At 41.3% G+C, this 281519-nt stretch overlaps 22 protein-coding genes and 3 long non-coding RNA genes across 35 annotated transcripts; 12 read left to right on the forward strand and 13 right to left on the reverse strand.

Moving 5' to 3' along the window:
* The first annotated feature begins 5974 nt into the window (after positions 1-5974).
* On the forward strand, positions 5975-6718 carry LOC116804824. Of its 2 annotated transcripts, XR_006357563.1 has the most exons (3): positions 6010-6054; positions 6164-6470; positions 6550-6718. It is a non-coding gene; the product is annotated as an uncharacterized LOC116804824 (long non-coding RNA). The 2 variants fall into 2 exon arrangements; XR_004364842.2 differs by having other exon boundaries at positions 5975-6470.
* Positions 6719-21558: 14840 nt separating this feature from the next.
* On the reverse strand, positions 21559-69893 carry LOC6583242 (prolactin-releasing peptide receptor). The gene is made up of 3 exons (XM_002008879.4): positions 69362-69893; positions 51580-53769; positions 21559-21642 (listed from the first exon to the last, which is right to left on the reverse strand). Exon 2 carries the CDS (start codon positions 53440-53442, stop codon positions 51586-51588), a length of 1857 nt encoding a protein of 618 aa, XP_002008915.1. The 5' UTR covers positions 53443-53769; positions 69362-69893; the 3' UTR covers positions 21559-21642; positions 51580-51585.
* Positions 69894-84250: 14357 nt separating this feature from the next.
* Positions 84251-92021, reverse strand: LOC6583243. The gene is made up of 5 exons (XM_002008880.4): positions 90417-92021; positions 89812-90193; positions 88090-88542; positions 85041-85218; positions 84251-84979 (listed from the first exon to the last, which is right to left on the reverse strand). Exons 1-5 carry the CDS (start codon positions 91465-91467, stop codon positions 84824-84826), a joined length of 2220 nt encoding a protein of 739 aa, XP_002008916.2. The 5' UTR covers positions 91468-92021; the 3' UTR covers positions 84251-84823.
* Positions 92022-93720: 1699 nt separating this feature from the next.
* Positions 93721-95405, forward strand: LOC6583244 (leucine-rich repeat-containing protein 56). The gene is made up of 2 exons (XM_002008881.4): positions 93721-94317; positions 94377-95405. The coding sequence occupies exons 1-2, from the start codon at positions 93988-93990 to the stop codon at positions 95283-95285; spliced, it is 1239 nt and encodes a 412-aa protein (XP_002008917.1). The 5' UTR covers positions 93721-93987; the 3' UTR covers positions 95286-95405.
* On the reverse strand, positions 95336-98927 carry LOC6583245 (ionotropic receptor 93a). Its single transcript, XM_002008882.4, has 5 exons — positions 98318-98927; positions 97904-98243; positions 97539-97732; positions 96674-96975; positions 95336-96619 (listed from the first exon to the last, which is right to left on the reverse strand). The coding sequence occupies exons 1-5, from the start codon at positions 98771-98773 to the stop codon at positions 96034-96036; spliced, it is 1878 nt and encodes a 625-aa protein (XP_002008918.4). The 5' UTR covers positions 98774-98927; the 3' UTR covers positions 95336-96033.
* Positions 98928-100195: 1268 nt separating this feature from the next.
* LOC6583246 lies at positions 100196-100809 on the reverse strand. The gene is made up of 2 exons (XM_002008883.4): positions 100727-100809; positions 100196-100661 (listed from the first exon to the last, which is right to left on the reverse strand). The coding sequence occupies exons 1-2, from the start codon at positions 100773-100775 to the stop codon at positions 100327-100329; spliced, it is 384 nt and encodes a 127-aa protein (XP_002008919.1). The 5' UTR covers positions 100776-100809; the 3' UTR covers positions 100196-100326.
* Positions 100810-102227: 1418 nt separating this feature from the next.
* On the forward strand, positions 102228-102832 carry LOC116804336. Its single transcript, XR_004364300.2, has 2 exons — positions 102228-102528; positions 102601-102832. It is a non-coding gene; the product is annotated as an uncharacterized LOC116804336 (long non-coding RNA).
* A 911-nt stretch (positions 102833-103743) lies between these two features.
* On the reverse strand, positions 103744-106332 carry LOC6583247 (phospholipase B1, membrane-associated). 2 transcript variants are annotated; one of them, XM_015162784.3, is made up of 4 exons: positions 106150-106332; positions 105072-105290; positions 104208-105005; positions 103744-104150 (listed from the first exon to the last, which is right to left on the reverse strand). In XM_015162784.3, exons 2-4 carry the CDS (start codon positions 105276-105278, stop codon positions 103875-103877), a joined length of 1281 nt encoding a protein of 426 aa, XP_015018270.1. In that variant the 5' UTR covers positions 105279-105290; positions 106150-106332; the 3' UTR covers positions 103744-103874. The 2 variants fall into 2 exon arrangements, with proteins under 2 accessions (XP_015018270.1, XP_002008920.2); XM_002008884.4 differs by lacking the exon at positions 106150-106332 and having other exon boundaries at positions 105072-106076.
* A 2420-nt stretch (positions 106333-108752) lies between these two features.
* On the forward strand, positions 108753-112043 carry LOC6583248 (ADP-dependent glucokinase). Its single transcript, XM_002008885.4, has 5 exons — positions 108753-109379; positions 109438-109602; positions 109662-110388; positions 110456-111727; positions 111972-112043. Exons 1-4 carry the CDS (start codon positions 109021-109023, stop codon positions 110705-110707), a joined length of 1503 nt encoding a protein of 500 aa, XP_002008921.1. The 5' UTR covers positions 108753-109020; the 3' UTR covers positions 110708-111727; positions 111972-112043.
* Positions 112044-112115: 72 nt separating this feature from the next.
* LOC6583249 (heat shock 70 kDa protein 4) lies at positions 112116-117766 on the forward strand. Of its 2 annotated transcripts, XM_015162785.3 has the most exons (6): positions 112116-112222; positions 113396-114347; positions 114407-114943; positions 115686-115781; positions 116414-116617; positions 116681-117766. In XM_015162785.3, the coding sequence occupies exons 1-6, from the start codon at positions 112116-112118 to the stop codon at positions 117299-117301; spliced, it is 2517 nt and encodes an 838-aa protein (XP_015018271.1). In that variant the 3' UTR covers positions 117302-117766. The 2 variants fall into 2 exon arrangements, with proteins under 2 accessions (XP_015018271.1, XP_002008922.1); XM_002008886.4 differs by lacking the exon at positions 115686-115781.
* Positions 117767-118111: 345 nt separating this feature from the next.
* LOC26527338 lies at positions 118112-118743 on the forward strand. The gene is made up of 2 exons (XM_015162787.3): positions 118112-118269; positions 118329-118743. The coding sequence occupies exons 1-2, from the start codon at positions 118207-118209 to the stop codon at positions 118665-118667; spliced, it is 402 nt and encodes a 133-aa protein (XP_015018273.1). The 5' UTR covers positions 118112-118206; the 3' UTR covers positions 118668-118743.
* A 65-nt stretch (positions 118744-118808) lies between these two features.
* Positions 118809-125109, reverse strand: LOC6583250 (neuralized-like protein 4). 2 transcript variants are annotated; one of them, XM_015162788.3, is made up of 9 exons: positions 124635-125109; positions 124200-124571; positions 123180-124138; positions 122940-123116; positions 121802-122886; positions 120916-121746; positions 120546-120858; positions 120369-120479; positions 118809-120313 (listed from the first exon to the last, which is right to left on the reverse strand). In XM_015162788.3, the coding sequence occupies exons 1-9, from the start codon at positions 124815-124817 to the stop codon at positions 118999-119001; spliced, it is 5346 nt and encodes a 1781-aa protein (XP_015018274.1). In that variant the 5' UTR covers positions 124818-125109; the 3' UTR covers positions 118809-118998. The 2 variants fall into 2 exon arrangements, with proteins under 2 accessions (XP_015018274.1, XP_002008923.1); XM_002008887.4 differs by having other exon boundaries at positions 123180-124141.
* A 186-nt stretch (positions 125110-125295) lies between these two features.
* LOC6583251 (RNA exonuclease 4) lies at positions 125296-126476 on the forward strand. Its single transcript, XM_002008888.4, has one exon. The coding sequence runs from the start codon at positions 125546-125548 to the stop codon at positions 126371-126373; it is 828 nt and encodes a 275-aa protein (XP_002008924.1). The 5' UTR covers positions 125296-125545; the 3' UTR covers positions 126374-126476.
* On the reverse strand, positions 126407-127106 carry LOC6583252. The gene has a single exon (XM_002008889.4). It carries the CDS (start codon positions 126954-126956, stop codon positions 126459-126461), a length of 498 nt encoding a protein of 165 aa, XP_002008925.1. The 5' UTR covers positions 126957-127106; the 3' UTR covers positions 126407-126458.
* A 112-nt stretch (positions 127107-127218) lies between these two features.
* Positions 127219-127985, forward strand: LOC122757466. Of its 2 annotated transcripts, none has more exons than XR_006357507.1 (2): positions 127219-127387; positions 127959-127985. It is a non-coding gene; the product is annotated as an uncharacterized LOC122757466 (long non-coding RNA). The 2 variants fall into 2 exon arrangements; XR_006357508.1 differs by having other exon boundaries at positions 127887-127977.
* Positions 127986-128129: 144 nt separating this feature from the next.
* Positions 128130-148780, forward strand: LOC6583253 (formin-like protein). Of its 6 annotated transcripts, none has more exons than XR_006357505.1 (10): positions 128350-128716; positions 139457-139540; positions 143087-143173; positions 143764-145434; positions 145503-145722; positions 145793-146085; positions 146143-146697; positions 146760-146879; positions 146997-147341; positions 147735-147823. XR_006357505.1 is itself a non-coding variant. In XM_015162790.3 (9 exons), the coding sequence occupies exons 1-9, from the start codon at positions 128438-128440 to the stop codon at positions 147972-147974; spliced, it is 3549 nt and encodes a 1182-aa protein (XP_015018276.1). In that variant the 5' UTR covers positions 128130-128437; the 3' UTR covers positions 147975-148780. The 6 variants fall into 6 exon arrangements, 4 of the variants coding, with proteins under 4 accessions (XP_015018276.1, XP_015018278.1, XP_002008926.1 ...); XR_006357506.1 differs by having other exon boundaries at positions 143791-145434; XM_015162790.3 differs by lacking the exon at positions 146997-147341 and having other exon boundaries at positions 128130-128716; positions 147735-148780.
* Positions 148781-150146: 1366 nt separating this feature from the next.
* Positions 150147-161928, forward strand: LOC6583254 (peroxisome biogenesis factor 1). The gene is made up of 9 exons (XM_015162793.3): positions 150147-150395; positions 150488-150614; positions 150726-150829; positions 151357-151471; positions 151535-153118; positions 153175-153371; positions 153442-154065; positions 161518-161621; positions 161681-161928. The coding sequence occupies exons 1-9, from the start codon at positions 150303-150305 to the stop codon at positions 161748-161750; spliced, it is 3018 nt and encodes a 1005-aa protein (XP_015018279.1). The 5' UTR covers positions 150147-150302; the 3' UTR covers positions 161751-161928.
* Positions 158121-161490, forward strand: LOC26528389 (fibroblast growth factor receptor homolog 2). The gene is made up of 2 exons (XM_015162795.3): positions 158121-160757; positions 160820-161490. The coding sequence occupies exons 1-2, from the start codon at positions 158121-158123 to the stop codon at positions 161399-161401; spliced, it is 3219 nt and encodes a 1072-aa protein (XP_015018281.2). The 3' UTR covers positions 161402-161490.
* A 111-nt stretch (positions 161929-162039) lies between the features above and the next one.
* On the forward strand, positions 162040-164298 carry LOC6583255 (fat-body protein 1). Its single transcript, XM_002008892.4, has 2 exons — positions 162040-162468; positions 162534-164298. Exons 1-2 carry the CDS (start codon positions 162205-162207, stop codon positions 164277-164279), a joined length of 2010 nt encoding a protein of 669 aa, XP_002008928.1. The 5' UTR covers positions 162040-162204; the 3' UTR covers positions 164280-164298.
* A 681-nt stretch (positions 164299-164979) lies between these two features.
* Positions 164980-165749, reverse strand: LOC6583256. Its single transcript, XM_002008893.4, has 2 exons — positions 165643-165749; positions 164980-165575 (listed from the first exon to the last, which is right to left on the reverse strand). Exons 1-2 carry the CDS (start codon positions 165710-165712, stop codon positions 165100-165102), a joined length of 546 nt encoding a protein of 181 aa, XP_002008929.1. The 5' UTR covers positions 165713-165749; the 3' UTR covers positions 164980-165099.
* Positions 165750-175907: 10158 nt separating this feature from the next.
* On the reverse strand, positions 175908-179587 carry LOC6583257 (fat-body protein 1). The gene is made up of 2 exons (XM_002008894.4): positions 179448-179587; positions 175908-179390 (listed from the first exon to the last, which is right to left on the reverse strand). The coding sequence occupies exons 1-2, from the start codon at positions 179539-179541 to the stop codon at positions 176077-176079; spliced, it is 3408 nt and encodes a 1135-aa protein (XP_002008930.1). The 5' UTR covers positions 179542-179587; the 3' UTR covers positions 175908-176076.
* A 5615-nt stretch (positions 179588-185202) lies between these two features.
* Positions 185203-190382, reverse strand: LOC6583258 (transcription factor Sox-1a). Its single transcript, XM_002008895.4, has 3 exons — positions 190018-190382; positions 188208-188808; positions 185203-186600 (listed from the first exon to the last, which is right to left on the reverse strand). Exons 2-3 carry the CDS (start codon positions 188678-188680, stop codon positions 185934-185936), a joined length of 1140 nt encoding a protein of 379 aa, XP_002008931.3. The 5' UTR covers positions 188681-188808; positions 190018-190382; the 3' UTR covers positions 185203-185933.
* A 4308-nt stretch (positions 190383-194690) lies between these two features.
* Positions 194691-215999, reverse strand: LOC6583259 (transcription factor Sox-1). The gene is made up of 7 exons (XM_002008896.4): positions 215011-215999; positions 209736-210610; positions 209503-209666; positions 201613-201679; positions 201424-201551; positions 198428-198522; positions 194691-195668 (listed from the first exon to the last, which is right to left on the reverse strand). Exons 2-7 carry the CDS (start codon positions 210494-210496, stop codon positions 195039-195041), a joined length of 1845 nt encoding a protein of 614 aa, XP_002008932.3. The 5' UTR covers positions 210497-210610; positions 215011-215999; the 3' UTR covers positions 194691-195038.
* Positions 216000-265035: 49036 nt separating this feature from the next.
* Positions 265036-267114, reverse strand: LOC6583260 (SOX domain-containing protein dichaete). Its single transcript, XM_002008897.4, has one exon. The coding sequence runs from the start codon at positions 266829-266831 to the stop codon at positions 265590-265592; it is 1242 nt and encodes a 413-aa protein (XP_002008933.1). The 5' UTR covers positions 266832-267114; the 3' UTR covers positions 265036-265589.
* Positions 267115-277562: 10448 nt separating this feature from the next.
* Positions 277563-281146, reverse strand: LOC6583261 (transient receptor potential cation channel subfamily V member 6). The gene is made up of 8 exons (XM_002008898.3): positions 280311-281146; positions 280021-280247; positions 279816-279969; positions 279111-279762; positions 278826-279052; positions 278610-278761; positions 278017-278548; positions 277563-277932 (listed from the first exon to the last, which is right to left on the reverse strand). The coding sequence occupies exons 1-8, from the start codon at positions 280707-280709 to the stop codon at positions 277759-277761; spliced, it is 2517 nt and encodes an 838-aa protein (XP_002008934.1). The 5' UTR covers positions 280710-281146; the 3' UTR covers positions 277563-277758.
* Between the last annotated feature and the right edge of the window lie 373 nt (positions 281147-281519).

Consider the following 281519-nt stretch of genomic DNA (forward strand, 5'->3'; position numbering starts at 1 on the left):
CAACGCAGTATAATGAGGGGCTCTCAAATGAGCATGAGCTACCTGTTGGGACACACACATACACACTCACACGCACACAAATGTAACTATATGAATTTCTGACTCTGATGAGTATTGAATGCGCTTTTGAAGTTTGCGTAGCTCGTTAAAAAGTTATTAATGCTGAAACGTGCTCATTGAAATAGTAACCATGTGGTTGCCAGCAAAATTATTTTTGGAGCCTGGTGTTTAGCGAGGAATTTAGCTCGCATTAATTAGTAGCTAATCAGAGATTGTGCTAAATTATTGTACGGGAAGCTAAAAAACAGCAAAACTTTCTGCTGAATATTGTCGCAGCAACTGTTTGGCTCGATAATTTGTGTGCTGACATTTATTGCACCCATAAATTTAATTGCCAAACTTCGCTGCATCTGCTCCATGCACAGGAAATCCATCTATAAATGTCCCTAGAGTAAGACATTAATGTCAAGCAAGACTGTCAACAAATTGCTTGCAACTGGCAGCTGGAAATTTTAAATTTTATGCCATTAGGACGGGCTTTGACCTTATTGACATCCATAAATTTATTTACATGTATATGTATATATTTACATGTATATGTATATACATTTTGTTTTTTCTGTGCGATTATTTCGTTATGGAACGTTTATTAACGAAACATGCCAATTAACGAATATAATCAGATACGCCTTCCATTTGGCCATTTAAAGGGAGTCAGACCAAGGTCCAACAAAGCAGTTTACTGAAGACTACAGTCCCGTTATGAAGTGGATTCTACTGCTCCCATTTTTGATGGCAATCGCGACGGCAATGAGTTTGCCTTCCGACAACGACAACAACCTTCTTCGGAGATCGACTTGCTGCGATCACGGTTGATTGCATTCAGAGGGTTTATTGAGGATGATTTCTTTTAAGGAGTCAAATACAGAATTTTCAGCCCGCGATAAATTACAAAATTTATCCAATATCTTTTATTACGCAGATATCCTAGAAGAGTTGAATGAATTCCATTGATAGTTTAACATATTCTGGAATATCCACTCATGTTAGTTATTTATTATGGATATTGACAAAACTATAGTTAACTTAAAGCAAGCTATTTGTGATTTTACAATTGTTGCCGGTTCAGAAGAACAAATATTCGACTATATATTTCAGAGGGGCTAACGCGAAATTTTCAGTTTCTTTAGCAGTAAATAGTGTTACTCCAGCCACATTTCAGTAAACATTGGTTTATTAATACATTAACAATATTTTATTAAAGTGATACGCATCGTCTCTGGTGGCACTGAATTCTCTATTTATTCATTCTCATGGAACAAATATTTACTTACATATGTAGAACAAAAATTAAAATTGGATAAACGTTGACATTTTCAAACTAAGATAGCTAATCAAATACGTTACAGAAAGTTACTTGACGTAATATGCCAATTAAAGATTATAGTTAGATACGCCTTCCATCTATTTATTTAAAGGGTGTAAGACCAAGGTCCAACAAAACAGTTTATTGAAAACTACAGCCCCGTTATGAAGTGGATTCTACTGCTCCCATTTTTGATGGCAATCGCTCAGTACACCACTAAAGCAGACGATGATGATCAATTTCGGAACTGCTGCCCACGGGAATTTCTTGCCAGTGCATACCCTCCAATGGCAGCTTTCCCACCAGAATGCTGCCCGTATTGCCTCTTGGAAGATTGCGAATCACCCTATCCACCCGATCCTACAGAGAATACTGATTATTGAGTATATTCGTCCTCCTCCATAAACGCTTATGATTTTTTAAAGGAGTAAACTAAAATTGTATTCAATTACATCCAATGTCTTTTATTACGTAGATATTCTCGAAGCGAATATACAACACATTATATAAGTGATTTGATTTATACATTTCATGGAATAAATATTTACTTATGTAATATAAAATTGGATAAGCCTTGACATTTTCAAATTAATACAGCTAATCAAATACGTTACAGAACGTGACTTTAACAAATGAAATATGTATCGTTACTTAACGCAATATGCCAATTAAAGATTATAGTTAGATACGCCTTCCATCTGGCTATTTAATAGGAGTCAGACCAAGGTCCAACAGCACAGTTTACTGGAGACTACAGTCCCGTTATGAAGTGGATTTTACTCCTCCCATTTTCGATGGCAATCGCTACGGCAATGAGTTTGCCTTCCGACAACGTGAACGAGCTTCTTCGGAGACCGCCATGCTGTGATCACGGTTGATTGCATTCAGAGGGTGTATAGACGATGATTTCTATTAAGGAGTCAAATATAAATTGTGCTTGCCGCGATTAGTTGAAAATTGATCAAAAGTGTTTTGTTTCGTAGATATTCTCGGAGAGTTAAATGGATGGATGGTTAAATGTATCGATAGTTTAACAGTTTTCTGCACAGACATTGCACAAAATCAAGATATCAATATCGCACTGCACCAAGTGCTAGTCGCCCACAGAAATGATCAGGTGCATCTCTACACGAACTCACTCATAAATAATACAAAATCTCTGATTAATAAGTGTGTTTTAATTAGAGTATATGTACTGAACACGATTTAAAAGAAAGAAGGGGAATATGTGATACAATCGAGTTCTGGTCTGGGCATTTATTTGTCTGTTCATTTGTATTGGTGTGGCTTTGCAGTTTTATTGGAACTATTGTTGAGTTTAATTGGGTTGCTTTCAGCTGAAGTTGACACACGTGCAACCCACTCCAGGGAGTGCAATGCACTCCAGGGACGTTAATAAAGCTGTGAGAGCAATTAATAAGATGGCCCGTACGGGGTACGGCCTTGTAGCTGGTGGCACAGCGCGGCTGATTTATTTACATCTAAGCCAGCCTCAAATTGAACTGAGCAAACAGCAGGAAACTTCAAAGTCTGGCAGCACACTGCACACTGTTGGGTAATTGTTCGACTGTTGAGTTGGGTCGATGAAAACTTTGGCATTGTCAATGCTTTCCCAGCGCCAAAAGGTTATTCGGGACGGCTCGGAAACAGGAAACAGGAAAAACGATAGAAAAGAAAAAAGTGCTCGCTCTTTGGTTGCATGGCTTAATTAGCACAAAAAGGCAGCCTTAGCAAAAAGAAAACTCAAGCAAATTGGTTTTAAATTTCAGCATGAAATAGGTTCACATCCAGCCGCTGAAGCCGCTCAAGCCTCTCAAGACTCTCTCGAGCCCTTCGACTTTGTCCAACTTTGCAAGGCAAAAGTAATTATGCGCATAAAAGTAGGCAACACTTTTTTATTCGTCGATGGCAAGACGGATTTCTGGGCCCAGTTTCCCACAGACTTGAGAAGGGTGAGTCCGTGTTTCGAATATGCAAACCCCAAAAGCATCTAACATCTGCTGGAAGAAATTTACAGTGAGTTCAGCATTTGCAGGGTATTTACTTAGCTACCACGTGGCAGCCGAAAATCTAAATTTCTGCTTTTAGCTGTCACTTATTGCATTGAAAAGTCAATTTTATAAAATTGAAATGTAAATTATGGAACCGCTCAATGATGCAACAGCGGGCAGGCGGCATGGAATCCACCGAAGCCAGTGGAATGGCTAATGTTCCGTTGACAGCTTAAAAGTCTACGGGAATGTCCATTCACATAAAAGCTATGCACTTATATTACTTTTAGCTGTGTGTGTGTGCTTCGACTGCATTGCTGTCAGGCGATGCACGGCTCGCTCATTCCCGATTCTCCGAGTCTTTACCTACAAATAGCTCGCTGAATATTCATAATTTGGCATATCTATTTTCGTGTTTTTCTCGAGAAACCTTGAACCCACCATTAGGAATATTTACTCGTCGCTCCCTGGCATGTGGCCTCCGAGGCGTATTACAAATACTCCAATAACAATCACACGATATTTTTCTGACAGTGCCCACTAGACTGCTGCCCTCACTGCCACTTGATAGCTTGCGGAGCACCATATCAAATTGAACCACCAGGTGAAATTCAAGATTGAGTGTGTTCGTCCTCCTTCTGAAATGCTTGTGAATTTTTTAGGGGGTAAAATATAAAATATAAATTTCATCTAAAAATGTATCCACTGTCTATCACTAAGTAGATATTCTCGAAGAGTTAAATGGATTCCATTGATATTTTAACAGTTTTCCACTCGTTTGAATAGCTCTTTGAGCTTTTACAATTATTGCAGGCGATGTAATGATAGCAACTGGTTGCTTCTCCCGTCACATTTCAGTAAACTTGGGTTTATTAATACACTGACACTATTTTATGTGAGTGATACGCCTGGACTCTGATGACATTGAATTTTCAATTCATGCATTTTCATGGGATAAATATTTACATAATCAATATAAAATTGTATAAACGATGACATTTCAATCTAAGACAGCTAATCAAATACGTTACAAATGATTTTTTAACGTAATATACCAATTAAGATTATACTTAGATACGCCTTCCATCTGGCTATTAAAGGGAGTCAGACCAAGGTCCAACAAAACAGTTTACTGATGACTACAGCCCCGTTATGAAGTGGATTCTACTGCTCCCATTTTTGATGGTAATCGCTGAGTGCACCAGTGATATGTACGAATTATATCGTGCCTGCTGCCCACGTCAAGTTCCTGCCGATGAATACCCTCAAATGCAAGGTTTCCCACCGAAATGCTGCCCACGCTGCCTTTTGCCAGACTGCCAGCCACCAATTGAATTAATTGAACCACCAGAGGAATATCAAAATTGAGTATATTCGTCGTTCTCCCTAAACGCTTATGGTTTTTAAAGGAGTAAAATAAAAACTGTATTCAATTATATCCAATGTGTTTCATTACGTAGATATTCTCGAAGCGAATATTTATTTATTTATTTATTTTTTATATGGGACACTTTACTTTTAATCAATTTACGGTATACAAAAGTGTTGTGTTTTACATATAAGAGTATTTTTAAATTTAAGAGTATAGGATACATTATTCTTTTCTACTTAATCATAATATTTTTTAAAATGGTAATTGATTTGTTAGAAACCACATAATAATTATCTTAACTTGACTTAAAACTACAACTTAAATTTAAAACTTATTTCTACTGGGTATGTAAAATAATATTAATATTGTGTCGGTAAATGGAATGCAGCCTATTTACTCTAGCTAATTCTACCTTTGCTTTAATATGTAACTCCATAGTAGATTAATACCACGGTAGGTTATGAATCATTATACCCTGAATGGTTTTGTTGAATGGAATTGAATGAAACCTAATGGTTTTGTTGAAATGTATGTAACAGGCAGAAGGAGGCGTGGCAGACCCCACAAAGTATATATATTCTTGATCAGGGCGACGAGCTGAGTCGATTTGGCCCTGTCCTTCTGTCTGTCTGTCCGTCTGTCCGTATGTTTGAACGCGTCGATTTCCGAAGATATAAGAGCTAGAGACTTCAATTTTTTTTTAAATGACCGTATATACAGCGCGGACGTCGAGTTTGCTTTTGCCGTGGGCATAGCCGGCCGGACTGGCAAATAAAATACCCCCATCGGGTTGGTGTTACTATTGAAATTATATCCTGTACATTGTATAGGCTTTTTTAAATTAAAATTGATTCTCGTTTTTGTCAATAGCTTTATGAAATAAATAAATAAATAAATATGCGAATAATTATTGAAATATCAGTTGCTCGAAGGGTTCAGGGGATCTCGTAGTCGAGCAGTCCCGACAAGAGCTTTCTTACTTGTTTTTAATATTTTATTTTGTAAAATTTGAATTTTTAATGTATGTAAGTAATTTGATTGCTTCTGCATACGCCTCGTCTCTGGTGACATTGATTTTTCAATTTATGCATTTTCATGGAATAAATATTTACTTATGTAATATAAAATTGGATCAACTTTAACATTTTCAAACTAAGACAGCTAATCAAATGCATTACAAATGATTTTTTAACGTAATATACCAGTTAAAGATTATAGTTAGACACGCCTGATGCCTACCGACTTATAGTTTATGGTGACTCCGACTCGTAACTCAGTTTCTTTAACTATTCGTTGAGTATCAACAGTATCAACTTTTTGTTGCAGTCAGCACATTTAATTTATTAAGTTATTTACACTGTTTAATGAAAGCACTGGGGTTGTGCTTGTGCCGCGTCTCTTGTGATATTGAGCATTGAATTGATGCATTTTCAGGGCTGAATGTTTTTTATTGTTGGACAAACCACAGGCAGACGAGGGCACTAAGCGATATAGCAGGGAAAGGAAAATGTCGAGCATTGGCGACTGGCGACTGGCGACTGGCAACAATGCCAACACATTTCACACAAATATAAATATTTGCCTTTGCCACATGGAGGCGACAGAGAAACCCAAACAAGCTGGCTGCCAGACAGACACCCTCATGAATTTTGCAAGCGAGTCGCACATGCTGCTTGGCTGCGAGGTTGCGAGAGGGTGGAGCTGGCACAATTGAACCCCGTTGCGGCTCTGGCTGCTTTTGGTATGTGTAGACACCAATCGTAAAGAAATATTCTGATTTATTGTCTCCTTTCATATTTCCGCACAATTTATGCTCGCAGCTAGAGCAGCGGGAAGTCGTACAATTAATATGTTTACCCGGCGTATGCGTTATCCCAATTTTAAAGCGTCTCTAGAGATTTGGATTTAAGTCCAGATCGATTCAACAATCGGCCTACAATTGTGCTTTGCCACATTGCATTAAATATAAAAATGTATATATATTAGTAATCGCTCGGTTATGTGAATATTCTCTTCTCTGTATTAGATATTGCATATCGGTACAGCAGAACGAATCAAGCATTTGTCAGTTCGACAGCTGTCAAGTCAGTAATCGCATTTGATTTACCTGATTTGCTAGCTGGAAGGAGAGATCATGTGAAGTTGTTAAAGTGCTGCTGGTGTCTTTCGGCTAAAAACAAATAGCCAAACCAGAGAGAAAACCAGAATAACCAACTTACAAACTAGCAGCAAGGCATGCACAAGCATGCCGAAACATTTGGGCATTCGGCATGTCATTTGGCCACAGGCGACAGGCGAAAGTCCGCAATCAGCCAGGCTGGAATTGGAGAGGGATTTGCTCAAGTCCCACTCTCCCCGCACCCCAATAGCCCTTGACAGGCGCTTCATTGTCGCTATCATTGTTGTCAAGCGGGCTTCAAAAAGGAACAAATCAAAAAAAAAAAAAAAAAAAAAAAAAACAGTTGGCGCAGAGCAGAAGGCAAAAACTTTTACGCACGTTTCTCGTACATATGCCAAATCTGTGGCTCGTTTTTGCCTACACTCTTCTCGAGGGCATTCAAATTATGTCACGAGATCTGATAGATGTCTCCTCGATGATATCACTTATACGATTATGTTCAAATCTGTGTAGGCCAAGCAATTTATAATATTAGTCTAAATTTAAATTCAGTTTCAACTTTAGTTTTTTATGCCACGCCAGCCAAATCTTTATTCAACTAGAAATCTGCATATATGTATTTTGTTGTGTTTCTAGTTTTAGATAGAGTATATGCTCATAGGTATATCGTAGTATTCTTTTTTTTGGGGGGGGGTTCAGTTCCTTTTTTTTGGCATTCGGTCGGTGCCCCAAAATGATGAAGGGTTTCATTTGATTTGGTTGCTTTGCCATTTTTCTGGTTTCACCGCCTGTTACGCTTGTTGTACTTGCTCTATGTGTGTGTGGGTGTGTGTGTCTGTGTGCTCTGCTGTCGTTGTTAATGTGGTTGCTGTTGCTGTCATAGAGCAATGTCTCCTTACAGATACACACAAAAATCAACTCTAGACATATGTTAGTATTGAGGAAATCGCCCAAATTTCCATATGGCAATGCCAATGAACTAAGAAATGAAAAAGTAAATAGAGAAATCACGCAGCTGGACATAGGCTTATAGACTGCACACACACCTGCTCCAGAGCAACTATGTATGTCACATTATTTATCCTGTTAAATTATAGAGTTATAAGGTTTTTTATTTAGTTTAACTAGCTGTAGTCGCGACTATTTGTATATCTGCAAATGTTGCATTCCCATATTTAAGTAAAATCTAGTTCTTCCTTCCTCATTAACTTCGTGAAGAAATCTGAAATATGAATAATAATTAATATATTTACATATATAATGTAGGAAATTGGATTTAAAAAGTATTTTCAACTTATCTTAACAGACTAAACTAAGGGGGGATAAAAATTGTAGAACATTTTTATTTATTTTCATTCGTCAATTCCTAATTTGAAGCCATTCTAACTTTTCGTGGTTTGGACTCAATATGCACTCAAACATATTTTGCATTTTCCTACATCCTTTCAACTGCTGTGAAGCAATCTGATTATATAATGTGTATATATTGGTAGGGTATATCATAGTCAGTACTGCCAGCAGAAGTCGTTTTCAGACTGTTGCATTTGCTGTTTCCAGCAATTTCACATTCAACCCTAACGATTTGACAAGCCAAAACTTAACGCATCTGTTGCCACTTGCAACCTGCTGCTGCGATGCCTTTGCATATTGCAGTAACAGTTGCGACCTGTAGATGGCGCTGCCTGCTGAGCTGCGTATGCAAATGCTCCAGGCGCTGGCTCATTGAAATCAATTTCGCATGAAGGCAAGGATTCAAATGGCGCCACATGAGATCCACATCCAGATGCACATTCAGGTTGCCAGCGGTTAAATGAACCGGAAGTGTTTTATGCTGAAAGAGATGCAATTATTTATATGTGTGTACACACCATCTGTGCACACACACACATACATACTCACATATATGTATATTGTGAACTATTTGTGTTTGTGTAAGCCTCGGCAAATGCCAACAAACGTGCAGAGCTTTTGGCATTTGCATGCAAACGCGCAAATATGAGAAGCCAAGTCCAATCCTCCATTTAGTGGATAGCTGCCACTTTAATACCCTGTACGCAATGCGCACTTTGCAACGGCTATTTGCATTCAGTTGTTAGCATAAACTATATATTGTGATTCATTTCATTCATTCAATTCATCAAGAGAAGATTCCACTCTTTGGCTCTGCTTTAGCTAGTAGATTTTAATTTTTTGTATCTTTTAGTTTTTAGTCCAGGGTATCATTGCAGGCATGCTTACCCCACCAGGGTACACTTAGTTGATAATTCTACAATTTTGCGTTCTATGTGCAACGTGCTCGTTCCGCTCGTCGCCTCTATACCCTGGCCAGACAGTGAGAGTGAGAGGCAGAGAGCGAGAGAGGGAGCGAGAGATGGTCTGCATTGCACTTAAGTGCTTCAGCGCTTTGTGCGGCATTGTGCTTGGTTGACAGAGCAGCTCGGCTAAACGGCAGCCGGACAGACGTGCCAGCCTCCAGCTAAAAGTCATTAGTCGCAGTCAACGTAAACACGGACAGGCTGGACAGCAGCTGGACAAGGGCTCACTGCTGTCTGATGATGATTTCCACAGTGGCATCGCTTTTCTTTCTTCGCCGAATTGGCGCTGCGGACTCGCTATTTAATTTGCTAATGTGCCCAAGTCGAGCACGTATGCAGCAGCATCAGCATCAGCATCTGCATCTGCATCTGCATCTCTAAAAAGAACAACGGCTATAAATATGTTAAATATATTAAAGACTTAAATGCATTTAAATTGCATTTTCTCGTTTGGATTTCATTTGCAATTTTGAGGAGAATGAGTCGAGATGTTGCTGGATTCTGAGTTTTAGGTCTATGTATAAGAATTACATTTCATGTATATGCGAAATAATATCTATGAAATTATATTTATTCATTAGCCAAATAACTGTTATTATTGTTGATGTTATTATTGAAATGATTTGTAATATAAATACTTATCATATATAATTTAGTTAAATTCCCTTACATATTCCATTCATATATAATTTAGTTAAATTCCATTGCATATTCCATTCAATCAGCAGTCTAAGGAAGGAGAAATGGCCTTTGTGTGAAGAGCGTTTGCTTTTTATTAAAGACTCTATATCAATAAAGACTGTTTTATATGATAATATATTAAGTTTAAAATCATTTAAATTAGCTAAAAAAAATTAAATAAAATAAATAAAAACAAGTAAGAACGTTGCAGTCGGGCGTTACCGACTGCGGAATACTCATTCACATCCCGTCAACAATTTAGTAGTTAAGTTTTGCTCTAATACTGTAGAATATACAGGTTTTTCCGATTTGCCACGCCCCAACTGGGCGTAGACACCTCATTTTTGGTCAGTTTTTAGAAAGAGATAACAGTACCCTAACTGCAAAGTTTGAATGATTACCCTCAAAAAATGTGAAAATTACAGGGTATTTTTCGATATGTCACGCCCCTAAAGAGGCGTAAAAATTATTTTTGGGGAATCGATAGAGGAGGCTACCAGTAACTCAACTATCCAAATTTGAAGCTTTTAGCTATTATACTTTAGGAGATATAAACTTTTGCGGTTTGCCACGCCCCCTGTGGGCGGACATATATCCGACAAAACTTTTTGGTCTTGGGTGATCAGTCCGAGTATATATACAAAATTTGAGGTCTCTGCCATCAATAGTGTCCAAAATATAGGAGAATTTAAAAAATCACTATATCTTCAGGTCCGATTTGCCACGCCCCCAATGGGCGTAGACTTATAATTTATCTTCAAACTTTATAGAATCATAACATTAGCTGACGTGCAAAATTTCAGCATTCTAGGTTTACAACTTTAGGAGATACAGTTTTATCCGATTTGCCACGCCCCCAATGGGCGTAGATATATCCGCCATAGCTTGTGATCTTGGGTGGTCAACGCGGACCTACATACCGAATTTCAGCTTTCTAGCTCTTCAACAAACATGATTTCTGGTATATCGGAAAATGCATTTTCCGATTTGCCACGCCCCTAGTGGGCGGATCGGGAAAATTTTAACACTTTATAAATCGGAGATATACACGAGTATGTGTTCCAAATTTCAAGTCTCTAGCTTCAATAGCGCCGAAATAGATTGCGTTCATACGGACAGACGGACAGACGGACAGACGGACAGACGGACGGACGGACAGACGGACAGACGGACAGACGGACGGACAGCAAGACGGACATTGCACAAAACCAATATACTGATTCACTTTCGTGAATGAGTATAATAACAATTCAATCGCTAATAACAAATTCTATACATTTTTAACGACCACTGTATACTTTAGATGTCACTAATACCAATCCAATATATAGACAGAGACATTAATCACTCACATACATGAAAATGTGTACTTACTTTATGATACTGTATCTTTCCTATATCTGCCTTTCTAAAAATATCCTGACAATTATCCTTGACAACTACGATTGGTTATGAAAGCAGGTCCTCTCGGATTTAAAAATATTCCAACCACATTCGATATCCTTCAGTTGCAATTTAGCAATGCTTTTATACAGTAAGTAAGCACGAAAGAGAAAGTTAATTTCGCTCTTAAAACTTCTTCGATTCTCAATAACAAATTTCATTATCCGATTTGAAAAGTCTAAGAATGTGTTGCATACTTTTAGGCAATTATGTATTTGCGATCTAATAGGAGCAATTCACGCAGGCAGTAAACAGTGCCAGGAACAAAATAAAAAAACTGGATTGGATGTTGAGACCCTCCAGCAAGCTGTCGCTATGGAGCAAACTTAAAATATATAATGCCATCGTGGTCCCAACGCTCACATACGCTATCCCCATTTGGGGTACTGCAGCGAGGACTCACATAAAGAAAGTGCAAACCCTGCAAAACAAGGCGCTTCGGCGACTCACAGGCGCTAGCTGGTACGTCCGCAACTCTGTGCTGCACAGCGACCTAAGCGTACCAACAATCGCTGAACTGATTGGACGTCACTCCTCGAGGTACGCGGACAGGCTCTTAGCACACCCAAATCCACTGGCTACTGACCTGGCAGTAAACAACAGTAGGCGAAGGCTTAAAAGATCTCATCCCTTAGACCACAGACCTTAAATGTTGTCAAAAATTGTAAATATGTAAATACTGGCTTCTAGCCCATAATCTAAGTTAAGGTTTAAGTCAAAAATGCGCTAAATAGTGTCAGACAATAAGCTGCAAATGAATTTAAAAAAAAAAAAAAAAAAAAAAAAAGAACCAATACAAAACGATAGCAATCCTTCTGATGTTGTTTCAAGTTTTAATTCAAAGCTAAAATTCATTTATATATAATCGGCATCATTATTCAAATGGTTTCTTTTGCGTTGGGTTATTGGGCCAATGTTGGCCTCGTGGTTTCACAACTTGGAACTGTGAACAAACGAGAACTGTTCGTAGAATGTCTAAGTTAAGCACTCTTTCTGTTATGGCCTGTAGCGCATTAGTTGTCAGGCCCCAGGCAATTTATAATAAAATAGAAAACTTTATCGATTATTTCAATAGCTGCAAGTTACTGGTAGTTTCAACTAGTTATCCGAATTAGTATTAATTATTGTTTAGTCACCACATGCCCACAGTTTGTCCGTAATTCACTTAGCTAAGTGCCCGGCAGTCAACGTAACTTTTCACTTTAAAGGACATGAATGCAGAATCTTAATTAGTTAAAGTCTTTAGCTAATACTTGTTATCAAAGTTGTAATTGCAACATGACAGCCAGCTCCATCCACAGCCATCGATGTGCATCTAATCGAACGAAATTCCATTGACTACAGTCAATTGAAAAGTTTTCCATTTTCACGTTCTTGTTTTCTACTTCTTTTTTCCTTTTTGCCTTTACTTAGGTTTAATCCATCGACTATATATCGCCTAACTTGCCACAACTTTGCTTCCTTTCTTATTCCTCCTCTCCTGTTTTTGAGTGACATTTTTCGCACCAAAACTTTTGTTCAACGCAACTTCAACAAGGTTTTCCTCCTCTTCTTCTTCTTGACACTGTTGCTGTTGTTGTTGCTGTAAGTCATTTTGGTTAAGTGGTTCTACGCGCTTTTCGTACTTGCGAAACAGTTCAACAAAGTTCAGCTGTTGACTCGCTGTTTACATGTGCAAAATTTCTTATTTGATGAAAATAATTTCACACCATCAAACTGAGAATTCAAAAAGAAAATGAGAAAAGGGTATATAGGTTTTTATAGAAATCAAACTATGTCAACTGAGCTAACCATGTTAACCTTCCCCATTCACAAAAGCTCTACAGCTTTCACAATTATTTGTGTGCTAAAGACTGATCGCAGCTTATTATAATGCATTCAGTCGACTCAGTTCCGAAATTCTGTTTTTATAATGAATATAATAATGACTTGGAGGTCTTGAACGGGTATTGTGCAGTCAGTTCCAGCCAACTGCCAGGCTCTTGCTTGGACATCTGACAATGAAATATACAAATATTCAGCAACATATTCCCCTAGGCACGGCTGCCTCTGGCTTGACATTAACTCTTAAGGTAAACCGAGGAGGTTGAAATTTTGCGTACACTAAAGGTAAACTAAATCAGAACTTTGGTAAATTTATTTTAACGATTGCCCCACGCCTGTATCCTTTATACACAATTTTTACTAATATTCAACTTAAAGTTAAAAGCACTCGAGTGTCAAATAGAGGCGAAGGCAGAATATTTAAATGAGATGAGCTGTAAGTGTAGGGTATTTGATATGGCATCCGCCTATACGTATACACCAACTAGAGCACACTTGCATTTCCTTTACTTAATTTAAATAATGAGCTTATTGAGCTTACAAATAAATTAAGGAAAATCCTAAAATTTCTTCTTACCTATTTGCATTACCTTTAAAGTCCTTTCGGTATTTGCTTCGACTGTAACTTTAGCTCGGCATTAAATCCTGTGGCCCACAGTGATATCCCGCTGAAAACGATGCCAGTGGGCGTGCCACAAGAATTGCAAGAAACCAGGGAAAAGCAAATGGAGACACATATTTTAAAGCTTCAGCTGGAAGCAGAGAGCCCAGCCACAGAGTCGCACACACATAATGGCCATTTGTTTGGACCAATGTGTGGTTATGGCTCGGAACGCTTTGGCACAATCAACTACTGAGTTGGCAATTTTTTGGAGCTGGCTAACAAACCTTTTGGTAACCCCAAACCTAACGGGCGGAACTAAGGTAACCAAACCAGAGACCCACCACACACACACACACTCCCTCTCTCTCTCTCTCTCTTTCTCACTGTGCGTCTGTTTCTGATGTCTGCATTTAGGTTGTCTAACGTATGATGCTGTTATGGTTTCCGGTCTAAAGAAAAATTGTAATGTACTCAGTTGGACGACTGGCAGCTGCGTCTCGTCACGGGCCCCACATGAGTTACGGTCGCACATTCGTAATGATTATGTTGCAGCAGCTACCGGCAAACAGCTAGTCGCCTACCTGAACATAGAGAGAAGGAGAGAGAGAAGGAGAGAGAGAGAGAGAGAGAGAGAGAGAGAGAGGAAGAGAGGTGAGGCACATTTTCTCTTTTGGGGCATTCAATTAGAAACCAAAGTTGGCGCACCCAAAGGACCTGGCCCGGTCCAAAAACTGTTTATTAATTTCGCCTTAAATTTTCATAGCTCTGCCGTTGCCATGGCGGCATCCACATAAGTCTGACTGCAGGCATTGCTGCGCGTTACTTGGCTACATGGCACAGAAGACAATCAGCCGTCTGATTGCGGCCAAGAGCGTACAAGGCCAACCGCATGACCTTGCGGTCAGTAACCAAAATATTCTTAGCACTTTGTCTGTGCCTGCGTGAGTTTGAAATTGCAAATCTGATTTGCATGGCTTCTGCGAAACGGACTCGTTGAAGCTCACTTTTGTCTCGCCCGGGATGGACTTCAAGTTGCCCAAACGAACGAGGGCAATTGAATTAAAGCGCATGCAGTGCGTCCACATGATTTATACGAAATCCACTTAGCAGCAACCACTCTGCGGCTTGTGCTACGATTTTAGGCCTGATTGCATAATTGTGCAAATTACTGACTGTGCAGCGGTTGCATTGTGGCAAGCCACTGTCATGTGTATTTGACTACATGTTAATCCGAATTATCACAAATTACAGCAACGTTTAAGGGGCGCGTGAAGTGCCTAACAAATAAATGGAATAAATGTACAATAAGAGAGAAAGAGACTCATTGTCGCCCAAGTCGAGATGCAGCAGAGGCTAATATTTTGTAAAGGATTCAATTTTTGAGTGCCCTTTGTAATTTTCGAGAAATTTATTTTGTGACTTTCACGCTGGCAGCGCAGACCCTGTCAATTTGGCAAATTGCATCAATTATTGATTGACCTCTACCTGCAGCCCTTTTTTTTTTTATTATTTTCTTTATATTTTTTGCTGCTGTTTGCGCTCATCTCAGACAAGTCTCCCCAGCGAGTGCCCGGAATTTGTCAAGCCTTTGTCCGTCAATTCAATATCCAATAACAAATACAATAAGGCTGACATTTCACTGCAATCAATTCGGTCAAATGGTCCACCACGCTCGTTGGCCACTCTCCATTCAAGTGAGGGCCGAGACGCCAACAGCCAACAGTCAACTGCCAGCTGCCAAATGCGAAATACAAAATGCGAAATGCGAAATGCCAGATGCCAGACGCCACTTGCTTATTCCAAGCGAATTTCAAGTATTTTTATATATTTATTGTTTGCTCTTCTGACATCTTAAATAAATCAAGCAAAATACTATATATTGGCATTTGACAACTTTTAGTCATCATTTGGAAACGTAGTAAAATGTAAATTGAGCTAAATATATATAAAAATATGATTGATTTTTATAATATTTTCGATTGCATAAATTCCACGAAATGATAAAGAAACTGGTTTGTAATTATTTATACCAGAAATACATATCCTTAGCAGGCTTGTATATAGAAATATCGACTGTGTAAATTTTCAAAAAAGTTAAAGGGACAATTTTTTAATTATTGTTAATTACTTTTCTCAGAACTCTAAAAAAAAAAAAAAAAAACAATACAAAGCCAACTTGAAACGATTCTGTTGTAATCAAGCGAGCCACAATATCTTTTCACATATGCCTTCAACGACAGCAACTCACACACACAGACACCCACACAGACACATTTTTACAGTCATTAGTCGAATGACATGCACATTGTCCAGGCAGTGCTTAAATCTGCATTTAAATGGCCATTAAAATAAAGTCAAATAAACCTTATCGACTGCTAAATACCCTTTAGCCATTGACAATTTGATTAGGCTTAAATTGGTCGAGCGTTTACTCCGCTCATTACGCTCATTATAAATTCATTTCACACATTAAAGTTGCATTTTTTACTCAGGGGCCACCACACACACACATCCACATAAGTCTCAAGAGTGTGTGTCTGCATGTGTGTTTGGGTGGTGCGCATGTGGTGGCCCTAACTTTGCGGCCATAAAAATTTGTCATTAGCATGCCATGAATACCAAAAAAAAAAAAAAAAGAAGAAGGAGAAGAAAAGTAAAATGCAACCAAAATGTAAAGAGAATGCCACATGCGAAACTTTTGTGGCTGGCAAAATTTACAAAAAATGAGAAAGAAAGAACAGCAAGGAAAAAGAACAATATACAAGTACATTTGTCAGAGAAGCTTCTCAAAGACTCTGCTCGAGTTGAAGTTGCCGCAGATCGGATACAATTTATATTTATTTACGGACAACCCAAACAATAACAAACATAAATCAAATAATTTGAAAGAGCTAGCCAATATTATTCCTACACACTCTCAGATAAATATCCTTTGCGATGTCAGCACATTAATTCCCGCATCTCTTAGGGACGCAGGGGCGCTTAAGTGTGCTTAGGTTGAAACTTCCTTAAAGAGTCAAGCTGTTGAGTTATGTGACTTGAATTAATTTCATAATTATTTAATACAAGTTGACAAAGTTTCGCCTTTCGCTTTCTTTCTAACTCTCCCATCTCTCATATCATTTGCGAAACTTTCTTACTTGCCGCCCTCAAACTTTGGCCATTTGGAGCATTACGCATACGCCCCGTGTCGAGCGTTGTCGAAAGTTTCTGCAATGCCAGCACTTTAATTGAAAGTAAAACAAAAAATAACTCGGCCCACCTCAACATGAGCCGAGTTACTTGTTGCTTCGCTCTTTGGGGACTGCTTCATTTGCCCCTGCAGATGCAGTCGGCCCAGTGTATTTGGCCGTAAATTATCAAGTGACAAATCGCTTCTCCTATGTGTTCTGCCACTTGTTTGTTTGCTCTGCAAACCCGCAAACACAACAACAACAACAACACACAAAAATACACAGTAGACAATGACTACATCGAGCACATTTAGCACGCAACAATTGACACATGTGGCATCCACAAATGACTTGAATGGAGTGCGGAAATGTTCAACAGAGTACGAAATTTGCAAGACAATTGCCTAATTGACACAGCCTGCTAATCGTTTGCCAACTGTGAATATGCTTTGAATACAGGGCAGACATTTCTTCTGTCATATATATATGCCGCAGTTCCTTAAACGATATTAGATTGGAATCAAATATTCTTTCAAAAGTTGTTATGAAATCAAGCATGTGGAAAGTTTTCCTGCTGTAATCATTTTATTGACTAAAAGCTATTTGAGTTTAAGCTAAGCCAGAGTTCGTGATATGAAGTACATGCCCCACCACTGGGAATATGAGAAACTTTATGCCGATTGCTTTCATTACAACAACTCCCAGTGGGCGGTCTGGTTGACTGAAGGCAAACAAACACTGTGTCATATAATGTATTTAGGGGCTTAATATGCAGTAAGTGCCCATCCAGTAAATAGGCACTTGACATTTTTGAAAAGTTCTATCCCTTCGAGGAATGGCCGGTATACAAATCGTGAAGAGATATCGAATCGCTGCTTTATAATTACTTTATATATAATATAAATATATACATACATATATTTATTATACCCTGAACCCATTGAAAATGGGAAATCAGGGTATAATGGTTTTGTGAAAAGTATGTAACAGGCAGAAGGAATCATCGCAGAGTGCATCGTATAAGTGCATGTGTATGTATGTGTGCATGAAAGAAAACCAGAATGATTAGAATATCAGCTTGGAGGGTTCAGGGTATCTCCTAGTCGAGCAGTTTCGACTGGAGCCTTCTTACTTGTTTTTTTATTCACTCTTTAAAAAAATGCTTTTCACATACTAACCACAGTCAGACAAGCCTTAAAATTTATTTAAATTCAATTCATTTTGTAGGTGTAAAAGAAAATATGCAATTTATTTTATCTGAATTTTATTTCTTTTGGAAATGCTTTTACTGTCACAAATTGAGCAACAAATACAATTGGAAATACAATTTAAATGAATAAATTGTTTCCAGAGTCTCTCTCTCTCTTGAGACTCTTAAGTGTCCCTTCAATATCTTTGTTTGATCTAAGCTAAATTTCATTTGATTGTCTTTGAAACAGATGTATAATGAAAATGTAAATTATAAAATTTTAATATGAATTATATATATAATTTTCATTAGAATGAAAATAAATGGTAATTGCATTCACTGAAAATTGTAAAAATTCCTATGTTAGGTATATAAGACAAAAAATGTAAGTGATTGAATTATATCGAAATCAAATCTAACTCTCTAACAGTGTTAGTAAATGCATACTTTCTCAATTTTATGGTGTTTAGTTTATTCCTGTGAGTTCGTGTTTGAATTTGTAAGCGTCAGCCTTGGTCTATTTCATCTGGAAAGGCTAAGGGAACAACTTAGCCACTAGTCACTAAAGCATAACTAGCCAAATAAATCTGCCTATTTAACAGTTTAAGTTATTTAATATGGCTTGGCCTTCACCTCACCTCACTCAGCTGTTTTTCATGGTGCATTTCTCAGTGTATAAAATGATATAAACCGCAAAATAAACAGTCTCTGACTATCAGTATTTACTTATATCTTCCTAGAAACGTGTTCATCATTCATTGGTATGCGCCATTAAATGCGAATTCGTTGCGCAGTTTGACAAGCAAATAAATTGCCTGAGTTTCGCTCATTTTTTTAAATGATTGGCTGAGTCAACAGTAGCGAAAAATCAGACAGCAGAAAAACCACATATTTATGCATTTTTTATTCAACATTCATTATTTATTAAATATTTCATTTAATTCAAATTTAAAACGCATTCTGTATTCGCCGTTGAAATTGAAATTAAAATTAAAACATGTATTTAATTGGTTTCCATTGATAGCTAAATCAATTGTAATACTCTTCAGTGACGGCTTCTTTTGGTTTTTGTTTTTTACTCTTCGCTTAACAATTCCAATTAGTACATTAATACAAACACATTTACTTGTATATACATTCATATATATAGTTGTATATATGTATATTCATATTTGTATATTTGCCAATTGAAATCTAATTTCATTCGTTATTCGACTTTATGCTTGTGGTTTAGTTCAATTTAAAACATTTTAATTTGCATATTGCTATGCACAATTAATTAATACGAGTTGCTGTTGGCAATAGAAATTGATTTTCGATTTTTAAATTTATATATATTTTATTTAATATTTAGCTTAGATTTTGTATACTTTATTTACCTTGTCAATGTTTAACATACAACAAACATTCATATAGTATTTGATGCTTATCGTGTCTTAGTTCGTTTTAGAAATCCGCCTAAATTACGATCAACTTACAAATTCATTTAAAATTATCAAATTTGCAATTACTTGAATATTTACTTATTTTGTCTGAGACTTTTACTTATGAGTCTTTTACATAGAGTTTTCTACACATATACACATACACACTAGACATATGTTTGTTCTATAGCTTAGTTTGTCTTCAACTTAGCCTAGTGTTAAGTATTTTAAAATGTTCCTTAACTGAGTTTTACAGTTAACACAAACCTTATGAAATAAGTTCTCATTGAAATAGTTTGAAATACTTGGCCTAAGTCTATTACAGTTAAAATATTTATATATTTGGCTTCATTTACTTTTCGATAAAAATTCACTTGAGATTTCCATTGAAACCCCCGCTTAGCTGACAAATAATTTCGTGAGTATTCATATATAAATTATTTATTCATAGTCATAGTCATAGTCGTAGTCGTAGTCACATTCAGATGACATGTCAACATGGCATTCGTCTTGCTTATGCTCTACTCCACTTAACAACTAACACACATTACGTATACGCCGTGCAGCTCTTCACATTTGGCAAACCAAAAGTACACAAAAATCGCTGACATTTTTTTTGAAAGCTTCATTTGCAGGACATGCAGCAGATGTGGCTTGAGTTGCAGAAAAACAATTTGAGAGTATAATTGTCTGTCATCGTCGGCAACATGGCCTGACATCAACTTTCAAAAAAACTGGGGCTCATCGTCAACAGGACTTTGAATACTTTTGGTTATTCGCCTCGACTCCAATACACTCCACCTCCACCTCCACGTCAATTGCAGCATTCGAGACTTGTTTTGCAGCTCGAAATGTGCAATTTACTAGTATGCTAAATTATATTATACTTTGCAAGCGTGTCGAACAGCTTTACTCCTAGAACTAAGTTAGCTTAGACATCTGGGTTAATTAGTTTCTCAGAGCGAGTGGGAGAGGGTAAGGGGAGGGCTTACGTAGCTATAATATAATATTGAAATACACATCGAAATAACGACTAGTTGTGGTTGACTATATCTAAGAGTTTTCACTTGCTTTGCATGGCGACTGCTTGTGAGTGCGACCGTCTCCTTGAGGAAAGATTTGGGAATTGAGATAGAATATTGAGTCGATCTGAGATAGCCGAGACTCTTTAATCTCTCTGCCAGCACTAAGTTAAATTTCAATTAATTGTCTTTGAGACATCCAGAAGAATGCTGTCTCGTTCCAATCCGCCTATTCTCCATCAGCCCGACAGTCGGTCGAACGACATTTGCCTCCTCGGGCTGCGGCTGTGGCCTGCGCAAATCCCATCAATGTCAGGCTTAGGCTTACTCTGTTTGGCCAGCCGTTGTTTGCCTTCTTCTTCTTGTTTTGTGGGGTATTCTAAGTTGAGTAACTTATTTTCTTTGGGTTTCAGCTATTTACCTTTTGTTGTGGTTTTTGTTTTTTTACGCAGAAAGCCAAACGTCTGCGTTGACAGATTTCCCCGCAATTGGCGAATTTTCATTCCACCAACAACAGAATGTGGAAAACAAGCAAAGCAAAATAAAAGAGGAAAATCGTGCGACAGTTATGCACAAATTTGAAATTGAAATGGAAGTGACGCATAGCGGCCAACCGTAAGGGATGCCAGCATTTTAATGGATTCTCTGAGCTCCCTGCAAGGCAGGGAACAACTGTAAAAGACGAGGTAACCGAGGAGCTATATATATATATATATATATATATACATATATCTATGTATATGTATGTGCAATGGAGTATGTTTAGAATTGGTTGTTAACGCCTTTGGGGCCTGCCTAGATGACACGCAGACTGCCGCACTCGGCGCACTTAGAGACTTGATATCAACGATTTGAGAAGCTGCTTGAGCCAATTGCTTGGGGGCTCTGCTCCTTGTTCCCCGTGCTCTGCTCTCTGTCCTCCGTTCTCTGTTCCAGCGCAGCAATTTTCGCATCGTTGTCACTTTATTTGGCATTTATCAGCACTTTTCGCGCCGCACAATAGGGCTACAGCCACACCCACTCGCCAAGGCGCCCATGCTCCGGCATTTTAGTTTATGCCACATTCCCAGGCAATTCGCTGTCCTCGCGTTTCTCTGCCTAGAAATGTGTTTCGAAAATCTGAAAAAAGGGAGGGAGAGAAGAAATAAAATACTTTAACATATTTATGCATATTGATTCGAGTTTACATAAGCAATAAATTGCTTTACATCAATTTTACAAATTCAGGGCACCTCATTCAGTCAGTCAGTTGAATATGTCAGTACATATAGATATGGCTGCCAATTTGGCTAACAAAGCTTCTTAGAGCCAAATGCATTTTGCTGGCAAGTCCCAACACCTCTCCGCATCCCGCCTTCAGCTACCCCATATATCTGGCCGCATAATTTTGCACTCGGCGTCGACATGATGACCATGTCATGGCGTGTTAATCACCATTGCCAAGGCCAGAAGGCAAATGAGCAGCAGACGAATAAAAATACTTCCAACGGCCACGCCCACACTGGGGTCGGACAGCACCCGCTGGCTGCAATTAGCATTAGCCACTTGTTGCAGCTTGCTCGAGGTCATGGCCATGGCCATGGGCGCTCCTCTTAGTCTGCTCTTTGTTTCTCTACCCTGACTCTTATTAAACTAATATTACTTATACGCAGCATTGACATTCCGCTGCGAAGCTTATTAAAATTATAATTACTGCCCATAATTTAACGGCTTTATTACCAGCTTGTACTTACAAAGCAGGCAAACCGATGTAGAGAAAACCAAATATACCATTTCAATAAAATGTGATGAGTTAGTTGGAAGGTAAGGCTATTATTATATGAAGTAGTTGGCAGTAAGTTGCAATTTAGATCTGCCTAAGTAATATTCTTTTTAAATTTTAATATTTCACTTTGTAAATATGTGAAAATATTGTTAAAATAAATTGCTGTTCACAAAACCAAAAGCTCGTTTATATATACCAGGTATTTTTATGATTAACATTAAATGTTATCATAACATAAGTTTGAGAAACTGTTAAGCACACTTAGCAGAGGAAACAAAAGAACGAGCCAATGAGAGCAGACAACATGCATTCATTTTTCTATTACTGCAAAGAGAGAAGTGTGAGAGCGAGAGAGAAGGCACAGCTGTTGTTCGATCTAACAGATCACTGTTATAAGACTGTAGACTAAATCGTGAGGCTGAAGATCACAGCGACAGTGCGGGAGAGTGAAGTTGTGGCTGCATACATATAAAAAAGAAAAGGCGATACAACTTTATCACTCGTTGTAAGCTTAATTTAATGAAATGAAATAGAGAATGTATATAAAATGCTGTTAAATCATTTGGTAAATACTTTATATTTATTCATGTGTCACAAAATTGATTAGCCCTAATTTATTATTATATGACAATAGCTCTATTAACCCTCTAAGGCTCATAAGTGTCTTGAGACACTTATTTTATTTTTAAATTTAAAAAAAAAAGGGAGCTTTTTTGTCTTTCAAATATTGCTTGATCGTTAATAAAACATTCAAATTTACTGAGAAAAAAGCTTTAAAAGCTCTCCAGTGCTTTAAACGGTACTTTTTATTTTCATAAACACAAAACATATGTTTTTTCGCGCGTGTAAATTGATCTGCTGCATGTGCTGTTGTGCAACAATTATTTTACAAAATCTGTGAAAGCAATCCATTTAAAATAATTTTTTATTGGAAGGTATGTTTATTTACAATTAAAACTAGTTTACAAAAATAAAAAAAAATAAAAAATGTGCGTTGTAGCTTAAAAACAGTGATAAGTGTCTTGAGACACTTTTGGGGCTGCAAGCAACTTTTTTTACCAGCAGCTATTTCACAACTGCTTGCAATTTTGTGTGTACACTTATTCATTATATGGATTGTTTTACTAGAAACTGACATATTAACCATATAAAGATGGCAAACCGGGTACGGGTACCGGGTAGCTTTAAGCACCACATCGTCTACTTTGATAATTTTTATACCTCTTTGCCTCTAATAGTATATTTGCGAGCAAAGGGTATTTATAGCCTTGGCACAGTACGTGCGAATCGAATCCCCAATTGCAAGCTACCTGACGATACAATCATTAACAAAAAGCCGAGAGGGTTTTCGACTGAGTTCGTAGGCACGTCATACGGGGTAGAAGTCAGTAATGTACTTTGGAAGGATAACAAGGCCGTTCGCTTATTGTCAACTTACGTAGGTGTTAAACCGTTTGCTACGGAAAGTTTAAGTGAAAGAACACTTAAGATTGACCGTTATGACAGGAAGAAAAAGCAACATATTGAAATTGACTGTCCGCAAATAATTCGGGAATATAACTCACATATGGGCGGCGTTGATCTTATGGATGGACTTATGGGCCGTTATCACATCAAAGCTAAAACCAAAGATGCTGCTACTCGAATTTTTTATCATTGTATTGATATGGCAGCAACAAATGCTTATATTCTTTATAGGCGAATTCAAAAACAAAACGCAATCAGTGACAAATTGATGGAACTTCCCGATTTTCGCGAGTTAATCGCTGAAGGATTGGTGGCTTTTAGAAATAAAGCCCACGCAGGTCGTCCAGTCAGTACCGTATCTCTACAAGACCAGATGCAGTCACCATCTTTGCGAACAGATCGGTCACCTTTTTCACAATCCCCACGGGCCCGACCATCACAGCTTGAGCCTAAACTTGGAAAAAAAACTTTACACCCAATAGCGGAATTACGTTTTGACCAAGTCAACCACTTCCCAAATTGGTTGGATCGGGACAATAAGAGACGGTGCAAGCTCTGTAAATCATCACAAACGCAATGCATTTGTGAAAAATGTAATTTACATCTATGCTGCACATCAACAAAAAATTGTTTTAAAACATATCATATGAATAATAAAAATTAACATTTCTATTAAATACGTTTTTTTTTTACTCTTAGATGCCCAAGAGTGTCTTGAGACACTTATTACCTTTTTTGCACCTGACGGCTAAACAAAAACTTCTATATTTTTTCTGAGTTCATTTTTGAGTTTAGAAGCCTAAATTTACTTTAAAAAAAATTGTTCCAATTATTTTCCTCCAATAGTTAAGAAAACAGCATTAGAGGGTTAAACAATGAAATATATAAAATAAGTACTGAACAAAAAATTAAATAAATAAATAAAAATAAATAACCTATCTAAAATTGCCTTCCTTTTCAAAACAAATGAAATTTAAATTTCTCTTTTCATTTTTGTGGCTTTTGTGATATATTATACTTTTATTAAAAATCCTGAATTTTAGCTGTCTTTTCGTTCATAATTAAACATTTTTGTCGTCTGCCAAATAACAACCAAATACAATTTCCTTGCTCCGTTACGAACAAGGCAAGATTCTTTAATGAAAATATTTTCTTGATTCTTTCTGTGTTTGTTTTGATTGCATTCCTGGATTTTTAATTTGATTTTCAGCTCCGTTCAGGTGCACACAGGTGAGTTGAGTTTCACAGTTTAATATGCCACATGCCAAAAACTCTGACAAAATATTTGGATCAAATTTGTTTTTGGGCTTTGAATTTCTATTAATTCGCGCTTCGATTGAGTTGCCTCCAGCTCTTGCCTAACCTTTGGCATTCATTTTTATGCCCGCCCAATGACAGAACAGTTTTATTGGCATTCAATTAAAACTCATCGAAATGCTGAAAATAATGAGCAAATTCCTGTGCTAATCAAAAATTAATCAAAAAAAAAAATATATGTATGTAAAAGAAAAACGGTATAATTTGTGCCGAAGTTTCCGGTTGAATTTTCTTTTTGTATTAAAGTCAATTTGACGAAGCTTTTATAATAAAGAACTTGTTGAGAGAGGCAACAGCTTGCATGCTGCTCTTCTACTAAGCAAGGAAGTAACGGGACTTCTGGGATGAGCAAATATCAATTTTCATGAGTTGCTGCTTGTGAACGCATACATGGAATTTTATATGAGAGAGAGCGCAGGGTCACAGGAAAAGAGCGACAGAAAAGTAAGAAAAGCACTGATGTTGAGACGTCTTCTTTTCGTTGATCGAACCTAAAAGCAAGCGGCCCGAGCAAATACGAAGTGGAATACGACGCACTTTACGAAACGTATGTGAAAAAAAGTTCATCTCATCTGTGTAGGGTAATTACTAATTGGTATTAGTTTAGCCAATGAGCCTCATCAAGTTCACACGCAGCTCAAACTTAGCTCAAGGCTCAATAAGCAATCAAATTACGAATGTATTGATTTTAGTTCTTCTTCTTCTGCCTTGCTGTGCGATTCTTACAACTAGACTTTCCATAACACACACACACATTAATACAGACACACAAATCTTGTTTTGTCGATTTGGTTTATTGTTTATTTATTGTTTACGATAATTATAATTCAAGCTTTGGCCATAAGGTTGCTGAAGTGAAATTTCAAATATTGTTTATCATTTGCCGGGGCGCCACAGTGCTGAAGTGTAAAATGTTTAGCATAAAAATAAATATTCATTAGGAGATCCCCAATGCGGAACCTTTAAGGGCGGCCCACAACCCACATTAAGGCAACCCGAACGGCTCCACCGTTGATAATTGAAATGAAATTTTAGCCAGCCAGCCAGGCAGCCACAACTAGCAAATAAGAAATGCGGAACTGAGCTCCAGAACAAAGGTAAACTTTGCCTTGAGCCTTCTATGGAATTCGGTCTTTTAGCCGCCTTTTGCACAGAGTGCAGAGTGCTGGAACGGGATCCGGGCAACTACCTTTAATGCCACTTTATTAAGTATTCATTATTGTCAACTGGGCTCGTGGGTGCGGGCATTGCGGGCACTGCGGAAATCGAGAGCGAACTGCGAGCATCGGGTGGGTTCTGCGGCAAAGTTGAGTCCGGCCGAACCGAACCCAACCCGTGAGCGAGAATTGACCCAGCTGGGCGTGCGAGCTCGTGCAGCCCTGAGGAAGGTGTGTTGCGGTCCTTGGAGATGAGAGGAACTACATCTGTGAGGTGGAACATTAATTGCCAGCGGCACATTGATGTTTATGTAATTAATTTTAATTGCAGTACTTTTCTCCAGCTCGGCTCGGGCGCCAAAAGTTTCGGTTTATTGTTTTGTTGTTGTTTTGTTTGCTCTTTTACAGTTTTATTGGCGGGCAACATTTGTTTTCGTGCTGGCATTTGACAAAGTGCTCGCCGCTAACAGCCCAGCAAAATCAATAATAGCAGCAATAAAATATTTAGCTACATCGCCGCACAACACACAACACACACACAACACACGGCGCACAGCGCAATAAATGAATCATTAACCATGCGAGTAAATAAAACGAAGCCAAGAAACATTTAACAACTAAAAAGCATGGCTTTGATACACCGTGAGCACTGTAGCTGCCTCCATTGTATTTGCTCGACAAATAACAAAGAGCGGCCCAACGGGCGTATACGCAATAACTAAATTATTGCGCATACGCTTCAGGACAATGGAAGCAAAGCAGTCATTGTGCGAGCTCGTAAGTAGAGCAGCTGAGAGGAGCCTTTAAGCATGACTTTCGTATATCCTGGAATTGAAAGAGCAAACATGAGCTCAGGTAGCATAACTATCCGATACCCTGTACATTTTAAATTTCATTATTTGCAACAAATGCTATACATAATGTTACATAAACTCGTTGTATCACTCTATGAAAGACCGGATCTATGAAGTTATTTCGAACAAAGGAGGCAGCACTCATTATTGAATTAATTTTTATATACTTACTTATTTATAAAACTTAAATTAATACTTAAAATGAAGTTCCTTTCTTTAAAAAAAAATTAATTTGTTTAAGTGCGTCTATTTCAGTGACCAAGAAAAAAGTGCCTTTTTTTAACATAAAATTTTTCATAAAATGAATAAAAAAATTAAAATTTTTATGTTTTGTATACTTGAAGAGTCATCGAATATCGAACATTTTTGTATATCTACTTTTTTAAAGTCGCTTTCCAAATAAAAGTTAAAAAGCATATATTAACGAAAGTACGAGTGCGTCTAACTCAAGACCAGCAGTGTATACTACTTAAATACAAATACTTACTACTAAATACTAAATTAGGCTAAACGGCCAACAAGTATAACAATTAGAAGAACAAATATAAAAATTAGAAGATGCATCCATCTGTGTGTCTGTTTCATAATTTAGTTGATCCGGTATCAGATATTTTCTTTGTTTAACTATATATTTCATTGGGTGCAAAATATACTAAATGCTAAATACTGAATTAGACTAGACAGCTAATAAGTTGAAGAGGATTAGTTGATCCTTTTTTAAACATATATCCTTTTCGAATTGGATTTTTTCAATTCTGCACCACCTACTCTATTTCTATTGCAATATATACTAAATAAATACTAGATTGGGCTAATGTGTTATGATAATGAGTTTATGATAATTAATAGATCAACCTTCTTTTCATGATTCATTTCTGTGTTCCTGAACCACCTACTCCATTGCCTCATTGTATATGTCTTTAATTACTATAAATAGTTAATAAATAAATGCAATTAATACTAGATAGTAAATAAATTAATGTAGACAGCTAATGAGTTTTTGGCAATTAGTAGATCTATCTATCTATTTGTCTCTTTCTATGGGCCCCTTTCATGAGTTTCTTCTTTGATCCTTAGCCAGGATTGCGGCAGTGCCAGGCCGTCAGTTAGCTGGCCAAAATTTACTGTCTATTAGGCGGCTCATCTTTAACTTTGCTTTATGGCGCCGAGCGGGCCGGGAATGGCCTTTAAGTTGCCTCAATTAGCGGCCGGCCATAGACAAGCTGTTTTCTGCGTGGGCGGCATTTGGCCAAAAGGACTCTCGGGCCAAAGCACGGCACATGCAGACAGGACATGCACAACCTGCGGACGTGCTGGCGAATGTTCATTTTAATGAATCGCATGCTAAATATAGTGAGCAGCAGGCGCCATGCCAAAATAAATGAGTTGCTAATTGGGCGAACGGACGGACGGACGACACACTCTCACACACATACATACACACACACACACACAAATAAGTAAATAAAAAGGAAAGGCACTTGAAATGAAAATATATATCCCAGAAGCTCGAGCTGATAGCCAGGTTGGGCTATCAGCAGGCAAGAATCTGTTAGCTGGACGTGTGACATCATCCGTTAGATGTTATTAACAAACTCTATAATTCTGTCATCGCTTTTTATTTTTAAATTATGCGCGCACAACGAAATAATTATAGAAAGTGCCGAGCAAAAAGCCATTTAAATATTACAAATGCAAAGTACAGCAGAGCATTTAACACTTACGCACACCCACACCCACACACACATTTAGAGAATATGCAATGAAATTTAATGAGTTAAAAAGATGTCGCTTTAATGCATAAAGGACGGCCGGAAGTAGACAATGGGCTAAGCCCCAGCCTCAGCTCGGCTCAGGAAAGTAAACTGATGTATTTTTAATTGTTGCATATATTACCATAGATTTAAATTACATCATGGCACCCATGAGGCAGCCAAATTATGTTTGTGTGTGTGTGTGTGTGGGTGGGTGTGGTTGTGTGTGTGTGTGCCCACGCAAAGGCCAAAGTTCAACCAGATCCTCGAATAACTTGGCAAGTTAATGAGTGCGCAAGCACGCCTGGCACATTATAGATATGTGTATGTATACATAGTACCGTTAACATTTTCATTAAGAATATATACATATATGTATATATGCATCCATACTTCATGCTTCTTTTGAAATATTCTATTCTCAATTCTGTCTAACTTACGAAACTAAATATTCTATTTGCTTTACTGCACTTTTGCAGCTATTTCAATTCTTATGCTCTGCGTGCCTGGCGAGTTCATTAAAGTGTAGTCTCACTGTATTTACATAAATGTATATTCCGGGCAGCGCAAATGCAAATATTTGTTGTGCTTGTGACAACAGAGCAGACAGGCAAAAAGGCTTCAACAGGCGCCAGCTCTCCCGCCGTGGATTGGGCTCGATGGCTCGATGGGAGACCTTTTTTTGCTGTTGTTGTTGTTTGTTGTTGTTGTTTTATTGTTGTTTTGCTTTGTTTTGTTGTCAGCTCGAAATTATTTCATATCAAGTTTCAAATGCTCGTCAGCTGCGAGTGAGATAGCATTATTTACTAATTAATATATAGCTCCTGCTGCTGAAGACTTTATCTGCTCGACCTAGATCAATGAATTTTATCTTTCCATCAGCACGAATCGAAATCAATCGATTTTTGAGATTCCACGTGCCACAGCTGAAAAGTTTTCTACGTGAACTCAGTTGATTGAGTTATTTGGCAAATGCACATATAACTGTATTTTCTGCTTTGCCACATAGATATTTGACGACTCCGCATACCTTATCATCGCCGTACTATGCGATTCTCATTAAGTCAACACAGCTGCAGAGATTTTCCTGCTTGTACTTGATGTGGCGCATAAACAAATAATGTTCTCAGTCTTTTGCCCAGGCAAGATATGCTTTTTGCAACGTTGTGGGAAGAGCAAAAACTGAAAAATGACTCCTCTATGCGATTTTCATGAACTCAACTATGTGGGTCTGCTTGCTTGTGCTCTTCAGTTGTGGTGTAATAAATCTTCTCCCTCTCTCTCTCTGTGTCACTCTCCATGTCGCTTTTTGTGCTTTCCCTAATCCTCTCTCTACCTCGTCTTATTTACATAACCGTCTGTGTGGCCTCTCGTTTGTAAGCCGCTTTGGGCTAAACATTCATTCACATGTTTAGGACTGGCTTAGGCCAAGAGTAATTCATATAAATATTATATTTAAAAGAACAAACTCGCAAAGGGAAAATGCTGTTTGCCAGCTCACATGATTTTCAAATGCAAGGGAAAATCTGAAAAATTTCAAGTACTAAATAACTGTCCAACAGCGGAACAGCGGGACAGTTGGGAAAAACTTCATTTATTTGCGCATTCCATTACTTATAAGGGCCGGCGCTTAATTTGGTTGCCCTGCCAAGAAAAATGATGAGCAATTTGCCCGGCGCTATCCAGGGAGCTCTGTGAACTTGAACCTTGTGAGAACTACTTCCCGCTTTCCGCTTTGCCTCTCTCCGCTGTCCGCAGTCTTGTTGTCCTTGCTCTGGTTGTCACCGCTGGAGTCGCTGAGACATTTGAGTTCATAAATTGCGAATGGCCCCAGTCGCTTATGTGTTTAAATTATGTAGCATTATTCAAAATATTAACTTCAATTCACACAGGAACATCCCAGGGACAGGCTGCCGGCTCCTGCTTGCTGCTCCTGTCTCGGGGCCTGTCTGCACTCGCTCGCATATTTTAAACAACATTAAATTCCTCGTTTCTAAACAAGTACATCTCTTTTGCTATATTTTGTGAAAATTATCACAAACTCACACTCCAACTGCTCCAGCTGCCCCAGCTGCTCCAGCTGCTCCATTTGCCCCGGCCGACCCTGTTTAGACCCTCGCTGCGGTCTGTTTGAGAGTTTATAAAATAAAATTAATTTGGCTGCGGCATGCGTACAGTGCGTATTAATGTATGTGGACAGGGCGCAAAACCGACATCAGCTCATTACTCAAAGAGAGTGCGAGCGGGAGAGGGATAGAAAACTGCGAGAATTTCAATTTTAATTCACTCACAGCGATTAAATAATGTATAAGTTACCCAGGCAGGGATTTCATGACAAGATTTGATTGATATGCCAACCACGTAGATGGGCGGGGCTAAGATAAGAAGCAAATCATAGCGACAACTCGAACAAGCAGCAGGAAGTGGAAAGGAAGAGCTGACAACCAGATAATATTCAATATATATTATAATGATATTTGTCTCATCAATTACTGCGACTGTGATTGCTGTGAAGTGATTCAAGTTATGCAAATGCTCAGCCAGCCTTTCTTTAAGTAATATACAAATCTTCAAGTCCAACTCCTTTTTCACATATCCATGCTAACCTGTACCACATTAAAGTCCGTTCAAGTAAATTCGTGTAAAATACATATTTCTGTAGTGAAATCTGCAAACTCAACACTTGTTTGAATTCAACTACGATTTTATATACCCATAATCTTATGCCACATAAAAAAAGAAAGCCAGCTTCATCAAACGCCTCGGAATTGATGTTGTCTGTGGCGCAGGTCCAAAAAAACAGCGAGAAAAAAGTTCGCTCGCTCGTAAAATGAATGATTATTTCGCACTCATGTGTGGAATCGCACATCCATTTCTAAGCACCAAGCCAAAACCAAAACCAAAACCAAAACCAAAACCAAACCGAAACCGAAATCCCGACCCAGTCTCCCTCGAGCCATAATGACATGCAGGTCCTCCACATGTTGACGAGCTGTCGCTCGTAAAACGAAATAAAATAAAATACAAAATAATGCGAGCCAATGGCATAGGAGTGAAGCATAGTTATCAGGGCCCAGGGCAGGGCTGGGCTGGGCAGGGTAGCCCCAGAGAGCTGGCTCTCATGATATCAATCGCAATCGAGCTGCCAACTCTGATTAAAATAATGATAATGTTCACTTCGGTTCTTGTCAACTTTTCTGATTACTTTTTCTTCATCTTGGCCCTTGCTTCTTGTTGTGCTAATGTGATTTACTCTCGGCCAAGAAAGACAGCTGCATTAATTACAGTCAAAAAACAAATAAAAAACGCATTAATGACATCCACCGACCTAAAGTTTTTGCAGGACAGGGAAAGGGCGTGGGCAGTAAGCAGTTAAGTAAATTTTGTCTACGAGAGAACGTAAAGAAAAGATAGATATTTCCCGAAATTTGCAGGGCATTAACTAGTCGCATAAACTTCATAACTCTGTCGCTTTTGTTTGCATGTTTTTTTTTTCTTGTGTAATACCTTGAGGCAGAGTTATGTGTGTACCTGGACCATAAATTATAGGGCGTGCAGCTGCCAGCTTTTCCCATATACATATATATATATATATATATGCTTCTTCTTTTCACTTTTTTTACAACATTTTTTGTGCGGACACGCCCCAGACAACTGGCCTGCCCTCAAAGGGAATGGGCCCAGCTGCCTTTCTGGCGCATTTATGGTTATATTTTTAAGAACTTTTGTAATGCTCTTTGCCAGAATTCTTTGCCTTCCAACCGAGTTTCTTTCGGTCTTTCGTTCTTTCGACTTCCACGAAAGTTTTCAACTGGCATTTAGCAAAGTAAAAGTTTTTACTACTTTTGCATAGATTTTCTTTGTTCGCTGCAAAAAGCTGATGTACCTACCCATTCACAAATGTTACAGGATATACTGGGCCGACGTTCATAAAGCTTGGTACAAAAGGGCTGCAGACATTTCTATTGTATTCGTTTATGATTTATAGGGTATCTCGGTGTCCTGCCACTTGGGCTGATATTGTTTCGCATCATGCTTGAAAATTATGACCACCATGTCGAGAGATGTCTTTGTTTACTTTCTCCCCACTCAGTCTCTTTCAGTTTTTCTCTTGCGCTTTCTTTGCTGCTCGCACATAAATTAAGAAATGACGTTGAAAAAAATAAACACTCAAATGATTGTCGTTGTTGTTGCTGTTGTTATTGTTGTTGTTGTCGCCTAGTCTGACAGCTCATGAAGAGGCCTGCCTTAGCTGGGCAGCTCTGACATGCTCCCAAGTCCCGAACCCCAGCAGTTCAAGCGCCGCCCGCTGACAGGTGTTTCGTGCTTCTACGCAATTACAACGCCTCGATGAGTTGCGCCAGACCCAAAACATACACTGAGCGAAAACATTCAACATTGCCAAAAACAAGAAATAAAAGAAAATACTTTTGCCATAAGAACTTTTTCGGTTTTCAGCTAAACTTAAATGAATGTTTTCTCAGACATTCATAGTGTCAATTAGACTTTTCTCTCAGTGCATATTCCCTTTGGCTACACCTGTTTACATATTGTCTCCATGGGCCAAGCATTTCCCTCTGATTTTGTATGAACTTTTTATGCTCGCCGCTGCATAATTATTACAGCATGACAAAGCCGAAATCCTTGAGAGAGGCGACGCCTCTGCCTCTGCCTCTGCCTGCGCCACACTCGCTGCCTACGGCCGACGGCCTTAAGTATTCATGCAGGCACGGATTGTGTTAACATTAAGTATACGTATTATGATTGTAGACGCAAGGGTTTTTTGTTCGCCAGGACGACGAGGCAGATATAAAATTACAAGCAGTCAAATTGGATTTGAAAGGGAAGCTGCACAGGTAGCCCGAGATTGACAAACGCTCTCAAATAAGACTCAAATTTCAATGGAACTTGGAAGAGAAAGCGAATATAATGAATGGGAATGTAAACGTGAATGTGAATAAAAGGAATTTAAAGCCCAATTTCGCAAAATAAAATACAATTTAGATAATTATTGCGGAATTTCACACTTTGGCAATTGTTTTGCAGAATGGACATGAAAAGACTGTAGCTCCGCCCGAATTATAGCCCACTTGTGGGCTATTGCTCAGGCAATTATTAAAAGGCGTTTTTCGTTTCATTTAACTTGTAATTGTTAACTTGGCTATTTCCAGGCAACAGGCAACAGGCAAAGGGCATCAGGCGGCGGGCAATGCATTCAACTGAGCTGAGCTGTGTTGGCCAAGAATTGCCTTTTCAACTTTAATAAGAGCCAAGCCGCAAGCAGTTCGCCAAGTTGCCGACTTCTGCTGCTCGAATCATTAAACACGAAATTTAATTAACTGTTGATAAAGTTGCTAATAAACGCGCATCCGCCTCGCACCCGGCAGCAGAGCCTGTGGCTCATATTAAGTGGCATTAAGCCGTGCTGACAGCACAACTCCAAGAATTCGTAGAACTGTCATCGGGCGTGGGGCGAGCAACGCCCCCGATCCGGCTGCCAATCTGGCGACCCGGCTCTTCTGTGGTCAGTGGTGCGTGCCGTGTGTGCCATGTGTGGTGCTCGGCGGGTCATAAATTATATATAAGCACTCACTATTTATGCTGAACTCTGTTGAACCGAACAATCTTTCACCAGGACTCGCCACGTGCTGACCAGTGTTTGCCATCCGCATCCGCTTTCAGCACACCTGAAGAGCGCACGTGTAGGCGCGCTGCCACGCCCTACAATTATACGTATTTCTCTTCTCTATACCCATATATATTTATATATATTTATTTGTGTGTTTGTATAACTCGATTCGACACTTCTTGCCCAATTTAATTGGGCATAAACGCCGTTCGCTTTTATAGACGTTTCCCATCAATAACACAGTCAGCTGCAACTGCCCATTAAACGTCGTCACGCGCTCTGCACACTTGGCCCAAAGCAAGAAAACAAATATTTTTTCTATAAATTTATTGGAATGTTGATTAACAACTTTTTCTTTGGAAGCTTTAATGTGCTTTGGCTATTATGTTAGCAGAGCTCAACAGTTTTCCTTAAATAATTCAAACAGTTTCTCCTTAACTTCAGTCGCAGTAGTCAACGAATGAAATCATAAGTATTTAATTCCATAAATTATATATGTATATAAGTATTTAATTCCATAAATTTTAAAATTAATTGGTATAAAAGCGCGCTTGAAGCTAAAAAATAAACAAATTAAATTTTGAAATTTAAAATATTTCTCTTTAAGCGTGAGAAAATCTTAAGGTTTAAGAATCTTTGACTGTTACTTTAAAAAGTTCAATATTTATTTCCTCCTATAAATCGCAAATGTTTCACAACAGGAATTTCTAATAAGAATCTATAATCTATGCTTTAAGAGTGCCAAAAGCTCGCTTGAAGTATTAAAGAGAGCTTTGACTGTTATTCTAAATAAATCCCAAATATTTTCATGTAAACCTCACTTTCAGGAATCTCTATAAGATATCGAAATACGAGAGATTCTTTTGTCTTTGTGGCATTTTGTTTGGCTAGCTGCGGCATTCAGACCAGTGTGAATTGGCAGCAAGGCGAAATGAAAATTTGGCATTGCTATGAGCTACGTGCCCGGCATACGGATCACCATTTTCCACTTCCTTGGGGCCATGGCAACAGTCGTCATCGGGCACATTTGATGAGTGAGTTAAATGCTTCAGCTGTTTGTTTACTACGAGGAGGATAACAGGAGGAGTACGGGAGGCGATCCCTGGCAGCTCTTCGGCCCGGCATAATCGCTATCCACAGTGCACAGCGAACACGGAAAGATGGCCTAAATGAGGGTATCTGTTTTGGCTAGGAGGCACATTCCCAAATTTATTGTATTTTGGCGTAATTTTTATGATTTATTTATCATCTACTCGTAGTAACTGGGCGAACTTTGGGCCCTGCCCCCCATTTTATCGAATGCAATTTATGGCCATCAATTTTATTTTGATGTATGCTCCGAGTTTTTGTTTTAAGCGCCCAAACACCAGGGGCATGGCCTTGCGGTTGAGAGAGAAAGAGAGAAAAAGTAAAGGAAAAAGCAGTTGGCACAAAACTTTAAGCTCATAAATTCCGTGTGCCATTCAGCAGGTGTTGGCACATGTGGGCAGACAGGTGATGCGGGCTTACCACGTCGTGATAGCGCCCACATTTGCGGAATGCTTTTCTCACCTAATCCTGACCACTTTCAGTCGTGAATGAATTTCCATCGGCCTAATAGTTTCTTACCTATGTTGTTTTTCTCCAGCTCCGTCTAATTGTTTGCTCAACACCTTGGCTAACTTCCTGGCTGACAGAGTGCTCCTAGCTCGAAGCGCTCATTGTTCCCGGCTGCCTCGCACGTTGGCCATACAACATAATAAAAGCTTGTTAACTTAATTGCTTAATTGGCCTGGCAGTGCCTAGGCCAAGGGGGTGAGCGGGAGCGGGGAGCAGAATCAGGTATGCTGGCGAAAGCAGCGCAGCTCTAATGAAAATGCTGTTTTCCCTTTTCACCTCACACATTAGGCTGATTAGACACGGGCAACGGGAATAAAAATAGAGCCATGTGGATATAAGTACATACCGCAGACACAGACACACACACGCATACACACATGCAGACGCACACATGTTTATGTGGAACGTGTTGAGTTTTACATTACTAAGCTAACTCGAAGCTCACACCCCTTGATAAGTTGTAAAGTTAAAACGGCAATTGCAATTTTATTTAATTATACTCTAACGAAACTTGTGCACTATAGCTAAAATGCAGGGTTTAGTTAGCTAATGAATTATTTTTCTGAAAGAATAATAAATATATCTCTTTGAATGTATATTCAAATACACATGGAATTTAATAGAAGCTACGCCCCTTTAAATTGCCTAATAAATATGTCAAATTACATAAACATGTTAATTTACATTGCCAACACAACTGAAGCTAAAAATCTTTCTATTTAATATGAGTGTAGAACTGTTATATATGTATATAACTATGTACATAATCACTTAATCGTGTGTATATGATGTGCTAGTATGCAAGTTAACATTAAGCAGCTTTAAAGCCAACGCATATTCAACTGTTATATACATTCTATATCTATGCAAACAAAAGAGACCACTGCTGTGCACTGTTGTCTTTTAACAGTGCTGCTAAATTATGCTGGCTGACTTCCTGTTAAGCTAATATGCATATATGTTAAGTAACATTTAAGACTGTGATAAACATGAATGGCTTTATGTTACGCTACTCTTTATGTTAAACTACATTTAAGACTGAGATAAATACAAATTCGTCTGCACTGTAACTAAGAGAAATGATAATATCTCATTACATAAACGATAATTTCATATATTTATATACCTAATATATTATAAAGAGTAGTTCATAGTGCCACTATCACTACGCACACACACTTGTCATTTAGTTAAGAACAGAGATTTGCCCTTTAATGCCAGGCTGTCGCACATACGTAACTACTCAGAGTCTCTGAGACAGCTGCTGTTGTTGCGCTATCGATTACAGTTTCTGCTAAGCCAGTCACCCCGCACAGGCAGGCGCACATGAGAGACAACCGATGGCCAACGTCAATTAGACATTTGCCATTTGCCATTTACCATTTACCATTCGCCATTTGGCATCGGGAACTTCATTAATCGCTTTTATTTCCCGCAACTGGCAGACTGTCGGGCTGTCAGTCAGCCTGGCTGATGCACCAGCTGTCGTCAGCATCAATCCGTTTTAGCTAATACACATATTGATGTGAATGCTGGAAAATATAAACGTGTTTCATTACATACACGCACACATACATGCAGAGATGTACGTCTGACACTAGCCAAATGAAACACATGTTCCATGCCGCGACGTAGCCGAATTTAAGAACTGAACTCGGATCGCTTAGGGCAATCATTTTATTTTATGGCCAAAGATTTACGCTGTGACTGTAAGTACATATTGAAATTATATTATGTACATATGTCTGAGTATGTATGTATGTGTGTGTGTGTGGGTGTTTGATAAGCAGCCAACGACCTTCTTATTGTTGCCATTAAATTCACACACACACACACACACACTCATAATGTGTGTGGCGGAGGCGTGGCGCATTATGCTTGATTTTTATATGCAACGATTTATTGTAGTATTGGTTTAATCAGGCTCTTTCGATTTTACAGCGCACTTTTAGTGTGACATTTTTAGTGTGATTGATTGACATGGGCAAAACGTTTCGCTTTTAGTAAATATTAAAGCTCCACAGCAGCAGCAGCCAAATTCAAATTGCTTTTGCATGGATATCTTGTATAATTTAAATAAACATCTGGATTCAATATGCGAGAGGTCAAACTGAACTTTAACATTCAAAATGCCAATTGGACATTTCAGAGTGCTATATATGTATATTGTGAATCGATGCCACAATGCAGCAACTTTTACACTAAATGCTGGAATTTAGCTTATCAGCAACAGCAGCAGCAGCAGTAACAGCAGCAGGAGCCATCGCATTGTGAGGCGCATAACTGATGGCATTCCGAGACTCAAACAAACGCGCAACAGCAGTAAAAGTATTTTTTTTTTTTTAAATGTAGAAATATGATCACAATTGTAAAGTTGGCATTCTAAAGAGTCAACTTGCTCGGGTCCCCTCCAAATGGGCGAGTTCGGTGGCATTTGCCATTCACAGCAAGCAGACAGCAAACAACAAAATACAATTTAGTTGTAAAAAAGTTTAGCACTAACTCGCTCTGGCAAACTTGTTTACAGAGACAGCGAACTGCAGGATGATTTAGGAGAGGGGGGAGAGGTGAAGGCATCTGCTTGGTAAGCCCCTGCCAGCTGCTTCAAGAACTCCCACAACGAGCTCAAACTTTTTCCGACTTCGTCTGCTGCCAGTCCGGGTCCGACAATTGCCGTGCGCAATTCCAGCTGCAGTAGTTGCAGTCCTCATGCATAATGCATCAAATGTGCTGCTGGCGCCCGAGACGGGACCATCAACTATATCACTTACCGTTCAGTCACCAGCACGCCGTGATTCCACTGTTTAGGAGCAACGTGTGTGTGAGTGTGTGTGTGTGTGTGTGTGTGTGAGCATTTGAATACAAGTATTCAAGGTATTCTTTTTTTTGTGTTTTATTTTATGCCAAGCCGTGCATTCAGCTTATTTACTCACACACTCACACCCGCACACCGACACACATCATGCTGCCAACGGGTAATTAGAATCTGGGTAAGATAGTGGTGTGTGCCACTACTAAATGCGACTGAATAATTCATAAATTAAAGGCCTCTCGGACAAGAGCTCTGAAATTGCGTTCATATGCTTAGTTCATTCCTGTCTGTCTGCCTGTCTGTCTGGCTTCAAAGCCAACCGCAAACATGGCCAAAATGTAAACAACAACAACAACAGCAGCAGCAGCAGCAACAACAACAACAACAAGACCCTTTCAATTGTATTTGAGTATGTATGCATTTAGATTTGAAGTGTGAGCGAGTCAGATAAAAGAGAGATTTGAAGGAACATGTTTGCATAGGCAACGACCCATGCTAAACTCTGCTTGATTTACTAGAAAACAGTTGCCGAATTTCTATATGTGAAAATATTTCAATTCTGTCAGCAAGTCTGAGGTCTTTAGAAACCCAATCAAGTGTTTAATCGATATGCCAAAGAATATCATTTAATGACAAGTCCTATAGATGTCTAGCTAGGCAGCTCCAAGGCGACAAGTCAAACAAATGAAATGAAGCCAACACAACATAGATAGCATATTTAATGTCAAACGTGAGCTATGCTTTACTATAATTTTGTTATAACTGTAACTCACCACCTTTAACCTCTGGCAACTCAAATTTTATAGACTTAATAGAATTTATATCAACATTGTCTGTTACTGCTGCTATCGCTGCTTCTGCTACTGTTGCTGCTTGCTATTGCTGTTTCTGCACTCCTTCTGCTACTGCTTCTGTTACTGTTGCTGCTGCTACTGTTGCCGCTGCTGCGGCTGCTGCTATTGCCGTTTCTGCTACTGCTTCTGTTATGGCTTCTGTTGCTGTTGCTACCGTTACTATTGTTACTTTTGTTGCTGCTGCTGCTGCTGCCGTTACTGATCGACCGTATTAGTAGTAATGCTGCTGTTATTGCTGATACTTCGGCTATTACTGCTGCTCTCACTTCTACTGCTAATACTGATGCTATAGCTGCTGCTGTTATTACAGCTAATAAGGTTTCAGCTACTGCTGCTGGTTCTGCTGTTGTTGCTGCTTCTGTTACTGCTGTCGCTGCTGCTGCTGCTGCTGCTTCTGCCGTTCTGCTCATGCCATAAAGAATCTTTTAATCAAATAGAATTTCAATGCCAGCGTTATTTATACATTTTATGATTGGCCATTTCAGTTCAGAGTCCCAGACACAGACAGTTAGCCCATAATGTGCTGGCCATAAAAATTATAAATAAATAAGGCCACTGGAAATTATTCTGCGTCAAGGCTTCATATTTGTGAGAGACTCGGCCTTATCATTGGCAACGGCTGTTCCGTTTACCAGACCATTTATCCGACTGTTCCAATTGCCTATTTGTGTGCATATATTATAATCGAGTTCTTTTTTAGACCACCTGGTCTACGTTTCGTATACTTTACATTCCTATGGCAACTTTGGACACGTAACTTTTAACTTAATATGTAGACCTTTGATACGCAATACTTGAGGAAAAGAATTTCAGTTTACTTTAAAAAAGGTAATCTAAGTAGATATTTTGTTATTTAATTATACCTTATTATCAAGAAGAAATAAAATATCTCTAGTCGAGTTTGCTTCACTAAAAAATACTTCCTTTAAGCACCCAGAATAAACAACAAACAACGCGTGCAGCAGTTCATTCAGGAACTGCTCTTGGGCTTAACTTTGGGCTCTACATATTCATATGTTGCCATAGCACAAGTTTCTAGTACTTAATACACCGACCTCCATAGTAAATTAAGAATGTCCAGGCCGTACGGCACTCAGCCACGCTTAAAGAACACACTCAAATCGATTTTTGTCGGTAATTTAGAGTGGAATGAACAATTGAACGAAACGGATATGGTTATATCACGACACGGATATACCCAGTTCGTTGCCCTGACTAAGAGTATATATAATATATAATACATATTATAAAGAGTGTGTCAGTTCCGCTTCTGAATGTTACGTACACTCCCACAAAACCAGTACATAACACTATTTGAGTGGATATTCCAAAATACTGTGAAACTACCAAGGCTTCTTTTGAGCTTATTTTGATCATATCCAAGTAATGAAACCAGTTGATACATTTTTACGTGATCGCGGCAAGCAACATTTCTATTTGACTCCTTACAAAAAATTATAACCTTTTAAGGAGGAGGCGAAATGCACTCAAATGATAAGCTACGGTGGAGTACAACTTGGAAGGCTGCAGTTTGGGCAGCATTTCGGTGGAAAGTCTGCCATTGGGGGATATGAACTAGCAGGAGCCTTCCGTGGACAGCAATTCGGTGGGCTAACGACGATCTCACTGATTGCCCCAGTAATTGCCATCGAAAATGGGAGCAGTAGAATCCACTTCATCACGGAGCTGTAATCTTCAGTAAACTGGTTTGCTGGCCCTTGGGCTGACTCGCTTTATATAGCCAAATGAATCGTGCTTATCTAATTGGAACCGGGTGGTGTAATTGGCAAATATGCCAATTGGCCTCAGGTGACATTCCGTAACGTATTTGATAAGTTCTCTTATTTTTAAAATGCAAAGGCTTATCATTATATAAGTCGAAAATTTGTAATCCATGTCTATGTTTGACGGTGTGTGTGCGCGTGTGTGCATGTGTTGTGTCTTTGTATGCAGAAGAACTAAGAGAGGGGCCAGAGAAGTGTTTTTAGATAGACACATGTATGTGTTTATAAAAGCAGAAACAAATTGTTCTTGTTAACAAAAACAATATACCCTGATTTCCCATTTTCAATAGATTCAGGGTATGAAAATAATATATAAATGTATATATATATATACAAATTAAGCTTTTTTGCTGTAGTTGTTAGATGTTAGTGTGCGGTGTTGCACAAAATGAGTAGACTTCAATAATCCCGTGGCGACGACCGACGTTCTTTATTATCAAAAATCAACTAAAGTACAGTGACATAAATTCTTATATCCAAAGCTAGCCCTAAACCCTGATTATGCTGACATTGCATATTTACGCGAGGCATCGCATTACTTCGGGCAACAACATTGTTGCGCGTTGGAGCCACTGCTGCTGTTGTGCAATATCCGCTGGGAACGGCTACATTCATGCTGACGGCGCGTGATCAATCTGAACATTTATGTTTTGCTGGTCGATTGTGTTAACTCCTCCCCCACTTAGATGAATGACGTCCCCGGCTTTCTTGAAACTGTTAATTAATGTTTGAAGATCACGTTGACGTTTGTTCCTCTGATGTCTTTGATAGAGTTTCATCGAAGCGTAGCAGGAGAGTAAAAGGATGGCCACGGTTAGCCCAGATACTATTGGCCTTCTTACTAGCCCTTCCTCTAGTTGAGCAATATCCCGCAGATTTTTTATGCTTATCTTCTGCAGGTATGGCAGGCTTGGTATCTCTTGGTGGTCTGTTATATTTAAGAGCGCAGATACCGCTGGTCCCGGGGATTTCCTCACGTAGTTTTTTTGGTTTTGGTATACGGTGTTGTTTACCTTTATCTTGTCGTCAAAGGTAAGGAGGAACGTCCCTTTTACCATCTGCTCGTTGACTGTAGCTGCTCCGTCGTTGATGATGATTACTCCATCGTCGACTATGGTTAGAGGTTCGAGGTGGCTGGGCCGAGTTGAACAATGTGCGGTGTCACCTGAGTGTAGCTGTTGAGCGCATGTTGTGTAGGGTGACTTCTTGCAGAACGTTATTGTGAGGGCTGTACTACAATTTCCTATTGATATTACATGATTTCCACAGTCAGCTAAATTGTAGTCTTCGGCGAAATTTATTATGATGCCGTTGTGTTGGACAGGGTATACGGTTAATTTTTTACATACTATGCTAGGCTTAGGATATCTTATAATGAAATGTAGAAAATTTTCGCTTAACAAAACTTTAATTTGAGATACTTCCATTAAGTCAGTAATAGTGATATTTATAGAGTGTTCATTAACAATGTTTTTTAAATCAGTGGAATCCAAAATGGAGGGGTTTACAATTCCAACCTTTGCAAGTGTTACTGATAGTATTAAGGTTTTTAACTCTGAGATAATTATTCTATTTCTTGTTAGCAGCGTTTCATATAAATGCTCTGTGTCTACTTGTTTTACTTTTGTGTTTTTTACTAGGAGGTTTACGGTGTCAGTTAGCTTATTAATTTGTTCCTGCATTTTTGTGTTTATGGTTATCTGCCTATTTTCTGACTCTACAAGTTCATTCTGTGTAAATTTTAGTTTCTCGAAATCATCATGGTCTGGCGTGCCAGCTACGACCTTTAGAACGGTGCCTAGCATATTGATACTCCTAGCATGTCTATGGTGGACATTTACTGTAGCTATTAATGTTTCTATATGTTGTATGTCTGCGTCTAATAACATTCTCATATGTGATCGGGGGAAATGGTTTGCTAATTCTTTCGTATTTTTTACTATTTCTGAGTATAGGGTAAGGTTGGTTGAGTGCTTCAAGTATTGGAAATCCGTCCAAATGGTTACGTATCCGTCCAAGATCGGTATGTAGTCCATGTTAGTATAGTCAGTCAATTTCGCTGTTATCGTTGTAGCAAAAAGAAGTATAGTCCAAATCCTAAAAAAGATAAAAAAGGGAATTTAATGTTTTGCCTATCTTAGATTGTCCTTGTGGACCACCCTCCCTTTTATTAAGACTGTTGTCCCCAAGTCTGCGTCAATTTTGCCTTCGTTGTATAGTGGTGTCAGTTTGTTCCCTAAGCGTCTGTTTGTTTTTTCCAAAACTGTGTCGCCTATTTGGAATTGTCTATTGTGTCTTGTTTCGTTTACTCTATTTGTTAGGAGTTGTTGTGCCTTTTGAATTTTATTTCCTATCTCTATTTCGAGTTCTGGGGAGGATGAGTGGATTATATCGATTGGTCGTTTGTCCGTTACTGAGTGAATTGTATTGTTATATTCGATAGTTGCTTGAAGTATCGTTTCAACAGTGTCAGTAATTTTCCTTTGAGCTGTTAGGCATCTTGCAATGTCACCGAGGGTGCTATGGAATCTCTCGACTTGTCCGTTTGATGTACTATGGAGTGGTGGGGCATTTACGATTTGAATGTTATATTGATTGTTTAGCAGAGATTTTATTGTTTCGGACTTTATGGAGGGCTCGTTATCGCAATAGATCGTCTTGGTATGCCGGTAAAAATTTACAAGTTGTAAAATTGCTGATTGTATGTCAATTATTGTCCTTGAAGCGATGGGTTGAACAATTGCAAATTTTGAAAATTTATCTATGCACGTAAGGAAGTATTTTTTATTGGTTGAGTATATGTCTATGTGTAGTATTTCGCCCACATAGGAAGGTATGGGTGTTTCTCCAAGTATTTGTTTTTGTGGGTGACGATTGTACTTAGCTGTTTTACAAATTTTACAATTTGAAACAACTTCGTTCGTTAATTTTGTCATTTTCGGAAAAAAATAGTCTTGTAAAATCTGCTTCACATTTTCTTGGGCTGCTCTGTGAGCCCGATTGTGTTCTGTTGCAATTATTTCTTTCTGTTCGTTTTTATCAAAAATGTCATTTACTATGTACTTTGTATATCGAAATGTTGTTGTTGGAAAAGTTTCTATTAGTTTATGTTGTATGAATGCTAATATTGGTAACTCGCAATGGATTGCATTTACGACATCTTTTTTGACTACATCGCAAACTCTTTTGATTAACGAGTCTCTGTTTGAGAAATGAATTGTATGTCGGATTTTCTTACCAAATAGGATAACTGTACGATCAGAGGCTATATTATTTTCTTCTATTATAATTTGGTTTTGGAAACAGTTGATTGGTTTGTCTGTTGTGTCTATGGTGTATGTGAGCGATATTTCGCTGTGAATTGTGGCTCTGTCTGACTGTACATCGTCCTCTAGGGCATGAATATTATGCCGTGACAGTGCGTCCGCAACGTAGTTCTCCTTCCCTGGCTTGTAATAGATGTTTGCGTTATATTCATCTATAAAAGCTTTCCAACGCCTGATTTTTGCGTTCGGGTTTCGGTCGGATACTGCAAACGTCAGAGGCTGATGGTCCGTAAAGATATTTAAATTTTTTACCCCATATAGATAATTTCGGAGGTTTTTAAAGCCCAAACTATTGCAAGTAGTTCCCTCTCATTTGTTGCAAAGATAAGCTCTCTATCCTTTAATGTTCTTGATATCATGGTGATTGGTTTTCCACCTTGTGACAGAACTGCCCCAAGACCAGAGGATGAAGCGTCCGTTGTTAAATCAAACGGCTTCTTGTAGTCAGGGTAGAGCAACATTACATTTTCGGATGCAAGAACCTCTTTTAGCTTCTCGAATGCCGCATGTTGACTCTCGTCAAATTTTACTGGAATTTTTTTGGATTGTCCGGCGCTCACTTTGCCATTTTGGCCTTTTAAGATGTCGCTTATAGGTTTTGCTATAGACGCGAAGTCCTTGATGAAACACCTATAGTAGCTTGCCAACCCAAGGAATGATCTGACGTTAAACAAAGTTGTTGGTACTTCATAGTTACGAATCGCTTCAACTTTACTTGGACATGTCTTTATACCATTACTTGAGACTACGAAACCTAGGTATTCTACACTTTCTTTGAAAAAGTGCGACTTTTCTGGTGAAACTCTCATGTTGGCCTCGTATAGTTTATCTAGGACCCAGGCGATATGCTTGACATGGCTTTCCATATTTTCAGAAAAAATGATTACGTCGTCTACGTAAACATAACAAGATTTTCCAATTTGCTCTCTGAGCACATCGTCAATGGCTCTCTGAAAAATACTAGGTGCATTTTTCAAGCCAAAAGGGAGCCTGCAGAACTCATACTTTCCGCTTCCTACAGAAAAGGCTGTTTTTTTCTCTATCTTTTTTCGGCAAGTAAAATCTGGTGGAATCCGGATTTTAAATCTAGTGTTGTAAAGTACTTTGCTGTGCCTAAGTTGGATAAAATGGAGGCTATATTGGGAATGGGGTATTTGTCATCTATTGTCTTTTTGTTTAGTTTTCTGAAGTCTATAACTAAACGTTTCTTTTTTCTTCCCTGCTCGTCGGTACCTTTTTTATCTACAACCCACACGGGGTTATTGTATGGTGACTGGGACGGACGTATTATACCGTTTTCTAACAGATCTTGAGTTTCTGTGTTTACGAATTCTGATACGCCCATTGGGTATGGATATAATTTTGAATAAATGGGATTCTCGTCCTCTGTTCTAATAGTTGCAATGACATTTGTATTATACGGAAGCGCTTCATTTGGTTCCGCAAATACTCCTGCTCGGGCTTTGAGCATTGTTTGAAATTCCGTTGTTATAGCCTGAGGGGCTTCTATTTCTTTGACACTTGTGAAATTTACGGCTGGGCATTTTAGAAAGTTAATGGTCTCAGAACCATAGTTTGTTGTTAGTTTCTTATTTTTGAAGTCTAATAAAACGTTGGTTTGGTTTAGTAGGTCAAGTCCGATTATACCATCGAATGTCGTGAGGTTTGGTAATAAGAAAAATGTTGTCTTGGTATTAAAAAGGTGCATTATGCATTTCTTGTCAACTACGTTGTGGCCATGGATTGATTTTAATCGAAAGGGTTTTTCTACCGGCGTAATATTTTTTAGTTCTTTTAATGGTCTCACGTAATTCTTTGAGGCTCCGGTATCTATTAGCAACTTTATGGTTTTCCCTGCTATCGTTCTCTCTATGAACGGGAGCAGGGATTTATTCCCTAAAAAATTGACCTGGTCGTATTCGTCCAATTCATTGTCAACGTCTTCTGTCTCGGTTTCTGCGATCGCTTGGTATTCGCTATTGTCCTGCTCGTATTCTGTATCTTCTGTTCCTAGGTGGTTAACTCTTTGCTGTTTCGGTCCTGTGAACCGTGCGCTACCGCTGTTTGGTCGTTTGTTTGCCTGTCCCTGGTTATTGTAGTTTTCGTATTGAGTGCGTCGTTGTTGATTTGGCCACTGAGTCTGTTTCGAGAAGGTCGCGTTTTGTTGGTGTTGCGTAGCCTGTCTGAAGCGAGAAGATGAGTCAACGTCCATTGGTTCTACCTGTTCTTGTCGTGGTGAGAATTCTGGTCTTTTGTAGTGTGGGCTTTTTCCTGGTTGGTTGTGTTTTGGGTCTTGAGCTAGAGTCTTGTCTCTGACTTGCTGTCTTTGTTCGATCTTCTGCGCTTTTTCTTCTATACTGCGGGCGAAATTTGTGGCGAACATATAACGTTCATGATTTGACTCAACTTCTTGAGCCAATGCCAATGCAGAGGGAAGATCAATTGGTCTAGCTGAGAATAGGACATCACTTAAGGCCTTCCTGGTTCCTGAGATGAATACTCGCAGGGCGTCTGCTCTATATTTCTCATTTAGCGAAGAGGCAACGGTGGTGTCGTAGGTCATGATTGTCTTATTTATAAGTAAAGTCAGTTTCTTTTCTACCTCGTCGTAGTACTGCAGTAGTGTCAAATTTCCTTGGCGGAGTGTTGACATCTCCTGTTCAATTAAGTATATCGGTCGTTTGTCGGAGTACGTGAAATCTAACCGATTTATAATGGCCTTAAAATTTAGAGGAGTGTCGAAAGAAGAGAGTACCATATCAGCAGCGTTCTTAATTTTGTTTCTTAATATTCCCAAAGCTTGATAATGCTTTGAGCTACCATCGTATTTCTCATATACCTTGTATGCGATATGCGCAGCCTTTCTCCAAGATACATAAGTTTCGCTTTTTCCTTCAAAGTCCGGGAGGGACTTCATGATGTCAAGGGTTTCGTTGCAAATAACACCTATTTTGATTTCTGCCTCCTTGAAAGTTTCTACCTCGGGTGCGCTAACCTGTACTGAATTTATACGTTGTTCAATTTCGTTTAATTTTCTATCAAAGCTATCTTTTTGAGCAGCTAAAGCGCTTGCGACTGCGCCTTCTACTATAGCTTTTAATTGATCTGAATTCAAAGCCATTTTTAAATTTTCTGTGTTGTAAATTTTTCGAAAATTTGTTATTAAATCTTGTATTTCACTATCACTCATAGGGCAAGTAAAGACAGGGAATTTTGCGTGCTGCGTTTTTTGTTATTAATAATTAATATTTAAAGGTTGAAATTGTATTTTTATTTGTTTTTACTCCTTAATTTCTTTTTTTGCAATGAACACTCTACTCACATGTTCTTATATTATGTTAGTAGACTGTATGTTGTGTGTTTCTTCGCTGATGAGCCGCTTCGTGGTGGGTGTCTTCGCTGCGTACTGCTTCGTCTAATGCTGCTTTCTTTTTTTCTTTTTCGTTTTGGTTATGCGTTTTAGTTGTCTTGCTTTTTTTTTTTTGCACTTGTGGGGTATTTATCTCACTGAATGCTTGTTTTAATCGAAGTTTTAATTTCGTTTTTTTTTTTTTTTTTGTTTTTTGGGTTCGTTTCGGTTGGGCGCCAATTAAGCTTTTTTGCTGTAGTTGTTAGATGTTAGTGTGCGGTGTTGCACAAAATGAGTAGACTTCAATAATCCCGTGGCGACGACCGACGTTCTTTATTATCAAAAATCAACTAAAGTACAGTGACATAAATTCTTATATCCAAAGCTAGCCCTAAACCCTGATTATGCTGACATTGCATATTTACGCGAGGCATCGCATTACTTCGGGCAACAACATTGTTGCGCGTTGGAGCCACTGCTGCTGTTGTGCAATATCCGCTGGGAACGGCTACATTCATGCTGACGGCGCGTGATCAATCTGAACATTTATGTTTTGCTGGTCGATTGTGTTAACTTACACATTGCCTGCAATACTTATGTTAAAGTGATTCTCTGGAATTCATAAAAAATAAATCAATTCAGAGTATATTTACTTTTGGGAGCTGCCTTAAATATTCTTCAATTGGCATTTGATTTTCTTGCTGACTTTTAGTTTTGTTAAATTTGATTTAATTGGCGTATGCCCTCTGGTGCTTGGCCCAGCAAATGTTGTTCGCTTTTATTGCCATGGCTGACGCATAGCTGCACACGATTTATTCAAGCAGTGCAAATTACTTTTGCACTCACTGTTGAATTACCACCTGAGCCCCTCAGCGAAAGTATGCCAACGTAGACTCTGCCTCGCAGCGCAACAAATGAAATTTGCCAGCACAAAAAGCATATGAAACTCATGCCAAATGTAGTCTCTCTCCACGGCTGCTCTGCAGTCTCCTTCCCGGCTCAGCTGCTGCTTCATCAGCCGAAGAGCCATTCTACATGAGCTCTGCCTTTGAGCTACTGCAAATTCCATAAAAGTCATGCAGGCTCCTAACTGAGTTTCGTTGGGCAGCGCTTTGTAAGGAAATAGATTGCATCATCGAAATATTTCCTCTCAATTTTACTTTCAATTCTCGCTCTATCTATCTCTATCCTGTTAAGCACCCAGAATAAACAACAAACAACGCGTGCAGCAGTTCATTCAGGAACTGCTCTTGGGCTTAACTTTGGGCTCTATGACAATTACATACATATTCATATGTTGCCATAGCACAAGTTTCTAGTACTCAGTACACCGACCTCCATAGTAAATTAAGAATGTCCAGGCCGTACGGCATTCAGCCACGCTTAAAGAACACCCTCAAATCGATTTTTGTCGGTAATTTAGAGTGGAATGAACAATTGAACGAAACGGATATGGTTATATCACGACACGGATATACCCAGTTCGTTGCCCTGACTAAGAGTATATATAATATATAATACATATTATAAAGAGTGTGTCAGTTCCGCTTCTGCATGTTACGTACACTCCCACAAAACCAGTACATAACACTATTTGAGTGGATATTCCAAAATACTGTGAAACTACCAAGGCTTCTTTTGAGCTTATTTTGATCATATCCAAGTAATGAAACCAGTTGATACATTTTTACGTGATCGCGGCAAGCAACATTTCTATTTGACTCCTTACAAAAAATTATAACCTTTTAAGGAGGAGGCGAAATGCACTCAAATGATAAGCTACGGTGGAGTACAACTTGGAAGGCTGCAGTTTGGGCAGCATTTCGGTGGAAAGTCTGCCATTGGGGGATATGAACTAGCAGGAGCCTTCCGTGGACAGCAATTCGGTGGGCTAACGACGATCTCACTGATTGCCCCAGTAATTGCCATCGAAAATGGGAGCAGTAGAATCCACTTCATCACGGAGCTGTAATCTTCAGTAAACTGGTTTGCTGGCCCTTGGGCTGACTCGCTTTATATAGCCAAATGAATCGTGCTTATCTAATTGGAACCGGGTGGTGTAATTGGCAAATATGCCAATTGGCCTCAGGTGACATTCCGTAACGTATTTGATAAGTTCTCTTATTTTTAAAATGCAAAGGCTTATCATTATATAAGTCGAAAATTTGTAATCCATGTCTATGTTTGACGGTGTGTGTGCGCGTGTGTGCATGTGTTGTGTCTTTTGTATGCAGAAGAACTAAGAGAGTAACCAGAGAAATGTTTTTAGATAGACACATGTATGTGTTTATAAAAGCAGAAACAAATTGTTCTTGTTAACAAAAACAATATACCCTGATTTCCCATTTTCAATAGATTCAGGGTATGAAAATAATATATAAATGTATATATATATATACACATTGCCTGCAATACTTATGTTAAAGTGATTCTCTGGAATTCATAAAAAATAAATCAATTCAGAGTATATTTACTTTTGGGAGCTGCCTTTAATATTCTTCAATTGGCATTTGATTTTCTTGCTGACTTTTAGTTTTGTTAAATTTGATTTAATTGGCGTATGCCCTCTGGTGCTTGGCCCAGCAAATGTTGTTCGCTTTTATTGCCATGGCTGACGCATAGCTGCACACGATTTATTCAAGCAGTGCAAATTACTTTTGCACTCACTGTTGAATTACCACCTGAGCCCCTCAGCGAAAGTATGCCAACGTAGACTCTGCCTCGCAGCGCAACAAATGAAATTTGCCAGCACAAAAAGCATATGAAACTCATGCCAAATGTAGTCTCTCTCCACGGCTGCTCTGCAGTCTCCTTCCCGGCTCAGCTGCTGCTTCATCAGCCGAAGAGCCATTCTACATGAGCTCTGCCTTTGAGCTACTGCAAATTCCATAAAAGTCATGCAGGCTCCTAACTGAGTTTCGTTGGGCAGCGCTTTGTAAGGAAATAGATTGCATCATCGAAATATTTCCTCTCAATTTTACTTTCAATTCTCGCTCTATCTATCTCTATCCTGTTGCTTTCTGTGGTAAGCTGGTTTCCTCTTATTTTCATCTTTGCCGTCAAATGATGAGTTGGCAAAATACTCTCGACATTCCTCTCACTAAATTATTTACGCTGCTGCTGCCTTCCACTTCGAATGAAATTTGTAAAAATTGACTTTGAGTGACATTTATCTGTGAAGTGCATTAGCAGAAAAACTTTTCAATATTTTGCATCTCACTCGAGAGCTGCATTCTGTCATTGATTAAATATGCCCTTATTAAATATACATACATCGGAAAATATCTAAAGAGGAAGATGGAGAGACAGCTGTGCAGTCTCTTTATTGTGGAGGAAGACCTCTATGATTCTATATGGAAATATATCACCTCATGGGACTGACTACTCACCCTGTCTCAGTTACATCGCCTGCTGGCATCGGCTCCATCAGAGCCAACCACGACAATGTCCAGCTCTGGCAGCTCGGCTGCGCTCTGGAAGAGGCACTCGCTCGTCTCCAGCATGCTGATGCCCGTCGTGTTGTCGGAGCTGACGAAGGGCGTCTCGCTGAAGCGCACCTCCACCGTCTGCTCGTCGCCGGAGTCGATGTAGTCGCCGTCCTCGTCTGTGCGCCGGCGGATGCGACGGGTGAGCTCCACCTGCTGCTGCTGCTGCTGTTGCTGTTGCTGCTGCTGGGACTGGGACTGGGATTGAGACTGGGACTGACAGCCGTGGAGCAGGGCAGCGTTGATGCCGCGTCCACTGAGTATGGGGGAGACGGCGCCGTTGCCGTTGCCGTAGGTGGGCTCGCGCGGTATGATGAGCAGCTTCTCCTTGGGCAAGCAGGTCTCCTGGGTGATGCCATTGTCGTCCGGATCGTCGGCATCCAGGCTGCCGCCGGGGCCGCCCTCGCCGTTGCCGTGGTGGAGGCGCGGGCCGCAGGTGTTGCGATCGCTGCGATTGTAGCCGCGGGTGATGTTGATGATGTTGTTGTTGGAGGGATTGAAGCAGGGCAGCACGTGCTTGAACTCCTTGCGGAAGTTCTCGTTCAGCCAGGCGTACAGGAAGGGATTGTAGCACGTGGAGCTCATGGCGATCGAGTGGGCCACGAAGAAGAAGAGCATGTAGAGGCGCCACTCATTCGACTTGTCGTCGAAGTCATCGAATATGTTCACCAGGTTGATGGGCAGCCAGCTGAGTCCAAAGACGGCCACCATTGCGATCAGCATGCGATTCGTGCGCTTCTTGCGATCGCGATCCGCCTCCTCGCGGCGCGACGACTTCGAGCCGGGCTTGGCCCTGGCCCGCTGATTCAGCTTGACTGAGATCCAGACATAGCAAATGGATATGATGAAGAACGGCAGGACGAACTGCAGCGTCGTGGTGATGGCTCCGAACACCTTGCGGTAGTGCTCCGACGGCCAGTTCTCCTCGCAGACGGTGACGCCGTCCGAGATCACCTGCATGTAGGCCTGGGCAGCCGAGGTGGCGTCGGGCGCGGGATAGCCGTAGCTGCGGCCCCAGCCGCTCGTCTCATTCACGCCGATCAGCTGGGTGGCGTTGTCCATCACCTCGTTGGTCATCTTCATGTACATGCCGTAGGGCACCGTGGCCAGCAGAGCGATCACCCAGATGCTGACTATGATGCCGATGCACGTGGAGAGCTTCATGCGCGGGTGGAACGGGTAAATGATCACGAAATACCGATCGATGGCAATCGAGGTGAGCGTCAGCGTCGATATATATATGCTGCAGCCCTGGGCAAATGAGACCAGATGACAGAGCGTCCGGCCGAACGCCCAGCGGCCCATGAACGTGTAGAGGGGCGTAAAGGGCACGGCCAGCACGCAGAGCAGAATGTCGGAGAGGGCCAGGTTGGTAATGAATATATTGGTGACCGTCTGCATGGCCCGATTCCGCAGCACCACATAGCAGACCAGCACGTTGCCAAACACGCCCAGCACAAACACCGTGGTGTAGAGCACATAGAAGAAGATCTGCACGAACTGATTGTGTATAATGCCTGATTTATCGCCATCCGTGGCATCCACACTCAGGCTGCCGACGGTGCTGCTGCTGGCGGCGGTGCTGCTGGGGAAGCTGATGGTGGCTGTGGGGCTGATGGTGGTGGTGGTGGTGCTGCTGCTGCCGCTGCCGTGCGTGGCCAGTGTGGTGGTGCTGCTGCCACTCCAGTTCATGCCCAGCACATGGGGCAGCTGCGTGCTGACTGAGACCAGCCAAGCGTTAACCGTCTCGTTGCTGACATTGGCCATGCTTAAGGACTTTGTTTGGATACCTAATGAGTCGCTTTCCAGTTGGAGATTCAGCTCAAGGGCGGGGGCCAATGGCTATAGCAGTGGCTGCGGCTGAGTGGATTGCTGTTGTTGCTTTTGTTATTGTTATTGTTGCTGTTGCTGTTGAATTCTGTCCGGTTTTACCGGAAGTGCGCCACTTAAGCAGCCATTTCCGTCGTCTAGGCCGGATCACGTTTCAAGTTTATCTTTATCTTTAGCTTCAGCTTCAGCTTTATCTTGAATGCCTTTTCACTTGTATTCAAAAAGTTTGCCTTAATATTTGGCTCATTGCTAATTGCTCCAATGCTAAAAAGATAAAAAGAAAGAATTTCAGAAAAATCATTAGCATTAGATTTGTAGTATAAATGTAAAAGTTCATCCGACCGGAATTGCTTCTTAGTTGGAATTTGAAACTTAGTTTGCTTACTACTTGCTCTCTCTTCCCATCCCCCTCCCACCCACTTCCATTTATAACTGTTGTCCCGAAGGATTAAGCTATACCCTTGGCAGCCATCTGCTCAGTTGCTGGCTCACTTGCACTCTCCCTCTCTCTCTATCTCTCTCTCTCTCTGCCTCTGTCTCTGTCTGTAGTAAAAACAATGTGGCAGCAGCAAAATGCGCCAAGGCGGAAACCAAACTGTGCCACCAGAACTCAACTTTTGTATTGTCTCAGGGCAGTTTATATAACTAGAGTTGGATAAGTCAGTGCGATAGAGACACCAGCCCTGACACCTTGGCAGCTCATTGAATTTGATATACAATGCGAAATGGCGTGGAATAGTGCAAGGAATTCCGCTTAAAGCGAAACACTATTTAAAACTGACTTGTGCTATGAAATTATTCATAATGTTAATAGTGAATGCCAGGGATTTCATTCCTTATTTTACATAACCAAGGATTAATTTGCTTTATGCTTCAACTCAGCTCACAAATTAATATAATGTTTGATAATATCCACGTAATGCAACCAGTTGATACATTTCTACAATATGTATATTCGACCTCTCACAATGCAAGTATTCAAATTGCAGTCTGGGTAGCATTCCTGTGGGAAGCCTGTCATTGATGGGTATGAACTAGCAGGAAAATGTCTTGTGCAACTTCCGCTGGCAAATCGAAAACCCCAGTGGTTGGCGACTGCCATACAAAATGTGAGAATGCACTTGATCACTGTAATCTCCTGTATATTAACTTGGCTCATGGTCTGTCAGGAAAAGCTAATGGAATTTGCGTATCTAATTAAAAACTGCCGATTCTAAATTAAATCCATTAAATCTGTAAAATATTTTATAAGATTTTTGCTTGTGCTATAGCGCTAAAGGGAAAAATAAAGGAGCTGAGGAGAATCGCAACAGAGTATTAATCTGTCGATTACATGAATTGTACAACAAATTTCATTTCAATTTATAAAGTAAAGTATATTGTTTTTTTCGAAAATAGAAATTCCGTTGAATATTCTTGACTGTTTTCTGTTCTTCATTAAAGTTGATATGATAACAAATCAATAAATTAATTTCCTCTTTAGAGTGAACAGAGTCTGTCGTAGTATTTGAGCAGCTATGCAGCTATATGAAGATGATTAGATCGAGTGCTCTATGCAGATGTGAAGCTAATTGCATTCGGTTAGCCCGATTTCCGTGGAAAACTCTTCAAAGCGCAGTTCCAGATGCCTGCACAGCCAACAGCACTTTAATACGCCTGCTGCCTCTGAAAGGAATGCACAGCGCAGAGCTTAGCCCATCGCAATATGCAGAGCAAGCAAGGAGCCTAATATCAATTAGAAACATCGCATGCAGCTACACTCAATCCAAGTTTAGATTTGTATACACACACTTTTGAAATATACATGCCAGATAACAAATATGCAGTAATATTATTTCTGAGTATGAATAGTTAGCTGTTGGTATTAAAAGAAATTTGACCTTACAGTACAACCCCTACATATGTTAAGTCTGTGTCAATGCTTGCAATAGCAAGCAAGAGCTTGTAAACAAATTCTGAGTCAAACGTCGCATTGATTTAGCATCTCTCCCACTCAGCTGTAATCTAAGTCCCCCAAGCAGAAACACTCTTAAGGCACATCCAATGGCCTTCTCTCTCTCTCTCTCTCTCTCTCTCTCTCTCTCTTTCTCTACAAATTCTTAATGGCTGGACAAGCCACTTTAATTTGCCTTTCCATTTATTGCTTTCCATAAATTGCGTGTTTCAATATTGAGAAAATACCTTTTACCAAATCAAAGCCCAAGACAGTGAGAGAATGTCAAAAATGGTTGAGCACCGCGGGCGCAAGCCGAAAAATATAATAACTTTGATAAATTAATAGGCGGAAGTGTGCTAAAACGCTGGCCCGGCATCCGGGGCAGGTTGGCAAGAAACGGCCGCAGGATAGGTTGCAGCACGAAACGAACTGCGACAGCCGGAAATTCCGTAAAAAATGGCAGTTAAGAATTTTATATTAACGCATTGGCCCGACAAGGGGCCCACAGCCCGTAAACCGTAGACCGTGGACCGTCGACCGTAGCCCACAACAAAGGCGGTAACTACTCAAGCTGTAAACATTATCGAAATCATTATTATTATCAGGCAGCAGCAGCTCATCATCAGCATCATTATCATCTTCATCATCATCATCATTGTCGTTGTCATCTTGCTTATCCCGCACATTATCTCTACCAACAAGGCAGCACAAAGCAGCTTGAGTGTGTCATCCTGCCGGCTGTCCGACTGCCCGACAATTCGACAGCCGGTGCTGGTAGCGTAAGCTGCGCCACTTGGTAATTTTAATTTTGATGCATTTGTCACCATTTTTTTCGGAACGATTTATCTTCCAGATGAAGCTGCGCTGTAATGAAACGAGGCATCGGTGTCACAGCCAACCGCTTACTTTAATGGGATTTACTTTATGTTTTTCCTCTTCTTTGTATTTTGTATAGGTGAAGCATTGCTTCGCATAGCTGCCAGCCGCACAGCAGCCCCTCTGCTTGTACTTACAGCAACAACATCTATTGCCTACTTATAGGCGCACGTGAAGCTTTTATGGATTTCCCTTCTTGGTCTATCGAAAGGGACAGGAGGCGACTCTGGTCTACGTGGCTGACCCTTTGGAGTAGAAGGAGGAATTTCTCGGAAGGAGACTTGGCTTTTCACTTTTACTTTCTCAACTTTCTCGCACTCCCCCTACACACTTTGTCAGACACTTTGTTTTATTGCTTTATTTGTCAGAGCCATGTATCTAGATGGTGGCTACAGGAATTCTGAGTTAAATTTTTATATTTTTTTATGAGAGAAATAAAACATTAAATAAGCGGCAATAAAAATTAATATATATAAATGATAGTGTAGACACACTTGAACTACTGCAGAGCTATGGCTTAATAGTCCTATAATAACTCTTAAAGTACAATAAAAATAACTTTAAAATTGTTCATTCAGGCACACATATCAATATATAGTCTTATAGCCTGCTTTTGATCAATTATTTTATTGTATAAAAATTAATCTATTCGTCCAATTGCCTTTCGCGTGTGAGTCCATGTGCTAGAGTAAGAAGATAATGCGGTCTGTTAAGTTAACAGCGGGACGACATTCTGCTGAATTTCAATGAGACTCAAGAAACTTTGACACTGTTATCTATCTTTAAACAAGTGAATCGTGCTAAACTGCAAATTACAAGCTCATCTCAAAACCTAAACAACTAAAAGTTCTACACGATTTACTTATTGTTAGATAATTAATGTTAAAAGTAAAAGGAACTGCTCTTTTCGTATCATTCTAAGTCTTTTAACAGTGAGTTAGTGTTAAAACGTTTTTTTTTTTTTTATTGCAGCTTTTACACAAAGCGCTAAGTGTTTTAAAGTTATGCTGAAGAATTATAATCATATTCGATTTATTTAAATATTGACATTATTTTTGCTTATGTATTTTTTCGTCTTCCTCTTTTATTAAAGATTGAGTATCTATTACATATTAATTGCAAAGACAATACATATTTAGGTATAAGCATTATCATTTTCATTATTCATGTTGGAGTTTGGTTCATGTCAATAGTACTAGACTTATAGTCCCTCATTATGTGCTTGTTATCCTGCATATCAATCCTGCGATATTTGTCCTGAGGAAATCAAGTTTCAAGATGAATTTTATTCGATATTAATAATATTGAGCAAAATTGAAGATGAGCTTACCATGATCTATAGTACAATATATTTCACATTTGTTTTGTCCAGCATTCCTTTCGATAGGAATCAGTGAAAAGGAATCACATATTCTAAGAATATTCTTTTCACGTCATGCAAAGCATGTGTAATAAATAAAGGCAAAGTTATTCAGCAACACGCAAAGGAAGAAAATACAACTAAATTTCTTAAATTGATTGCCCAAACTTGACTTAAGCGGCCAACGTGATTGTTTATTCGAATATGGTCAGCCAATATATATATTCCATCCACTTAACTTTCATTTGTTATAGAGCAACGATGGCGTGCTCAATGCTTCAACTCGGATGTATTTAAAGCAAAAGAGTATTCTGGCCACAGCCGCAGAGACCAACAAGAGCCTTAACTACTTTTTAAGCCATTTCTCACACACAGTGAACTATGCCATTAACTTGGCCATAAATTCCACTAATGATGGCAGTAGCCCAATATCCCAGTCCGAAGTTTTCAGCTGCTACGAATGATCTATGCCCAGTTGGCTCTTCATCATGATGCTGATGTTAATGATAATAATGATGCAGATGTTGCTGCGGCTGCTGCTGATGATGGGGTGTGCACGCCTTTTAACAGTTTCTTCTAATTAACTTTGCTATTTTTATGATAATCAATTATAAAGTTTCTGATAGAAACTTTTGGCTTGCTTCTGCGAGTTTTTGCATTGAAAAGTTTTGGCACGCATCAAAGAAATTACTGAATGCTTGATGGATGAATGGGCAGACGCACAGCTGGACAATCGAGTGACGGAATTGTAAACATGTGTTTAATGTCAGTGTCAAGGCATAGCGCATCGTTTTTCATCACATCACAATGTCTCGCTTCGCATCGACTCGCATCAAATCGAATCGAAATCGAAAATTTAATTAAAATTCACAACGGCAACCACTTAAAATTGTTGCCCCATTCCGCTCGAGTGACCCAACAGCGAAGAGCACTTTGCAAATTGTTGAAATTTCGTACATTATTCATATGTGAATATCTATTCATATTCACAAACACACACACACACAAACACTCTTATAAAGACAGACAGACTGATTCCATCATATATATAATTGTGGGAACTGCGACGGGAATATTTATTTGCTGATTTATGTGCTCAACAACTAATTAGAGAATTTATTTCCATTTAAGCGCACAATGCACTCGCACTCGCACTCATACTCACACTCACATTTGCACCCACAAGTTACTCATTATTTGCATTTCACTTTTATGATATATATATTCCTCATTAATTGTACTCAAAATTGCAGAGCATTCGAAAGAAAATAATCAAAATAAATATATGGAATTCCAACGGAGCAACGAACTGAAAACACCCTAGATAAATGCACATAAATATAAAAGTAAATATATATAAATATATATATAGTAATAATAATTTGTTGCACAGTTTATTGTTTAATAATTGTGTATTCGAAACAAATGGAAAGCAAAGTAAAGTCTCGCTGTCCATGGTAGATGAGTTATCTAAGTGACCCAGTTGTTTGGGTAACTGATGAGTGAGTGTTCGTTTGATTGATTGTGGATTCGGCTGATAGATGGATAAAGTACTATTTTTATTGCTTGTGATTATTTAAAAACTAAAAAACAAAAAATAAAACTTTTTGATTGCTGAACTTTTGGTTGCAAAAACATTCAACAATAAAACGAATAAAATAAACTGGTAATCAATTCACAAAAAGACAGAAATTTACAATTTATATTTGTCCTTTTTATGCCCTGAACCTATTGAAATGGGAAATCGGGGTATAATGGTTGTGTGAAATGTATATAACAAGCAGAAGAAGGCGTGGCCGACCCACGTGTGGTATATATATTTTAGATCAGGATAACGAGCAGCGAGGAGCGTCGGTTTAGCGCCGTTAGTTTTTCCGTATTTATGAATGTGTCGATCTGAGAAGCTATAAGAGTTAGAGAATTGCTATTTTTGTGTGGGTCTCTGTAGTCCCCTAAAAAGCGAAAACTATTTCCATTTTAATTCGATAGATTAAAATCCCAAAATCAATTTAGTTGTGTAACTAAAAGTTTAGACTCTTATTTCTTTGAGACTTGTGGTTTAGCTAGTATACATATTCGTTTTAATAAAAAAAATTAATTAATTAAATTTTAAAAAAATAATAATAATAATAATAATTTTTTTTCTAAATAGAGCAGACAAACAAATAAAAAATTAAAAAATAATTCTGTATTTAAAATCAAGTAGAATATTATTATATGATATAACATAAAAATATTTCTTTTATACATTTTCATTTCAGACTTTTGATACCAGTTTTGTTTTACTTAGTTGAACCAGTTATTCACCTGCTTTTTACATTTTTCGTGTTATTATTACATATATTTCTCAGAGAATTCATTATTCAGTTCACAACTAATCAAGCATGAGCTGCACTTGACTGGTTTTTATTTAAAACTATAATTATTTTTCAAGTACTCATACATTCCGAGAGAAGCTCAATTAATGTTTAAAGTCTTTCAAGCAAAGTAGAGGCACTTCTGAAGCCGGTTCGTGAGCCAGAAAATAAATAAATAATAATATTCATAAGAAATGCAACAACTATTATAAGCTTGCCGTGCTTCAAACTAAATGCACAAGCTCAAATGCCCTAATTACACGTATCAACTGTGATTTGCCTATGCGGAGGAGACTACGGTGAAATGTGTCCCGGGGCTCACGCATTTTGTGATAAATGTCGTGCCCACTCTTGGGCCCGAGGGCCATTGGGCTAAGCCCATTACAGGCTGTATGGGGCGCCCGATAAGCGATAGCACATAAAGATAACGCAGAAATCAAACTAAATGGCTAAAATTGGCAAACAACAGCAGACAGCAACAGGAAATCTAGGCAACGATAACAAAAACAACAAAACAACAAAAATCTAAAAAGAAGAGAGAGAGAGAGAGAATAAACAATAAAAATAAAAATCGCAGTTAAACATTATTAACACATTCGATGTGCGGGCATGCGGGGTAGCTGGCTCTTATAGCCATTAATAAGATTGTTTTTGCATGAATTTACGGCCGGGAGCATGATATTGGGTGACCCGAATGGAAACCAATACCCCTCGCCACATGCCTCTGGCAAACAACACACTCACACACAGAAAACAACAACAAGTCGAGCAAAAGTAAATAAGGCTGTGCGTAGGGCCTGGCTGGTCCATGTCGTTCGTTGTTCGTTGTTCGTCGTTCGGCTCCTGAGTTCCATTCGAAAATTGAAATGTTTGCCAACACCGGCGCACTTGCGAGTGTTCCAGTCCAAAGGCAAATTTTATACAAATTACAGGGCCACTTTTGGACAAGGCTCAACGAGCCGTGCACTGACTGAGAGGTGCAGGGAGAGTGGGGGGTTCTTAGCCAAGTAGTCTGAAAGGCCAAGTCTACGCAAATAATACACTCAGACCAAAGCACTTGTCCCACAATGGACTCTGTTCTTTTCAAGCTTTTGTTGCCCCTGTGCTCGCTTGGGGATTTCGGTCTGTGGGCGTGTAACCGTAAATCTCCCAAATACAATTTGAATATGGAAAGCAATTACGGATGGATGCTGCACTCAGCGAGTAGCCAGGCAATTATAAGCCATCAAATTTTGTTGACTTCTTATTCGCTGTGTTTTTTCGTTTTCTGGAGCAGTTACAAAGAAATTTATATAAGATTTGGGGGAACATATTTTTGTAGAATTTGCTTTTAATCTGAGTAAACAGCGTTTGGCCCTGACAAATCAACTTGAATAACAATTGTGAATTAATGTTGTCAACATGAAACATGAGATATTACATTTTAAAGTCCCTTGAATAGCCAAATTTAAGTAAAGTTGATTTATGTGTGGACGTGATGGTCTATAAGCCAAGAATTTGCTAAATTTTTACTGGTTGCAATTGAATTTGTGGCTGAAAGTGAATTGAATAAGTTGAGTAGATGAGAATTGATTAGATATAGATTTAACAAAATAAATATAATTTATTTTATAATAATATTATTAGTTTTATTTCATTTCATAAGCTCTCTAAACTAGGGGTCACTTTATTATTTTATTAGAGAGAGTTTAAAATGTTTTTTGAGGGCATCTTCTAGTCAGTCAGTGCTGCTTTCGTCCCGCTTGTTAAATCCAAAAAGCTGATGATTCAAATTGACTAGAATACCATTGTGAATGGCAGCGAAAACATGTCGGCATGCATTGCCAGAGCTGGCAGATGCTAGTCTGGGGTTAAATGCGCCGTGACATGCCACATAAGCTGCACACATCCGTCCGTCTATTCGTCCATCCCTCGAACTCGAACTGTCAAGCTGTCCAACTGCCTGCCTGCCTGCCTGCAGGCGATGCGATGCGTTGCACTGCGTTGTGCCGCACGACTAAGCCAAAAACTATTGAGAACTATTCACATATTCATATTCGCATATGTATATGTACATGTATGTGGCAATGCACTGAGCGAGAGTTGATGATGTGGCCTCGGCGCTGGCAGTAATAACCGTGGCTGAAAACGAAATGCCAAGGACACGATGTCAGTGCTGAACTCTGAGTGTCATTCGCCAAGCAGGGGGCGGGGCCCGAGGTGGGCAGCGAGTGGGCTGGGTCTCCGGGGCGAACGTGCATAAAAATGAGTAATTTACCAAATGGCAGGCGGCCTGCCTAACGAGGGGACTTGACAGGTCCGCATGTCTGCGTGCGTATACTTATCTATATCAATCTGTCTATAGGTTTGTCTGTCGCGCTGTCAGTCTGGCTTTGTGCCCTTTTTTCCACCGAGCCATCAAAGACAACAATTGAATTTTACGCCAGTTGAATGTTGAATGTTTCCACGACATTTGTCTGAAGGCGCCTGCCTGGGCTGAGTGAAGGCGACAGCTTAAGGTAGTCGTTCAGTAAATATAACTAATTTGGCCACACTCTAAAAAATGAGGATCAAAGTCTAACAAGCCAATTTATAATTTTACAAGCCATAAGGCTTACGAAATTCTATTTGAGCCAAACTTTTCTCTAGTGCCAACTCAAAGAAAATTCATTTAAAACTACCTTCGCACAAAATCGATCCCCATTCCCTCTCTCTCTCTCCCTCTCTCTCTCTCTCCCTCTCTCTCTCTCTCTCCCTCTCTGCAACAAAATTTAGAAGTTTGTATATTGAATTTGCGGCTCAAGCCACAAAAACTAGACAAGATACAAATTTGTTGTTTATTTAAAAGATTCGTGGCCAAAGTCATCGAAGTTCAAGAACCTTCAAGTTTTTCTAATCTAGGCAGCTCTAATGTTTAACCCGACCATTGATGTCTCTTATCTGTTTGGATTTGTGCCTTTTCATTGTTTATATTGCTCACTTGCCCGGGCGTTTAACCTTTTCAGCTGGCATTGGCAATATGAGCAGCAGCGCCAAAGGACCTGCCCAACTGCCTGCCCGACTGCCTGCCTGGGCTGGTCATTGAAGCGAGTTTCCCTTGTCTTTTGACGCTATTTGTTTGCACAACCTTTAGCCGTCGCACGCTTTTCCTTTCTGCTGTCCTGCTTACAGCACATGGGAGATGGCACATGGCACATGGCACATGGCACGAATAAAAACCAATATTAATACAACTGAAGGTTGCTCCACAGCAGACACCCAACCCACACCCTACACCCACCCAGACCCACCCAGCCAGGCAGGCAAATGAAAATCAATGAATTTGATTGCGCAAATTGTTGCCAACTTTTGTGGCTTAAAGTGTTATGTTTCTGCTGCACTCCCAGGGCTGCCGCTGCACTTAGGGCCAAAGCTGTGCGGTTCAAGGACCAGTGACCATTATTAATTGACCATTTGCTGCAGCTACCCAGCTGACTGCTCGCCTAGTTGCTATTGCAACTACTTTGTGGCTAAATAGAAGACAATGGCTTCCATAAATATTCCACACACACATGCCCACACTCAGCAAGGGTTTGTTGTACTCGTTTGAACCTTATCACTGCGGTTGCTGCCTTATCGAAGGCAGTGCACTGCGCACATGTCTTTAGTACCCACAAAAGGTTGTCGGGCAGCCCCACATAATGTTGGGCCATTTGCAATAGTTGGGCAGTCGAGCGTTGAATAGCATCATCAGCATCAGCCACATTCTGGGGCGTGGTCATTTAACAGTCTGTTTTGATAAGGCCAAAAGTCTCATGTGTGTGTGCGTGTGTTTGGCCAAGAGCCAACATGCAAATGTTTCATTTTTTATGCTGAGCTTGGCTCTCATGTCTGTCCTGTCAGGTCAGCCTGGCTGCATGCTCAGAAGCTCATTATAAATGCTTTAATTAAAACTAACTCGCACTGAGCTCAGTTGGCTCTTTTGCCTAATTACAAAAGCAAAATGCAAACTGCTTCAATGGACGCTCTCGACTCTGTTATATAAATGCAGCGTAAACCTTATCGCAGCTGCCTTCCGCTTTTAGACTATGCAAATTAATGAGCGTATTACTTCTTTTTGACTTAATGCAGACAAAATGTTGTAAATGGCGTTTTAATCAGTGCACGAGGCCAACAAGCAAAATTAATTAAATGCTCACTTCAAGCACCAACCACCCAGCACCGCCCAGCACCACCCAGCACCGCCCAGCACCGCCCAGCTCCACCAGCTTTCGCCTCGCCAGCGACAGCCGCAAACGAAACAGACCCACTCAGCAACACTTGCCCCCTTTAGATTCCCTACTCGCTTCTCTCTTCTCTCGCCATTCTTCCACCTCCCCCCTTTCCCTCTCTCTTCACTCGCTCAGGTCTCGCAAGCTGGATGCTGTCCTCGCTGCGCTCATCAATTTTTGCATTTTAATGATATTTGAGTCGCGATGCGACCGCGGACAAAAACGATATCGACATAGCCAACGCGCACGTTGATTATGATGGTGCCGTGCTCATGACCAAAATCCATCTATGTTAACTCAAGTGCTGAAGGCCGTACTGCAAATGCTCTTTATTCTAGCTACGCTTTAATGAGCAAAGTTTTTAATGATGATCTCTGGCGATGTTATTCAAGCGGAAAACTTTAAGCTAGAATTTTACAAGTCATCAAATGGCAGGTCCTTAAATGGAAAATTCAAGTCAACAGCTAAGTACTTCTCGAATAAGGCTATATTCTCCTAATTCAGTTTTCATATAAAGCTGATGTAGAAGGAAATATATTTTAAGAGAATTCCTTGATTATTTCAAAAACAAAAGTATGGAATCTCTACGGATGGGATAGCTGCCACAGCTCGGCCCAAGTTGATTGAAGCCATAATATCAAAACACTTGGCAATTTCTTGAGCTTACAAGTTTTCCTAAACTTTTCCGATTTTTCCCATTTGCATATTTATATTATATGACAGGCGAAAACATTTCATATCTCAGCTTTTTTCCCATTCTCATAAATAATAATATATAAATATCAAATTTAAATGCTTGACTGAAGAGTATTTCCTGTTCGATCGAAACACCGTCCCCAGAAACTCGCGTAGCGGCTGCTGTATCTATTTTGGCTGAACATCTACCGTGACCATGGAGGGCACTGTGAACCTTTCGTTAAATTGAAATGTAATTAATTTCTGGTGCACACGCTGGCCCCCTCCAGCCAGGGCTGCTTAATTCCCAGGGAGTGCGTAAAATATTAAACAAAGCAGCATCAAAATCATAACCAAAACAGTGCCCAGTTGTTGGCCAACTCGTAGACGGATAGTAAATTGAAAGCGAATCACCCGTCCCAGCGCTCATTTCGTATGAGAGCGAGCGAATGCGTGTGCCGCGATTCCCTCGAGAAATTTTTAGAAATCCTAGCCAGCCGAATGGGGGCCATGTTGTGGCCCGGCCGCAAGCGTTTGAGCAACCGACTAGATTACTCTGTGGCAGCTGCTGCGTCGCCTCGCAGCCCGGCCTTGAGCGAAAATAAAAGGCAATCGTTTTATTGCCAGCGCAGATTGGCCATAAAAATGTCACCTGTGACTCGCCACGGACCGCAAGAAATCAAATAGATTCAAGCTGCGACCGATTTGCCAGCCCCACTTCACTAACCGCCAAACGTATATATATACATATGTATATATAGACTGTACATGTACATTTATATATTCATATATATAGTCAGCCACGACTTGCTGAAGACAGACAATATACATAATTTATGCAAAACTAACACAGCAATAAAAGGGAGCAGAGAAAACATGGCAGTGGAATGTGGAAGGTTTACTTGGCGCTTGCCCTGCAAAGTATGCTAAATCAAATGTATCACGACATTTACAACCAAAGCGGGCAAGGGGCGACATTAGCTGGCTCAGAGTACAGGGTATGCGAGGCAAACGAAGGTTGGAAAGTTCTTTGCACAACTTATCACAGTCAATGCAGCGGGAGTAAACACTTTCGCCTCGCAGCTTGTTTGATTTAAATGCAAATATACATCAGGACATCAGTACATGGGGATAGGAGGACGGCAGGACGGCAGGACAGCAGGTAACTTCAGCAGAGCTGGGCGCGTGTCTTGGCCAGTTTGCACGACGGCTTGTCCCCGTTAAGGACAACATCAACGTCAAAGTCAACGCGATTTTCGTCCTTTCTCCGTTCGTGCGATTTCAGCGAAATTCGCTGCTATCAACGACCATTTGCCATTTTCTTGTTACGCATTGATATGCAAAGTGAAATGCGTTTTCAGCCCTCTCCCTATCTCCCGCTCCCACCCTCTATCACTGTCATTGCCCCTCTTTGGTTATTCAGCCCTCGTCAAGGCCACAAAATGGACCACTTTTCCCTTTGAATTGGCCCGACTTGATGTCAATTCAATTGCGGCTTGTGATAATAGTTTGAATGGCACGATTTTTGATTTAATTGGACTGATAGTCAAAGTCTATCTATCTTAGCATGCCATGGATTCTTAATGCGACATTTTGAGACTTTATTAAGCGAAAATATGTTTAAAGCGTTTAAATAAATTTTACATATATTTTAATTATTTTATTTCTTTATTATTGTTAATTTGCTTGTACGTATTGTATTTTATTTATATTTAATAATATTTTTCTATTAATTTATTTATATATATATATATATATATATATATATATATATATATATATATATATATATATATATATATATATATATATATATATATATTTTTTTTTTTTTTTATTTATTTTTTTTTTATTTAAAGAGCAAATAAAGTTTCACTGAATGTAATAATTTCAAGGCTCCATTTATATTGCAGTAAGTCCATTAAAAATGGGAGCTCTGAGAAAAATGATTTTTTTTATTGGGGTAACAGGCAGGTAAAGTATAATAAATATATATTGTAGATGAGATCGACAAGGTAAGCCTCTTTTTATCTGCCTGTTCTGGACTGTATAAATACAGCAATCTCTTCAGATACGAATACTACTGCATAGCTTAAGCTTTAAATATATACCTTGTACATAAATATAATTATTTCTAAATATTGTGAATATGTAACTCATGTAATTGTTTAATTATATATGTATTTGTTGATAAATGTATAAATATTTATAAATAAAAATCAGCAATAATTTGACTTTAGTTTATTGAACACAATCACAAATGCTGTAAATATTTCTGAAATAAACAAACTATTAATAATTCCCTTTTATTAAATTAAACTTAGTTCAATTATTAAGGATTAAAGCTCTTTATTTTTACTTGGCTATGTAGCTTTCATTCTTCCAATCTGTCTTCCCTTAACTAATAATTTATTTATAATAAATCTTTATGATAAATGAGTTACTCATGTGTGTACAATAAGAGATGCACATCCTATAGGGTATCTCCTAGTCTGATGTTTCTGAACAGAGCACTCATACTTGCTGCTTGCCAATGAAAGTCATCAACTGTAACCATGCCTTATACTATTCGCCCTCTTAATGCGACAGCCAAAGTAATTTGTAACTACAATTACAGTTATAGTAATTAGAGAAAACCGTGTACAGCTAATATGAGAAAACGAAATATCAAAATTAATTTGCGAAACAAATGAAAGCGCAAGAATAAACAAAAATCGGCAGACTTTATTTAGGGTTTATGCTGATTATATTTCCACATCTTTAAGCTAATATATCGAGCTGCAGTTTTTCCCTCTCTCTCCCTCTCTCGCTCATTCTCTCTCTCACACTTTCTGTTTTTTCAATTCCTCTCTCTCTCTTTCCTTTAGTCTCATCTCGAGCTTTTTTTAATACAATTTCACTGCAAATCTCTAATCAACACAAACACTAAGGGATCAAGTTTTCATTTTGAACACAGCTCAAATAATAAATTCATAGCATAAAAGAAAAGTTTTCACTTTTTGAATAGCGCCCACAATACCATGACAAAAAGAACATTCTCTAATCAAAGAGTGAAGGCAAAAAACTTTCATACATTTTTCATGCACGTATTAGATAAAGTTGAAATGGTTTGCTGGAGAAGAATTAACATGGCAACTCTTATATATATGTAGTATTTTTTAAGTATTGATTAAATTTAACTTTTATTATTTTTATTTTTTTTTTTTTTTAATTTAATTAAAAGTTTTGTAATTTAAGCGTATAGCTTTAAGAGATAGATTGTAGCAAAGAATATTTGAAGCTTATTATTTATATTTTTACTAAGCAATCAGCCATAAAGCAATTGATAGATTTATTTTGATTATATTAATTTTTCAAGAATATTTATAAACCTAAATATATTGATTCCATTCTAATGCATATATTATAAATGCAAATGATACACTGAATTTAATAATGAAAATAATTGCAGAGTCATTGCATTTAATTTATAACTGATATTACATGAGCAAGCCGACGTGTGGTGAGGGCTTAGCCTGAGTAGTTCTAAAATTAAACACTATTAAGCAGACTGGGACTGCGTCGATACACACACACACACCTAGCCAGATGCATACACACATACACACACACCTATCTACTCTAACAAAACATTGCGCATTTGAGCATTAAGCTGTTACCCGTATGAATTAAGAGACAGCCAAAGACAAAGCAATCAAGGCAAAGTGTGTGTGTGACTGTGTGTGTGTGTGTGTGGGTGTGTGCTGCACTATAATAAATGCTCAAATCTACAATTGATGACATTGCTGTCAGTTGGAGCAAATTCAAATCAATAGTTGGCTAAGCAATCAAACATATTGAAAGCATTTCAATTGTCGTTTCATTTGCAACAACTTTGACACTGCAATAACAATTGGCTCGACGCGTACATACCCCTTAATGCCGACTATTTGCATATTTAATTAAGTACGGTCGCTGTCTGGAATGCAGCTCATTGAGAATGAGAAACAGATGAAGGAAAAACAAACCGTATTAAAAAGAAATTCACTCATTCCTCACGCATTTCCTTTGTTTGCCCCGCCCAGGCCCAGATGCACTTGACTTTTTTATAACATGGGACTTTTACCTTATCTGAAATTCTTTTCTGTTTCTGTGTTTTTTTTTTTTTTTTTGGCTTGTTTGTTGTGTCGCTAAACAAGCAGCCGAAATGAAAGTTGTCTGCTGTCGGTGCCGCTTTGAGTACAAATAAAACTTTTCTTCGGTATTATTTTTCCTTTTCTGTTCGCTCTTTTTTTGCTTTATGGGTTAGCCGAAAAGTTGACTGGAAATTGAATTTGTGCGGATGTAATGAATACACTCTGTGCTGGGTTCATCCCAAATATGTCGAACTTATTAGCGAGTACACTCTTTTAGTTGAAGTTCCTTTCGAAATTCGCTTACCCACCTGCAGACAATTGAATTAATTCGAAGCTTGAGGTTAAGTTGTTGCCCGTGTTTAACTTGCACTTGAAGCTGAAGGCCTGGCCCAGGCAGCTCAACAAAAGTCAAAGCCAAAAAGTTGTATTTTCTTTGCTCAGCCGACGCGTCGCCTCGCGTCGCTTGGCGTCGCCTCCAAATGCCAACTAAAACGGAACCGCAAACACAGCCATGGACCGTAACGTAGCGGATTCGCACTCGAGCACGCACCGGCACTTGCTCTTGACTTGAATTTGTATTTGTGGCGCTTTTGGCTATTCGCGCTCAGCTGTCACACGGGCGAGAATCACGCGCGAGTCTTGGCACCTTGTGCACCTTGGCTAGGCGAATGCGGCGTATACGCAACGAACACGCGTCAAATGTTCTGTTTGTCTGAATGAGCCTAAGAGATTTGTAGCTGATTCTTGTTGTATGAATATGTTTATCTCACATGCGCCGCTTCGCGTCCAGCGCCAACGAGGAAACACAAGCAACTGACGACAGCCTCGAGCTCGAACCGACTCGTCGTTGGCAGCGCGTTCGCACTTTCTGTGCTGTCATACGCCGTGTGTGACGACGCCGACAACGACGACGGCGACGACGACGTCACGACGCCGCCGCAGCAGCAACGCTCACGCCGGCGTTCCCGTTAGCCAACAGGTTATCTGCTGATAAGCGCTCGACTCCACACGAGTCGTCAATCAAGCAATCGGCACACCCGATGCAATTCCCTGCCTCCAACCCGAAGCAGAGCTCTGCGCGCTGCAACGAAAACATCGCCGAGTGAGAATCGAGTTGAGCAGCGAGTGAGTGTGAGTGAGCTGAATGAATTGAGTGAATTGAGTGAGTTCTTTTTCCGTTTCAGCTCTTAGAAGTCTTGTGATTCTTTTTGCTGCATTGCTGGCAAATATTTCTACGTAAATATTGTGACAAATTGAAGGCTTTTGGGCAGCAGGTAAAAAAGTTACCCAATTTTTTGCAACGCGCTGAAAAAGCCGTTACATAAACGGTAAAATTTGTGAAACGCTTGAAATGGCAGCAAACATCATATTCATTACACAAATTAAGAGAGAAAGCATCAACACACTATATACAAAATACTCTTCAATATTTTGTATTATTTCATGGAAGTTTCCATTTACTTGCTGTACCTGAACCCTTGCTACGGGGAACTCTTAAAAAAATGTGTTATTTTTGCATTTTTAGATAACGAACCGAATTTGTTCAATGATTATGTAACTGTGATTTGATACAATGCTGTTTTCATTTCTGAGAACTGTAAAAAAATGGAATTTAGTCGTTTTTTTGGCGTATTTCTCTTTAACTGGAGGTAAATTCACAGTAAATTTGATAAACAGAAAAGGGAAGCAAGGAAGGTTTTGCTTGATTTAAAGCAACAAAAAATGTACTTAAATGGAATAAAAAATTACCAGCCTACCATTAGAATTTGATTCATAATTATGATTGAATATATTGAGTATTGATACTAAAATTATGATTTCATTTAAATTTGTTTTCTGAGAAAGGAAATTTGTAATTGTGATTGTTTTTAGCTGGAAGTAAATTTATGCTGAATTTAATGTAAAGTAAAAATATATATTTCGCTGTCCGGAAATAAATGTAATTAAAATAAATATATTGACAGCCTATCCTTAAAATTGTATTTTATTATAGTATATAAATGCTTAAAATATTGTTAATAATATTGATATATTATGGTCTTATATATTATTATGTTAACAAAGCGTAATTTCAAAACCACAATGTATTTATTGGAATAATGTAGATAAATAATTTACCAGCTTAAGCTCAAATTTCACTTTGTATACACTCAATATTATTCCCTAATCTCCAGTTACAATCGCTTTAACGCAACAAACACAAGATGTTATTCATGTTTCTAAGAAGCAGCTAAGCCAGGGAAATTTAAATAATTGAACTCTTCAATTGGCGAATCGAATCAAGCGCCTGACTTGAACAACAAAATCAACTCTCAGCTCATTACATTCAACTCAATAAATAGCTCAGCTCAGGTCCCAACTTATCAATCAGCTCAAATATAAGTAATTCCAGCTAGGCTTTCTCTCGAACGGCCAGAGCTGTTTATATTTAACATATTTATTTTCTTCTTTTAAAGATCTTCAACTGAATTAATTACAACAGCATCAAAATATATTTATTTTTAAACGTTGCATTCCTTTTCTTTGATAGTTCCATTGAAGAGCCCATCGAGTTTGTATCAATAACAATTAAAATTCCACTTGTTAAGTAGAATCTTGATGTCAAACAAAGCTTAATGCGGACAGTAAACAGTTGTTGGCCATTGTAATTTCTTAACAATACTTGAAAGCCATTCTGGCATTTATTTGCACAACATTCAGTGATGCGAGCTCAAGTGCTTTGGCTAATCTTATTTAACACACGATTGTGTCATATATATATATATATATATATTTGTATGTGTGTGTGTGTGTGTGTGTGTCTGTGTTGCTTTATCCAATCTGTGCTATTAGCCTGCTCAGTTATTCATCTGCTGCTTAACACATGCTGCCTACCGCGAGCTGCTTACTTAATTTCTGTTATCTTCTTAGCGCGTTCCACAGCAAAACACCAGACATGGGGGGTATATACATATATGTATATATATATGTATGTGTACATGTTATATTGTCAAGAGGCCCACGGCTACGATGAGGGTTGTCAAGTGATGCAGCTGCGATTTATTTATTAAGGCCTGTCGACTGGCTGTGTGCCCTTCCTCTTTTCTCTCTCTCTCTCTCTCTCTCTCTCTCTCTCTTTCTCACTCTGTCGCAGCAGCCAACTCCACTTGAGCTCGTTTTCAACTGCTGTGCGAATTCTCTTAGGCTCGATGCAGGAGGGTTCTTTTGGTGAACGCGCACGTTTCCTCACCTCGGTGGCATTATGCTTCATACTTCTCAAGCACATGACATGACACATTTTATGCGCGGGCAAAGTGATGTGAATAGTGGCTCCCGCCACTCCTTCAGAAGGCACACCATGTGACCATAAACAAAGGCCGTTTGCTACCTGGGCGGCTAACCAATTTCACCAACTTGCGCCAAACTCAATCTTAAAGAGCCAAGGAAATTCTGTGACGCTTCCCGTGACTTTTTATTTACCTTTTAGGCATAACTTTACTCTGTGTGTATGAGTGTGCGTGTGTGTGTGCGACATGTGAGCAACCAAGCAGACAACTCCTGTCGCTGTTGACATTGTAAAGTAAATCCGCGTTGCGCATACGCCGCGTATGCCCAGCAGGCTGGTGAGCTGGCTGACAAACTGGCAGCTGCTTTCGAACTTGGCCAAAAGTCATTCAAGGTTCTGTAACTCACGCTAAATCTGAAGGCTAATTTACATGTGTTGCTGTTCATTTGCGACTCTTTACACATTCTTGCCAGCCGTCAAAGTGGTTTTCCCGCTGCAAATAAATATTATTTAAGTAAATTTACTTCTCTCCATTGTCTGCATAATAATTGCAAATATTTCTTTTTAATTTTGATTAATTCACAAATAATTGTAGTCTAAATGCCAAGCAAACTGCCAACTTTTTTTTTTTATTTTTTTTTTTTTTTTTTTTTTTTTATTCATAAAAATATTTACAAATTGTTTACACCAAATTCTTGCCTAAATCTAAGAATAATGACGACTAATTTTAGTATCCCAAATCCGCTCGGCGCTCTACGGCACAAGCTACACACATTTTTCCCATTTAATAAGCTATATACTCTATGGAAGGTATTCGAATTTCGTCACGGCATTTGCTACGCATGAATGAAAACTTCGCTGAGAATATAGAGACATAGACTCTGTCTAGCTGTCTCTCTGTACGCTATTCATTCAGTTTCTTGTTCTTGTCATGTAACCTTGCATTAGCTCATTTACCTTTTGATATCTTACATATGTTTATAATTAATAGATATCAAAGATTTATCATTATACTCATTCACGATAGTAAAATGAGCATATTGGTTTTGTGAAATATCCGCCTGCCCATTTCGAGCTAGAAAAATATGCTCGTAAATATTATCGAATAATAGTGTCAAAATATTTAATAAATATGTATGCCAAAAAGGGGGCGTGGCAGATCAGGAAATTGATCTGACAGCCTTTGGACCGTGAAAGAGTGTTCCCTACTTGGTAATGCCCGACTGCAAAGTTTTTAGTTATTTCTTTTTATAGTGCTATTGTCAAAAAATCGAAGTGCATCAGAGCATATTACTTAATTTAAAGTTAGTAAATGTTTCATGTTACTTATGTATATTCAAATTTTTATTATTTCAAAAATTTTAACATCGATTTTCTTCTTTCTTTATACTTATTTAATTTATATATATTATATCAACATATTTTCTGTAGTCTATAGCTGTAAAAATAATCGATCCACCTTAAAACAGGGTATATAATCGTCGGCATGCCAACAGTGCCTCAAGTTCTCTTTGGCTTTTTCTGTTTTTGTCACTGACCTTTGGCGCATATTGTTCAGCTGATGTTGCTTGTGAATAAGTATATATAAATATAAATATTGTATACACACAATATTTTCGTTTGATTTATTTTTAGCATTTGATATGAAAAAGCCATTTAAATGTTGTACTTTTTCTCTGCTTGTTGACGGAGAACTGGGAAATCTCTCCAATGCGCAAATAAATAAGCTCTTGCAGGTCTTTTGATTTCTCGCCACTCAGGTACAATATTTTTGGTCTTGCTGCTGTCTCGCATATATGTAAATATTGCCTAATTGGAATTATAATATGCTGCCTGAGCTGCCGAGGGACCGTAGGAAATATTTATTATATGTTTGCCCAATTGACATATCTGTGAATTGAATTTCTTGTTATGTGTGTCTCACTTTTCGACTTCGATACTTCCTTGTTCAACTTCATTCATAATTTACGAGCGAAAATGTTTTATTTCATGTTTTATGGCAAATAAATTATGCCAGACAGCGCATCGGGAAACAGACAGGACACCTAAGCCAACGATAAGAAGTTGTCGAAAGATGGCAAAATAATTTTCAGGTCCCACAATGGACGACTTCCTCTGCAGCTGCCCAAAGCGTAGCAGAAATGCTGTGGAGCCAGAGTTGCTCCACTAGGAAATACCCTGTGCTGGAATGAAATTTGGACTTTAATACTTTTTTCCTTTAGTATAATTTGTTATATATTTTATATTTATATTTATATTTTCATGTCTCACAATGGGAATTTATGTCAAAAAAATATTAATAAAAAATAAATAAAATAAAATAATAAAATAAAAATAATATGAAACTTATATAAAATCATCAAACAATGCACAACATGTGTATACCCCTTGTTAAATGCATTTAAGAATACAGCATAACAAATCCTTGCAAGTATTAGCTATCTCATGAGTGTCGAAGTGTTGATGCCCTAACAAATATAATATATTAAAATATAACCAATAACTTTATATATTGCGTAAAGCCAATTTAGGAGAAATATTGCTCATTCAAGACTTTTTTAGCTGCCTTATCTCATATCTCCCTTTAATGCATCTACATATAAAAATTGGAAAATAGAAATGCGCCAATGATAATTCGCAATGTCACAATTTGTAAACATATCCTTTATTGAATATATCTGTATATATATGCAAGGATATCAGAGCAAAGCAAATGGAAAACGGATAGGTCTGAATTTATAGACGCTCATTGATTGCTGCTTGGGCCCAATCCCAACGAATTTATGTAAATTATTTGCTTTTCTTTTTTTTTTTTTTTTTTTTTTTTTTTTTTTGTGCTCAATGCGACTTTTATGGAGATAGAATGCAGCTGTGTCCGGGACAGACCAGGGCAGGACCAGGCAGGAGGCGTCGCTGCCGACAGAGCGTAACGAGCGAAAAGCAGTGCCAAAACAGAGGCAAATGTATATGTAAAATGGATTGGGGCCGACATCTTAAGAGAGCGCCTTGCGTGCAGTCAATGAGCCCAGAAGTTGTAGTAAGTGGCTCTTAAAGTGCTCGAAGTGCTGGCCAAGGACTTCCCAATTGAAATTCGTGAATGTAGCAAAAAAGAAGTGAAACACAACCACAACATGCGTGAGTGTCAATGTGTGTAAGTGTGTGTGATTTTTCTGCATATTATGCATGCATATATATATATATATATATACTATATACAAGTGGGCCAAGGCAACCAACAGGCATCCTACTTACCATATGTGGGTCATTTATATGCAAAGCATGGTCCACGCTTACGATATGTTCACTCTAATAAGCCGGGCACGTGTAGTCCTCGCTGCCAGGTAGTCTCTGCTGTATTAACGCAAAATTGGCTTCTCTCACAGCTTCTGTGCGTATCAACTATAACAATTGAACGAGTACTCGTGCGTTATTGCCATTCACCCTATACCCTGTAGCAAAACATTTATAGGAGAGAGAAGACGAAATTAAAAATGGATTTTGAGTGCCTGAATGGAATATGAATACAGTTTTCCTTATAATTACATAGTTTCTAGTGCCATTCATTTTCCTTTTACTCTTCAGCCTCTTCAAAAAAGGGTATCAAATATTCACAGCTCACATTTGCTCCAAACCCTTGTCAATACAATTACCCAGCTCTTATTGGGAAATTTGATTTTGCATGGCTTTATATGTAATATAATATTAAAGTAGCCTCGCCGGGCTCTAAGCTCCCATATTTTAAGAGCTGGGTGTAAAAAAAAATTGCAACAGCTCACGTAATTCTGTATAATCAAAGAATATTGCGAAAATTGACTGCGAATTATATTGTGAACTGTATGGCAACACGTGCCTGTGGGTCAATTCGACAGATTTTTCAGCTAATAACGAAGCATTTCACTTACATTGACAACCTCTGACAGTTGCTTTTTGTTTTTGCTTGGATTGACAGCTCATTATAGATAAAATTAAACAAAAGCAACGCTTGCAAATTATTGACATATTTTGTTCGAATAAAAACTCTGCCCGACAAGTTTTTCGTGTATTTTGATTGTCTTATGGCATATATAATTGTCCTACAGAAATCGAAAAACAATGATTCGTATCGAATCACCTTTATGATAAGGTGATTGTCCTGAGATACCGAACAGTGCACCCTGAAGAGTCTGGGGCTACTGAACTAACAAAACTTTAGACAAGACCAGAATTATTCACTTTGTTATGATTATTTTATTTCCTATTTATAATAACTGACTTTCTTACGAATCTTATGATTTACGAGTGATATCGGTAATTGAAACAATTTAAATTATTTGCACTTGTTTTTGCTCTTCCTAGTGGTCAATAATTTGTATTCCTCTTTGCTTTTATTTTGTTCACTCCAATGTTTACTAGAATGAAGGCACAAAATATATAACAACATAAATATAAATGTATTATAAATATGTTTACCAAATGCATCATATATGACCACTGTGCAGTCTATAATATGAATAACTTCAATTAATATGCAAATAATCCCACGAAAAAATACATAAACAAAAAAACAAAAGTCAAAAAAAAAAAAAAAAACAAATATATAAAAAATAAAAAATAAAAAAGCATAAAAATCAAAAATAAAGCAATCAAACTATAACAAACCACAAATATTCCACAAAGATTCATTTATGAAATCGGTTGCAGCATCATTTTAAGCACCCGATTGTGGCATAAATAATTTTCTCGAAGAAATCTGACGTTTTCTTGCGCAACATGCCCTTGGGAGCAGGACTTACAGTTAGCTAAGTGCCGCTTGCTATAAGCCCGAGCCAACAATAACCTTTGGCCTCTTAGCGAGCCATTTTTGCACTTTTGCTCCGCTCATTTTTATGGTTTAGCAGACAGCCAAAGCTTTTCTTTCATTATTTCCCTTCCTCTTTCATATTTCCACTTGCCGCTTGCCTCTTGCCTCTTGCCTCTTGCCTCATGCGTCTTTGTGCGTATGCAACAAAGAAAACATTTGCACTTTGCGTCCACTTTTAGGCGCCAAGTCCTTCCCCATATTTATGCCACTTGCTCGTAAATTTCTAGAGTCTTGTTACGCTAGCCAGCGAAAACAATAAAGCGTCTGCTTATCGCGCTCGGCCAATGGACCGCAGCATTCAACTCATAAATGATTTTATGTTGAGAACGCTATTGCAGCTGTGATATCCCAGGTATTTATGCCAACAACTGGGCTAATGACCCCCGCGGGCTACTTACTGTCCTTTCAATATTACGTATACGCAGCGTGTGTCTATGGCGCCAAAGATGCCCATTGAGCTGTGCTTGAGTGTGTGTGTGTGTGTGGTTAAACAAGTGTCATATTTGACCAAAAGCACAAACAATCACACACACACGCATACAAACACGCTAACACATCCACACACATACGCAGAGAATGGCCTGCATGGCATTTTAAGGGCACTGAAACTTGAAGCTAGCCATTTTGGCCAGCTCCCAGCACCGAGTGCAACTTTGAGTCGCCAGTGTGGCCAATGTAGTAGCTCGCAGCTACCGCTCATATTTCTCACTCTGTGGACCGGCCCCTCCCAGCCAGCCCCGCTTCCTGCTACAGCCTCAATATGGTATGGTGAGCCTGCCGTTACGCCATTATTTATACGCTTATTTGTTCATTTTGTGTGGACACTCGGGGCGCTACTCGTTGGCCGGACAAACTCCTTGCTTAATTAAAAGTTCCAGGCCGCAAGTTTTTCATATTTTTTTATATTTATTTAATGTTGCTGTTTGCACTATGCCAGCCCACACACACTTGAATACTCTTTAATAAAGTGGAAATTAATATTGCAACAAATATTTATTTAAGCCTGCATAGCAAATATTTTATTTGTGGCCTTTTAGCTGCATTTTGATGATGTGCAAATTAATTGACAGACTTTATGTTTTAATTAATTATTTCGTTGAAAAACTTGTTTAAAATAAATATAAAATATTAACGAAGATTACTTTGTATTAATTTAAATTGCAAAAATCAAAATGAACAAAAAATTTGAATTGTAATTAAATAACATTTAAAAGAACATAAGAGACCATTTATTAAGTGGACAAACTGTAATGATAAACCGATTGCATAATATAAATATTTAACATCATCATTTCCATCTCCTGCTCAAGCACCCTTTACATTTATGCCGCATCATTTTTATTATTTAATCAACTCTTTGCACTGACGCAACTGCGAAATGAAGAAGTCAACAGCTTATGGCAGCTAGCTGCGCAAGTACATCGATAAGCATCAGCCTGAAGTGGGGCGACCAAGCTGGGCTGAGCGTAGTAAATGAAAACCGAGCTGCATGAGACTTTGCCAGAAAGCAACAGGATAATTATCCTTGCCATATGCTCATATGTCCGGCCAGCCAAGCGTTGACAGTTGCTCACTCGAGTGCCAGCCTCACTGCCTCACTGCCTTACTGCCTGGCTATATAATTGCAATTTAGACACTGTACACACACACTAACATACCACCCATATTGTGTGTAGCTTACTTTTTTTGTGTGTCCTGTTATACGGCGTAATTTTTTCGCTGTCATGCGGCTAAATGTGCAAATTACGTGACGTTTTTATTTCGTTCGCCAGCCGCTGCTTCTTTTATTTCATTTTTCTCACCTAATTTTCACAGCGTTTCATCTCAAGTCCGGCCACACACACACACACACACATCCACACTCACACAGACACCCTCAAAAGAATATCAATTTGTGCCACGTGTGTGTTTAACCTAATTACAAGAATCTATATTGTTCCTGGCTACAGCTCTGGCCATAAAGCAGCCTAGTTAGGCTTCCTTGCTGAGAGCAATTAGAGAGGATGTTTGTTCCGCTAACGTTAGCATAAATAGGCAGATGCATCAGCATTTGGATATAAATACTCAATTTCTTTGAATTCCAATTATATTCTAATGAATAAATAATACGCAGCAAAACAAAATATTATGGCAAACATATTGCTGGAGTTCTCTGAATTTGTCATGGCAAATAAAACCTATTTAGGTATTATTTTTAGATACTCTCCACAGTCATGTGGCTGTGGTTGTTTATGTCAAGCTGTTGAGCTGGCTTGACAGATGAGTTCTGCTTTGGAAACTATTGAAAGCAAAACTTTTAGCTGAGGCGCAATTCTATTTAAAAATTATCTTGGTTTCCATAACCACAACCATAAACCATACATCATTCCAACAATATTATAAACTATTCACAGGAAAACTTGAACTAAATACTAGCTCTTAAAAACAAAAAAAAAAAAAAAAAAAAAAAAAAAACATCAGCTATAAACCTACATTAGTGTAAATTGTTGTTTTCTTGCTAAAAATATATTTATAAATATATTTAATTCCCACTTCAAATGATTCAATATGTAAGATATGTATATGTATATGCATTTTATGTAAATATAAAAAAAATCCGTTTTTAAGGCGCTTAAAAAAATTTTAAAAAAATTTGTATTCCGATTCGAGCGTAGCCAAACTTTCCGAATTAAATTTTAATTTATTTTTAACAAGCTCTACCTTGGGTCACTCAATTATTTTTTTGGTCCATGGCTGTTTGTCTTCTTATAAGAATTGAAAAGTTGACTGATTAGAATGTGCAGGAAAGGTAGAAAACGTAAAGTCAGCAATTCGGTGAGTGAATTTTAAGGTGTTGCAATGCTTATGAGGAGATCGATTTGCCATTAACTGATACAGAAGCTCTTAAGACTGTTTTGTTTAGTCATTAAGGTCAAAATATATAAAAGTTTTTAATTGGATTTATTATTTTGTTAAGCGCTACTTACAACTAAAAAATTGTTGATGAAAACCTCAAATTCTTAATCTTTGTTGATCAAGCCGAAGCCCCTAGTAAATAGTGGTCATAGCCAGCTAGTAGCTACTCCAAATTAATATATTATTCCCTTTGATACAGTTCAGCTTGGAACTAAAACTGATTTTTATTCGTACTTTTTTTTCTCAACCTCTCTTGATACAGTTCAGGTCAGTCAGGAGCAATTTAAAATACCAATTTTTTTATTTATTTTATTTTATTCCATTTTACTTTATTTATTTATTATTTATATTCGTTTTATTTTATGCTTTGTATTTTGCTAGGAACTCTTTTTTGTTATCTTCTCATTCGTATATATATTTTATCTTAAACAAAAAATAACTAAACCATAAATGAAACAAAATTATTTTAGACACGTCGTAACCCATTCCTATGCTTAGAAGTATTTATTTTATCTGAAAAAAAAACACAGCCATTAATCAAAGAAAACTATCTTAGACTAGAAACTCCGGTGATTCTTGACCAACTGCTATAACTTCTTGTTATTTTTGCAGAGTCGAACGCATTGCAATTACTTTTTTGTTAGCACAGAATTCTACATAAACATTATTCGACTTTTGATCATAAAAAGTGTAACATTTTATTATACTGTAAAACAAAGAGTGTAATATGATTTAGCGGGTCAAACCAATAAAGAAGACAATCTAATGCCAAAATTGGCAATTAAGGGGCATACTTCACCCGCAATACCTTCAATAATAAAACGCTGAAGTACGTGTGGGATCATAGCGACGGGCCCACTCCGCTGTGTCCCCCAGCTCTGTCCTTGGCATCGTAAACAGTTTTAATGAGGCGCCAAATGGATGCAAAGCAAAAGCAAAGCTGTAAAAATGGGATGCCCTGACTCTTGCTGCATAGTGTAGATTTCCAATTTAAATATTTAACTTTGTACTTAAGTTAATTTCTATTTAATTCGATTCGAGCTCCTCACCGCCTCAGCGGACAGCACATGGGGCGTATGCGCAATCTTTTGATATGCAAATTGTGCAGCAAACAGCAAAAATATTAATTAGCCCAAAAATTGCGTTTGCCGATCTAATATCTCGTGTAACATGTGCGCCAAGTGGCATTTATCCAATTTGCATAAACAACTCTCGAGCACTTTTCATTTTATACACATTTTTCGTGTGATGCGCCGGCAAAAGTTGCGGCCAGGCAAAACTTTTTGCTTGTTAGCTAAAACGAGCGTCTAAGTTATATGAAATGCATAAATCAGCATAAAAGGCAGAGACTGAGCGATGGACGCTGGCCAGAGCTCTAAGCGCTACATTATATATGTGCTTAAATATATCAAGGCACCTTTTTTATTATTTTTGTTTTTCCTTATTTATGCTGTTGTTCTTTTTTTTCGCACAATCAGCTGCGGGCCAAGTTTCTTTTAAGTCCATCTAGTTAATATGTTAATGATGTTGAATCGAGTCTATATACGCGTAAGTATGTCTGGCAACAAAGTGCTAAGAGTCATCGTTTAGCAGGAGGCAGGAGGCGGGGAGGCGGGAGGCTGCAGCAGCGGTTGGGTCGGCTGAGGGAAGGGGGAACTGGAGCCGGGACTCAGTTTGCGGCTGGCGAGGTAAACGCATTATCATCATTAAGCACTTGCTGCAATTAAGACGCTAATTGAATTTCTTAATGAGCATAATGAGTCAACAAAAGCAACTAAAGGCGACCAGGAGAACTAATGCTCTCGAGCATGCCAGCCATTGAGGAAGCTACACATATACATATAAATACATATATGTATACTTACATGTATAAAGTAATTTATGCGAGCATATAAAATAATATTATTGATTGATATTTATTGTATTCATAAATTATTTAATTTTCATTATCTATTTTTTTTTAATTTTTATCAATTATTATTTTATATTATCAACTAATTATTTGACTTTTATTTATTTGAGTTTATTATTTTGATTTACTAATTTTTGTTGTTTTAATATTTATTCAGTTATATAAATGTTTTTTATATTTTGTATAGCCTTAATAGACTAATGGCAATAAAGGATATATATCCCTTGAAGGATATATTCTTGATCTATTTTGACAACTGTCTGACAGTAGATATGAACGTAAAATTGTTCAAATACAAATTACGAAGCAATAAACATAACTCAAGGCAATTATCTCTTAATTTAATCAAATTACTGATATTTCTTATATGAAATTAGATTATATGCAAGTAACCTTGGTCTACCTCATTGCCATATTATCACACAAAATGAAAGACTGTCATTAAAACTGATGATAGAATCTAAATCGACTCCACTGTCCTTCGGGATCCAAAATACTAGGTCACACATTTCCTGCCTGTTAGATTGCCTTTAACAAAAGGAAAAGCCTTGGAAATTCCACTTTTATTGGATAATGAATAATAGGTACAGAAACTCAATTATAATCGACGTATGCATCTAGCAAAAGTAAAATAGGACTCATGGAGAGACGAAGGAAGAAAGGTCAAAGCTCGAATTAAAAATATTTGGAAAATCTGCGTTTATTTTATATTTGACGATTTCTAAGGTTAAACATTCATTTTTCAATTTTTGAACATATACATAATGTATACAGATTTATAGATATACAATATTTGATATATTGAAATTTTGACCACATATCACTTTGATTCTGAATGCAATGTCAAGCTGCAACCGAATAGTAAAATTAATATTTAGTATTAGAAAGAGTCAGATATAGGAGAATTGTAGAACTAAGAAAAAATTCAATAGAAAGTAGTCAAAAAAAATATCAAATTGAGATTACAGGGCTGGACTTATGAAGTATAGCCTATTCTAAGCATTGCAAGTTTCGGAATGGACCTTTTTCAGATGTCGTTGCAGTCTTTAGACTCGTTATAATGAGCTGTGGTGCCATAGGAAGAACAATATTCCCAAACACTCATCGGCTGGTATTTTCCATCTAAATACATATAAAGGGAATCCATCAACTTATTCGTGCAATACATGCCCAGGGGATTCTTTTACTAAGCCAATATATTATATGCTACCATACGACGTATTTAAATTAGCACAATTACATCAGATTCTAGTCAAATGCGAAAAGCTCTTTAAATACGAAATATATATTTTACGTGTCTAGTAGATAATTGGCTTTCAGCTCTATTGTTCGATTTGCAAACCCCTCTGAGCTGCCTCTTATTTTCCACAATTATATATTGCTTTCCTTAAATTCCCAACTGACTATTAAATTCAATAACAAAATTATCTTCTTTTTGTCTGCATTTTTGTCTGTTTTTTTTTATATTTTTTTTTTTTTTTTATTTGCATTTATATTTTATATACAATTTTACAATTTCATTAGCTCGTTTGTCCATATCCATTTTCTATATTCATATATATCATTGTTGTTTTCATATAATATTTTAAAAAAGTAAATATATACACATTTGTATATATTGAGAGCAATACAGTGATGCTTGAAAAATTGACAAACAAAATATTAACATAGGAATTTCGCTTGTTTGAACGCAAATTGAATATTTCATATAGAATGAGTAATTAATTCGAACATTTTTATACAATTCGTTTATATATATGTGTATATAACTTGAAATAGTCGCATATATGTATAAATATAATATACTTATACTATATACATTTGTTTTATGTATGTAATTAACGCTTTACAAATTTCATTGCACTTATCAAACGTTGGATTGACTACAGTGGATATCGCTAGTAACGGAATTTTTGTACGAGAATATAAAACTATATACACATCGAGTATGAATGTGAACTACAGAAATCTGCGATATCTAATCATGTACAGACTAATCTGACTTGGTGTTCGAGCTTACAAAAATATCGACAAGCAAAAAGGAAACAAATTTCAATTTTCAGTTTTTATTATTTGGATTAACTAAGCTATATAACATAGTGAACAGATCGAATGCTAAACAAATGGACAAACTATATATATGTACATCAGCTTACGTTTGATAAGTTTTATTGCTTTTGGTTGCATATAGCGGATACCAACTGTAGTACGTACTTAATGCTAAGAAGCCTTTTGTTAAACTGCCACAACGATGACAACGTTTATATATTTATTAAATTTGTTCACTATAGTCGATATGTTTACTTAAATTATGAATACATATTAATATATATATATATATTTTGTATATGGTGTATAAGAATGCATAATATTATTTATCTACCTCGTTATAAATACACACACATACATCATACATACATACATATATGCATATGTATGTATATAATGCTAGTGCTTGGTATAGTTCTTCCACGTCTAGTAGTAAGTATGGTGTCCATATTTCGGGCTTTCTACTAATTCAAATAGACTTAAGAAACTAAACTTCGGTTCTAGCGGCCAGTGAAGGGCATCCAATTGCAATTGCAATTGCAGATGGTTTATTCACAATTGTTTTATATTTATATTTTAAAGCTTAATTTCATTTTGGGTTTCTCGTGATGTCGTCAATTGTTCTAGGTATATAAGTTCTATGCATTATTGTTTCGAATAGCCGTGTTTAGCAAACTCATTTCGGTTAGACAATATAAAAAGCCAATTACTAAACAACAGCAACTACTTAGTTAAAGGTTCTCACTACATACATATATTCATATATATACTATTTATATACACAATAGTTTATATTTTCGCACTTAAGTTCAATTATTTGTCAACTGATATTTGGTTAGATCAACCAGATGCTCGTACAGCATATCCTCTTGGGGCGTCAGGCCTATCATTATCCAGCCCGATATGGCTGCAATACTTCGCGTCACCGACAGACTACTCCAAACACTCTGCACACTGTTGCTTAGCTGCGATAAGAGATTCAATTAGAATTAGATATCGAATTCAATTGGAAATTCCAAGACATACCAACTCCTGTTGTGTTAGCGTTATGTTGGCATTATTATTGATCAGATAGAGCTTCTCGTCGATGGAGTCGGAGCATATAGTCAGGATTATTGTTGCGAAGTACAGCATTGTGATGATCAGCCATCGGAATGATATTAGCTCGCTGGCATTCGAGAAGCTCCAGCGACATATGTCCATGCTGAAATATAGAAATTGGTTATTAGTTGCGTGCAGGTCTATGGTATATGGAGGATGTATTCATTGCAGTGTTAATGAGTGAATTTTGGAGAGCATATTGGCTTCGGGCAACGACTGTCTAGCTGTTCACTTTACAGCAACATTCTCAGAGTTCTGAATATACACTCTGTAGAGATCAGCAGGAGTTGGCTGGCTGGCTGGCTAGCTCTATAAGAGATTTATGTACTGAATAGATCTTTGCCTTCGTGTTCGTTCCCACGGAGCTTCGGCTTGATCATGCGATCGTAGCTCGAGCATAAATGAAAAAACCAACTATCGTGATAGTAGTGCAAAGGTTCAAGCCTCGACAGCTCTTTAAATTGAATATATGTCTATATACGAGTATACATATTTTGGTTATATACATAAATACTATCAGAGAGCCTAATTACTATTTCTGCTTGCTCGCTCTTAGCAACAACTTCGTCAGATTGCAATCAATTCTCGTTTAAATACTCAGGCTTTGCGTGCATCGACTGCTCTGAAGGGCTTATAAATTGACTATATTACATATATAAATGTATATGTACATATATAATAGCAAACAACACGACAGCAAAAATAGCTCGTGCTTAATACAAATTGTTAAAGCCAGTGCTAACAATATTAAATTTGCGAATCGATATAATTTATTATATATAAGTATAAATCGAATTCCAATTTTATGTTGTAGATACATATGTACATATTTATAAAATAAGCACTATTAGATATTTAATATAACAGAATATGCGACAATGTGTTCATAGTTACAGCAGAAAAGACTAAATCCTCCACAATTTTCAACCAGCTTTAAAGATTGGTCAGTTAACTAGCCGAGTCAAGTCAAGTCAAGTTAAGTCCCAACTGCCCTTGCTTAATTCTAGTTATACATAAATTTAGATTAATCAAATAAATAAATATATCTTCAAATCAATCTGTCTTAGTTTTATATTAATAAAATAAATTAAATCAATGTAACATCCCAAACCGTAGTAAATGCAAATTCAAATTCAAATGCTTTCAATTATTCGGGCATTCTATATAATGCAGACAATTTTACTTGACTATAATGAACAAAAGTTTGACATACTTCTGTTATTTTTACCTAATGTATTTCATTCGTTTGCAATCAAAATATATATTAGATTGGCTATATACCTATAGCAATAGAAATTATAGATGATCGACAAGCTTAATATATGCTGAACAATGCTAAAAAGCCCAATGATACTTAACATTATTATGTAGATGTATAAATAAATGTATTATTAAATAATACTCCTACTCACATAACAATTAAAAATAAAGAAAAAAAAAAACAGAATGTCATACTCTTGCATCAACCTCAACTAAGCGAATGACTAGATTAACTGAGCTGAGATTACAGCTACTTTGCCCCCACTCAAGTTGACCTTTTTCTAAAAACTTTAAGCGAGAAGCAGAGTATACTATATAAATATCTATCAAAGTAAGCAACTTCTGCTCCAGTATATCTATCAATGTAAGCAACTGCTGCTCCAGTAAGTTCGTCCACTTTGCTTATGTTTGCACTGGGTCAGCAGTATCATATCCCACTGGCATTTAGCGTAATATCCTACGTGCATGCATACAGCTGTGACTCGAAGACGGAAAAGGTCAAAAGCTGCACAGGATGCCGATGGAATGGAAAAGGCAAAGCCAGGCAATACACCAATGACATTTGCAAAAGACGCCAGCATCACATAAATCACGGGACACAGGATAACGAGGCGAAATGTCAGACTGACTTTTACACTTTCACTGCCAGAGAGCTGGGGCACAGCGAGAGTGTCGAATGGTAATGGGCAAAGACAGTGGAGCCAAAGCCAAAGCCAAAGCCAAAACCGAAAGCCGAAAACAGAAACCCAAACCGAAACAGACAAAAGCAGACAATTTCAGTGTTGCTCGGTCTACCAAAAAATTCACCCACAGACACACATACACACACACACCCACACACACAGAGACAATCAAGCATTCGCTGACTTTAAAGGTCAAGAGTGCAGCGAGCGAGCAGCGCGTGTTCCCTGTGTGTGGGTAGCGCAAAAAGAGCAAAGTTTAAGAGCATTAAAATGTATATATATACATATATATATATAGTGCTTTTTGCGTTTTCTGCAGATGATGAAATTGACTACGCAGCGAGCATAGTAAAAATGATTGCAGCAACAGACGGCAGACAACAGACAACAGGCAACGGACAACAGCTGACAGCAGCCACGAAGCCAAACAAAGCGAAGCTCTTGAACATTTGCAATTCAAAATTAAGTATAGCATACTTTTCAGCGCCCAAGTGGCAATATTGACGCAACATGAGGCGCCCACGCGTCACACTTCAGCTAAGAAGGAGGAGGCGTGGCGAGGCGAGGCGAGGTCTGGCCCAGAATTTAGTGCCTGCCTACTATTCATATGCTCTTGACAGGAGGTGGCAGCCATCTCTATTTGAGTAGGCTTGTGTGTGTGTGTGTGTGAGTGTGTGTGTGTGTGTGTGTGTGCGTGCGTGCATGTTTTTTCAATGAAATGTGCGGGTCGCTTGAAGGGTTTCCACCTTGGGGCCAGTCCCGTGCGCTTTGAGGTCAATGTGTTCTTGGGGCACCCAAACACACAACAACAACAACAACAGCAGCAGCACTTGGCTAACACGCACACCAAACCTCACCGCCCAGAAGCACTCGAAGTAAATGAATTTGACTTTCATTTTCTATATATAGAGCGCTGCTGACGAAGGCCAGCCCTGGACACTTGGCAAATGGACTAATTGTGATGATTGATAAGAATTGAAATCGAAATCTATATATATGATTATGTATGTATATCTCACATATTCACTCACCGATCGAATACAGAAACCAGGCAAATTATGGCCAGACAATAGAACGTATTCAGATAGATATCAGCAAATCCCGCATAGTCGCTAATCAATGCAATGGCTTCGCTATTCGCTGTCGACGTCGTCGCTCCCGCGGCTGAGCCCGCTCCAGAGTCCGTTCCCTTAACAGAATTGGTCAGTTCTATGCCCAACTTTGACATTTGGGCTGTTGGTGTTGTTGTTGTTGTTGTTGTTGCTGCTGCTGCTGCTGCTGTGGCAGCTGCTGTTGCAGCTGTGGTCTCGCCCGCAAGACCCATGCTATTGATGACCTTTGCCCAATCCGTGGGATGGCTACTCATCACAAAGAGCAGATGGGCCAAGGCTAGACCAGCTAGCAGCCCATGGCATATGTTCGAAATGAGCAGCCAAATTCGTTGAATAACACAGGCAAGTTGGATGTTGCTCGAGATGCCATTGCTGCAGAATAGTAAAGCAATTTATGAATAATTTAGTCTGTATATGTATTAAATATTGTTGTAAATAATTTTTAAAATATTTATATTGCATAAATAAAATATCCTATGCTCATTATCCTATCCTATCCAATATCCTATATTCATTATAATGGCATGTTCTTTATGTGTGTATAATCGTAATATAATCATAAAATATGTGAATTATAAATAAAATTTTATTTATTCACTCTATACTGACTAAATAAAATTAAATTTAAAAATAAAAACATACAGAAAATAAAGCAATCACAAAATTAAAAAAAATAAATAAATAAATAAATATATTAACAAATTTTTCTTTGTCATTTTCAGTTCAGTTATAAACTAGATTTGTAGAATTTTAAATTGAGGCTCAACTTATCAAAATCTTAACTAATTATTATGTGCAACAAAGTTTCTTTTATTGCAGAAAAAATTAACTGTGAGCCCATTAAAAACATTAAGATCTAATAATATATTGGAATTCTAGGACAACTTTAGTTAAGCTCACCCAAAGATAAGTTGAAAGAACGTATATAGGTAAAAAAAAAAAGCTGATCGGCAATATTGCTAACATGTACCTAAATAAATATTTGCTCATCACAACAGTCGATCTAAGAATATACTACGAATTATTTTTTAAGACCATGTCTTTTAAGTGGATTAGCCCATTATATCTGAAATCTCAAATTTGAATATCATGAATTCCACACTTTATGATGATATCAAAAATAGACATAAAATAATCCCTGGTCTCTTTTCAAATTGTATTCAATTAAACTGCCCAAAGACTTAGTAATAATTTTACATTTATCTGGGATTAAGCCTTTGTCCAATATGTAAGTTAACTAGTTCTTCTGGAAATCAATTTGAATGCCTTTCAATGCCAGCTAAAACATCTGACCACGAACTCGGCTCAAGGCTCCTTGCGCAATTTGTGCACAGAAAAGAGCTCGACGGCTAAGCTTTTCTTAGAACCAATTCTTGGGACTAAAATAAACACGCAAGGGACGAGAGACAAGATAAGCATGAATAGCAACGAAATTTTCATTGGAAATCCATTGGTTCAAATTAAATGTGTTTGTGCCTGTGTATGTCCGTGTGTGTGTGTATGTGCGTTTGTGTGTGTTTGTACTACATCAGTCTGAGGGCGGATATAAATAGCGTGTAACCGCCGGATTAGATACACGCAACAGACAAAAGAGCATAAGAATAGACGCCCACGCGGGTGTCGCCACCCGGATTAACCCACCGATTTAGGTTGGCATCCAGCAGACAGCGTGTGTCGCCGTAGCTGCCGCGTCCGCTGGCCGAGCCGCCGCCGCTCGAGCGAAAGAGACGTCCAGCGCCGCCCAGCTCCGCTGCGGAGATGCCATCGATGCCAATGCAGCTGCTGCTGGTGCCAGCTGCGCCGCGTGCGGCACCCACAAAGGAACGCTTGTAGTAGCTCTGCTCCACTGGTCGATAGCCCGATGACGTCTGCAGAAACATTTTGTCGATGTGCGCGGGCGTATCGTCCGTGGGCGAGACGACCGGAGTGAATGGATTGTAGATCTCCTCGCCCTCGGCGGGCGCAATGTCATCCGCCAGCTCCTTCAATATGGACGATAGCCCACCAGCTGAGTAAAGCTTGCCTGCAGATAACAGTGAAAGAGCGAGACAGAGAGAAAGAGAGAGAGTGGGTGAGAGGGATGAGCATTGAAACTGCGCAGAATCGTATTTGTTGTGGGTTGTATGAAGAGCTTTTTCTCAATGGAATACAATTTGGCAATCTGGGTGGGAGCAGGAGGAAGAGGAGGAGGAGCAGGAGCAGTAACAGGAACAGGAGCAGGAGCGGGTGCAGAGCCTGATACTTACTGATGAGCTGGCCCCGCTTGTCGCGCTGCGATTTCGTCTTCCGATGCACTCGTCGCTCCTCCAGGCTCTGATCGATCTCCAGTTCGCCCGACAGCGACGCATCATGCATATCGGAGCACTGCTTGAGGTAGCGCATCAGCGTCTCGTTGGCCTGGCGCACCTCCATCTCGCCAGCGGCTATGAGCTTCCGTTCCCGCCTCCTGCGGGACTCCGACTTGCTGCGCTTCCGCCGCGGACTCTTGTCGAAGCTGTTCCGCGAGCGCAGCGAACGCTGGGCGGGACTGGCCTGAGGATCTGACAGCGATTGCTGCTTGCGCGAGGCACCGCCGCCCACGCCGCCACCTCCCCCGCTGCTGCCCGCGCCCATGCTCAGCGCCGAGGGCGTGGGCGAGCTCTGCTTGAGCTCACGATCAATGTAGCCCAGAATGCCGCGATGGAAGGACGAGTCCACTTCCAGGGAGCGCAGTGCCGGCGACTGCGGCGAGTGGGTGCGCCGCGACCGATGTCCATGTGTGGCCGGCAGCTGACGCAGTGTCTCCCGGAGACTCATTGCATCACCGGAAGAGTTGCGACTCCCGTCGCTCTGCTTCGTTGGCTGTGTGGGCGACTCCAGGTGCGTGGTGGCCTCGCCTTCGGCTGCACCAGCGTCTGCCGCTACCGCTGCTGCGCCCATCGGCTCATCGGCGCCAAGGGAGGCGCTCTCCTCTAGTGTGTCCTGCGATGGCGGTGCATGGCCGTTCACCAGCACCACCGTCTGCTGCGAGGTTTGACTGGGCGATCCCACCATTTCGATGCTGTCCGCCGAGCTCTGTGCACTGATGCGACCCGCTATTGTTGTGGCTGTTGTAGTTGTTGTTGTCGTCGATGCTGTATCATTGAGCGCCGCCGCACAGCTCTCGAGTGTCTCCAGCACGGCCTCCGTTACCTCCAGCTCCAGATCGGGCGGCGTATTCGCCGCTGCGGCTGCCTCCCGCTCCAAGCGCCGCTGTCGTGCCTCTGTGCGTCGCTGTCGCTGGTGCTGACGATGCACCTTGGGCTGAGTCGCCTCCATTGCGTGTGTTAGCACAAATCTCGAACTGTCAATTCAATTATCTTAGATTTCCTCTATATCCCTAGTTGCTGCTGTTGTTGTTGTTGTTGTTGTTGCAACGGCTGCTGAGTTCCATGAGCTACGGCGTGCCCTCATAACAGGTGGATTCGTCCAGCAGGATGCGTATTGAACTTTCGAGCAGTCAAAGTTGCGAAGCTGCAGCTTTTCGCTTTGACCCAAATAATTATGCAGCAAAAACGTCGCATGCACTTGCTGCAGCTACACCCGCGCACCGCTCACAGACAGACACACACACACGCACACACGGGGACCCACACACAGCTGTGCTGTGCTTAGCCTTCAGGTATAGTAATTTCCTGTACACAATTAGTTAGCAACTGCTTCGATCAAGGCTTAAATATTTAAATATTGCTTGAGGCTTTCGCTGCGAATAAATTTTGTAAATTCACTTTAAACAATTCTATTTTGTGGCTTCTCAACGAAGGTCGCCCGGTGGAGACCTGAGAACCGTGTGTTTTGCTCGCGTTCGCGGCTGCTAAGCGACTGACTTGGCCTGGCCGAAACAGCAATGCAAAATGGCCCAAAACGAAATGCCCTGGCGCTGGCCTGACTCCCATTCGGTGGTGGCTTGTTGTTTGTGTCCTGCTTCCTGAAACGTAGTAACGAGCGCAGGCAAGGCGAAAGCTTTGCACAATGACGTCAGTAGCTGTGCGTGGCTCGCATTAACGCCCACACACACATACAGACTCCTCGTGTGTCTGTGTGTGCGTGTGTGCAGGCATTATTGACAAATTCTATTTATAGGCACCCGCCAGTGTTGGCAAAGGTGGGGGATTTTTGTTTTTAGCAGCACCTTGCTCCAAAACATTTGCGAGCTTGCTGACTGGCTACACTGAGAGAAACTCAATAGACGTTACTTTTATTAAATTTATTAAATTAAATATGACATTATATATAGCCTAAATATATTATATTAGTGTGTATATATTTTCCACTAATAATAATAGCAAAGCTACTCGACTACTTAAACCTCTCTCTGCCAATGCCCCAACCACAGGAATTGATTTACAGTAAGCAGCTGTCGTAGTTTTTGCGACATTTCGCTTACCCACACTCTCTCGATCGCTCTGTCTCTGTCTGGCTTGCTGCTTTGCTGTCATTCTCACACACTCTCTGGCACTGCCTTGCGCTCGGCTGAATCGATAAATGCGTGGAAGCGTCTCAGCTTGGCTCAAGCTACTGCGCAGCTTTCAGCCTGTACATCATGTTGATGACGTCAATCGAGAAAGCTCTCGAAATCAAAACAACAAAGAAACCAGACACGAGCGAGCGCTAGCACAAAAGCCGGCAAAAGCTCCCCTCTCTCTCTCTCTCTCTTCCATTCGTACGCAGCGCTGCCATTCCGAAGGCGTCAGGCAAATTTTATTATCGTAAAGCGTGCAGAGGCGTCGTCTGGCTGCATCAGACACGCAAAGCAAAAACAAAAGCGCGAAACGCGATTCGCCAGCGCAAAGGCCTCACAGCTAATGGTCCCTGAAATGCCAAAAGGCGCTTGGCACTTGAACTGTCGCACTGAGCTCGCTCACTCTCTGCCCTCGCCCCTGTGCCCACTCTTTCTCTGACTCTCTCGCTCGCTCCTTGGCTCTTACCGCATATTAGTCTTTGTCCCTTTGGCTCTCGCGCTCAATGCAAGCTATCGACATTGAGCACACGTCATGACCGTGACGTCACGGCTTGACGTCAGTTAACACATTAGCCAAAATGTTGAGAGGGCCAAGTGGGAGCTATGGAGTATTAAAGCATTGCTTGTCGCATAGCGTAACTTGTTCATTTAGCAGCCTTTCGAACGTTATTTGCCCATATTAAAAATACCTCAATATAATAATGGCTTTATTTATGAATAGAAGCTTTTATCAATAAATACCCATGCTTATAAATAAATGCAAACAGTTGGCTATTATTTAAAGACATCTTACGTATAACGTTATAAGGGAAAGCGTTATAGTACATCATACCTGCATTCAATCAATTCTATAGCTGAAAATTTGTGAAGAGTATCCCGTAATACTAAATCTTAGTAATACAAATTTTGCAATTTGCTCTTTTATGTAAAATTAGGTAAGGTTGATAGAAGCAGAAAAATAAATTATAAAATTATACAAAAATAAATAAATAAGTAAAATAAAATAAATGACCAAATAAAAAAAAATTAAATAAATTTTTTTAAATATTTAAAAAAAAATAATAAAAAGCTTTACTAAAAAAAATAAAAATAAACAAACTAATAAAATAGTTGCTCTTTGACAATTCCCTGCTGAATTCACAAATGTTTTTCTAAATATCCACAACAAAATACTTGAGTCAAAGCAAATACCCCTCCTTTCTGACAGGCTGGCAACCCTGGCCGTGATGCGTTGCCTCGGGCAACTGCGCACTTGTTATGTCAATAACAAAACCAGCTAAAGACGCAACCGGTTAAGGCTCAGGCGAAAACTGCGCATTAGACAAGAGACAACGCAAATGCCTGTGCTTGAAGCACCCGCCGAGTATTCGGAGTCCTCGCCGGAGCATTCGCTGCAGCCGGAGGTGCCACTGCTGCTGGCTCCGCTACTGCCAGGCCCCGCTGCACTCGCCCAGCTGCGTCCGCCCACGGCAGAAGCGCGACTGCAGCAACAGCAGCAGCAGCAGCTGCAAGTGGAGCGACAAAACCGTCGCCAATTGGAGCGTCGCAACTCCTTCGACCGGGATGAGCCCATTGTGGAGGAAACCGAACACTTTCCGGCGTTCGTGCATTTGCTGCCAGTGGTGCTGCCGCCACAGCTGCCGGAGCCAACGCTTGATGAGCTCCTGGTAAGTGTGTTGAATGGAATTGCTCGTTATCCTAGATTCCAATCCTTCCATCTTTCCAGCGTCGCGTCACACAACGCACAGATCTGGAGCAGGTGGAAACGGTCCGCCTGCGTGTCATTTCCTATTCGGTGAGCCTGTCCAGGCTCTCGCTCTTCCTGCCACGTCTGCAGCAACTGGATCTCAGCGGTAGCGTGCTGAGCTCTCTGCGCGACCTGGGCTACGGCCTGACGCAGCTCACCCATCTGAACATCAGCAATTGTGGCCTAAATAGCTTCGATGGCACCAGCGGCGTGCCCAATCTAAGAGTCCTGATCGCCGATGGCAACATGATACAGCGCGTGGGTCCCTTGACGGAGCTGAGCCAGCTGCAGATGCTGCAGGCGCGCAACAATCGCATCAGCGAACTGGGCCTGCTCTCGTTTCTGGGTCTGTGCCCGCAGCTCACGGAAGTGGAGCTCAGTGGCAATCCCGTGTGCCGTTTGCCGCTGTATCGCGACATGATGAGACGCAGCGTGGCCACGCTGCAGATCCTCGATGGGCAATCCATTAATGAGGATCCGCCAGAGACAGGCACTGAGCCAGACGAAATCCACAGTTCCATCTCCAGTGAGTCGGAGTCTGCCCCAAGGCCAGCAACTGCTCCACAGAACAACAACAACAACAACAACAACAACAATAATGCTGCAACTCGACGAGCTGCATCAGCTTTCGTCACACTGGACTCGACACGCTATCAACGCCAATCCTCCACGTCCAGCACACCTGTTGCCGGCTCAGTGCTGGGCCTGGTGCGCCAGCGACGTCGACGCAGTGGCCATGCCTGGGTCAGCTCCTCCAGCGGCTCATCGTCGGGCAGCTCCTCAGCCGGCTCGACTCGCGCGCCCTCCATCAGCTCCGGCTCCTCGCACAGCAGCCTGGATATGCACTCCGCCGCCTACACCTTCAATGCCCATGGCACCTTCGATTAGAGACAATGCGAGGTCACAATTGCTCACAAAACAACTAGAAATTTATTGTGATTGAGTTTTAGAAATTATATAAATATGCATTCATCAATTGTTGTTAATTAATAAAGCTATAGAAACTTTGACGCTCTTTTCGACTAGTCAGGGCCGATAAGGGGAAATTTATAAAGGGAAATTCTACAAAGGAATTATTCGTATATTCATGATTGATAATCTATTTTGAAATCGAACTGAATTCTTTATATAAGATATAGAAATTGGCAAAGAATTTTTCTCTGCCATCAGATTTGGTATCTTAACAACGAAATTTAATACATACCAAGTAAGGGGTATTTCATAGTTTCTCCCTACTCATCGCCCTCCCACTTTCTCTCTCTTAAGTCACAATTCGTGTCTATCATTTAATTCCTACATTTTCCATATAAGACCTACTTCTTTCGCATCTACTTTTATATTTAGTCTTCTCCACAAAAGACTTCAAAGTTTCTGTAACTCTTTTAATCTACGAGCTGCGCTTAATGGTAATTACCTCAACTTCTCTGTACTCTTTAAGCACACCTCGCACATATGTAGTATGTATCTTAAATCTATCTAGAGGACTGTTGAAACTGGATCAAAACATTGTCTACGTCTATGCACTCGAGCTAATTGTGATTGTGATGAAGTGCATCAAATTGTGTTCGTTTGCTAGAAAAAGTCGTCTCATCTTCTTCTTCATCTTCTCTCATCCTCATCTTCATCCTCTGCTTGACTACTCCGTGTAGGTGTACTGGAATAGAGCTGCCGATGGCGACCGGACTGGCACCAGTTGGCTCTGGCCATTCGCATTGCGAAAGACAATGTAGTCCCGGCCATTAATCATGCGTCGCACTCCGCCGTTCTGGTTGCCACCCAGAACCAGGCCGTGCCCCTTGCCACCCTGATGCCAATGGTGCTCCCCGCCATGATTGAAGATGCTCTGATACGGAGGCGGTGGTGTCACATTCTGGGCATGTGTGGACGAGCCCAGCAGCTGCTTATCGCCGCTGTGCAGCCGTCGCAGGCCGCGCAGCCACCTGGACGGCTTGACGGACTGCCCGTTGGGCGAGCGTCCGATGCCGTGCCGCGCCCACTTGTTGGCCTCGTGGCGGGCATTTATGTAGCGGAACAGCAGCTCTGTGGTAAAGACGACCAAAGAGGTGACAAAGCCGGCCAACATTATATAGTAGGTCATCATCAGATCTCCGTTCCTCAACTGCCGCTCCGTGCTGCCCAAATCCTGTGGGCAAATCTCAGCGCTGGGCAACTCCCGGGCCGACAGATGCTTGATGATGCCAGACTCTACCAGATTGAGAAGTCTAAAAAAAGTAATTAATTAGCATTTTATATCAACAATTAACTGCTTGACTTACTCGGGGTCGAAAAGCTCGCTGAGGTTCGAGCCAATGGGATAGGCAAAGGTTCGCTTCTTCTTCAAAAACGGCTCCTTGGCCATGGCGAACGGACAGTGCACTTTCTCATCGTTAAAGCTGACCGACTTACGGTACAAGTAATCCCTATACAGCATTATATTAATCGCAGGTCGATCTCGCACGAACACATATCCGTTCCGCTCCACGTAGTTCTGCAGGTTGTACGTATCATTCGAGGTCTCCGTGAACACGGCATAATTGTTCAGAATCATTCGATTCAGCATGTATAGGGATTCATTCGTCTACATGAAACAAGAATATGTACAATATTATCATTATCATTATCATTATCTGTATCTGTATCTGTATCTGTATCTGTATCTGTATCTGTATCTGTATCTGTTTCTGTATCTGTATCTGTATCTGTATCTGTATCTGTATCTGTATCTGTATCTGTATCTGTATCTGTATCTGTATCTGTATCTGTATCTGTATCTGTATCTGTATCTGTATCTGTATCTGTATCTGTATCTGTATCTGTATCTGTATCTGTATCTGTATCTGTATCTGTATCTGTATCTGTATCTGTATCTGTATCTGTATCTGTATCTGTATCTGTATCTGTATCTGTATCTGTATCTGTATCTGTATCTGTATCTGTATCTGTATCTGTATCTGTATCTGTATCTGTATCTGTATCTGTATCTGTATCTGTATCTGTATCTGTATCTGTATCTGTATCTGTATCTGTATCTGTATCTGTATCTGTATCTGTATCTGTATCTGTATCTGTATCTGTATCTGTATCTGTATCTGTATCTGTATCTGTATCTGTATCTGTATCTGTATCTGTTGAAGAACTTACCGTGCGAATGGCATACTCAACGGCACCTCCTCTCATGGAAACAAAATGTTTATTCTTCGTTAGAATATCGTTGACCGTGTTATAGGGCAGAGTGAATTTCGAGAGGGTCAAAAACGCCGTCAAATTGGCCGTGTAAAAAGAGGTTAAAATCGTAATAAAAATCCACCAGGTCGCAAAGAGAAGGCGTGTCGAGTCTGCGATTAAATATATATGTAGGATATGTATGTTATACATGTATATATAAATGATAATTGAATCGACAAACTCGGCGATTGCATGTCCAGTGAACCGAGCGCAGCTCACGGGCCAAATGCAGTTCAAATTGCAGATGGCTATCGCTGCATTAGGGTTAATTGCTGGCTCACCTGCGATGGGGGAGAGGGTGCTGCCCTGCTTCATGAGTGCGCCGTAGACGAACCAGGCGCAGTGGCCCAGGGAATAGGGCTGCTGCTTTGTATCGCCTGTGAGACGATTTCGGACTATGATGAGCATATAGATGATGGGTCCGACGGCCAGCAGCGAGACGAAAATGAGTATCCAGACATAAAATTCGAATGGCGCCAGTAAGCCAGAACCCCCAGCCGACTCTCGCGGTCTTCGCATCACCATGATCCACTCGCCCTCATCCAGAGTCGTTGTGGAGTAGAAGACAAAGCTGCGCTGCTCCGACAGGGAGGGTATGAAGGCAGCAGCTATATCCACCTCCTGTCCTCCAAGAGAGAGAGAGAGAGAGAGAGGGATATTTGGAATGTTAGATTATGGGTGTAAGAGAAACTCACGCTATTGTTGAGCATTTCAATGAGACTGCGATCCAAATCGACTTTCGAGCCAAGTATGTTGTCTTGGGGCACAACCACTTCGTAGGTGAAGTTGAATTTCTCTTGAAGGAACTCGATGATCTGGAAGGAGACGCCATGACCCACCCGAGTGCCATTCTCTAGCACTTCGGTGTAGCTCAGAGGGTAGTCCTCGAGCGTGGCTATGCGCAGATGCCGGCCATTGATCCAGGCCTTCATGTTGCGCAGTTTCTCCCGCTTGTTGCGCAACACCTCGAGCGTTTCCATGGGCGTCTCTTCATCCAAACCCACGTTCTCCGCGTGCACATCGAGGGGCACATCTGTCACCACACTGCCAAACTCGTCAAGTAGTATTAGTTCCTCAGGCAGCGTATGATTCATCGGCGGACAGGCCAGGCACAGCGCGGCAGCCACCATCAGCTCGATGCCTGTGGCCATCTGGACCTGGACCTAGACTCAGACTAGACTCAACTAATCTAAATAACTGTTTGCTGCTCTAGTATCTGAGAAACTTTTTTCGCTTTCGCATACTGGCCCCGAAGTACAGTTGCCAATCAATTTTCCTTTTTCGATTTCACAACCGACCGTTAGACACAGAGACCCGAGCGTTACTAAAACTTCAACTTCCATGCAGCTGGCACTCGGCGAATATGTGTAAATATGGCCCGCATGTGTGCCTGACCCACAACAAACACAATTAACAATAATGACAAGTGTAAATATGACAGGACACCAACAACCAAACCAGTTGCGACTGCCCGCCCCGATGCAGATTGTAAGTTTTGATTACGATTTCCATTCTCTGCCGGGCGAGCTGACTGGGCTAATGAAACGTCGCTGGCGACTATTGACTGCTTAAGAAAATACAAATATAGTTCAAGTCCAATCAGGACGGATGATTGCCTAATAGCTAATATAGGATTACCAGAACAGACTTTCTTATGACTTGCTTACGCTCAAGGACATTGCGAGTCCTGTGGGTCAAGTTTACAGTTATTCAAATGCCTCATAGCCGCAGCCATATGCGTAATATGCCACAATTACAGTTTAGTGGACAGACGGAATGAAATTAATCGTTAGAGGAAATTAACGAAGAAAGTTGTCAAACATATTTAAATGAAATCTAAATCAATGTTTAATGAGCAAAGTATGCGCTGAACCTAATTGATTGGCTAACCGGCTTAGTGAATCACTGGTGGAGTAATTAACTTATCACTCAACTGTCTGCCTTACAGATTCACCAACTCATCTACTGATTTAGTGATCGACAACTAATCAGCCGAACATTTGATTAACTCACCCGATTCTACCCTCACCAGAATAATTGAGCAATAATATAAAATTATCTCTCACTTTCTCTTTCTCTTTATCTTCCTCTCTCTCACTTTTAATGTATATCAGTATAGCTTTACCTCGTGCTCTCACGCACATTTGCTGACTCTCACTTCCTCTCTCTACCTCAAATAATCGTTAATATTCACTCGCTCTCTTTCACTCTCGAACCATAGTTCACTCTGCTTCTCTCTCGCACTCTCAGTTTCTCTGTCTCTCTCATAGTCTCTTGCACTAATTCCATCTAGCTGTATCTATGAATCTAGCTCTATTAATCTATATTCCCTTCATTTCCAGTCACCCACTCTGACTCTTACGAGTCTATGTCTATCTCTAGCATTCGTATACGACTATCTATCTCGTTTTTTCTCTTTCTCTCTCTCTCCCTCTCTCTCTCTCTCTCTCTCTCTCACTCTCTCTCTTTCTCTCTCTCTCTTTCTCTATTTGTCCTCTAGTGCTATATTAAATATTTCAAATATTTATTTTTAATTTTCTTTAATTTATATTAATTGTATTTCTCATTTATGATGAAATATCTTATGTGTTTAAATATATGTTAGGTTAATTTAAATATTACACTAATTTATTTTACTTGGCACTAGGTATTCATATTCGTATTTACATAAGCTATATACACAGTCACTGCTCCCAGCGCGGTCCTAACCAAATCGGCTGCTATTGTCCAATACCTCAGCACTGGATCCGATTGCCAAACTGTTCTGGTTGCACTTGCAGTCCTCGCCGTCCACGCGGCCCTTGCCGGAGGTCAGGATGCGCATGCCCTCGGCAAACTTTGGAAAGCCGGACATGGTCTCCTTCAGTGTGGTCATCATCACTGGCAGATACATGAAGAAGTCTTTGAAGTGGCCCACGACTGTGTGGTAGTCGATGGCTCGTCCACTGGCGGAGCTGCCACCCGTGCCCTGGTAGCTGCCATCGCCGTCAATCTCGTTGCCAGGCGAGCCATAGGGAACGGCGGTGCAATGTCGCATGGCTGAAGAGTATCACAAAATCATTAAAATCCCATGCTGAGATCGACTTATTCCAGTGGGAACTTACCCAACAATAAAATAATTGCGGCTGCTAGAAATTCTCTGTGGTCTGTCATGATGTCAACTTGGCTCGAAATGCTCAGCACTTGCCACGACTGTTCAGCATTTATAACATTTCAAGCGTTTGCTGGCTAAGCAGAATTCTTGATGCGGACTGAGTTTCAGCTGTTTTCTTGTGGTTTTCACTTTTCCGCTGAATGCAGCAGAAAAACTCGAAACTCTTGGCGAAAATTTGATTTTCAATGTTATTGTAAAGACCTCTCTCAAGTGGAAATGCAAAGCAGAAGGTTTTCTTTTTTTTTACGATAACAGATGTCAGAATTGGTAAGCAATATTTCTCAAATAAAGAAGAAGAGTTCATTAATATATAAATAAATATTTCTATAAGCTAATATAAACAGCCGCAATTCAAATTCAAGTGAATTTGTGTATTTTTAACGACATCCAATTTAAAGATTGAACTGATTTAACTTTTTACATGGTTATTGTTGTTTAATATAATGTATGAATAATAAATAATAAACAATTTGTAATTTATATTCATATTACATATTCCAGCTCCCTAATTCAGCTATAACATCATACAGAAATTCAAAATTTAAGCGCTAAGAAGAAACTCCAATGCTCATTTATTCCACTCAACCACAGAAATTTCTCGGAAAGATAGGAGTTCCTTCTCATTAGGAGATTTCTGTACTAATCAAAGCCCATAGACAGACACATCAACCTTCTTGCTAACAACTTCCTTAGCAACGCCCTAAAAAGATACCATCCACTAGACCTTCAACGTCGCTCATTTCAAACAATATATTGCATAGCTCCATCTATTGTAATTATTTTGCACTAATATGGTGTGTGGATTTTAAACAGTTTCGTAGGTACACACTGACAATAATGCCATAGTTACAGTTGAAATACATAGGTGGCGCTTAACAAGCAACAAGAATTAATTCAATAAAAAATAAAAGTAAAATACCTTAATTATTTGATATTTCTAATAAAAAATGCTTAGTTATACATAATAATATTTATGTATAACTAATTCAACTAATTAATTTATGTATACAAATAATAAATAATTAAAAATAATAAACTTAAAATATATTACGCTTTTTAAAATATTGCCTAAATAAATTAAATATTGCCTAAATATATTAATATAATACATTTTACACTATACAATTGCTATTACATTAGTTATTTTATTATAAAATAAAAAGTTCAATAGTTCAATTAATAATATATATATATTTTTTTTTAATAATCAAATTAATAATATAACTCAATGTATAAAATCCTTATAAATATTTAGGAATAAATGTGGCTTTAATTTAAATCAATAATACTTTTGTTTTATTATGCGAAAAAGTTATGAATATTTGTATATTTTGATTTAAATTTTTTGCAAAAAATTTGTACGTAAAATAATTGATTTAAAATTGATTATTTAATTAAAACAACATTCCAATCAAGGCAAGTTCAAGTGGTTCTATATTTAACAAGCTAATTGTACGAACGAGTCGAGTAAATGTGTCAAGTAATTGTGTCAGAGCTGCAATTATCGAAAGCCGTATTAAAAGTCTATTTAATAGAAATAGCAAAACTAGTCGTGACTTTGCAATGACTTGAGTAAGTCAAGAACTCTAGAGAATCGATGACAGTGCGCGAATGCGAAAAAAGAGTTTCAGTCCGATAGAATTTGTTGAGCTAATCAAGTCAAGTGACGACCAAGCAACAACATGCGCCAGCCAAGTTCAAAGTCAAGAGCAAAACGACACCAACCTCGGCTAGCGCAGAGGGGCTTTACAAGTGAAGAAAAAAAAAATACGAAAAAAAAACTTTAATTGCGTAATTGATGTTTTCATTTCATTCACCTCTCAGCACCTGCAAACGAAACCGTTGATCATCGCAAAAGCCCCCGAAAACACGTTTCGACTTGTTCAAATTGGTCACTATTATGAGCCGGGATAAATGGAATACAGTTTTAATGTCTCAAAAGCAATCTGATTAATTGTAGTTTTATTTACCCAACAAGTCCAGTGCGTATTGCCACACGACAGTTGTAACAGGCCCAAGTGGACGCCTCGCATAATCAATAAAGATGTTGAATTGATGACTGTGCTGAAATGCTAATTTCGTATGCGTATCGTTTGTGATATTTAATGGCTTGTGATAATCATTGTGATTGCCATTATGATTATAATTATTATGTTTATCTTCATCATTACCATTTGAACTCTAATTAATGGCATCGCTATCATTTTCGGGCAGTGCACAAAGCATTTAAAACTTGGCTCAGCAACAAAACGAAAATCATTTTCCTTATGATCATCTTGCTAATTTTAATATCATTATTATTATTAACCAACTCGCATAAACAAATTTTTATTCACATTGCTATCATTTTCTTGATGACTATTTTCATCATCATTAGCATTATCATTTTCATTATAATGGTTGAAAATCAATTTTTTATTTTTATTATCATTTTAATTATTATTCTTGGTATAATAATTTTTTTTTTTTTTTTTTTGTATAAATAATCTCGAACATCATTGTCAGTTTTATTACTACGATCATTATTTAATTCACTTTTCTTTTATACATTATTATGAGACCCGATAATCTCATCATTTTTACCTAAACTGTCATCAGTAATCATCTTCTTATACATCATTACTATATTCATTATTATTATTTTCTGAACAATTCAGAATGAAGAATTCGAGAGCTTTAGCTCAATTCTTCCAGTGTAGCTCTGCTAAAGCAAACATTTCATCTAATCAGGCTGTAAACTACAAGTATTTCGATGCAAGCCAGAGTTACCCTATCCTATCCTAATTGTTATGGGAAATATGTAAGTAGCGGCCGACTCCACTCGAGTGCCAGTCACACGCGCATTCCAGTCCCCAATCCAGACGCCGATATGGAAATGAGCTAGCGAATTTCTGCCTTCGGCCAGCTGATTCGCTCGGCCCTCATCAAATATGCGCACATCGTTTGACTTACTCATTAGACGCGTCGTGAAGTTTTCTAATTTCTAAGCGTTTATTTATAAAAGCGTAAACGAATACTACAAACAAAAATGGTCGAGACTAAGGCGACGTATCACAGTCGATGTCAGTTATCTACTATAAAGGCTGGCAATTGTCGGACTAGACGACGAAGTCGGCCCGACTGTTCACTCTGGTGATCAGGTACGGACGCTGCTCGGTGGGGCAGTTGAACTTCTCGAACAGGTGCTCGCTGAAGCCGCTCTTCTCGCCCGGCATCTCCAGCATATTGTTCCAGATCGCATTGGCCGCCGAGGCCTGGCCGCGCTGGCTCAAGTGGAAGCAATCCTCGGAGAAGAACCGCGTGTCCGTCGTGCCTGAGGGCGTGCGCGGAAAATCGTCGAACTGGGAGAAGGGCTGCACATTGATGGTGAATGTCTGCAAAGAGATGAGCGATGCTTAGAGTATTTCTCTGTAGCTCCTTCATGGACTTACGTCTGAATTGAACTCCGGCAAGTTGGCAATCTCGTAGTCTTTGGCTATCCAACGCTTCATGATGCCCTCTAAGTAATCCAAGCGCTTCTTGCTCTTGCCCATCAGGCACGGGCACTCAAAGGTCAACGTGGTCTGACAGACGGGCGGCAGCCCGGAAAGCTCAGTCAAAAACCGTAGATTTGGAGCGGGCACCACATTCAGCATGAGCCGCGGCACATTGTCCCGTAGATAGCGATACGTCTTCAGTATGTTCTGCTCGTGCAGTTTGATCGTCTGCTCCGGCTGTGGGTGGAAGCAAATGTCGGCGCAGAAGTCATTGTTGCCTATGAACATGGTGACCAGCTTCCAGTCCCGGGTCATGTTCACGTGGGGATCGTTCCTCATGCGCTTCACCAGCACCTTGGCCATGTAGGGCATGTCGCGGGACATGGCGCCCAACTCGGCCACATTGAAGCGCGAGGAGCGATCTGTGGAGAGGCCGTCCCTAAGAGAGTAGCCATAGAGCTTGGGATTGAACTCCTTGAGTATGTTGGGCAGGGTGAGATATTTCTTCCAATTGTATTGCCCGCCAATGGACCAGACCACGCCTCGATTCTCCACGGTCACGTGCCCCAGGTTGGTGGCGAAAATGCCATTGCCCGCGGTCAGAGAGTCGCCCATGCCGCCAATGATGTCGATGTCGCCGGGTCGCAGTCGATGCACGCTCGTCGGCCGCTCAGCACTGCGTCTGCCGGGCCCCCGTTCCGTGTCGCAGAACTGGAGAAGGGCGCGCGTGCGCGGATTCGACTTTTGGGTTTTCTGAAAGAGCAACACGAATGGAGGCTAGCGAATGGATAGTAAGAGGCGCAGCAGGACAAGACTTACGCCGGCATTGCGCACGCGCTGCACGTTCGCCGGCACGTCGCCGGATCGCCCGGTGAAGGCCAGGCTGAGCAAGCGCAGTGGCCGGTAGGCGTTCCTGAAGGCCAAATCCAATGACGTGCGCTGTGACGTCACACAGCCAATCAATCCCAGCAGCAGCAGAGCAAGTAGCAGAACGAATGACAGCTGCCGTGAAGGCGCCTTGTCCATTTCGTCTTGCAGCTGAAACAACATAAAATTAATGGGCGTGTGTGTGTGTGTCTGTGTGTATGAGGAGGGCTCGCAAAACTCTTGCTATCGTTGGTGACGTCCTCGACACTGAACCAGTTCTGCGTACACATTGCGTTACAGAGCCGCCGACGCTTTGCTAGTTTGTTCACCTTTCGTCGCTTGTTTTGATTTGCCTTTCGGTCGGAATAAAGATTTATGCTTAGTCAGATTTGTCTGGGCCGATTCTAGCATGCGGCAGTAAGGCATCCGAAAATATTATGCAAATGTGAGCTCAAAATCAGAAAAAGTATAATGGAAATAAACGTTCCGCATAACTGAGAAGACGCTTTAGCAGCTTCTTTAGAATAGATTCTCCAAATACTCTGCAGCTGGGATAATTATCCACAGAAGCGTAAAGTTCATTAGGTGCTGACCCTGAGGCGCCAGAATGTTTAATTTCAAGTTATTTTTAAACCACTAAACAGTTTTAACTATCATTTTATTTATGTTTTAATTTGCTTAGATTAAGCCTAATCAACAATTGTCACTCAACAAGCTCAATCTGTTCCGACGTTTGGCACGCTTACGGCAGCGCGAAAGAACGATAAAATAAATCTAAATTTTTTTTATAAGTTAGTAGGCGGAAGTCTTGAGCGATCGAACTGAATATGCGTGCTAAATCCAGTTGCGATCGAGATTCATGCAGACTTTGTTTTGTTTCCTTTTCGCATTATGCGCATATCTCAAACAAAAGACTTGGAACACAAACGCGACGAATTAGATACAAAACGGAAATGCAGCCGAACCACACTCAATTAGTTTAAATTAGTGAACATTTGAATAAAAGAAGCACATAACAGTATATTTCTACCTTTAAATCACTTAAATTTAATTGAGATTGAAAATTAACTTGAGTTTTATTCACTCTTTGTTTCTCTTCGCGTAAATCTTGCAACCAAGAGAATTGCACAATTACATAAAAACTGATTTAATTCGATATTGCGAATTTATGGCCCCAAGAAGGCAGCGCGTCCGACTCCGTTGACCGCATAGAATCGACTGTCCGGTAGAATTTCTGAATATGCTGATTTTATATGGATTGCCCGTGGAGCCGGACAGCGTTGTACGCATAGAACGAAATACGAAATAAAATACAACAAAAAATAATGAAAAACATATATAAAGATCGTAGCTGTATACGAAACACGTAAAAAGAACAAAATACAATACAAATTAAGTGCGAATTTTCAGAATCGAGCATGCCTGACATGCGAATACCCTGTGCATAGTTGAGCAATATGTATAATGTAATATATATGTAATATAAATATTCTCTAAATATATTTCAGCCAATTCAATATTTTTGCCTGGAGCAGTAGTAATTCTAAATTAAGTTTATACATTTTCATAACTGGGTCTAACTGAAATCATTTTAATAAATTATATTGAATAATTACTTATTTAATTTATATTATAGTCGAATAATTACACCTTAAAAAATATTATTAATCAAAATGTTAAAAACAAATTTTAAAATAACTGGTTATAAAAAAATGATTGATAATATAATTTACCATTTACTATTTTACTAAAACTTCATACGCAAAATCCTCGTTAAATTAATTCATTAATTAAATTGTAAAAACCAAAAAAAAATATAAGTATTTTTAAATTTATAATATTAACGTATATATAATTTAATATTTAAAAACTAACCATATTGAATCTTTGGAGCCTTTCATACCCGATCACAATTAAACTACGTGGTATATATCATTATAAAACTTCCTTCTGAAATTCCTCGTTAAAAAATTGTAAATTTTGTGAACAATATGTTTAATATTTTTAAATAAAAACAGAATAAATTTTATATTTATTAATGATATTGGTTTTTGAGCCTTGCACAGCCACTCGCAATCCAGCTACGTGGTATACATTATATCAAAATTGGCTATCTGATTTTCACACACTCACACTGGCGTACGAAATGTGGCTGACGCGCTGAGCCGGTTATAGTTTCGACTGAAAACAAAAAACGTAAATTCTGAAATTCACTTTCGTCGAGATGTTAAAAATAGTTCTCTGCCGGAGCCTAGACATTTAAAGCGGCTTTGTAGGCATGACGAGACTAAAAATCTGCAAGGGGCGTGCTAAGGGAAACGAGAGCAACAACTCATCCAGCGTTACGCTGGATTACTGAGGCATTCCCAATTGAAAGTTGGTCTCGAAATAGTTACTTGGTAATTAAAGCTGGCCACATGTGTCGTACGTGCTCCGCCGGCTACTCTATAGAGAGAGACATAAATTTCGCGAGCGAGACAGACAGATAGATGAGCATTAATTTAACAGTTTCTTCAATTGACATTTGTTGATTTTATCACTCAATGGAAATGCTATAAACATTGCTTAATCGCGTAAACCTTTGGACCATGTCGCAGTCAAGTGCTAACACATGGAACGACACTTTTCAAAAAGGTCTAGATGGGGTTAAGTTGTTGACTGCAATCATTTCGTTGCTTCCAGCTGATGCCCCAACCCCAAGAGATTGAACATAACCGGCCAGCACCTTCGACTTGACAAAGACTTTCACCGTCCACCTTCCACCTTCTACCTTCCACCTTCCACCGTCCACTATCCACCGTCCACTTCCTCAACAAACAATCCAGTGTTGCCATCGAATAACCTTGTGTCGCAAAATAATATATAATAATACATAAAATAACGGCACGAAGCAATTAAAGCAAAACAACAAAGAAGCAACAACTTGTTTTAAATGAACAACACCAGAAAACAAGAAGGAACCGCCTTAAATGACATGACGATGCGTGTGTGTGGCAACATCTTGAAGTTGATGCTGATGGTGTTGTTAATGACGAAGATAATAGTAATGTTGACGTCGTTAGGTACTATAAAAATCATTTAAGCCATTTATTGAAGCGCAGCTATCTATTGTCTTAGATATAGACTTTAAATAACGTCAGGCTGTTGTGACTCTGCAGCCGAGCCCATTCTTCCCTCGAATACTTAAATAAGATCTTTTAAACATAGAAATATAAGTTAATATTTAATATATTCATAACAGAACAGATAATAGATAGCCAGCTGCAGAGAAGTTTCCTGAATTTCAAGAAATCTAGATATATATCGATGGAAAACCCGACTGAACTTGATATAGCCAAGCTCCTAATTTGCTTACTAGCGTTTTAAAATGCTTAAAGATTTACATTTTATGTATTACTAAAATAAGTTAAAAACTGAAAATCCTTCATTTGTTTTATATAGTCACTAGCTATAGAACCTAATCATAATATGTGTTCTATGGTTATTGATATAATTTAGTCATTTTCCAGAAATCCGTTACAACAAAGCGAAGCTCAACTTTCAAACCAAAACCAAAAGCTTTTGGATTGCTTTCATTCGTGCCTCATGCGATAGCTACATGGAACACCACTACTTGTCGTATCGATACATCGATATCCTTAGTCTCGATTTTGCCTGTCGGCAAATGGGAGTTGTGACGTTATCTTTTATTAAAAAACCTAGCTCAAATTGAAAACAGTTCATAGCAAATTTGATTTGATAAGACTCGCTATAGAGCAGGAAACTTCCGCAGCAGCCACATAAGCAAATTCACGTAACGTCTTAAACAAACGCCGAAGCCGGAGCTGAGGCCGGCGTGCAAAGAGCAAACACAACAACAAATACAACTCAGACAGAAACACTTATTGACTGCCCACGGACAATGGGCGCTCTGCGATACATGGGCTGGATAACCGGTTGCTCGGTCTTCACGGCACTACTCTCAATCATCTGGCAGGCATTTCTCACCCTGCAGGCGCTGAACAGAACAACCGTACTTCTCACCGGTCTCCTGGCCATCGAGGGCGGCGTCAAGAAATCCACCGATGAGCCGGCACCCAAAGTAGCCGTAGGCTATGGCGCCTGCACGGATCTGCAAATAAATGCCACCGAGTTTCTGGAGACCTTCTACAAAATGCGTGTGCCTGAGCTAAGCACCGACTTCGCGGCGAAGAATGTGAAAAATGAAAATGAGTTTCTTCAATCATTCGCCTACTACTTCAAGAACGGGGCCGCAGCTGAGTAAGTGCATCCATTAGATATAATTTGAGACATAATACTAAATACATCAACCTTATAGGCGCGTCATATCCAACAGTACGCTGTTCAAACAACTGATAACCAATGCCAAAATAATGGACAAAGAGCGCATTCAGTGGTATATGGGAGGCAACGCCCCATTGATGGCAGTGCGCTTTGTCATAGAGGGAGCGGATGTGCTTCTAGGCGCGCATATGTCGAAGAAGTACGTGGCAAACATGAATTCATCTTCAGCATGAAGTACTCCACATTGTATATTTTCAGATTGCGACCTTTGCTGCCCAAGGAGATTCGTCTGGCAGGTGATGAGATACCCGATGATGATATACATCTTATTCTGGAGTATAAGGCCGGTGATAAATGGGGTCCATATGAGGCACCTCGTGCCAATCGTTATATATTGCATAACGATAAGAACAATCCGCATTTGAGAGCGGTGGAGCACCTGACGGACGCACTAAAGAAATATAATCCGCAGCTGCTGGTGGTCAGCGGTCTGCAAATGATGGACATGTTCAAGTTCAGTCCAGGTGTGCGTGAGGCACGCTTGCGCCAGGTGCAATCACAGCTGACAAGCCAGCCGCCAGGCACGTTGCAACATTTCGAGCTCGCCAGCTACGTGGAGTTGGAGCTGCTGCATCAGCTCCGGCAGTATGTGCTGCCGTATGTGGACTCCTTGGGCATGAACGAACAGGAGTTGTCCAACCTGCGACAGGTGCTGGAGAATGGACGCACCACACTGGCCACCGACTGGAATCCACGCATTGCCAACACCCTGGACCAAATGCGTCAGGTGTTCATCAATCTGCTGGAGGATTACAATGTGCGGCACAAGTCCGATCCACACAGGCGCATGTTGTCCAGAATGCACGTGCACACTCTGGCCTACCAGGCCATACTGACCGTAGCCAACTCGAAGTGGAAAAATACAAGGGCTGCAGCCGCTAAGGCTGCACTGACGGCTCATCGTTACGTCTGCAAATCCCAATTTGTAAGTGCTGAAGATTTTTATTTATCATTTTCTCTGACCAATGACCATGAAACTTGATCATTTACAGATCAATCCAGAGGCGGTGACTCTTGTTTTGGACGACAGCTTCGCCACATCAGCTCAAGAGCAAGCGCCTCGAATGCGCATCAGCGCTGCCAATCCTGTGCCTTGCTGGCAGGAGTTTATACAGTATGGTGTGGATCTGCAAAAAATCGAAGTGGAGATATGCGTGGCGCCAGTGCTGATATGCCGAGTGGCCAAAAAGACAGCGGGAGCTGGAGATAATATATCTGCCTCCGGACTAGTGGTCCAATTGTGAGGAACTCAAAAGAACTACAAAAAAACACATAAAGCAAAAAAAGGAAATATGAATTGTGAAGCAATAACGATGACAACGATCATGTTTGGACCGGCAAGACTGCTTAGTATTTACACGAAATGCAAAAGACTCAACATAGCAAACCCTCAAATTGAATCCTCGACAAAGCAACTAACCCAATCTCAAGAACATTCCCTGTTGAAAGCTGTTTATAGACAGCATGTTTAGCACCTTAGTGACCTTAGAAACGCGTTACCTTCAGTAAAATTACGGACGCCGGCAAATCCTTAAGAATTGCGGAACGGAACAACGATAGAGTTGGCTCACGGCCTTAGTACTACATATCTAGAAGATGAGATTATGTATAACAGAACAAAAACTTGAAATTCAGCTGTTGAAGCACTCGAGTCTTAGCTAAGATCTATATCAAATCTCTGGATACACTCACTCTTAATTATTTAATGTGTTCAAAATTATTCCTAAAGTGCATAGCAATGCAACCTAGTCTAAGTTTATTAGTTTGTCGTCGTATTATTATTTTTCGGTATTATATCGATGTAAACCATTCCTACTTACAATTTGTTTTGCGCACTTGGTTTTAGGCTAAAATGACAATGTATTCATAAATACGTGTATAATACAAATTTCTGTTGAAATCTAATCAATATCGTTTGAGATTTCCTTCAGTCTTTTTCAAGCATAGACAAAAACTACATAATATATAAACTTCGGTTAACAGGGTATAAAACATTTCGTATACAATTCCTATTTTCGCTAGGCGCGCATAAACGGGGAAGTCGAATTAGTGCGATAAAAGTGTTCACGACTATCGATGAATCGATTGATCGATACTACTAATTCGAGAAGTTTCGTGACCATTCTCTGTCGACGTCGACGTCGCCGCTACAGTTTTCATTACGCTGAAAAAACGTGTCGGTCGCGGTACAAAAAAGTTGTGAGCGTTTATACATTGTTAAAATAAGTATAAATCGTCTACATATAAAAGAAATCTGCAAATATGTGCGTAAATATATCATCACAGATAATGTCAATAGAAAAATCGCTTAGATTGTTTACAACATTCCGTGGGCGTCTATGTGAATATTTTTTCTCATACAACAGCCCAAAGGCAAATTCATAATTGATGGAATATGCACAAATCTAAATAATTTTGGACTCTTCTGTCAATTATTATAAAATTGACGACTGTGTTTCTATATATACATTGAAAATATTTGAGCTAATATTATTTTCTCTCTTACAGTTGCTGAGAATAAAACAGAGAAACAGTCGCCCTATTAATATAAAAAATAAAAAATCGGAAAAGGAATCTAGGTAAAAAAGTCTAAATACTTTAACTAGTTTAACTAAATCAATCAATCGAGTCGGCAGCCGAAAGTAAAGAAAAATGTCTGTGATTGGCATCGATTTCGGTAACGAGGGCTGCTATGTAGCGGCTGCCAGATCCGGCGGCATAGAGACTCTTGCCAATGACTACAGTCTGCGTGCAACACCGTAAGTACCAAAAGGAAAAAGTACAAAATAATAGAGAGGTGATAAAAGTAGCACATGATTATGATTATTGCTGCTATTGGGATATCAATTAACGAAAGCTCTCAATATCCGCTGTACATAATCGCTTGCTCTTTTTCCCATTGAGGTTATGTATAAATGTAAGTCATGCCCGATACCTTGTGTATGTGTACGCGCGTACATACGCATGTGTGTGTGTGTGTGTATGTGGGCAAATGTTTGGCTGGGTGCGCGCCTAGAAATTTCCATTGTTGTCACTGGTAACGCTTATAATACAGAATTATTTTCATAAAATATATACAGGTAAAATGTAATATGTGCATGCAGCGCTCCATATGTATGCAATTGTGCCTAAATTTGGCTCTGGCTGCTCCCCAAAAAAAGCATTGCGAATTAATGAGAGGCCACATCAAAATGTTGCACTGCGTCGTGTTGCTCCATTTGAGATGGGGCTTCGCCGCAGTATTTGACTCAGATTCTAGATTTATAAATGTTGAATGCGTGGGAGCATTTTTACTTTTGCCAATATCATTTTTATTTGGCCAATCTAGATACACAAGCATACATACACGTACACATATATGCACACAGGCGTACGAAAATCATCGCATGCGTCATGCGGTCGGTCCGGTCAATAGCAGCATCAAAGCAGAGAGAGCGCAAGGCGGCCGCAGCAGAAGCAGAAGCAGCAGCAGCTGTTGCCGTGAAGAAAATGGGCGAAAAAAGAGTGCGAGAGAACAGCGAGCCTATGCGTTCACACCAAAGTTGTCAAAAATAAAATCAAAGCCGGCAAAACGCGATCGCGCACATACATGTGCATACTATGACAACACGTTTCTACATATACGGCTATGTGTGCACGTGTGTGTGTGTGTGCTGATTTAATTAACTTTGTTGTGGCAACACGACCATATTTGACGCGTTGCTAGAACATTTGTATACCCTGTACATTTATATAGCTTCAATATTGAAACTCATAAGGTATACAAAGATAAATTTACATATTTATGCTTGAATGCACCAAATAAATTTTTACTCTTAGGCGTTGCTTGGTTGCAGGCAAAATATCTCAGTCACACTTATTAACAAGTTTCAAAAATAGTGTATAATAATTCGTTTTATTATTCCACTAATTTAACTTTTACGTTTCTTCAGCTCATTTGTGGCATTTGATGGCAAGAAGCGCATCATTGGCGTTGCCGCCAAGAACCAGCAGGTGACAAACATGAAAAACACAGTTGGCGGCTTTAAGCGTCTGCTTGGCCGCAAATTCAACGATCCGCATGTACAGCATGAACTCAAGAGCATTCCAGCGCGCGTGGAGCCGCGCAGTGATGGCAGCATTGGCATCAAAGTCAACTATTTGAACGAGGATCAGCATTTCTCACCGGAGCAACTGACGGCCATGCTGTTCACGAAACTGAAAGAAACTTCGGCGGCTGCCATGCAAACGCAGGTGAATGACTGTGTCATCACCTGTCCCATATTCTTCACCAATGCCGAGCGTCAGGCGCTGCTCGATGCCGCACAAATCGCGGGACTGAATGTGCTGCGCCTGATGAACGAGACAACGGCCACGGCTCTGGCCTATGGCTTCTACAAGAACGAACTGTTCGAGGACAAGCCGCGTAACGTTATCTTCGTTGACTTCGGCCACTCGGCGCTGCAGGTCAGCGCCTGTGTGTTCACCAAGGGCAAGCTGAAGATGTTGGCCAGCAGCTGGGATCAGATTGGTGGGCGCGATATCGACTTGGCACTAGCTGAACACTTTACCAAGGAGTTCCTCGAGCGCTATAAGATCAATGCCAAGAGCAATGCTCGCGCCAATGTGCGTTTGCTGGCCGAAATCGAAAAGTTGAAGAAGCAAATGTCCGCCAACAGCACCAAACTGCCTCTGAATATTGAATGCTTCTTGGACGACATCGACGTTAGCTCGTCCATGCAGCGCTCCCAAATGGAAGAGCTGTGCGCTCCAATTCTACAGCGTGTCGAGCAGACCTTCAAGAAACTTTTGGTCGAATCAAAGCTGTCTCTGGACGATATACACTCTGTGGAGATTGTGGGCGGCAGCACTCGCATACCGGCTGTCAAGCAGCTCATTGAGCAGGTGAGTCACACTTGGCTGTATATTTTGGGTATGTTTCTAAGATGTTCTGTATTTTGTAGGTGTTCAACAAACCGGCCAGTACCACACTTAATCAGGATGAGGCAGTCTCGCGCGGAGCTGCTCTGCAATGCGCCATCATGTCGCCGGCTGTGCGCGTGCGCGAATTCGGGGTAACTGACATACAGAATTATGCCGTGAAAGTGCTCTGGGAGGGTGATGGCACATCATCGAGTGGCGAAGTTGAAATCTTTCCGCAATTCCATCCGTCACCATTCAGTCGTCTGGTGACCATAGCTCGCAAGAGTCCGTTCGTTGCGTCCATTGTGTACGGCCAACCGGTGCCGTATCCGGATCAAACTATCGGCACCTGGAAAATCAAGGACGTCAAGCCAACAGAGCGTGGCGAGAGTCAGGATGTCAAGCTGAAAGTTCGCATTAATCTTAACGGAATTGTCTTGATTTCGTCGGCCGTGCTCGTTGACCGAAAGGAGCAGGAAGAGACTGCCGCCGCAAACGAAATGGCTACCGACGAGAAGGCTGCCGGAGGAGAGCAAGCTGGACCCAATGCTGGCGAGCAAGCGGAAGCCCAACCTGAGGTTAGTCAATCTAAACAGCCCTTTATCGATTATGTAGTATCGTCATCATCATCAGATTCATACAAATTATATCATCTGTTGTTGAGTAGGCGCTCTCTCCCTTTCGCAGTTTTCTAACCCCTTCGAGTGATCTTCCTTCTAACAACTTCACCAGTCATCAACTGAATCGATTCTTATCATTTGCTCACTTCTAAGTAACTCGAATCTTCTTTATTTGATGCTCTTGCTGGCTTCTTTCACTTAGATAGGAAATGAAACCTAAGGCCCTAAATATGGGAGGCAAATTAAATAAACAAAGCCTTTTCGACTATAAATCCCTTTCATTTAGTACTTTAAATGAATTTATGTAAAAATATCTATCTAGCTATCAATTTTAACCCAAAACATCAACGTTTTTAGGGGCGTATACTAATACATTTTATTATGGCATGTTTGTGTTTCACTTTATCTCACTTTAGCGAAATGTTTAGTTCCATTCAGTTTCTTTAGTAATTTTATATATATCGAAAAGCTCTTCAGTATTGCGAGTCTGTGATTATATTTTGGTTGCTTCATGTTTGCGTCTTGGTTTCATTCCCAATCTACTAGTGCCGTAGTTGATGTTCCTCTTGCTGTTTAATTATGTTGTATTGTACATTTCTTTTGTACGAGATATTTATATATACTACATATACATACAATTATTACAACTATCACCCAAAATATTGGATATTGTGCGCTCGCGTTTTGCTCTCTCATATAGGCATATTTTGAGAATGAGGATGATATTAATACATCAACAGCCTCATCACCTGGCGGACAAGGGTGGGCACAACGGGTCAAGGGCTGGTTTGGTTCGGTACGTTTTCAAATTTAAAGCAAATAAAAATCTTAATACAAATATAATTTCTAATATAAAACCAAAAATGAGAAAATATCACGAAATTGGAAATGTCGTATGAGAAAATATCAAGCACAACATTTTGCGCTTTCTTTTCCCACCCAACAACCGATAGTAAAACGAATGATGAAGACCGCTCATAAGCCGCCTACCCTGTGTGCTCCTACATAATATTGCAAAACAAAAAAATAAATATACAATCAAAATAATTATTGAATTGCTTAAACAATTTGCCCAATATATGCTTGAATACTTTTTATTTATTTATTCAAATATATACATTTAATTATTATGATTTAAACAAAGTAAGCAAAAAAGATAAACAAAACAAAAATACACGTTCTACAATGCGCCTCCAATCCAATGAATGCTACTCGAACTTCTATTTACATATTTAAGACACGAATCACAATCTTTTGCTCATATTGTAGGCTGTTACTTGAGCTGTTTTTCCTCTTCGCTTTGTTGTTGTTCCGCTTCGAAGTATTTCCTCTTTCTATTGGCTATGTGAAACGAATAATTTGATCGAGTCGATGGAGCAATTGTTCTAATCTATGGTTTCTGTCTTCTGTATTCTATTTCACGCACAGGGCAATGACAAAACAAAAAAGAAGACCAAAAAGGACATCGAGCTGCCAATGGAGCCCATCACTCATGGCTTCGAGCCAGCTGTCTTGAGCGGCTATGCACAGCAGGAGGCTAAGATGATTGGCAACGATCAGAAGGAGACGGAGCGCATTGACGCCAAAAACGCATTGGAGGAGTTCGTCTACGATATGCGCAACAAGCTACACGTAAGAGTCTAATGACCTTCAGTCAAGCCTAGGTCAATAACAATAATATTGTCACATTTGCAGGGTGGACCTCTTGAGCGCTATGTGGTTGAGTCCGATCGCGAGTCGATTGTAGCGCAGCTAAATGATCTCGAGAACTGGTTATATGAGGATGGCGAGGATTGCGACCGTGAGACTTACACCAGTCGCCTGACGGCGCTGTTGCAGAAAACCGATCCGATCAAGCAGCGCGCCCACGACTACGAGCAGTGCCCGGCTGCTTTCGAGGAGCTAAAGAACTGCATTGCTGTGGCCCGTCAGGCAGTGGCCGAGTTCCGCAAGGGTGTGCCCAAGTACGATCATTTGACGGAGACCGAGTTCATCAACATAGCCGAATCTGCGGACAAGGCGCAAAAGTGGCTGGAAACCAATCTGTCAAAATTCACGCAATCGCCACGCACAGTCGATAGTCCTGTTACCCTGCAGGCAGTGCGCCATGAGGTGAATTCCTTGACTAGCTGCGTCAACTCTGTCATTAACCGCGCGAAACCGAAGCCAGCTGCCAAGACAACGCCACCGCCAAAGGATGCTGCGGAACAGAATGGCGGCGAGCCAACTGCCGGCGGTGACAAAATGGATGTGGACAACAATGGGCAGAACGTAGGCAGCAACTCACCCAGCGATGCTGCCATGGACGTTGAATGAACAATGCGTCGTACGTCGTCGGCGGTTATTGATATATTTAATAAAAGAAACGAGTATAGAAACAAATCAAATATATATGGTATTGGCTAACGATAAAAACAACAACACAAAACTTAACTTTACGTCTATAAACCAACATGAAACAACAACAGTAAAAATTGTATATGCACTTTTGCTTTCCTGACGCATCAGAATCAGCAAACTGGCAAACTGTAAACAAACCCTAAATGTGTAAGCGTATAAATAAAACAAACGATTTGATCAAGTGCAGCAGACGAAGATATAGCAGTGGAATCGGAAGTTGAAGTGACGGACAGACAGAGCTGCTCTACGGATGGATGCAACAACTTAATACAAACATTTTCTAATCGACCATTTTTGCATATAGTTGAATAACAACAAAAACCGACAGTAAATGAATGGAATTCAAATAATCAAATAAAACCGTAATGATGATTCCAAAAAGCCCTTAATTGGTTTTTGTTCGAACTCGAAATATGTTAATATAATATATAATATATGTTATTCAATATGATACATATATGATATAATATATTTATATGTTATTTAATATAAAACATATACAATATAATATATTTAATATATGTCACTTGAACACTTACACCCTTTCTTTACTACATATAATTTACGACTACTAGCGTATTTTGTTGATTTGCATAATATATAACATCGTATTCTCCGAATTGAAATAGGTTGAAAGGTCACATAATTAATGATAGCATTTTATATATATACTACATATGCCTATAGAATCATTAAAATATACATATTTATTTATTACTGTAGCCTCACAATAATATTCAGTTCAGTTCTGTTCGTTAAACACATTGCAAGCGCATTAGTGGGACTTTTTATTTAAAAATATCGAAGAACCTACTCAAAATATGCAATTTGTAGTAATTTTCCTGATCGCATTTCTAGCAGGTGCATCAGCCAAAGATGATTCGGTGAGTGGCTTGAAATCGAGTTACTCGAGAGATATCTGATTGCAAACTTTCAAATGCAGTTAAGTGAGAGCTCAGCAGCTTTGGAAAAACAGTGCGGTTCCTTTTGCTATACCCTTTTAAGGACCTTATCGCAGAGTGGCGACAAGGCTAAAAAGGCAGCAGAGGAAAGTGCGATAACAATCCGCAACCAAGACAATCAGATCAAGGAACTCGAAATGAAGGTAGCCGAATTGAAAGCTAATCTGGAGCTTATGAAAGAGAAAGAGATCGAATACGAGGCGAAGATCAAGTCGAATGATGATTTAGTAGTAGACGTAGGTCTGAAACTTGATAGTCTCACAAACAAAGTGGCGCAGATAGCAGACATAAAATCAAATAGAACAGAGCCTAAAGTGTAAAGTGCATTTCAAAAGAATTTTTTAACTAAAATTGTAACAATTTAATAAATACGCAACTCTTATGCATTTAAGAAAATTTGTTGTTCGATTAAATGATTCGAATAGCACTTAAATATAGTAAAATAGACGCAAGAGTGGATATTAGGTGTAACATTGTGAGTATATTTGGAAATTCTATGCGCTTACATTACAAAACTTGCTTATAAACGGGGGAATGCTAATGCGAAGGCGAATGCGTGGATAGCTAGCGTGTGTGTAGATGAAATAAATAGGAAGTTTGGCTGCGAGCTGGTGACTAGTGTATAAATATCATTATCCATAGATGCTTTGCTTAGGGTTCGCTTGAAGGCTCCTCGGTGCGATCCAATTTAATAATTAAAGCGTTTATGATGCAGGCGCCCGCCTCCTTTGTAAACCAGCACAGGTCGTTGAGCAGGTGCACAGAGGACTCGTTTAGAGTGCTCGAACTGCTGCCGGCACCGCCAACAGCGCCGCCCACTCCCGATCCACCTTCATGCGTTGCCTCATTGTCGGCCGAATGCATGCTGCGTCGCTTGGCCTCGGTAGCCGTCTTGCCCGTGGTCACGCCGGAGATGGACTGACGTCGCACGTACACCTCAAACGAGGTGGAAATGCGATGGACGCCCTGGTCGGAGACATAATGATGCTGTGGCAGCACCGGCTCAATCACTGTAGCATTGGGCGAGTAGTAGAGTTCCAGACGCGTGCCTGGCTCATCTTTGTGCGTGGCTGCCACCGTATCCTCGTCCATTTCCAGCGGCAGCGGCTGCCCTCGATCCAAAATGGCGCGAATCTTATCCACGCGTGTCATATAGTAGAAGGGCAGCCAGTCGCCATTCAGATCCAAGTGTACTTGTGCCGCCAGAGAGCCGGCAGCGGACGACGTGGACGTACTAAGCGCATTGACGGTTTGTTGATTCAGCTTGAAGTACACCCAGCCCTCCAGCTTGTCTCCGTTGCCGTTGCTGTTGCCGTTGCACTTCGAGCAGAAGCAGATCGGATCGAGGCGAACGTCGAAAAAGGCTTGCGGCAGCACAAGGGAGGCACAGAAGCGTTTCACCTGCTTCAGATATTCGCAATCGTTTTGCTCCATGGCTGCCGCGGCACTACGCAACGAGTCCCTAGCATTGCCACTGGAATTGGTTTCCGACTCCAAGGAGTTGAGCGAGGAGAGATCCAAATTAAGTAAGGACATTTGGTCCGGTATCAAATGATGTTGCATGCGCGTGTATTCATTCTGTTGCAGCTGCTGCAGCAGCAGCAAGTGATTCATATAATCAATCTCATCATCCTCCAGCACATTATCCGGCTCGCTGGACAATTCACGTTCATTGGCCGCCTCCGCAACTGCCTCCACATTGTTCTCACTGTGCTCCGACTCGTGCGAGGCGTCCATGGCTGGTGCAGCCGCACTGGAGCACAGGATTTGCTCGTCGTACTCCTTGTTGGTGTCATAGACTGCGTTCGAGCCATGTAACTGGCCCGCTGCACTTGAGCCACTCGCAACACCGCCGCCACCACCCCCTGTTGAGGTGTTCAGCGAGTTCTGAAACCGTTGGGTGCTCTGACTACGCTGTATATTCAGATTTGTGTTGTGCTGCAGCTGCAAGGACTCGCGCAAGCAGCTAAAAAGGAAATTGGTTTACAATCTTGAAATACTTGAATATAGGATGCACTTACCAAGTGGAGGATGATCCACCCAGCTCATTGCGCTGCTGTTCAAGCGTGCGATTCTTTATGGAAATATTTAGCAACAGATTCTCTGAGACGCTCTCCATCACCGAACGGGTCCTGTTGGTAAGGATTTATAGATTTAAGACTTTAAATCAAGTTGTTTTAATCTGTGCTGCTTCTTACATGACATTGGCTGAGGCGGACGTAGAGGCACCTGTGGGCAATTCTCTGGCACTGTCGCTCAGCTGCTCCGTATCCTTCTCCTTTTCGTGCATTTCCAAGTGCGCCTTCTCGCACTGCTGCGGCATATTGTCCAGCTCCAGCGCCTCAGGTGCCTCCAAGATTGGCGTGCCGTTGGCGTTGCCAGTGCGCGAGGCATCGTTGCCCGTTAGCAAAGTGATCTTCTCGCACTTGCCATATATGTCAAAGATGGGATACACATGACCGGGCAGGCCACTGGCCAGATCCTCTAAGTTCGTGGAGCCCACCATAATGACTGCAAAGCAAATCGTTTATCAATCCTAATTATTTCTTTAGACATCTCCATACTTACTTAACAAGCCGGCGTGGGTGAGCGAGAGAGTAATCACCGTGCCCACCTGTATGCTGTCGAGCGCCTCACCATACTTGGAGACCATGACCTGGCCATTGATGTTGATGTAGTCGTGCGTGGCCAGCCAGCAGCTGCGCTTGCAGTTGAGCAACGATATGGGCACGGCCAGCGCCTGGGGGCAGGCTGCCATCACACCCAAGCATAGGGTGCCCTTCCACTTGTTGTTAATGGCGTCCACTTTGATGCTGATGCTCTCGCCCTTGCATAAGGGTTTGTTGAGATACACGATGGCCTGGTTAAACGACTTGCTTCTCGATGCACTGCGTCGATCGTCGGAGAGGCGCGTATGCTTGTTCGATATGTCGACAAACTCATAATTTTGCGCCTCTGAATCGATCGACTCCAGCATTGAGCTGTCCTGCTTGTTCAGTGGATCCATGCCAAAGTCCATGGAGTCCTGGAGGCGCAGGCTGCATGGACTTAACGGGGATGCGGGAACCTGCGTGGAGATCACCTGCACGGCCATCGTCGAGCCGCGCAACTCGGCCACAACATACACATTGTTGGGCACATTGTGAAACTGAATGTTGACGTTCTCGGCGTTCAGCAGAATGTTCACCGAGTTCTCGACGCGCTCCAGTGTGATGCGATCATCCACGCGCAGCCACTCCAGCGAGGCGAGTGATCGCTGCAAGCAGCTGGAGTTGAAGCGCACCTCATTGCCACTCACGTACCAGACATTTGCCGGGATTCGCTTGAGGCTCGTGGGCAGCTTCTTCCGCACGCTTTCATCCGCCAAGTTGAGATCTGTGATGCCAATGCTGAGGCAGCCTGCAACAAGATTTGATTTGAGTGTTAAGATTCATGAAACATTTTGCTAACCTACCGGCAAACATGGGATTTATCGACGTCAGCTTTATTTCGAAAGGCGAGCCCGCACTCAGTGGATGCTCGGAGAAGACCAGGCTGTGCGAGAGGGCTGCCGTGGATCCAGTGTATCGAGATGCCTCTGTCCAGTCCTTGGTCAGCGCCACGTTGCCCGAGACAAATGTCCAGCGGTGCTTGGTCTCCAGCGCCGGATGTTGTATGACGGACGTCGCCTGGCAGCTCTGCGAGTTTTCGCTGGTGGCATACGGAGCCCGGATGTCCAGCTGTGTCTGGGTCAGGCTAACCTGCGCGCACTGCCCATAGAGATCAATGATGGCCCAAATGTTGGGCGCGTGGCATTCCCCAGCCGGACCCTGGTCCATGCCGTCGACAAAGAAGTGGATGTAGTCGCCGTTGCGCATGACGCCCACCCGTGCGCCCGTGCCGAGCGTGTCCAAATCGATGAGTACATTGGTGCGAATGGTCTTGCGATTATGGAAGATCATGGGACCGCACAGTATGATGGTATCATTGGCCTCCAAATCGGTGGCATTTGGTGCCAGCTGGATATCCTCCGGCCGTGTGCCCGTCACACCGATCTCAATGTTGCCGGACCAATGGCGCACCATCGTCTCCAGCTCGACCTCGAATAGTTCCCGATTGCGCAACGGCCGATTGCTAAACACAATGGCATCATTGAACTCGGCCAAGGAATTGGGACGCGATGCAGTCAGGCCGCTATTTGAGATGCCAGCGTTGGCGCCATGAATGCTGTGGAACCGCAGCGGCACCTCGCTGTACAGCGTCGTATTGGAAATGGTGGAGTTGCCCGTGTCCGGGCTGCCGCACTCCGAGGTGTCAATGATGCTGGCCTGTGCCGCCTGGCCATACAGATCGATCACGCCGTACACTCGCTCCGGCACGTTCGTCGCTGCCGGTCCCTGATCGACGCCGTTCACCCAAAAGTGCAGAGTGCCGTCATCCTTGCGCACGACACCCACGCGATCGCCCACCTGCAGACGATCCAGGTTCTGGCCATACTGCTCGATCACCGTAACACCGTTCTGCATGACACCGTTGCCAGTCATCATCCAAGTGCCAGAGCTGCAAAAACCAGATGCTAAAGCTGGATTCAAACCAGTTAAAAACGCACCTACCGCACGTTAGTCATGGTGAAGGGAAAGTCCAGCTCGTCGGCTGAGTGCGTGGTCACGCCCATTTCCACAGAGCCCGCCCACTTGGTGACGACACGTTCGAGTCGCACTTGAAACAGTTCGTTGGGCCGCAGCGGACGACGAGTGAGCACGACGCCGTTATTAAAGTCATCGGCAGCGCTAAAACATGTATTAAATTTAATTAGAAACTATTATTAGATGGAGCTGGAGTAGTGCTCTTACTTGGGCCGGAGCGCTGTGCGTCCGCTCTGCGTGACCGTGGCATGGCTGCCGCAAATGTGATGGAACGTGAGGCGATCATCGTTGCGTGCAATGGCGCGCGTGCTGGAGATGGTTTCGCTCAGGCCGCCAGCCGCGCCGGCCACGTTCATCTCGCTCTCCGGACTCAGCAGACTGAGCGTAGGCGTCCCAGACTGGCCATGGCTGCAGGCCAGAGCCATGCCAGCGACAATGTTGTTTCTTCTGGTGACCAAATTCTGCTGCTCGCGCTCGTCACGATCCACGATGGTCACCTTGATGGTCATGCCGTACAGATCGATGACGCCCCACAGTGTGGCGGCTACCCGCGTCGCTGCTATGCCCTGATCCTGGCCGTTGATGTAGTAGTGGAGGTTGCCATTCGACTTCCTCATCATGCCCACTCGGTCGCCCTCGCGTAGCTCATCCAAATTGAATTCGCCGTACTGCCGGCGCGTGCCCTTGCCATTGGTCAGTATGCCGCAGCCGGACATCATGATGGTGCCGCTGCGCATGTTCGTCATTGTGGCCGGAAAGTGGAGAACTGTGGGATTGTGCGTGGTGACGCCCACCTCAATCGAGCCCGACCACTTGTCCACCAGCTTGTCTATGCGAATCTCAAAGAGCTCGTTGTCGCGCAGCGGCCGATGCGTCATGACGACGCCATTGTTGAACTCGTCCAGAGGACGACGGCGCTCGGCTGAACGAAAATTGGGCAGCAACTTGACCAGAGAGCCGCAACGTGTATGGAAACGCAAGCGATCGTTGACATCATAGAAGTCGCCAATGCCGCTGCTGGAGCTACAGCTGGCATTGCCATTGAGATTTAGCCGGGCCAATGCATCAATATTCCCGCTGTCGACGACGCTCACATCCACGCTCATGGGCACATCCAAATTCTGGATGACCTGCTGCAGCGGCTGCTGCAAGGGCGAGTCCAGCAGCTGCTGAAAGAATAGATCGCTTTAGGCATTTATTTAATATGAGACAAACCAACTGAAATACCTCGCTGCTGGTGTTGTGGATGGCGCTCACGTCTGTGGGGCAGATGGACACCTGCACACAGCGTCCGTAGAGATCAACTAGAGCCCAGAGCGGCTTGGGCATGTTCTTGGCGGCCACGCCCTGCGACTCGCCGTTGACGTAGAAGACGAGATCGTTGTTGGAGGTGCGCATGACCCCAACGCGATCATTTTCATTGAGTGTCTCCAGATCCGTGCCGTAGTACTCGAGCAGGCGGCGCCCATCCTTGCGCACATCGATGCCGGACATGACCCAGGTTCCATTGCGCATAGCCGTCGCGCAAGCAACCAATTCCAGATCCTCGGGCGATTCCGATGTGACGCCAATCTCAATGCTCCCGCCCCAAGAGTGATTCTGCAAAGCACACAAGCACATGATTAGGACATATACTGTTTAATAGTTAGTATCCCTACTCACCTTCTTTTCGATGACCACCTCGAAGAGCACATCGTCGACCAGCGGCTCGGCGCTGAACACGAGCGCATGGCTGAAATTTCGCATGGAGCGCTGCGCTGAACGATTGCCATTGCCGAGTGTTATGGAGCGGCCGCAGCGCGTGTGAAAGCTCTGCATCGAACTGCCTGTGGGGTCAGCGGACATGTTATGAATAGTGAAATCGAACTGAACTTTTCGCCTAACGTTGCACTCCAACTCCAACAATTTCCACCACAAGCCGCACAACGTGCGTGCAGCTATTGGACTACTGCATGGTTACAACATTTTCGAATTAGTGCGTTATTATCAATTAAAACTTGAGTCTCGCAAGCAGAGCCCACTAATTTACTTATTACGAACTAAATTCAGGTTCCTTTTGAGATTTTCCTTTGTTTTTTCCGTTTTCAGCACATTTCTGTATTGTTGATTCCTCCTCTGTTTTATTTCAACTTTTTTTTTTGCAATTGCAACAGCTGACATACAGCGATAACAGTTTAACATTTGCTTACAGTGTTAGTTCAAAGCGCCTACAACAAAATATTTTTGTAAACAAATCCGAGCAGCGGCTTTTGAAAATAATTTCATAAATAAATTTAATATTATATTACATAACAAATGTTTATTTTATAAACAATTCGGTATATATTGTGTAATTAATTTGAAACTAACGGAACAGCTGCTGAATCATTCGATAAGTTCGTAGAGGTAACGCTGACGTTCGATAAGCTGCTATCGGCCGAGCAACTGATTGACAAAAACACATTTTTGGGAACTACGGCTGTTGGCAGAAGGGCGATAAATTCCACATAATTTTGGAAATTACAAGGAAAGACGAAACCTTAAACGAACATCGCACTTAGAGCAAGTAATGTAAAAGTTCCGTCTTTGCCTCGATGTCTTCAGCACAACGTCAGAAGCAGTTCGACTTGAACCGCGGCACCAACGCAACAGCAAATGAAAACAAAATAACAATGAACACAAACTCGAATTCGAATTCGCCCGGACAACGTAAGCTGCAGGTCTCGATGGAGCGTCTGCAAGTACAACAGCCAAATATCAATCGACGCGCCGCGGGCTCCAATTGGCAGGCAGCAGCAGCCGTCGGCAGCGAGAATCAAAAGCAGCCAGCAGCAAATATGGACGGTGAGGACGCCAACGGCACCTTGTCCAAGTCGGCTCGTGCACGTCTCAAGCGTAAGGCACAGCGCAATCGGTACTTGGCCATGGATTGCGAGATGGTCGGTGTGGGATTCAATGGCCAGGACGACATGCTGGCACGTGTCTCCATTGTAAACAAGGTGGGTGAAGTGCTGCTGGACAAGCACGTAAAGCCCCGCGCGCCAGTTACAGATTACAGGACCGCCGTCTCGGGCATACGCCCGCACGACATCGAGAATGGCGAGGAGTTCGAGGCTGTGCAGGATGAGGTGGTCAAGCTGCTGCATGGAAAAATACTCGTCGGCCATGCCCTGCGCAACGATCTCGCCGTGCTGAACATCAAACATCCCGTGGCCCATATCCGCGACACCTCGCGCTACAAGCCGCTCTGCAAGCTCGTCTCCAACGGCCACACACCTAGCCTGAAGCGCCTGACCATGGCCGTACTCGGCCAGGAGATACAGACGGGCGAGCACAACTCTGTGGAGGATGCACGCGCCGCTATGGGCATCTACAATCGAATTGCCGCCGACTGGGAGAAGTATCTGGAGCGGCGCCAGTAGAAATGACGACAGTAGCAAAGTAAACGAATCAACTAGCATTAAGTCATTGTCATTGGATTTTAATATTACAATGTAAATAAATATATTAAGTTTTGAGCTCAAACTCTTCATCCGATCCTATACTGTCCGTCTGTGGGTCACTTAAGACACTACCGTGTATTGCATTGTGGCGCTCCATTAGCTCCCGCCACGGGTCCTCCAACATGGAACTGTGGAAGTATTGAGAAGCATTTCCCCTATCGTTAAATTTTTTTTTATTTTGGTGCTGCCCACGCCTGTCACCGCCGCCCCTGCCGCGATGACCAAAATTCCGCGGGGTTCCGTATTGCTGGTGAGGTGTTTTAATCTGGTAGAAGTGAGGCGTATTTGCACTTGAAGAGCCTTGTCTGTCCTCGTAGAAGCCAACATTTTGTTGTTGAGGCGTTCGATTTTGGTAGAAATGTGGCGTGCTTGGATTGGGTCTCTGTGGCGTTTGCTGGCCACCGTTATGCTGGGACATGTACTCCGTGTTCTGAGATGGGTATTGTCGCACATTCTGAGAGTAGGGCGCGTAGTAATTAAATCCTTTTCGGGGTGTTCCCATTATTAAACCAATAAAAAGAGTTTGTAAACAATTCACTAGATTTCGGACCAGGGCTGGTGCACATCGATTAACTTATCGAGCTGTCTATGCCTTGCTGATAATGGATAACAATTTTCAAATAAAAAATTTTGAAAATGGTGAAGTAGTTAGCTTTCAGTATTAGATCAAAAATTTATTTGTTGTTTGTTTGTTTAGCATGTCATAAATTTGTTTTAAAAATAATGTGAACATAGACACTACAGTGGAGAGCGTGCAGGCTAGTATATTTTGTACAGCACAACATTCGGTATTTCAATGCTGCCAAAACGTCGGTCACACTAACAGTCTCGTTCGAAAACTCGACAAGCGAAGTTGCGAGTCGTTCTGGTCGCGCCGTCGCATGTAAATTGCATTTAAACAATTGCAGTGGAATTTCGCGTACAAAACCCTAAGTAATTGAAATGCAACATTAAATTTTAAATTTCAAATTGAAAGCGCTTTTAATTCAAGTTGCGAATGAACGACCGGTTAGAGTACAAATTAAAAGCAAGGCCATAAAGTTAAACACGCCTACAGGAGCGTTCTATTGAAATCTGCGCTTTGTCTGTGCCCCTGTGTGTGTGAGTGTGGAGTGTGCATGTGTATGTGTGTGAGTGCACTATGGAGTGTGGAGTGTGTATGATTGTATGTGAGCTCGTGTTGAATGCTTATGTGTGAGTGTGTGTTGGCGTGTGTATATGTTTGTTCAGTTGCATATAAAGAAGAAGAAGCAACAGCAGCAGCCGCCGCATCAGCAGCAACAACAACAACAACAACAAGCACATTACTCACTTTGGTGTCATTATTTGTGCTTCCAACAAAATTCTTTTAGGGCGTGTATATGCTTGTGTGTTTGCCTACGTGTGTATGTGTGTGTGTAAAACATAAAAATATATATAATTAATATTGCAGTTAAAAGTGCTTGCCTTGCAAATAAAAGAGAAAGAAAGAAAAAAATTAACACAGCAACTTTTTCGCCTTTAGTTCAATACGAAAACAACAACAACAACAGAAGCAGCAACAACAACTAAAACAACAGAAACGTCGCAAAACAACAAAAACAAACAGATACACTAAAAAGAAACAACAACAAAACTAAAACCAGAGTATAAATTTGTTTCGGTTGATTTACAATATATAGACAATAATAAATTCACTGGCTGCAGGGCGAGCGCAGGCAAGGCAGCAACATCGCTTTGGATATCTTCAGCGGCATCAAAGAGCAACTCTCAAGTTGCCCCGAACGCACCCGTGCATTCTGTCGCACTGTATGGGGCGCGGTGTCCACGTCCCTTAGCACAGCGCTAACTGCGGCGAGCATCGAGGCCGGCGACGCCCGCGACGACGGTGGCGGTGGAGGCGGTGGGGCAGGCGGAGGTGGCGGTGGCGGCGGCTGGTGCAGCACAATAACAACAGCAACAACTGGCGCTGCATCGGCGAGCAGTGGCCGCTTTGCAACCATAATGGGCGCAGTCAAATCTCGGCCCATCACCAGTGCCGACGTGGACCGACAGGAGGATCAACGTCAGCAGCTGCCGCCCTTGCACCAGCATCAGCACCAGAACACGAACTCCATGCAGCGCAATGGCCATCACAGTGCGACGCTCCAGAAGCAGGATCTGCGCTACGACATTGGCTCCAGCTCCCAGTATCATCATGTGAGGCAGCCGAGCGTGCGCAGTCGCAGCCAGCAGCCCATGCCCACCACGGATGAGCTGGATCGTCGCTTTGCCAAAGTCTTGGTGAGTAGCTCCACAGGGGCAATCTATGAAATCCTTATCTCTTATATCCTAACACCCACAACCCTTGCTCTCGCTCTTTCATACTTTTTCAATACATGTGATTGGGAATGAGCTCATCGCGCTTAGTATATGCGCGCTTGTGTGTGTGTGAGTGAGTGAACGAATGTGTGTGTGTGTGTGCGTTGCGATAATCCCAGTCGAACTTGAAATCAAGTTAGAACTTGTCGTAACTAAATTAAGTCAAACTTCGCTCAGCTAAAAGCCCCAGTTTTATTTTATTTCAAATATGTTAATTCATTCAAAACAGAGCAGTTAATAATATTTTGTTGGATATTCGCATATAAAACAGTTGTTTTTAATTGGGAAACATTTATAATAGAATTCAGGTCTAGGAATTTAATGTAAAATCAATGAGGTTTATTCAGTCTTTTTCAATATATATAATTTATATGTATAAAACATTTATAAAAACATGTATAAAAACATTTATTTTTAATTGAAAATAATGACTCATGCTCAAAGATTTATTAAAATTGCTGTGACGAATAAAAATATTTAGCAAAAAGCGCAAGTTTAATTTTGTATAAATTATAATATATTATTTCATATGAGTAGATAAAGTAGACGTTTTTAATTAGGAGCAAAATATGATAATATTATTATATATATTTAAATTAGATTTACCGATGATTTAAAAACTGGTGTTTGATAAATTATACATTATTTCAATATATTCAAAGAAAATAATACTCTATTTATATTTTAAAAACTTTTGATTGAGTGATATATTTTGATTTTCTTGGATTATTATCACTTTATTTGTTAAAGCTTTTTATCTTGGAGCCTTGGACATTAAATCTAGATATTACGAAAAAAAAAATAATAAATAAATAAATAAATAGTAATAATTTATAATATTAGTTATATTTTTAAATTAAAAAATAATTATATGTGAAGAAAATACTCTTAGCAAAACCTTTAAAAATTGTAGAATGAATTTTATAGTTTCTATATCCCTATAGGGTTTAAAAGTTTAATGTTATTTTCTTTATCAATTTTCGAACGTGCATGACACAAAAAGGGAATTAAAATATAATCTGTATTTCCCAAACTGCGCCGTATACCTGCAGCAATAATTCACAGGCAATTTGCTTCCTGTTTTAAGATCGACAAAAGATCAATTCTCATGCATGCTTAGGAAATGCATGCGACTTTCTGTACGTTTGGCACGCACAGCAGTTCGGCTGTGTATTGTCTCGTGTGCGTTCTCTATGTATGCATGTGTGTATGTAAATTTATGTGTGTGTGTACACCTCTCTCGCTCACTCTGTCGCTGTGTGTCGGCGTTCTGTTCTGTTTGTCATGCATCTGAAGTGCGGCTGGCTCGCAGCAAGCCGCTCAACAAAGTCAACTTAATTAAACAATGGGCGCGCGCTTTTATATTGCCAAAAAGGAAAAAATATCAAATAAAATTTGTTGCTATAAAAAAGTACTTGAGTGCCACAAGAAACGAGTGTGACCCAATCCGAAGCCAAATCCGTAGCCCCAAGCCTCAGGCCCCAAGCCAAAGACAGAGACGCATGCAAATGGCAATTAAAAGCAAATTGATCGATTGTCGCCGCTCTCTTTCCCACTGCTGACTCATTCGGCTTAGCTTATCTGCCATTCGCACCCAAATTGAGAATAAGTATTGGAAAAAAAAGAAGCATACATAGCGGGAGAGAGAGCGAGAGGGAGAGAAGAGCAATACTAAAAACACGAAATCTTTATTTATATGCGCAGCTCGAGTTCTCACTTATCATCCATCGTTCCCAGTGGATGTAACATGAAACGCCGCTCGAACTCGTTCCCTTTTTCCCTTTTCTTTATGTTTTGTTTTTGTTCTTTCATATCTACCCCTCATATATATATGGGGGCATCATTGTTTTGTCAAGTTGCATGCAACATGTAAATATAGGTGATTTATGCGTGTAGGTAAATGATTAAAGCTCGTTAAGGCATCGCCTTACGGGTGGGAAAACTGATGTTTCCTAACTGATTCGCATGCATCTTAACATATTTAGAAAGTTGATAATTCTTCTAGGGGAATCTATTGGAAATTCAAATGAATAGCTGATTAAATATGGTATCGTATTATTTACAAGAGACAGAAATACGATTTTAAGCCAATATACATATAATTATAAATATTACTTATTAGCATCAACATTATTAATATTAATATCAAAAAGTTTATAAAGTTTAGTAGGCATAAATAATTATTTTGAAAATCAAAGACACCGAATTTGGTATATGAAATCTTTGAAATATGCAGACTTCAAATATTTCTTTGTATGTTTATTTTTGGAATACTCATTATTACTGATATATCTATAAAAAGAAATCCCACATGCATTGCAAATCACCATGATTTGGCAAAGAGTTAATGAAAGTAACAAGAAATATTTACAAAAATTCATAAGATAAAAATGAATGCCAATATTGAATAAATAATATATTGAATATTAATAAAAATATATAAAAAAATGCATATATACCTAATTTAAAAATAGAATCAAAGTCTAATAGTGTATATACATATATTTAAATAAATAATCTAATATATATAATAGTTAACTACAAAATGATACTAGGGAAAATTAAAAAATATTAAATATTAATATAATTTAATACGTATTCTACAATAATATTATACATATAGAATAATAATGTATAATATATGATATTAAAGCGTTCAAAATTAAATTAAATATAGTAGAATACCTCTAACTTTTACGTAAATAAATGAACTGTTGCTCGAATTTTCTTTCGCATATTTTCGCATTTGCTGCAATTAGCCACGTTTAAACGATTTCCATTGATCTTTTCCCTCAGCTGTTCAGTTGTTGTTGGCTTGCTTCAAGGGTATACAAACGTTCGATTTAAATTGCCATAGATAGCACTTGTTGTTCATTCTGGTTATTTTGTTTACCCCCTTTTTATACCCTGAACCCATTGAAAATGGGAAATCAGGGTATAATGGTTTTGTGAAAAAGTATGTAACGGGCAGAAGGAGGCGTGGCAGACCCCACAAAGTATATATATTCTTGATCAGCGTGACGAGCTGAGTCGATATAGCCCTGTCCGTCTGTCCGTCCGTCCGTCCGTCCGTCCGTCCGTCCGTATGAGTGCGTCGATCTCAGAAGTTATAAGAGCTAGAGAGCTGAAATTTGGCATGCATACTCGTGAGTACCATACGCAGTACGAGTTTGCTTTATTTTTTCGATAAATCGTCCGATAACTTTTTTATCGAGAATAATCGAAAAATTGATTTTGTTTTTGAAGCCTAATTTGAACACTTTTAGACCTGGAGTCTTCAAATTTGCGTTGTATATAAATTTAATCGATACAAAGATTTTGTGATTTACAGATTTTGGATACCACGCCCCCGTTTCCCCCAATTTGTAAAAAACGCATTTCAAATACTAGAGACTTGTGCTTTGGAATGTACACATATATTCACCATATGATTACACTCTAAAAGTTTCATTAAGATCGTATGTCTACAAAAGAAATTATTCAACAAATAAATTCTCATAATATTGCCCACACTGCAGCGCAGCCCAAGCGCAGTCGCTGCTTACTGCGCAGTTAGCAGAGCGCAGGCTTGTGCGTGCGTGTAGATGCATGTGTATGTATGTGTGCATAAAAGAAGTGCAGAATGATTAGAATATCAGCTTGGAGGGTTCAGGGTATCTCCTAGTCGAGCAGTCTCGACTGGAGCCTTCTTACTTGTTGGCACTGGAAGTGTTTAACTGTTTTGTTTATATTGAGTTGTTGTATTTGCTTTGTTTTCTTCTTTTTTTTTATTTTCATATAATTCTCCATAAATTTGTTTTGTCATTTCGGTAGCGTTCATCTGGCTTGGCCTCGTCTCGCCATTCGCAAAGGCTTAGGCTAATTTGTGTTTACTTTTGCTTCCCTCTTTGTCTCTCTTTCCGTATCTGTCTCTGTCTCTGCTTCTGCTTCTGCTTCTGTCTATTGCCCTTGCCACTGTCCGTGCCAAACAAGCGCCCACAATTGAAGGCAATTGTTTGCCCGATTCGTGGCTATAAATAGTTTGAGTTTTGCCAACATTGCCGCTAATAATTTGCGTTTTACGTCTAATCGGGTGCAGTAGTTGCTGCAGATGTTTCCGGTTAGCCGCGCGGGTTGACTGAACTCTCCGTATTTGCATGAGATGCATTCATCAAATTGACTTCGGTCTCTCAAGCTGAGCAAACAAATGTCTCGCAGCGACAGATGCGCGAATCTCCACAGAGCAGAGCAAACGCAACTTAATATGGCATCAACTTCATTTGATTTGTGCGCAAAAGACTATTTACAGTTGGCTAACTTCATTATTCCTCTACTGCATTGATGATAAGTTATATTTACTTTAAAGTTTTGCTATTTTGATAAGAATCTACGACTCAAAAGAGTCTTCAGTTTATTCTTTTATACACTAAACCAATCGAGTGGGAAATCGAGGCATAATGATTTTATTGTAATGTACGTAACAGGCAGAATATGATGTGGATAGTTTCCTTAAGATAGATATGTTCTTTATCAGGTGCTGAGTCGATGTTGTCCTCCTCGTTTGTCTGTCAGTTCGTATGATCGCGTAGATCTTTACAAGAGAATTTATATTGTTTGTAGCTGCCTATTAAGCACCAGTTTCTAATAATCGATAATTGTTACCGTTTAAATTTTTATCGAATTCAGTTATAAAATTGTCTGTGGTACATTTTTCGTTTTCGAGCGAGAAATTTCGTTTATTATTTAATGCATGTTTTATACAATTTTCATATTCTTTAGATTTCCAAATGCAAATTTTACATTTTATTTAGTTAATTTTAGTTTTAAGCTTGAGTTTTATTAGGTTGCCTCGTATTTTCTAGATTATTCAGATGTCATGTTGAAAATTTCGCTTTAAATACACAGATCTGACGAGGTTAAGGGTATCTCTTAGTCAATAATCTCCGATTATAGCTCTTTCGCTGTTTACTTACCTGACTCATTTTATTGGCTCTATGATATGTCTATGTCAATAAAAAGGTTTCTGAGAAATTTTCCAAGTAACATTACATTTCTATTACATTTCTATTAAAAAATAACAATAAATCTATTAATCATTTTATGGGTTTAATATACTTCAAGTCGATTGAGTTGTTTGATAATTCCAACTTATTGAAGGCTAAATACAATTTCTTATAGACCCTTTTTTCTTAGTTAATCACAAATAATTGTAAACTTATATTCCTAATTGGAAAATTAATTGCTAAATTTAATCTATAAATAAACATTGTACTATATAATTCGATACATGACATGTACAATTTGAATTACTAATGCCAATGAGATTTAATTATGCAGCTTTCTTTTATATGCAAGGTTATTAGGCAAGATATAGTTATAGATTCTCACATAACGTCCTTCTATATAAGATGTCCACGCTTTGGCTTTGTTGACTTAATGATAATTAATAGTTGGTTAATTTGTGTAATTGCATTTTAATATCCATAAAACTTAATAGGCTCAATGCATTGGCTCCGACTGTCTGTGGTGGTGGTGGTGGTTGTGGTGGTGTTGGTGGTGCTGTTGCCTCTTTGTCTGCTGCTGTGGGTGTTGTCAGACTAACCACATAAAATCCTCATTAATTTACAAGCTTTCACGCGAGACACAAATGACTTTCACTCATTTAATCACGCCCGCCATTATCGTCTGCATAATCATCATTGTGATCATCATGAAACGGCATCAGTAGCCGACGCAATTAACTTTGTTTAGAATAGATAATAGCCATTACGTTCAATCCGTTCAGTTCAGACCTCCCTAATGCCCTAATGGCATTTTCAGTGGCTGACAAAAAGCACAGATGTTTTTTTTTTTTTTTTTTGCTGAATTAATTCTCATTGTTTATAGGCATTCATTCAGCACTATGATGACTTTGTCAGAGTTTGCCCGTTTGCTGGCCTTTATCTAACGACTGCAGAAACCAAAGAGGAACACATGCTGTCTGTGTGTATGTGTGTGTGTATTTATCTATTTTGTATATATCTATATTTGTATACTATGTGCATTTACAGTTCGCATTGGCTTATCGTTTCGCTTCGACTTCCTTGGCGGTCCCCTTTGGGGGCATTCGCTTCTTGTAGTCTCTAGGCAAAAAGCAAGGCTAGCTGCATCTGTTATTGTGCTCGCAGAAAAAGCGTAAACGAGCATAGACTCGATGTGAACTGATGTAAGACCGATCCCAAACAGGCCAAGTAGAACACATAAATTACAATGCAGTTTGCTCTGCATCTGCAGCTAAGCGCGCATAATTATAATTAAGTGTGCGAACTTAAGATTGGAAACGATGCATTGCTCATTTATGGCTTAGGCGTATCGAGCAAGCATCGGGGTTTTTATTCAATCTAATTCTGAGGCACATAATAATTCTATATGGGGAAATATGCAAGTTCTTCTGACTTTGTATGCAGATCGTGATTCCTTAGTTATTTTTAGGTTTGCCAAAGTTGGCAAAGACTATATCATCAATTCCTTTCCGAGGATGGCAACTTCTCATATATTATATGTCTTTGACACAACTGCGTGTTCCTTGTCTTATTTCCTTTTTTGTTGATTATTGACGATTTACTCCGCTGGGTCTTCTCTGCCACCCACGCACTTTCATTGTCTTGCATTGTCAACTGTATCTCTCTTTCTCGACTTCCATTATTTTCTCCTGCAATCGACGTCTCTCTCTCTCTCTCTCTGAAATCCCACTGCCCATTTATTTTTTCTCTCACTCTTATTGTCATAAGTTTTATTCTTCCATTCTTTTTGTTACTGCTTTTACAATTGCCCTTCTTCCTCTTTCACTTATATATTTAATTGATGAAAATCGTACAGTATTATAGCTTGGCTATGCCTAACTATCTCTTGCTTGGTTGATTTATTCATTTCTCACATTCTATGTCTCTTTCAGTCTCTCTCAATTTCAGTCTGGTTCTCTCTCTCTCTACCAATTTCTCAATACTCTCTATCTCTCTCTCTCTCTCATTTTCTCAATCTCTTTCATGTTCTCTCTCTATCTTTCTCTCTCATTCAGACAATCTCGCTCATGTTATTTCTCTCACTCGGGTTATTTGTGTCTCTCTCTCTCTCTCTCTCTCTCTCTCTCTCTCTCACTCACTTGTGTTCAATCTCTCTCTATCCCTGCCCATATCTCTCACTCTTACACTCGTTTCCTTGTCCTTGACTCTCCATTCTGTGTTAATGAAATTCGCATAGAGAGGCTATAATTTCTGCATTTATTAATACTTCTGGCTTTGAAATAGTTTTCATTTATATAAAATTATAAATTAAGAAGCATTGCATTCACGTCTTAGTGTTTGTTAGTTATTTCGCTGAGCCATTTATTACCTGATGCTGATTAAGTGAATTTTCGCATGATCTCGTTTTTTTCACAGTCAATTATTATACGAATTTACACGAGACTTCCCAGTTTTTAGTTGTGTGTTAATTAAGTTTAAACAATTACTTCATTGTCATGCAATTTTTTCTTTCTGCTTTCTTTTGTTTATATTTTTTTTTATATACTGTAAATTATGAAACGTGCTGTATGTAATATTTGATTTGATAAACATTTCGCAGCCGTGCAATGAGTAAATGAAAATTGCAATTGAAAATGAATGCAATGTCTTATTGATTGATATTGTTATTATTATTATTATTGCAATTATTGTGTGCTTTGGGGAGTGTGTGCCTTTGTTATTTACTGCGAGGGTTGCTCGTTGCTTTGTTGCTCCGTTGCCCTTGCCAATGGCCCCAGTCACCTTTTTTTTTTTTTTGCTTCCGCCCCCCGCTTGCTCCTCTGCTCCACACATTCTGTTCCGCTCGGCCTCTTGGCGCTGAGTGATTTGCCTCGACGCGTTTTTTAAATAACCAACAATATAGCTATACGACTGTGTATACTTCGGAATAATAAATGACAAAGCCTCTCTCTTTCAATCTCTCCCTCTCTCTCGCTCTCGCTCCGACTCACATGGGTCGCTTAATATTTATGCCAGAGCAGGCAAAAATAAGTAGCGGCATTTTTTCCTATATAAATTAGTCGTCAACACAAAATAATCCAACTGCCCAGCCGTCGTACCGGATACGCATTTTAAAATTTTGTTCAATGAATGTTTGCGCTTGTGTGTGTGTGTGTGTTTGTTTGTTTGTGTGTGGGTGTGCATAATGGGCGACTCTGGTACCCCCTTTTGAGCAGGCCGATCTACGCTCTTGTCATATGACTAAGCATCAGATTCCGGCGCACTATGAAAGTATTTCCCTTTGATTAAAATGTAGACTCAATAATATTCTATTTTTTTTATTTATTTTTTTATAAATATAAATTTATTTTTTATCAACATTCATAGGGTATTTTGCTTTTCTGTCTATTAATTTGCTTTCTTTTCTACTATGTAGTAGACCGCGCAGCAGGGCATGATTCATTAAAAAATGGAATACGCAAATCGTGTTGGCGAACAGATTTAATACTGAGTAATCTCAAGAGCTCATAAATTCTTTGCTGAGAGATGTGTAGAGGCAAGGGATTGCTACTTAAAAAAAAAGAATAAGTTTATAAACAGCTTCTCAATTTCGTTTTTGATTCCATTGAAATTTTATTTCATTTCACTTGCCTGAATTTCACTGGAACTAAATTGAATTTTCCAATTTTTTATATATATATGCATATAGTATATATTAGTAGATATGTGTATACATTTATTTTTTATTCTGATCAACATCCTGACCAAAATGACGCCTTTTTCATCTTCACACTCACACACACCCAGACACACACACACACACCATCCACACCCTTTCCTGCGTCGCCTGTTGGCACTCCAATTAGAAGTTTGCCACGGCTGCACCCAATTGAAGTCACGTAAACGTATTTGCTGACTTCATTATGGCTGGGATATTCTCAGTAAAATGTAAAAAATACAATATATGGATATTTACCCGTACAATTTAAGTACAATGGCATCACACTCGGCTGCCAGTGGTTGGGCTGATTGATGTTTTTGGTTGAGTGAATCGGAGTCATAAAAAACTCATTGGAAGCCACAGATACTTCGTGGCATCGATGTAAATGCCTCAGCTCTATAGCAAATTCTATTTAAATGTCAGTGCTGCTCAACAGGTGCAGCCTGGTGCCTGGTGCCTGGTGGCAGGTGTAAATTTAATATCGTCTAGCCATGAAATGTTCCTAGGTTTACCTTTGATCAACAAAGCAACAGACGTTGCAGCTGTGAAATCTAGTAAATATCAACAACAGCGCTATTTCAGCTAATTTATATATTTATATGTATTACATATTTTTACATTTATGCAAGTGCCTGTCGAGAAGGTTCTATAAATTGTATCTAATATCCTCTCAGTTCTTATCACAAGATATATACATATCTAGCGCTCCTTTTCATTAATTAAGCTTCAGTTCCCTTATCTCAGTCTCAGCTCCTTATCGCTGAGGCCTCTCGGGGCGACCGCAGCCGTATTGCATATATCTTCTCAGCGTGGAATTTGCGGTTAGCTTAATCAGTAAACGTCATTTTTGTTTAAATAGCTGGTTTGCATGGAATCCGCTTTAGTTTTTATCAGTCAAGGATTTTAGGTGTCGTTGCTACTGAAAAGCAAGATCGTTTACTTTAGGGCAATATCACTTATAGGAGATCAAAGTAAACGAGAATTGAGATTTTTAAATATTGACTGGGTGATTTAAAAAATTCCTTTGTGTAGTACTTAACGCCGGAATGGCATTATAATATGCGATTTCTAGAAGGAAGTTGCGTCGTAAGATGTAAAGTTATTGGCATACCTGCCGGATGAATCATAGATTAAGAGGTTTTCAGTAAAACTGGCTTCTATTTTATGTATATACAAGTTTTGAAATAGTTTTAATCATTGTTAATAGAGCTTAATACAGCTATATGAAGTACTTTAAGTTTTGTATTTTGCTATAAAACTGTTTTCCCATTAAAAATGGGGTCTTGGCCGATCTTTACATTTTCCTGATAATATGAACTGATTTTTCTTGGTAGTTCCAAAGTAATATAAAATACAATTTATGTATTTCTTAGGTTCTTGTTTTGTTATTGACATATCTATATTGACTCACATTGGATGAACTGATTCAACTAGTCATCCTTATAGACTAATAGACTATCACGCCCTTTTCTGCCTGTTGAATTTATTTTCACAAAACCACTATACCCCATAATCCGGGTTTCAATGGGTGCAGGGTATAAATACTATTAATTTTGAAACAGCTGCTCGCTACGTTTTCAAGTATTTCCAGCTAGAACAATCTTTGGGTTTAGCTTTAACTAAACTCATGCTTAACTAAAATCATGAGATAAGTACAGCACACTAAACAACTTCAAGGGTAGATATAGAGTATACCAACCAAGTTTTCAACATTTTCTTCGATCAATCTTAGTTGAGTCTGTTTCCTTGACGGCTTCAGCTGGACTATCAGCGGAAATCAAATTGGGATTTGATAGTCGGGAAAGACCTTTGTCAGTCCATTAATGCAATTCGTTTGCATTGTTGTCTTTTGCAACTCGACTTTAAAGACGTATTTATATTTCTGCACACTTTTATGGCCATTAGCTAATGGCTTTTAATTTGTATGGCAATTATTCATGTTGGTTATTATATTTTTCGTTTTTGTCTTTTATCGCACAGGCTTCGATGGATCTGCCACCGGACAAAGCAAAGCTGTTGCGTAACTACGATGACGAGAAGAAGTGGGACATGATATGCGATCAAGTAAGTAGAGTTCATAATTTCAAGACTTAAGTGCTGTGCCATGACTAAACAGCCTAAACCGCCGGCCAGCCCACTTGGCCCCTGCCGCTGGCAGACCGCATGGCTGCGTGTTTATCATCATCATTCGGTCCGCAACTTCCTGTTTATGCCAAACGCAAATTTTTGCAGATTAAATGTGTAGTGCGACAGTAGTATTGTGGTAGTGGTAGAGCCAGCCCCCGCCACTCCTTGCACCGCTTTGTCTACCAAACAGCGGGGCGGAAGGCCAACGCCTAAAACAGTTTCTAGTCTTGAACTGTGACCTTTCGGAGCCCACTCGACAGTGTCGCGCAGCTTTAATTAACTATGCCAAATGTCATTCGCTTTAATTGTAGCTCACATGAGAGCTAGGTAAACACAGCAGCAAATTCAACTAACTTGTAAATTATATAATGTGAGATAGTTTGTGGTTTTATAGTGTCAACAAGATTCAAGATTGAAATATTTTCTTATTATATTAGATTATCCAGCTAGAGATATATTATTACAATGAGATGATTTTCTAAATCATAATAGTAATTGCTCATTACTATATAATATAGCTATATATAAGATAGCTTGAGGTTTTATAGTCTCGATATAGATATATTTTTTATTAGATCTCAATTCAGTCAGAGAAACAATTCAATCTTGTTGCTATGTCAATAGAGGAACTGTCGAAATATGTGAAATTATTCTTGATGATTCATTATTCAAGATGAATCATGAAAAATCTTCACTGTATAGGGTTTAATAAAGCCCTAAACAAGAGATAAGCTTTAGAAATATTTAAATGTAGATAGAGGGTTAGCTTTAGGTTAGGTTATTGGGTTCACATTTTTAGTTCACTTACAGCTCACACTTCCTTGAGGAGGCCAAATCGTGCGTTAACCTTGCCAACTGTCAACCTGTTCCGAAAAACCCATTAACTCATTTTGAGCATCATCATTTATAAAACCCTCTCTAGCTGACATCTGAACTACGTAGCACTTGATGTTCATATCTGAGTATAATTTATCTTGAAACTCGCGCAGCTCCGAACTCGGCTTAGCTCCGCCTGAGCCTCATATTAGGCATGTGTTTTGGGTTGATATGGATCTGCGCATACATGTGTATATACATTATGTATTTTATTTGTATATATCTTCTATATATATTATATGTATGTATATATCATTATTCAGTGCGTGCTCGACGTTCGCTTTTTTGTTGATGTCGCTTGTCGCGTTTGAAGCTTGTAAAAGTGCAAAATGAATCCAATTTCAAAACGATTTGGGCGCTCGCTGAATTCAAATGGCGTTGAACAACGCTCGTCGCGCTCTGGGGCATTAAATAAACCATATATAACATCTGAGTATTATATTAAGCCACACATAGAACGCCAAATGGGCGTCAGTGTGGGGGCTCCAATAAAAACACACACACACACACATGTCAACAAGGCTACATGTGTTATAGAGCCATGTCTACACACAAGTCCACATTGCGTGCTCTGTTTGGGGAGTTATGATGAAACTATTAACGTGTGCGACAGAGCGTGCCATGGTTCGGTTTTGGTTCTACATCGGCTCTGGCCGGAGCACTAAACTGGGTCACTGAATTTTCAAGAGCTGCGCCTACAAAATATTCGCCAATGGCGTTGGAGTAAGCACGATGCAATCAAACATTGTCGATGCTCAGGAGTGTAGAATAGGAAGTTACTCCTTGCTGATCTGTAAAGTATTTACTATCATAAATGGTCTCTCAATATTCGAAAATTTTCTTGATTTTTTGATAATTTTTGAAATATACAATTTTGTAGGCATTAGATAACATTAATGAAATTATGTTGTTTCTGCTTGCTGATCTTTAGATTTTTCTAGCATGTATTTCATATAAAAGAATTGCCTATGAACACTTAAAAGTTTGCTAAGCTCTTCATCTAGATAATATCAGATGATTATTGAGCTGGGATACATATCATATCATATTAATATTTTAGATCATATTATTTTAACTTTATTTTTAAAAGAGAGCAGTTAACTAAGGCGGAACGAACCCCTTATTGCCAATAACCTAGGCTTTCTAGATGAAAGAGCTCGGCTTTCTCAAATAGATATTTCATTCCAGGCTCAAATGTTTCCCTTTAAGCCATTGCCATATATTCCACCAAGTCGATTCTTGCCCGTTTCCTGCATAATACAGGGTATGCCTAAATCTGCAGAGCTCGTCGTCGCAGTCTTGCCTTTTTTCTGCTTCTTCTAAACCGCCTGCATGCCAACAGACCTGTTTTCCATAATTCAGCCAACTTCTTGAATGAAAACGCAGCCCAAACCCACAAACAATGGACGTTGGAGTCGCGAGGACTTCAGCTGCTGCTACGGCCAATCCCACAACCCATGGCAATCCGATCCATGGCAGCGCAGCACCACCAACACCACCACCACTACCACTAGTACCACCACGCTCTCAGCGGCTCGCAGTGACAAAATGCAAATTATTATGACTGCGATAAATTGCAGTTTTTAATCGCTGGAGCCGCTCGGACGCCCCATACCTGGTTAAATATACATATATAGAAGCAGCTATATATATACAGATATATATATAGGAGTATATCTGTATATATATTTGGTTTTTTTCTATTTATGCCGTCGCAGTCGCAGTCGCAGTTTGACTAGGAAAAGAATGAAACTGGTTTTCTTTTTTACTCCGTGAAGTTGCACAGGCAAAGCACCAAAACCCACACATAGTTTTAGTTGTAGTCATGCGTTGCTTTTGTTGTTGTTGTTGTTGTTGTTTTGGTGTTTTGTTGGCATAGTAAAAAGCCAAAAACAAGTATACCACGCTTCATGCTTAAAAAAATGTTTAAAGTTAGGCAAGCTATCGATGCTTATATGATCGCTGTGGTCTTGTGCGTTCCAAAGAGCTGAAGACAGCGAGCTATTGGCAGCCAGAGAGGGACAGATATAGAGAGAGGGCTCTACCGTAAACATGGCACTCAAATATGCAGTTGGCAGAGGCAACAATACCAACAACAACAACAACAACAACAACAACAACAACAACGGCAACGCAACACAACACCCAAAGCAAAACAAAAGTAAAAGCCGCTAAGTTAGTGTTAATGCTTGAGAGAGGAGGTATTTTCCATTTGGCCTCTGTCCAGCACTTTTTTGGTTAGTCAACAATTTCTATAAACTCGTGGATTGCGGCAGTTACCGTGTTTAATTGATTGTCTATAATTGGGAAAGTTTTCGGGTCTGAGCAGAGCAGTTGATCTCGATCATTAATCAAAAACTGTGCTATTTCCGCCTGATTTAAAAATAAATCAAGCTTTAAATACAATATAGAAATATACAAATAATTTATGAATCTTCTATGGACTTAAGGGAAGGTAAGGGATTTACTTAGGTCTCTTCAAAGTTTGTTTATTTGAGTACATTCTTAACCATTCTGAATTAAGTTCATAGTATTTTCCTTAAATTTGAATTTTACTAACCTCAAACACAGATTTTACTAACCTCAACTACTTTTTATCGTTTACAGGAAATGGTGCAGGCGAAGGACCCTCCCTCCCATTATTTGAGCAAGCTGCGAACCTACTTGGATCCAAAGGCGTCGCGCAGTCATCGGGTAAGTTGGCAATTGGAGCCAGTTGGCTGACTGGCTGAAGTGTTGAAAGTTGGTGGTGCGTATAGCTCTCGTAACGACTGTGTGTCTCTCTCACTCTCTATCTCTGTCTAATTTGTCCTTAAGAGCGTTAGCTCTTCCTGTGTAGCTGTAGTAACTATTCGAACATGTACTATTGTAGCTCACTGTAGTTCACTGTGTGGTGCCTTTGTCTGACTCCTGTTGTTGCAGAGAAGCGACTGAATTAACAACTTATTCGATCCAAGCCAAAATACCAGAACCTAAAAGACTATCTAAATTATAATAAAACATTTCTATTACTCCAATATTAATGTGTAAATTTCAATTTCTCTACTCACAACACACACACACACACAAACATACACACGCACAACCAACCCATCACGATGTTTCCCTTTTCTAATGCACATTACCTGACATTTCCCTGCACCGAACAATTGAATCATCCAATCATTAATCATTACGCCCTGCGCTCATTATCCTGTTTTCCATGTTCCAACACGAACTCTTCCCCTTTCCTATCTCTTTCTCTCTTTCTCTTTCTCTCTCTCTCTCTCTTTCTACACTTACAGCTTTACCTCTTCTACTTTCTTTGTCAGAAACGTAAGATGGTCGGGGAATCGACGTCGACACAGGTGCTGCGGGATCTAGAGATCTCGCTGCGCACCAACCATATCGAATGGGTCAAAGAGTTCCTGGACGACACCAACCAGGGCCTAGATGCTCTCGTTGATTATCTCAGCTTTCGGCTGCAGATGATGCGACACGAACAGCGTCTGCAGGGCGCTCTGTGTGCGTCCGAGGAACGTTTGAATTTGATCAATGGCCTAGATGCCAGCGAGGTGGTGTTGAACAACAGCTCGATGAGTCCTGGCGGTGGGGCGAACAATGCCAATCTGACAAACGGCTCTCTAATGCTAGACGGCTCCCGACAGCAGTCGGGCACCCACAGCAATCATTCGCATTCCTACAGCTTTGTGCGACCCACGATTGCCGAGGTGCTAGACAGCCCCAGCCTGAAGCGGCGATCGCGTCACATCGCCAAACTGAATATGGGCGCTGCCACGGACGATATACACGTGTCCATAATGTGCCTGCGAGCGATCATGAACAACAAGTACGGCTTTAATATGGTCATCCAGCATCGCGAGGCGATAAACTGCATTGCTCTGAGTCTAATACACAAGTCGCTGCGCACCAAGGCGCTGGTGCTGGAGCTGCTGGCGGCGATATGTCTGGTCAAGGGCGGGCACGAGATCATTTTGAGTTCCTTCGATAACTTCAAGGATGTGTGCCAAGAGCAGCGGCGCTTCCAGACGCTCATGGAGTACTTCATGAACTTCGAGGCCTTTAACATTGACTTTATGGTTGCCTGCATGCAGTTCATGAACATTGTGGTTCACTCTGTGGAGGACATGAACTACCGCGTCCACTTGCAGTACGAGTTTACGGCTCTGGGCTTGGATAAGTATTTGGAGCGCATACGGCTAACCGAGTCTGAAGAGCTGAAGGTGCAGATATCCGCCTACTTGGACAATGTCTTTGATGTGGCTGCATTGATGGAGGACTCGGAAACCAAGACGTCGGCACTGGAGCGTGTGCAGGAGCTTGAGGATCAGCTGGAGCGCGAGATAGATCGCAACTCAGAGTTCTTATACAAATTCGCCGAGCTAGAGACGGAGAACCAAACACTGAAAGCGGAGCGTGACCAGTTGGCGATGCTGCGCCAGCAGTCGGAGGAGCAGCTCAATGCACTCCAGCGCATGCTGCAGCAGAACGAGCAGGAGCTCAAGAAACGTGATACACTGCTACACAATAAGAATCTGGAGCTGCAAACACTTTCCCGTTCACTGCCTCGATCCGCTTCCAGCGGCGATGGCTCCTTGGTGAACGGCAGTCTGCTGACGTGCTCAGCGAATGGTGCAGTGTCACCACCACCTCCACCACCGCCGCCCATGCCAGCAGCAGCAGCGCCACCACCGCCGCCTCCTCCAGCGCCTCCTGCGCCGCCACCGCCGCCCATGATGCAGGGTCTGACTCCACTGGGCAGTCCGAACGGTAGCGTCACCTCAACAGTTCCCTCCCCGCCTCATGCGCCGCCCATGCTCAGCTCGTTCCAGCCTCCGCCACCACCAGTTGCTGGTTTCATGCCAGCTCCAGATGGTGCCATGACCATCAAACGCAAGGTGCCCACCAAATACAAGCTGCCAACGCTTAACTGGATAGCGCTGAAGCCGAATCAGGTGAGTTTTACAGATTTTCGATTAATTTCATCTTTATTAATTAAAATTTATTCAAATCTGTGCTTCAGGTTCGCGGCACCATATTCAATGAGCTGGACGACGAGAAGATCTTCAAGCAAATCGACTTTAACGAATTCGAAGAACGCTTCAAAATCGGCATCGGTGGCCCACTCCACAATGGCAGCAATGGCAGCGAGGTGGATGGCTCTCTCTCAACCTATCCCAGTAAACGTTTCAAGAAGCCCGATAATATCTCGCTGCTGGAACACACGAGGTTAAGAAACATAGGTAAACAGCTTGTAAATATGCAACGATTTTTTGTTTTTACATACACACATTTCTTTCGTTTATCTTTCAGCAATCTCTCGTCGTAAATTGGGCATGCCCATTGATGATGTTGTTGCGGCCATACATAGTTTAGATTTAAAGAAGTTGTCGCTGGAGAATGTGGAGCTGCTGCAAAAGATGGTGCCCACCGAAGCGGAGGTTAAGGCCTACAAGGAATTCATAATTGAACGCAAGGATCAGCAGCTGCTCACCGAGGAAGACAAGTTTATGTTGCAATTGTCGCGCGTTGAACGCATCTCCTCCAAGCTGGCCATTATGAATTACATGGGCAACTTTGTCGATAGTGTGCATCTCATCAGTCCGGTAAGATGTCGCACGACTCCATAATACACTTTTCTTATCCTCTTTTATCTCTCACAGCAAGTTCAGTCGATCGCCAGCGCCTCGAACTCCCTGAAGCAGTCTCGCAAGTTCAAAGCTGTGCTGGAAATAGTGTTGGCGTTTGGCAACTATCTTAATAGCAACAAGCGCGGACCGGCGTATGGCTTTAAGCTGCAATCTCTGGACACATTGATTGACACAAAGTCAACTGATAAGCGGTCTTCGTTGTTGCACTACATTGTGGCCACGATAAGGGCCAAATTTCCGGAGCTTTTGAACTTTGAGTGCGAGCTATATGGCACAGAAAAAGCAGCCTCAGTGGCATTGGAGAACGTTGTGGCCGATGTGCAGGAGCTGGATAAGGGCATGGAGCAGGTGCGCAAGGAAGTCGAGCTGCGTGTGAAGGGCACACAGACACACATACTGCGGGACTTCCTGAACAATTCCGAGGACAAGCTGAAGAAGATTAAGAGCGATCTGCGGGTGGCACAGGATGCGTTCAAAGAGTGTGTGGAATACTTTGGGGACTCGTCACGAAATGCGGACGCAGCTGCATTCTTTGCGTTGATCGTGCGCTTTACACGTGCCTTCAAAGTAAGCGAGAGTATTTGAATACATATATCTATATACTTAACATATATTCAAATTCATTTTAGCAACTCGATCAGGAGAACGAGCAGCGTCGCCGACTAGAGCAGGCAGCTGCTTTGGCAGCCACGAAGAAGGAGAGCGATCAGGTTATGCTGCGCAATAAGTTCAATCAGAAAAAGCAACAGGTGAGTGGACGGCTGAATGGAAGCTTATCAGCCACCAAGACGGCCACATCTTTCAAGTTGGTGACATTCATTTGATTGTTATGGAAATGTAACCTGTTATGCTTTTGATTTATGCAGCAAATACATTGCCTGCTTGACTTTGCCAAGCAGCATAGCACTGTGGACATGTCTCCCTAACTGCATACAATACTATTTATAGTATAACACCCAAGGCAACATCCTCAACCTTAGCACGTATGGGTTATTTGGCTAACATACTCTAGTAATACACCATTTGGGGCGGGCGGCTGTGGGGCGCGGGTTTGAATTGGGCCAACAACCTAGACCTAAACCCAAGCAACCAACCACCAATAGCATCTCCACACCACAACCACAACCACCACCACCACAACCATCCACTAGCTTCTAATCGAGTACTTTGGGGGCGCATTTGACGGACGTTGTTTGTGTTTATATCCTAGTGTAAGTCGCTTGGCTGGTGTGTATATTGTCCCCTAACATTTGGCTCACACTAATCCCTAGCGTCTAAATTCTGACTTGTTGCTCTCTGCTAATCCAATTGCCAAAAGAAATCTCATTAATTCGGATCAATACCAAATAAATTTGTGTGTATATTATGTGTAAAATTGTGGTAAACATACTCATTGTATAGTATATTAAGATATATAGTGATATATAGTGCGCTTAACAATTTAATCAAATGCTTTTCGCATATTACTAATATTCGCCAAATATGTGCTAAATGCTAACTTGGAAACTAATCCACGCTAAGTCTATTGGTCACTTCGGTGGGTGCTGGTTAATTTTTAATCTGACAATTTTTCTCTTTCGTTTTCAATGCATGTTGTGAATCAGTTGCCTACAACTTGCGCACTCTCCTTGCAGGATGCCGTCATCAATGAGCTGAAGAGCAAGACGCACTCGGTGCGCGAGAAGAAGCTGCTGCAACAGGACGAGGTCTACAATGGCGCTCTCGAGGACATACTGCTGGGGCTCAAGAACGAGCCATATCGCAGGGCAGACGCTGTGAGGCGCTCCCAACGCCGACGCATCGATAATCGCTTGTCGCGCACTCTAGAGGAAATGGACTGCTAGACCAGCTGGCTAGTTGGTTGGCTGTAGGACTGGGCAGAGGCAAAAATCAAAATTGAAAAGCGAATCGAAAAACGAATGTGTAAAAGTCTTAGATAAAGAAACTAAAATATGTGATCGGGCGATTCAATTTCTTTGGTCAGTTGCTCCCAGACACATATGCACACACATACAGAAATACACACATTCCCCGCTTTTAACATTGTGCTATCATTGAAATTTATATTTTTCGTTTATATTTTCGTAATATACCAAAATTTTACATTTTTCCAGTACTATTGATTCAGTACCTATTCTGTGAATCTCATTTCTGCTATTCTGCTATTGAGATATTCTGTCGCCAAAATTTATGAAATTGCATTTTATATTTGGTTGCATTAGGTATAAGTTATAAAATTACAAATTTTTACAGTGTATTTATCGAAAGTTCAATTGTTATATTTAAAGTGTGTAAATATATGTATGCATATATATATTCTATGATTATTAATATTTTGAATAAGTTTTAAACCAAATTGGAATTTTGATTTGCATCCGAGATGGCAATGAAGTTTTTTACACTTTACTATTATATATTTAGTTATATTTCTATCATTTTTACACATATTGCTTAAGTAATAAATTGTATGCATGCGTATAATACATTTTATTGTAAATTTCCTATTATATACGTGTATTGTTTTTTATATATTTTGTTGTATTTTATAATCTACATATATTTAACACATTTTGCACACTGCTTAAACAAAACGAGAAAAAAATCGAATACTGCAATAAACACAAATAAAAGCGCCAAATATTGCAAGCAACATGAACAATTTTTATATGCGAATTACATTTTTTAGAAAGTTTTTTAAAAATATACAAACTAACGGAAACAGAAAATAAAAACAAACACATTTTATAACATTTTATGTAGAATTTTTATATACAAAAATATATATAGCTATGTATATACTTAATATATGCAATTTATGAGCCAATTTATTCTCACGAGCCACGAAAGTTTTGATGAAGACTGATATGGAGCAGTTTATATTATACAAAAAAAAAAAAAAAAAAAAAAAAATTAAAATACACGCATCAACATATACACACATATAATAATTAAAAACAAAAACAAAAAAACAAAAGCTTTGTAACGATCTTTTTCGAATACAGACAGACGTCTCGTCTAGTGTCTTTCCTTTTATAAAAACCCAAAACTTAACGAATTTAGTTGAACTATAAGCACATTTGTACTACGAGTAAAACAAATATATATGTAGTGCCATTGGCATTAATGACATGGTCCTTATGCATATCTTTTCGTAACATGTTTTTTAATTTGCCAAAAAAAAAAAAAAAAAAAAGAAATGGAAATAAAGCGATCATGAGAGCGAAACGTTTAATAGACTAGCACCGCTGCATTGTTAGTTTTAAATATTGTGTTATTTAATTTGATAAGAAATCAGCATGGTATACGAAAAACCAGATAAATACAAACAGATGCCGCATTTTATATATATATATATATACACAGACATAACAATATATGAACACATTAAAACTATTTTAAATAAATTATTAACCAAATAAACTAGCCAAAAGAAAAAATTCGTTGTTTTCATTCAAGGGCGCTCATAATTTTTTGAATATTCCAAATAAAAGCTCGAGCTCTAACGATTGGATTTGTGATGCTGCCAACTGGTTTAATAATACTATGAGCGCGCAAGTTTAAAATGTTTACTCACAATATATAAAATTCAATTATTAACTATGGCTACAGTTATTATTTTAAAACAAACTTTTCGTTCAGGAAATTCTAATTAGATAAAACTGCAAAGCTACTCTTCACGGCCTCTTTCCATTGATCTGGCGCCATAATATAAAACGACCGACCACATCGAACGTCAAACTGAAACTGATTTTATCGATGTATGTAAGGAGTCCATGATGAGAGTGCACTAACATGCTCTTACAACTCTCTATTATTTTCTTCATACATACAATTGAGTAATGCAAATACTTGAACAATTTTAATGAGTGAAATATAATATTAGCCGAGCTGTCGACATATTTGAGCAACAGTTGGTCCTTTGGAGCTACCAACTTAATTTAAATAACCATCAGCCCGATAACCGCGCTCTCTTTCGCTGCTTTCTCAATGTAATTTTATATCGATACCAAACGGCACATCTCTAGTGTGCGACAATCCAGCCGCGAGAGTAAGAACAGCTGGTACCCAATATTTTGCACTTATTGGAATTTTAGTCTGAAAATGATTTAGGCACGAACGTACACTAATATTTTACGTTTTATTGTGCCACATTGTGCGCGCCAACGGAAAGAATGTTTAAACGGACTTTCAAAGTGGTTTATCGGCCGATTCGAAACAATTTCGTTATACTACCGGACCAATACTACGGTGTCGTTTCCACTTACGTGAGTGTCCAAAAGTCAACTTAATATGCCATTGGACCCTCAGATTAGATAAGTTGTAATATATATATTATGATTATACATATATTGCTTAGGATACTGGCTGCCTGAGCCTTCAGTACAACGGTCGTGTGCATTATGCCTCATGGGCGCCACAGGCGGGCGGCGGCGGCATCAAAGACACCGAAATTGGGATCAATGCCAGGGCGGCCAAGGAGCTCGGTAAGTTACTTAATAAGCGGATGCGCTAATGTGCTGCCAATTGCCAAAATATCGTTTTCTCTAAATGAATGTGCATATACTGTGTGCACTTTGCCATACGTTTTGTTGTAGGTCTTCATGAGAATGATTTGGTCAAGTGCGCCCTCATCGCTGACGTTCTAAATCTGCGCAGCGTTCACGTCACGCCCGTCTCGGCCAAAGATTGGGAGATCATTGTGAGTGCTTATCTATCTATGTATGCATGCGCGTGTGTGTGTGCGTGTGTGTGTACCTGCGGCCAGATAAAAATACTTTTATATCGGATTAGCTTTTGGCGCGGGCGTGCTTCTAAGTGTTTATTTATGTGCAGCCGCTACATTTCGCCGGCATTGCCATTGACCCCATCGGGAAATTCTCTTATCAGGGTTCGGTAATTTTCAAATAACGGTCAACAATTTGAATAAGTATAGACTCTAGATCAGCCGTAGTTTGCACTCGTATAGTTTCGGCTATACTTTGTTTTACTAAATTGGAAAACAAATTGGTGTAAGTGAAATTTACTTTTAAAAAATACATTTTTTAAATTTTAAAAGCTTTTCAAAAATTAACTAAATATGTTTAAGTTGAAGTACTGAAATTATCAATTACTTAATTTCTAATATTTTTGCCTGTTAATTATAAAAGTAACAAATTAATAATAAGATACTGAAATATTAAATTAATATATTTATATAGCTTTGATATTATTTTTTTTTTTCAAAAGGAGCTGAGTACGGAGAAAATTTCTGGCAGTGTACTGGAGCAAACGCGCATTGTAAACTCGTCACAAATTTTGTTGGTTTGGATCAACAAGTCGATGCAAGTGGCGCTAACAGTGGGTAAATACTAAATTGAATACTCAACACAGCACAGCTATTTCTAAATATATGATTTTCTTTTAGATCGCCTTAAGCCGCACATAAGTTATGGACGTCTGGATCACAATACGCAGCTGGTTGTGGCGCCAAATCTATACCAAGGCCTGACCAACGGTAATGACAATGAAAATGCTGAGGAAAATAAGAAGTTGTCGCGCAGCAAGACAAGTGCGCAAGTGCGGGATGAGGTGGCCACGACTCCACCAGCGCTCGTGCACTCCGCAACGATGAGCAATGTGAAGAACAATTTGCAACGCAACAAGCGGCAGGATCATATGGAGCGTTTGAAGAAGGACTTGCGACGCGAGAGTTCGCGGGTCTTTGAGTTTCGTGTCATTCGTGGATTATGGCACGAGCAGGCACAGGAATCGGATGTGTACATAACGCAATCGCATTTGCCCGAATTCATGGATCTGGAGCAGTTCTACAGCATGCGCACCGCTGGCGAGAAGGAATATTATGTGCGTGTGCGTCTGGTTAGCGATGAGGACGACGACGAACTGCCAGCTACCATTCATCCGTCCATCGAGCTAAATGCGAATCTGATGAAGCTGTTGAACGTTAAGGAACTGGAGCGTGTTGTCCTGCGGCCTAAGACAACCGTTGTGAACTTTGTGGAGAAGATCGAGTTGTTTGCGCACAAGAAGACGCATTACAAGATCATTGAGAATGCATTTAAGCGGTTTGTGATTGAAAGAACAAGAAAGGCGCCGGTGCTGTTCAATCAGGAGGAAGTAGTGCGGCTAGAGGACGACCTCCTGGTCACAGTGGGCATATTGCCTGAACACTTCCGCTATTGCGTGGTGGACGCCCAGTTCCTAAAGGAATCGAAGATCTATGCTGCCGACTTAGTCCGTCCCGTCCATGAAATTATCAAGGAGCAACCGCCGGCGATTTCGCCACTGAGTGTTAAGGACCTAATACGACTGCCAGAATACGACAAGATTCTAGACCAAGTGGTCAGCGAGCTGCGCATGAATCTGTGCCTGAGCTCCCAGAACTCGGTGTTGCGCCAGGGAAATGTGCTTCTGACCGGCGCCGCTGGCACTGGCAAAACGGTGCTAGTGGAGCGCATACTGGAGCAGCTGTCGGGAAAGCCGGACTACTGCTACTTCGACATCTTCTACTGCTCGCGCAGCAAGGGTCGCAAAACGGAGTCCATTCAAAAGGATTTGCGCAACATATTCACCAGCTGCCTTTTGCACGCACCGGCCATTGTAGTGCTGGAGAATCTGGATGTGCTCGCCCATGCGTCGGCAGAGCAGTCCAGCCAGGATGGCGAGTACTTCAATCGTATGGCAGACACGGTGCACCAGCTCATCATGCAGTACACCAGCAGCAATGCCATTGCTGTCATTGCCACAGTCAATGAGCTGCAGACGCTGAACAAGCGGCTCAGCGCGCCACGTGGTCGACATCTGTTCCAGACGGTTGCACGGCTGCCCAGCCTGGAGCGTGCCGATCGTGAGGTAATACTGCGCGAGCTATGCAGCCATATCGCCACCAAGGAGTTGGACTTGGTCAAGTTCTCTAATCTAACTGAAGGCTATCGGAAATGTGATCTTGTGCAGTTTGTGGAGCGCGCCATTTTCTACGCCTATCGCATTAGTAAGTTGACGAAGTCAGCTAGTAAACTATCTTAATCTCATTTACTTTGCTCACAGGCAAAGCTCAGCCGCTGCTTACAAACGAGCAACTCATTGAATCCTTGGAGCACACGAATTCCTACTGCCTGCAGGGCATACAGAGCAATCAAAAGACTGGCGCTGAAACGGATGCCAATGAAATGCGCGTGGAGGAGCTGCCTGGACTGGAGCCTGTGGTCAGTGTGCTCGAGGAGGTGCTCATGTGGCCATCAACTGTGAGTATACCAATATATATTTGTATTAATCTTAGTTAATCTTATTGACTAAAATCTGCTTCTCCAACAGTATCCAACGATCTTCAACTCCTCGCCTTTGCGTAATCAGGCTGGCGTGCTGCTTTATGGACCGCCGGGCACGGGCAAAACGTTCCTGGTATCTCAGCTGGCCAGCAGCTGGAGTCTGCGCATTATATCGGTAAAGGGTCCTGAGTTGCTGGCCAAATACATTGGCCAGAGTGAGGAGAACGTGCGCAATCTGTTCAACAGGGCGCGCAGCGCCAAGCCGTGCGTTCTCTTCTTCGACGAGTTTGACAGCTTGGCCCCGAAGCGTGGCCACGACTCGACGGGCGTAACGGATCGTGTGGTCAACCAGTTGCTCACCGAGCTGGATGGCGTCGAGGGGCTGCAGGGCGTTACAGTCATTGCCGCCACATCGCGACCTGAACTGCTCGATCCAGCGCTGCTGCGCTCTGGGCGCATTGATCGGCTAGTGGAGTGCCCGCTGCCGGATGCAGTGGCGCGCGTCAGCATCTTTGAGGCGTTGAGCGCGACGCTGAATCTGGATGAATGCGTTGATTTCGATTGGTTTGCGGGGCGAACGCAGAACTACACTGGCGCCGATATACAAAGCATTCTGACCTCGGCGAACATGGCGGCGGTTAAGGAGGCGCTGGCACAATTCGGACATGAGGTGAGTGAGAATCGCAATCGAGCGGAAATTGAAATGGAGAAGGTTCTTGGTAAAGCCATAGTCAAAGAAGTAGTTGGCGCTTCCGTTCCCAGCAAATAAACTGGAAACAGGGCGCACAAGTGCAGTGAGATTTACTATTTTTGGGGTTTTTCTTCTATCTATGATTACGTGCCGTGCATCTGGATCAGGATTAGGCAACCCTATGCGGGTGCTGGGCCAAAAAAAAAAGAAAAGAAATACATAGTAAAATTGCAGACGAGAGGTTTTTAGATATATAAGTCACGTAACGGATATTTCCTTATTGATATGCGATTATCGCGCATGCGCACGTACTGCAACAACAACAACAACAACAACCATAACAACAACAGCAACAATTCAAAAGACAATGGACACATTTTCTTATGCATAAATTAAACATAGCCCAAGGGCCGCGATAATAAAGAATGCAAGCCGAACCAAGACAAGTAGACGAAATCCTCAGCCACAAAACATGCTTAGAATAAAAGTAAAAAGAACAACAAAAGGAAAAGAAAAGAAAACTACAAACAACAACAACCACAACAACAACAACAATGCGCAATTGCAACATGCGGCAACTGCGCATGCGGGACGGACACCTTGCAGACAGGTAGAACCTAAGGAATCGCTGGCCAGCACAGCGAGTGCTCGACAGGATCGCTGCTTGTATAAATAATATTAAACACCCACACACATACACACACACACGCACACATATAATTGTAGCTAGGTTTTCACGATGTCGTCGGTAACGCCGCCCGGCTCGTGGTGGTTGCCGATGATGATCGTCGTCAGCATATCCAAAAGTTTTGTTGTTGCGGCATTCAATCGATCGTTACTTTCAGTTGTGTGCGCACATTCAAGCAAATCGGTTGGCTCGCGACTCTGTGGGATCTGTTTCGGTTAGTGCAGCGGAAGTTGTCAATAGCCGCAACTCCCTCGCCCAGCTAAAGCGCTGTTCTGTTGGGCAGTGTAGCTCTGGGGGAGGGGGCTGCAGAGGGCATTGGGCGGCGGGCCTTAATAAGTATTGGCAACGAAGCGGAAATGCGCACGGGTCCAGAAAAGGGCGACCGGGCAGGGATTTCGTTGTCTGCCAGATTGACAGCCGAATAAAAGCACTGCGACAATTTGTGTTGTTCTCCTTCGTTTTGTTGTTATTTTTTTGTTTTTTGGTTTTTTGTGACTTTTCTCGTTATTTATTCGAGCTAAAGACAAAGACGTGATTTTTGGGCAAAGCATCGGCGTGCAAAGAAAGAATTATGTACACATTCTGCCAGACATGGATGGCGATCGCTCAAGAACGAAAATAAAATCCAGTCAAGTGAAATGCAAAGTACATAAAAAGCCAAATAAAAGATAAGCAACAGACTTGTGAAGTGTTCATCAAACTGTCAGCAGTCCAGTTAAATAAAAAAGCATATTTGCCTAATATTAATTAGCAATAATACAAGTAGTCAATAAAAAATGCAATAAGGAATGTGCAATTTCATTCGATTACAGTGCGAAATTTTCAAGCTTAGATATATAGTTATATATAAATGTCGAATATTTCCATGACTTGTGCAGAATCGTGAGCTGAATTGGAAACATTCAGCTGCGCAGCTCTGCTCGTGTGTCTATAAAATGGTGACAAATTTATGCATAATAAATAATAGATAAATCACAAATCCAAATTCAAATGTTTCTGTGACGCCAACAAACTTCCTAATAGAGTTCCCAGCCCAACCAAATGTGTAAAAACAATTTAAACCGAGTTTTAGCATTCGCAACTCGGTGATAAATATTTTGCAAAAAGCGACTCAAATGCTGGTCCGAAATTCAAAATTCAAAGTCAATTCATACTTCATAATTCTAAACGTTTCAAGCCATCAATTTGCAATAATATTGACAAAGTCGCAAAAACAACAAGAATAAAACAACAGCAGCAACAACAATAGCTGCAATAAAAACAATGAATTATAACAATAATAATACATATTTCAAACATACGCGATTTGTCTGCTGGCAATAAATGAAAGAAGCAAGAAAAAAAGGAAACTGAATAAATTTAAGATCGCGACGTGTGTGCATATATCACACCAAAAATCAGTACCGCCAAAAAGCAGCAACAGCAACAACAACAATGACAACAACAACAATAACAACAACAACAATAACAACAACAACAATAACAACAACTAACAAACGGCACTACACAAACAACAAGCGCAACAATATTTGCAAAAACAACAATGGCAAAAAAAAAAAAAACAACACAGCAACACCAGTTGTTGGCTTGCCTTAAAAAAACAAATTATAAAATATAAACTTCGTTAGTGCACAGTGGTCTCAGGTGACAAAGTAGAAACTGAGTTATATGTTTAACAGCCATGGGAAGTAGCACTCATTATCAAATTATGAATTGTCCTGATGATAGACTGATTTTGAAACTTAGTGAAAAGTAACAGTTAAATGACGTAAGGGATCTTAGATTATTCTAATAATAAACTACATTATAATTGATAGAAAGTCGTAAAATTAAGTTCATTGAAAATGAGGCAAAAATAATATTTAAATGAAAATTATATCGGAATTCATTTTAATATAGAATGAGTTTTAAAAGAAAATTTTAACGCTTATTTTTAACAATTATCTGTGAAGATATTTGTGAAAAAAATATCATTAAATAATATAAACTTTTTACCCTAACAAGTATAAATTTAAGCTTAAACCTATAATTTTCTATGATCAATATTATTTAGCTTTAATTACTCTTATCTTCCAAGCAAACTTTATTAAGGCTACAGAAATTCCCAGTTATACGGAAAAACATCCGTATTGCTAATTTCCTTTATGATTCATGTCCGTTAAAAAATCGTGGATAATTTTGTTTGATATTTTCATGTTCTTTGCTAATATGCAATGGAGCTAAAAAAAAAATCTGGCACCCACTCAAATTATAATTTTATTTTTATGATCTGAAGTCAAACGTTTTACTGTGGCGTGAAATTTTTTCGCAATAGAAATGAAAGATTTCAAGAGCAAAAACTAGTTTTGTTTTTCTTTTTGCGATTCTCGTAGACCAAGTGAGCAATAATTATTATTTATTGATTCATCAGGTGCGGTGTACTCAATGAACTTTCTTAAAGCTCGCTTACAAAATAAATGGAGCATATTGGTTTCTATTATAGTTCATATATTATTTAAATTGTAAGTTAATTAAATATAAATTTATAGGTGGTATAGGTGTAGGAGGTTTTTAAAACAGATTACAAATATTTTAACTTCTCTCTTGGTATTCGAGTCAGCTTCACATTGCAAAGGTGTATTATGTAGTTGGTTCTACCCGACGCAAGCATTCCTTCATGTTTCAATATTATGCTGGAAAAGCATGTTGCCAATTTGGGACCACTGTGCCTGTGCCCGTGTCTAAAGCCAATGCTTGACTCTACCAATATATCGACGATTAATATTATGAATGCATCTAAAATTTCTAACTGTACGACGATTTGTCGTATCAATGGAAATGACGACATTTAACGCATTTGGCATGTGGCCGATGCTCACATATACTATATATATATATATATATATATAGCCAACTTATAGATACTTGACTTGGCTATATGACTGCGTGTGCGTTCGCGTGTGTGTGTGTGCTCGTTGACAACAGCTACAACAACAACAAGAATAGCAACAGTAGCAGCAGAGGCGGCAAAGGTGTTGCTCATTACAGAGGCAGTGCACATAATGGTTGCCTTTTTGTATTATACGCGTTGCCTTTTTTCTTTTTAGATTTATTTTTGTTTCGAATATTGAAAAAAAAAGAAGAAGACGCAAAAAATTGAACCTAACCGATAGCAATAAATTATAATAATAATAATAATAAAATAGAGAGGGTAAAATGTGAAAAAATGAAGCGTTGCGAAATATAAAAGTGTCTTTGCAAAAGCAGCGGCAATTTGGCAACAGCAACAGCAACAGCTAAGTAAACAGCAATCACATTAACAGCAGCGGCAACAACAACAACAACAACTCAAATGCTACACTTGAAAATGCAAAATCTGCTGATCATCATATTCATCATCATCAGCTACAGCAGCAGCAGCAACAGCAGCAGCAACAACAACAACAACGCCATCGACAACAACAGTTCGAGCTGCCACTTTGAGGCGCATCGTTGCCAAATCGATGTGAGTCAAGAGCCACGGCCTGGCTATCGTCATGTGCCCACAGATGTGGATATTCAGCTGGAGTGCCAACAGCCCCAAGCCAAATGGTTCTACAACGAGCAGCTCCAGCACAGCGGTAGCAGCTGGCTGCTGGAGCGCGCTCAGAGAGAGCAATCGGGTCACTATGCGTGCCAGTATGCTGGCAATCGGTGGGCCAATCTGACGCTGCTGATTGGCTACCAGAAGGCTAGCGATGACCTGGCCAGCTTTAGCCGGGTGTACAGCGAGCCAGTGGAGCACTATCTGCTGCCGTTGAACGAGAGTCAGCTGCCACGCTTCGCCCATCTACTGGAGCCGCTGGTGCGGCGCACGGCGGGCTCTATGGTTCACCTGAACTGCACCCCGGCAGCGGGAGTTGCTTGGACGAACATTAGCTGGTTTCACAATAACACCCAAGTGGGCAGCAGTGCCCGGAAGACGGTGCACAGCATGTGGCAGCTGCAGCCCCAGGATGCGGGTGACTATCGCTGCCGCCTGTGCAATGATCAGAGCTGCGCCGACAGCAGGACTCGCTTGGAAGTGCTGAGGCGTCAGCACATGGCTCCTGTGCTAAGTCCGGGCTATCCGCGTAACGTGACCGCTGTACTGGAGGAGCAGCCGATCATAGAGTGCAAGTTGGAGGATTCGCAGCTGGAGCCACAAATCACCTGGCTGCAACAGGTGCGAGCTGGTGACATAAATTCGCTGCTTCAGCGGCTGGAGCAGCAAGCCATCCTGGTGGACACTGATGAGGTGGTCAGACTGCCGGCCCGCAAGGATGAGCCGCAGCTGCTGCGTCTGGGCAGCGTGGAGCCCTACGATGCTGGCTGGTATATCTGTGTTGCCGAGAACCGCTTGGGGCGCACTGTGGGCGCTGCCTATTTACAGGTGGTGCCCAAGCCCATCAATGTGCCCACTTCAACTGCGCAGCCAACGACAACCACAACCACAACGCAGCAATCGGTCATTAACGCCACGGATGACGATGCGGCGGATGAGGCAGCCGACGATGTCGCGGACGATACCACAGTGGAGCAGTTCCCCAAGTTCAAGAAGCCCCTGAAACGTCTGCAGCATTTGCCCTCGGGCAAGACCCTTACCCTCTCTTGTCCCAGCACTGCGCATCCGCCGGCGAACATCAGCTGGACCTTCAATAAGGGCGACGGCTACAAGGAGCTGCAGCGCGACATTGGGGGCTACAAATTCAGGCGCTGGTCCCTCACCATGGAGGATGCCATATCGAAGGACTCGGCCCTGTACAAGTGCAAGGTGTGCAACATCCTCGGCTGCATTGAATTCGAGTACAGCGTTGTGGTCAACGATCGCATCCGAGCGCCGCCCATCATCACCAAAATGGACAACAAGACGGCGCTGGTCAACACGCAGGTGGTGCTGAAGTGCGATGTGCTGTCCGACAATGAGCCCTCTATCCGGTGGATACGTGTGATGCACCACAATCACTCGATGCCCCTGGCAGTGGACTCGATGCAGCCGGGCGTGGTGCACATTGATCTGAAAACGTCCGTGGATCGCCCCGATTTGCTGGTGTTCAACAATGTGAGCCACCTGGACGAGGGCTGGTACACCTGCATGGCCTCCAATTCGCTGGGCATGAGCAACGCCAGCATCTATCTGCGCGTGGTCGATCATCTGCCCTATTTGCACTTCAGTCAGCTACTCCACACGCATCCCGTGGCCTTCGTCGTGATCGTGGTGATGATAATTGTGCTGTTCCTGCTCGGCAGCGCGTTTATAGTGTATATGCTGCGTCGGCTGCGGCGGGAGAAGCTGCTGAAGCATCGCATCGAGACGGTGCATCAGTGGACCAAGAAGGTGATCATCTACAAGCCGGCCAGCGCCGAGGGCAGCTCCTGTGCGGGCGACCTGCAAATACCTGTTATTAAGATCGAGAAGCAACGGACAACGTTCTCCAATACCACGACGGGCGGCTCCTCGGATCCTACACAGGGCTTCAACGAGTACGAGTTCCCGCTGGACTCGAACTGGGAGATTCCCAGGCAGCAGCTGGTGCTGGGCTCCATTTTGGGCGAGGGCGCCTTTGGGCGTGTGGTCATGGCCGAGGCGGATGGCCTGCCGCGCAGTCCGCCATCCTCGAACAATGGCACGGGCACCATTGTCGCCGTCAAGATGGTGAAGGAGGAGCACACGGACGCGGACATGGCCAGCCTGGTGCGCGAAATGGAGGTGATGAAAATGATTGGCAAGCACATTAACATCATCAACCTGCTGGGATGCTGCAGTCAGAGCGGTCCATTGTGGGTCATTGTCGAGTATGCACCCCATGGCAATCTCAAGGATTTTCTCAAGCAAAATCGACCGGGTCAACTGCAGCGGCGCAGCGACAGCGATGGCTATCTGGATGACAAGTCGATGCAGCCACAACAGCAGCTGGGCGAGAAGGAGCTAACTATGTTCGCCTTCCAAATAGCTCGCGGCATGGAGTACCTAGCCTCGCGACGGGTAAGGCCACGTGGGTCAATCAGCCAGCAGATCAGGTGTCTAATGTCTCCATCACTTTTCAGTGCATTCATCGTGATTTGGCAGCGCGCAATGTGCTCGTCAGCGAAGGCTATGTGATGAAGATAGCCGACTTTGGATTGGCCAGGGATATCCAGGATACGGACTATTATCGGAAGAATACCAACGGACGACTGCCCATCAAATGGATGGCGCCGGAATCATTGCAGGAGAAGTTTTACGATTCCCAGAGCGACGTTTGGAGCTACGGCGTCCTGCTCTGGGAGATAATGACCTATGGCGAACAGCCGTACCCGAATATCATGTCCGCTGAGGAGCTGTACAGCTACTTGATCACTGGCCAGCGCATGGAGAAGCCGCCGAAGTGCTCCCTCAACATATACGTGGTGATGCGTCAGTGCTGGCACTTCGAGTCGTGTGCGAGGCCCACGTTTGCGGAGCTCGTGGAGAGTTTCGATGGCATACTGCAGCAGGCGAGCAGTAATCCCAACGATGCGTATTTGGATCTATCCATGCCAATGCTGGAGACGCCGCCGTCCTCGGGCGATGAGGACGACGGCTCTGAAACTGAAACATTCCGAGAGACTTTACCGCTTAGATATCAATATACATATAAGTTCAACTAGTGTTAGGGATGGCTTTACCGAGAACATCCATCGAGCATCATACAAAAATACTCAATAAAATACGGTCGAGTCTATGTAAGCAAATTGAATTAATCTTTTTCCATTCCCTCCGACAGAAGCTGCCAAAGAAAATTTTAGTGAAGCAAAAACATCTCATCGAATCCTACCAAACGACTCGCCCATCGCTCAGCGCCGCCGATGTGGCCAAATATAAGAAGACGTGAGCTGCAACAGAAATATATCAAATATTTTGTATTTACTAATTATTACTCCTTTCAGATATGCTCGCTTTACCAACAGGGAGAAGAGCTCCAGGGAATTTGTGGCCAAGCGGGCCACATTGGCATAGCTCTAAAGACTAAATTAGGCTCAACAGAGATAATTGTAAAACTGAAATTCGGTTATATGGAATGCTATTTTTGCGCGTGTTTATTTTTTATTTTTCGGGAATTGTATTTTTTAAAATTGTTGACACAATAAAAACGAATTTACATAATTTTACAGCGCTTAAGCTGATGTCAATTTAACTTTTAATTTGAAGGAGAAAATTGTTATTGAAAACAGATTTAATGTAAAACAATTTATATAGATTCATTTATATTTTAAAAATGAAAAATGAATTTTAACAAATATGCCTCATCAAATGCTGAAACTCTAGGGTATATTATTAGCTGCGATAATTGTGCATGCTTTTTGCATATAGTATTATATAAAGTTTTTTTGATAAGCTACGAGATCAGCCATGGGCATTGGCTTATTGAATTCCGAATAACATTTACCTCTCAACTGCCGCTTCATTAAGAATGTTGAAGGCGACATTTGCATTCTGTGCTCTTCTGAGCTTGTCCCTCAGTGCTGGAGCGATGGGAGTGAATGGCTGGAACTTACGTTCGCGCTGGTGGTTGGGCGAAACTCCTCCCAGCCTCGATGCTTTGAGGCCAACACAATGGGCACAACGTCAGCGCTTTCTGCTGGATCTGTTGCTGCAAGTGCACAAGCCGCTGCTGCAGCAGGAGCTCATCGACATGGGCCGTGAACTCAACGAGAATCCCAGCGATTACGAAACGGTGAGTGGATACAGTTTGAAATCGAAATCCATTGCTTACATATATATATATATATTCCTATACAGAGCAGTTGGCCTTTGTTGCTGGACTTCTTTGAGCGCGTTCATCAGGATCGCATACTGCGCCCATATAGCATCTACAGTCTTTTGCAAGAGGAGCTGCCGCAGCAGCTCTTGGACGTTTATCGCTTCCTAGTGCTGGCCAAAGACTGGAGAACCTTTCAGTGCAATGCCTGCTATGCGCGCAGCCAGTTCAACCCAGTGCTCTTTGTGCATGCTCTGCAGCTGGCGATTGCCGATCGTGCGGATACAAAAGATCTGATGCTGCCGGCCATGCATGAGGTGCTGCCACAGCTCTACTTCGACAAGGAGCTGATACGGGCAGCAAGGTCCGTTAATTGGCAGGAGTTGGCTCCAGTTCGGATTGTTCCGAAACGCACTTGGAAGGACACATTGGGTAGCATATTGTACCCGAAGATATTCAGACAGCCACCGGAGGAGGAACTAATGCCAGCCGACCCGATTGTCATAGAAGTGAAGTCCCTTGGGGTGCAGCTGAGCTTAGATGTGGCCTTGAACGGCTATTGGAGCAGGCTTATCAGCCGGCTGATAATCGGGTCGAAAGCCAAGGAAGATTATGGAACTGCTATAATAGACGGCGATCGCATGATGCAGTTCCGCAGTGATGAGGATGAATGGATATACCGGCAACAAGTTGAGGGTGCGGCGAGGCCAGAAATCGGACTCTTGCTGATGCAAAACATCCGACAGTTTGTAGTCCTGCTGCAGCTCGAAGAACTAGCGACAGGCAAAAGATCAGTTGAGCTGGTCACGCCCACATTGATGACAACGGGTGGGGTGCCCTACAAGGCGACTGCGCTGAATGCCGAAGACGTGCGGCAATTGATAAGCAAGTCTATCGAAGAGCTGCAAAGTCAGATTGATAAGGAGCTGGCAAAAAATAACAAAATTGAGCCTATGTGGGTCGTGGGTCAGGTGATTGCAGCGGAGTACTGGCTGCTCTGTAGACATTTGAGTCTGGCCATCAACGGCAATAATATGGAGCCCAGCCTGTTGGGCATGACTACGTCAAACCTCCGCGATCCCATATATCGCTCGTTGTTGATTCAACTGGCGCAATTAGTATCCAAGTACGAACAGAAGCCAAAATCTCAATCATACGACAAGCAGCGACGTCCGACGGTAAAGCTGCTGCAAGTGACTAAATTGGAAACCTATGAGCAGCTAATGGACACCGATTTGATTAACCTAATGGATCAACAGTTGCTTCAGTCGCAGCGTAACAATTTGCAATTGCTGCGTCGTCGTCTTGTGGCACGTCAGCTGCGCTTGAATCATAAACCATTCAGCATTGCCTATGAGCTGTCCGTTCCGGAGACGAGGGTTGTCCGAATCCGCAGTTATCTGATGGCGCCTGGCAGAGCTGAGCCCCGCCTATTGCTCGATAGCTTTGTGCGTGAGCTAGGAACTGGCGAGAATAGATTGGAACGTCATTTTCCAGCCGCTCCAAATGATCCCACACTTAGCGAGCTGTATGAAGCACAGGCACCATTTAATGCGCCCAAAACCTGTTCATTTCCTCATCACCTGCAGCTGCCTCGTGGCACAGCTGAAGGTCTACAGCTTCAATTACTTGTGGAAGTACTCCAATGGCACGGCACTGAGATCGAAGCAGAGTGTGTTGGGGCTGCCAGCTTTATGGGTGAGAATGCTACACTCCTCGCCAGCGATACCTTAGATGTGGTCATATATCACCAGGAATTAAAAATATCAAACGACAAATTAGAATAAAAGTAACAAAATATATTAACTGAATAATGACTTTTTTTATAACATTGCATATTTACAATTTTAATAATTGGTTATAAAAAAAAAATGTTAATTTAATTGCATATTTACAATTTTAATAATTAATAATAAAAATAAAAATATTAATTTAATTTGCATATATACATATTGAATATAAGTATTCATAAGCAATTTACATATATTCTTTATTTAATTAAATCATGTGTTATATTTCATATATAACACATCATTTGTTATATTTTATATATATTTTAGCTATTTTTTTTTAATATTTTAGTTATTTATAGCACATCTATATTTTTTAAATAGACTGTTAAAGAAACAACATAAACAGGAAGTCAACTATCGATGTTAAATGTCGATGTCGATATAAGGGATACAATACCTATCGTAAGCTGTGCTGCTGCTGTTAGAAGAGCTTAAGCGCCATCTAGTTGTGAAAGTATTTTTTTTTGTCTGCAACTCCTTTTTATTTGGCTACGGTGTTGATTAGATGAGACTGAACATGAATTTTAGCGCAGAAATAAATAAGCATAGGAATAAATGTTTATAGTCTTATTGTTAATAAGTAAAAACCCCCTATTTAACATTTTAGCAATCGAATGAATGACTAAACTTTGACCACTTCAGTTCTTAACGATGCTATCTGCGATGAGCATTTATAAAGGAAATCTAATCGAAATCAATCTAATCATTTTTCTTTTAATTACAAATTAATACAATCAAATCAACTAAAATTACTCTAATGATTTTACCTTACAGTTTTCTTATATATACGTATGTATGTATTTGTGCGCACTCCTTAGGCTTTACAGGTTGAGTTAGCCTTGGACTTGGCCACAAGGATCTCGTATTTGTCAAAATGACGCAGTGGCAAATCTTCGTTCTTGATAATGCAATACTTCTGAGATAGGAACAGAGTGCCCATTAGTAAACCGCCATCCGCCCTAGCGCGGCAAATGAAGACACGTTCGTTCCAATGGGTGGTGCCCACAGAAACGGCGCCTTTTTCGTAATTGCCATCAAAGCTGCGTATCCACTCGAAGTCAAAACTGGGACTAGAAGTCAATAGCTGATAGTCGACAAGCTTGTTGCTCAGTTTGTCTGTGTTGAAATAGGCGTAGCCCGTCTCGGCCACGACACGAGCGGGCAAGACGTTGGTGTCATAAGCGACTCGGCCTATGTAAGTTCTGTAGCCATAAGGATCAAATCCTCCAACTATAACGTCGCTTGTCAAGGGAATTGAAAGATTTCCCTTGATCCAATTATGTTCAGTATCTAGGGGAGCATTTAGTAAGCATTAATTTCAGTGGCCCCTTGGCTTGCCAAAAGTCTGATTACTTACCATATGTGTAGGGAGCAGCCAATACCACGGCGAATAGTCCGGCTACCAACAAACAGATGACTTTGAACATATTGCAACGCGTTGAATAAACTATTGAGTGATTGCAAAACGCGGTAGCTACTTTTATACCAGTGACTTATCTATTCCCACTATCGGCCATATGTGTACAGTTATAAGTAAATTGAGGGGATTGCAGTTTTATGAATTGGCTCTAGTAGTAACTAGGCTATAATAAAATCGAAATTATATACAATTGATTGCAAAAAAGAATAAAATGAAACAGCATTATGGGCGCCATCTATTGTTCGTTTACGGTGCTCCAGAGAGAGAAGGAGAGAGCTTATTTAAGCTATAAGCCAAAGGTTTAAATAATAGTACTAAGCAATTCGTTTATGTTAATGTTATTAATATTTAAACTTACGAGTTATGTGACATATACATGCACTTAAAATTTGGGGATGAGCTTTAAATGGTTTCTCTAATTAAGCTTACACACTATTCAATTGAGCACAATTATATGCAAAACACCTGATAATTAGCTAAACGCTTGCCCGATCATTTCCAATTAAGCATGAGCTTCTAATGATACAAGCGAACTAATTCAATTTTAAATAGTGAGCTCGCCTGCAAAAGGGTCGTGAGTGTAAAATGGTTTCATCAGTGTATTTCAGTAGTGTTCTAGTCTGTCATTGTATACACCTCTAATTTCTTTAGAATTTCGCACAGCTTGTTCTCTGCTCTCTTTCTCCTTCTCCTTCTTTCGACTGGAAATCAAATAAAATGACTGGCAAATAGGCAAACGGAGAAGTCCCCAAAGGAAAACTTGAAAACGAAACGGTTTATTATGCTTATGCGAATGTGATGACAACAAAAAGGCATAATAGTAAAATTAAATGTGTCTATTATGCCAGCAATACAATGCACACATAAAACCACACACACACAGAGGCTGATACACTCACACACATACAGAGGCCTCACAATCGTATGGCCCATAGAAACATTTGGCAGACAAGAAACGTTTAAGGAAGGATGTGTTGCTTAGAAGACTTCGATGGCAGAGGCAGGCAGCGGGGCATGTGGGGCTATGGGGTGGCTCTGGGACGATCCAGGCGCATAAAAACAAATGCACAATATGACAAAAACAACAAAACAACCGGCGTAGTATTGAGACATGGCAGCTCAGTTCTTGGCAGCAAAGAAAGCGAAATCAACTTGAAGGCCTCGTTCAGGGGGCTTGTACATGGGTCCGGAATGGGCATTTGGCCTGGGCGTGTTTCTTGGCAGATAAGCACAATAATATGCACGTATTTTACGGCAGCTGCCACCCCCCCAGCATTTTCTAAGAATGCGCAAATTTAAATGCGAATTGTTTTCAGTTTTGTTTGTCGCCGTCGCTTTGCCTAATTGACTTTGCGTGCCACGCCCACCTCTGCTCCTCCCCCCACTGCCACGATGCCAGGCACCGGTCCAAACTTTGACAAGAATAGACGACAATCAGCGTTCATTTTTTGCCTTTTTTGTATGCGTCTAATTTGTGTGCGGTTTATGAAAAGAATACCCGCTCTCTGTTCCATTTCCATTCCCGCTCCAGTTTCAGTACCAGTTCCAGCTCTAGCTCTAGTTCCTAATGAACAAACATTGCCCTCGCTGTGCGTCAGGCATCTAAATGCGAAAAGTTGTTACTCATTTTATGGCTTATTAATTTTTGATTGTAGTCAAGGTAATAAACAGCCAAGCTCCGTGAGCCCATAACATGCAAGTATATGAAGACATTTTAAAAAGAGTATTTAAAAAGAGTTTTTCTAGGTTTATGTATAGCAACTTGGTTATAGATCGTAAACTAAGGCGGAGACTTTTATACCTTGCCAACAATTGAATATTATTATTATTAATTTTTTTTTTATATTTTAAACTTGGATATTATTATTATTATTATTATTATTTTTACTTTTATTTTTTTTATTTATTTATTTATTTTTTTTTTTTTTTTGTATTTTAATCTTTATGAAATATTTCAGGATAGTAGTTTAAAAATCAAATTATATTTGCTATATTTAAACTGTTATAAGAGTGTTTCAATTTTAAAACCTCATTGTAACTAAAGCAGAATTGGCTAAAAATTTACTGACTTTGTGTACAATGAGATTTGCTTTAAAAAATGGACATTAATTATATTAATTGTTCGCTAGCAATTCTTATAATTTGGATAATACTCAAGATTCGGTTTCAAGAAAAACTTTTGGTAAAATATAATATGATATCTGATGTCAAAGGATGTAGTATACAGATATATAAATATATATGTACATATATGAGGTCTTCTTCAGGACATTTCTTGACTTTTTACTTATTCGCAAGTTACATATATTTGATGATTTATTTTTTGTGGCGGTATGTTTGATATGTTTATTTATATGAATATATATGGATATACAAATTCATATTTCTAAAAATAATTATATGTATAATGTAAGCACATAGCTAAGTCTAACTAATCTAAAGGAATATTTTGAACTCAAATAAGAATCTTAGAAATATGATAGTCTCTGAAGATATGTCTGTGATACTAATTACTCCATTGTGTTGCTGGCAATATAAAGAAGCAGAAATGTTAAACGGGCACCTCCGTGGCTCCTTCGAGTGGGCAATAAGGGAAAGCAAAGATCTAAAGTGGCCATTGGCATTGGACCCAAGACTAACAGCAATGGCAACACCAACACTAACACCAACACCATCATCATCATCATCATTGTCATCGTCATCATTATCATCTTCATTGCTATTCAGCATCTCTTGTGGCATTCCTGGGTATTGTATTTCATTTCCGTTTTCATTATTATTTGTGGGCAGCCCCGGTCGCCCCGTTTTGGCCAACTGTGGATGTCCTTTTGGTCCTTTGGTCGTTTGGTCCTTGGCTGTCGCTCAACTCGCTCGCTCGCTCGCCCGCTTACCCGCTTGCTGTGCGGTCTATTTGGTCTGTTGTCTCTGCTGCTGGCATTCGCTTCATTTTTTATCGCCTTCGTCTTCGCCGTTGTCGTCAAGAACAACGCCAACGACGCTGCCAACTTCCTGCTATCGTGCTAATTTCCGTTGCTTTATCTTGACACAATGGTGCGCATTAAAAGCGTGATGGGGAACCGCTGGCAAACTTCATAACTAAGGGCGGTGCCGCAGAGGGTTGGTGGTGGTGGCATTGGGCTCCACTGCAGCGCTGACCGCTGCGCTTTTATTTCCGCCCCACATTTTGTCGCCATATTAGACGCCATTTTTGTTTTCGCATTGTCAACACATTGTCATTGGGCGCCAAGACAGCCGGGCAGAGTGAGCGAGAGGGGTGTGCGGCGCACTCGCTCCATCGCGTTATCATCCGTCGCCGCTGGTCGCATTTGCATGCGGTTTTTCTCCTCACAAAATATTGATAAATGCCGCCATTAAACGCGATTAACCATTTGAATTATGTGGCAAAGCCAAATTTTATTGCCAACACAATTCTATGGCCAAACAAATGGCATCATTATTAAAATATATGTACCTCTATTGAGTGGGTGTGCGTGTGTCTCTATGTGTGTGTGTGTGTGTGTGAGTTTGATAATGCAAAGCGACCATAATTGGGGCGGGCATGAGCTCAAAGTGGGAGCTGTTCATATATTTAAAAATTGTGCTTACAATTTGTGCCGTTTGAATTTCAATGCAACCGCGAAAAATTATTGCCAATTGTTTGTGCGCTGGTCCACTCGGCATCTGCAATAACAACAGCAGCAACAGCAACAGCAACAAGAGCAACAACAACAACAGGAGCAGCAATAGCAGCTACAACAAAAGCTTTAGAGACTAATGCAATTTTAGTCTAAACAGTCGCCAACAATTTGAATGAATTGCATCAATTGCCGGCCCATTGTGCTGCCCGTAAAAAAAATCGGAATGAAAGAAGTGCCCGCCCTTGTGCTCGTCTATTGAGTGGGCGTGTCCGGTTGCACGTTGCCTTGCTGCATTATGGTTGCGTGTGTGCGTGTCCTATCTCTCTCTCCCTCTCCCTCTCTCTGTCTCTCGCTCGCTCTGTGGACTGCACTCGCGGGGGTAATAAAATAATTGCAGCGCACGTGTCAAAAATATTCAAAAGGATTAAGTAGCGGCCAAAGTCAGAGGAGAGTGACGAAAGGCGAATGGGTCTATCGGGGCACGCGGGGTACTTGGCAGCACTCGGGGTGGCTGTAAATCCAACAGTTTCCTTCGCCGTACGCATTGTCCAACTGATTGCATAAATTGTTATGGAATGCCATGGACGAGTGCCCATAGAAGGCTCTGAATGTGACGATGAACAACTCGGCCAGCATTCACATGGTTTTTTCTCCGTGTTTACTCTGGGCAAGAGGCGTGGGGGCAGCTGTTGCGGGTTGAGGAGGGATTGATGCCTGCGAACAAGAACGCCTTCACTTTTTATGCATCTATTATGGGCTGGTAAATTGTTTAGGGTATGATGAATATGCGAAGCAATTTGCTTAACAAGGAGCTGGAATATAGTCATAAATTAAGTTCCACTTGTTTAAAAACAGATAAGTATATATTTTTAAGGTCAGAAGTAGCTGTTTTTAAGAGCAAAAATGATATTCATATTTATATAATTATATACTGATTAGAATAAAAAAAAAAACAAAAATAATAATAATAATAATATTAAAATAATATTCTTAGCTTTTTCGCGTGACCTAAGAATCCAGTGTTAGTCTTCCATGGCATTAAAAATATACACGCAATCAATTTGTTTGTTGAAATGAACCCAATATTATACAATATTATATTAAAAAAGAAATTAAAGTGTGTTTGCATTGATAAGCTTAAAAAGCAGCAGGACATTAATCTTTAAATATTTGATCAATATAAATATATTACAAATAATGATTGGTTGTTAAATATTAAATATAGTATTTTTAATCACTTTTAATCAGGATAAACAAACATTGATAGAATACCGATCTACTGTATGTAGCGTGAAAGTGTTATGAAAAAATCCCTCTCAGCCATTATTTGTATATTAATAGAAGTCTAAACTTAGTTATATATTAAATATTTTGTTCAGATCATGCTCTACTTCACAAGCTTATATTTTATTTTTGTAATACTTGATACTATATATATTATATATTAATAAATGTAATTATTTTATATGAGCTTGATGAGTTGATCTGATTTAATATGAACATTCTTCATACAAATATCCTAAAAATTGTTAACTTTTTAATTATTATTGTCTATTGCTTTGGTAATTATAATAAAGGGTTTAATTTCCTTCTCGATCGCTTTGAATTGGCGAATTTTTATAAGTTCCATGTTGACTATCAAAAATGGAAAATCGATTAATATGTATGTAGCATATTTTCAAAGAGATGCAGCTGCTTTTTGAGAGAGTGACATATTCTATTATATTCCCTTTTATTTACAGTGTATACAGAGTACGACTTGCCGTACTTTTTGACATTTTCTTGATATGGTTCTTTTTTCCAAGCTCTGGTAGGAATTTATTTTGATTTGCAACAAATTTGCTGCGGCATTGTGTATTTTGTGTGTGTGTATGTGTGTGCGTGCGTTGGTGTATGCTTAACGTTTTATTGCTTTTCACACTCGTCACTCGCCAGTTGCCACTTGCCACTTGCCACTCGCCACTCCAGGCAGTTGAGGGCCCGCCGGGAGGGTTGTCTTTAGCGCCTGGAACTGGGCGCTTTGTTTACTTTGTTTGTGGCGTGAATAGCAAATAAGCCGCGACAAATGCGATTCGATCCCATAGTTCTCTGTGGCATTGTGCGGCCTGGATTTTCCTCTGCGATTTGATGGACCGAAATGTGGCGCGAACCGCAGCTGTAAATACATTTATTCTAATTACAGCGCATTCAGCAAACGCTGCAAAATAATTTAAACATTTGCCGCCTCATTAGTTGGCTGTGATATCGAAAATAAAATTGCAGCAAAATACTCGTTAAATGGCAAAATGCATTTGCCGTAATACTCTGTGGCCACAAAACCAATTTGCGTTACAAATTTATATCAGCCAAAGCTGCCTCATCCACCCAGCATATTGGAAAATTAAATGCAATTGCTTTGGCTTTGGCTCTGGCTTTGGCTCTCGTTTCTCGTGTCTCGTGTCTGTGGTTGCAGAATTGATTGATTTTGCTGTGACAGCAACAGTAATTGAAAATATTTGTTAACTATTAGTTTACAGATATATCCATTCCCATATCCACACCCATAGCGATGCCACCTGGTTACCTGCGTCAGGCATCCCTTCCTGGGCACACTTCCGTAATTCCCTTCAGCTTCTTACAGTGGGCCGCCTCGCGTTTAATCCCACTTCAAGCGAAGCCTCAAGAGGCTCCTCATTCTTTCTTATCTATTGATGCGCCAAAGCGTGTCAGCTGCTTGGCTGTGGGAAGCAGGCGGGAGGATGAGGCACGGAGCAGGGAAGTGGGCTGGGCAAGGGCTGTTTGTGGTTCCATCGCTACAATAACAGAAAAGCCTTTTTACAATGCGCTCCACAGATTTCAATGTATTTTCAACAACTCCAATTCTAAATACCCCGAAAACGAATATAATAGAGGGTGGGTATACTAAATATGTGTTTCAAGTAGCAACAACTTCATAAGTCTTAGCTATGCTACGCTGCAGGGTATTTTGTAGTCCAGCCATGCCATTTCGTTCGCTCCCATGTTTTCTGAAACATTTATTTATTTTTTTTTTTAATTCGTTGCAAATTGAATAGACGACAGTGACGATTGCCATATAGCATTATCACCTACACACCCAAAGTTTTGAATAGCTTGTAAGCAATTGGTTCGATTCCTAGTCAGTCCCTCATACCAGAGAGCCTTTCCGTCTCCCCCAGCTCGTGCTCCCCCTGCCCCATCTATACCATTAGCTTTTGTATTTCGGCTGCGTCGCGTATATCACATTTCCGTTTGTTAGCATTTTTCCGCATTGTATATTCGCATACTGACTCGCACGAGTGTATTCATGTACGAATATGAATAGCAAGAAGTTTTCTGCTCAACTTGATAGCCCCAAACACAAACCCAGCCCGAGCTCCAGCCCCAGCCACGCAACTGAAGCCCTTTCCAACCCAATTCAACTTGCATGCAAAAAAATTGCCATTGTAAATTTTGACTGGGGTTATGCGAGCGACAAGGGGTTTCCCTCTCTCTCTCTCCCACTCCCACTCTCCACTGGATGCTGTTGTGTTGATTTGAAGGCAGCTCACGCCCTCCTCAGCTGCCTGCGTTTGTAAATATTTTCCACACGTCTACACAAAAGGTAGAACTAAACTATGCTCATTGATTTCTTTCTTCAGGCAATGCATTAGCGCTAGTTGTACGATGATTTATAACGGTATGCCAATTTGGTCTGCCTAATTTCCTAGGTCTTCATTTGAGAGCCTATCAATAACTTGTGCTTAGGCAAGTGCACGCATTTTAATGTTATGTTATAAAGACTGTCCTCCTATTATTCCCATAGAAAGCAAATACAGCAGCGTTGCATGCGTGAATACGAGTCTGTGTGTGCCTATGTGCATGTGCATGTGATACTTTCTGTGTAAGCAAAAAAAAAGTAAGTACTCTTCGAAATGAATTTCTTGTGAGTATTTGGTCTCAGTATTTTATCCAAGTATTTCTTCTATTTCTTCTTTCCACCATGTATTTGTTCTAAGTATTTTCTCCAAGTACATATTTCCTTCAAGTATTTCCACCAAGTATTTCCTCTAAGTCCTCAATGCTTAGCTGAACGATCACACACTTCAATTCACTTCTCTTTACTGTACTGAACTACTGACCTCTAGCAGATCTGGACGACTGAAGAACTGCTGTAGCTGCTGCCCTTTATATAGGACGCCTACCACTCAAAGCACAAGACGCACTCAGGCGACAGGCAGAGATCGTTGCAGTTGAGCATAAAATAACCAATGGGAGCACTCTCTGATGCTTCAAGTATTCTAACTTTGTCTCACTCAACTATAAACACCAAATGAGTACTGCTGCACACATATAGACAACTCAAATGATCTTCTGTAGTTGTTCTTCATCTCGTGTTGTTGTGAAGCAGGCGAACAGAGAGACATACGGAGAAACAGACCATGAAACAGAGAGGCAGATATACAGACAGACAAACGATCATATACATACATATGCAAACAAATATGCTTAGTTTAAGTATTAACAATCTCAGTGGCTATAAGAGCTAGGTTGGTTTATTACTCGTTCAGATCTCGTTTGTTTCTAAAAATCAAGAACTATTCCGTATTTATATGAAACAGGCATTTCAAGAAAAAACTCTTAAAAAGAGCCTATTTATTGCTGACCTTCAAAGTTTATTTTTTCTGTGCAGAATGAATGCATATTGTTTTCTATCAAATGGAATCAGCGCCTTTGGCCAATTAATTTCCAGAGCCATTCATGGCAACATCTTGTGGCGACTTCTCCCGAAACTGTGCAACTAACTAAGCTGAACTGAACTGAACTGTGAAATTGTTTGCCAACTAAATGTAAAAATAGAGACACTCGACACAGATAAGAACGCCAACTTGTTTGCTTAATAAATAAACTTTATATTCATAACTGAAAAAGTTTTGCGGTGTCGGACGCTTAAGCGGAATGCGGCATGCGGCATGTGGCATGCGGCAGGCAGCAGCGCAGCGAAACAAATGTGGCCGCTAATTTGCGTGGCATAAAGTTTTCGTGCGGCGCCCTCGAATGTATGCTATGGAATTTGCGTGGCTGTGGCATGCAGTGCACTGCGGAGGCGCCACGAGCAGAGCGCGACGGCATTTCCGCTGGCTGAGTTAGCTGGCTGAGTGCAAGGCGCACAACATAAATTATGCGAGCATCTTCCGCATCAGCTGCTCCACGCTATCTGCGCCGTGGCCGCTAATCACAAAAGTTTTCGCCAATGCGTTTCTGCTACCTTCAATTGCCACTCGAGGAAACTTTGGCGCTGCCAACGGCAGAGCGAGTGAAAGAGAGAGAGAGAGAGATAGCGGGAGGCAAAAGGGTTAAGCAGAGTTGGCGAAAGTCTCGGATTCCAAACTTTCTGCAGCACTGATTAACGAGACATAATTATTTTTGCATTAAGCGGCGGCTAATAGGCCGTGTAATACCAAAGTTTGTTTTTGCCCTCAGATCAGCTCATCAGACCATCGAAAAAGCGGGGGAAAAAATGTAGAGACACTCGAAGATAATGAAAGTGCATTCAGGTGGCAAAAGTCGGAGACAGGTCGAGTGCTAACATTTTTCCATTATCCGATGTGCCACATTCTTTGCCAGCATAAAAACCAATTTAAATCTAAACAATACGAAAATTCGATGCTCTACAAAGTATTCATAGAGCTGACCTCTAGGGGCGTAGGCAGAAAATGTATGAAATTTTATGATGTTGTATGTGAATTGAAATACAACCAATTAAAAAGAATACGAATATGCAATACTCTATGCTCGCTTGTCTGGGAAACTAGCTCTAGACTTTTAATGTATTATAATTTACTATATTATATGTTACGTACAGTATATGAGCCTCTATTCGCCACATGCTCTCTTGAAGGGTATCAATATGGCTGGGCCGTGGCAGGAGGCAGCCTGGAAAAATGCAACATTTGAGTGCCTGCAGCGAAATGTCTGCTGTTCTATGGTTGGCCAACGCAGCCAGTGTCTGCCTTGATGAGAAAACTGTTCCGAAGCGGAGGGTTAAAAGCTGAAATCGTTTCGAGCCAGCTCAGCCAGTGACAGCGACAGCCATAGCCAGAGCCAGAGCCAGAGCCACAGCCCGATAGCTTGACAACGGAAAGTGTGATTATATTTTCATTTTCAATTTTTTACGGCCAATTAATTTGGCAATTGACGCTTCGCTGGGCGTCTGCGACCGCCCAGATATACGTATATACACAGAGCATATATAAGTGTGGAGAGGGTCTCGCCGCTCGTTGTTGCAAATTGAGTTGTGTGGCAAGAATAAGAAAAGTCTATTATAGTGGCTGCAAAAAGCTGCCTGCCAGCTATTTGGACGCAGCATTGTCTGCCCCGAACAGAATATGAAAGTGCTTTTGTGGGCGGCTTTTGTTGGGGGCGCCCTACCTAATCCCTCTTCCCCACTGCCAGCAATGTCATGCAATTTGCATTAAGATCTGCCATTGAAAATTAGAAAATTCACTCGGCTGCAAGTGTTATTGCTAATGGCAAATGGAAAATGGAAAATGGCAAATGGAATTTACCTTGGTAAAAGCGAAAAACTTATTCTTAATGCACTTATGCATCAGTTGCATAGCTTTATTTAGGGATTACACAAGAAAGAAATTACTACATATAACTATTACATTTCGGAGACATCGGAGAACGAGTTGATTGGGGTCGCTACATCGGTCAGTCGGTCGGGGAAGGTTTGGCACATGGTTTCCTCTGCTTAGTTATCGCTAACAATCAGAACATCCTCCAGCTGTACGTTGGGCAGCTCCAACAGCAGCTGCTCGTTCTCGATGCGGCGATCCAGGGGGAAGCCGAGAGGACGGTTGTCCATTATGGAGGCTACGCTCACGCCCATAACGCCATCCAGGCGCTTCATGCGAATCGGCAGATCGCGTTCCAGGCGCTCGACGGGTGAGACGATCGCTAGCAACTGCATGGGCAGACCCTCGGGGCGGCCACGAGGCAGCAGCAAGCGCTGAGGGAAGCTGCCGTTCTCGCCAACCAGATCGCTGACAATCAGCTGATCCTTCTGATCGCGCAGAGCAGTCATCACACGACGGTAGATCTCGCTGTAGGGCGTGGCATCGCGGGTTGTCCAGGCAATGTTCGTCGAGCGGTACTGAATGCGGTTGCGGCCACTCTGCAGTTGGGTATTGATGGCATCCAGAAGCACAAAGTCCGAGCGGCGCTGCTCCAGGGGCAGCTCACGGCCATTCACATCCTGGCGAGGTCCCAAAAACAGGCGAATGATTACATCCTGTGGGCCGTTCGCGCTTATGTCCATGTCAATGGTGAAGGGCTTGTTGTTCAGACGACGTTGGCGCACCATCATTTGCGACTGCAGAGGCTGACCGACCAGGTTGGTGACATCAATGTCGCTGTCCTCGATGCGAGTGCGCAGTTTGTCCACGCGCAGACCGTTGATGACGACATCCTGCAAGTTCAGGCTCTCACGGTTATAGACGCCCAACTGTTGCTCGCGTATTTCATCCACAATGCCGATGATTCTGCGTAGGGTGTGCAGCAGCACGCGGTCGCCCATGCCCAGGCCAGAGCGGTCCATGCGCACAGTGGTGTCCTGGAGCAGTTCACGCAATATGCGCAGGATTCCAATGTCACCAATGCGGCCGATGAGAACATCGCCGATCACACGCTCCAAGCGGAGCTGCTCGTCGATTTGCTGCACGCCAGATCTACGGATGTTGCCATTGCTAATCTCACGGATCACGAGTTCCACCACCTGCTGCAGGCGACCCTCAATGGCATTGATCTGCTCAAGCAGAACTCGATTGCGACGGGAGTCCAGGCGCATGTCGTTCAAGCGGATGGCATAGCGTTGAGCTTGATCAGCTATGTTCAGGCGGGAGCTGCCGGTCATCTGCAACTCATCATTGACGCGCAGAGCAATGCGTTCTTGGTTCAGGCGTGCCAGCAACTGACGCAGAGTTTGCAGTAGAACCTCGCTGCGTCGAGTCGCGGAGATGTCCAGAGTGTTGACCAAGCTGCGTCGGTAGCGGTGTCCCTGTTCCACGTTCAGTTTCTGTCCCAGCTCTTTTTGCTGGCGATTGCGACGCAGCATCTCGATGATCTCGTCATCGCTGAGCGCGCTTAGACGATTGTCGCTGCGGATCAGACGCATAATGTCCTCAACTTTCATTGTATCCTCGCCATCAACGCGACGACCCTCTGCAATTGTGTTCACACGACGCGGAGTCAGATTTTCCGTTTGTTGGTTAACGCGACGTCTGTTGATGTGCACCAATCGCTCGTCATCACGACGCACAGCTTGGAGGTTGTCAGCTCCAGAGCGGATGTTTTCGTCCTGGCGGTTAACACGCAGAAAGCGTTCCTGCTGCTTCTGCTCCTCGCGGTCGCGGTTGCGACGCACCATCTCACTGATGTCGTCAATGTTGACCTGGCCCAGACGGTTGTCCCCGCGTATCGACTGCATAATTTCATCGTTCTTCCAGGTGTCAATGTCGCCAACACGACGGCCCTCGCTCACGCGGTCGCCACGTACGATGCCCATGAAGCGTTCCTGTTCAGTTTGGTCCTTAAGCTGACGGTTGCGGTACAGTAAGTTAAGGATCTCCTCATCGCTCAATTTCTTCAGGCGGTTATCGCGGCGAATCAGCTGCAGAATGTCCTCATCCTGTATGGCGCCCACACGACGGCCTTCTCCAATCAAGTTATCGTTCGTTTGACCCAGGCGACGTTTATTGATGTACACCAGACGATCATCATTACGAGGGACGGATTCCAAGTTATCGGTAAGGTCTTGCAGGTTATCCTCAATCAAGTTTCTGCGCTTGCCAGTCAGCTCCTGGTCCACACGGCGGCCCTCACTCAATCGCTCGCCACGAACAAAGCCCCAACGTCGCGACTGCAGCTGCTCATCCTCAGGCTCGATGCGGTTCAAGTTCTGGCGACGACGACCGACATGCACCAAGCGATCGCTGCGAGCGTCCACGGTGGGCAAGTCGTTGATGTCATTGGTCGAGGTGCGCTCTTCCCAGTTACCACCCAGCATACGTCTGAGGCCCTGTCCTATGTTACGCAGCAGAGGAACTCGATTGCCGACCAGTTGATTTCTGAAAGGTGTCTCTTCGTCGTCATCATTGTCGCGCTGGTTGCCATAGATGTCTTCATCATCGTTCAGCTGCTGGACCATGCGGCGGCGGTTAATTCCCAGCATGCGATCCTCATCTTCCACTTCGATGTCCCTATCCAAAACGTTGTTGGTCAGTGGGCGGACGTTCGAGTTGTTCTCGAGCAAAGCCAGTTCTTGGATTAGACTCTGAATAAAGTTGCGCAGGCCGATGTCCTCAGTGAGCAGCGAAATGTCCTGATCGTCCTGAATATTCTGAACAGGCAACACCACACGGTTCTGGTTCTGCTGCCACGTCTGTTGCTTACGCAGTGCCAGTTGCAAGTGCAGATCACGCCATGGCATAACCATGCGCATCACAGGATTCATCTGACGGATGCGCTGGCCTAGACCGATCACATCCACGAAAGAGGGTCGAGGGCTGTTCTCAATCTGTGCCTGTACACGCTGGACGCGCTCCAATGTCTGCTGGTCAAGATACAATTCGGGCAAAATCTCCTGCACGGCAGGAACGATTAGCGATTGGGTGTCCTCGCGATCGCGGATAGCTAGTGTCAAGGCGTTGATGAGCAGGACGGGATTAACGTTGCGTCGCAGATAGACGACATTGCGCTCCAGGGTCTCAAAGTCGATGGCGCGCACCAGCAGGCGGTAGATGCCACGCAGCTGCTGAACATGCTCCACATTGCGAATGCTATAGACCTCGCGCTCATCCAGGAGACGACGCTGGCGGTCCAAGTCGATAACGCGCTGCATTTCCTTATCGATGCCACCGCGATAGCGCTCTGGGTTGATAATAAGGCCCTGGTCCAGCTCAATAAGATCATCCTGCTCCAAGGGCTGTTGAACTTGTTGCACAATGTCTAGAATAAACTTCTGGCGCAGCAAGTCCTCCCTGGACATGCGCACGACGCGCTGATCAACTGCGGAGTAATTGAGATCATTTGCAGTCACCGCTTTACTCCTGCTGGGCGACTTACCACTGCCAATGTCCCTCTGATAGTCACGCTGGACAATGCGACCAGCGGACACGGTGCCAAGCACACAGACTACTAGCAGAAGAAACTTATTCATCTTGTAAGTAGCAACTTCCTTGCAAACCAGAAGATGACTGCATTTTCAGCTGATCTCCACGGCGAATTTATACCCATTCTTATCGCCCAGTCTAGGCCTAATTGAATATTTTGAGCATTCGATCTGAACTGGCAACGAAATCGTTATCAGTTCAGTTCCAGGGCATACATTATGCAATTACTTATAGACGGGTCTTCCAGCTAGTTCGAAGTCGAAGTCAAAGGTCGCCAGATTGCACATTGACTGCACTGACGCTGCATTCTGCGGGTTGATTGGCTGCCGATGCAGATAACGGGTCAGCTGAAGACGCTGCTTAATTAGTCCATTGCCCCATTGTTTGCTGCCTTTGTTTCGTCAACAGCTAGAATTTCGCTACCATGCGAGTTATCTGCACATGTTTTCAATTACCGGACTTGGCAGCATTATTTACACAAACAAAACACATGATATGTATGCATACCTATTGTGTTGCTTAATCAGGTGTGATAATTCAGGTGTGTTATCTTCACATAATATTGCATATGCAACATTTTAATTCAAACAATTATGAAATTGGGCCAACTGCATAATTCACTTTCTAATTTGATTGCTCTAGTTCCATGCCCTCTGAGACATGCATATTTGTACATATGTGTATAGTTTTTGATATTTCAATGCATAATCGTTTATAGATATTAAACTGATAAATTTCTACCCGGCCACGCCTCTAAAATAAAAGTGTAGCTATGCAAATTTAGGGCTGAGAATCCGAAAAGGAGGTTTAATAGTAATTCACTCAGCGATAACATATTGGCAGGCCCTCTGAACGTAGATACATATGTATACATATGTACATGTATATGTAGAAATTATATATTTCTATGAAGACTATTTTAAATTTTAAGCCTATCGCAACAATAGTGCTTAAAATTGTACATTAATGGTATAAAACATAATAATATTATATAAGATATTATCTTTTCCGACAATTGTGGACTTTTATTTGCAACTTTTAAACAGATTATTTTATTTGTCACTCCTCCATGATTTTATTTGAAGATTTTGGTTATCTATGCGAGTATAAATGTATATATTTCCAAATTCTAGCACCTCGAACATTTGTTGTTGCACTATTTGCAGTTTTGAATGGCCAATTGGTTTGCGTTCATGCGTACAGACAGACAAATACATACATATGTACATACCACTACGAGTGTACATACATAGCAAGATACGCTTTGTTCAAAATCTATATACTCTTTTCACTTCGCAAGCGTGTATTAAGCAAGAATATTCACTAACAATAGCATATTAGCTAAGTTAAGTAACTTAAATACGCAGATATTGCATTTGCAGTTGTAGCTTTTTCAATTGCACGATCTTTTTTGATTCTAATAGGGATGTGCGATGATTTGATTAGTCATCAAGATATCGATATGTGAAATTTAACGATATTAGTTTATATCCGGCCAGCTTTTGATTACTTGAAGTGCTCGCAATTGTAAATTTAAAATCTTTATTTAAAAGTTTAAAGTACATAGAGAAATGTGTTCTTAATAATTTCCTTGGAATACAAAATATACAGTTAAGGTGAGTGCAACTCCCTCTCTGCATATACTTTTAGCATCATCTGAATAACAAACACCTAAAGCAGCCAAGTCTCTAAGAGAGTGTGCGTGTGCGTGTGTGCGCTCGCATATTTCATTACGTTACGTACATACAATACGTAATAGTGCAGCTCGCAGCATCCGAGCAGCTGTAACGCGGGCTGCACTGTGGGGTCGGGCCCATTGTTGTGATTGGGACAACCGAGTGATTGGCGATTGTGAAAGGATTCTGTCAGCTCTGAAGGGGCGATTGCAATTTTTCTATTCACATTTAAATTGGCAATTCGTTTGGCCGTGGCTTTTGTGTGTTGACAGTCACTTTTTAGTTTTTTTTTCTTTTTGTTGAGCTTTCCTTCTTTTTGGATGCGCTGCGTTGCGACAATTTGCAACGTGCCTGGCATGCAACGGAAGTGAGCGCGCTACGTGGGTGCCACATTGCTGGGACTAAACTGTGGGCATTGTTGCCGTTGCTGTTGCTGCCTTTTCTAATGTAATTGCAATTGTTTGCCGGGCTGCCAAATGGTCAGCAACTTTGATTTGGCCTTTGCTGCTGCACTTTTTCAACTTTTTGCTGCACGAAGCTGAAGGCTCAGCATTTTTATGCATGCCAGGCGCATTTGTGCGCCATTAATTGCTTCTTTATGCTCAGCTGCTGCTGCTGCTATTGCTGGTGTTGCTGCCGCTGCTGCTGCTGCTTCAGCTGCATGTTCAGCAATTATGCAGCGACAATTTTGCATTAATTGCTCCTTTGTGCTGCTGGCCAGCAGCCCAGCCCTGCGTGCCGACTGGCCGACTGTGTGGACAGCGTGCCTACAGTAAAAAAACCAACTAAAAAAGGAGCCTGGCATTGTTGGCGAATGCATTTGCAGCTCCAGCTCTCGCGCTCTGAATGCCGCTGCTCAGTGCTCGGTTTAATTGCTGACAGGCTCATTTGCCGGAGCACAGGGTCCGGGCATAACTTTTATATGCAGCCCTGTCCTGTCCTGTCCATGGCCCATTTCATTAATGCAGTACGCCAGCTCTTTATCGCGCCTTTTGTTGTTGAGAAAATAATTTGTGAAACAAAATGTCATTTATTCTGCAGGGTAATTTCGTATTGTTATTGTTTTCACTCTATTTGTGCGTGAATTTCGAATTTTAAGACTAAGACTATACCATATTCCAGTGTGAATATCAGTATGCGTAAGACATTGTCATCTATGATTCCACTTAACGCACTCGGAGGCAGCCCCATTGCCATGCGATAAGCTGTGCATATCCTTCGCACTGATGTGGGAATGTCAAGGCATCAGTATCTCTGGCTGTCGTCATCCTTGCCATCCAGCCTGCTGCCAAGCAAATGAGGTATAAGCCGGCTGGAGCGGGGCTGCGGTGGTTGCTTTCGCTTCGTTTCGCTTCTGCGTCTCGCCTTGACTTAAATGCGATTTAATGCCTTTTTTGTTTGTCTTCCATGCGTCGGATATCCGTTGACGCAGTGGGCGTGATAAACCACAGGGAGAGTAGCAGAGCAGAGTAGAAGAAGGCGAGGAAGGCGAAGCAGGAGCCGGAGCAGCCTTGTCTGACGGCTTCATTCTCTCGTCCCCATGCCGTGGTGCGTGCCGCGACTGGGTCGCTAATTTGCTTGGCATTTTTTATGTCTCATCTTCGCCTTGGCGTCTTAATCTTATATCCTTTTTTTGGCTGGCTTGGCACTTAAAAAATTTAGTCCTTTGTTGGGCCGATAAAACTGCTTACAAATGCTTAAAAAATTAAAATTTATTACACGCGATTATGTGCCACACTGGCAGCAGCTGCCAGTAGAAAAGGAAAAAGCTTAGAAGTCAAGACCCTACAAGTATCCACTCCCCCTCCCCCAGTCGCAAATACAAGAGATGCAAATGGAGTGCCATCTTTTTCGGTTCGCCATATTTCCGGCCAGTGGACATTGCCCAATTGATTCATGACCCCACAATATCCTCTGCGTAATGGGCAATGGGCAATGGGCAACGGCCGAGGCTACCTTAAAGCGCCAACTTCAGCAAAATAATAACAAGCGGCAAAAAATAAATATAAATATACTACTTCATAGTAATAATGAAGCGCCGGGACAGAAGAAAAGTGCCACGCCAACGCATGGCAAAAAGAAAATATTTCTTTTTATCGAAACGGATGTGAGTGTGCCAGGAATGAAATAGCAGAAGAGAAAAAAAAAAAAATAGAAAAAATGAGAAAGGGCGCAAGGCAAAGGACGACGGACGAAGGACGAGGGTAAGGGCGACGTCGTTCCAAATAAATAAAACAAAAATTTGTACTACACTGCGGGCTGTGTCTGTGGGCAGGGGGAGAGTTATCTCAGCTACTACTACTCCCACTGCGGCCTTTGTCACCTCTTCATGCACGCCCACAGAGTTCAGAATGATTCGCCTCTCCACTCTCCGCTCTCCTCTCTCCCCTCAACCATCTCTTTCTGGCAACCGCATAGAGCAAATCAAACAACTTTCATTTCACACGTTTTTCGTTTGTCCTTTGCGCGCTCCGCTCGCAGTTTTTGTTTGCCTTGAAACAAGTGACTTGAGAGAATGAAATTGAAAGAGCTCCTCAAGTGTGAGTAGTGGCTGTGCGTGAGTGTGAGCTTGTGTGTGTGTGTGTGTATTGGCATTGGCATTTGGCATGAGTGCACGTGTCCTGCGCGTGTCTGCTAGTTTTGATAGCCATTGACTCCTGCCGAGGAGGGCTGTAAGTAGTTGACCCGTTAAATTTTGATAATTGATTTGCCAGCTATTGTTGTCTCTGGCTGCTGGCTGAGGGAATCCGCAAACGTCTTATGCGAAAGGAATATGGAATATTTATTGTTTTCACTCTCTCGGTAGCGCATAATCCAGCAGTTCTAGGCAAGAGAACGTTGCATACATCTGGGCTAAGCCTAACCAACTGTTAACTAATTATTTACTTGGGCATGGCTATCGCTATATCACTTAATTACCAGATCTTTGGTGCTCGACTGCAGATTGACAAGCTCATTCAAGAAATGCCCTCGTCTGGCTTCCGGTCTGTTCTATTCTGTTCTGTTCTATTCTATTCTCTGGCTGGGGGCTTGCAGTACTGTGGAGCTTATTGTCCTGAGCGCCTTGTGGGCTGGCTGACAACTTCATTGGGCAAATATTTTTGTAGCATTTCGTAGTGCTTCGCACAAGTGATTTGCACTGTGACTGTGACTGTGCCTCGACTCGACTCGGGTGAGGTCAAATACAAATAGAGAGGGACTGTCTTTATTGCCGGGTCTCTGGGTCTCGGACCAGGACACTATAAAAACGACCTTGCGGCAACAAAAGGCAGCCAGACGTGAGCTCTCATTCGCTTGTGCTCTGTCTCTTTGTGTGTGTGTGTGTGACTGTGCAGACAATCAGCGCACGACTTTTGGCTGCCGAGTTGGAGTTGCCAGCCCAAGGGTGGGGGCTGCATTGGTGAGGGGGGCTTTGCTCTGTGGGCAGACGTCGCGCGTTCGCTTTCTTATCAGGACTTTTGCTGCGCTGCAGCGTGGCATTTGTGTGAGTTTTATGTGCGGCTTTTGAGCTGGTTATGATGCTGTCGCAATTGCCATTCGGCGCACCGCCCTGGCCACCCCCCGTCGCCAGCAACTGCGGGCTGCTTCTTTGTTTTGGCTGTCAGCTGAAAAGGTGTCAATTGTTTTTTAGATGGGCGAGCGACTGAGCGCCGCTTTCCGCAACGCAACGCAACGCGGCGCCGTGCCACGCCTCATCGCAGCTCTCACAGTCCGTTGCATAAACAAGTGGGCGTAGTGAATCCCATTAAGCATTAAGAGTTGAGACTATTGAGCGCTGAGCGCTGAGCAACCCCCTCGGTACAGTAGACAACCCCTCGAGCGGCCGGCAATTTAAACTAATAATCAACGCATCAGCAAACATTGTCGTTATTATTCACGCGCCTGTGGCGCCCCCTGGCGGTTGACTGCTGACAGATTGCCTGGCTGGTCGGGTGGTTTGCTCTTGGTATAGGGCTTGGTGTTGGCATTGCTGTTTCTATTGCTGTTGCCTGTGTGTGGGTCTTACAAGTGTATTCATCAATCAGTGGGGCGTGAGCTATTTAAAAATCATTTATTCGTTTACAGTTACAATTTGCCTTTCGTTTTGTATCACATTAAAATATAGATTTTATATATACGCACATATATTACACAAGATCGGGCCAACAATATATATTATATATTTATAGATAAAGCACTAAGAACTTAGAAGCAATTAAAACTATGTATCGAAATTATAGACTTGGGTTTGTGGTAACTGAACGCAAGATGTATTCAAACTTGTCCAAACTATTGTCATCCTGAGCTCTTCATTGATCATTGGTTGATTGCATATCCATCAGCTTACCCAAAGTCCGTTGCATCTACTCAAGAATACACTCATGCGCCAGTTTGATAGGAACAATTTGACTTTTATTTATTTCGGTTTCCGTTCAAGTTTCTGCTTTGGTTTTTGTTGGTGTATTTCGTTTTGGATAGCATATCCGATATTTTATATATTTGTGTGCTGTTTATATACATAGTTAAGTACCACATAACCAACGGGAGTAGACGTAGACATAGTCGGGGAGGGGGAAAACAGAAATACGCAACGTAAAACAGAAACACTCAAAGATTTAGCTAATACTAGGGTCCTACATAAGTAAGTGGGCAGCTCATAAGTGGCTGCTACCAGTTTGGGTGGGGTGGGGTGCAAGGGGGCGGTGCGGTACTTAGTCGCTGTGAATGCTCCAAATCTAGACCGCGTGCTCCGCAGCGGCAGCGCCGTAGCGCAGTGGAGTCGGTCAAATAATGTTGGGCGGCGTTGTGGCCAGCGCTGGGACGACGGCGACGGGCGAGGACTTGGATGACTTGACACAGCCGTAGGAGGAGATGCCTGTGCCGCTGCTGCTGGGCGGTGAGGGCGGAGTATCGGGACTGATCAGCGGCAAATAGCGCCAGGGATGATAGATGCTGCCGGCGTACATCGCCTGGAGTCGCGCCTGCAGGTCCAGCGCCAGTGTTGGGTCCAGCGGATAGTGCGCCAGCCCCGGGAAGCCGCCGGGTACGCGCGGCAGCGACAGCTCCAGCGGAGACCCAAAGCCATACTTGGCGGCCAGCGAGGTGGGCGAGTGCGAATGGGAGTGCGAGACGGCGGCAGCGGCAGCGGCAGCAGCCACTGCGCTCAGCTGCGCATGGTGATGGTGGGCGTGGGCGTGGGCATGGGCGGGATGCGGATGTGGATGATGCGGATGGTGATGATGATGCGGCAGGCCCTGAGCATGCGGCGAGTGCTGCGGCTGGACGGGCTCCTTGCCCAGCTGCCCAACGACCGTCAGTCCGGCGTTGTTGCCTGAGCCTCCGCCTGCGCCTCCGCCTCCACCGCCACCCGGCACCGGGGACTTGTTGAGCGTCTTGGGCTTGCGTCGAGGCCGATACTTGTAGTCGGGGTGCTCTTTCATGTGCAGCGCGCTGTAAATTGAGTAAATGTTGAAACATTGATCAAAGATCGGGCCACGGCGGATCGATATTAAAACGATTCAACGATCACGATGATATCACAAAGTCAATCTGTTGCCCAGTTCCCTCGGCCATAAAATCGAAGCCGCACAATGCAGACAAGACAATTGCTTGACTAACAGATACTCTATAGTTTTTGAGAGTGTGAGATAAAATAGCTTCAGTTAATCATGGAATGAATTGAGACAAAGTGTCATTCAATCTATTTTCAAGCTAATATAACCATTGCAATTCAGGCCAGAAAATTACACGACTAAGATACACTCTGTAATTTTAAAGAAATTTTAAGAGTATAATAGTTAATCAGGGATTAAATGAGCACGATAAGATTATGGATTTGAATGTAGGAAAAAGCTTAGAGCTTGCGCATAACAATTACGTAATTAAGATATAGTCTATATTTTCAGGAGTCTAATTTAGAAATAAGATAACGCAAATAGTGAATTTGAAAGCATTAAAAATCATTAGAATCTGGCACAATATTTATATTAATAAAATTTTAATACTTTCTCTAAGTATACGAATTAAAAGTATTGCATCAGAGATTAAAATTTAATTGAATTGAAATGATTTGAAAATATATTTATCTATAATACAGTCTATTACGCCTCAGCTCGTAACCAGCTTGAGCCGTACAGGGTATATTAAGTGAAGCCAAAACCCTTCCATAAAACCTTTCCTGCAAGACTCAATGCTTATCTGATTCCATTTAGCAAGGCAGTGTTTCTAAAGTTCTTGAGCTCTGTAAGAGTTCCCAGCTGCAACAATGCGCAATTGTTGACATTTGTTTGACTAACGATAAATGTTGATAAAAGGTGTGTATTATGGTGATGTTGTTGTTGTTGTTGCTGTTGTTGTCACTTTTGCTTTCTTTGCCCTGGCTTTGTTGCAGTTCCCATACCCTAATTGGTCAGCCCTGTTCTGTTATCTCTGCCCGAAAAATAAGTGAAAGAAGTAAATTTGAGACTTGAAATCGAAATCGAAATTGAAATTGAAATGATATGCGAGTGTGCCGTGCGTTATCGATGCGTCGCCTCGCACATTGGCAAATATTTGAACAGCATTTCTTGTTTTCGGGCTCGATGGTTGTCTTTTATTTATATACATATACATATATTATTTGTATATGATGTCAGTTGCCTTAACCAAAAATTTGGAATGGCCATTAGGTTAAGCCCCAGGCCCAGTGCGTTCTGCTCAGACGGCTCATTAATTATTGTCAGTTAACATTTACACAGCCAATACAATCAATAAAAGGACTTAGACAGCGCAAACATTGCTCACTTATCAGACTCTCTATATATATCGAATGCAAAATGCAAAGGCCCATTAAAAGTATCTATAGGGCTGTAGTTGTTTGCCCAAGATATGCCAATCGAATGCGGCCCGACCCAGAGCTCCAAATGCTACTCAATGCCACTTTGGAGCCCCACAATAGCTGCCCATTGTCTTAGCTAATCGCTCAAATTGTAACCAGACAACAAACCCACTTGCACACACACACACGCACACAGTACACTCTCTCACACACACATACATACACATTCAAACTCACTCACCGCAAACGCTTGGCCTCATCAATGAATGGACGCTTCTGTGATTCGGTGAGCAACTTCCATTCGGCACCCAAACGCTTCGATATCTCTGAATTGTGCATTTTGGGATTGTCCTGCGCCATTTTGCGTCGCTGGCCCCGGGACCACACCATGAACGCGTTCATTGGTCGCTTAATGTGGTCATGATGCGAACTGCCATTCGAGTTGGAGCTGTGTTGTTGTTGTTGTTGCTGTTGCAATTGCTGCTGCTGCTGCTGCTGCTGTAGTTTAGGCACCGCTGGAGGCGGTGGTGGCGGCGGCGTTGTGGCTGCTCCGATTGTCGTTGGCGGTGAGAGGCTGCTGCTGTGGTGACTGTGACTGCTGCTGCCGCTGCTCGTGTAGCCATTGCTGTTGTGGTTGTGGTTGTGACTGTGGTTGTGACTGTTGCTGTGACTGTGACTGTGATTGCGGTGCAGCAGCGCCGAGATGCTCGTCATGGCTGTGCACTGGGACTCTGGAGCTGGCTGCGTCAGGTGAGTGGCCCGATTGCCGGCTGTCGGGTTATCCAGGGACTCCACTGCGGTGCACTGACCGTTTCCTCTATGTCTCTATGCGCCGAGATGTGCTGCAATGCAAACGGTAATGGAGTTCAATAGATATGCTTTGTTCGTGCCATCACATGCCATCGCATCGCATCGCAAAGTGGCAGACGTGAGGTGTGTGTGTGCTCAGTTTTGTTTTGGGGATTTTCTGGTCAGGGGTTACTTCAATGGAGTCCGCAACAAATTGCGAGGGGTGTTAAAGCTGGGCGTGAGTCAGTGCTCAGGGAAAGACATAATATTAAAGTCGACCTATATGTTAGGGGAGAAGCTTTGTACTTTTTAAATATTTTTATAAATATTTCCCGATATTGAAGGCAGGAAACTCCTTTGGTATCCCCTTATACAGCTATGTGTATAGACCAGCTATGAATCGTACAATAATAAACAAATATTTGGAGCCCAGTAGTTTTTATAAGATACAACTAGGCAAATAGAGATAACATTAAATATTTAACATGAAATTAAATAACAATTTACATATATATTTCCAAGGAAGAACCTCCAAGAACCGATAAGAGCTAGCTGATTTCTAAGAGACTTACTACAATATTTACTTAATTAAGACTTCAAAGCATTTTTGATGTTTATTTATTATCTATTTTTCATCAAAATAGCTCCGATATTTTAGAATTTAGTGAAGTGCTGGACTTACTGAAGAAATTTACCTTAAAATATGTAAATCTGATATTTAATTATGCACCATATATTATTATTTATTATTATTTTAAATTATGTTTAATATTTTGGTAATTAGTGAAGAGTGGATAAGTATTTTAGATGCCAAATATATAAATGTATACTTAGTAATATTTATTAATTTATTTAATTATTTTTATTATTAGTAATAATATTTATTAATTTATTTAATTATTTTTATAATTAGTGATAATATTTATTTAATTATTTTTAATATTTTAGAAGCTACTGAAGATAAGATAAGATATAAGAGCAAACTATTAATATATATTATTTGTGTAAATTAAATCAGAGAACAAGATCGGTAGTTACGTGAGTGCAGATCTTAGTATTAATATTATATTGAACACACCAACACCTTGACCCTTTTCTGGTATTTACTTAAGAACTCAAATTGATAGATTCCACTAAATCGAATAATTGATATGTGTGGGTAAATAGAAACTCAATCGGTCAATCAAACAATGTTCAAATACACATGTCAAGTGAGTCATGTAAGGTTCTCTTATCTTTTGCTGATACTCATGAATGCTCACCTTTTGTACAGTTGCGGATTTGGTGCCGTAATCCCGGGAAGGGTTAAATCTTAAGCTCGTTCAACAACACTGCTTTTGGCAATCAATGTAAAGTTTGTCAACACTTCTGATCAGTGATCGGATGCACTCTTTTGAGATATGCAGCACTAAATGTTATAATTCATTTGCATGATTTGCTTTGCATGATTTGCTTTCAAGTTTTAATTGCGATCTAAACACTGTGGATAAGTTGGCACTTGATAAGCGCTTTTGTGCGCTCGAAGCTTCGCTTCCTTTTCAAACTGAACTAACCCCGAGCCGAGTGCGTTGCCGGAGCCGGTGCGTCCGTGTCGAGTGCGCGACAGTTTTGATTTGAACCACATATTCTATGGACTAAGGGCACAATCTATGGATGGCATTCGAAAACTTGCGACAGTTGGCGGAACAAAAACGGGAAAAGCGGCAAACAAAAACTGAAATCAACTCAACTACGAGCGTGTGTCTGTGTGTGAGTGCTGTGTATGAGTGCATGAGTGTGTGTGTGCGGGGGTAAATTTGTTATTGTAGTGGTTGCGCGTTGCCTGCTCGCTCTCTGCACCACAGGAGCGAGCAAGAGCCAATTAGCGTGCGACAAAGAGCGAATGACCAGCAGACTCACAACCAGACAGAACGAGAGAGAGAGAGAAGGTGAGAGAGATAGATAGAGCGAGAGAATGCACGACGGGTGTTTGTAGAGTTCATTGTTGCTCTTGTTGTTGTTGTTGCTATTTTTTGGTGCTCGTCGTCGCAGCTCGGAGGACGCGAAGACGGCGCTGGCATCGCCAACGCGGCGGCTAAGTGATAAAAAGTTGCTGCCTCTGCTGCTGCTGCTGTTCGCTGCTCGCTGCTCACGTTTCTTACCTTCTGCATTTTGCATTTGTGTTTGTGTTTGTATTTGCATTTGTTTTTGTGTTTGCTCTCGCTGTCAATAACTGTCTTATGAGGCCTGTTTCTTTCTTTCTTTTTCTTTTTTTGTGTTGACCAATTGTTTGTCCTGTTTGTCCCTCGCCCCAGGTCCGTTTACTCTCGATGCTTCCCTTAAGGTGAGATTCGTGTATTATCATACAATATATCATAACCGCACTCAGCTAATCCAGTTGCTTATCGAAATTTGGCCGTCTCCTTGTTTGCGCCCACAATCGATCGTAAGTGCGATCGGAGTGCAAACACGCGATTATCTTGTCGTATATTCTGTTTGTGTGTATGCAGTCGTAGCTGGACTCGGATACCCTTTGACTTCCATTGTTTAAAGAGGGGAGTCGCCGGCTCAGTGGCCCTTCCCGTTCGCTGCGTGCTCCACAGGAAATTCGTCATCGAATTGCCATTATTTTCCAAATAATTGAAGTCGTAAAATATAACAAATTTGTTATGCTTCGATTCGCGATTGGGGTCTTATAAAAGAGCGCCTTTTATGGAGTAGTTTTATTCTAGGAAATTAGTACTTAGAGCAGAGCTCAAAACATGTTTGTTTTGAGACTCTCCACTTGATGCACGTTTCGCGCCAAAAGTGACGGAAATTTCAAATCAGTTTTCCCTCTGCAGCCTGGCGCATGCGTCGCTCTCCAAGGCGCTCGACTCGCTGTGTAGAGTTTTTGGCTAGCAGAAAGGTGGCAGGGGCGGGGAGCAGACGCCCCCACAGCCCGTGCGACATTAAAAATGGCAGCGCTATCAACTGTTGCCCACCCTCCTCCGGCCACCCCCACACAGCTAAAACCCCACCCCACCCCAGTGGTGCCTTTGTGCGACGACGTTGCGCGCATGTCGACGCTCGCTTGGCGCTTCGGCCAATGGCATAGACAATGCTCCGGAGGAGTGGGAGCTGTGGATGGCGCTGCGGCTGCTTAGACGCGTTCTCAATGGTGACGGCTTTTTTATCGTTTTTGTTTTGCATGCGAGCTGAATGCATTTTATTGGCCAAGGCGCAGGGCCAAGACAATGGGCAGCAACTGGTGGCCGTAGTTTTGTTTGACTCCTGCTGCTCCTCTGCTTCTCCCACTCGGTCGACTATTACTGCTGCTGCTGCTGCTGCTGCTGCTCAGTTCTGGCAAGTGTTATCGTGTCCTGGCACACACTATGCCAGCTGCCATTTGTTCTCGCATAATGGACATTATGGCTGCTCTATTATGCCCGGCATCAGGACAATGAGCAGAGCGTTGTTCAATTCCGCCAACTAACATTGCGCCACTTGGGTACCCGTTCCGGCCAGAACTTTGCCTGCTGCATGATTGCCATAATTTTGGGTATTTTTGAAGAGCTTTCTGTGACATTTGGCTAGCCAGTCCCTCGGCTGCTTCGCCTGAGCCGAGCCTCCGCTCATTGTCCACGGACTGGGCATTGTTTGGCTGTGCTTCAGCTGCAATAATTTATGGGGAGTCGTCTCCATCGTGGCCATCGTTACCGCATCGCCCGCAATTTCCATGTGCGGCTGAAAGTTTTTTTTTGGCCCCAAAATGGAAATGTGGCTAATCGTGATTTGTGGTTTAAGTGAGAGCAGGGAAACCACTGCAAAAAGCGAAGGCTGAGTACTGCAGCGACCACTGTGTGCGTGGCAGTTGGCCAACAAAATAATATCTCAATGCGACAAGGTGAATCTGATGAAGATTGGATAGAATATTATTGAAAACTCTATTTGATTATATATACTACTAGATAATAACGGACATTGTTTTGGTCAAGTATCCTAATATTTCTTGATGGCTATTTCCCATTGATGGCCATTGAAAGCTACAAATATATTTAACCAAAATTCAAAATCTCTCTTCAATTAAATTAAAGAGCTGTTATACAACTTAGATTAATTCATCAGATCACTTAATCACTTAGCTCCCTATCATTAATGATTAATTTAAATATTTATATCTCAATGAAATCCAACCCATATCCAATTTAATTTGAAAAACATTATTTAACATTGGAGCTATTACATATTTGTATTTTATATGTAGATTTTCAAATACATATATAAGGCTTTAGCTCCAAGCGTATCTTAATTTCTGAATATAAATATATAAATTCAATAAATAATTAATTAATTCTAATCTCAGCTTCACTCACTGTTATGCGGTATTGTAGAAATAGCGCATTTGCCACGCCCCTAGTGGGCGGATCGGGAAAATTTTAACACTTTATAAATCGGAGATATACACGAGTCAAGTCTCTAGCTTCAATAGCGCCGAAATAAACTGCGTGCATACGGTCAGACGGATAGACGAACGGAGAGCAAGACGGACATTGCACAAAACCAATATACTAATTCACTTACGTGAATGAGTATAATAAGTGCAAATCATAATTAGTTTCAAGAATATCAACCGAAATTGATAATTCATTTCGACATTCATAATTAGTAACATTAATATTAAATATATATTTTTACGTTAGTTTTATTTAGCGCATTTTCCTTAACTATTTGTAAATGAGTGCAAATACATAAAGTTTCTAAAATATCAATCGAAATTGATAATATATTCAAAGTGCTTTGAATTATTTTGTATTCAATATAACTATCAACCCTAGATGGCGGTAAAAATTCATGGTGAAATAAAACGTGGTAGGAAACAGAATACGACGTCAAGGAATAGCGCCATCTAGCAAGCAGTAGCAAAACAATATTCAATAACACGCAGTTTGTTTCAAATCTCGCAGCACAATTACTGGGCATGCGCCCTCTAGCGGTAATCTATAAATATTGTAAAATGAGTAAGCGCCCTCTAGGTGTCGACACACTCGTGGTGCGGTGTTAGCGCCATCTCAAGTTAAAACAGAATTTGATTGCATATCAAATTAAACGTGGCTATAAATTGAAATTCATGAATTATTATTATATATATATTTTATGCAATGCATTGCATTGGAGCAAGGCTCACAATGCACCATGCAATGCTGGACCCCTTCGCGCTAGGGCAGTTTCGCTAATTGCGGCTGTGTTCAACTTGGCGTAAAATTAATTAAATTTACGGCGATTTTTGCACCTTGAGTCGCACTAATTAGTGGCTAACGGTAATTTGTTTGAGTTGTTGCCGCTGCTTGAGCAAACGAAATGCGCGGCGTGTGTTTGTCAACGTGCCACGGCAGCTGATTGGCCAGAAGGAGCTGCCACGAGAAGTTCCCTTAATTAGGAAGCGTTTAACGTTTCGCGCGCTCTTGACTTTTGTCAAGTCTACAACCCCCGCCAGCACTGCTCATACTATTTAGGGCTCCTTCAGCCACCCACACTGCGGCAAGTCGGATATAAATAATTAAAAATTAAATGGAGAACAATAAAAAAGTTTTGCTCGGTTTGCTTGCTTGCTTTTTTATGGGAAAACTTTGAATTAGCTAAAGTGCAATGACAAAGAAATTGGGTAAAGGTAGGAAATAGAAAATAAAATTTCTCATTATAAATTGATGTTATATAATCTATTTGAAACTAATAGAAATAATTAAGTGTGAAAAATGTTCTTGGCTGTCGTCTTAAGTTCATTCCTTCTTTTCTTTCTCTGGTAAAATCGAATGGCCTCTTCAGGAGCTTCACCAGAAAGACATATTTGGAATGATAAAACTTAAGCTTCGCTCAGGGTTAGTCCTTAGTCGAACAGCCGCGACTAGATCACTCAGTAGTAAATCATTTATTTGAAATGAGCTCATTTGTTTTGTTGTATTTTGTTTTTGTATTTTAATATTGTATATGTGTAGAATTTAAATACATTTAAATTTATGCTATGCACTTCGTTCAGCGTTTAAAACATAAAAAATTGCACCGCTCGTTGTCTGCCTTATGTGAGAATCCTCCAGCACCTGCTCCTGCTCCTTGCTGCTGTAGCTAGCTCCTGTTTCTCCTTCTCCTTCTTCTCTTGCTTCTGCTTTTGCTTGTGTTTGCTGTGCAGCTGCTCTTCGTTTTAACAAAGCTTATGATTAATTTACAACTCGAGACTTAACTGTAAAGTTGGCTACGTTTAACTTTAATCTCGCATTTCCTAAGTCATAGACAAGTTTAGCTCCTCGCTACCATTGGACGATGGTGGTCAGAAGATGACCGTCAGCGGTCGACGAAAATCTGAGGCGCCCCCAGCGCCGCCCCCACCACCAGCTGCCGCCCCGGCGCCCACTCCCACTCCAACGCCGGCGGCAGCGCTGGCCAACTGGCCGCCATACTGCTGAGCATATTGATGAGCATAGTCCAAGCCCACATCGCTGGGCGAGTGGAGATGCGGCTTCGATTCCTGGCCACCCGCGTCCAGCTGGGGCGTGGCATCGCGCTCGTCCAGCCCGCTGCTGCTGTTGTTGTTGTGCGAGCTGCCACCAGCACTGCCAGCACCGCCACCACTTGCGCCGCCTGCTCCACTGCTGGCCATGAGCAGTTGGTGCTGCTGCTGCTGCTGTTGGTGCTGCTGTTGCTGTTGTTGTTGGTGCTGCTGCTGCTGATGATGCGCCGCCGCGTGCTGCTGGGCGCCATAGATCTTGGAAATGTCAAAGGCATAGTTGGCACGATCCTGATACATTTTCGAGTCGAAGTAGGCCTTGGTCAGCACACTGGGGTCCAGGTAGGCGCTGTATGCACTCGCCTGGCTGCCCGCCGCGGCCGCTGCTGCATTACTCAGATATGAGCTGCGCTCCAATGCGGCAAATTTGTCCATCTGCCCGGACAGTGTGGCCTGAAAAGAAGCAGGAACAGTATATTAGTAGATTAAATATATCAGTTAAGCCAAAGATGACGGCTGATGCCAGGTCTGCAGTGAATACGAACGAGCTTACTGACGCGTATTTCTTCTCAACTCAACTTAATTCAAACTTTCAACTGCCAATTTAATTTCAGACTATAATCGTATAATGATGTGACAAATCAGCAAGAATATTGTTGTCGGGTATGTCCGACTGAATAGCACTAATTCTCTGCTACACTCTTTGCTTTGCATTTATATAGATTTTCCCTATTCATGGGGGATTCTTAGTCACTGCCTAATGTATAGGCTTTCTCTCTATAATGGTAAGAAATACAGCGACAGTGTGAGAGAGAGGGAGAGAGAGAGAGAGCAATCTAAATACACTTTAAAAAAGTCTATTTATTCTGATATCCCATTTTTAATGAGTATAAATATACACTAATCAAACTTTTGAGAATCGCATTGAAAGGCAAGATTATTAAACACGGTTAGGAGACAGAGATTCTGCGATAGAGATAGCCTGAAAGCTATAAGTTAAGTAAGTTAATAGTTATAGATGGAGAGAAACCCAAAAAGGAACAGGTAGCAAGAGGGAGAGAGAGAGAGAGAGAGAGAGGGAGAGGGAGAGGGAACTGTCCCCCTCAGTTGTGTTGAAGTCTTCTAGCTTGTAACTACGCCAATTGACTCTATTTACTTAATATGGGAAATTATTAATCTGTTTCTGAATAGACGTAATGTGCTCTGATTTATAAACGAAGACCTGTTTGTCGCTAATGGGGGTATGGCAGGGGTGTGAGTCGTAACCCTTGGTTAGTGCAAATTGCTTAACACTTTTGCGGCTTTATTTGACCAACTAATTGTGGACGCGAGATGAACAACCCCACACGGCAAGTAAATAGAAAAACACGTCTCAGTTTAATGTTATTTGATTTGCAATACGTTTCTCATTGCAACACCAGTCGTTGGTGTGCTACGGGGCTCGGTTCAAGTCGTCGACGACTTGATCTGGGAACGGGACTTAGCCTAGAACTGGGTACTGTTTACAGGGTACTGGGTATTGGGCTCTGGGCTCTGGGTTCTGGTGAACGGGTGCGCAATGTTAAGTGCGTCAGGGGTTGTTTTGCTTCATATCCGTTTTGTTTTGAGTGGTTGAATCGAGGGGTTGCTCCCCGTTCGCAGAGCACTTTGCTCTGGGCTATAATTATGTTGTTAACACATCATCATCACCATCATCATCACCAGCAACAACATCAGCGCCAACAGACCCGGATCCCTTTCCATGTGTGTGTGCGTGTGCGTGTGCGTGTTTGGGCCGAAAGCGTTTTGGATTACAATTTGATTTGATTTGATTTGCGCCCAATTGGGAATTAGTGAGGATTGGTAAATATTTTGATGCACGGCGATTTACGCGCAGTTGGTGTTTGTATTTCGGTCGCTCTCAATTGGGCATTATTTCGTCAGTTAATTGATTTAGCTGGATGTGTTCAAGTGGTTTGAGTCTTAAGCCCGGAGCCCGCTAGGGTTTCGGCTAGGGCAGGTGGCTAAACTGTCGCAAAGGCTGCTTGGCTGTTGTCATTGGGTAAATTGGGTACATTTCCGCAGTCAGCTGAGCAAACTCTGGGATGCTTGGAAACAAGGATCGATTTTAGTCTAGACGCGGCTGGCATAGCCCCAGCCCCTTTGTGGCTCTGGAATGTTTCTAAACTTGGGCTTGGTGGCCAGCCGCATAATAGTGAGATGTAAAGGTGAGTGAATGGCAGCTTGGCCGTCGTCTAATCCGCCCACTCGCATGCAATTTCCATGTACAGATTTCAGTTTGGGCAACGGGAACGCTTGCTGCCTTTAAAGTTGGTCTGTTATTACAATAGCACGGCCGGGCCGAGGCATATTATTAACCAAGTAATGCTATTGTTGGCCAGTAATGCTAGGCTTTCAACACCCGCAACGCATGTTAAGCAGCCGCAGACATCAATCACTGCCTCAAATAGGCAGCCAAGAGCCCCGCTCCAACAATGCCAAGCAACAGTCATGACTTTTAATGGGTTGTTAATAAACACACGGTCCATGGCTGTCCGGGCGAGGGCCTCAAGGAGGGCGAGAGCATCTCCCCAACGGCTCTGAGAAAAGGTCTGCGCAACGCCCTCAATGGCTGGAGCCTGCCCCAAACCTTTGCTTCGAGTGCGTATTGCTACTGCTCCAAGTTTTAATTGCCAATTTTGTTAATTTTTCCCTTTTCTCGTGCTGCTCAGCTGGACCCTACAAAGGGTGTACCCGCAACCGTACCCGTACCCGCACCCGTAGTCGTACCCCGTTGTTCAGGCTTTTGTAGCACCTGCCCGCTATTTGTTTGTTTTTGCGCTCGAGGCCTTGTTATCTCGGCGATCTCGGGTGCCTGGTAGCTAAATGTGCAATGACAACTTGTGGCAAATCCTTAGCATGACATGTCAGAACTCGACCAGGATCGAATCGTGATCAGGAAGCGTGTCGCGCTTAGTCACGGCCGCCTGTTTTCCGCCTTTTAAAGTGGGCGTCTGCCATGGGAGTTTGTAATTATGTTATTAAGGCGACCCGACCCGCGTACCGATCGATGTAATTGGACGCGCTACCGTTCAGCATTTATTTATTTTTTTGCTGCCTGATGGACGTGCCAGGCACTTGAGCGCTTAACCCCCGCCCGACCCAAGCCCAGACCCAGGACCGGGCTTTGGAGTGTGGATCTGGAATACGCTGCAGACTAGACTAGTACTCACCTGCGTTGTCGTTGGCGGCGACGTCTGCGTGAGATGGCTGCCCAGGTGATAGGCGGCCGCTGTGGGACCCGGAGCAAAGTAACCCGGCGAGATGCCTGCAAGTGAAACCAAACAAACTCAAGTGAGAGAAGGTAACAAGACAACAACAACAACAACAGCAACAACAGAAACATCGGCGAAGAAAAAGAATGAAATAAGTTTACAATAATTATTACAATGGTTGGTTTGGGTCTGTTGTGCGCTTAAAATAATTGCCACTCGAAATATTTTGCGCCCTTTGTTCGGCCTCGGCCAACTCTTTCATATATTTCGGAGCGAGTTAGCTCTTTCTCTGTCTGCGTTGCCTCCATATAATTGTGCGCTGAATCAGCTATTTTGGGTGAGCTATCTCTGCATCTGATAGATGCCAAGCGCTGCTAACCAATTGCCCTAAACGGTAGTCGTCCGGCTGCCCTCTTGGCCTTTTGTTAACGGGGTCTCGATAATTACTGGCGCCGCTTATTGAAAATAAAGTAAAACAATTAAATTATATATCTATGAAAAATACATCTCATTCATGGCGCTAGCCGAGAGAGTCTCCAAATTGCTGGATGCTGTGGCAATTAAAATTGCTTCGGCAACAAAGCCGAACGCATTTTTGTTCGCCTCAAGTAGCGACATTTCGACATCAATCGACTTGGCATCATCTCATCTTCATCTTCATCTCATCTTCATCTGCATCTTCATAGCCATTATATATCATATAACAGCGGATTAGGTACTACACAAGGCCTTAACTGGTAGCTGCTGTTTGTCTTCTTCTTCTATTATTATTATTATTATTATTAAATTAACATCACAATAAACACTGAAATCGTGTGTTAATATCGCAAAACAACTTTGTATTATGGCTCGACCTAGGCACTGTTCAGGGATTTCTTGTAAACCCCCAGAGAACTGATTTCTTTTAAAGCCATGTTTGCCAAAGTTGAGCCATGTTAATGTCTTGGCTTTCCAAAATTTGTTTACATTTTTCAATGTATGTAAATATCGGTAATAATAAATAATTTCACTAAAAGCATTATTTCTTGCAAAATAATAATTGATACCTATTTATGGCAGTCTTTATAATATTTTATCTAACTAAGAATCTTATGAATCGCAGTAGCAATAATAATTGCAAGTAAAATTTGAAATAATTATTTATATTATATTTATTTTATATTTGATTATATGTGTATTTTAGTTTACTACTACTATTTAGTACACCATTTATAGTGCCATAGAATTTTGTAGAATTCATCCAGTAAATGACATTTATACAATGCTATTCCACTTCTCCAGCTGTTGCATGCCTCAGTTGGCATATGTGCTTCATATCTATGTGCTACGTCCTTGTCTGACGTTCTTTGGCCACAATTGGCCATCTTTGTTCCGCAAAGCCATTTTAGATAGTGCCGTGTGCATTGAAGTGAGACTTGAGCAAAGGCAATGGAAAAGGCAAAGCCTAATTCGGTTTATTTATTACGCATTTCCTAGTATTTTTATTATCATTTCCGTTGCGCATAAATCATCTGGATGGCATTGTCCTTAGCCCAGGGCCGCTGATCCCTGAGCCAATGCCAATGCTAATGGCAACGGCAACGCCAACGCACAAATTTGCTGCCACATCAGCAAAGTGAAGCCAAGAAAGTTGCGTTAAATTTGAGGGCCCAAGCGGGCAAAAAAGACAAAAAACGTGACAAATGCTAATTTAAGTCCTCCAACCAAATCCAAAACAACTACAGACCGAACTGCCACCCCCGCCGACCCACTGGTTGTGGAAATCATGAATGTTAACTTATGCTTATGCTCTGCCTATGTCTGTTCCTTCAACCTTCCGACTGTCCTGTCTGTCGTGTCTGTCGCGTCTGTCGCGTCTATCGTGTGTGTCTGTTCTGTCACTTGAATTGAGTTGTTAAGCCAGGATGATGACTTCACAGTTTGTCAGAGCATGCGAATGGGTGGTTCCGGTGGTTCGTAGTTGCCGCCCCCTCGGCTGCCTCGCCCCGCGCCCGACGCCATATTGCGCAGGTGGGGGCGCCATTGTTTGCCGCACAAACAAAACCCCAGTCGAGCCAGTCGACCGCTCGAGTGTGAGGATAGTTTGTCATATTCTCATTCAGTCCTCAGGTTCATTTATAGTGCTTCGCCTGGGTGGGACTCGGCCACATATCGTGCCACATTTGCATTTGTCTTGCGCCAAAGCTCATAAAACGCACCCTTCTACTTTGCATAGCGGGTGCTTCAAGAGGTCCTCGGCATGAAACTTAATTGGTTTATTGATGGGACTGCTTGTGGCATTTCGATTGTTTTACTTCCTTGAAATGTTTGCATTGAGTCTTGTATTGTATTTTATTTTTATTTTTTTCATTCTGCAGATCTTTGAGATATATTTTCTCAAAGTAGTGAAATCAATTTGGTCTGTAGGACATGCATCTATTGTAGTATGTATAGCTTTGTCCCAATTTAAATGGTAAATAATTTTTGAAATTGTATGTAACAGTCTGAACGAGGCGTGGCAGAGCTTTTAAAATATATATATTCCTGATCAAAACTGTAAGCTGAGTCGATTTAGTGCTGTTCCTTTATTTTTTCGTCCTTCCGTATGTGTGAACGCGTCGATCTCAGTACACACAAGAGCTAAAGAGCTCAAATTTGTATGTAGGGCCGCATACAGCATGTGCAGACAAGAAGATCAATAACTATTTCCATTTTACTGTTATCGACTTAAAATATTCGATGTTCACTTATTTATTTGCAGTTCGATTCTCTTTGCAGAAAGAACTTCAAATATCTTTATATTTTATTCAGAGTCATGTTTCTGTTATACAAGTTTTATTGTTATTTTATTTATTATATCTTCTCCTAATTCGGGGTTCAGGGTATATTATGTTCGGACAGCTCTAGAGTTCTGTCAGAATTCTAACAGCCTACGTCAAATTATTTAAATTTCAATCTAAGTTATTCCTGCTTACCTGCACGTAACGCCTCCACTGGCACCGATGGGTATGGCATGGGATACGGGTAGCCGTCGCGTCTTAGGGCTTTGGGCTTGCGCCTGGGCCGATACTTGTAATCGGGGTGCTCCTTCATGTGCATAGCGCTGTGCAGAGGGAAAATGCCAAATGAAAAGGAGATTCAGTCGAGCAGCAAGCTCTACTTACCGCAAACGTTTGGCCTCATCGATGAACGGACGTTTCTCTTCCTCGGTGAGCAGCTTCCATTCGGCACCTGCAATTGAGTTATAATATAATGATATAATAATAATAATAGTAATGGGAATAATACGATGTGAAGAGTCGTTAATCCATTAGATACTTTGTGTGGGGCATTTGCAGCAGTTGTCAAAATATGGCAACACAATGAGCCGCATTCATGACAGCCTGCTCCAGAAGTGGACGCACATCAACATAATTTCCTAACAGCCAGGCACACACAAACACACACACACATACATGCACATACATGCACACATACATAGACATGGAGTATAAACTTGTCTTTTCTGTGGTAACAAGAAGGATATCAAATACGAAACAATGTTGTCGTCGTTTTCCTCCTCTGGCACTTCCTTTGCATCGCTCTATCTCTTTCTATTGTCGTTTGGCCATCTTCATCGTCTGTCCCTGTCTATGTGGCCACCATTGTTGCCAGTTTTGGCATTGTCGTTTGTTGTTGTTGTTGTTGTTGCTGTCCTTGTTGCTGTTGTTGTTGCTGTTGTCTCGTTGTTTGTCTCATTGCCTGTTTGTCAGCTCAGTCAGTCAGCTCCTCATGCCTCAGACCGGCAGTGGCTGGTTAGAGAATGCTGCCGAGTCCTTGCACGATAATGGCCCGAAAACCAGCAGGTGGTTTGGGCCCGTTTGGGGGCGTGCTTTTGTACCGCATTCTGTCTCGCTCTCGCGCCCCTAACATTCAGCCAACGTTCGCTTTTGAGGGCGGCAAGTGAGGTTGTATTTTGTATTTGCGTTTGTATTTGTGCTGTATGAATGTGCACACACATATAGTAGTACATGGCAGATGCACGTGCCACACACTCATAAATGGCAAGTGGCAAGTGGCATGGCAGACCCTCCACTTGCTTATGTGCTAGTCTGTCGCCTCTTAGGCAGCTTGTGCGTTCACATTATGAGCAGAAATTGCAAATGTTTTTAAGTTAATGTAAAATGTTATAATGACATGTGTCATAAGCGCGCTGATGATATCGCAAATGTGGCACAAACAGCACTTTACTTATTTGTCTCAAGTGAGTTCGTATATTTATGAATAAGTTTATATTTATGTATCTTATTTATATATGTGTATATTTATGTACTAAATACCAGTTGCTGTGTGAAAATCGGCCTTTAAATCAAATGTGTTTAACGGGCAGAAAGAGGCTTGGTAACTGTGGTAGATATATTCGTGATCAGGACAACAACAGAGGACTTGACCTCTACTCGTTCGCCTGTTTTTCCATTCGAACTGAAACTTAAAATGTTATACAGTGGACTCCCGATATTTCGTATGACAAGAGAGCAATATTTTCTATTTTCTATATTTTCTAGAGCTATATGAGTTTTCCATATGTCCAGATTTTTACTTAACAAGGCTAAAGAATAATAATAATAATTTAGTAAATCTAAGAATCACAATTGGAAACTTCTATTTATTAGATATTTGTAGAATACTCTTTTATAATATTTTTAATTCATTTTAATTTGTTTATTTAAATTGTTTTGCTCTCTCAACTCGTTGTTTTCAGTGTAAAGTGGTATACGAGTCTGTAAAACATAATTTAACTAAACAAAAACTTTTACAAAATTCTCAATTTCACCAATGGGATAGCAATTCTTACGAATTATTGAAATTCTGTCTTTATCGTGTCTCCACTATTTACAAATTCTTGAATTACGACAGAACTATTTCAAGTATATATATCCAATATTTCCTACATCACATTCCATTGCCTTAACGATTAGCTAATTGCTAAATACGCGTGTGAGCATTTGATATGTATTTATATTCAAGTGTAGATAAGCTTTACTTGTTGAGATTATGACAGTTGTAAGGCTCCAAAGTTTATTAATCCACTTAGAAATATATATCATGTATTCCATATGAACATATTGGGAAGTGCTGTCAATGCAGCTATAGTTCTAGTTATCTAGTTATTCCTTGCTTATCCTTAATGCTTATCCTTGCGCTATTCCATTCTAGGTAATCGTTCTCATTGTGCAGATTGTAAGGGAAATGCCCAACAAAAGAAATGGACTTGGGGGAAAAGTCCTTAATTAGTTGTAACGTATAATTTTAGTAGCTGCAAGGAACACACACACTAACACACTCACACTGTCACACAAATTGCATTGTTGAGGCGACACAATACTAATGAGAAGCTATCTGCTATCCATAGGACGGGGTTGACCGGGCTAAGAAGCAACGACTGTCAGGCCCACACACACACACGCGCGCGTACTCAAATAGACAGCCACACACACACACACACACACACACAAAAGCTGAGGTAGTTGAACAAAAACTATAACAATAAACGCAGCACAAAAGCACAATTGTGCCAAGAGACTAGACATGTGCCCACACCCACGCTCACGCCCCCGCCCCGCCCACATTCATGTGCAAGTCCGCACGCCTCCTCAATGCGAAGCTGGTGGCACTCATAAAGCAAGTAGCTGCCCCACAGCTGGCAGCTGCTGCTAAAATACTAATTTATAGATACATTGACAGGCCGTCCAAGTGGCAACTGGGCATCAAATGCGCAACTTGGCTCCTGTGCACGACACCTTGTGGAGCATTTGGCTGGGGCACAGCCTTCCAGACAATTCACATAATAATAAACAAGACGCAACAGAACGAGCAAGAGGCGAAGAACGAGAGTTACGAGTGAGACAATGTGAGAAAGAGGGAGAGAGGGAGACAATGGGAGTGGGGCAGTATCTACAAGTTGTGCAGTTGTATAAACTAAGAAGGGCGCACTGCCGAGTTGACATGCCACAAAAGGATGACAATTGGACAATGTCTATGTTTGCCCGCTGCCGTCTGGCGCCTCCCCTGTGCTGGGCTGGAGCTGGAGCTGGAGCCGCAACTGGAGCCGGTTGAGTGGCCGGCTTAATAATTGATATGAAAAACAAGTACAAGTTGCACATGACAGTTGCCAAGATGTGAGATGATGATGGCTGCCAGTTGAGCTGGCTCAAGCATAATTAACAAGTTTTTCCCCAGCCGAAAGACAGCCCAAAGAAACACTGGAAAATGCCGGCTGCTAACCACAGAGCAAATATTTAACGGACGTCGGCTCCAGTTGCAGTTTGTAGTTCACACAGCTCACAATTGGGGCTGCGAGTAACCCTAGCTCTGCCTCTCTAGAACAGAGTTCTGGTAGTGGGGGGCTAAGGCTACTTTTGGGACAGTTCTCGGGGCTAACTGAGGCCAGCATTCACACATCACACAATTGGGCCACTTATGGGATTATGGAGTCTGGACGTGAACTATTTGGGGTTTCTGTTTACTCTGAGCTCTGAGCGTGGCTCCCACTCGACCGTTTGCTCCCATCTGAACTCATCGTTTGACCAGAGATTATATTGTTTACACAGCAATTTGACGTTGTCAAGCACTGGAAAAGCGGAAAAACTGACCCATGCTTCATGAGAGGTTAAAGTGGAGAATGAAGCGAAGCTCACGGAGAATGTTATACAATTGTAGATGCTCAGCCAATGTTGGACATATTTAAATGGTGTAGTATTAGGGTAATATATGAGTGTAATATATTTATAGACAATTAAGCTGATGACATTATGTCATATTACAATAGCTTAACAGCTAAGCTGCTAACTTTTTTCTATGGCTAAAAAATATTTTAATTCTGCATAGAGATGACTGAATAATATATGATGTAAATAAATGTAATTTAATAAATGATGGAAGACTGTGTCTGAAAGTTATATACATACGTATATACATATATCGAATAAAATATAACTAGGTTTAGCTGGGTTGAGTGCAGGAGAAGCCTCCATTCGTCATTTCCATTATAATACGTTTATTATTGAGTTGGAATCACACAGATTTTTCATATAATATTATTATTTATTTATTTTGTATTTTTTTATTATTATATTTTATAAATCTAAATTCTTATATTTTTGATTTCCTTCAAAAACCGAAGCTGCCTTCTACAAAATATTCTACTGATTGGTACTCTCTCTCTTTTTCTTTCTTCACTAGTCCTATAGTAATGTTTCGATATAAAGGCTTAATGTGTATGTCCCCTATTCCATATATGCTATCATCCTAAACCAAGATATTCATATTAGCTCGCAGTTTGCGCAATTCGAACATGATTAGTATAAATAAGAGAATTGAACAGAAACAAATGGACGTTGTTCCTTTTGCAAGGAACTGTTTTCGCATTGCCCTTCCCAGCTAATTCGTCTTGTTTTTGCAGTTGGGCTCTCATTGTTGGCTAGAACGCCCCAAGGGTTTTCCTTTCATAATTATACAACTGTTTAATTTTGATGGTGCCCGTTTCGATTGAGCGTGTTGTAATTAAGTCGAAGTCTTTCAATCCGTCGACCGTCTCACACACCTGTCAATTGCCATGCCGACCTTCGGGCCCTGCTCCGCTCTGCTCTGGAAGGTGGATTCGTTGCCTTTTACCCCAATTGCAAACTAATCAATTGTTTGCGCTTTATTGTGCAACAAAAGGATTCGGTGGGCGGGGCAAAAGGCTTGAGAGTTCGACCTTTTGTGTTGGCAGCGCAATGCAAAGTCGCAATCGAATCCGAGTCGAAGTCTTTGCCATTGTTCGAGACCCGTCAGTCAGCGAGTCAGTCAGTTAGTCAGCCAGGCTAACATCCATCTCTCGGGGGGCTTTGTTTAACAATATTTAATATTCCCACTGGAGCTGGGTAGAGTTTTGATTAAAAAAAAAAAATAATAATAATAAAAAGGAAAAATGAAGGCGATTGCCGATTCGACAGGTTTTTCAATTATTTTCAAAACAATTTTCCATTCAGCACAGAGAGAAAAAAAAAGAGCGAATGCCATTTTGTTGCTGTCGCTTGCCACCGTTTGCGCTGCTGTTGTTGTTGCTGTTGTTGTTGTTGTTGCTGTTGCTCATTGTTTGTTTTGTTGTTAATTCAAATTTCCAGACAGTAATTAATGACAGTTACAATTTCAATTAAGCCCAAGCGCGCGCTCAGGAAAAAAAAATGCTTTCTATAACACATCTTTTTTTATTTTATTTTATTTTATTCGCATTTGCTGTTGTTGTTTTTGTTTTGCCTTTTGTTTTGCATAATAAAATAAATGGCAACGCCGACGGCGACGGCGACGGCGACGGCGACGCCGACGTCTGAAGAGCTCTCCAGAGTTGCCAGTCGCCAGCTGGCAGTTACCGTTAGTCGACGCTCGACGCTCTTCGCCAGTGCCTTTCGCATTGTGCCTATGTATGTGTGTGTGTGTGTGTGTGCGTTGAGAAAAAAGTAGCTTTCGCGCCGCCATTTTTTGTGGCGCCTTTGTTGCTGCCACAGTTTTTTGTTAGCCGCCTTTTCTCTGCGCAATTTTTCATAATGAGCCATTTTTTGCTGAATTCATTTTATTTCATTTAATTGAATGCCAGGGCAAACTTTTCAAGTGCAAAACTTTGTCATTTGTGTAAATGTGGCAAATGGTTTATTTATATTTTATTTTTGACGGAGTTGCCACATTGTTGCAGCCCTTGCAGTTCGACTTGGCCGCGGCTCTGCTTTAAACCGTGCGACTTGGCTCTGCCGCAACTCTCAATTCCATCAAGACTCGTCTCATCTTGTGTCGTTCCTTTTCTATTTCCTCGTTATCTTAAGCGAGTTACCTACATACATCTTGAGCCCCCCTCTGGCCCACTCCGCTCAAGGACTACAATGGCGAACGGCGTCTTTTTCGTGTGCCCTGCTCAAAAAATCGAGAGAACTCAACAAAGGCTGCAACTGACAGCAAATATTACACAGAACTGTCAATTGACATAATGGATTTGCCAAAATACAATAACAACAACAACAACAACAACGACGACAAAAAGGTGAAATGAAATGGGAACAAAAGCTCACGCCTTCCCACAAAATCTCAGCCCACCCAGAAAAAAAAAACTCAAGTTTGTTTTCGAGTGCATATTGTGTTTAAATTGTCGTTGTTGTTGTTGTTGTCGTACATCGATTTTCATATATTGGTTTCGGTCTGCTACTTGAGCTTTGCCCGTAAAGCGTTTGCAGCCAGTTGCCTGATTAAGAAATGCCTTTAAAGTCTATGAATGAAGAATAAACACACAGCATGAAGCAGCTGTAGCAACCCTTATTGCCTGGCTATAACAACAATTGGCAATAAGGTAGCTGCGTTCCGCAGCCCGAATTAGCGGATGAACTTTAAAGTAAAATATTAAATAAAATATATTTAATTCAAAATAAGAAATTATATATAAAAATCTGTTTTTACATTCTCAAAATAAAGACAAAAGTATAAGATTTGACAGGGTCATCGATAACTGTTCCCTTACCTACTATGATATTATATAAATAATATTTTAGTAAATTCTTAAATTGCCATCGAAATTATATTGCAATTAGCAAACATTTGACGAGGTATTCTCTAGTCGATAACTGTTGCATTACTTTGTGCCCCATCTGCTGCCCCCATTCAAGTGCAGCGAGTTCGCCTTTTGTTGTTGTTGTTGTTGTTGTCGCGCTCAACTGCACTGCAAGTGAGTCGCGTTTAATTTGCATTGTTTTTGCTTAAACAAAGGTAAAAAAGAAAAAGTCATTTTACAAGTGCTTCAGTGGCGGAAACTCTTTGGATGAGGTGAAATGGAAGTGGGAGTGAGTGGCCGCCCGTCGAGTTTGATTAAAAAATTGCACAAAATGGCTGCCCCAAAAGCTCGGCGGCAGCAACATTTGGCTCGTTATCGACGAGGGAGGCGGCGCTGTTATCGCTGTTATGACAGTATTTTCCGTGGGCCCGATTGGTGTACGGCAAGAAAGCAGCTATGCCAAGACTCTAGACTCATCCAATATGCATGAGCTGGCCGAAAAGGTAGCTGCGTCGCTTGCCCATTGTTATGCTAAGGATCTCTGCTGTCACTTGCCACGTGCCCTGCCCGAGCTGCGTGTGTGATTGAAATTGAATTTGATGCGAATTGAAAACCAAAACCTAGAGGCCCAGATAAGATTCGTTGTTTGTGCGTGGGATTAGCCGTTGCCGCCGTCGCCCCACTAGAAGTAAACTACTTAACTTTGCAACTAGCTAAGCGGCGAGACAATGCTGCAGGAGGCAGGGGGCAGTGGACGGGAGGCAGGAGGCAGAAGGCAAGCGGCGATGATTTGGCAGAGTCTCACTTGGTGGGTGCGTGTGTGTATGTGTGTAGGCAACCCTTCTTTGATTCATATACGAGCATAATCAACAGCTTCCTTGGCTCGATCTGCTCTTCCTGCCATTGTTTGACAGCCGCTTGTCAGTTTTGACAGTTGCGTTGAGTGCGCGCAACGGACGAGTTTTTGGTTTGTCATTGTCATAAACCGAAATTCAGAGTGGGTGGCAGTCAGGCAATGGCAATGGCAATGGCATTGGCAAGGGCAAGGGCAAGGGGCAGGGTATACCAGTTGGTATTACGTTGATTAGTTTAAGTTGCATAAGTAAGCTGGAGAAAGAGATTGGGAGCGAGGGGGCGGGGCGAGCGTGAGTGGGCGCGAGAGATTGGCAGGTCGTGTGCCGCCTCTTAATTTAGTTTTGTGTGAGATTCTTTCATTGTTTTCAGATTACAAACATACTACGAGTGCTTGCACAGAAAGCCACGGCTCTTGCCCATTGTGGTTCATTAAAAAAAAGGAAACAGAAGGAAAGAGAACGAGATTAAAGCGCATACAGTCTGAAAACAATTTGGATTCCAGCTGAGCTGTTTGCGTGCTCTCGAGCCATTCAATTTAGCTCTCGGCTCAGCTAATAACTGAAGTGGAGAGCTCTGCTGCTCCGGCAGCGTTTATAGAACTTATGGGAATACAATCATATACTAGGTAAATATTAGCACTCACCCAGCCTCTTGGATATCTCCGAATTGTGCATTTTGGGATTATCCTGGGCTATTTTGCGGCGCTGCAAGCGTGACCAGACCATAAAAGCGTTCATTGGACGTTTGATGTGCTCCTCGTTCTGGCGCTTCGTTGTGTTCTGTATCATCAGGCTGAAGAAGACATCGCTGTGAATGGATTAAGGAGAAGCCGTTAGCGATAACAATTAACGAGATTGAGTGCCAACGTCCACTCACCTGGCGCTGCTGCCGCTGTTCATGAGACTGCCCATGTTCTGGTGCAGGTTGCTGATGGGCGACGCCTGCGAATTGTGGTGCAGGTGGGCGGCGGCGGCGGCGGCCATTACGCTGTTCGATGTGCTGGACGTGGACGTGTAGTGGACCGGAGCACTCGAGCTGGAGCTGCCCAGACTGTGACCCGCGCTCGCGGACAGATGCGGGCCAATGCCGTTGCTGTGGGGCTGGTGCGACTGCGTCTGCGACTGGCTGTGTATGGAGCCCGCCCCGGAGCTGGCCGCCTGGCTGTGGTGCGAGGCTGTGGAATGTGGCTGCTGCTGCTGCTGCTGAGCCGCCGCTGCCTGATGATGCTGGTGCAGCTGCGAGTGCTGCGAGCTCAGGTGATGAGCGGCCGCTGCGGCTGCCGCCGAGTGATGCAGGTGCGGATGCAAGCTCAGAGCCGAGGATCCGTTGCCGTTGGGCGAGCCGCCGCCGCTGCTGTTGCTGTTGCACTGGTGGTGGTGGTGCTGCTGGCCCAGCTGACCCAGCGACAGTTGCTGGCTGTGATGGTGGGCGTGGCTGTGGGCGTGACTATGCTCACTCGAATGCTGTTGTTGCTGTTGCTGTTGCTGCTGCTGCTGCTGCTGCTGCTGCTGATGGTGCTGTATTAGTTGGCCCAGATGCGTGCCGCTGCTGGAGCTCACCGAGCTCAAATGACTCTGCAGTGGATGTGCGAGCGATAATCCAGAGAGCGACAAGTGCGTGGATAAGCGTTCCATCATTTTCTAGACGGAGCTGCAGTCGAATTGCTGCTGGCTCTTGGCCGGGACTCTGTGGTTGCTGCAGTGGTTCGTATGGACTCAGTGGCTAAGGTGCTTTGCAGAGTACAAGTCAGGCTGTTGATTGGGTTGAGATGTTGGTCATAAGTACTATTGCCACAAAGCGTATTAAATTCAAATTCGAAATTAAAGCAGCTCTCTCTTCTTCGTTCTTCTTCCTTTGTTAATCAATTAACTAATTGATTTGGGCTTTTAAAAGTGTGTCGCCTGTCGCCCGTACCCCAAATGGCTTGGCTCCAGGCCGTGTTCCCCCCGCTACTGCAGTGTAAAGTGAAAACAATGCCGGCGGTCGCCACCTCAACTCGAGAAACCTTTTCGCTCGAGCCCTTTGTGTGCGCCCAAATGTCAACCCTTAGGGAGGACGGGCTGCACACGCCGGCGACGGCGTCCAGAAACATACTGGATACGTCCTGTTCATTATGCATATGGGCACTTGAAAGCCATTTCTTTTCATTCGAGAGTATTCTGCCCGCTGGCCGGGCAGAGGCAGAGCCATAGGCACAGGCACAGGCACAGGTCGCCGGGTCATTGGACGTTGATAGGTTTCAAATCTGAGTCTTTAGCCATTCACATGTGCGTGCATTATAATCGGGATTTATGTGGTCCACTTGATGCCCATGCCAAACGAGAATGTGTGGGTCGTTCGCATTAATGTGTTAAATACACACCACCAATACACAGTCACTCACGCACACACACACACACACACGCATATGTTTTGTAGTGGCAAAAGGGTTCCCGGTTCATGGTCAAGAAGCTTCGTCCGGCTAAACGCTTTCAATTTGCTTAATGGTGCAGTGACGATGGCGACGCTTCGATTCTGGACTACAATTGAGCTGGGCGTGCGGAAGACATTCGAGTAAATGGAGCCACATAACACATAGCCCAGAACTGGGCGACCGTCCGTCCGCATCATGGCGATGCTCTTTAGCGTGCATAATGCTCGACAAATGTGTCATTCGCACTGCATATTTGCATAGATGAGGAAGGCATTCTGAGTGCTTAGAGGGGTATGCTTCCTAAACAGAGCTTTCACAAATTTAAAGTGTATACCCAGGCAAGTATCTCATATAATTTCAGGTTTCAATACGCTAAGAGATTCGTATTTCTCTTTTTATTTGTCAAAGTACTTATGGTTATACGTATAGGGTTCTGCTACCCTATAAGCAGAAATTAATTTAAATGCCTATAGCATTGGATAGTAGAATACACAGAATTGAATACTAAAGGAGAGTAAAGAATTAGAACTATATAACTACAGTGAAATTATTTATGTTACCTGCTTAGATTTGAGACAGAATAAGAGGCGACTGAGATCAGATTGCTCTTAAACAAATTATTATTCTAGCTTTTAATATTGTATGATTTATTTCTATAGTTAGTTCTAAGGATATCCTATAAATAAGATGTCTAATTGACTGACACTATACTACTATAGTTATTATATTGTTTTTTTTTTTCCATACTTCCAATAACAATAACAAGGCTATTCGTATATCTGAACCAGAAGGAGTATCTGCTGTCTGCACACCTATGAATAATTGTTGTAAAATAAATATAGGAATTATTATTATTTTTGTATTTCAGCTGACTCCTGTGCGTTCTCCCACGGCGTACCCATATCACCGTTATCCTGACCGTCTGCCCATTTCGGGCACATAATTCTCCTGTACCCTACGACAACTGCGACATGTGCACTGCTTCCGGGCATTATCCACTTGGTGTTAAAGTAAAAATTGCCCAGGCATGCGAATTAAGCATGAAATTTATTAAATGCAAAAAAAAAAGTGGAAAAAAGAAAAGGGTTTGGCAACCTGCTGGACGACGGAGGGTGAGGGATGCGCATATTTTTGTAATCCTTATGGAGTGCAAACAAATTTCTGTGTTGTCAACCTCGCGTGGAATGCTGTGAGGTTGCCAGGGAGCGCAGAGCTCTGCCAGCAACTGTTTCTGCGGCTGCTGCTGCTGCTGCCAAATATGGTGCATGCTTGGAGTAGCTGCTGGAGTGCACCACAGGCTACCGCCGGCACACCGGTTGCACCACCAGCTGTGCACAAATTGCACTCCAGATATTTTTATTTGCTGTGAATATCATCGGCCATGCTACCAAAGATAGCCGCAGCCAGCCCTTTAAGCCAAAGCCAAAGCCGAATCCAAAGCCCCAGCCCCAATGCTCCCACACATTAGTTGGCTAACGGAAAACCATTTGACTTATAAAAGTTGTCTAACAAATTATCAATCAATGTGGAGAGCGTGGGACGAGGTCGAGGCTCTTCTGAGCCAGTTGATAGACCCTCCAGCTGAATGAAGTGCTCTGTTTTTATCTCGTTTGCGCTAATCCAGTAACACCAGTAAAAGCGTTAATAGATATCGGCCAAGTTATTTATGGGCAATGCAACGGATGCCTTCGTCTACGCTTTTCTCTTTGTTATGCAAATCTCTGGCGGCGATTCCTCGGCGCAGTAGGAGTAAATTACCACGCCGATCACATAAGCAAATATTTATGCCACGCAATCGACAGCTGGAGCGGGGTATCTTGACTATCAAAGCAACTGAACTGATGTTGCAGGCGAAAGAGAATATCATTCTGAGTTTATTTTGAATAAGAATGTGAACTGAGTTTTACAGGGTATCTACGAGTTGAGCGAGTGTGCAAGTGTTGAAAATTTCCTACTTGTTTTCACAATGACCGGAATGGTTACCTGTGCTACCCGTTGTCGAGACTTGCAGACTGAATGACTGCAACTGGGCAGCCAGACAGACAGACAGCCGGGAAACCGGGAGACTGGGCAGCTGGGCAACTGGGCAGCCGGCCAGTCAGGCAGTCAGACAGTTTGGGGTCCCTGTCTTGCTTCTCGTTCATTTGTTCATCCGTTTGTTGCAGTGTCAAACAAGAATTATGATCGGCTTAGCCACATGCTGAGCCTGCGCAGAGGCCCAGAGGCAGTTCCAGCCTCAGCTCTCTGAAGTGGCAGTTAGGCTCAAGAGCCAAGAACCAAGAATCAAGAATCAAGAGTCAAGAGAATTGAGAATCGAAAATCGAGAATCAAGAATCTCAATTCAATACAGGTAGAACTTTAAGTGTCTCCACTTTGTGTTGAAATGTATCGTTCCGCTTCTACTTATGCTGAGAGTCGTCTCTGTTGTTCCAATCCCTTATTCATCCATTCCCTATTCCCCATTCCCCAGGTCCACTCCCGTTCCCATTCCCCATTGAAAAGTGTCTCTTGGGCACACGCTGTGATTGTGATCCGTAGCCCTAAGCCGCTGGGGCCCCCTAATGTTTGTAATTAAGAACTTTCACACTCGCAACAATCGCATCGTAAATGTATCTCTTGGTTTAGTGTCAAGTTCCTCTGCGTGGCGAGGGCCCAGCTCCAGAGAGCCTATGCGAATGCGAATATGGTTATTAATTAGAATGCCAAGCTGTTGAATCCGGTTTCTGCTATGAGATATGCGAATATCCATAGTTGGCCTTAAACATCTACAGATATATGTAGATATATAAATATATACACTTAATATCTGGACCTCTATTTGGCGTCGTGTGTACACACATTTAGATTCCTATTGTTTTCCGAGACGCAAAATGTGCGACTAACAAAAACTCTATTTGCACAATTGTATTTGGTCTTCCGATCAGAAATTCACAGTTGTGCTTGCCATCCCCATCCACGGGTAAGTAGTTCGACTTAGTCTAGACTCCGGACGTATCTCATTTAGAAGTCACGTCACTAAATTGTTTATTTGTTCATTAAAAACTAGTGTATTTAGCGAATGACGTTATTCCAAAAGGAATAGAATATAAGAGGGCTAATAGAGAAAATATACATTCTATTCAAAATATGCTTTGACTCTTATCAAATTATTGGATTACCATTTTATTTGTATTCATTTTGTAATTTCATATACAACGAAAGTCGAGTAAATATTTGTATAGCTTGCTCTGCAATCTTAAGCTTAATCCATTCTTTTTCAATTGGTTTCTGCTAATATCGTTTATTCCCACATTCCACACCTTCTTAACGAAGACAAACCATAAAAAGCCATAAAAGAAGTGATCCATGAAGGATGTGATTGTTGAGAGAGAAAAAACTGAAAGCAAGAGTTTCAGACACGAGCGAAACGAACCCATAAAGATTCCGACAATAATGATTCGGCATAAACTGAATGATTAACCAAAAATTCAAATACTTGCCCAAAAAAAGCAAAGAAAAAAATCAAGTTTTGAATAGCCAAAAAATTGTAGCATTGAATTTTGTTGTTTTTTCTTTTTCTGTACTTTCAAGTTTTGATGGCTTTATTTACAGATTGGGCTTTGAGAGGGACAAGCTAAACGATTAGCTAAAACAAATAATCGGTAGGAGAATCTATAAGTTTATATGGGTTTTCTCAACATATATATAAATTTAATTTATTTCCAATAAGTTTCCATATAAGTAATATTTGCGACTCACCTTGAGTGTCGCTGCATTGCCTTGGTATTTAGTGTGCAGAGATTGGAATCGAATATAGTATAACGGTGTATATTCTATATAGTACCTACAAACTTGTTGTTGGCTTAAATGCTATCGCATTCGGTTGGCTTAAAGTCCGTCCCGTTTGAGTTTTCGTCTAATTTATGCACGACTTTTACGAGCCAGGCCAAAACTGAGCTGAAGTCTGAGCCCTTGCATATGATTTGTATTTATGTTTGTTTTGCACATTACATGTTAAATATATCACTAGTTTATGTTTATTTAAGGTTGTTTATTTGTTTATGCGGGCATCTCCATTCATTTGTTTACTCATTCAGTTTGGGAATGGAGCTCTCGCTGTTATTGTTTAAGTATCGAAGTATTTAAGTAGCTTATGCTTAGAGGATTTCACGATTTTATGAGCTATATGAGCGAGTGTTGTTCCTGTGCTTATTGTTGTTGTATTTGTGTTTGTATTGTTGTTTGTTTTGTTGAGCACTTTGCATGAAGGGTTTTGTTGTCGTTTTGTATGCCCAATTGGAAACTGGGGCGTTGTCGCAACATTTAGTATTTTACAACACTGAAAACGTAATGATTTTGTTTGCAATTGATATAGATTTGTTTATTGGTCAGTTGAATGTGCTTGAGCCGTCGCTTGGGCGTTTCGTTAACTTGATGCAACACGAAACTTGCAACTGGCAACAATAAAATTTTGCTTCTGGTCACAAAACGTTTTTCCGGTCTGTTGTTGTTCTAGTTGTAGTTGTAGTTGTTGTTGTTTAACTATAGATTACAAGTAAGGCCGTCGCTGCTGGCTGATATTGAGATTGCTATTGCTATTGCTGCTGTTGCTGTTGCGACTTCTAAGCGCTGCCTTTGGGTTGGCGGCTATTCAACGGATACGTTCCGACGCGTAACTAAAAACTTGGCGCGCGCTCTCACACGAGCCGCAGACGAACGAGCCGCACGGACTTGTCATTTTTGGGGGGTTGTCTGCAGCGACAGCGACAGAGGCCAGAAAAACAGCCAAACACACACAAACACACACACACACACACACATACACACATGGACAGTGGGGAGCCAGAAGCTTTGCCATGCAAACTTTTAGTTGCTCACTCAGAGTTTTTGGCTCTCCCGCGTCGCACACACACACACACACTCGCAACACACCAATACGAACGTAAACTGGTTAACAGCAGCAGCGTTTTATTGGTTTATTTGTATGGCTTCGCTTTGATTAATAAGTTTTCTGATGACAATTTGTTACATGTGAAAACCCGCTCACGTTGTCGCATAACTGAAACATAAGTAAAATTTGTGGGCATGCAAATGAGTGGCCTACATGTACATGTATATGACTCTCTCTCTGTGTCTGGCTGCGCGTGTGTGTGTGTGTATGAGAGAGGCAGCGCAGCCAACGACACCAAAGTCACAAAACGGTCTGCCGCGGCCAGGTGCAGGTGACACTTGAGCCAAGAAAAAAACAGCAAAGAAATACGACGCTTAAAAAGTAAAAAGAGCACCGCTCAGCTGAGCTGGGCCTTGGAGAGAACGACAGAACGAGAGAGAGCGAGAGCGAGAGGCAGTGTGAAGCAAGTGCAAGCGAGCGAGCGAGTGCGCTAGCCCGAGAGCGAATGAACCAGAGAGAGCGCCAATTGAGCGCCACGCACAGCAGGTGTTGCCCTTTTGTGCGAGCGAGACGACAATAGTGCCGAGACTCGCCATCGTTGTCGTCGATTGCTGCCTGTGTCTGTGCTGGTGGGCGTTTCCAATTGTAACTGGCTCTGCCACTGCGAGCTGCCGTCGCCAACTGCTGCTGCCGCCGCCGTGGCTTCTGGTTGGGGGAAGCCTTCTGCATGGCTGGGAGTCGAATGGGAGTCGCGTCGCCTGCCAGCTTCTTTTTTCTTTTTTTTTTATAGTATATTTGTTTATTTAACGCATTTACTTAGCGCTTGCAACTATCGAAAGCAAAATCAACTAATCTTAATGGACACTTTTCGAGCTGATGCTGACATGTTTGGTCTGCTGCCCTTTTTCCTTATGCTTTTCATTTTCATTTTATTTTTTATGTTATTTTTTTCTCGGCTAATATACGCTTTAATATGCAACGCTCGAGTCCTTGGCTGGAATATCAGCTGCCTTTGGCGCATTCGCCGTATTTCATATTCATGCAGCGCTTTGTTCTATTAATTTCCTCGGTGTCCTGTTGCCCATGACAACTACAGTGACTGCAACGGCAACGGCAGCGACTGCGACTGCGACAGCGACAGCGACAGCTCCATTTGTCGCCATTGTTTTTAGAGCTCTATGATTGTGTACAAATATGTGTGTGGGTGTGTGTGTGTGTGTGTGTGTGTGTGGGTGCTGTGCATGTGTCTGCGTGTTTTTTTGTGCTGCGCAGGTGTTTGCTTTTGTTTTGCGGGGCGGTTTTTTAGCGCTGATTTTGATTTAGCTCAACTGCCTCGACTCGACTCGACGCGATTCGACTCGACTCGACTCGGCTCGCTGTTGGGCTTCATTTTAATTAACAACGAACTAATGACAACTGCACACAAACTCAGCGCAATGCTCTAATTCTTATTCTAATTTAATTTGACTCTAATGACTTGAGCTGCTCTTCCACTTCAGCCAAGACACTAAAGGGGTTAGAGCTGGGGCTGGGTTGGGGTTAATGCAAGGCGGGGCTGGCAGTTACCTCTACTTGTTACCTTCTTTGCCAATTGTCAGTCAACAATTGCAAGTTCCGAACAATGGCGCACATTTTTCCAGCTCTCTTTTCACCAACCAACTGACTGACTGACTGACTGATGATTGCAACTGTGCCACTCGCCAAGCGAGGGTAGTTCCACAAGTATTCGTTGTGTACGTAAATTAAAGATAACTGAAAAATCATAAAAGAAAATCATATTTTATTATAGAGAAGAATACCAATAAAGGAATGTACAAATAAGTTTACACCAATTAGTATATAAGTTTATAAACTGCCCTCCATATTTGGATCCGCCTTTTGGTGCTCTCTACGTACTTGGCTCTGGCCATTGTCTTTGGCAATGCTTCTGTAATATCTGCGTCTCCTTTACTGTTAGGCAGCCATTGTTATTACATAGTATACCCTGTATTTAGTTTACCTGATATAAAATGTATCAAGTCGAGTCAGTTAAAAATTAAGAATTAAATCAAACTAATAATTATAACATTAAATAGTTTTATTTGAATATTATATAATCAATATTAATATTAAATATTAATTATTAATTATTAATGCACAATATTCTGGTACCATTATAGGATCAAAAGTTTAGGTCACACTTAATATAAATACTTATAAAAAAAAAAATAAAAATTAGTATAGGGTATTAATCTAGTCGCTGATGCTTTAGCTTTTCTCAGTTGTTTTCGCAATGCATTTGTTTGTCTGTTGTGTTTGTCTATTCGCTCGTTGTTTCTTTCGTTTGTTTGTTTGTCCGCTTGCTTGTTTGTTTGTCGTATTTATCATGGCAGTTGCCTTTGCCTCTCTTCTGCATTCTCTGCACTTGCAAATAAATGTTAATGAGTAGTTGAACAATAAGGCGCTGACAATGCAATCTCAGAGTCCCCTCCACTGGCTCTGAAATGCAACTGAATATAATGAATATACAATATGAATGCGACTACGAATACGAGCTGTATGTATGTATGTATGTATAGCCTGTTAACGGCGCCCATTTAGGTTAGCTTCAGCGATTGGGGTCTTGGGGCTTTAAGCGCTTTAGCGTATGCAAATGCCACAAATCAACGGCAATTCAATGGAGTCTAATGCCTAAATCGCCGTTGTTGCTACTCCCGTTGATAGCGCGTGGAGCGCTGGTGGGGCCGGGCAGGTGATGCCACACATTGCTACCAACTTATTTCAATAGAACATTTTCTGAAAGGCCCGCACAACAAAGGGGCCAAAAAAAAAAGGCGACTGTTGCCATGTAAATTTTGCACTTTTTGTTGCTCATTAATGTTAATCAAAATGGGGGAAAATGGCCAAAGAGCTGCAGCCTATTGAGCACAGCAGAGCCCAGCACCGCTATGGCAACCTGACAAAAGATACCCTGTACAAAGATGACAGCTCAATTTGTGCTAAGCAGACGCCCTAAAGTATGCCGCAAGGTATGAGATTTGATCAATATATTCAGCCTTTAAAGATAGAGAAACTTGGAAAGGAATTGGCTGCGAATCGAACCGCTTTTAATATCTGCACAGGGTATACATATATCCTGTATATACAAGGATTTCCATTTCTACATTTATTCGGGTTACCGCTGCAGCCTCGGTCAGCAGCAGAAGGAGCGAAGCTTCTGCTTCGCTTGAGTCCTGCTCCGATAAGCATCGGCTTCTATTTCATAGGCCACAAAGCAAATAGTTTTCGCAAATTGTTCAAGCGATCGGATAGCTGATTTATCGTTAACGATCGATCCGGCATTTGGCAATTGTGTCGCATGGAGAGCATTAAAACTCGCACACAGACGAAACCAACAATTGAGATGCGCATCACTGCTTGAGTGGCTTTAATCCTTGCGAATTTCAAACGGCAAACACGGATTACAAACACACATGCGCCCGGGCACATATGCAGATAGCCCGTCTGGGATGGATGGAGGTAAACAATGCAGCTGAAACGCTGCCCTGAGATTTGCAGCAAATCGATAAGAGAAACTGCCAAAACCAAAAGCAGTTATGACAACGCATCGATTCGGCGATTGATATGCCAGATATAAGGCAGCATATGTGTTCTCATTGTGGTGCCTGCAGACCCTTCTCTATCGCTGGCAGACCGAATAGCACACAATGACAGCCAAGATCTTTTTTTACTCAACTTGTCTAATGTTTCACAAACTTATTCTGGGATAAAAACAAACATTTCTTATGCCTTCCTTTCCTTATATACTCGAGTATACGCAATCAATCTCACACTGCAGTAAATAATATTTAAATTTCGCATACTTTGAGATTTCCAAGATTATCCAATATACATGCTCACTCGTTCACCTGAACAGCGTTCCACAGACCAAAAATGTCCGACAACGCCCTCGCCACAAATTTACCAAAGACGAATGATCCAATATGTGAGCCAAGAGAAAACCCTTCAACTGTCATTCAAAAAGAAGCAGACAAAGGGGAAAACTAATATTCGAGGAAATTTGTGAAAAGCGCAAAACTGAAAACTGAAAAGCAAAAGAAAAATCGGATAATGCCAAGAGATTCATCTATTTAACTAGAACGCCAGAAGAACGCATGTAATTGACTTTTGTGTGCGCATTTTTTCATTCATTGATGACAGACAAAGGAGTGAAGAAGCAGCAGAGCTGAGTTGTTGCAGAAGCAGCCGGTGCGACAATTCATTGACTGCGCAGACACCCGGACGACTACGAGCGGGCTCCGAGCTGGCCGAAAACCCAGACAAACTGGCGCGACCCGCCGGCCCTAACGAATCATCTCTCAATGGTCAAAGTCCCTCAATGGCGCAACGTGCTGCTTCAGTCTCTACATGTCTCTCTCTCTCTCTGTCTCTATCTCTGCTCGCTAAGGATACGCCGAAAAAGTGTCAAAATTCCTATAATCCGCTTAAAGGTGTTTTAATGCCCAGCTCTGCAGGCCGAGCTGGTCAAACATCTTCTCCTCCTCCACATTTTGGTTTTGTGCTCTTGCCACCTTGCCAGCGCGTTTCACATGAATGAATTTTCAATTTGCTGCAGCGCATTGTCTTGGCAACGGGCTGCCGCCCGCGTCCTGCCATTCAATGTGGCACGTAGGTGTTTTTTGTCCGCGTCATTGTCTCTGCCTTTGGCCAGAACAATGCCACAGCGGGCTACGGACATCGGACGGACGACGGACACTGAGCATCACAAATGGCCGCATGACCAGCCAGCTAGCCAGCCAGGATAATGCGCGCTTCTTGCCAGAGTTGGCTACCAATAAACAATAAAAACAACAAATACACACACGCACACATACACACTCACACATAGACAGAAAAGTGCAGCCGACGCTTGCCACAGACAAGGTCAAGTGGCAGCCTGTACAGTCTAGTAGCTCTTCAAGTTTCACACAGTTTCCCATGGCCATGTCTCCGGCTTATGCTTTAGCTCTTGCTGTGCTCTTGCTCCGCTGCTCTGAATATCACAGTTTCTGGCCTTTCTTGCCGCGTAATCATCTGCATTTAAATCGATCGATGCGTTCATTGAATTCTCACTTCCATTAGGCAATGCGCTGTGAGTTCTACATATATCGATTCCCTTGTCTGGGACACTGACCAACTGTTTTATCTAGCAGCGACTTGAATATCTCGACATGATTAGGCAGTTTGGCATGACGCACCAACTGGTCAAGCATATGAAATGAGTATAAATCGATTTAATCGACGCTTAGAGATGGGTTTCATATATTATAATTTAGTACGGTTCTGTTGCTTACCTAACTGTAGATATATAACTTTTGACTAAAATTCGATAATTCTTGTATGTATATTTATATTATTTTCTGTACATTTTAAATTGATAATGTATGTATAATACATTAATTTGTTATTGAAAGTAAATTTGTCATAAAAAAAATATACATAGGTAAGAATTCATGTCAGTGTGTACAATATTGTTATAAAAATAGTGAATGTTGATAGAACATTCTAGGAGAACTCTCAGAGGGCTCTACACTATCTGTAAGAAAAACCTGGAGAAATCTGAATGATAATAATTGTTAGCCAAAAGCTGGCTTTTATATTAGTATGTGCCAATGACGCAGGTAATAAATTAACGAAGTGTCTTATTTATTTAATTTATTGTATATACATATGTAGTATATGTATTATAAATTCCCTTTAGCTTATCACATCTTTAGAAATGTCTTACTATTAGTACTCTCGTCCACAACCGGAATACGTAAATAATATTTTGCTGCGTTCTCTATTTATAGATTAAATTTTTAGCATTTATGTAACTGTCTAATGATCATTGGCACGGCATTTACATTAAAAATTAACAATGTTATTTTAAATAATTGAAAAATAAATAAGACGTTGTTGGAAGGGTAATATACCTATTTATATAAATAATAGCTTCCAACGATCTACAAACATATAAGAAATGCTTTATTAATTAACAATTACTGTATTAGTTGAATATCTTTCTTAAATACTATTATATAAATCGACCAAAATTTGCATAGAGAAGAGAGACAAATGACACAGCTTGATAAAGTTGATCAAACTGTAGATTATTATGCCAATTACCATGCAAATCGACTTTTTGCAGTGGCATATGCCATTCAATTAAAAGGTTTGCTCTTTTTCCAGCCGGAACCCCTTTGCAAATCTGTGCAAAAACCAAAAACCCAACAAAGGCCCATAGAAGCGACACAGACCAGAAAACACATATGTATTTCATTTGATTCAATCATTTCACAGTATTTGCGATGCCTATCATAAATTCGCATAAATTTGCTGAATGGGCAAAATCGATACGCAAATTTCAAAAAGTATTCAACATGAATTCGAATCCGAAGCATTGCGAAAAATTGAAAAGCAAAACGGCGCGACGCACGCTGACAAATGGAAAACATTTGTAACGACCATTAAATGATGTTGTCATTGTTGTCGCATGCGTTGTTGCTGCAGTTGTTGTTGTTGTTTCAGAATTAATGCAAATCGTATTTGGCGAAGGGTTAGACTCTGCACAGCATAGGGGTCAGCAGGGGATGAGGCGTTGGGGTTTGCCATTTTAATGAAGCCATTAAAAATTGCTGACATTTGTCAGTTTTCGATTTTTTTCCTTTTTATTTTTGCGGGGCGTTGCCAATAAAATCGTCAAATTGTAAAATTGTAAAATTGGCAATTTGATGCGATTTGGCTAACCCGAAACACGCCCACTTTGTGCCATTATACCTTGAAGGCAGCACTATGGGAAGATCTATGGATTGTTGTGTTCGTCCATGGGGTGTTAAAGGGTTACATTTCATTCATGCCCAGGCCAATGCTGTTTTTTTTTTCTCGAACAAACTTTGGCCATTAAATTGGCCACGCCCGAAATTTATAATTGCAAAATGTTGTACGCCCCATTCGGGCCTCAGTCTTTGACTTACAACCGTTACAATGTCAATGGGCAGCGAAACGAAACCGTTAAGGCGCTCACTTGTTACAGCACAAAAGACGAAAAAATGAAATCAAATGAAATGAAAACTGGAAATCATGAGACAAAGTTGTCACTGCAAAATGGCAGCAGCGAGGAGCCAGCGGCAAGCCTAAACGTATCAACTTTAATTTGAATTCAATCAAAAGGGTCTCTATTCTCATTCACAGTCACATTCACAATCACACTCACACTCACATTCACATTCACAATCGCATTCAGCATTCGGTTTATACGATTCACCGTTCACGGTCACTTTCGCTGGCAAACAATCGAGGCTCATCAGCGTCTGTTGCTCTTGATCTGCTGTGGGCTGCAGCGCTGTTGTTTTGGTCCGGCGCAGCTTCAAAGGGCGGCCGTTTCATATCCTTTGATTTGCATACGAGGCGGACAACTACAACTACAACATCAACAACAACAGCAACAGTCCGCTCTGACCCTCGGCTCCCCCCGGCAAAACAAACAGTTGAGCAATGGCAAAGTTGCTACACTTATGTCGCGCCTTGCCAGTTCATCATCATGATCATCATCGTTGCCGTCGCCGTCGTCGTCATCTTGATGAACATCATCTGCGGATCATCCACATCAATTTAACGGCGCGATCTTTGCGCGCTCGCAGCTGCTGTGAGTCAGTCCTTCGATTAAGGTTCAGCGTCAGCTTCAGTTTCAGGTTGGTTCGCGCGCTGTCAGAACCAATCAAGTCGACGCTCTTGACACAAAACGATGCGTAACTCTTCGAGAGGTTGTGCACAGCAATTCATCAAAGGACCGTGACCAGTGCCCGTGCCCATGCCCAAGCCAAGGCGAGCCTCTTCGCTAATTTGCTGACTGTGGTCATGGCCCTTCTCGAGTCCTCGAGCACCGGCAGCTGGCCAGTCATAATTGACAATAGTCTGCCCTAATTGCTGACTAGTCATTGCCCGTAGCTCTTGCTTAAGTCAGAAGCTCGATCAAGCTTGAGTTGCTCTGAATTTGAGCTGCTAGAGTTTAGTCTCTCTCCTTGAATGGAATCTCTATGTTTCCCGCTCTCATCTATATCCATTGCAACTATCTGCAGAATATCATATCGCTCTTATCATTGATCTTTTTATGAGCTCCGATCACTCTTATCTCTTTTACCCCCGCTGCAGAACAAATGCCAGCTAATTGCAGTCCTTGCAGCATCCTTGCTTCATTATCCTTTTGCTGTCTGCTGGATGTTTTCAACTTTTGAACTCGTTTAAGCCCATGAATTTAATTTAATTTAATTTAAACTTTAGCCCTAGGTGTTCGCTGGGCTGTCAATTGCCCCTGCCCGGGCGACGTTTGACCCTTGTCTCTGGGATGCTAGCCGAGCCCTTTGTCTTTACCTGACCTCCGCAAGCTAACCGGGCCTATCCAGAGCTGTAAGTTGCAACCCTTTTGTCACCTTTTAATTTGATGAGCTCACTTCCGTCCAGCCCACCAAGAAACAGCATCTCACAGAGCAGGAGTAGGAAAAGGAATCGGAATCGGAATCGGGATCAGGATGGTCTTGTCTTGATCTCAAGCCGGTCTGCTGCCTTGTCAGTTTTGATTAGTTGAACCACTTCAGGTCGTTTTGCTGCTGCCCTTTTTTTTTATTATTTACTGTCCCGTATGGGAATGCGTGTCCTTACCTGATCGCGTAATACGAGTGCCGATCTGGCGATCTGGCAATCTGCAGATAAGGCGATCTGGCGATCTGTTGTGCAATTCTACAGACTTTGCTTGCTTGCTTTTTCATAATTTTCACATGACCAAAACAGCTTAAGATCAAGTTAGCCATCTAAGCTGACAGCTGGCAGCCCCTTATGACATTTCGCGAAACTCTAATCCCATCATAAGTAAGCTCTTCAGTTGCTTCCAGCTCTTGGCCTTGTCTTGCTGTCCCCCTCTCTCTCACTCTCTCTCTCTCGCTCTCGCTCTCTTTCTTTGTGTTTATACTCCATTTCAAATTAAATTTCTGTTTCATTTGTTGTTTGCCTAGAAAGTTTTCCAAACATTGGCAAGTTAATCCCGCTAACCTGTTTGCTGAGCCACAGACTAGCCCTATCGCTAGCAGCATTATGCAAATTATTCCTCAGCCCAATTGCCGCACAATTTAAAGTGTATTGGAGGGGCCCTCCTTTCAGTCTGGCTGGCAGTCTGCCCTATCCGCCTATCTGCCCAACTGCCTGCCGTCCCGGCCTGGCCCGGCCCAGCCCGGCTCCAGCTGATGATCAATAATAATCATAATGACAGTTTTAAGTGGGTTAGCCCTACCATTGTGCATTTGCATTTAAATGCGCCTTGATGGATAGCTGTCTGTTTCCCATTCTCGAGCTCAAATCTTCTGCTGCCATCTTTAGTCTATTACATCATACTATTATGTGCAACGCTTAATGCTTCTTTTATTTGCAGCGCTCGTCCTTCGGCTCTTACGGGGCAATCAATCAGCTTAGCGCGCAGCTTCATTATGATTATGGGCTTGTCCTTCAACTCCAATTCGTATGGTAGAACCGCATTCATTCTGCATACTCGTATTTAAATGCATTCAAATGCCAATTTTTCTGCCAAGATTGTCAAAATGCTCAATGCCTAATCCCGACTGCCTGCGCCATTCTAATATGCTTTGAGGTTTTCCTTTTGAACTGGCCCCGCACAAAGCATAAATCTGTCCATTGTTGGACCTTGCCTCTATTAATTCCTTTATAATTCTCGCCTGACTGACCAACTGTAAGAGCTAGCCCACCTTCGCTACTTCAACTCCCCCTCAGCATACATACACACACACAAGCAGCAACCCAACAAGCTGACTAACGAGCTGTCTCAATAGTCGACTCTGTGAATACCACGTATTTTGGCAGTGAGCACAGCAAATCTACATTGCAATATACTGACTTATAAGAAAGAATATTTTTATATAGATATCTAGATAGTAATATACTTATTTATCTATTCCAATTAAACATTTCAAATGCAAAGATTCCCATATAATATATATATTATATTATATTATATAATATAAGACTAAATTATTATTAACCTATATAATAAAATGAAGAACTAATTTCGTCAGAAAAATTTCATAGATGTTATAATGTATTTATATAAAGTATTTTATAAATCATCCTAAAGATAAACCAGAGACTTTAAATCAGAAACAAGGACTGTAAATAAATAATGATGTTATATTTATCTATTAAAATTATAAATATTTAATAGAGAATATACATTGAATAATTTAATTTTTAATTAATTAATAATATAATTTATCTATTTAAACTATTTAATATTATTAAATATATTAAATATTATAAAATAATAATAATAATTTAATTAGATTATATTTATTAAATACAATAATAATTTAATTAGTAATAAGGCAACTTGCTAAGCTACTCTGTTGGGCATACCCTATTTCAATTTTTCTACTGGGTGTAACAAAGAAAAATATGGAAGTTCCATAAAAAATAAATAAAAAGAGAACACAACAAAAGCCAAGGGCAAGCCAAATAAACATAAAAAAAAGAAAAACTCAAGTACACTCCCACACACACACACACATACATTATAGAGAATTCCTGTTTGTGCTTTTCCTAAGCAAAAAGCCAAGATTATGCGGGTGTCCACTTTTGGGCACAAGGCTTTGGTAGGAATCGCCACTGATGCGTGTAACTGAATGGTCAGCCACAAATCGGATTAGCACTAAGCGATTTTGGCACTCGTCGCCAATTCAATTAGGTGACAGACGCAACGAGAAGCCCAAAGCCGAAAGGTGAAAATTGGCCTGCCAAGCGGGAAAGCTTTTCAGTCCAGTTTGAGGTATTCCTTGGTTTCTTTTTTTTTTTTCTTCTTTTTTGTATCAGGGCTGACATTTGCTGCCACTAATTGGCCACACTTTTGAGTCACTGTAGAGCCTTTTGTAGCCTCCTTTTCTCAAGGACATAAATTACAAGTTTTGGCAATGGGTTGCTTTTACCTTCGTTTTTAATAGGAAAATTCAAAGAAAATTAGCAGCGGGCAACGGTGCAACGGTGCAACGGGGCACCTCCATAAATTGTACCCTAATTTTCGGCACAGACCTAATGATGCCACAGTCCAGGCCCATAAAATGCAACTTACAAGCTGAGAAAATGCTGTTGCCCAGGACAAAGCAAGGGGGCTGGCCCGATGGCAGGAGACAATCAGACAACACGACTGACCCAAGGGCCGATTGCCAGAAGTTGCCTTGAAGACTGTCAACCGGCAAGGGAAAGGATAATCAAAAGAATTTGTAACAATTACGAAACGGCGCAAAAGGCGGTTGAGGGGTGAAATGGCGAAATTTATGTGTTTATGCCGAATTTCCATAGATAATCCGAAAGTTTTCTTTTTAAACGTTTTTTAACTCTTCTCTCCCTCTCTCTCTCTCTCCCTCTCTCTCCCTTTCTATATAGATTTGAATACATTTTGGAAAGCGAACTGCGATGTACAGCTGCACAGCGAGCGTTGGCGATGAGAAATTGCTTGCAGCCTGTAGAACAATGAGAACTTAATAACAAGAGCAACAAATAATAATAATAATAATAAACAAATAAACAAAGGGATACACAAAAGCCAACAAAAGCAGCATACGAAAAATCCAATGCATAACAACGCATTTTTTTCGTGGCTTTTCTTTCTCTTCGACTGTATCTGTCGGCTTAAAGGCGTGAAATACAACAATAATAATAATAAATATTTGTTAGCTCTCGGTCTTCCTCGGGCTGTTGTTGTTGATGTTGTTGCTGTTGCTGTTGTGCTTCTCAGTTTTGGGCATATTTTCATATGCTGTTTAAGTAGTTGTGATTGATGCGCACAGCGCGCGTGTTGAAAGATACATTTTGTATCTGTAAGATACCCGCGTGGTAACTGTAGCCAAGCGGTGCAGCGGAGGGGGGTGAAGGTTAACTGCTGTTACCGGTACTTAATATTCAAGCCACATGCTGAGGCATGTGTAAAGGTAAGAGAATTGTTTGAGCAACGGCTATCGATAAGTATCACATCGATGATTCGATAAAATTGTAGTTGATATATCGATCTTAGAAACTAACTGAATTATAATATTATTAATCTATCGTGCTATCATATTGCATTAATATAATTAAATTATATTATACAAAATTAATAACCCTTTAATATCTAAAGCAAATGGAACTGTCCATCTTAGTCATTATTTTATTTATTTATATCATTAATTGATCACTCAATGATAAACGTCACTTCTGCATTGGCTATCGACAAATGTTTTATCGCTGATGTGTCAATCAATATATGCTTATATTGTCTATATAAAGGCTATTTGGGTTTCGTTATTATAGATGTATTTATAGTTGTCTTGCTGAAGTGATTCATATGCTATGTATATATACCATTGATAAATATAATATCCAGAGTTCCTCAAATATTTTATTTATTTATTTTATTTAATATATGTATATTTATTTTATTTAAAATATAAATATATCCAAATTCTTTCATCCATAAACTTTTTGCTAAAGAGTGATTCCAGAAGACTGAGCATCTGGATCGACGAATTGATCTTTCATTCTACTATAGACAAATTCACTTCCTTCATTATGAAGTGATTAAGTAGTAAAACATAAGTTATCTCTAAAAGTAACACCGATGATTCTATATTGCAATGATTTGATTTAGCTTGAGTATTGATTTTCGATAGATATTACAGCCATGATTAAAATATCATTGGGAAGTTAAATTGACTCATCGATCTGCATCGATCTTTGTCAACTCTTTCGTCTTTCATGGCAATCTGATTTGATGTCAACTATCGCTCTCAACGAATTTCCCCATTATATTCTGGACTGTTGCTGTTGCCGTCATTGTTTTTCCACGCTTTTTCCACTCAGAACTGTCGTATTGATAAATGAGCTTTGCCCGAGGACGGTTACAGTGACAATTGGCTTTGTGTAAGTTGCTTATAATTAAAATTCTGTGGCCCAAACAAAGGGGCCAGCGAACAAACAACAGCAACTACTTACAGCCACCGAAAAGAAACGGCCCGAAAAAGTAGCGAAACGAATGTCACAAAAGCGGCAACAGTCGAGAGAAAGGCAACAAGCAACAACTCACAAACACACACACACACAGTGATAGGCAAACACAACAACAAGAGAAACAACAGCAAACCAATCGAATCACAAAAGCCCACAAATCGGATTGCGGACTGGACCTATTCATGGCGCTCAGCAAACAAATATTTGTCATTTAAACGTGTATCTGTATCTGTAAGTGTATCTGTATCCATAATTGTATCTATGGCTGAAGCGCTTTTCTATTTCTACCCAGAGAGAGAGACGAGCAACGGTTCCGGTAGCGGTTCTGCAACTTTTGATTTCAATTGCTTAGTATAGACTCACATGCTCGTACTCGTACTTCTATATATAGCGGTCTGTCCGCGCTTAGACTTATCAATATGTTGACCCTGCCCCTGCGCCTGCCCCTGTCCCATAGCTGCTTGCGCAATTACCGCAAGTGTGAGTTAGTTGATTGCCAGGTAATTGTTAATGTTGTTGTTGAAGTTGTTGTTGTTCACATGTTATGATTATGCTCTATTCTTCATATGGGCACAATCAAATATATATATAATAATAACTGACTAAGTCTTTAGTGCAGTATCATATAGTAATGAGCTTTATCAATTTATAGAGCTTAGAATTATTCGAAAATTATGAATAACTTAAGAATTTAGAATTGAGAAATGGGGACTTGTATACACATAGTATATATGGCAAATATTTGTAAGTATCTATAGTCTCTGCTATAATTAAATCTATAATTTAATATGATTAATTTTCTAATTTTTTCCCTAATCCCAACTTAGAGCATTCACTAGTCGCTTTCGACTTGAAAGCATTTATACTCTTTTCTTATTACCGCTCTTTTATCTGATGCTGACAATTTATTATAACAATTTATGGCCATTGTTGACTTTATTGAATTGTTTAATTATTAAGCAATATTTGATTGATTGCGAATTCCATTTCATTTCATTTTGCTGTTACACTTAGTTTTTTTAAGCTTTCTCGTGCGGCATTGTTGCTTCGAGTCGGTTGTTAGAAATTGTGTTGTTGTTGTTGTTGGTGTTTATTTTAGATTCGTGGGGCCTTTGTAGCGTGTTGTCGCTCACTCTCATTATTGTTGTTTATTATTAAGTATATTTTGATCATTATTATTTCTTAGTTTTGCCGTTGTTATTACAAACGCTTATTGACCCAATTTCGGGGTAGCAGTTCGCAGTTTACCACTGAGTGGAGCTCGCATATCTCATGCGATCTTACCCACAGCTGAAAGGCGCAATGTGGGAGCAGGCACAGGAGTCGGTCCGGGCGTAACTGCAGCCATAAACGAAACCTCACTCTGCTGTTGTATTTCCAACTGTGCCCATAAATTTTAATCCATGACAAAGTTGCCAACTGGCACCCAGAGCCGCCCAAGTCGCCGGGCCGGGCCGTGCCGAGCCGAGCCGAGCCGCGGAATTGACTGCATGCGCCCGGCCAGTCACGGATATGAATATGAACTACAAATGGACACTGAATGGAGCATTTAATGGCTGCCGCAGGACGGCTCGGACATGCCGATTGAAAAATGGCCAAAGCAAAGCAATTTTTTCTTTTTTATCACATTCTTCTAGCATTTTTGCTCGCATTTGGCTATCTGAATGGAGCTGTTGCTCGTCACTCGCGCGGCACAGTGAAGCCAATTCTAATGTATATTTGCATGCATTTATTATGCACTTGTAGATAACAGTAAATATTGATTCAAGAGTTTGAAGTCAGACACAAAGCATTTTCGTTCCTCTTAAAGGGTTTCAAATTTCCATATGAGGAAACTGATTTTTAGTATTCAACTATAAATTTTGATAACTAAAAATAAATTTAAAATTTAGTCTGTGTAGTATAATATGTCTATAAAAGCTGGCTTCGTCAATTAAACATATCAAAGGCTTTCTTTAATTTGTTTATTGTGCTTTATAGCTGCAATAAAAATTCTTTATCAACAAAATGTTTGTATCAAGCTATTTCAATATTATTTACATATTATTTAAATTATAATATTTTCAGCTTTTTCAATATTTACTAAAAATATATAATTATTATTATACTCGGCTTCATCAACCTCAAACCTCATCATATCAGATACTATCTTTTCGCTGTTTACACTATAATTCCTGTCCATTAGCATTATGATTATTTTCAGCGTTTTCAATATTTTCGGACATGTTTTTATATAGGCTTGACCCAGTATGCCAGGAGCAGTCGTAATTCAGCTATTTCGCTTTCATTAGCTGCTGCTCGCCCGCCAAATGGACAGCAGACCGCCCCGGCTCTGTTGTTGATACTGAGGCGAGCATTATCCTTTTGCTCGCTGATAGGTGCGACGTATTTGGTTGTTTCTCCTGTTCATTTGGTTTCCTTGGACGCATTGATAAAGTGTGCCATAGCTTGGGGTTAATGTCGCGCCAATGATTTAGCACCTTGTTACAGAGCCGCCCACTCCGCCCCGCTCCGCCTCGACCCCAAGGCCCAGGCCAACCCCATCTGGTGCGGATCGCGGCGACTCGACCCGACAGCGCTTAATTGCGCTGATCGCGTGGACAGCGTTCAAGTGTGACTCGCAGTCCGAGCCGGAGCCGGGCCTGAGTGCAGCTCCGATCAGAGCCCACCACGGGCGCGTGTCGAATTGGTTTTGTGTGGGTGCGTGCGCTGATTTGTTGTGATAAATAAGTGGCAGCCTATATAGGCTGTTACAGATGCTATGGCACATAGCGACTGGGATGAGAGAGCGGCGAGCGCTGGAATGGAATGAAGGGGTTCGCTCGCATAAATTCCCAGCTCTTGTGGATTTTCATTAAAATTTTTAAACATTTTTTCTGTGTACGTGTGTGTGTGTGTGTGTCTGTGTCTGAGTGGAGCCGTCCGAGGCTCTTAATAAGAACAAACAGGCCGTTGAGTCGGCACAATCGCTTGGCGCCCCATGGTGCCATATTTTTGTTAATCCCCCAAGCCAATGCTAAAGAACGCACATAAAATTTTATTATTTATGGATGGCAAGCAGTGCCATATCCTGTGGCATTTATGACACGACCGAAATTCCAATTGTTTCTGCTGCCACTGACACTGGCTTTACTGCTGCTACCGCAGGGTCCCTAGCCCCTTGTCCTCTCTCTCTCTCTCTCTCTCTCTCTTTATCCAGCCGAGCCTTGCTGCATAGGTGTAAACCATCGCACGACCGCGCTTTGATTAACCTTAAGCGCATAAATAGTGGATTCAATCAGACCTGCAAGAGCTGCCAGTCCGTACCCAATCGACAAACAAGCGGCAACCGGTTCAGCTGCACTGGGAAAAAAATATGTTTCACAACTTCAGAATAGTCTAGAAAATATGAGGCCATAATTATATATGTATATATAAGAAATCAATTGTTTTCATAGATCTTTCCAGTTATGTTGATATTATATTTACATAATAAGATCATGATTGAATAATCATAAATCTTTAATTTTTAAATTTCCATCCTGAATCATCAATATCTAATCTTAAATCTACAGTAATCAATTTTTAGTCCTGAATCTAGAATCTTGAAACGAGAAATTTGGATATTAAATCTTAAAACTTTTATCTTGAATATTCAACCTAGATTCCTCAATCTTTAATCTTCAGCCCTAATTGAGATATTATAATAACAGAGTAGTGGAGTAAGTTCATTCATATATTCGTCTATGCCTATAATTCCAATAATGATGCAAACCGTAATTCCTTTACCAACTCATAGGAAGAGGTGCCCAAACTTGAGTAAGATCCTAACTAAATAATGCTCGATGAGAGAAAAATAAAATATATTGATGGAATATTGAAAATTTCTCTCAGTGTACGCTCCACGTGTCTGCTCTGAACAACTCATTAGGTTCGATTCTTCTTTCGGAGGCTTCGCCAGAAACTTTTGCGGCAGAGTCATTGTCATTGTTATTGTTGGGGCGAGTTGCGCTTTTGTTGTTGCTGTTGTTCGGTAAGAAGTTTGGATGCGCTTTTGTCAGGTCTTGGAAAAGGGAAATGAAAATGAAAATGTTGTTGCTCTATTGATTATTGCATATTGATTGCTGTGTGGCTCTTTCTTGTCGAGGCGAGCAGCGACAAATAAAGAAAAAGAAAAAATGAATGCATTTCCACTGCACAGCTAAATTATTGATACGAAAACATTCCGAGAGCTCCCCAGCCAGCTCCCCGATGCACCGAGCACACACTTGAGGCACACACGACCGCAGATGCGATCACAGAGCCAGCGAAGTGGAGTCGCCGACTGGTCTGGCCAGGGCCAGACAGAATGGAACCGTGTGGCAACTGCCACCAGCTGTGTGTGCCATTACGATCTTGGCTGGATCTTGGACCAGCTTCTCCACACTCCACTCTCCATACTCGTTACTCCATACTCCACACTCCACTCCAAATGCATTTCATACAAAGTCATCGTCGTCGCAGCCAAATGACAGTCGCCACTTTATAAGAGGCTGATCAATGGCTGGATCTTTAGACTTGTCTTGTCTTGTCTGGGGGCAATGCATTTTCGTATTGTTTTGATCTGAAATTCGTTGAATTTCGAACAGAATTTTGACAGTTGCCACTCAGTTGCATTTGAAAATTCCATGGAACACTCGTGGCCGGGGACCCGGTCGAGCAACAGTCCAGCTCGCCGGCGATAAAGTTAATTGAGTTATTTGGGCTGACAGCTGATTAGTTGAAGTTGGTCCCATTTGAGCGAGAGAGAGAGAGGGAGAGAGAGAGGGAGAGGGAGAGTTGTGGGGGGACTGCCGGTGGTGAGGGCCGGGCAATGGGCAATTTTATGGTGCGTGGCAATGGCAAAGTGGAAAATTATTATGCTGCCCCATTAAGTTGCCGCCATTGTCATTGTTGTCGGGCTGCGACGTCGACCCACGCGCTTGTGGCACTCAAATTTCATGCCGCATGCAAATTTTTGTGGCGCATTGCGCAGGCGTTGCAGACAACGGCAGGAAAATATATATTCATTTTTTCCCAGCGATCATCAGGCATGATAAAAGATTCAATTACAAGATGGTTAAGTGAGTTCAGCTCATGATTCGTGTGACTTTTCATGCTAGCTTACCTCTTCAAAACGAGAATATTAGTTTTAGGAAGTAATCAAAAGGATTTAAAGCACATACAAAGTAAACATAAATAAATAAATGATTTAACTAAAATACTGCTAGCCCAATTTTCATATTGGTTTTATTTTTATAAGCTTGCCGACCACTGGTAGATAAAAAAATATTAAATTTAACTCTTAACTTTTCGTCTTATTTTCTATTAAATAATTTAATTTTCTTAATTTATAATAAATTATCCTATTCAGTAGTACCAATGTTATCTTCGTTTGGGGAAGCAAATAAATGGAAGTACAGTTTTATATAGCTTTATATTATGTAGTATGTATATACACAAATATAGATCAGTAAGTATAGTATTTTTAATAAATAATATAATTTTACTTTAAAAAAAATATTATTAGTTTAAGAGTTATTGTAAAAGTCTTCGTAACCTTAACTTGATAGCTAGAGTTAAAGATGAAAATGAAAACGGTAGCCTAAAATTAAAATGCAATTTTCTATTAGGTATAAACTGAGATTTTCAAATATTTAATTTGTCTCTGAAATTTTCAATGAATTTAATAATATTGTTCTCAAAAAACAAATCGAAAATGAGTTCCTTAATCTTACTGCTTATAGCCGAGATTCGGGAGAACGATTTTCAAATGTCATACATTTTAATCTGATTGTTTTAAAGTTGTTCACGATAATTTTGATTTCTTGTGACTTCATCTTGGGAGAGTGTGAGGCAGTCGTCTATACCGATTTGTGCTGCTTATTTTGTATTTCTCGGCCGAGTAGGCCTGACATGCAAACAAAAACAACAACAATGACACGTTGCACAAATGCAAAAAACCCATCAAAATGATGGATGACACTTTGATGGTGAAGTCGGTAAGTCGGAAAGTGCGCAATAGTTGCACTTCAGGAAACCGCAAAGCAATTGCCCAATCGCAAAAAACTGACAGCTGCCCGGAGCAGCAGAAAGGAAGAAAAAGTCGCTCTCATAGCAGACTGACATCTTGGGAGTGCGTAAAAAATCAAAAATAAATTAAAAATCAACAAACAGTAGTCGACACGTCAATGAATTTGAAATGCATGCAAATGCGAGCGGGCCAATTGTCCTCGATGGGGGGTTGGAGTGGAGGTAGCTCGCACGCTGCCATTTCAAGTCAGAATTCGATCCTCGGGGTTTTTGGCAATTGCCAATATATCGGCGCACAGCTCGGCTCGATGCCTTCCCAGGGGGAGGGGGTGACTGAGATTCAGTTTCCCATTGATCGCTTTGAACTTTTCCTTTCGCTACGGTTGCAATTCTCCATTGTTGCGCAATGAAACTGTATCCTTAGGCATTCGATTTGCATATATAGATCGGCATCAGGACAACGGCATCGGCGACACGTCGCACACACTTGATTGCCCTTGAATGGCAAATGAATGCATCTGGAATTGGCAAACCTCTGTCGGAGGTAAATCGATACACAGTGGGCACAATTTATGTTAGTTAGCTATGCTGCCGTTGCCAGATCTGCTGTCATCTCAAGTGATCGCGTTTGCCTTTTCCCGAATGGTTCTATGATTTCCCATAAAGATGTTCATTTTGTATTCTTGAATTGATCTTTTGTGAATGTTTGCGAATCGCGATGATCGATGCTATGCTTGAAATTCAAAACGCTGGGTACGAAATTTTTAAATATATTGAAATGAATATAGAGGGATACATAGAACATTCTACAAGTAGTTTGAAGGAGACCTTAAACTGTGATAAAAGTTCTTTTATTAATGCTATAGTTTAAGCCGAAGCTTATCTCGTAACTCATATGCATATCTAGAGTCTATAGAGCACCTTTAATAAAAGCAATTTGTCCTTCATCCAAGTCTTACTCCCATTTTAATTGAATTACATTTCTCATAAATAATATTACATTTCATTATGAAGATTTCCGTCAGTAAAAACATTCCGAAATTTGCATGCTTGTTAAATTTTTTGTTTGCTGCTGCGGATCATCCATGGAAATGTAATTGTTCTGCTCCCATTTCAAATTCAGGTCGAATGCTCTCAGTTCTCAGTTCTGAGTTTTGGCGCCAATTTTCGTTGATTTTCATTATTTTCGTTTGCATGTTATTGCAATCAGGAAAACATTGTTTGCCATTTAATGCAGGCATCAAACCCCTTTCTTACTCTTACTCCTTACTCCTTTTTTTGCGCCAGCCAAATGTTGATGCTCTGCTTGGCTCTGAGACCAATAAATAAACAACAAAAGAGTTAAATTCAATTGCAACTCTTCGGCGACCTTTGTCAATCCCATACAATTACATGCTTGCAAATTTTTTCGACTGAGCTCAACCTTCGTGTTCAATTATTTTGCACCTATGCGAAACGATCGAAGGATCAGCGACTGCGACAGAGACTGTGATCGCAAAAACTCAATCAAGTCGAAAACCCAAGTCTCGACCCCGTTTCGAATCGCAGATATTGTTCTCGACCTCCGACCCACAGTTCCAAATGCAAAAAGAAAAAACTTAAAGGAGTAAAAAACATTTTGTGCGTGACCCTTTTCGGCAAGCGAAAAGATCTTTTCTTTTTGTCATCTGCGCAGGTGAGAGATCGCAATTTGCGTTGATCTTTCACAGGGCTTGCCCTCCGGGGCGCATTGATTTCTTGACGACATAAACAATATTACGATCTCGACCGGGAGGAGAGTGAAAAGGGTGCAGCGCCTCGCGACGCTCCCAATGACAATCGTTTGCCTAACGAATCCGTTGATTTTCTTTAATTTCGTTTGGCATTTTCGGTCTATTTTTGCCATAGTTTCCTTATTTCAGATTCATAAATTATCCAATCGATCGGGAGCTTTGCATCGTGTGAACCGCGAGGGAAACGCCTCTATAAGTGCAAGGATCGGCTGGATCGATCTTAGAAATTCCCACAATTTGCATGCGGCTAATTCTAATTATACAAATCGCTGCTGAGCTGCGGTCATTTAAATCTGCCCATGGCTAACTGGCTAAGTCCGCTGCTCCGCTGCTCGAAGCCGGCTAAGTAAAAGCCGGCTTAGGCTCAAACTTACTTACTCCTTCCTGTGTTTACTTTGGCACCAGCTGTGACGAGCGAGCCTGGGAAACTCCGAGCTCCGCTCACAGGTGTTGTCATCGTTGTCATCCTCGTTGTCGTCATGATCGGACGGACCGACTGTACCTCGTTGGGCCTGCCTACCTACCTGTTTGTTGGCATTGTCTGGCTTTAGCTATCTTTTATTTGGGAAATTCCCAAAACAAATGAAAATAAAGTGAAACGCACAACAAAAGTCAAATGCCCGGGGCACGGGTTCGGCTTTAGAATTATATTATTTTTCTTCTTCATCTCAGTCTTATTTGTGGCCCTAGGCCACTGATCACTTACCACTGTGTAGGAGGAGACCATTGTTTTTGCTTCTCTGCTCTGCTCTCTGTTCTCGCTCTCTCCCACTCCCTCTCTCTCTTTATCTCTCTCTCTTTGTCGCTTTGTGCACTGTAAGTGATCCTCTTCTGTCTTTTATTTGCTTTTCTTTCTTTCAGCCTTGTGTCTCAGCTTTTGTCTCGCTCTCTTTGTGCGTGTCCGTTCAGCTACTTGTCTGCATCCCTCTCTCTCTTTCTCTCCCTCTTGCTTCTGTATGGCAGGCTACGCTGGCGACAGACTGTCTGGCGCGTAGGCGTCAGGGCTCAAGAGAGTTGTGGATGGCTACGAATATATGTATGCATTTACATATATAGAATACTTATATCAGGCATATAGGATGTATATAATGCTGAAAGTAAACAATACTTGAAATGATGTTGCTCTTGGGCGGCTGAAGCAGGGAGAGTTTGGAGTGTTGTCTTTCAGGGGAAATTCATTAATATTAGAAGATTATATGAATACGCTTGTGCATCATTCCTTTGAAGGCATCTTAATACTAATTGCACTTCGATGACTCTAATATATAAATCAATAAACGTAATGAAGTCTTTCATATCTCAGAGGTATTTAATAATTTTTCCTATATTAAATACATTTCAAATTTCAGCTTCTTTAGCCAGCTACATTCGTTCTCAATTGAAAACAAGAGCGCTTTCTTATGCCGTAGTCTATTTGAAATGCGTTTCCTTTCACAGTTTGATGACTTTTATTTCATTTCCACCCCAGCAATTCGGTAAGCGTTTTCTTTATGAAAAAACTGCCCCCGTCCGTCTCCGCGCATCCAGCTGGCCATCAGCCTAAATGACACTCCAATTTGGAGAGGCATTTCCACATTAATAAGCAAGCAACACATTGGGCACAAAAGCCAACTAAATAAATTCCATATACTGAAAGAAAAGACCAAAAAAAGACAAAGTACAAAATAAAATAAAAGTAAAACTGCATTTTGTCTTGGGGCGCAGTCAACAGAGAAGACAGAGAAGTCGTTGTCTCAGTGCATTCCTCTAGTCCTATTCAGCTCTCTGTGTTCTTCTACAGCTCTCTCTTGTTCCCTTGTTCGCCTGTTTGTCACATACTCTTCTACGAAAAGCGTGGCCAACAATGGATATGGATCGTGGATCGCCTAGGCAGCAGCAGACGCATAAACTATGCCCTGGACAATGGCCACAGAGCACTTCCTTTCAGTCATCTACCAACTACCTGCCGTAGGGTCCACGGGCGAGCTGGGAACTGTGGGTCGTCTTCGTCGTCGTCGCCAGCATGTCTGGCAAGATCACTGGCAATACAATGGATAGAGAAACAGTCGCCCTGCTGTCTGTTAGATTAGTATAGAATTGCAGATCATTCTGAAATTTCATTTCGTTTCATTCATGCTATAATCTATTTTCTTTTAAATGCCCAACAACAGCACAAACACCATGCTAAATATGCTCAATGACCCTGTCTCTGTCCCTATCTCTGTCTCTGTCCCTATCTCTGTCTCTGTCTCTGTCTCTAACTCCGACAACAACGGCGACGCACTGTCTGCCAGGATCGGTATTCTGCCGTTGGTTATTGTCCACGCCTAATCACCTTGCTTTATGGAATAGATAAACCATGACAATTCACTTTATATTCAGATCGACATCGGTCAGAGAGCAAGTGTATCCCTAGTTGACAGTTACAATTGACTGTCGCTACAGCCCACTGGCAGGGCGATCTATTCAATTGACCACCCTGTCCGCTGTCGTAGTAGCCTACCCCCTGCTCGAAACAATCAACCCCTCTTGAGCGAAACAATGCGAGATTTAAATCCAAGCTTAGCATAATAAAAATTCAAGCGAGCGTAAAACGCTAATCTCTGCCACAGAGTGTGTAGCTGTATCTGTATCTATGTATCTATATGTAACTCTAGAGTCTAGAGGGTCCTTTATTCTCAGTCTGAGTGCAATAGTCTATATGGCTCGCACAAATTTGTTTATTGGAAAATCTGTGCAGCGATGCATCAATCTGTCTGTGTTCGCCAAATGTCAGATTAGATCAACGTTGACATCGGAAAGGCAACGAGCGGGAGAGTGAGAGAGCGAGAGAGAGAGAGAGATAGCTAGAGTCCGATGGTACAGTCATGCCTCGCCGTCCGTTGGGAGCTCAATTAAAGCGGGGCAAATGCTGTCATAATGCGCATTTAGTTGTTAGCAATGCTCCATATAAATTAATGCCCTTTGTAGCCACGCCATTCAAACTTCCCGATTCCCTCCTTGGCATATCAGACGTAATAATGTCGGGGCGAAAACAAAGCGAAAACGATGCGCTGACGCTGACTCACATAAAATATAAAACACGAAAATAAAACGAAAAGTATACAGAAACACTCGGCAACAAAAGCGGCAACAGAAACAACAACAAAAGCTACACACATATTGCGCAGGATATAGAGACAAGGACACTGCTTGGCGTTGGGGTGGGGTAGCCAGGTAAGGTAGGGTCTGGAGTACGGTGTGTATGGTGCGGGGTGCGCGGTGCGGGGCACGGGGAATTTATGTTTCAACAATTTCAATTGTTTGCTAATGTTTTTGTACTGCGATTGTTGCCATTGTATTCGGGTTGTCTAATATGGCAGGCAGGAGGAGAGTTCAAAGATTATGACTACGAGGATTGAGTATCGAATTGCCGTTGTTATCGATAGCCAGCTGACGGCATCAATCGGACGGCAGCCGCTCTCTCCCTCTCTCTCCCTCGCTCAGACGCTGTCTCAGTCCATATTAACATTAAAGTGTGAAATTTCAAGTGAATTTTGACAAGAAATCAGCGTCGAACGCTAATCGCTGTCCGTTGCCCGGTTCGCCTTCTCGGAAGTCTCGGCTTGGAAAATCGGGAATTTCCCGTACTCGAGCGCTGCGTCGCACATCCTTTGGGCTCTTTAATAAACCCACTAATAAGGCCAAACAGGCAAAAACAGGGTCAAGGCATTAGCATTAGGCCAAACAATGCCTGTGAAATGCATTTAGCTTTTATGCAGGACACGCGTCCTTGCCGCGGAAATACCCATTGCACAAAGCAATCTGTTTCTACTTAGCTCAACTGCTTTACGATCCCCCTTCAGCCAGGCCCGGCCCGAGACGCGCTAAGGCAGCCGCCGCCCAAAAGGTCACTTTGCCTAATAACTTTAGGTCACAAATACGCCTCACAATCACTCCTACGCGAAGCACTGACTGCTGATCCCTCCCTGCCCGAGGGCCTGCAATGGGTGTTGTGTGTAAGTTTGTCATAAGGAATGCAACACCCCAGAGCTCGAATAGCTCGCACATGCTTAGGCATTCGCATTGACGCAGAGATCTGAATTCAAAGAAAAATACGCTCGAGAGAAGTGGATAATAAAATACCATAAGTGCGTATAGCAAGCAGAGGACTTCAGAAGGATCAGAGCTGATCAAATACTGTAAGTACTATGTAATAGCATTTTACTATTACTACTATGTAATAGTATATTTAATACATTTTCTTTTTGCTTTTTTGACAATTTTTGGAAAGTATAAAAGTCTTGAAAATTGTTTACAAGATATAAAATATATTAATAAAATATTTTAATCATTTTTTTTTTTAAATATTTTTTATTAGATATTTATAGAATATTTACTCCCGTAGGAAATTTCAACGTTCTAGCTTTAAAGCAGTAAAAGGTATTATTTTACCCTAATTGCCACGCCCCAATGGGCGTAAATATGTTTGTCATATCTTTTTATCTTGGGTAGCAGCGATCGGCTAGCAAAATGTCTGTTAGCATTATATTAACATATCCCTGTAAATATACAATTATTTAACAGAGGGTTAACATAATACTGTTAATACACTGTTTTTAACGGTTTGTTAACATGACACAGGTATTGTACTGCTAATTTACAGATTGTTAACATTATTCTGTAAGCTAAAAGTGCGGCAACAGTGTATTGCTAATACTGTTAACCAACATTTTTTCCCCCCTACTACTAGTTTTTGTTTGTCTGGTACTTCCATAACCTGGACAGCTATTTTTGTGGAGTACCAGGCGCACAGAAATAAAAAGTAGGGTTAAAAATCTTCAACAGTCAATTTTACAGTGTACTGTTACCATACTGTTATTTAACAGAAAAATAACATTATTCTGCTACTCATTTTTAATCGCATGGTATTTCCAATGGTTACCGTTCAAATTGAGGACCAACGGCCCCAACAACAGCCACCCAAAGTTATGTTTTGCATATTTTTAACCGTTGATTTTTAAATCTCTCTCTCTCTCGCTTTATATCGATCTCTCTATTCCTTCCTTCCCCTTTTCGGCATCCTATTCCTCTTTATACCTCTGTCTCTCTCTTTCTATCCCGTTCGCTGTTTATATATTTATATTTTTCTCTCACTCAATCCATTAAAATTTTTCTGTCTCAAACTCTATTTGTATATTTCTCTGTGTCTGCCTCTTTCCCTTTCTCTCAATCTCGCTATTTCTATTTTTCCCACTCCCTGTATCTCTTGCTCTAACCCGTTCTCTCTCTACAACGATAATACAAAAAATAATAATATATAATATAGTAATAACAATAAAATATAATTATATTTTGTATGTACTTTACTCTTTCCCAAAATCCATCTCTAGCCTTGTCTAATGATGTATGGAAAATGAATAAACGACTGGAAAAACACTCAAGTATGCATTCGACTAATCAGCCGTAAAGCAGTTGCTTACTAATGGGCCAAGATTTCATTAACTGCCTGAAACAAGTCCAATCAGTGCTTCTGGCCATGATTGCAGCCGACTCGAAGTTTGAAGCCGACGCCCACAAGTAATAATGCGGCTTCTGGAGTTGGAGTGGCTCAACAGAGATTTCAGCACGCCTAAAGAGCCAAAACTGAAATTGAAAATATTTTAATGTGCCATATACCAGTTGAAAGTTCTCGCTGCATGCAACAAGCTGCATGCTGCATGCAGCACGTGCAGATGGCCTGAATGGCACAGCGAGCTCCAAACAAAAGCGCCAAGTGAGACTGAGACTATGGCTAAGGGCGTTGCATCATTGGCATTGACCACGATTACAGGAGGAGGCGCAGCAGCACGAGCAGGAGCAGCAGCAGGAGAAGAGTAACAAAGCCACAGCTGAAACGATGCAATGCTGGATGGCTGTTGTTGGTATGCTAACAATATGAGAATTTATATGACAAGTCTGTCATATTTTTACAAACGCTATAAATCACCCAACGCTCAATGCCTCAAGTGGCACCGAAATGAGGAAGGTGTGAGGTTCCGTACGGCTCCTTCCCGAACCAGAGCCAGAGCCAGAGCCCGAGCCAGAGGCTGAACGCAATGCAAATATGTAAATATTGCTTCAAGGCACGCGATTCTACACGATTCCTTGCGTTGCGTTTATTGCTCAGCTCGTCTCGACTGGACTATTTTTATGGTCTACTTCGGCTGCCTTGCGGTGGGTCTGAGCACTCGCTCAGCTCAGCTCAGCCCTACTCTCCGCTCTTCTCTTCACTCATTGCTCGAAGTGTTTCCGTTGAAAAACGAAACCGAAACTTGTACGAAAAATGCAAATTTCGTTGTCTTGTCGGGACAATTGACAATGCCATTGCTTTTGCTATTGCTGTTACTGTTGCTGCTGCTGCTGCTTCAAAAGGTAACCGCCATTCAGGACAACCAGTGGAAAAAAGGACAATTGCGTATTGAGGAACATCGTTTTGGCTGAAAGAATTGAAAATGCGGCCGCAACAATTGAGACAAATGGCGCATTGTCAACGTGCCGCAGCGAAGTCATATTGGGAGGTCCTTGCGCCGCATTGTCCCAGTGCCAGAGACAAAGACGCATTTAGTGGTAAATGCTCATCAAAACACAGACTCAGCGCCCGGGCACCTGGTCAGCCAAGTTCACTAGCCCAGCTCGCCTCTCATCCTTTTGCATGAGGTTAAATGCAGCGTATGCAAATCTAATCCTAGCTCCGTCCACCTGGCAATTATTCAATTAGCCCAGCGATTGGCGCGTAAAAAATGCCCGCCAAAGCCACTCGAAAGAGCGGTGCTTCAGAGCACATTAAACCCGCCATCTATGGCCATAACCACACACATACGTGGCTCACACCCACGGCCGATTCTAGCCGCAGCTTAGCTAGTTGCATAAGTGCTGGCAGGATTATCCCTTCTGCTCGGCGCGCATTGGCAAATGTTTCCACATGCCTTGGCATTTCCGCTTCCGTTTCGGCTTCCGCTTGGCGCCAACGGCAACGGCAACGGCTTGGCCTCGCCATCCCCATTGTTGCCCCAAAAGTCAAGTGGCGTAAATTAATTACAGAACCAGCCCCGCCTCCCTCCCACACATCTGGCTTCGCCATAGAGCCGAGTCTCTCTGATATATCTGGTTGGTTTTGTTTCTCGCACTGCCGGTCCTCTAATTGCTCCAAATCCCACAGTGCCTCACAAGTGTGTGCGCACACGTATGTATATACACATGTATATCAGCCATAAACACGGCCATTGTTCAACTTTAAAGAGATGAATACGTTCGTGTGGAAATTAAAATGTTTACAAATTGAAAATCATAGCGCAATATTTTAATTGGATATCGCGTTAATGCGTGCCTGTGCATGCTGAAGGATCTGCAGCGCCTCGGAAAATTATCGAAACGAATGGGAGCTCTTCTTCTAACTAGAGCCATTTAGTCTGGTTATAATTGAAATTTATTTTACGAGAATTGTATATATTTGCCACAAATTGTAATCTTGTTTTACCTAAATCCAATTAACTAATTCAATGGAACTACACTTCTAGTAACTGAACTGAAAAACCATTAACTGCTTCTGCTGAGGGTTTGCCGCCCTGACATGTAGAGCCTGGACCTGGCAATGTCAGTTCCATTAAAGAGTCACATTTGATTTCGTGTTATCATTAGTATTAATTAGCTGACATCATTAGGCAGAGAACTGACCCGCTTTTGCAATAGCGGCTACCAGTTAATTCTTGGACCTAGGCGATCCCATTCACACCAGATCAGAGCATACCCCATATAATCGCATGCTGGTAGTCAGATGATCAATACACTGATTGAAGCCATGCTAATGATGGGCTTTCTTTTCATTTTTTGGCATTGATTTGGATGTTGTTTGCTTGTGAAATGCGTCGTTTTTTTTCTTTTTTCTGTTTTCTTCTTTCTGGTGACAAAAGGCGAGCAGCATTGATGCGGGATCAGCAGCGGCTGATGCTGCAGATCGGGGATCGTCAATGGATGGCCACTAGTCCCTGACCGTTACGCGTCACACGCTCCAAAATGGAAGCGGAGACCCGTTTGCTGTTCGATTCGTAACCGTTGCGAGTCTTTATGACATGGTGCGCCCCCTTTTGACAGTCGCCGCATAAATTTGAGTTGCGCGAGAGCCCGAAAAGGTAGCCGAGAGGCCCATAAAATTAACATCTTTGACGCTAAGCCGTGATTTACTTTTGTTTTAATGTCGCCGTCTTTGTGCCCTCCACTTGATACAATGCAAATCGACTTGATTTCGATATGACGATGATGACGCCTACCTGTCTTGCCTGTGGATAATTTAACTGAATCAAATTGGATTTGCATAACGTCCGAAAATCGTTAAATGGAACAACTTGGCTAGTTGCGCGACGAGGCGAGCGTCTCTTTTACCCATGAAATACTCTATTTAACAGAATGAATATCGCATTAAACACACTCGATGGGGCCAATCAGAGAATGGAATAGCATAAGATTGAAACACAAGTTATCTAACTAGGGGATACCCTGTAATGTAATTCGTTTATTCTATAGAAATGATTGACATAAATGAAACTTTCTTGGTATAGAAGAGAAGAGAGTTAAACCATTCAGAGTGGCATGGCGTAGAATTTAGACTAGAAAACACTCTTTAATCTTATATGTTTATTCTAAAGGAATTACCATAGGAAATCACTTTTGGCTCTATTTTCAGCAGAGACTTTTGTATTGGGCCATTTAGAGAATTTATTACAAATACCCTGCAATTTAATTTGTTTATCATACTGGAATGTCTATTGAGAAAGACTTTTAAAGAGCATTTTATTAGATTGACATAGACTATGAAATACCCTGTACTTTTAAATGTTTGCTTGTTGTCTCCAAGCTCTAGCATACTTAAGGCCAACCAGAGCTTAAAGCAGACTTAGCTAGCTATTAAATACCCTTTAATAGAATAACTCATTCTACAGCAATGGCTATAAGTAAACTATTAGCTATAATTATAGAACAGCATTAAAAGTTTGTCTACCAATCAAATACTCTGTAGTGCTTTATGTGCATTCATAGGAATTACTTAACAACTATTCAGAACAGGTCTCTTGAATCATGTTTGTAGTGGTATACTCGTATATTCCCTGTTGCGCACTATGTGGAATCCCTAACATGAACTTGATACACTTTACAGGGTATCAGGTAAGGCCAATCAGAGTGTTTGGCAAACTTGTTTCAAAGCTGTTGTTGCCTTAGCTGGCTCATTTGCACGTCTAGAAAAACATGCCAAATCCTTGTTTAACCTTTGCACCCAAACGGCAGCTATTTAACTTTGGCAAACACGTAACATGTCCAAATTTTCGCGCCGCCTCGGGGCTCAGGGAGATGCAAAGACAAACTTTTCGCACACACACACACGCACACACACACAGGTCTATGGTCGAGTAGAAGGGTTTAGTTGGGAAACGGGTTCGACTGGAATTCGCATGGCAGTGGAGCGCTGGCAGGGGACGTGTCGCTTATAATCTTCACGCAGCGCTCGACTCGCCTGCCGTTGAAAGGATAATGGAACATTGATTATTATTTTGATACCACCACTCAAAGTCTGCAAATTAAGTACGCATTTATCTGAAGTAATTTGGGTTCAAATGTGCGGCAACTGCGGTCAAATTGTTGCCCATACTTGGCAGGGCGAGACAGCCTCCGCCGTTCCGTTCCGTTCCGTTCCGTGGACTGGCCCTGGCCCTAGCCCTGGACTCCTTGCTACTTGCTGCCTGCTGACTGGTTGCTTGAGAATGACATTAAATATATCGTATTTAAGTAAGAAACTGGCTACAAAGGATGGTCACTTTTGTCCACTTCCGCGCATGTGTAGCAAATGGCCCGTCATAGTTTCAATGATAAATGGCCATTCAAACGGGCACAAACAAGATGGAAATAAAGAGAAACTTAATGTACACAGAAATGCCGGCAGAGGCTAAGGGCTGGGGGAACGGATGCTGAGATTTGTTATAATTTGTGATTTGTGTTAATTACTGTTCCATTATGTGAGCTGGGCAGGGCTAGACGGCCACATAAAGACGGAGGACCTGCATAGTCGTTGCAAAGAAAGAAGGAAAAGCACAAACCCCTTTTATGCATTGTGGAATTGTCCTTGTGAATGCGAATCGATTCGGGAGTAGGCCACACATCACTGAAATGCCTTCTCTTTGAAAGCTTTTCTCAGCCCTCATCTTAATCTTAATCGTAATATATGCGGCGGCTCACAATCAGCCACAAAATGGCGTCGCACAATCAATCTGTGGCAGTCGCAGTCTTTGTCCAATCTTGCTATGCATAATACAGACAGAGATCTATCTATCTCTATAAGCAGCCGTTCGAAATGCCACCTTTCTCTAAATGAGACAAATGCCAATGGCGGAGACAAATGCGAGCAACGGTTTCACCAACGCTACACACACACACACACACACACACACGAACACAAAAGCACGTGCCACTTGACAGAGAGCAGAGACCAAAGACAAGGCAGTAGGAGCGACCCAACCCAAGTTCCACATCTCTGGACAGGGCACTTGGCGGGCTGGTTGAGTTTTTTAATTTGACGCAATTGTTTGGCATCGATTTGAAACGATTTGGATCGAGTAACCCCAAGAATTTACACAATTAATGTCAAAATGCGATTCGGCTCTAAAGCGCTTTCAAATGTCACTGGCCATGTCAAAAGATTGGCCGCCATTGATGCCAAGCCGAAGTAAAAACAAAATCAAAAACTTTATATAAATCTTGTTTCGCTTTTTACTTCTTTCAATTCTCTATGTATGCATATGTGTGTGTGTGTGTGTGTGTGTGTGTGTATGTGTGACATATGTGTTTTGTGGCTTGTTGGCTACTGCAAAGTGCTACCAGTTGAGATTGTGATGTGACAATGGTAGCTGGCGTAATCCTAAAAGAGTTAAGCAACTTGTCAGAGAAAATTATTAGAATATATATACATATATTACATACATATATTTGTTGGCCCTTTGTATTAATATTCGCTCCTGAATATTGTGTGTAATATTATGAAAATTCATTTATTTTATATACCGTCCTTTTAAATAGAAAATATACCAAGAGCTGTACTCAATTTATAAAACTAACGATTGTGAAATATCTAAAATGTATTCAAAATACATTTTATAAATACCAAGTGTAATACATCCATTATACTTATTATATATTATTTATTAATATTATTTTAATATTCTTTTTCGAAGCTTTTGGCCAGAAATGAGATCTTATAACGCGTACAAACCTATCTTAACAAAATAGAAAATTAAGATCTATTGGTAATATTTGTCATTTACAAAAGTATTTATCGTTGTCTAAAGTTGAACTATCTTTAGTAATCATAGAAATATCCGGATGAAAGACATCAGTTAGAATGACAGAGGAAAACGGGAAAATAGAAAAATCCTCTACATGCAATTGCTCCAAGAGCTAGAAAATATTCGATCGAAATAATAATTAATACTTATATTAAAATAATAATTTAGCTTTCCCTCTTATATTTACTAAATGCCTCAATACAATATATATAATTTCCAAATATGTATTTTAAAGCTGATTGAGTTATTACTGTTTAATCATCTTGAATAAATTTTAAAATTGTATATTTAGATTTAAAACCTGATATTTATTAAAATTAAGCCAGCTAGAGCATTGAGATTTCGACGTGTTCCCCCACATTTGAGCTCCCCCAACTTATGTTCGAATTAAGTTTCTAATTGGCTTTTGTTGTGCTCTGGGTCTGTTTTGTGTGTTGTTTGATTTGGTCGGGTCCGAACTCCGGAGGCTCTTTGCGTATCGCTACAGCCAATTCATCATAATTCATTATATATTTTTGACACTTTCCAGCGTTGAGCCCACTGTTGTGGAAACTAATAAAGATGTCATTGGCAGACAATCGCCTGAGTCACCAGGTCCCTTTAAGAACTAACTCTCTCTATGTCTGGCTGGGCATAAAAATGCTTTATAGGTAACTGAACCAAGGCAATTCATAATTTTCATAATTTACGCTTTGTTTGGCCAACATTTTGGCGCCTGCGAAGATTTTCCTTTGCAATGCATATGCAATGGGGTGTGTACCATGTTTTTCCCGAGGAACCGCATAACTCAATTTTACGATCCGAAGCTACCTACTTAATAAATCATAGAAGTCCTTAGCAGACAGCGCCCGAGACAGAATGAGACAGAGTGAGACAGACAGAGAGAGAGAGAGAGAGAACCAGAGAATGTCAGTAGAATTTCATAATTAATTTTTAATGCTTGACTGCGTTGCACTCTTTACACAATTATGATTTATAGCAGCCAAATATATATACAATATATACGATATTCAGTTATTTTTGACTTTTTTAAAATTTTTTTACAACATTCACTTGAAATGTTTGGAGTGCATTCGTCGCAAGTTGAAGCCGTTTAATGCCCGCGCAATTTGTATTGTAATTGCAAAGTGAAATGTCATTATGTATTGCATTTTGTAGCCATTGAAGCAGCGTCAAGTGGCTCGGCCTGTTCCGGTGTCGTATCGTAGCCCATACTTGGGCTCGACGGTACGGGTTGCACTCGCAACAACAGCTGGCCGCACGCCAACTCAAGTGGCCCAACTTCAGAGTTGACTCTGACTCCAAATCCAGACTCCGTTTCGATTGCCGTCGGCAACCACAACTCTGACTCATATGTGTAATGCGTGTGTGTGTGTGTGTGTGTGGCAAGCCTCCAGCTGCTGCTGCTTACCTTGTTGTTGCTCCTTTCTTTGGCAAACTGTCAGCTGTGGCTAATTAAATGAAAGCCCCTCAAGTGCTGGAACTCTCGCTAGTTGGTTGACTGAGTTCCAGATTCAAAGGCTCAAAGACTCCAACGGGTAGCTGTGCACGCTCACAGAAGCGCGTAATTGTCAAAGGTTACATTTACAAGCTCCAACTGTGGCATGTGTGTGTGTATGTACATGTGTGTGTGTGGGTCATGTGTGTGGCCGCTTTTGCTGGCATTCCAGCCAGGCAACACCTGGCCATAATGCCCAATGTGTTGGGCTATGCTAAATGCATAAATGCATTTCAGCTTTACAACAAAAGTAAATAATAATTAAATAAATATAAATTAATTTATAATTATCGCTCTACACTTCCTATATACAAGAAAATATATATTTTTTACATATATATAAAATACAGATCTTATTATTATTTTCTACAGAACAGCAATTGCTTGACCCTTTGTGCTTCAAAGTTTTCCTGTTTAAGGATATTAACTCAGTCCTTAATTACTTTGTAATGCAAGCGCAGAAGTAACTGTAAATTTAAATACATTTTTAATGCTGATTATAGCTATGAATTTACATAGAATACATTTCAAATTGTAGTTCCCTTATTATTGTTATTATTATTATGATAACTGACTATAATAACTACATATAATATAATAATTGTGTTTTTTTAAGCTCATCTCTATGGTTAAGTGATAGGGCAATTTGAAGAATGGCATCTATTCAATTGATGTTTGGCCATAGAAAGCACTAAGCACAGCTGCCCCAGCTCCCGTGAGCGTGCGTATTCATTCAGTGCCCAAACTAGCCTCGCGCACATCCTGCACTTTCCACACGGCCACAGCCCACAACAGCTGCACTGAATCGCGAGATCCTTGCCGAAAATATGCTCGTCCTTTGTACGAAATAGCTGAGTACGTATATGAGTACACTCGTATTTTCATAGCGTCGACGCTGCCACTCAATTATCGTTTTTTTTCTGCTTCATTCTTTCTTTTGGGAAATCTGACCCCGCGCACAAAAAAGTACGGATTTTTTTCGGTTTTCGTTTTGTAATTGTTATTTTTCGCGCACACTTTAACCTAATGAATAAATAACATTAAACGCGCTCTAATGGGCGCGATTCACGGCCGGGACGGAGGCGGGCTGGGTGGTGGGAAAAGCGCCGTAAACCGTTTCCATTGTGCGATCCCGTTAAGTGGGCGCACTTGAGCCATGAGCTCTAAGTCCAAGCCCAGAGTCGTGGGCCTTGTGAGAGCATATTTTCGAATTGAACTCAAACGGAAACTCCCAGCCAGAACGCGAGTAGACCCGTGCTATGTGATACCCTGCATCTCAGTTGCGTCAAAGGAAACTCAAGTCAATTCCAATTCACATTCACATTGATACAAAAGCTGGCCAACAATTGCAGACACAATGCCAATCAGCCTTGCCAAAGCTGTGCTAATTGCCAACGCAAACGGAGTAGAGATATAATGCGAGCCGTGATCGACACAATATGGAAAATTTTAAATTCAATAATCAAACATTAACAAATCGAACAACAGCGAAAAAAGCACATTTGAAAGTAAATGCGAGTACATAAAAATTGTTGGGCAACAAAGAAGACTTACAGATACTCTACATTCCATCCTTTGAACCGTTTGAATAAATGCAAGACGAAGGAAAAATGGAAAATATTATTAAAAACAAAAATTAATTTACTCAGATCTCCGTTGATTAAATTAATTTAATTTTTTATTATTTTTCTTCGTCCTTCATTAGTTTAGAGATAATATATTAAATATATAATTTAAAAAATATATATATTTTTTTTTACAATTTGTATTATTTAATTGTTTATTAATAAATAAATTAAGATTAAATAATTAATTAATTAAGGCAAATTTTATACAAAAAAAAAAAAAAAACCAAATTGCTTGCAAGAAATTATTATTTTTAAAAGTAGGAGATGATTTCGAATTTTTGTTTAATTTTATTTAAAACTGTTTTTTTTTTTTTTTTTAATAAATAAATGAAGATAAAAATGTTTTAGTAAAATGTTTGAACATTTTTTTTTTATCCCAGCATATTTAAGAGTCAAAAAATATTTGTAATTTGAGAAAATCCTATTTAATAATTCACAATTCAACAATCAACTTATTCATGTTGTAAATTCTAATATCAACCAAAAAGTCTCTCCATGCGATAAAAAGAAGAATATACAAATCAACCAATGATAATAGACATAAAACAGATTAGAGACCTTCAACCAAATTAGCGGTAAACGGTCGTTAACCAAGCTAATAGATTGGCCCATAAAAACTAGAGCTAAATCGTGAGTGGAAGAGTCATGGAACCGAGAGCAGGGCAAAGGCTGAGCATCACGCCCCTTTTGCCCACTGGCTAATTTCGATGCCGCGATAAACATAAAATTAGCTGTGCCACGGATGGTGGCACTGACAGAAGGATGCACGGACGTCGACTCGACTCGGCAAGGACGCAAGGCAACTGTTTGCCGATTAGCTCCGACTGATAGTGGAGTGGCTGTGCGGCGGATGAGAACGCGGCCAACTGATGGCTGACACAGATAAGCGCAGCTGAGCCGCGTTTCTCTCAAGTGGGCAGCAATTAGGGGTTGCAATTGCAGCCCGGAAATCGTCCTTGACAACAATCTACACACACGCTAACAACTTGGCTCAACTCAACTCGACTCACGCCCCAAATCAGAGCTGAGCATAAAAAACCCAAACGCAACAAAGTGTAAATAAATTTATTAAACGCGGTCAACGGAAAAGGGAAAACAGAAAAACACAGTTTTTCACACCATTTAAGCGACAGACAAAAGAAAAATCAGAAAACAAACCATTATAGAAGCAAAACTTAATTAGTCGGGTGTTAGCGACTAGGAGATGCTCCGCTTTCTGTCTCAGTGATCAAGTTGAACCGTTTGAACTTAATCAGTTCATTTTTGAGAATATAAATCCATATAATCATATAAACAGAAAACGGTTAAACCATATTTTTCTCTGGGAAGGTTTGCTTTACTAATGCAGGAGCATTTGATTGAGATTCAATTGAAGATCTTCAAAATGAGCCCGACTTTAGAATACCCTCTCATTTGAGGTGAATGTCAAAAAAAATACAATGTATGCAAGTAAATTCCTCTGCCAAACATTCAGAATACACAAAATCTTTGTACAAACGTATTGCAGAAACCGCTGGAGTAAATCTGTTCAAAAATCGATAATGAAGAAATTGGATGAATTATAGAAAAAGTTTGACAAACTCGTCCTTTGTTTGGTATGCAGAAAAGGAGCAAGTCTCTTGCTTTTGTCGTATATGAGATAGTTTCTGATGAACATACGCTCTGCAGCTCGTCGTACTAATCGAGAAAACATTTACTCTACGAGGTGTGCCTCGCCTTAATATGCATCTCCTTTATATTTTCAAAAATCCATTGCACTCTCCATACCCATTTTCAATGGATTTAGAGACTAAAAACTCCAGTTGTATTGAAACGCAGCTAAGATACATAGATATCATATCATATCATATAGTAAAGTACAAAATGTATATCAAAATATCAATTCTCTAATATTCATGGCTTGCGATAAATAAACAGACAGGCGACAGCACGTTTGGACCTTTCTAAATCGACTTAGCTTTTCCTTTTGGCGTTTATACAACTAATGCAAAATAAGTAAGGTTATAAAATGATTTAGTAGGTCGTATACCAATTTTATATTGTCTTGATAAACAGCGTTTCATACAATATTGTAAATATAGTTGTTGTCCGGCTTATCTTACAAAGCGATTAATTCCAGTGCATATAAAATATTTAAGCACACCCGAGCCATTCGAATAAAATACAATGATCATTAATAAACAATGCCTGACGTAATTTGTTAAGCCACGTCTATTGTGTCAATTGTTTTCGATTTAATTGCTGTGTTGCTTCACGAATTGTTTAATATCTGGCCAAAAGCACAAAAACCAACTCTGTGACGTCGACATCCGCCTGACACACCTGTGCGATTGCCCATTGGAGCTGCAGGTGACGCAGTTTCACTGGCTATCGAGTGGAGTAGCTGCCTTAAGCCAGAACAAGTAAATGTGTTAATTGAGATACATTAATGTCAACAACAAAAAAGTCAATAAAAGGTCAACAAGTTCATGCAGTTGTCACTTTTCGTTGCACTTTTGCGAGGCATTCAAAGTCAGCGAAAAATGTCTCCTGTCGTCAGTTTACGCCAGCGAAAAAAGAAGAGAAAAATGGAATTTGATATATGTATGGCCCATTCAAATAGCTGAGCACTCTCATACCCACTCCGTTGGTCTGTAGCTCGCATGGCTGTCAGCAACGAAATGGGCCAACGCGGCATCCCGATGCTGTTGCTCCTTTTCGTGACAGTTTCGAGTCCTTTTGCCGCCAGCTTACATTGTGCTTGGGTTTGCCATTTGTTGTTGCGTTGCTCGCATTTCCATTTGGAATGCTGCAAGAGTTGCCAATCGCTGCTCACTTACTGCGCCGAGGATCGCTATTCGATTTCAGGAATGCTGACAGTGTAACTTGAGAGCCGGACCAACCAACATTCGGACAATGGGCAATGTTTTGTCTAATAAATTCCGAAACACTAAACTTCCGTCACATCATAAATCACCCAAAGGAGAAATCACGGGCTGCCGCATGATTTGATGAGGGCTGCGGCGGGGGGTATATGAATAGCTAACTGTGTGAGAGAGAGCGAGAGAGAGAGAGAGACCGTAAGAGAAGAGAGATAGTCGGACTACCCTCATAACACAAAGAATTAACGTAATTATGTTCGCATGTGTATAAATGACGAGGTTTTTGTATCAAAATTTGCAATGGTGTCGAACGTAAACAGAAACAACGAAACGAATCGAAACGAAATCAAACAATAAAGCGAAAATGAAACGAAGCACAAAAACACAAAACACCTTTTCTGGACATGGACATCGATGCGCAAATAAAACATAATGAACCTTAATGATATAGCACCCAGTACACAGCACCCAGTCGAATATATAGATTTGGGGTGGGGCATATTGGTATATCGATCGATGATCGTTAATATACGAGCTTCTATTCGTATCATTGTGCTAAACAACAAAACCAATCGAGTGTTAAGCGGGCCAGCAGCAGCAGCAGCAACAACAACTGAATCTGAGCAACTGAGTGGAAAACTCGTCGAGCCCTATGAATTAAATGGGCAAACAAAAGCCACGTCTACAAATGGCTAAGACAAACAGAGGAGGCGACTCTGCTTCTGCTCTTGTTGTTACTCCTCATTTGCATGCTGCAGCTGCTGCAGTTGCTGCAGTTGCAGCAGTTGCATCAGTTAACCCCGTTGCCTCAGTTGCATTAAGCAGTTGCCATTCGTGTGATGCGGCTGCATCAACAGTTCCAGTTGACGCCGCCACAGCTGATTAGAAGCCAATCGAGCCCAGAAGGCGCAACTCGCGCTCTGTTTGCCATCGTTTAGTGGCAGCCAGTCAAATCAAACAAAGCCCCAAGAAACTGAACAAAGTGAACAGCCGCACGACCCCGGAATACACTCACTCGACAGGCAACTGGACGAGAGCTCATGCTAACCGACATCGGTTTGAAAACTGAAGGAGAGAATCTTCAAGAAGAATTTATTGTAATTTTAGTAAATTATAGTTTTCATATTCAAAAAAATAATTATTTACATTTTACAATTTTATTATTATTTTTATTTTCATTTTATTTTGCATATTAATATATATTTTTATTATTTATTTATATTTATTTTTATTATTATATATATATTAATTTCAGTTTAACTATTCGCAAAAAATATTTACAAAATCAGTTTTTCTATTCCTTTTAGCTAAATCTAAAACTAGATTTTATTAAATAGCTTGTTCATTTGATACCAAATCAGCAAACAATTTAAAATTTATAATATTATTGCAATTATTATTACTACGTACTATTATTACCTTATTAGCAAATTATTATTTGCTATACATAAACAAGAAACTCAGATTCCTCATGATTGTAAACGTCATTCAATAGCCATTATATATTTATATTAATATGTATATATTTCTATTCATACATTTTGTATTTTAAAATTAATTATATTCATATTATATTATATTATTCCTCTTATTATAATTGATATAAACAACTCTAACTCTCTGCCAACACAATTCCCCTTCATATTTTGAAATCTCTTATTTTCATTTCCTATACTCACTCCAGAGTCTCATTAACTTCCTTGTGGTTACAAACGCCAGTGCATAGTCGTTATACCTCCCATTAGGATGCTGGCAGGGTACACAGGCTTTTGGTCTACAAAAGTGCAGTTGGCCAAACAGTAGTGGGCCATTGTCAGCTGGCGTTGACTGGGCTGGCAGCGTTTAGTTTGCTGTTAATTGATTGTTCACATTTTCTTGATGGTTTTAGGTCTTTGATTTTGAGTCGCATTCACAGGAATTTGTCGTGTCGCAACGTGTTTGAGGCATTCGTGTAATTAACAGTCGCGGGCGCAAGGATAATGTCAATTGACTTTGTCGCGACAGATCAATGTTTGAACAGAGGCAGCCAGGAGACAACAGACTGGCACACACAACATGGAATTCCTGATAAAAATGCACGGATGCAAGAAGGCCTCAGCAAGTGCTGAGGAAATCAGTTGGGAAATGCCATAAAGACTCTTGAATATGCCCAATTGATAGTACGCTTCATTCGGCTTTCAATTGGGCTGAGTAAAGGCTTGTCTGATGATGGTGCCACACCCATTTATGCCACTTGTTACCCACGCTCAATAGTTGCCCCACATAATTGGCTTGGCCTTTGTGTCCGCTGGCCAACCCTTCGTTCCGTAGTTTTGGCTATTTGCGTATCTTTACATAGTTAATAGAACGTAACGCTTGTTACACATGTAACCCAGCGAAAGTAGAGCCCAGCCCAGCCCAGTCCAGTTCTCTAGTTCTCTAGTTCTGTAACTCTCGCTTTTGGACCCACGCCCAGCTGCCGCACATTGTTGCAGCTTGTGGCGTGTCAGAATGCAGCTGGCGAATTTATAAAAATTTATTTTGTTTTACAATTTGTTGTGACAAAATGCAATTAATGGCAACGCGATTGCCATCGAGATTGACGATTGCGTGCCTCTCGGTTGCTCTACTCCATATAGCTCCATATAGCTGCGATTGTACAGTTGGTAAGTTGGCCAAAAGTGCGACACTAATGAATGAAGCTTGTGGCATGCCTTGGGGGCATTGTCATCCTCAACCTCTACCTCCAGCACTACCTCAAGCTCTACCTTATCGACATCGGCATCGGCATCGTCATCGCTGTTGTTATTACTTCATTAAAAGCGCATTAATAGCGATGCCGACTGCTCTTCACTTGTTCGCTCCTCGATTTGTTTAAATCAATAATGAAAACAAGCAACAACAGCAAGAAACATCGAATATATCTCATCCGAAAAAGCCGAGAAACCGATCCCAGAGACAGCCCCAGCCCCAGCCTCAGCCCCAACCTCAACCTTAGCTTCAGCCACTCGCACTCGCGCTCGCACAATGCCGATAAATTAGAAAATAATGCGCGCCCATTGTCCGATTGCTTTGTTTCATTTAAGCGCTTTTGTTGTTTCCCTGAAGAGCTTGGAGCACCGACTGAGCTCCGCCCCCGCCATCCCCCCGCATTCCACAAGAACTGTGCCCCATTCACCTCTGCGACTGGCGGCCGATGGGAAGCGAAAATAAATAAATAAAGAGCCAAAAATATCGAAACGTTTTAAATGCTCTTTCCGTCAGTTGAGCTTTATGTTCATTCACAAATTTTGACACACATCGGCGAATTCTTCCAGCTTATATCGTATATATACATTTTACATATTTCACATATGCAAACGAACGAGTTCGAATTGGAATGCGCCTTTTTTCTAAATTTAGAAAATCGTATTGTTGGCCCAAACTAGATTCTCCAGAGATAAGAATGTTAAGTATAATTTTATTATTATCCCTGAATTGAATTCTATTTGCATAACAAAATGTTTGCGAGAACATGAATCTCAATAGTTTTCAAGTTTTATTATTTGAAATCGCTTTGTATGGCATTTGGAAAACAGAAAAATAAATTAATTGTGATCGACAAATTAAGTTGATGTTGAATAAACAGTATTTAGTTTTAAATAAAAAGGCATTTTAGTTAGTTTATATAAGATCCGATGACAATGTGACAAGCCAAGCGAAAAGAAAGCCCACTTCAGAGCGAACATATCTGTATATGTTATACGTCGATCTCTTTTGATTCGAGTTGAGAGTATCTCAGATCGCATCGGTTCGGCTTGTATATTTGATTTAACTAGTCCCGCGGCCTTTGTGCTACACGTTTTCTGAATGAAGCTGATTACTCAAATTTGTGCTTTGTCTACGATTCGTCAAGGCATTGATGGGGCCTGCGGGACTGTGAGCTCTGTTCGCCAACTTAACGCCAAAATGTTATTAAATATTATTAGTGGCCAACAATGGGCAGCGATAATGTGGGCTCTGTCTTAAGAGCGAACCTATGCGATCCGCTCCATTGTTGGTCTGGTCTTGGGCAGGGATTTGTTCGAATGCTCCAATGGTTCAGTCGTTTCATTCGTTTACAGTTATAATCCCTAAGCTATTGGCAGTTACAACAGTTACAACAGCTGTGGCGTTTAACCCATTGAGCAGATCAAACCAGGCAGACAAACAGCCAACCCAGTTATCAATAAAAACTATTTTTGCTTCCATTTCTATTGCTGTTTGTGTTTCCATTTTCCATTTGCTTTCTATCTGCTTTCTTTTCGGCTCTGTCGTCGCAACGGCGCAACGGCAGCTGGCGCTCCATATCAGAACGGTTTCTGTCCATTGTCAGACGATGTGTTCCCAGTATCCGTCCCATTCGAATTCGCATTCGCATTCCCTCTTGTCCTCCCTCGTCTACGTCCGTTGGCCGTCGACGCTGTACGGGTTATTTGTTTGGCCAGTTCTGTAAGCAGTTTAGAGCCTGCATTTCCGTTTTGTTGCCAAAAATGTAAACAGTTTGCATTGTGCGTAATCCCCGCCTGCACGACTGCGTTATGTAATCCAGTCAGTCAGTCAGTCGAGTAAACGAGGAGTTAATTATGTCATAATAGCTCAGATCTGGCGGGGATTCCACAACAACAACAACAACACCAACAACACCAACAACAGCAACAATCAACAATTGCCAGTTGTTAAGCTCTGTTTGCCGTCTCTGTGCCCGAGTACTCGCATTGTGCCAGTTGTTTTGATTGTCAGCACACGCCGTGCCGTTGGAGCCGCATCTGTGGATCAACTCTGGACAGCTGTCTTTTTACCTCTTTCTCGCTCACTCTCTATATCTCTGTATTTTGCCCTCTCTCTCTCCCTCTCCATCTGATATAGTGACAATGCCCGGGGCTCTTTAAAGCGTGCCTTAATCACAGCACCAGCCAATCGCATACCAAGTCCATTTCCTGCCTTTGTGTATTTTTAACCCAAAATAATATCACTTTTGTTTGCTCAACATTTATAGAATAACGGCTTATTCTGAATTCAACAAAATCTTTAGCAATATCTATGAATCTGAATGGAAGAATAATGATATAAGTATTTGATAAAAATTAATTTGGATTTTGGTAGATTTTATTATTTAATATTTATTTATTATCATTTTTTTTTTTTCAAAGCAATTCCAATGCAAGCATTCAAATATAACAAAATATAAATGCCTATTTAAACAAATTTTTTATAAATTTTTTTATTTTATAATTTGTCAAGATTTACTGAGTTTTCATATTTTAATTGCTTGAATATTTTATTTTATAATAAATAAATTAATATGCATGCATTTATACACATTTTTATATAAAAATGACTCTTTTAAAAAGGAAAATAAAAGAGAAACATTAAATTAAATTATAAAGCTGAGCTTTAAAATAAGTAATTCACGTAGTCAATACAATATTTTCAATTTTCAAGAAGTAATGAATTATTTTATTATTATTTCATGCAATTTTTAAGAATTATTGTCATTCCCCACTTAACAGAATACAAATTATCGACATTCTACTGTATATAGAAAATTATCTATTATATCCATACTAATTCACGCACTAAAAGAAAATAGCAAGTTTTAGCTTTTCTTAGATCTGCCCTTAATCGTTTAAAGACTCCGATTTTCAAACGATGAAATGCTCATATTTATTTATGAAGAAAAAACACACCCATCTTCATCAGCATCAAAGGCCCCTTTGAAACGCAGCCGAACAATAAAGAAGTGACAAATTTTTAACAAATTAATAATAAAAAATTAAATTATCGGCGCGAAACACCCGCAGCCACCTCAACCACCGCAGACGGGTCGGTGGTTGGCAGCTGAGCACCACAAATCAAAGGCAGACAAAAGAGAAAAAAGATGAGAGCTACTTAGACAATGGTTGGGCGGTTGAGTGGTGAGCGGTGAGCGGTGAGCGGTGAGTGGTGAGCGGGCGGGTTAGGTGGTACCTCTAGTTGAGTGGCTCGCAACACGCTAATAAAATACAAATTGACGATAAAATTATTACAAATTTATGCAAATATTTGCAGCTAGCGACGTAAAATCCGCCACCCCAACTCCGGCCCAGCAAATTAATGGGCAAACACTTGAGGCTTGGCAGTGGTCGGGGGGATTCGGGGTGACTATCTGATGCCCTGGTGGTGCTGGTGGTGGTTAGCTCATGATTTGGGCAATAATTTATACGCCAATGCGCACGCGGATGCGAAATGTCCTGCTGCGCGTAAACAGGAAACAAATTACGCTCGAGAGCAGTTATGAAATTCCATAAAGACCGACGCGCCTTGGCACTGCTGCGCTCCCCATCCTCCTGCTCATCCTCATCGTCGTCCACATCATCTGACTGGACAGGAACAATAATGCATTAGACAGCCACATTTATTGTCGCACAGGATGCGACTGCCAGAAGATGAGCCCACTGCCCACTGACAATGGCTGCAGGCTTAGCGGCGGGCGTTCCATCTAATGCCGCCAGCACGTGGAGACCCATGCAAACAGGATGTGCCGCACCTCAAATCCATCCAGGCCATTGTCATGTGAACCGTGGACGCCTGCCAGCAGACTTAACCCCTTGATCAGCGAACCGCGCTGAGCTTTTCCCCTCCCTATTCGAAATGTCGAGCTATAAAGGTGAATTTTTTAAATTTAATCACTTTTGCTAGAATTATTCTTTTTATTTTTTTTTAAGCACTTGCATTATATTTTAGTCTGTAATTATATTTCAGCTCAACTCTTTTTCTCTGGCTTAAGTGCTTTGACACTCGGCATGCACCACCGCACCACACGAACGTCCAGTGGCTGCTCATCAATCGTTGTCAGCCGCCACTGAGGGTTGTGCCAGACAACCACAGCGAAGACCACAGCGGTGGCTACTCTGCTGTTGCTGTTGATGGTGTTGTTGTTGTTGTTGATGGTGTTGTTGACGTCGCTTCGGCTTTGGCTTGACAAATGAAATGTCTCGCACCTAATCAAATTTTGTTCAACTGAATGCGCCTCGCAGTTTCCGCTGCTTATTATGCAAATGCCAAAGACGAGGCTCCTGTTCCTGCTCCTGCTGCTGCTGCTGCTGCTGCTGTTCCTGTTCCTGCCGCACGCAAATCACTCGCATCGTGTTGCAAATTTATCATCATTTAATTTCCATTTGGCGTCGTGCCATGTTAATGACGTTGTTGACATCACTCGAGAGCGCGTCTCGAGTCTCTGCACTGAGCAGAGCTGGCGAATCGCAGTTATCCTTTTGGTTTTGCCTTTTACCGTTGCTGCAGTTACCCGCTGCATTTGCCATTTGCCGCTTGCCGCTTGCCGTTTGCTTTGACGCGCCTTGACAAATTATGTCCCAGTTGGCATCGCGCATACGCCTCGTGGGCCGCCCTCAATGCTCAGTGCTCAGTGCTCAATGCTCGGTTGCTCATTTGCCTAAGTGCGCTGTGTGTAGAGGCTTTTAATTAATTGTTAGCAGCGACTTATTGACGGTCTGGTTGGTTAGCTCGGTTGCCCATAACAACAACAGCAATAGCAACAACAGGCACTGCAACAACAACAACAACAACAACAGCAACGACAAAAAATGTCAAACTAGCACTTAAAAGCCGCCACGCTTTGCTACTTGTCAACCACGCGACATCCCCAACAATATGCTTTGCGTCCAGACCGAAACTCAAGTTAAGACCGCAGGAAATTACACTAGACAACAAAACTGCAGGCGAAACTATTATACATCGAGGTCAAATGAGAATTTAAATATGTTGTTTTATTATTGAATGTTTCTTTTATTACAATTAAATTAAATTCTTAATTATTTTTCATCACTTCAGCCGAATGTATTATTTTGTTGGCCAGTGCTGTGCAAACCATCCCCCGTGCATTGGAAAATATGAAACAGTTTGACAAAAGCAACCACCCACAAATTAGGCTGTGCCACCAGACGCAGGGCGGACATCGTACTCCTGCTGCTGCTTCAACTCCTGCTCCTCCCACACAGTCGCCATATTGCCCAGAGGCCTGCGACAGCCGTAGGGCGGGAAGGCAGCAGTCCGCCAACCCGAATGCAAACGCCACTGGCAATCTGCTGCTTGACCCCTTTGCAGAGCGCGACATTTATGGCATTTAGCCTTCCGCGTAAAAGCGATATGTTGCACTCGACCTCGCGGCAATTGTTGTTGCGAATTGTATCACCTTTATGCTAATCCGTCTCGCTAATCCGCCGGATTAGCGATTCGCTTAAAAAAACAGACGGCAAACAAAACAAAAACAATTTGGAAAATCGACGAAAATCAGACACCAAGCAGCAAAGACATCGCGAAGAACAATCTCTGTGTGCGTGTGTGTGTGTGTGCCTCTGTGGTTAATCCGGGTCCCGAAGTGCCATCGGGACAGGTAAAACAAAAAGCAGAGAGAAAAAACTGAAGCAAAATAAAGAAATAAGGCACCTAGCAATCCCGCCACATTGCACACTCCTTTTGCTTTCCGGCGACGCAGACGCTAATCCGCCAATAAAGTCGTAAAAAAAGAAAATATTGCCGCGATTTGTTTTTGTCGCATCGTCCTTTGTCCAGACCCTCGTCCTTTGTCTTGCAAAATTATTTTCGTACACAAATCGCAGAAACAGGGCTATATACTTAAAACACAAGTAGGTACGGCGTACACTATTTAATCCACAGTCATAAAAGTAGAAATATCTTTAACTTGTTTAGCTGCCCCTATGGAGTTAGCTGAGCAGAAGGTGTGATAAGAACACGAGACTTACGAATTACGATTAGCGATAATAGAAGCCTCGTAAATTAATTAAATTGATTGACTGATGAGAAAGGCGAGTTAAATTGTGTAATGGGATCTTATATTGTGATAAAATAGATTAGAGTATATAATGATTATTATGCAAACATTTATCAATATTATTAGGAATTGAAGTACAGCTTACAATCTTGAAATCTACAATTTTAAATATAATTTAGTATATGTTTGAATATACATTTTGTCTATGTTTGATGTTTAATACTATCTAGCTACCTAGAACAAATTAAGTACAAGCATAATTATTATTCAATTTATTCGTAGTTTTATTTATTTTTTCGGTCTCAACTGATTGATTACCATTTTAATAAGTCAAAGGAGTTAGTTGACTTATGCAGCTATTATGTATAATCCCCTAATTGGGTTATATGAAGATGTAAGTTTTTTAATGGTCGGATATATAATATCTGTGCAACCCCCTCGCACTATTCTCAGTCTGCAGCGATTTTGGGACTCCTTACCTGAGAGCAATTTGAATTTGAATTTTGAACTTGAGTCCGACCGTAACTTAACCTAAAACTCATTCTTTATATAATTATTCAATATCACGTCAATGCTAAGTCAATATTTATGGAATTTATATCGAGAGGAGAATGATATAAGAATGAAGAGAGACACGCTGTTGGAACAACACCAACAACGGCAATAACAATGCCTATAATAACAACAATAATCAATATTTGATATTTTAACACATTTACAAACACTCACACTCGCATTCACTCACACTCACTCTCTCTGTCTCGCTCTCTACCGCACTCTCTCTATGCCAGATCGCAATACAGCTTGTATAAGCTGGAAAACAATGCCATTGGTTTTATTAATGACCGCAATTATTCTTATTATTATTACAAGTTAAAATAGGAAAGAAAAAAAATACAACTGAAAACTCGTTGATTTCATCGATGGACGAGGTCTATGGCGATCTATGGATCTGTTTGCCGTCTAAAATTTCAATGGGCTCAGCCCCCCTGTTGCGGCCCCAAAAACAAAGGCCTCCTCATAGCAGTTGACTTCGACTCAGGCGACCTTTGTTGGTCATCTTCGTATACCCTAGATCATTGTTAGCCGAGGCGCAAAATAAACAGCACATTAATCAATAGAAATTAATACAACGCCAAATAGTTGTATAATTCCTCAAATGTTTCTGTGTTTGCGAATCAAATTAAAGTTTCTCTCTATGTTAGATGTATAAACATATTTGGTATACAACATGAGAAACTTGTGGAGGCAAGGTTAACATTGTAAGATCTCCGAATCATACAGTCATACATAAGATATATGTACGTAAATATATTATTAGGATAGCACACTAGAACATGCTCAACATTTTTAATATCATTCGAGCTATAGTCCTACATTGATTTCTTATTGACATATATTTTATACTCTCTAAAACACAAAATTGTATTCTGCTTGATTTCTACAAAAAAGGTTTTAAAAACAGAAAAATTCCAATCCAGTGTATCCCAGCATATATTTTAAAACCAATTTAAATAAATGAAAGTAAAATTTTATTATATAATGTTCATTCATTTCTATTGTATATATTATTCATTCTATCTCTTAGACATCCATATTTATATATAAAATCCGCAACATCTAGTTAAGGAGTCATCAATATTCTCATAATAATGAGATTATCATTTACTTACATACATACATATATTCTATATGTTTGACCCATGGATATATGTACGTTTACGTATATCATATTTTATGACATCCAGTAATGGATTTATAAATAGGCATTTACCAAATCTGTTTAGTATTTCCCAGTCTGAAATCAACTTAAGAAAAAGACTTGAGTTTCTGTTGAGTGTTTTTATCATTTTAATAAATGTTGTTTTTATTCATTTTTAAATATTTTGCATTTCCTTAAACATTACGCTTTTGTTTTAATTTTAATTTTAATACAATTAATAATACATTTATGAATATGTTTTGTTTTGTGTGTGTTTTTATTTATTTTTATGTTTTTCATTCCATTTTTTTGGATGGTGTCTTTAGTCTATAACGAATTCACGTGATATTTACAATTTGAGTTAGGGGCACAATACTCGTAACTAGGATATGAGGATGGTGCTGACAAAAACAACAAGGAGCACACTCTTAGAACTAAATAAAATTAATTTACAATTAGGTTTCGCTTTCGGTTTAGTGACAATAAATTATAGACAATATCATTACATAAATTTTAGGTAATACATATACAAATACACACACATATATGCATGCGCATCTGCATACATTATTGGCTAGGAATGTTTCTTATGTTATCTCCTCGATCTTGCGCAAAGATTGTACTAGACTTTTGCGAGCGTTGCTTCATAGAGGGCGAGAGATACTATGATAGAGAACTACTAGATTGTAATTGGCTTACATAGAGCTTTTAAAGATTTAAAACCAGTTGGATCACTTTGGGAACGCGTCAACAATGCAAATTGTACTTTACTCTGGGACAGTTCGGTCCGCCCAAGCTGCCTAATATAGCACTGGCACCGGCCGCCTCAGGGCGCTGTCCATTGAACCGTCCATGCCGTTGGGCGTGATGGTGCCGGGTGAGGAGCCCGGCGAGGATGTCGAGGATGAGGTGTAGAGTCCGGCGGCGGCGGCGTTCGCGGAGTGGGCGGCATACAGCGAAGGCGCCGAGATGCCCGAGTAGATGCCGGAGTAGAAGCTGCTCAACGAGGTGGGCGGCAACTGTGACGCTTGCTGCGCCTCCAGGTGTTTGTGCGTCTGGTTGTTGGCCGCCGCGCTCTGGTGCAGCTTCGACAGCGCCAACGGATCAAAGCCGGTGAAGTAGGGCACAGGATACGGCTGATCGAGGTGGTGTGAGGGTGCGAAATACGGTGGCAGCTGGTGGAACGGATTGTAGCCACCGCCCGCCGGACCAGCGCCAGCTGCTCCCAGCTTCTGTTGTGCCATATTCATGTTCATATTCATGTTCATGTTCATGTTCATGTTCATGTTGCTTTGCATCTGGAGTGCGCCCTGGGGCCCAGAGGCCAATGGATTCTTGGGCTTGCGACGTGGGCGATACTTGTAGTCCGGGTGCTCCTTCATGTGCAGTGCACGCAGGCGCTTGGCCTCGTCAATGAACGGACGCTTCTCCGACTCCGCGAGTAGCTTCCATTCGGCGCCCAGACGTTTCGAGATTTCGGAATTGTGCATCTTGGGGTTATCCTTGGCGATTTGACGACGCTGCAGACGCGACCAAACCATGAATGCGTTCATCGGACGCTTGATGTGTCCCTCCTGGCCAGGCGATGTGGCCAAGCTGTGCATGGAGCTGTTGCCAGCCCCAGAACCCACGCCCGAGCCATGTGTACCCATGCCCAGGCCGCCGCCCATTCCACTGCTGCCCAAACTGCTCTGACTGCCCAAGCTGCCGGCGGAGCCAATGGAGCTGTTGGGCGAAAGGGTCTGCTGAGCAGCCACGGCGTTGTGCATGTGATGCGCCATGTGGTGGCTCATGTTGTTGGCTGCTTGACTGCTGACGCCGCCTGGACCGCCGCCCGGGGATCCGCCCATGGCTGCTAGGCTAGCGGCCAATCCACCGCTCTGGGAGTAGTGCAAAACGCGCTTAATATCCATGTCCATGCTGGGGCTGAGCTGGGCATTGCCTAGGCCCTGGGACGCATAGTCGCCAGGGGAGGGTAGCTCCAAGCCCTGACCGGCGCCCAAATGGAAACCGTAGTTTGGATGTGATGATAACGTGGCCATTATGTGTTCGTTTAACACTTGATATTGTATGGAATAAATGTTCACTCCGTTTGCGTTCTTGTTCTACTCTTGTTTGTCACTTCACTGTATTCACAATGTATCTGTTTTTATTTTATTCTTTCTTTTTTTTTTGTGTGTGTGTGTGTGTGTGGTGTTCAATTAACTGTAATGTCGATAGTGCGTCTCTGTGCTTCGCAGTTTCTGTTGCTGTTGCTGATAATATTGCTCTTGCTGCTGCTTCTGTTCGGCTCAACAGCTACACACTGACTGATTTGTCTGCGCAATAATTGAGACTGACACGACTACAGTCAAATCCAGTTTTCTGTTATGCCTGCAGAGGCCGTTCTCTCTCACACTCTCTTTCTCTCTCTCGCTGGCAACACCAGCGACGGCGACGACGAACCGAACGGCGAACTGTGAACGACAACCAACCCCCTGCACAGGTAGCATTGTGTGCGCGAGCGAGATGGCCACTGGGTTGCCTTCTGCACGTACGATACCTGGGCTAGCTAGCGCTGTGCTTGCTCGCTCTCGCTTTCTCTCCCTTTCACTCTCTTGCTCTCTGTTGGTGCTGTATTGTTACGCTGCTTGTTGGCTTTGTTCCATTGGCTCCTTTATTTCGGCTGCCTTGTTAGTTGTAGTTGTTGCCCATTGAGGGGTGTGTTCAATAGAAAGATTGAATAGCAGCAACAACAACGACGACAATAACAGCTCGCTCACTGTTCGGCTCGGTTCGTGTCTGGTCGCCTGCCTTGTTAGTAGTTTTTGGCTGCGCTGCTCCCATTTTTTGCCGCAGCGACCTCATTTGGAGCACCCGCACTCCTGCATTGCGCTCCTACGCTACACTCACTCTCTCCCTATCTCTCTCTGTGTCCCTCTCTCTCTGTCTCTCTCTCTAAAATTGCATTGATTTTTCGCATACAGTGGGCACACAATTTCCGTTATTGTTTCGCCTGGCGCTGCACTTCCGCGGCATGTATTGTTGTTTGTCCGAAGAGAGCTTCGGCAGTGTGAGAGCCAAATATACATATACGCTCAGAGAGTGCGCTTATGAATCTGTATGCGTGTGTGTGTGCGTGGCCCGTTGGCTTTACCTTTTCAGCCAATCATAATGGCGACTTGGTGTGAATTTTTGTATACTCTGGCCATTGTGGGTGTTTGTGTTGCTCTCTGTTCTATATACAAGCCGCATGTGTATTGTGAGTGGGCAAATCTGTATATATGAGTGGGTGAATGTGTTTGTGTTTCATGTATATGTGTGAAAAGCACATTTTAGTTTGTGAAAAGGACATGGAAACACGCTTTCCATTCTATGGCGCTGTTCGTTTCTTTCTATTTCGCGCTCGAAAGGATATTACTGCAATTATTTACTTATTTCGTAAAGAAAAGTGGAAAAGCAAAAGCGACACAATGCACCACACAACACAATTACAAAACGAGAGACGTGAGAAGAGAGTCGAAGCAAGACGCACTGAATGGCTAGCCAAATTTATATAAGTGTGCATGTACATAAAGTGTACCTATATGCATGACCATGTTTGTATGGGTGCCTGGACGTGGGTGTGAGTGAGAGGAAAATACCTCTCTCTGTCTCTCCCTCTCTCTATTCGTTTGGCTACACAATGCGCAAAGTTAAAAGGAATAAAAATACACACAAAATGAAGTGTTTTTCTTGGCTGCAACTGGAAGGAGTACAATATGCTCTGGCTGATAATCAATTATAATAAGTAGCGTAGTATTAAGTATCTAAGTATCTATATTTTATAGAATAGTCATGTCTTGTTCATATCTCTATTACCGAATCAATAAAGCTGTTTGTGTTAAGTTCAATAAAATTAAACTAAGAGTTGGAGTCCTCTTGTTTGCATTCTACGTATGGCACTTTTAGTATTAGCATGGTGAACTATGTTATATAATATACATATATATCATATCATATCAGATCTTAACTGAGCAGCAGGAAAATGCTTATGTATGTATATAAAAAGAAACTAACGAAACAGACACATTTCTACCCTGTTTATACTGAATTATACTCAAGCCAATATACCCAATGAAGCCTTTATCCAACAGGGTATAAAAAGCTTTCAGCGTTTCCTTTGTGTTGTTCACCGAAAAAAGCAGAAAAAAAGAATTTATATAAAAATGGAAAGAAAAAACTTGATGTGTTGTGTAATGGAAAAAGTTTTGTTCAGCTAGCGTTTTGCTTTCTGTCCATTCTACTTTTCACTTAGCAATGGAATACACACACAGAGTGAGTGGATGAAGGAGACACAAAGAGAGGAAGGAGCTCCAACTAGGATAGTGGTAGAAAGGAAGACAGACTTTTGCTTTTTGCCATACGCATCTCGCATTTAGTATTCAAATGTTGCCATGGGCTTTTGTTGTGCTTGCAAGGAAGGAAGGAAGGACGAGGTGCCGGAGAATAGTTTTGATATTTTTTCTGTATGTGTGTATGTATGTGTGTGTGTGTAGGGATAGTGACAAAGCCAGTCAGGTGTTATATGTACTTATGAGCACTCAATTCGAAATGAGAACAAGTAGAATCAACAGTTCTGTAATTATGAAATCCATTATGGAAAGTCTAACCCTAACCCGTTGAAAGGACTCGTCTGCCTTTCTCTGCCTGCATTCAATCCGCTCTCTATTATTCATTCTCCTTTTTACATTAAATCCCGAGAGTCGCGCATTTCATTGTTTGCCATCTGTTGTTGTTGTTGTTGTTGTTGCTGACATTGTTGTTGTTGTTGTCATTGTGAATTCTTCAATTGTGAATTGGGGCTCTGACTCGGGCTCTGGCTCTGACTCTGGGTTGGCCATATATTTGTATACGTTTGTATAGCATAGCCAGCCAAACAATTCGCTTTTTCATTTTTAAATTAAATTCTCGAACAATGCGGCCAAATGTGATAAATACAATGATTATAATGAGATCATAAAGATAAATACAATCGAAACAAAGCGCACAACTTTGCCAGACTTTAATGTCAATTAAATGAGGTTAAATCGTGTTTGCTTTTTGTGAATTGATTGAATTGTCTGCAATAATCGAATTGCGATCAAAGCGTTATTTAATTGCTATTTACTTAACTCACATATGAATCCACATGACTCTACGACTATAGAGCATACCCAGCACCTGGCTAACAGAACATTTGGGTAAATTTGTGATTTTTCCTTTCCGCATCCAGTTCCAACTGCAGTTAACTTACATTTTCTCACGTAGTTGGCAGCCGACGCATCCTTTGTTCAGTTCGCATATTCCATTTCCCACTGTCCATTTCCCAGCACCCCCAACACACACACACACACATGCACATTTGATTACAATTTCCGAGACGTACGTGTCCATTTGATTACTTCACAGATTTTGCGCTTTTCACGTGTCATTCTAGTTAAGAGCATTTTGCATGCACACGAAATCCGAAGATTTTTCTTTTACATTTTCATTTTTTGCGTGAAAAAGAGAAAAATTATGCGTCTCTATATCACTGTGATAAATGTTGTGTTAGATGAAATAAAATTTACAAGGAAAAATTACATTTTAGTTAGGAATAAAGATTGAAAAATAAATACAATAAATAAGTAAATCTATAAAATTAAATACAAATAATAATAACAAGAATATTACATAAAATGATTATCCCTAGAAACTCATATTTTTTTTTGAAAGGATTCCTTAATTGTCATCTTGTCAGGGTACAAAAAGTGAACATATAGTCGAGCCATAACTAACTAAATAGTCGGGCGATAAACAATAGAAGAGAGACGCAATGGAACCCACAGTTGGAACACAGTTTACATGTGCCAGGACGACTTCCGTTCGGGTTCACCTGATTTGACCAGGTCGAATCGCTGCTGCCGCTGAGCAATTGTCATTGGCATTGTCCTGGCTGCAGCATCTCCTGGCTGCAGCGTCCCTTTGTCATCCGGCATTGTTCGGGAATTCAACGGAACTCGAATTGTGTGTGTTGTCCAACGCTGCAAATTGTTTCAGCAATGCCAAAGACAACAACAGAAGCACAAATAAAAATAATGATAAATAAAATACAATAATAAATGGGCGAGCATGTTTCAGTTGCAGCACTTCCGGCCAGCAAGGAAATGGAAATGCATTACCCAGAACTTGCCAAACAATTAACCTCTTCGACAATAAACAAACTGCATTTCACAATTTACAATATTCAATTTGCGGCATTTGGGCAAAGGATAAGCAGAATAAACGTTGGCCAAAACATGTGTAAGCCCACATGTAAACGCCTCGGAAGTCAGCCTCTGCAGCCACTTCCTTGGCATTTGCTAAGTGTGAGAATCTGTGAGAAGTTCTCGCCATTAATGGCTGGGAAAATGGCAGTGGTAATGCAATTGAGGAGCTGTCAGAGCGTAGGATATCGATGGCTCTCATAATGCATGCTCGATTTGCGCTCATTAGGTGCCCAGCGGAATGCCGCATATGCGCCGCTTCCCCCACCAACCCCGCCACGACTAGATGTCATAACAGATTAACTAAGGAACGCTCCTGATATGCGCGAACCGATTCCCGAGTCGATTGTTCACCTGGCAGACCGCAAGAAAAAGCCCAAAGCCAAAGCCAGAGCCCAGCCACTTGGCTAAACGACGTTAATTTCTCAATCAGCCAAAAATGCAAAAAAAATATAAAAAAAAAAAAAAAAGAAAAAGGGTTGCAGTCAAATGACGAGCCTCGACGCAACGAAGCCAAGGCCCACTTCATAATGCGGAATTCATCTTAAGTTTGCCATGTAATCGAAACGGGCCACTTAAGAGCTGACTGACTACTTGAGCAAATTTCTATATTTCTATATTTCTTCATTTCATTATTTCTTTATAATTTTTGCATACAGCACGCTAGAGGTATTTGTGTTCTCGGGGGCCATTCTTAGGGGTTGGCCGTCCTGCCTTCTGGAGTGCTTTGGTACGTCTAATTATTGTTGTCGCTCGACCCGAAAACGTCGCCAGCCGAAGAGCCCACTCAATGCGACTTTTGAAGTGCAGCTCAGTCGCGCGATTTCTTCGGAACGTCATATCGACGCAGCCGAATCCCACGGTGTGTGTTTACGACCAACAAGCACAGTTGGAACGAATCGGAGCCGGGCGAAAATCCACAGAATTAGCTGCCCGATGAAAAAATAAAGTGTCAAAATTCTGTGGTCCTGCGGTCGCCTCGGGCCAACATCATCGCCGTTCACGTTGTTTTGGGTAGGCGTGCGAGGGCGTTGCCCAACAGCCAAATGAGGCTCAGGCACGGCACGCGGTGAGGCCTGTCACTGGCAGCTGCCAAACCCCAGATGCATGAAGTTTAAGCCAAAGTGTTGACAGGCTGCTAAACGCTTTGATATGTCTATAATTATACCCTGTATTGAGCAAGAGTAGTGGGCATAATGTACTAAATATTGAGAATATTTTGGAAAAATCAGGAATCATTTCAATTTGCTTTGTTTTGGTCTGGTATATACCCTGTAGTGGATGAAGTAGTGTAATAGAGGTGTTGAAACGCTTGGTTAAGTCAGTATAAATAAAAAATATGAAATAACACTAAGAATGTCTACATAAAATAGTCTAATCATATACCCTGTGGTGTGCTAGAACAAGACAGCTGAACACTTGACTAAGATAGGATAAATAATAAAATCAAAAATGCTTTCACTTTAAAATGTAACAATATCAACTTACTTACGATATACCCTGTAATGAAGGGAACGTGCTTTATACTAAATACAGTGAATCACTTAGAAAAGTTAAGTAAAATACTAAATAACAAATGCTACTAAGAATGTCTGCATTCCATTTTTCTGTTATATAGTGGAAGACATTAGTTGGTTTGTAGCTGTAGCTTGACTGAATCATAGGTTCTGTATATTCTTATGAAAATACTTACATATATATAGTATACATACATATACAATCTATAATATACCCTACGGATGCGCTCCATTTCTCTATTTTCTATTGGGTACTCCATCAACTTCTATGACCTTTCACATATTTCACTTAGGCACATACAACGCCTGCAGTCGCGCATACCCGCCAACTGTCTGCCCGCCCGCATTGCTGTGGCTTCTTGTAATTAATTTTCACTCATTTGGCAAATGAGTTTGGGGCGTATTTGAAAGTCAAAGAGTTTTATTGCGCGTGTTTAATGCCATCAAAGATCAAAGTAACATTTTTAGCGATGGGAAAACGGTTTGACGCCTTTGCTATACGCCTTTTATTCTATGCCATACTAACCTAGCCTCCCCCACTCCCCTCCCCATCCGCTGGCTACATTTATTTATTTATGTGTTTCCTTTTGAATGCTGGAATTTTTAATGCAACTTTTGATTGTGTTGCGTATTTTCACTCAAGTGATTTGATTTTGCGAATTGAATTTATTTCATTTCGCTCTTAAGTATGTATGCATACCGCGTACCTTGTATCGCCTTTCAATCCATCAGCTAGTCAGTCAGTCAGTCTGTCAATCAATCAGTCAGCCATTCAGCCATTGCCTTCTTCTGGGCTATGTTTGTTTAGCGTCTCCCGCGAGACTCAAGTGGCAAAACATTATTTTGTTCAGGAAATTCAATTAAAACTTTGCGGTTTTTTGTTAACACCCCCACAAATAAAACCTCAAGTGGTTCCCAATCAAAGCGAAGCGTATTCGGACTGTCAGACTGATGGAGGGAGACACAGAGAGAGAGAGAGAGAGAGAGAGAGAGAGAGAGAGAGAGAGAGAGAGCGAGAGAGATGAGACGGGGTCCACGATGGAAGGTGAATTCGCCGATAGAGCGTAAGATGAATGTATTTTAGATTTGAAGTGGCCAATATGCCAGAGACCCTACTAGCCGTAGCTTGTTTATGGCTAAATTTACAGAGTAGATAATAGGTTCTTCTTGCTTTCATAATATATGCAAGTTATTATGATATGAATATCTGATATAAAATATTCGCTATCCCTAATTTATACATCAGATATCTCCTGAATATATCTGATATATCATTTAGGGATAGCGAATTGGCAGCTGTGGGATCTATTATATCCTTTACTGGAAGACCTTCCATAAGCAATATTTGAATTTGAATTTGAACAGAATGATACCAACTTACCGGAAACTAATATACAATGTAGGGCAAAAGTAATCAGCCTATTGAAAATGCACTATCTTTGGCAAATGGCTTCAAATGCACATTTGGATTTGGCGCTTTTAAAGAATACAAATCGCCAAGCCACGAATCTATTTACTCCTCAATATTATTGAATGAATGAAGTATTTTCGTATCGCTGAAACTCTCGTTTCTGGCCGGTCAGATCACCTGATTTAGCGTTCTTTGTTGCAGCCTCGGGTTAAGGCAAACAAACATGAGAATAGACTATAGGGATTAGAACGTATCGCCCTGAGCTCTGCTTGGGCTATATCATTTTCCTGATGGTATAAATTATAATGAAATAAAATAAATATATTTCGAAAGCATGACAAAAGTTTTTCGTAAAACAAAATTACAGCAAAATAATATGTGGTGATTACTTTTGCCCCATTTGGTATCTAAATACATATATATGATCTATAAATAGTATCTACCATTCTTAATGATCAATGATGCAAGTGATAGTCGAGTCGGCAAGGAATCTTTCCTACCAAGATTTCTTTCTGAACTCACAATAAATTCAAGTTTGAGCAAAGTCAGCACGTTATCTCTAAATGATGTGAGAGCATATTCACAATATGTGTAAATGACAATCCCAAACACTATCAGGCTCTAGCCGCTGTGACTCTTCGAACTAAATGCTGGATGTGCCTTTTGTGATCCTTGTTTAGTCATATATCACAGTCCCACGCACTCACAAGCCCTCAGCTTAGAAGTTAGAGCCGAAATGCAAACAGAAGTTAACAAAGGTCAAGCGAATCGAACTCTGATTCATCATCGAGCAACCCTTGCAATTTTTACCCACTCACGCACACACACACACATGCCCACACACCCACTCCACTTGAGGGCTGTCAAAATAAATTGCAAGCTTTTTTTCTTTGCTTTTTTCTTCGTTATTTGCATAAATAATTTACTTTAAATAAACTCGAAGAGCGCTTGAAACTTAGCAAAGCTCAAGGTGAGGCGAAGAGGGGCAAGGCGGGGCAGCTCACCTGGGACTGCTGGGCCATAATTCTTGTTTAAATGGACCCATTGATTTGAATACTTTTTGCATTTTCATTTTTTTCTTCTCGTTGGCTGCCAAGAAAGTCCCAAAGGACTTTCCTTTAGATTCGTCAAGTGTGCGACGGGAGCAAAAGAACAAACGCAAACAATTGCGATAGTTAGTTTAAGTAAAAGGGACAAGCCCACAAAAAGCACAGAGAAAGAAAAAAAAAAAAAAAAAACAAGAAATAGAAAATGGAAAATGGAAAAGCAATCATCGGCCCACGACTGCCGCATTTAAAAGTCATTTGCAACGCCCCTCGCAAGCCTCGCTAAACGGATCTCATAAACCTCGATTTTCCGGGAATGGTTTTTATTGTTTTACAATGTTTGTGTGCGTGAGTAATTAAACAGTTTCGCCAACTTTCTCGGCCAGTCCAGAGCCAGAGCTGCAGTTTTTACCCGAGTCACAATTTTACGACTGGGAAATTAACAAGCACCAAGATCGAGAGATCTTAACAGCCAACTTTTATGGACATGGCAAAACTCGCACGGTTGCTCTTGGCCTGGCAAACGCCGCGCCAGGGAGGTCACACAAGAACCTTGCTAAAATAACAAAAAAAAAAAAAAAGACGAAAGAAAGAGGAAAGAATGAGGCGCACATAAAGAAATAAAATAATATCATAAATATTTTTAGCGCACACAAAAGGAAGTGGGCGTTGTTTGCACCCAGCTAAAGATTCGAAGCCCATTGCCAGCTGCCCCATTAGCGGGCACAATGGAGGCCCAACAAAGGTCCTGGCGACGTTGCTGGCAAAACATGTGATTAAATTGTCGCTTACAACGAATTCGACACCTCGCCTAGCCGTGCCAACAGACTCTATAATTACGCCGACTCTACGAGCGAGAGCGGGAGCAGGAGAGGAAAAGAATCAAATGCCTAACAATAAGTGAAGGAGAGTCTAAAGCCAATCCAGATCTGGGAAACTTTTGGTGTGACATATTCAAATCAGCAACGACTAAACCTTTGTTGCGATCGGCAAGGGTTGCCACCATATCATTATCGCCGCTCGCCGCGCTGTGGTGCCCATTGTGCGACCGCAGCTCAAGGGTTGTAGCTGCCAACATTTCCCAGCAGCACGGCCCAAGCTGACCAAAACAGCTACACTGCAACAAAATTGCCAAACTCCCTCAATCAATTACAGGGATTGCAAAAAAAGGGTAGTTTCTACTATAAATAATTAGAATGAGTTGAGCATTACCAACTGCAGAATACTCACTCACTGACTTTCAATTTAGATTCACTGTAAAAATATATATATATATTATTCTATAATATATAGCATATTCAAAATTTAAATTAAATTTTTACAGCATCTAAATAGTAACTCCATTTTAAGGATTTTAGCTTTAACGCTTTTAAGCATATGTATTCACCATATCTTTGTGATCTTGGGTTGTCAGACCAAATATTAATTCAAAATTTAAAATATGCCATTATCAATCGATTTTTTTTTTTTTTTTTTTTTTTTGGGGCATTTAAGTAATTTGTATGAAATTTATATTTCTTGAATCCTTTTAAGATCTTAACATGAGCCCAGGTATACGATTTTTAGGCTCTATATATATATATTCGCTATATCTTTTTTATATTTAGCTATCAAGGCCAGTATTCATTACATATTCTCTGCTACTCTACTACTGCAGATATTAGCGTTTCTCCTATGAAGGGTGTAGGGAGCCAACTCTAATATTCTATCCATATATATTTATAATTTCAGTCCCTAGCTTCAATAGAAGCGAAATGGTTAGCGTTCACACGGACAAACGAACGGGCCACAAGTCGAGCATTGCACTAAACCAATATACTCAACTCACTTACGTGAATGAGTATAACATACACACTGTTTTTTCGCCGTGTATAAAAAGTTTCGCGCTGGCACAGCATGTCCTAAATTGCTCTATTCAGACGCAATTAGAGTCAAGCTGGGCAGCAGAGCAGGCAAGGCTTGCAGACTCGAGAGCTGGATCGCTGTTTCGTTTTTGTTTTTTAACACTTTCAATAGCTGCAACATTGCGCAGTTTAAGGATAATGCCTACGGAGATCCTTTCTGTTGCACAACAATATGAAGTAAACGTTTCCGGTGCCTGTGATTCTTGTTTTACTTTTTATTTTATTTCTTTTTATTTTTTGCAAAATGATCCCACGCGGCAGACAGCATCGATCGCTGATCTTGATATCGATGCATGGCCTATCACTAATGGCCATTGTTTGGCCGCACTTGCGCATCTCTAGGGCAGGTAGAGGCACAATGGAAGGTGTCGAGGGCCCCCGTAAATCTGTTGCTACAATTTCAATTACGTAATCAAGATGCCGACGATATGCGCATGACAAGGGCCTTGTTGTTGGTCCCTTTGTGTCAGGCGATAAGCGGATGTTCCCAAGGATGCATGGAGCATACGTTAAGGAACCAACACCCTCCCGCCTCTACCCATTGAAGCGGATTTATTGGCCAGACGTCCATAATAAAAATGGTTATTATCATTCAAATGTCGCATTATGGGCACCCTCTATGACGCGTCGCGCTAGTTTGTGTTTGCGATGTCGTAAAGCCGAGTTTTACGAGGCGCATTTAAATTAGCGTTAAGTTTAGCGATAAGTTGGGGTTGAAACGGCTCGTAGACTAAACATTTATTGCACAATGTGGACAAAATTTTAACAGCACAGCACAGCGAAGAGCGAAGCGTTCGATTCAATAAAACTTGAACTAGCTAAGAGTGGCATCGGCAGCGAGCCGATTCACAAATTGGATTGCTCCGTGCTATCCGGCTTTGGGGCTGTGCCGAAGAACTTCTCGTACTCCTCCTGACGGCGGCGGGCGCGCGCCTCTCGCTCCATTTGACGCTTTTTGGAGAAACGTTGATGGATGCGCTTCATCTCCTGCACCTCCTTCATTTCCTCCTTCTCCTCGTCCTGCAAGCAAACAGAAAGACAAGTACAGCTCACTCTCTATCTCTCTCTCTCACTCGCTCTCACGAGCTATGCCAGTGGACTTACAGTCATATTGAGGCGCAGGACCAGCGCTCGCCTGCCATCCGACATCGACTGGCTGTAGTGCATAAAGTTCTTGAGGCGCTCGCCGGGCGGCACACTGCGCTCCACGACCAGGACAATGCGTGCCCACTGGCGCTGCCATTCGTTGCGTATCTCGGCTATCTTCTGGTAGGTGTTGCCCATCATGGCGATCAACATGTTGACCAGCAGAACGCTGACAATCACCATGAACAGAAAGAACAAGATCTTCGCCTCGTATTCGTGCTGCGTGGACACCATGGCGCCATAGTAGTCCCCGAAGTTGGTCAGCGACATTAGAAACATGGCCACAATGGACTCCATGGGCGAGGGCATGGGATTCGATTCGGCATCCTGATCCTCGGGCGCAGATGGATTGTCAAAGGTCAGGAAGATGATGTAGAAGGCCTGAGAGAAGCCCATCACAAACACCAAGTAGATGGAAACGAAACGCAGCAAGTCTCCCATTACCATGCGATATATCATCACAACGAAGGGTCCGACGGTCTTGAAGCCCCTAGAAGACCCAGAGATCTTTAGTTACGTATGGGTGCATGGCATGTGTGCATCTCACGGACCGACAAAAGAAGAGGAAATAGGGCGCAGTCGTCAGCATGATCACCACTGTTACGTGATCGTCGATCTCGGTCAGGCAGGAGACTCTCAGCCAGGGTATGGTCATCATCAGCGCGCAGGAGAAGAGAAACATGACACGCGATGGAGCAGTCATCTGAGAGGAGAAACACCTAGTTATCTATATAGAAGATCATTTAGATTGTCAGCTGTTATCCCACCAGATTCTCAATGAACATTTTGTAGCCCAGGAAACGCGCCTCCCTCAGCGCTACGACCAGATAGATAATGGCGCCCACAAAGTTGATGAGCTCGGCGATAATGCGAAGCTTGGCCAGATCCGATTCCAGATTCATGAGCGGGCACTGTGCATAGGTCTGCCACCAGGCGGGCAGAGTCTCGACCTCGTTGGGATCATAGTATTCCGTAAAGTTAAGCCAGAAGGTTTCTGTGCGGGCAAGAAATTAGAACTGGAAGATCGTTTATCAAAGATAGGGATAACAAACTGTATTCGGTGCTGGAGGTGGCACGCTTGGTCAGCTGAGTGAGGCTGTGATTGCTGTACAGATCGTGAGTTGTGGTGGCGTTCGACGCAGCCGCTGGGCTGCCAGCCTGATCCTCGTCTTCGTCCTCCTTGGCCTCCGGGCCCGGGCGCAGTATGAAGCTGAACAGCGAGATGAGAAAGTAGAAGGCAAACATGTAGAACTGCTTGTAGAAGCGCGACTTGCAGAAGGTGTCCCATTTGGTCTTCAGCAGATCGATGACCACGCCATCCAGCAGCTCCAGATGCTCCAGCTTGTCGCCGAACACCACAAAGTTCAGCACCGAGTCCTTGTTGATGTTGCCCGTCTCCTCGTTAATGGTGTCGATCATGAGCAGCGGATAGGCGGCGCAAGTGATGCTGCCCAGCTGCCAATAGATCTCGCGCTCAATGCTCATCACGTGGAAGAACATCTCGACGCGCCCGAGCTTGGCCGCCAGCGTCAAGGGCGTCAGATTTTGAACGTTGCGCACGTGTATGTTGGAGCCCACCTCGTAGCCCACGTCGAACATTTCGATTTTCTCGTAGATGACCAGCATGTGCAAGACGGTGTTGCCATTCGTGTCCTGGAAATCTGGATCTGCGCCGCGTGCCAAAACCAGCCGAAAGCACTCCTCCTGCAAAAGTTGATGATGATGATGATAGATATCCTTGATGTTCCATAACTTACCTGGGACAGGCAGGCGGCGAAGCTCAACGGATACTCGCCCCAGTAGACGTAGCCATCGTAGTTGGTTATGGGCTGCAGCGCCACATACTCGTGGTCGGGCGAGTCTGTGCGGGAGGCCTTTGTGTCCTCGGCAGACATGAAGGCGCCACAGCAGCTAGGTGGGGCATACGTTAGGCCGGGAGTCAGACTACGCAGAACCACTTACCGTTCCTGCACATCCGCATTGGCATCCAGCAAGTACTTGACCATGGCCGGATCCTCATTCACAATGGCAATGTGCAGCACGCTCTCGCCGTAGTACTCATCGCTCATGTAGATGTCCAGGATGAGCTTGGGATAGAACTTCAGCAGACGCTTCGCAAGATCTGCGTGCAGCGAGGAGGCATTCAGCAGGCAGAGATGCAGAATCGTTTCACCCACAGCGCCGCGCATCTGCGGATAAATAGATAAATCAATGCAACTGCAGCTGGTTAAGTTTATCTGAACTGAACTCACGTTAAGATCCCAGCAGACAAAGCGATAGGCCGAGGGATTGGATATGTACTCCGCCTCGGACACCTCGGGACAATAGTCGTGTATGTTGAAGTCTTCGTCGGGATTCTCCAGGGCGCGTATTTCGGGCAGTTGCCTCGTCCGGGGTCTGTCCCGATTCCGCAGCAGCACCAGCTTCGATATGGGAAAGTAACGGCCAGCGCCCTTGTTATATAAAAATGGTTCCACCTTCGTTTTGATTGCATGATCGATCTCGGCAAACTGCTTGGTTTGGCAGGCGCGCTTCATCATGTCCACCAGAAGGCCGCCGCCCTTGAGATTGACAAACTTATAGAGGGCCTGGGTGGAGACTCCCGCCTGTTTCTTTACGCCACTTGTCACATTGCTCTCGGTATTTCCCATGACGCAAGCTGGGTCCTGACCAAGGTATCAGCTATCCAGTAATCCTTTGGAGATGGTCGAAATTCCTCAAATTTATTTGTTTTTATTTATTTTATTTTTATTTTTTGCGAAGCGCGACATTTTTATTATTGAACCTAGTTTTGACTATGCAATGTTCTCGAATTTCCTGTCTGTTTTTATCCTTCGAGTGAGCATCGATTAAACATTTCCATGAAATGAGCGTTGTCAATGCAACAGCTGAACTTGAGCCTAATTTATTGTTTACAATCCGTTGCCAGGCATCAAACTTGTTGCATTTTGTTGCATATCCAACAAGTGTTTCGCCCATATCCTCTGTGATTGCAAACTTGTAGATTCCAATAAGAAAACTTGAACTTTTCGCATTGCATGTTCCACGTTTCATGGCCTTCTTCCACCTTGACATACTGAACTATAACATGATTGGGTTATTATTGAATCGATTTAGATTGCATTTTCATTTATAATGAGTGTGTTTATGACTATCTGCAGTTGAAGCATTCTTTTCTTTTACTAATATTACATTTCAATGCATTTCAATTATTGAATTGCAAACTGTTATGGAAAAAAATAAAATTTATTTTGCGCAACTAGCAAAACTTTTCAAATTATTCGCGACGAATGGTCACCCTAATCATTTAAAATTTATATTTAGCGCCTACCCCTGTGACGCTTAATTGCGCCATCTACATTGTGTAGACAGAAACTGAATTAACAGAATCCCCGTGCCGCTTAGCACTGTTAAAAGACTCAATGCTACAGCACTTTTGAAAAGTACGGTCATTTAACAGT

The sequence above is a fragment of the Drosophila mojavensis genome, unplaced genomic scaffold (assembly GCF_018153725.1).
Source record: "Drosophila mojavensis isolate 15081-1352.22 unplaced genomic scaffold, ASM1815372v1 contig_74, whole genome shotgun sequence".
Lineage (NCBI taxonomy): Eukaryota > Metazoa > Arthropoda > Insecta > Diptera > Drosophilidae > Drosophila > Drosophila mojavensis.

Excerpts from the sequence above, each read along its gene's own strand:
- LOC6583244 (XM_002008881.4), top strand. The coding sequence starts at position 93,988 with ATGCCTGTGCTTGAAGCACCCGCCGAGTATTCGGAGTCCTCGCCGGAG. Across the intron at positions 94,318-94,376 it reads CAACGCTTGATGAGCTCCTG|CGTCGCGTCACACAACGCAC; the intron begins GTAAGTGTGTTG and ends CCATCTTTCCAG.
- LOC6583258 (XM_002008895.4), bottom strand. The coding sequence starts at position 188,680 with ATGACGAGCATCTCGGCGCTGCTGCACCGCAATCACAGTCACAGTCAC. Across the intron at positions 186,601-188,207 it reads GATGAGGCCAAGCGTTTGCG|CGCGCTGCACATGAAAGAGC; the intron begins GTGAGTGAGTTT and ends CTCAATTTACAG.
- LOC26527338 (XM_015162787.3), top strand. The coding sequence starts at position 118,207 with ATGCAATTTGTAGTAATTTTCCTGATCGCATTTCTAGCAGGTGCATCA. Across the intron at positions 118,270-118,328 it reads CATCAGCCAAAGATGATTCG|TTAAGTGAGAGCTCAGCAGC; the intron begins GTGAGTGGCTTG and ends TTTCAAATGCAG.
- LOC6583248 (XM_002008885.4), top strand. The coding sequence starts at position 109,021 with ATGGGCGCTCTGCGATACATGGGCTGGATAACCGGTTGCTCGGTCTTC. Across the intron at positions 109,380-109,437 it reads AAGAACGGGGCCGCAGCTGA|GCGCGTCATATCCAACAGTA; the intron begins GTAAGTGCATCC and ends TCAACCTTATAG. Across the intron at positions 109,603-109,661 it reads GGCGCGCATATGTCGAAGAA|ATTGCGACCTTTGCTGCCCA; the intron begins GTACGTGGCAAA and ends GTATATTTTCAG.
- LOC6583259 (XM_002008896.4), bottom strand. The coding sequence starts at position 210,496 with ATGATGGAACGCTTATCCACGCACTTGTCGCTCTCTGGATTATCGCTC. Across the intron at positions 201,552-201,612 it reads GATGAGGCCAAACGTTTGCG|CGCTATGCACATGAAGGAGC; the intron begins GTAAGTAGAGCT and ends CCCTCTGCACAG. Across the intron at positions 195,669-198,427 it reads CGCCGCCAACGACAACGCAG|GCCACACTGTCCGGGCAGAT; the intron begins GTGAGTACTAGT and ends GCTTCTTTTCAG.
- LOC6583255 (XM_002008892.4), top strand. The coding sequence starts at position 162,205 with ATGTTGAAGGCGACATTTGCATTCTGTGCTCTTCTGAGCTTGTCCCTC. Across the intron at positions 162,469-162,533 it reads ATCCCAGCGATTACGAAACG|AGCAGTTGGCCTTTGTTGCT; the intron begins GTGAGTGGATAC and ends ATTCCTATACAG.
- LOC6583261 (XM_002008898.3), bottom strand. The coding sequence starts at position 280,709 with ATGGGAAATACCGAGAGCAATGTGACAAGTGGCGTAAAGAAACAGGCG. Across the intron at positions 279,763-279,815 it reads TCGCCGCCTGCCTGTCCCAG|GAGGAGTGCTTTCGGCTGGT; the intron begins GTAAGTTATGGA and ends CAACTTTTGCAG. Across the intron at positions 278,762-278,825 it reads AAATGTTCATTGAGAATCTG|ATGACTGCTCCATCGCGTGT; the intron begins GTGGGATAACAG and ends TTCTCCTCTCAG.
- LOC6583253 (XM_015162790.3), top strand. The coding sequence starts at position 128,438 with ATGGGCGCAGTCAAATCTCGGCCCATCACCAGTGCCGACGTGGACCGA. Across the intron at positions 145,435-145,502 it reads TAGCGCTGAAGCCGAATCAG|GTTCGCGGCACCATATTCAA; the intron begins GTGAGTTTTACA and ends TCTGTGCTTCAG. Across the intron at positions 146,880-147,734 it reads TCAATCAGAAAAAGCAACAG|TTGCCTACAACTTGCGCACT; the intron begins GTGAGTGGACGG and ends GTTGTGAATCAG.
- LOC6583260 (XM_002008897.4), bottom strand. The coding sequence starts at position 266,831 with ATGGCCACGTTATCATCACATCCAAACTACGGTTTCCATTTGGGCGCC.
- LOC6583249 (XM_015162785.3), top strand. The coding sequence starts at position 112,116 with ATGTCTGTGATTGGCATCGATTTCGGTAACGAGGGCTGCTATGTAGCG. Across the intron at positions 114,348-114,406 it reads TCAAGCAGCTCATTGAGCAG|GTGTTCAACAAACCGGCCAG; the intron begins GTGAGTCACACT and ends TGTATTTTGTAG. Across the intron at positions 116,618-116,680 it reads ATATGCGCAACAAGCTACAC|GGTGGACCTCTTGAGCGCTA; the intron begins GTAAGAGTCTAA and ends TCACATTTGCAG.
- LOC6583242 (XM_002008879.4), bottom strand. The coding sequence starts at position 53,442 with ATGGCCAATGTCAGCAACGAGACGGTTAACGCTTGGCTGGTCTCAGTC.
- LOC6583245 (XM_002008882.4), bottom strand. The coding sequence starts at position 98,773 with ATGGCCACAGGCATCGAGCTGATGGTGGCTGCCGCGCTGTGCCTGGCC. Across the intron at positions 96,976-97,538 it reads TTGAGTATGCCATTCGCACG|ACGAATGAATCCCTATACAT; the intron begins GTAAGTTCTTCA and ends TGTTTCATGTAG. Across the intron at positions 96,620-96,673 it reads AGCGAGCTTTTCGACCCCGA|ACTTCTCAATCTGGTAGAGT; the intron begins GTAAGTCAAGCA and ends TACTTTTTTTAG.
- LOC6583257 (XM_002008894.4), bottom strand. The coding sequence starts at position 179,541 with ATGAATAAGTTTCTTCTGCTAGTAGTCTGTGTGCTTGGCACCGTGTCC. Across the intron at positions 179,391-179,447 it reads TCAGAGGGACATTGGCAGTG|TTGATCAGCGCGTCGTGCGC; the intron begins GTAAGTCGCCCA and ends ATTACTCCGCAG.
- LOC6583250 (XM_002008887.4), bottom strand. The coding sequence starts at position 124,817 with ATGTCCGCTGACCCCACAGGCAGTTCGATGCAGAGCTTTCACACGCGC. Across the intron at positions 121,747-121,801 it reads GATAAATCCCATGTTTGCCG|GCTGCCTCAGCATTGGCATC; the intron begins GTAGGTTAGCAA and ends ATCTTGTTGCAG. Across the intron at positions 120,314-120,368 it reads GGTGGATCATCCTCCACTTG|CTGCTTGCGCGAGTCCTTGC; the intron begins GTAAGTGCATCC and ends TTTCCTTTTTAG.
- LOC6583256 (XM_002008893.4), bottom strand. The coding sequence starts at position 165,712 with ATGTTCAAAGTCATCTGTTTGTTGGTAGCCGGACTATTCGCCGTGGTA. Across the intron at positions 165,576-165,642 it reads GGCTGCTCCCTACACATATG|ATACTGAACATAATTGGATC; the intron begins GTAAGTAATCAG and ends ATGCTCCCCTAG.
- LOC6583247 (XM_002008884.4), bottom strand. The coding sequence starts at position 105,302 with ATGTTGTTTCAGCTGCAAGACGAAATGGACAAGGCGCCTTCACGGCAG. Across the intron at positions 105,006-105,071 it reads AGCGCGTGCGCAATGCCGGC|AAAACCCAAAAGTCGAATCC; the intron begins GTAAGTCTTGTC and ends TTGCTCTTTCAG. Across the intron at positions 104,151-104,207 it reads TGCCGGAGTTCAATTCAGAC|ACATTCACCATCAATGTGCA; the intron begins GTAAGTCCATGA and ends ATCTCTTTGCAG.
- LOC6583254 (XM_015162793.3), top strand. The coding sequence starts at position 150,303 with ATGTTTAAACGGACTTTCAAAGTGGTTTATCGGCCGATTCGAAACAAT. Across the intron at positions 150,615-150,725 it reads CAGGGCGGCCAAGGAGCTCG|GTCTTCATGAGAATGATTTG; the intron begins GTAAGTTACTTA and ends GTTTTGTTGTAG. Across the intron at positions 161,622-161,680 it reads GTGGCCAAATATAAGAAGAC|ATATGCTCGCTTTACCAACA; the intron begins GTGAGCTGCAAC and ends TACTCCTTTCAG.
- LOC26528389 (XM_015162795.3), top strand. The coding sequence starts at position 158,121 with ATGCAAAATCTGCTGATCATCATATTCATCATCATCAGCTACAGCAGC. Across the intron at positions 160,758-160,819 it reads AGTACCTAGCCTCGCGACGG|TGCATTCATCGTGATTTGGC; the intron begins GTAAGGCCACGT and ends ATCACTTTTCAG.
- LOC6583251 (XM_002008888.4), top strand. The coding sequence starts at position 125,546 with ATGTCTTCAGCACAACGTCAGAAGCAGTTCGACTTGAACCGCGGCACC.
- LOC6583246 (XM_002008883.4), bottom strand. The coding sequence starts at position 100,775 with ATGACAGACCACAGAGAATTTCTAGCAGCCGCAATTATTTTATTGTTG. Across the intron at positions 100,662-100,726 it reads CGCAATTATTTTATTGTTGG|CCATGCGACATTGCACCGCC; the intron begins GTAAGTTCCCAC and ends GATACTCTTCAG.
- LOC6583252 (XM_002008889.4), bottom strand. The coding sequence starts at position 126,956 with ATGGGAACACCCCGAAAAGGATTTAATTACTACGCGCCCTACTCTCAG.
- LOC6583243 (XM_002008880.4), bottom strand. The coding sequence starts at position 91,467 with ATGGAGGCGACTCAGCCCAAGGTGCATCGTCAGCACCAGCGACAGCGA. Across the intron at positions 85,219-88,089 it reads CTGGTTTCTGTATTCGATCG|CATGGACATATGTCGCTGGA; the intron begins GTGAGTGAATAT and ends TCTATATTTCAG. Across the intron at positions 84,980-85,040 it reads CGCTAACACAACAGGAGTTG|CTAAGCAACAGTGTGCAGAG; the intron begins GTATGTCTTGGA and ends CTCTTATCGCAG.